Source organism: Ixodes scapularis, unplaced genomic scaffold, assembly GCF_016920785.2.
Source record: "Ixodes scapularis isolate PalLabHiFi unplaced genomic scaffold, ASM1692078v2 PGA_scaffold0__279_contigs__length_252992795, whole genome shotgun sequence".
Classification (NCBI taxonomy): Eukaryota; Metazoa; Arthropoda; class Arachnida; order Ixodida; family Ixodidae; genus Ixodes; species Ixodes scapularis.
The window spans coordinates 48,643,524-48,931,881 of record NW_024609835.1 but is presented as its reverse complement, the minus strand read 5'-3'; the positions used below and the strand labels follow the sequence as shown (position 1 = coordinate 48,931,881).

The window sequence follows — 288,358 nt, the reverse complement described above, 5'->3', positions numbered from 1 at the left end:
TGGGGGGGGGGGCAGCGTTTTGAAGACGTCATCAAAAGATCGAGGAGAAAAAAATTGCCCAAACAAAAAAAAAAGAACCTATTTTTTGGAGAATATCAACATCGGGTTCGCTGTCCACTTTATTTTACAGCGGACAGCGGTTTATTGTCCTGACGGCAATCGTCAGGTTTCCTTCATAGAGAGAATGCTGTGAGACGTCTAGGGTTCACTCCTTTTGTGAAACGATCGTCCTCCTTTGTCTTCTATGGGGTTCACTGGGGAACATAACGGTTTCTGATCCGTATTAGGAAAAGCAACTATGGAGGAAGAAGAGTTCGAGACGTAGGTACCGCCTCATCATTTTCAAAATGGAAACTGATGAGGCGATACTCGCCACCTGTTCGCACTCCTTCTTCAAACTGCGATGGACATTCGGCGAAGTAGCAGACTTTCGACTTTGAGAACTTGCTCGTACACGCCGCCGAGAGTCACGGACCAGACCCAAAGCACCCAAGCGACGAGGCGTCTTTATCAACGATGAGTCACGGGTTCTACGACTTCGAAGATGGCAACTCTTCGGTTTCGGCACAGTCTAAACAGACTGGCGTGAGAGGCGAGGTCTTCCGCTATCTTAATGATCCGAGAAAACATGTCTCTATGCTCCAGGAATTCCCAGCCATGAAGGCGATATTTATTTGATTTAATACGAACTTAGGCTTCTCTGCAGCGGTGGAGAAACTTTTCTCGTTCGAGAGTCTTGTACTAAAACCGAACCGTCGCTCTCTTGACGACGAACCGTTTGAGAAGCTTCTCCTACTCAAATGCAATTAATTTCATTTTTCGCTGTTTGCGACAACCTCTCATGAATAGAGAGATGTTTTTTTTTCGCTTGAAAATTCAGGTTTCTTCGTTTCTTCAGCCACATTTGGGAATCGCGTTTTATGGGTCATTGCGTAGCATATAGTACATTCTTAAATATTTTTAAGGAACATGACGTCATTCGAAGAATAAAACTATTTCAGTATCTGTATTTCATTATCTGTATTCTCGGATACATTTTTCCTCCTTTTGCAGTGTATCTCTGAAATATCCCCATACAGCAAAAAGAAATGTATCTCAGTAATTCTATTCCAGAATGCTTTGTTAATATATCTCAGTAATTCTATCCCGTAACACTTTTTTGAGTATCTCTGCCCAGGCCTGGAAAGCAAGGATTTTATTACGTAAAACATCTGATGATATAAGATTATCTATCTTGCAGTACCTAGTCGAACAAATTATCGGACAAGATATAAACGGCCTAATTTTGCATCGAACGAGATCGTTATCCGGTGGAGAATCCAGCTTCTCCCATATAAAAGAAAAAAACCCGGCGCATTCTCCGAACGCAACGGCAGACTTTTCGACGATGTGAGCCTCGTGGCGCCATCTCTCCTCAAAACTTGAAACCACAAGGTTTCGTGTCGCGCCGTTCGTATTTCCCGCGTCAATTTCCTCCAGTGTTGCTCGTTTGGGGTGAATTCGTGCTTCTGCTCTGTATTTTCTCTTTGAGTTCGAACATCGCTCGTTCTTTCAGAGTGGTAGGGTTTTACTCACTGCATGCAGTGAAACACGTGTTGGTTGGAAGCAAATTAACATGATTTCTGTGGAGTGAGAAGGCACTGAGGTGCAAAATTGGAAATCGATATGAACGTTGCCGCTCCGATATTTTGAGCTCAAGTAGCGAGGCAACGTCTTGAGCATTGTACAATTGGAAACTTACAAACTGTTTCGACTTCACCGGAAGTGTACTATTTTTCTAACTAACAAACAGAAGGTGCTAGCATTTATAATCCATAGAATCTGCCGATTTCCTTTATGCGTAGTTTTCTCGCACTTCTTTCTTCTTGTAGAAAACGTTTGAAGCACAAGTTAATCGAGGATAAAAAAAAAAGAACTATCGGCTAAGATTAAATAAAAGATGGTCATGATTATTTTCGATATTTTCACGCAATAAACTGCTTGCGTGAAGCCTGATCTATTTTACAAATATGCTTGACGTCTCAGTCTCCTCTTGCGCGAAGCAGTCAGCAAATCTTCCGACTCACAAAGAAATGAACTGAAAACCCGCTCCGCACCGAGCACAGATTCTTTAGTGTAGTCGGCGTCTCCGAGATGGCGCTGCCGGTCAGAAAAGAGTCGCGCCGAGGATATTTGAGAGGACGGTTTTGCAAAGAAACATTGCAAAGCTGTTATAAATTCTGTCTTGTACGTAGGTAAGATCTTGAGCAGTCACATAAAAACAGCATCCTATTTCATGAATATATTTATTCGTGTACTATCGATGTAAAAATGGTGCCGCTAGAGTAGATTTTAGAACCCAAAAATAAACATGCGTACGTGCACCAATAAAGAAAAAAAAAAAAACGAACAAACAGCATAGTGTTTGACACATTTTCTTGGTGTGCCCTTGTATTTTTTTTTTTTTCAATTTTGAAGGAAGATGAATTATTTCTCTGCACTAAAATTCTAGTCTTCACTATCTATTGATGGTGTTTTCTTATTTTTAATTTCGCGAGTTGGATGTGACCTCAGGAGTTTCATGTGATGTAACTTAAAATTGTAGTTCATTCCAAACTAAGTAAACAAACAAAAACAAAAAATCCTTGATTTGTTACAGGAGCTGTAGTGGTGACAAACTCCTTATTGTCAGACTTGTTGCTGCATGGCTGTGTTAGTTTTGCTTATTCACATTCGCGCATGACTTTACGAATATAGAAAATGTACGTCATTGGAAGCGTATATTTCTTGCGCTAATGGCCACCGACTATCTTTCAAGTGATGTTTAGCCCACAGGTTATACTTTACCTAATACATAAACAAAGACCGCACATCGCTCGTGACCCAGACAAAAAAGGGAAAACAAGACATTTTGTTTTGAAATAATCCAATAAATCGGATTCATTCGACTTAAATTAGATCTTTGCGATTTAAATTCCTTCAGCTAGAACGTAGTTGCATTTTGTCACTGGATGTGTTTTAAAGATGGTTGCCTATTATAACTATTTTTGTTTAATCTTTATTTTTTAAACTCAAAATAATGCCCATAGGAAACATAAGATGTTAGAAAATCGTATAATATGTAATGCTTTTTGGTATTGTTTGGGGGTAAGTGTTTGATTTTAATAATCATAATCAAATCGGTGCGATTTATATCATGATTTAAATCATAATATAAATTACGATTTAAATCAAATTGACTTTTATTCTCCCCCCCGCTCGTGACTTTACACTTACAGCATCTGAGTTGCGTGTTAGGATGATAAAAGGTCGTTAAAGGGCTACTCCACCGATTTTTTCATTGTCTCCGATTTGCTTGAAATTTTGCTAAACTAACCAACAAACATCGGGAAAATAGTATCCCAAATATTAGGTCAAAATATTGTTTTTTTGCGAAGTTATTGAATTTACAGTTTTGGTCCTCACCGTGTTTTTCAAGCTCGAAGTCTCTACTGGCAACAATGAAAAAGTGACGTCAGTGGAAGGCAGGGGTTCACTCTTTGGGCTGTAGATTTTGTTTTAAACTGATTCGAAGCAGTTTCATGGTGTCAAATGAATGCTTGAGAAGCTCGCTGCAGTACGCGCGCTCCAGCACGGAACAAATGATTGGCATTTTCTATTTTTTGGCTGCTTGCTCGACTGGCAAGCCTGCCTGCCACTGACGTCACGGCCCTGAAAAGCGCGCGTATATTTGAATGTTGGTTTTTGCATCATTTTCATTTTCCGATTTCACAATACCTATTATGAATTTCGCGATTCTAAATAGCATACCGGAGAGAGTAAAGGCCGGGGAGTCAGAAAATATAGTTAGTTGAGGTAGCTCAAAAAATCGGTGGAGTATCCCTTTAAGTGCATACTCATGTTTCGTACTTTTTGTAGTTGGCTGCTTCTGAAAGTCGATAACTTTTTTTATCGCATCCACTAGGGATGGGTAAGATATTTTAAAATACTTCCAAAATATGCCAAAATACAAATAAAAAATGCCTCAACAAAAATGTATTTAATGACAAATTCAATTACACTTTTTTTTAGAAAAGCATTTAAATCTAAGATGCAAATACAACAAGAATATGTGATCGTCTTCAAATGCTTTCATAACTACAATTTGATCCCACGGTCTGACATTTTTTACTTAAATTTAACCTCGGGTAAAAAAAAAGAAAAGAAAAAAGACCGCTCTTAAATAAGGAGTAGAAATTATTTGTACCTAGAATGAAGTGCTGAAATGAAAGTTGCAGCTCTAAAAACAAAAAATTGTTTGTCATAAGATAGCGAGTACAACGTCGGGGAACACAATGTATTAAGTAAAAGTTAACAAACGTTTAAAACAAAATAAGTCATCCAACCAAAATGTCATTACTTGTACCCTCCCCGTTCATTCCTTGTTGTAAATCCTAGCCTTCCTTTTTTTATTATAGACTTGAGGGTGTTGGTAATCTACATTGAATTAAAACGAAAGAAACACACAAGAGGACGAAACAGGCGACACAGCTTCCATGTTTGTTATGAGGAAATCACAGCAAATTTCATTTTCTTTACACGTGACTCGCATCGCGAAGAGTGCATAATATCGCATTTGATTGCAAAGGAGACTTCCCTACAATGTATTTAGAGACTACTTAAAATACAAGTATTTGAAATACTCAATTATCAGTACATAAATACAGGATATAAATACAATTGATAAATACGTTGGTAAAGATGTAATTCAGTACATAATACTAAAAGTATTCTAAATATGAATTTTAAATACTAGAGTTTGAAATACTACCCATCCCTGGGCATCAGAATGTAATATTGAAACAAAGATTTTTTGTGTGTGTGTGTGTGTGTTTTGGCAAGGCAGGAATGTTAACGTCGGACTTCACCGCTTGCTAGCAGCTGTCGTTCGCAGCTCATGAAAGCGGGCAGCTGCGTTGTACTTTCCTGTTTGCGGGGAAGCCCGCTTCAAGCGGACTTACGACAGGGACTGAAACGACATTCTCCATAAGGAGAAATTGTCATGGAAGGTATCGCACTACTGGTGAATCCTTGGTATAATTTATTCATGCCAACTTGGTTCCTTCCTATGTGGTAACGTGGATTCTTCCATAGGAAGCACTTTGCATTTTTAATTACAGTTAGTTAGCTGATGTAATCATATTGTATGTCATGGAGTTTCTAACATGACGAGGGTGAAACGCATTAAGTAAAACGCCAAAAGAGCCAATCTCAATAACGAGGAGTGTGTATTTCTAGTCAGACGTTCTTAATAAATATATAAATCTAATTCCAATTTATTCAAGTTGTGGTGAACCATTTAGGGCGCAGAGCTTCAAGTGGAAAGCTGATGTCGATTTTGCAATAAGAAAACTTCATTTATTGTGAACGGAAATCTTAGACAAGAGCTGTAACATGTAGTAGTGTGCGGAGAACCTTGCCGGATGTTGCAATTTGGCCGCTGGCGCAATCTATTGGCGATAAGATAAAAAGCGTCGAAAGGAAGTTGTTTCGTTCTAGTCGTCCGCTCTTGCTACTTGGTTTTCATAGGCAACACGGCTTCGTTTATTAAGATCAATTAGATAATCGTGGTTCAGCCGTGCCGCAACAAGACATTAAAGGGGCAAGGACAAATAAAAAACTCTTTATGGTGTCCGCCATTTTTCATCCGCGACATGAAAAACAGTGCCATCTTGCTACAGATGTTCCCGCGTAAAACTCGTACTGAACAGACTGACGAACAGATTTCTAAAATAGAAACCGCCATAAAAGTTGTTTCAGGAGATTAGAAACGTAAATGATCAGTTAGAAACTGGATGTTTTTTTTAATTAGTTAATCATAAGAATTATTAGAACACTAGGCACTTAAAAACCTAGCCATTTCGAATGTCACGAAACATATCATCAAAAGTGGTCACAATGTAGTTTAGCAAGACTTGTTGTTGGTCGAGGTGGTTCATGGTACTGAGTAATCTTGTAAGCGCAAGCACAGAGGACGAACACGAAGGAGTGGATAAGGGCGATGTCTAAATGGGTGTTGATAATTTATAGCGAGTGGTCACAATGGCGTGTTGATGGGCGTGGAGGACTATTGTCATGGTTCACGGAGACTAATTTACATGAAGCCTCATTTTCGCGAACCACACACACCTTGCCGAGAATTGGTCGAATTAGCGAGTCAAGCAAAGCGTCAACATTGTACAAACGCTATTCAGACTCTCCGCATTTTTTTTTCAGCACAAGTTTAGATTCAAACAAACAGGCATTCAACGAATCACACGCAATTTTGTGTAAGTTCATTATCAATAGTATATTTAGAATATAATAAGTAATAAGTCGGAACGCACGCCTGCCTGGACAACTCGTCTTCATTTAGATTTTTGACGATGTGTAGTCTCGTCGTATTCCACCTTCACGCTCTCGAGGCTTTTCTACATAACTTCCACAATCACGCTTTAACTTGCCAAAGAAAAAAATAAAAGACTTGTCATCCCGCGAATCTAGCACAATCGGGAGTGCGGCGGCATGCCGCAATGTCATCATCTCAAAGAGAGTGTTGAGGTTGTGTTTTTTTACCTCTTTGTTGTGCTTGTGAAGGTGGTCTCGGCCGCGGTCACGGATGTCACACGTAGTTTGTACACTAAAATCACTTGAAATCGGCTACAAACGTTTACCAACCTATTGCCGCAGGCCATTCATTGTTTTCTTAAAACGTGAACAACCCTAAGTCGACGTTCAAAGGGCATTGGACAAAGCCAACGCGAGCCCTTTTCTGCAATTTGACGACCTGACAGGGCCCGATACTTAGTCGTTTTATGAAAGCTTGCCACCATAACAAGGATGATATTCGATATCTTGAACTTCGCGAAATCTAATACACGACAAATCGGCCAAACGGGCGAATTGAGCTAGAGAAAGAAAAACCCGCTTACAGTAAGTAATGTTAGGCGGCCACTGTGTCACCCTTCTAGAAGAATGCTTTGCCGTCCAGAAAGAACATTCGTTCAAAAGCACATTCTTTTTATACTGAACGTTGATTCTACGCTACAACCCCTACTGAAAGAATCTGTATAAATATGTATACAGGTTGACCAGTTTAATTCAAATGGTGTTATGTGTACAATTCCGGGTTTTCTGAGTTTATTTTCCGTCAATTTCGGAGGGTGTTTCTTCGGTGTTTCTTTTCTGAGAAAAATTCGGAGATTATTGGATGTTATTTTTTGTTATATTATTCCAAATTTCCCGGAATTCGGAGCTTTATTTTTCAGTGTTTCCTGTATTTCGAAAATAAAAATAAATAATACTCTGTTTGAAACGTGTGCTAGATTCAAGAAAACGCGCTTCTATCCATTGGCATGTCTTCAGTGGGATATCGCATTGACGCCATGGTCATTCGCAATACTAATTTGTTCAACGACAAAAGTTGCAAACAAGTGTTGCTTCGATAGATGTCAATACCTTAAAATCAACAAACTCTTTGAGGTAGTCGCTGGGAAGCTGGTATTTATCCCCATCCTATGCATAAACCTACCCCACGGCTGCACAGGGGTGGAAAGATAAAGGGTGTAATAAAGAAGCTTCAACTGCTTGTCACCTCTTCTCCCTTTTATAAAACCTTCATGGTTCATAGTTTTCAATGTTACAAAAACACAACCCCTCCTTCCTCTATGAAGCCCAACATTGTATGGCTCAAACTGGAAACCGGGGCAGTGACCTCTGTCATGACCCGAGAGTTCAATGTCTTGTCGTTCTGAATGAACCTTGACGAGATAAGCGTTAAGATCCCTTTTGTCAATATTCTGAGATTTGAAACAAAACTGCGGTGACATTTTCTCAGGACAATTGACCATGGGTACTGACCATACATGAAATACCTTCTTTTTCTTCTTCTGGGATTGGTGCATTAAAATTCGGAGTTTATCGGATAAACCCGATTTGACGAAAATTTAATCGTCGGGCGTTTTCTGGAGCTTTCCGAATTTCTCCGAAAACATGGAACCCTATAGGGTTTCATATTCTCGGATAAAAGATACAAGTCCTGTATCCCAACACTATAGTTATAGGATACAGGACGTGTATCCAAACTGGTCTCCCCGCATACATACCGGAACTGTATTCACACAGGACCTGTATCTGTGCAGGAACTGTATGCATACAGGACCCGTGTACCTACAGGTTTCTCCATGCACACAGGTTCACCTGTTCAAAGGATGGCATAGAGCTACATAGGCGAAACCGCTTAAAACAGAACTCTGCAGCCGACAGAGTCAAAAAACGAACCTAACAACAATGAGATGTGCAACGAAAATTAATACAAAAACGTGGGGGCAAGCGATTTTTATTTTTTTGATGAATATATCTTACCGGTACTCCACACCAAATTTTACCCAAGACTTTTCCTCTCAGTGTCTGTTAAGGCGCAAACTCTGCAAATAGAGCCGCACCTTTCTTGCCACAGACTTTGTTATACTGCAAGACAACAAAGCTATTCATCAATACCCCGAGTTTTCAACCTGTCGTGCAGATTCTGTCTTTCCAAAGCGTCTAAACGTAAGTTTCATGTGCGTTTGTGTGTGTGTGTCCCTCCGCGTGTGTGTGTGCGTGTGTATTTGTGTGTGTCGATTTGACTCTAAACTTGTAAAGTGTTGTTTCACTTTTACACTTCAATCAGATCGCCTCGCTTGATCTTCAAAAAACCCTCAAGTAGTCACGGCGACGGCAGAGGGGTACGGAGACATTGGCGTAAATTTCGGCGCACGTGTCTTTCGTTGTTGGAAAACCACAAGCATCCGGTAAGAAGAGCGAAACAGCCGATAACTCAGATGCTGTCTTAAATTCAATGACAAAAGTTTTGTGAGCTAATTAAAAGTACTTATGAATGACATGTTAAAATGTTACACGTGTATCTACTTTAAAAATTTATAAAGCGAACTATAATAACACGAGCTTCCTGTCACGACGTTGACATCCGGCTTCTTGTAGTATCCCTCTGGTGGAGGAACTTGTTCGATCGTGCCAGCAACTTAAAAATATAGCAGCTTGAGAATTTAACTTGATTAATAATAATATATACATACATAATATATACATACATAATATATACATAATAATATATACATAATAATATACATCCGCGTGAGTATTTTCCCAAGACTTAATGTTCTAGATTTACAGAAATACGAATATCTGTGCGGATAAATGAAATTATAATTTTTGACGTCGTCTGGAAACCCTGGAAAACCGAAACTTCCACTGTCATTGCATCGTTTTTTGGGACGTCTTGATATTTCCGTTAGATGTCACAACTGTAGATATGTTAATTAGTTCCGTCTACCCATTGCTTAAAGTCAGGGGGTCTCAGGGATCTCAGACGCCCCTCCCCCCCCCCCCCCCCTTTCCACGTGTTTCGACGGGTGTCCGAGTCCTCTTTGGTGAGTACTGTACTGTATTGTATGTATGTACTGTATTTATGTGGCGATTCCCTTTGAATCGGGCGTCTACTAAATAGACACGCCAAAAAAATTAATAAAAAAGTAAAAAAAAAGGTTAAAAAGCGGAGTGTATCCACTAGTTTCAACAATGTACTGCCCACCAGGCCTCGAGTCTCCTTCGAGCACTGCACACACGTGTTCTCCTCGGTAAACCCGAGGGCTTGCTCGATGCGAGCGCTGACGTCTGCTGCCGGTGCGAGTGCCGGACACTCAAGTACCAGGTGGTGTATAGTTTCTTCCACTTCCCCACAAGCACTGCATAGGGTGTCGGTCACGTTGCTGTCGTATTTTCGTCGACAGAGGCGGGTACGCAAGGTGCCCCCTCGGGCCTCAGCGAGGAGCCTGCTGCCCAGCGTATTACCACACCAGAGGATTGGAGCAATGGTGGTCTTGAAAGACGCGTAAAGGTGCATGCTTGAGTGTTCTTGCATGTCTACTCTCCACCGGTTCGCCTCGACGGTCTTAATTTTCTCCCTCACCTTGGCAACCCACTCTTTCTTTGTCTGAGGCTCGTCGGACATTGAGAAAGCCCCGTATTTCGTGCTCAGTCGGATGGTACGACGTCTCCATGTTGTGTGCGCGCCTCTTGGGTGAATGTACACGAAAATCCGCCGCGCCCAGCGATCTCCATTCATGTGTGGCAATCGGGCGTAGTATTCCAACTTGCTGCTGGCCTCCCGTGCCTCAATGGAGGACCAGCCAAGGTCTCCTTGGACCGGTTCGTTTGCGACTCTTCCATGGCATCCTAGTGCCTGACGTCCGATTTCCCTTTGGCGCCGCTCAAGGTATTCTTCGATCTCACCGGGGGCACATGTAACGGCATTGGCGAAAGTCAAGCCTGGTACAGCGACAGCTTTCCAAAGTTCGCGGGTTATTACATAGCGATCGCAGCACCAAAGGCTCTTTCGACGTAGCACATTTCGCTTCCTCAGCGCTGACGCCTTGAGAATTTCATGGTGCTCTGCTAGGTAGTCTTCTGCACTGGTCAGGGTCACTCCAAGGTAGGGCTGGGCGTCGATTAAAAGTTTTAACCCGATTAATCGCCACCCTTTAATCGATTAATTAATCGATTAATCGGTCTCGTTAATTTCCATGCATACTATTTTTAAAAAGTCAGAAATTAATATTTGTTTTCTGTTTTTGCCTTTGCTGAACATGAGGTAAAGGGCCTAATACACAAGTTTTATTATGAATCAACCTTGATATGTAGTTAAGAACAGTTTGAAGGCACTGACACATTATTACTTCAGCTGCATGAGGTAAAAGGTTCGGTGATATTATCCGGCAAGAGCGACCTCCTTTGATTGTTCACACTATAGTCTCTCTCTGTTGCGCTAAACGGACACTCGAACGCTATTGAAGTGGCCGGGAGACGTGTAACCTTCAGCACCTTGTCAGGAGTTAGAAATCTTCCCCCTACAGTTTGCTTTAGGCTAAATTCTGACCTAAAGTTTGTTTGCCCTTCATAGAGGTGTTCTCGTCCACGTCTGCGTGGTGAAAGCGTTTACTTTTTACTTTATTTTGGTTCGTTAAAATATTACCGATTAACCAGTTAAAAAATTAATCGCGATTAAAGCATTAATCGATTAATCGGTAGGTTAATCGATCAAATGCCCAGCCCTACTCCAAGGTATCTGTAGCGGCTACTAACAGGAAGCGCAGTATTCTGGATGGTGAGAGATTCAAGGCCCTCGACCTGCCCGGAGAAAAGCACCACGGCCGACTTGTTGGCATTGAATTGCAGTCGAAGCCGAGCCGCTTCCACTTCGCAGGCGATCAGCAGTTTCTTCATACCTGAGACGTTGTCGGCCATCAGTACTAGATCATCCGCGAAAGCGAGCCCGGGGAGACGCCATTCAACCATGTCTCCGTGTTGCATGTGTCGCAGATTGAAGCCAATACCTGTGTGTTCTAACCCCTTCTCCATGCCGGATGTATAGAGCATGTACAGAACGGGGAATAACGGACGACCCTGACGTAGTCCCCTACGCACCGGAACGTCACCAGAAAAGGCTCCGTTGAACGTTTCCATAACTTGATTTCCATCATAAAGCCGCTTTATTAGCTCCACCCAAGGTTCCGGCATGTTGAGCTGCTGGAGCCGCTTGTTCAGCAAGAAATGGGGAACACTGTCGTAAGCTTTAGCAACGTCCAAAAAGCAACATATAAGGTTCCGCTTTTCCAACCGAGCGATCTCAATGCATTGGGTCCGGGTGAACAAGTTGTCATCCAGTCGACGATCTCTTCGGAATCCATTTTGTAGCTCGGTGAGAGCACCAGCACCATCGGCCCAATATGAGATGCGCCAATTAAGGATGATTGCAAACACCTTGTAGGCTACAGCTGTTACAGTGAGTGGGCGGTAGTCACGCAGATGTTGTTTGTTGCCGCCTTTCTTAGGAATGAATCTGACTCGGCCACGCTTCCAGTCCTTGGGATGGGTTCATCGCCGCAAACTATGCGGCTAAACAGGTGCGCCATTTGGGCGCGGGAATCGGGTCTCAAATTCTTCAGCACCTTAGCCGAGATTCCGTCCAAGCCCTGAGAAGTGTTGCACTCAACCGCACGAGTGCACGGTCTACATGCACTCGCCCCACTAGTAATACAAATTCATCATTAGATGCTGACCATGGAACGTCCTCTATGATTCGGCTTTGAGTTTTCCAGTTTTCTGAGGATATTTCCACATCCGCAACTCCGCACAGAGTGTAGAGCTGTGTCTCAAGAAGTTGTCCGATACGCTGAACTGGATACCCACTGTCGTAATCTAGCAGTTCTGGAGTACTGTCTTTTTCAGCAAAATATCCCAAATATCTCCAGAACTTTTCGACGGCCTTTTTTCCTGCATCTTTGATATCCGCCATCACCTTGCAGTCATGGGCTTGTATTTTTGCTTCCACAGTGTCCTGCGTTTGTATCTTGCACTTGCGGTATTCCTCCCATAGTTGCAAGGTCACGGGATGTTTTCCAAGAGTCCTCAGTGCTTGCCTATGTCGCCGATTAGCTTCTTGTCGTACTTGTATGGACCTCTTAATTTCGACATCCCACCATGGGACAAGTTTTCGTTTTCCTCGTGCGCTCTTGACGGTGGTGTGATTAGCATCATGGTCCCGTTATTATCTTCCCGTCCATCCAATTCGACCAGGTGGCCATTAAAATCTCCCATTATCAGCACAGAGAGACCCGTGGGCAGGTTGTGTATATCTCGACGAACACACTCGAGGATTTTGTTATTCTCTTCTTGGCGGTTGTTTCGGACGGAAAGATAAATGATGCAGACGGCTGTCAGCACGTTACCTATCTTTACGTGTACCCATAGGTGCTCCCTGCAGTTCTCACATGTCCGAATCCACGCTGGTCCGTGGCTTGACCAAAGCAGTCCTACGCCTCCCTCTCGCCTCTCTCCTTCAACTCGATTGCACCCAGTCCAGCACCAGGCTGGATCTATAGGTGGTTCTTCCATGTCCCTCAAGTGAGTATCCGCTACACGGAATATAGAAACGGACTTCGTAAGGAGAGCCGTAAAAATTCAAGCCACTTTCGTTGACCGGCGCGCACCATTTATATTAAAAAAACGTACCACAACACTTCCTTGTTTTCGCATCTTGGTTGTTGATCTCCTCTTCGGAACGTAACCAGGATCAACTGCGTCTTGTGCTCCCGCTCGCGGCCTTTCTATCACTTCTAATTTGCATAGCTTCGACCTGCTGCTGGACTACTTGTTGCACAAAGTGTAGCAACTCCAGTGATGGGGGAGCAGGAGGGGGTTGAAAAAAATTCTCGTTGATCGAGAAGCTTGGCCGGAGACCCAGCACTGTCGAAGGTCTGTTGATCTGAGCAGTTGCACTCGGAGCTGGGAAAGACAGAGGAGCTGGGAGGCGGTGGAAGTCTCCGCGGAACAAATTGTTCGGCTAGCTTTCCGACACAGGGGGTAGTCTGTCCCAATAATGTGTGTCCCTGATTGGCGTCATTGTAGAGGCTTGTCTTTGCGGGTGTTCTCAACTTCGCCCCTAGGGGCGAAGTTGAGAACTAAACCAATGGGTACAACATCATTTATTTGTGCGCGTTTCTGACGCAGCGTTCGGCTGTGTCAGTCAAATACTAGAACGGACAAACGCGCTGTGTCAGGATTTGAATGCATGTACAGGTAATCAGTTTAAAGCCACGCTGATTCTCAAATAATGCCCCACAAACACCACCACCCTCCGAGGTGCCCACAATACAAACCCCCTGCCACCGGTGAGAGACTTCCTCCACTGTTCTAACATTATGCACTTCGAGATTTTTAAGAGCCCATGCAAGTCGACAATGAATGTGAGATACCCGCAAAGGGAGTGCCAAGTGAGAGTTCAAAATGCTATATCAGTATACCTGTATAGCATTCCAGCCTTCCGGCACAGCTCACCGGTACGTGGTTATGGACCGCAGGTACGCGATACCGGTCAACCGTACAAAGATACCGGTAGCGGTACGAGGGTACTGGTCGCTTAGCTATATGATGTTTAGCCACCATATCCCTTTAACGGCGTACCTGTATCCCCCTTTACAAGTTACCAGCATACTTGTGTCAGAGGCCGTTGTTCGATACCGGTCGGATGCTGGGTGACCCGTGCCCGTGTACCGGAACCTGGTCTATGGATGGGGGTGACCGGTACGGTTACACCGGTGACCAGTATGAACCTGTATAGACCAGTATAAAGTAGTACAGGTTTTTTCGGTAGGGGTGCGCAAAAAATCTTAAATGTTTAGTGTTTGAACCATGGAACCGACCTCCCTTCGGCCGCCATTTTACCTGAGTAGGGCCCCTTTAGCTTGCTGAAGTCACCAATATACGTTTTAGCCCCCATCCCCACCTTCTTATTAATAAAACCGTCTATTTCTTAATCTTTTGTTTACATGTCGTTCAATAAGACTTTAAGGTGTTTGATATGTCCAGCGAAGTTCTTGAAGGGGCCTGACCTGCTCTTCCGGAATTTCTAAAGGATGTAAGACACCTGTTATTGTTTTTTTGAGAGGTATGTGGGGTCTTTCTAGTTTTTTTCCGTGAAACACTGCACGCACCAAACTCGTTTTAACGGGTCTAGCTACGGGAGAGATCATGTTATCCTTCAGGTTATATGCGTCGGGGAAGCCGCTTGGCCATTTTGTATCGGGCGAGCGCAACAAGCGGACATTCAATGTCGGCTTCCCGTTCCATGTGTTCTTCTTCTAAAGCAGCTCCGTGTACGGATTAACGTGAAGGTCTCCCATTGCCCTGTTTCTTGGGTTCCTTTCTCCGTCCGGCTTCAAAAGCTCACCCAGCGACCGAAAAAGACTCCAGTGACGCCACCGGGACGGCACCAGGGGCAACAGCGTGAACGTGCTGCCGATTTCACAAACGCGGCGGACACTGGTTTTGCATTCGTAGTTTTTGCTAAACGTGCTACTGACAGTGGGCGGCCTGCACTGCACCTACTCGGTTTCGTTAGTCGAAATACGGTACATCTCAGGAATTTACCCAGCGGCATTTTGAGACCCTCAAAAGCTTTTTTCTCCGACAAAGAACTCGGTTGTTCCTATTTGGCCTGATCGCTTTCATCTACAGCTGCTTGCGCCCGGGTTTGAGTAAACTTGGTTCCTATCGTCTTTTTAGTTACAACGTGCATGTAAAGCTCGACGTCTGAAATAAACTTTTAATAACGTTTTAAGTTGAAGTTTTGGTCTGTTCATTTGGGTGTCTAAAGGGTTGAAGGACTGAGGGGGTCTGAAAGTCTGAAGTGTCTCAAGTTCTGAAAAGGTTTGAAGGACTGAGAGGGTCCCATTACACATCAGGGCTGAAGTGTTATTACCCCTCTCCTTACACAGACAAACGTATTTTTGCTGTCGGTTAAAGGAGTCAATTTCAAAGCTATGCATGTTGGCAAACGGAAACGTCGACGGGCACTCTCTTTAAGTGCTAGCGTTTGGTCTGATTCACTTTCAATTAACAGAACGACACAGTGTGGTTTGGTGGTTATCCATTTAAAAGAACAAACAAATTCGGAAGTAACATTTATATTTTTTAAGAAGGAGATGTACAACAACATTTATGAAACAAAAAGCGAGGAAAAAGGCGGAAATACTGAACCTTGGTCTCCTGCAGGGACGATAGTCCTGGTGGGACAAGTTGAAAGGTGGAAAGAATACGGGAAAGGATGAAGTCACAAAAAGTGGAAATCGCGAAATGTACAGCATCCTTTGAATAGTGATGAGTAACAGCGACAGCAAATTTCTAATCTACTTGAATAAGAAATCAAAATGTGTATAAAATGATAAATAAAGATAGACGCATATGAATTTGAATGGATGGCATCGATGGAGCGACTAAACGCGTTCATTCGTCATGCAATTATTCAGCGTGGCGGCGTCCATTAGCGGCATCGGGTGTCCACGCCGCAGCTGTCCCGCCACCCCAATCGGGCCGCGGGCCCAGAAAGATAAATGGGCTCGGTGCAGGCCACGGTCACCTCCCCCGGTGTTCAGCGCGTCTCACCTCGGCTGACCAGGGCCGCTAAATCGGCCCTGTAGACCACTTAATCACCCGAGGCGCGGGCCAGAAACAAGGCCCCCGTGCTCGCAGGGCGAGGGAGGCGAGAGCTCGCGGATAGGATCTCCGTGTGCCAGCGCCCTCTCGTGGTCACAACCCCAACTAGAGTTTGCGGCACTTTGAACCTTTGCCATGAAGTGGGCTCGTCGATTGCTTTAAGTGGGTTTTCTGCATTTCTGTCTGTCTCAGGATAAAAACATCCCTTATTGCAATGGGTGGGCCATGGCGTGACGCGCTGGCACACTCAGTGCGTGACTTACGCAGTGAAATGGAGCCTAAGCATTAGCCAAGGCTACGAGCTAGAGCTGAGTCACACCGGATAGCGCGCACTTCGAAAGACATAAAAAAAAAAAACGATTGGGTGGGAAAATGGCTGAGATGTCACCACTCAAGCAGAAGCGCGTGGGTACGAAGGCACTCCAGATTTAAGGTATAGTTCGTCTCTTTAGTCTGAATAAAAACCAAAGCTATACAAACCGTTGGCACCAATCTTGTATCTGTTACGCGTCCTGCGACTGCACATGACTTGTACGTAATGTCATTGTATCAGTCTGATGGACATTTCTATTTGTTCTTGTCGAGATGAACCAATTGGATGGTGCGAAATGTACTCTCCATAAGGTACGCGCACAGCAGCAAGGGCAGAATGGTCGCTGTCGTGACGTAAGTGTAAGTCATGTATTCCGAAATTGAGGCTCACATCTTGCTGTGAGCCTCAGTCCTGTTATACAAGCAAGGCTGAAATAATTTGTTTGTTCATTTACTATTCAAATAAGGAAACCATCAACAAATTGATCTATCACTGATTCGCTTATCCTAGGCTAGAGTCGGGACACACCGGCCTAATCAAAATAAAAAGGCTATAACAAATATAAAGAATCCAGCGAAACTTCGTGCATTCTTTTTGTATGTAGGCGTAGTGACTGATTTCGTTCGACTTGATTTTTCAATTCGTCTCTTTTTTGGTGTTAGGCGTGGTTTTCTTGCGACAGGGTCTCAATTGCCTAAGATTGTTAAGGTACTGAGTATCTTTTGTTTGCATCGTAGTGCAACAGAGTGTTTAGAAATATTTAGATTTGTGTGATGTCACATTTTATTTCGCGTATTGTTACCTGTACCAACCTGCTACAACTTGGACTAGGCGAGCAGTATTGACTGTTAGTAAAAAGAAAATAAATCAATAACACAGGGAAGACTGGATGCATATTCGGTGAAATCAGTCAGCGCTAACGGCGACGTGGACACTTCCCCGCAGATGGCCGCGGCTGCTATCAAGATATCGGACCTCAGGGCACGCTGCGATGACGCAGAGAGCAGAGCGCGCAAATCAAATCTTTTTTTTTTTGGCTTCCCCGATTAAGTATGAGGACACATGGGCGCACTCGGAACAGACTGTTGTAGACGTGTGTCTGGACAAGGCTAGGAGTTGCACTTGCACCGTCGTGTATCTGAAGGGCGCATCATCTCGGTATGTATACTCAGCAAAAATGTCGCACAATAATTGTAAAAATGTTTTCATACAAAGATAACGAGACCGTACTTTTTAAGGCCTACAAATCCGAAGGAACATTATTTTCCGTGAATGAGGATTTCATACCGTCAGTGCGCCTTGCGCGGCGAAAACTATTAGAATTCGCAAAACCACAAGATCTACCTTTCAAGCTGCGCTTTGACAAACTGCTCATTGGAAATAAGTGTTAAATCTGTGCGCCTCAAACGTACTGTGTCAGTGACTTGAACTTCCGCGGGCCAGAACAGAATTTACCTAGACGTAACGCCGGAATTATTAACCGTGCAATTCCGCTCGTCAGCCAGATCTTGCCTCATCTGAATGTGACGTCGTAAATTCTAATCAAGCTTCAGCTTCGTCATAACGTTCTAGGAGGGCTGAGGCTGCTACTACCAATACTTTGCCTAATAATAATATTCTGTTCTTTTAGAGCGCAGCTCTTAGGGGCCCGTTTCTGGCTTGAGCGGCGTCGGCGTCGTCGTCGGCGTAACCGCGCGGTGCATCATGGGAAATGTCCCATAATGCACCGCGCGAGCCCCCCACCGGGGTCACGTGACCTCGTGGGGGGCACGTGACCCCCCCGAGGTCACGTGACCCCGGTGCATCATGGGAAATGTCCCATAATGCTCCGCGCGAGCCCCCCACCGGGGTCACGTGACCTCGTGGGGGGCACGTGACCCCCCCCCGAGGTCACGTGACCACCGCCGATGTCGCGTGACCCCCAATGACGTCATCGTCACTGATGACGTCACCGGCATCCACATCGTCATCGTCATCATCACTGATGACGTCATCATCATTGATGACGTCACCGGCATCCACATCGTCATCGTCATCATCACTGATGACGTCACCGGTATCCACATCGTCATCTTCATCATCACTGATGACGTCACCGGCATCCGCATCGTCATCGTCATCATCACTGATGACGTTACCGACATCCGCATCGTCATCGTCATCATCACTGATGACGTCATCAGTGACGTCACTGATGTCGTCACCGGCATCCACATCGTCATCGTCATCGTCACTGATGACGTCACCGGCATCCGCATTGTCATCGTCATCATCACTGATGACGTCACCGGCATCCGCATCGTCATCGTCATCATCACTGATGACGTTACCGACATCCGCATCGTCATCGTCATCATCACTGATGACGTCACCGACATTCGCATCGTCATCGTCATCATCACTGGTGAAGTCATCAGTGACGTCACTAATGACGTCATCGGTACCCGCATCGTCATCGTCAATGATGACGTCATCAGTGACCTCAGTGATGACATCATCGGCATTGGGGGTCACGTGACCCCCAAGGTCACGTGACCCCCCCTCTGGTTAGTTTAACCCCCCCCCCCGGTGCCCTTCCCTCCTCCTCCTCAAGAGCTGCGCTCTAATTCGGCGTTACAGGGAGTTGTAAGCAGCTTTCACTTTTTTACCAACATTATAGAAGCATTCTGAATAACCGGGATGGATCTGTCTTAGGTTGTGGATTTTTCTAACGCAGATATTGTCGTGTTAAGCGAAACATGGTTGTCCAGTAAGACACGCAACTGTGAAATTTCGCACTGTCAGAGACGTTTCAACGTCCATCGTCACGACAGGGAAGAAAGAAAGGGTGGCGGGATGTTTGTCGCGGTAGCAGAAAATGTACCATCGATTCACATCACAATTGTCTCAGAACTCGAGCTACTATGGGTTGGTCTCTAGTTTAAAAAAAAAAAAAAGAAATATATTTTAGCGTGTGTTATCGCCCTACTTCATCCATTACTGTGTTTATAACGAATATTCACGATGCGATCAACGCAGTCATTGTTCGTTTCCCGAATGCACCGATACTACTGTTGGGCGATTTCAACTACCCATCTATAATATGGTCAGACGAGGGTGCAAACCTTAGTCACTTCTCTTTCGAATGTGGTGAGTTTTTGAATATTTGCTTCGATTTAAATTTTTCTCACACTTTTACGAAACCGATGCGTACGACTTCAACAACTGCTGCTGTGCTTGACCTCATATTAACAACATCGCCTGAGCTGATCTCCTCGTTAACTTACATGCCTGGCCTTAGTGATCATTCTCTACTACATTTGTTGTTAAACATTCCTGGACGCAATGAGTCCAATCACACGAAAATATTTTTTGACTATGCAACTTGACAACTTGACATTTTTTGACTAACACTTGACCGGGGTTCCAGGACTGACTGCATATTTCTTGATTTCTCAAAAGCTTTAGACAAGGTTCCTCACGCGCTGCTTCTTCATAAACTCCGTAAACTTAACATAGACCTTAATATAATCGCTTGGATAGAATCGTTTCTATCAGGTCGTTACCAATCTGTTCACGCTAACGGAACTAATTCTTCAACCTCACGTGTCAAGTCCGGTGTCCCACAAGGTTCCGTATTAGGTCCACTGTTATCTCTTATATATACCAACGATCTTCCCACGCATGTATCCTTTTCTATTAGCCTATTCGCAGATGATTGTGTAATTTATAAGGAAATCATTAACGACTCTGAGGTATCTGCTCGTCAAACCGATATAACCAAGGTCACCCGCTGGTGCGATAGTTGGCTTATGGAACTTAACACCTTTAAATGTAGATCCATGAGAATGTCCCGTCAAAATAACACTTGTCCCTCCTACTGTATTAATAACTCCACCTTGCTTTCTGTGTCAACCTATAGATACCTCGGTGTTTATATCACTAATGATCTCTCCTTGAACCTCCATGTCGAATATATCACTATCAACGCTAATCGCTTATTACGCTTTCTCATAAGAAATGTTTCCCTTGCCGCTGTTTCACTTAAACTTCTCCTATATAAAACGTTTCTGCGCACAAAACGTGAATACGCAGGCTCTATCTGGAACCCTGGCGTATCCCTAGCATCATCCATTGAATCCATTCAGAATCGCTCCGGACGTTTTATACTTTCTAACTATCACCGTACAGCCAGCGTCACCTCCATGAAAGCGTCTCTATATTTGCCCCACCTCTCCTTTCGTAAAAAAAAATAGCTCGCCTCTGCTTATTTCACAAGATTTATCATTCTAACCCAGCATTTCGAACCTCATTATTTTCAGAACCATTATACATATTGCCGCGCACCGATCACCCACTAAAAGTAGCAATCCCCTACTGTATCACCTTCACCTTTCCTTCCTACCCCCAACCTCCGTCGACTGGAATCGCCTTCGCGCATCCTTTGTCTCAGTTACTGACACTGCTGATTTTAAAACCGCCACAACTGATGTTCTTAATAGTGTTCCATGGCGATTATGTACCTTGTGTTTTTTTTTTGCGTTTTGTTGTCATTGTTCAGTTTATATTGATGTATAATTCCACTCCTCTCTGTAATGCCTTCGGGCCATAAGAGTATAATAAATGAAATGAAATGAAATGAAATGAAGTAGTTACTGGGAATAAAAAACAAAATTATGGATGAGCAGCGAAACCGAAAGGGGGGGTATGTCACGATATTTATAAATTATACCAACAACCCTTAATAGTTTTTTGTTTTACATATATGGCTGCACCGTTTAATCCCACATCATATACCGATTAAAGGCTGTTCAAATGACTTTTACACTTTCTACTACATCTGTTTTATTCCCCCAAAATGTATTGAGCGTATAAATATATTTTTGCTACGTGCTTGAAATGAAACTGGCTTTTGTTTTGCTCGCATTTATTTGCAATGAATTCGCTATCGTCCAAGCATTCAGCTTATCAAGAAATTTATTTGCACTATCTATAACTTGATCGGTGTGATTCTCTGACAAAAATACACTCGTACCGTTTGCGTTGATAATAAACCTTACATCGTGATTAATGTTTGCAATGTCATTTATGTACATATTGAAAAGAAGAGGTCCCAGTATATTTTCTTGAGGTACACCAAACGTTTGTAGCCTCAAATCAGATAGTTTCTTATACCGTTCTACGTTTTGGTTGCGGTCACGAAGATAGATTTCAAACAACTGCAAGAAAACACAACAAATACCGTAAATGTTCAACTTTGGGAGCAACGTTTTGTGATTCAGGCAGTCAAAAGCCCTCGAAAAGTCATTTAATAGACCGAGTGTCACCAGCTTCTTTTCGATATTATTTGAAATTAACTCCTTTTGTTTCACCAATGAAATTTCCGTCGAACGACCCTTGCGATACCCATTCTGACAGGGAACAAGTATTGAAAATTTTCTAAAGTTATTTTGATGTATAATTTTTGAAGTCCCCTAGAAAATTCAGGTAAAATGGAAAAAGGTCTATATACAATTTCCCAAATTATTTTTGTCCCTAGCTATGTAAAAAAACGAATACCTTTGCTATCTTCATTTTTTAAAGAAAGTTACAGTTTTTAGTGCTAGATTAAAAATATAAATTGAGCATGAAACAATCTAGCGTAGTACATCTAATTTGAAGGTAATAAATGTCAAAACATTTACTATTTTTTCTAAATTTTCAAACAGTACGTATTTCATTTTCCACACCAGGAAAAAAGAAATTTCGTTAGAATTCACGACATGTCTAGAAGCATCTTTTAAATGTTCTTTGTACAAGCTCAAAAAATACTCATTGAATGTTTTTGCTAAAGTCACGCCACTTACTTCTATACCATCGTTTTTAATTTCTCTTACCCCCTCTTTCTGCGTCCTACGTTTGAATAAGGAATTCCTTCTTTCCAAACAACATTTGTTCTTCTCTCACCTTCAGAAAATAATTGTAGTATGCAAGCTTTGCTTGTCTTAGATTTCGTGTTAGTAAATGTGCTTGTTCTTGTTTTTATAATAAAGAGAAAAGTTGAGTGTCTTTACTTCGCAGAATTCGGTGATAAATCTCATATATTAAATTATTATTTTTTATTTATTTTTAATTTAAGTTGAATAACCCAAGGTGTGTGAGATTTGTGAGGAAATTTCTGAGCTCCGTAAGAGAAACAATGAATGTACAAAATAATAAATCTATCAAGAAAGTAACCAAATGACTCGTCAGCCGATGCGCTAAATAGCACCGCACTCCAGTCTTCACGATTTAGGTATTGTTAAAAATCTTCAACGTTATTTATGCCTATACTTATAGATTATACTTCATTTGCATAAGACACTTTTCCTTTCGAGCCTACATCAGCAAGCATAGAAATTGGAAACTGATCACTGATTGTTTCTCCGATTCCTCGGGAGATAACATTAAATTCACAAATATTCGTTAAAACAAGTCGAACAATGCCACGCGTTGAAGTGTGATAGAGTGCTTTTAAAAATAACATCAAGCAGCCTGTGCGACTGAAATAATGACCGAACTTTTAGTTTGATATGGCGAGGACTGAGGCATGTCTATGGTGGAGTAACGGCTCATAAAGAAAGTAAATTCACTTTCCCCAATATACATAAAAACGAGTCTAGGAGTTTGAGAAAAAAAAATATTCCCACTGGGCGGGCGATAAATCGCAGAAAGAAAAAAAACCACTATTTTATCGTGCAGTAGAACCAGTATCTCGTTGTCGTTCGTGGTCTTTTTTTAAAATCACTAATCAAAGTACAGTGGAATTCCTTCTTTACATGCATGTAAAACGTTTCTCCTTTTTTATATCCTCTGTTATGATCGAAAATTACATAATTCCCTAGTTGATCGACGTCATCATCAGACGTATAGTAAGTTTCAGTATGTTCGAATCATACATAAAGTTGAAACTGTTAATAAACAATACTTAATTCATCATATTTACTTCGCACAGATTGAACATTTAAGTGAAGCAGAGATAATGGAACGCGTGGTTGCCAATTGAAAATTCCTCTAACATCATTTGTTAATAAATTAGCCTTGTCATTAATGGTACAAAACAAAAGCCTTGCAAGCGCTAAACAAAAAAGGCACAAAAATCACTCGAGTTTGTGCAAGCCATTAACAGTCACAGTCACATTTGCTCTAGCGTTTTCCTTCTCTCTTACCAAAAGTTTTCTGTTCTTGAGCCAGTCATAATGATATAGTTGTGTCTTGGCCCATTCTCTCGCTTCCCAAAGAAGCGTCTTGTCTCTCTGTGTCATGTTTTCTAAGCTATATATTTTGCTTCAAGTACGTTTCAGATTTCAACTTTTGTGTGTGTGTGTGTGTTTGGCGTCATTTGATTAGAGTAGAGTCCCTGTATAGGCTCCTTACGGGAGCCAGAATTGCGCGTTCATACCCCGTAGCGCCGTCTTTCCTGCACGGCATGTTGGTCCTGCTCCTCACGTAACTGAATATGGCGAAAAGCGACGCCGTGCGTTCGAGGCTCGCGGCGCACTCGAAAGCAAGGGAACGTGCGCCGGGGCGCGTGCAACGTGTTTTTTTTCTGCACGGCGTTTGCTCCTGCACCTCACATGATCGGATCTCCGCGAATAGCGGCGCGGCGGCACGTGGAAAACAGACGCGCAACTCTGGCTGCCTAGAAAGCCTATAGAGGAACTCTAGGTTAGAGAATCGAACAATTATCCCGGAAGTTTTATCAGGACGCGAAGCCAGATTGTGAGTCACAACAACTTGATATGTGGTTCGAGAACCTCTAGTTAATTCGCAACTTCATTCAATCTGGGTATAAGGCTTTTATTTTAATTTTATTTCTATTACGGGGATCCCGTGTATTTTTAGATTTTGCTTGCGGCTCCTCCATCCGAGATTGTGAACCCTCTGTTTCTATAGCCTTTAAATTTTTACGTCGGCTTCCGTCGGCCTTCTCCAAGATAATAACGCTTTTCCTTAAGTTTTTTTTTATATCTTGTCCACCGATAGTTTTCAGTATTTTATCGCAGTTTGCAGATTTACTGTAGCAAACTTGGATGATACTGCATCGGGAATGCAACTCTGCATATTCCTGCTCCAGGTACTATACTGCGGACCATCTTCAGCGAAGGCGGGATGCTGGAATGCCACGCACAACCATCACCGGTCTAAGACCTGCGTCGAGTGGGCAAGCGTCGGCGAAAACAATTCGTATGCCGCCGGATCTGGAGGATTTCTATCACTTCAGCTGGCAACACTGATCACCAACCACGGACGCCACCGCCATGACAGCTGGACTACGAAAGCACGCCTACTTCGAGCTATCTTTGGGGCATGACACTGCATCGAGAATGGAACGCTCATGCATATTCCTGCTCCAGGTTGGTTATTTAGAGTTTGCTGCTTGCTATCGTTCAAATGACTACTGTCTACCATTTCGTCGTTTACCCTGAGACTGGGTTTTTTTTTGAAGAGCAGAAGAACAGAAAAAACAGACAGGTCTCAAACTCAGCTACAGGTTTATTTCAACAACTTCCTCTTATATAGTTCGTTTTCGTCGTCAACAACCAATCACATACGACTTGTCCTTTGCACCGTGACTTTACAGGTTCCACTCTATCACAAAAGAAGCGGACACTCCCAACGTTTCCAAGTGAAAAGGTTCTAGCAGAAGATATGCCTCACAAAGCCTCAAGCAACTCTTTTGTGTCCTCAAAATAAACAGGACAACAGCCCACAACAACATCCCACTCAAAACTGGTCACCTCCAAAATTGTAGAAAACAGACAATACACACCAGTATACACCACAGACAATACACACCAAAGAAGCCTTTCAGAATGACTAACTAAAAAAAAAAAAAAAAAAACTTAAAACTAAAAATTGTTTGCAGCGATTCCCTATTTGCATGGAAGGTTGACTAATGCAATTTCCCAACGATCTAATCCTAATTGTTTCTCTTACCACCCTTTTAACATCGTTGCTTTCCTTAACAACTACATCCGTTCCAGACCAATCCGTTGTGCAGTTTCTACACTCCTCCAGATGCTTCGCCAACTCCGAATTTGCTGCATTATTTTTAACATTCCTTTTGTGTTCTGTTAAACGATCGTTTAAGCACCGAGAGGTTTGGCCTACATACTTAAAACCACACGCCAAAGGAACCTCATACACCACGCCTACGCTACACGGCACCGACTTTTCCCTATGCGCCTTCTGACAGCCCTTCTGAGCCGTTTCAAAAGGTGTCAATCTATCTAACCTAAAATCCGTGCTGAATACGACATCCACGCCATATTTTTTTGCACATGCTCTAAGATTGTGGGACACCTCGTGAAAATACGGAACCACAGCGTACCTCTTCCTGATTTCTTGCGTCTTCCCCTTTTTCTCCCTGCACTGTAGGGCAATCTGCCTTTTGATGTACCCTTCCCCATATCCTGCCATTACCAGTCTTTCCCACTGGTTTTTTAGTGCCTCCGGTCCGAAATGCATGCATGATCTCACCAAAGCATTACTAATCAAAAATCTGACTACCCCGGCTTTTACATTTTTCGAGTGACAGCTACTCTTTGACAGAACCGGTTTTGGGTTTTCCTTCCCATACTCCCAACAAAGACCTCGTTCCAAATGTAAACGCAGGTCGAGAAATTGCAGGACCTCGCCCCTTGGCCTCTCTAACGTGCATCTCAACTCTGGCGCCGCTGACCTTACTACTTGTTCTAAAACTTGGTCCAATCCTTCCTGAACAGAGCAAACTAAGATATCATCCACAAATCTTTTCACAAAACACTTTGGAGACAACTCTTTTACCTTGTCATACACTTGCTGGTCCACCGAGTTTAAGTAAATTTCCGCTAACAAAGGCGCTACAGACGAACCTATACAGACTCCCTCTTTTTGCACAAAATTGCGACCTTCGTATTCCAATACCGTTGACTTTAAATAAAGGTCTAGCACCGAAAGAAAACTATCCACCGCTATTCCTGTTAATGATTGAAACTTAATAAGGTTCCCTTCCAAGGCGATCCTCACTCTATTCATTAGTCTGCTTTTCTCTAAAGAGTAATATTGGTCCTTGATGTCCATGGAGAATACCGCGCACTTCCTTCCGTGAAACTTTTCCATTACTTCAATCAACTCACTAGAGTTCTTTAAGGCAATTGACTTCTCCAAATTAGCTAACTTCAAACCCCGCTGTAAGAAGCATGAGACCACCTTCTGCCACGTCCCATTCTCGTTAACAACGGTACGTAGGGGCATTTCAATTTTATGATCCTTCAAAAAGAATTTAAGGGTGAGCGTTGAACGCAACGGTTTCAAAACGCTTTTCGCTACCTCTTCCATGCTTTCCTCCTGAAAAACCTTGCAAATGCTCTTCCTCAGCTTCCCGATATTGCCCTTCCATTCATTAAACAATGATCCCAACGCTTCCTCCGACTTCTTCTGAAAGGCCTGTACGGGCAAAACTGCAAACCTTCCTGTTTTATCTGTCTGCAACAGTTTTAACGAACTCCTTTCTACCTCTTGTTTCACCGCTCTCACATCCTTGAAATTCCTCCTATCGATGGGATACGCGTTTCGCATTAATTTTTCTATGCGCCCTACCGCATCTTCGACAAACGCAAGTTTCTCCTCACTATCCACAACCCTGGCGATTGACTGTATGTCAGAAAACACGTCGATTCTAGACGGCTTAACGTTTACACAGTACTTCGGACCTCTACCCAAGAACTCCTCCAATTTCTTTGACACCACTACATTTTCCGGGTTAATTATACAATGCTGTTGTTTACAATTTCCTGTCCCCTGTACACACTTATTTACCTCTGCCCCCCGAGAATTCCACAACTTGAAACTGTCCAAAACATGCCTTCTTTTGACATACCACGCACGGTCGAAATGTGTCCTCATGACGGCGCTCCAAAGATGGTTGTCTCCATGCCTCCTGAAGTTCTTTCCGAGAAGAAGATTCCAGAGTCTGTCACAGGCGCTGCGGATGTCTTGAACCCGTTGACCTGTTCCAGACCTGTAGGCTTTGATGACCTTCTTCTTGTCCTTCCACGGTATCCCGGAGGCGGCCAGTTGTTTGAAGAATAGCGGGTCCACATACTTTTTCCGCAGACACATCCCGAAGAACGCAACGTCGGCTTCCAACTCCGCCATCCGACGTCCCATCTTGTCCAGTGCCACGTGCGCTTGGCTGATTAGAAAGGCCGGCGACGACGAAAACGTTGGTTCGAAAGAACCGGTAAAAGAAAATGGCGACACTGCTAACAGACTACACTCTAAAAAAAAAGGGAGGAGAAAGGGAGGAAAACAACGATGTTCCTCCCTGTCGCCAACGGAAGGAAGGAAATTGCCCTTGTTCCTCCCTTTCACCGATCCACATGCAGCGCTACCTAGTGGCGCTTGAAAAAGGGACGAAAATTCCTCCTCTATATTCGTGGCGGCAGCGGCGGTCGAACCGCCGCTGCCACCGCAGACATGTTTAATGGCGGTGACGGCAACTTGAGCGCTTGGTAGCTTGGTTGCCGTCACCTCCGCGAGAAACGTATACTCTTGAAATAAAGCGTACGTACCATACAGCGAAAGGTAATCCGTGAGGCGTTTATTTCAGTTCTGTTTAAAACAGAACAGCATACGAGCACTGCGTTGCGGCGAGCGACTCCGTCCGACACACGCTGTAGTCCGTCCACATCGGAAAAACGACCGGCTTGCGGGAACACGCGTTTTTCAAAGACCATATCCCCGCACAAGAAACGATACTGCAATGACGATTTGCGGAAGGGACGAGGCAACGGATCCGGAAAGCAAGGTCAACTATGCATTCGGGAAGAGTCCACTTGGAAGAAAGGGTAGTACAGACATTCCATTCTCGTTGCGGGGCAAAGTGGGGGCGGAGGGCAGATCCGCGGGCTTGAATAAACGCATGATTCGACAGAGCCCACGGTTCACCGCTGCTTCTTTTTAGTTTGCGCTGCGCCCCCATCTCCTGCTACATGTCAAAACTCGCACTAAAAAAAAGAAAAGAAAAACTCAGTTTTTTACGTTTTTTTTTATTTTTATTCGGCTGACTTAGTCTATTATCACGCGATCCCTTTTGTGTCGCAAAACGAGCGCAGCTAACCCGGCGTCAACAACCTGGATCTCAAACTCGTCGCAAACGTACTGGACGTACTTATAAAGGAAGCAAACATGAACATAAGCACTCGATAATAAATTTAAATACTATTTAGATAGAGACATGAATAGAAGATTACTAACAATTGCTTTACAAACCTCTATTTTAGCTTTAGTGTCCGAAAGAGTTCCGTTGCGTTATACCGAAATGAGTTGCTAGGCGAGTTGGATAGACATCTTGACTTAAACAGTGCAAATAAGTTACGTAAGGAAGAGACAACAGGAAGGAAAGAGCGTTGCGTTAGCTTTCGGAACGCTATATTCTGCACCGGGCTGCAAACGCTCTACTAGAACACGAAAACACGGCTCCGCTACGGTATATATAGCGGAAGCCATAACGGATTGCGCATGGAGTTGCGGGAGTGACTAAACGATCTATTAAAATTCTCAACACGGGCTTTTTAACTTTCTGACTCGGGCAGTGTGATGTTTTCAAGCGGTTGCATTATATCAGCAAAGACAGTCTTATTTTAGTTGTCTGCTGAGGATACCAAAGTCATGGTTCGTGGGCCTTTATCACGCCCGGCACTTACTTTTTATAGGAAAAACGCTCCAGATTAGTAAATTAAAACAATTCTAAATTTCTGTAACACCGGTGACAAAGCATGAACCAAGATATCTTCTCGGCTGTTTCAAGAAGTCTTGTTAAAATCAGTAATCTTGATTGTTGGAAAATCCGTTGAACTTGCGCAACATTTAAAATGATTAATTACCCCACCAAAACTGAAAATGATTACACTGGCACTGAACACCGCAATCAAGCAATAGCTTGATTGCGATGTTTAGCACAGTGTACTGCATTTAAGCACTGCATTGTCAAGATAATTCATCAAACTTATTGAGAAGAAAATTATTAAATTTTAGTTAATTAGCCTAATGATCTACATTTGCTTTGCTCGGGGTGTTGAATTAAGAGATGGGGGCTATTCCACAAGACAATTCATAAAATGTATTAAGTAAGAGTAATATTTACTCCACCTTTCCGCGTTTATGTGCCAAATGATAGCAGTCACCGAAAAAGTCGGATTCAAAAATAAGACTGCCATATATAGAGCTAGTGCGAACTTGGCGTACGTAGAGAGACGAGGGGGCCTGGTGTTGCTGCGTTGTTGCTGTTGTGTGCGTGGTTGAACTATGTGTGTCCGTGTATTCTGTATGTTCACTGTTGTTCAGTAATGTATGTGCATCTCTCTACCATGTAGCGTTCGAAAGTCGGGAAAGCCTAAAAAAAAAAAAAAAACGCCTCTCCGATTTTTTTTTTTTGCCGTTTTGAGCGCCATCTGTTGAAAGCTATATCACTTACACGAGGGGAGGAAGTTTCCTCCATTGAGAGAAAAAAAGGTGGCAATTTTCCTCCCTTCTTAGGGGAGCAAATTTCCTCCCCGTTTTGTAGGAGGAAATTTCCTCCCTTTATAGAGCAATATAAGGGACACGCGAGTTCCTCCTTTAAGGGAGGAAGCACTACTCCCTTTTTTTTTTAGAGTGTACTGTCTGTTAGCAGTGTCGCGCCCCGACCACTGGCTTAACCTTCCCGGCGTGCTCGTTTTTTGTGTGAGGGCTTGTCACCCGCGGGACTGAGGGGTATTATGTTGCACATATGCGGTGACGTGGAAGCGAATCCGGGGCCGGATTACTAACCCGCTGTCTCCATTTCAAACACTGGCGTCATCTTCACAACGGTACTTGCCACAGTTCAAAGGATGAACAAGGTCAAATTAGTTTGCTCTAAGAAATAAAATAATTCAGAGAGAAGCAAAAGACGACGGACGAAAGGAAGTAGGAGCTGTACTGAAGGGTGGTAGCGCTGGAAACGAAAACTAGTAACGGATCTAACGTTTAAAATGATTGTGTTTCAAGTCAGTCCCTTACCATCGTTTATAAAATGCTCAGTGATGTTATAACCCAATGTGACGACGCGGCAAACAAAATAAGGCGAAAAGTTTATTGTATTTTGGTTTTCCTGATGTCTCTAACGAAACGTGAAACGCCTCTGAACAAAGAAATCGTGCAATTTTGTTCCGAAAACCTTGAGATCACCATTGCAGCTGACAATATTGAACAAACTAACCAACCACCTGGGAAAGTTTTTCACTGGATAAGATCGAGCCATAATCGTCAGGTTTCTTCGTTTTAAAGATAAAGAGCAATCACTGTCTTCTGGGTCATCGTCATCAAAAGGGGGTTTCGAGATGCTAACCCTCTGTTATTTGGGGACTTTAATTTTCCAAACATTGACTGGACGACGCTTTCATCATCATGTCAGGAGGAACTGGCATTCGTTGATTTATCTCTTGACTTTAACCTCGAACAACTAATTGATCAGCCAACGCGCTTCAACTACATTCTTGATCTTTTCCTTGTGTCTCATCCTTGGCATGATTAGCTCAATCAAATACATACACGGCCCAAGTGACCATAAACGAATATAAATAACCCTAGATACGTTCTCACCTTAACACTCAACAACTTCAAAGATTGTACTTGGTTACAATAAAGCTGACTATTTGCAAATCAATGAAGACCTCGATGTATGTTTAAACTGTTTTTCTGCGTATATTTGGAGACGCACAGTAATTGATAATTGGTTACTTTATAAAAATAAAAGGGTGGAATGTGTTAACCGTTATGCGCTACGCTTTAAAATATTCTCTGATAGCAACAAGCCTTGGTTTAACAAGACATTGATAGCCCTGCGCAATAAAAAGAAACTGTAATTTCGAGCTGCTAGGCATGTCGACACTGAACATGCTTGGTCCAATTAAGTACATATCGTGTGCAATGATTTATATTAATCGCCTACGAGAATTTAAAGGAAAATGTTATCAGTGCCACCTACCATCCGTCCTAAAACACAACCCTAAAACATTCTGGAAGCTTATCGCACTAAATAGAATAAAAACAATTTCCTTGATTAATCGGGAAGGTGATACAATTTTTGATGTTGAATGTCCTGTTGTTATGAATAACCATTTTGCATCTATGTTTACACAGGAGTATATTTCCACAGTGCCCTTTATCAGTGACGTTAGCCATCAATTCACGAGTCCTATTTTCATATCACCTTCGGAAATTGACGATATTATAAATAACTTAATAATTACTATATCGGCTGGCACTTTTAAGATTAACTCTAAGCTCTTAAAAATGCAAAGCGCATATACACCAACTCATCTCTGTGACGTCACGGCGCGGTGGCGGCGCGTCGGTCGCACTTCCGGTCTGGGGCTGTGGGCAAAAGTTCCCATGCCAGACGTGTATTCCTACTTTGTTTTGAAGGAAACCAGACAAAACGTGCCTTCTTGTCAAAACGCCGGGACTGGGGCCGTGCCAAAAGAGTCGAAAAAGGTTTGAAGGTCAGTTTTCACGTGCTCGGTTCGTCCGAGAATCTGGATATGTGCCGTGAAAAGGGGAAAGCAGACGTCATCGGACAACGATTGCTTGGGTGGGAAGCACTTTGGATTTAATTCACGGATACTTGTGATCATTAGATTTATTTGTTTTGTTCCAACATAAACGCCAGAAAACCGTCAAGTTGTGCGGACTACGTTCAGTGCGTCTTCAAGTTCTAACGGCCGTCTGATCGTTCGAACTGTCATCTGCTCTTTCAAACGTTTCTGCTTGTCGTCTGCTCTCCTAGACGACGCCGGCGCGTAGACCAAATATTGGCCCGGTACTGGCTCTAAGAAGTAAGTGCAGGTCTCAAAAGACTCAAGTTTGAAGGTTGGTAAGCAGGTTCGATGTAAACAGTAAATACAAGGAGATGTTGATCATTGTTACCAGTGACCATCACTGGTAACACTGACTTGCTATGCCTAATTGACTAGGTCCGATTCTGCTTGCGATTTTCAGTATCGACGTCGACCATCTCAGCTACGGTTCACGCTTTTGCAGCCCGAGCGGCGTCGCTAGAGAAGATTGCGAGCGAAATCTCATCATGCGAATCAGGTTTTAGCGTTCATACTGCGGCGTCCACGCGGAATGAATCGCCACATGTCACATTATTCACGCGAAGTTTCGCGGTGTAGCGAGCCTCGGTAATTTCGCTGACGCCGCTCAAGTAGTCAGACATCGCCAGGAAGACGTAGAATCAACAGTTTGAACGCGAAAAAAAGCAGGGGGACTCACACCGACCCTGACAATATCGCATTTCAATGGTTTGTTTATGTGCGACGGCGAGCTTCTTGCCCACATTTCCATCGTGCATGCGCGGCGCCGGTGGCGTCCGCTAGGGGCGCTCCGGTTTGTTTGTAAACATGAGTTGGTGTATAGAGTGAAATTCGCAATCTACTCTTTTAACAATCATTGTCCGCCGGTATGATTCCAGAAGACTAGAAAACAGGGAAAGTCGTTTCGGTTTTCAGAAATGGAGATCGCCACCTCACAGAGAACCATCGTCCCATCTCTTTAACCAGTGTTGTGTGCAAAGTACTTGAACATGTTTTTTTTTTTGTTTTTTTTTTCACATGTTGCATCCTATCTTGAGTCTAACAATTTATTTTATAAACATCAGTATGCTTTTCGTAAAGGCTTTTCTTGTGAAACTAAACTGCTTGAATTCATGCATGACCTACATCTCAACATGAACTCTAAACTCTCAAACGGATGCAATACTTCTAGACTTTCTTGAAGCATTTGACTGCGTTCTCCACTCTCACCTTTTGTCTAAGCTCTCTTCAATTAATCTTTATTCCTTAACACTTTTACGGAATCGCAATTTTCTATCGTTTCGCTCTCAGTATACTGCCAGTGGTGATTTTCAATTCGAACTTACGGATGTTACCTCTGGCGTTCCGTTCTAATGTGCATTTGTTTGCGGATGACTTTGTTTAGTACAGAAGAATTAACACTCCAGATGACCACATACTACTGCAGAATGATCTTGATAGCATTATTGTCTAGTGTGAAGAATGGCTGATGCTACCTAATAAATCCAAATGCCACGTAATAAACTTCACTCCGAAACGATTTCTTTCGCAGTTCCCATACACATTAGGCGCTTCATATCTTAGAATGGGTCCATCCTAAAAGTATCTTGTCGTCCATCTTACATCTAACCTTTCATGGGTCACCAGTAGTAACTCTGTGAACACCGACGGATCCAGAACTCTTGGTTATATCAAACGGAACCTTAAAACAGCCCCTAATCATCTCCGCAAACTTGCTTACGAAACATATGTCCGCCCAAAACTCGAATATGCTGCAGCGATTTGGAGCCCCAATCAGAAATACCTAACCACGCACATTGAAAAAGACCAACATCGAGCAACCATCCTTTTATTCATATGACATGAGTGTCTCTCTCCTAAAACATCAATGTTCTCTACCATTGCTTGAAGTACGTCGAACCATATCTACTCTGTGCCTAATTCACAAGTTCTACTATAGCAATGGTTTTTCAAGCGTTACTTTCCTTAAGCCCCCTAATGGATCATTTCATCTTACCACTAACAGTAAAAGTTTTCAACACCTCACTGGGTCAACCAACGCGTTAATTAACTCAGTCTTACCACGTGACATCCGCGTATGAAATGACCTGCCCGAATTCATAGTCACCATTAGCGAGACTGCACTATTCCGTCAACAACTTGAATAATATATTAAAACCTCTGTGTTTCCGGTTATTTCTATTCGTGTGCAATATGCCCACGTTCTATATCAGTCCCATGTGTTTATTGTTTGTAGTTATCTTGTGCCTATGCGATGATTTTGTGCAAAACTGTATGCGCGTTTGTTTCTATGTTTTTTTCTTTTGAATTTATGTATTTGAAACCCCCCTAACGCAATGCTCTAAAAAGGAGCCTTTAAGGTATTATAAATAAATAAAAAATATGCTGAAGGTGACTGCTCCATACCGCCGACTGCTTTAAAGGGGTTAAAATCGGGAATAGTTTAGAATTAATTAGAGCCAACAAAGCAGCGACACTAAGTTCTTATTTCATCTTTACGCTTTGGCTGCCTCGAGAGTTAGTTGTCTTGCAAGTCTGGCAACGCCAAGACTTTCAAACAGCGCCTTTAGGTCTAAGCAACACTTCCGTCGTGCCAGAAAAAGTGCCAAGATGGTAAGCACACTGACATTCGGTAAAGGTAATCCGCAATTCTTTATCTGATAGCGTTTTGTTGCATATTACAGAGATGTCATCAGGTACCTACATCATTTCAGTTCCCAATACACTAGAGTATATATATTGACAGTTTTAGCAGTTTCAACAGCAGCAGCAGCAGGTAACAAAAACGGGTTCTACTTAAATAAAGTCAAAATTTCGAACCTGCAGCAACGCAGAAAAACCGTCAAAATCCGTCAAACAGAATACGCATAGCATACACAATGCCCTAAGAACTTGCAGATATTAAAACGGTAGGATTCAAAGTGTTTTTCACCTAACGTTTGCAATGGAATGGTATTAAACACACGTCTTAGGTGACGGTGCCAGTTTATTCTTAATATGAAGAGGACGTCAAAAGGAGTGTGAATATAAAATTGTTTGTGGTGCCACGTCTGTAGAGGCGGCGTAAATCTGCCTTTAAAATTTGTATCACGCAGCTCAATCACACTGACACACTGTAAAGTGAAGCCTAACACGCGACTCCCCATTTTTACCGCGTCTTTAGGCAACAAAACGGCTGCATGTAAATTAACGGTGTATTAGTATGTGCCTGTGTACAATATCGACCTTGGAAAATAATGGCTGGTGGTCGACGGTAAACTGCAAGGCAGAAGTTCGACGAAAGGACGACCTTAAATTCGGGCAATCTATCCTTAAGGTTTGCATAACAAGAACGTCACGTTAATGCGCTGATTGCAAAAGATACGTTTGAAGTAATGAAGTGACGTTTTTAGCGCACGGAGTAGATGTATCTATTGCCAATCAAAATAAAATATACTACACAAAGAGACGAGTTTCATGGCTCGGGACACAGTCTTTAGCGTTCACGCCACCTATTATGATTTTTTTTTGACTATCGGAAGGCCAGAATAATTTTGTTTAAATTGTTATATCATATTACTTAATCTCGATATGCCAGAGATTAAATGGAACCCCTGCATTGTCATCTAGCTGTCTTTGGACTCACACATAACCTAATACGATATTTGAGCAGAAAAGAAACAAACAAAAAAAAAATGAAATTTACAAAAAAAGTAATACCAAAAGTCTGTGAAATTAGCCCCCTAGCACTTTCCCCCTTTGTTTGTGACGCAATTTGAATAAACAAATAAAGGATCGAAATGACGAGGTCATGCAACCGTAAGCGCTTTTTTTTTATTTTTTTCAGGGAGCAGCCGACATTTTTAATTAGTGATGAAAATGCATCCTGCTTCAGCAACGCCCCGATGAGGTGAGGGCCGCAGAGCTCCGCAGCAAAACATCAGAAGTGCTGACGTGCGCGCATTCAGCCTGTCCCGCTGGACACGTCACTAGAATAACTATATATCTTTCAAAGCTTCTAGCTGCCATCCCTAAACGCTCGTGTTTGTCACTGATTCGCGTTCATTCAACCTTCATTTTATTTTATATATCTTTATTTTTGTTGCTCAGCCTTCTTTATGTCTATTTTGAAGGTCTTCAATATTATGTAAAAAGCTTTTTTTTTCTTTTTTTCTTCCAGATGCTACATTCAGCTTTGTGGGGCTTGATCAGAAGCGAGGGTAGAAGCTCTAGACCGGTCAATCCCAAAGTTGGAGTCGATAGTTTGCGCTAAACGCTAAAATAACATCGGCAAAAAAAAAAAAACAAAAAAAAAACGCGCGGCGTTATTTTTTTGTTAGTTCAATTTGAAGCGACTGAGCTCCTTATATCCTTTGGTTGCACCTTTGTGTTTGACGCGTCTAGAAACCTAGGAATGCTAAAAGTGCGAGGTGGTTTTTGTATTGCCACCAATAGTGCCGCGTTGAACGTGCAAAGATTGCGTCACTAGTTGTATACCTGAATTTTATAACATATTAACAGTGGTTGGAGAGCCTACAACACATAATAATGAAATTTTACTAATTAAAGCTTCTAAGCGAACACCGTGTATTTGGATTAGAACCTTATCGAGCGTCGCCATTTCTCTAGTAGGTCCTGGCACTGACTGGGTGGTGTTACACTCAGCCTTTTTCTTCGGGTAATTAGCGGTGCGTGTCGCGCGGGAAAGTTTAAAGTGGGTGCGGGATACGGTAACCGCCTTTCGTTGCTTCTAACTGGTGCTAAGACGGCAAAAAAAATTCAGTACCTCGATACACAGAAAACGAACAGTTCGGCGCTAGTCCGCGTCCACGCCACACACACGCACACACGCACACACTCACACGCACACCCCCACGCACACACGCACGCACGCACACACACACATAATCACACGGACACACACGGGCACAAAAAGTGAGAAGCATGCATGGCTTTATCATTCTGATGCGAAATCGAACTCGGACTCTGTCAAGCAAAGTTCTGCTTCGGAGGATTAATGACCGCCGATAAGTGGGACCCGATGTGCTTTCGCGATTTCCTCTCTCCGCTCCCAGTGGCGCTTCTCCACGTTCAAAGCAGAAGCGACTCGTTGAAAGACTGTTGCAACCAACGCGGCGACCGATATAGACACCGCATTTTCACTGCATACGAGTGGCTGAGAACAGGAATCTTTTTCCTCTTAAAAACGCGCATCGCGGCCCGGTATAAATCAAGCCGGCTCTTCCGGTTAGCAGCAAGAGAAGTGCCTTATCTTTCGACAGCGTTAATTTGCTATAGGACTCTGATGAAATCGGCTTTATGCTGCCCAAACAGCGCTCTTAAATACGCACGCCCCTCGCAGCGACGCCTGCCGGTTATAGCTCTTGCTTTCCACCGCTTGCTCTTGCCTTTGGAGACTTGCTGTATTACGCAAGCGTGAAGGTTTAACGCGGCTAGATAACAAACCGCATTCGAGCATCGAGAAAATAAGCGCAGCGGATGCGGAGTTTCATTTTTTTTTTCTTGTTAGAGCAACTCAGGAAAGGAGAAACGGAACACACAAAACGCGCGTACGCGAGAAGTTTGTACAGACTGACTTCAACCCTTTCCCCACTTTAACTTTTCTGTTGTTGTTTTCCGTTTAACTCTTTGGCCGGAAACGCATTCGGAAACGGGCGGCCGGCTCACTTCTTTGCGTGCTCCTGCCCCCACGTCGCTTTATACACGAAGGGGCGACGCAAAGTGCGCTGTGGCGCTTTTCCCCGTCCTCCCAAACACTCGTTTTGTTTCTTATATAATTTTTTTGTGTTTTTATTTAGTTTATTGTTTTTCTCGCAACGCTTTTTCGCCTTGCTCATTATTCAATTACGAAATTAACGCGGACAAGGAAACTCGGCGCTTTTCCGCCCCCCACAGTTCGCTCGAATCCATAAAACAAGCGAGCGTATTCCTCCTTGCCATCCTTCCCCAACATTTCAAAAGGCTACAGTGCTGAGGGCAAAGGGAACCGCGGCAGCAGCAGAAAGAAATGTTGTTGAGTGAGTGAGTGAGTGGGGAAGAAGTGAGGAAGGCAGAACGCCGTAACTGGCACACCGAGTCGAACTATGTCTGTTTTGTACGTTTGACAGTGAACACACTCACGCGCGAGCTCTCGAGTCCCGCAAGCGTCTCTGCTGCCGTTGTTTTTTTTTTTTTTTTTTTGCTCAGTGAGGGATGGCGCGGAGAGAGGCATGGGAGGAGTGTCTGTTGGATGTTGCGCCTGCGAATTTGAATAGCGCCGGTGCCGTTCGTCTGTTTAACTCGGCGAAATGGGACATGAGCCCGACGGTGCGTGTACATGCAAAGAGGGGAGCTCAGTCGCTCCAAACGAGCGGCCTGTACGAGCCCAACAAAACAACAACAATCAGACACTTGTGGAGCAACTCCACGGGTCTGCTGTGGAGGACGACGAAAAGGCGGGCGAGGTTGAGACAAAAGCAGCGGACGGCCCGTATGTACGGCCATCGCGTCCGCCGGAACTCGCGAAACTTTGTTTCTCTCGTACGCTAATTTTTCGACGGCGCGAGCCTAGATTGCCATTCCTTCGTTGCGTTCTGAGGGAGAACATTGTCTCTATTTGATTAACGCCGGCTCGAGAGGGAACAGTGCGCACGAGAGCGGAGTGTATGTATGCCCGCGCGACGAAGACCTCCCGAAACTGCGCAGTGTCGCTGTTAGTCAACTTGCGCGCTTCGCGTTGGCCACGAAGTTCGATCTAGACGCATTTTCTGTTAACGTGGTGGTTACATTACACGTGTGCTACTGATGTATCTTTTTCCTAGTGTCGGGGTATTGGGGAGGAGATCGAACTGTCACGCTTATAGCGGTACGCTTCAGCTCCAGGGACAACAAACCGAATTTTATTCTTTGTTTTTGATTAGAAAAATTTAAAAGGACGTTTCGAAGGCAGTTCCTCGTGCGACCAAAGCGCTGGTCAAAGCGAAGTCCTCGTGCGCGGCTCGTACAAGGCGAGGTTCAATTTCACTGTTATGCTGTGCTAGTAAATACCGCTCTGTGGGGACAACAGGGTCGATAAAGCGCGAGTGATGCAAAACTATCGATAAATTGACTATTGATACTATCGACAGTGTCACTATCGATTGTCGATTATCGATAGTACTATCGATAGTTTTTCGATAGTTTTTGGATAGTTGACTATCGATAGTACTACCGATAGTTTTCCGATAATCGACTATCAATAGTACTATCAATAGTTTTCCGATAATTGACTATCGACAGTACTATTGATAGTTTTTTTACTATCGATAGTCAGATTTCTAGCTACTATTGATACTATCGGTAGTACTATAGGTAGTTTTGCAGCACTAAAGCAAACACAGTTGCCGCACCGCCGCCTCGCCTCCCTTTCTCCTCTCTTCGCCCAAATTCCCGTCTTCGTCATCACTGAACCCTGAACCAAAGTTGGGATGGTAAGTGCTTGGGCTAGTTGGTGTCCCATTTGAAAAAAAATAAAGCGAGAAAAAGAAGAGGAAGCGACGCTAACTACTATTGTCGGAAAACTATTGATAGTAAACTGTCAACAGCACTATCGATAGGTTTATGATTGTGAACTATCGATAGTTTTCCATAGTCGATTAACGATAATTTTTCCGATAGTCGACTATCCGTAGTACTATCCATAGCTTTTCGATAGTCGACTATCAATAGTGCTATCCATAGCTTTTCGATAGTCGACTATCGATAGTGCGATCCATAGCTTTTCGATAGTCCACTATCGATAGTACTATCAATAGTTTTTTTACTATCGATAGTAAAATTTCTGGCGACTATCGATACTATTAATAGTTCTATTGATAGTTTTGCACCACTATAAAGCGCCCCCTATAGTTCGATCTCCCGCGCAATAGGGATGGACGGTAAAATCTTCTCTGTCCTTCGGTACTCGTTTTTATGAATTTGACTTTATTTCTGCCGAAGCTGTTGGAAGAGCCGGAAAAGACGTTCACGTTTTACTTTATTGCACTTTTTATTCACATGCCTAGATCTATTATGCTTTGTCAAAGCCCGATTTTCAACAATTTATTTGTAACTACCTATACATCCAATTTCATGTCGCATCACCCGAAATGAGATTAAAAAACAGTAGACGTTACATTTTTGTCTTATATTCTCGTGTGTGATTGCATTGTCAGAAAAGCATGCGTGTGTTTTTTACCTTCAAGCAGTTTTTATGTCAAGTCATGACAAAGAAACAAAGATAACAATGGACGACTGTGACACCTCCGGTTTCTATTTTCAATTTATGGATAGCTCGATGCGCCCATCGAATCGCGCACATTTTTCTTCGATATTTTGCCAAGTGATTGTAAGACAGAGCACAATATTTATCAATATTGTCGATTCTTCACGAATGATGGGTAGACCCATTGAAAGAGCTGCACCTAAATTAAGCTTCAATAAAGTGAACTCGTACTTCAGAAACAAGGAGCATGCGTCAGCGACAACACACCAATGGTGAACTGACCTCAGGCTGGGTCATTCTTATATAAATATTGATACTACTTTTTATCTCGTTTCCTATTTTAAGACAGGGTACGAGAACAAAAAGTCGCAGCAGTTTGACTGTGGCTCAGGCCGCCCTACCGCAGCGAAAGTCCCCCTGCAGCAGCTTTTGTATAGCCCACAGGTGGTTGAGAGCTTTCCCCTTCGACGCAATCCTGAAGTTTTGCTGTTAGAACAAAAACGTTTCTAGAACTCGCAAGGCTTGTGTTACTAATCTTACCTCTGACTGCAATAAACAAGGGCCGCAGAAGTGGTAATTCAGTGCACAATAAACTGGGCAGAGCAAACGAAACACGCGTGACATCAGAATTTTTATCAGAAGTACCTAGCAATACTTAACCTATATGCAGTAGCACGAGAGTACCAGAATGAAACCTATAATAAAGCAATTAGAAAAAAAATAAACATCAAAAAGTGTAAAAAGCATGGTGGCCATTTTATTGCGTGTACGACATCCTCGTGTGCTTGAAGGAATGCTAAACCAAACATTTCAGTGACATGATGACGTCAATTTCGGCGCATGTGCGCGCGTTTAAAGGCGGCTGCTGATTCATGGAAAGTTAGTGCGCCACTTATTATAGACACTGAAATATTTTGTTCAGCCTCCCTCTTACATGCGCGACTTGGGTAGTTGTCTTTTTAATCAAACAAAAAGCCGTTCGTCAAACAGAAGTTCGCAGCTGATATCCCCAAGTCGGTAGAGATTATTCTGGGCTCAAAGTAAAATTCTAAAAATCTTTATTAGTTTTTTATTCTTCTTCTTCGCATTCGGGTTGATAGAACGCATAGGTCTCCAGACGGGCACCGTTACCCAGTTGAAAGAGGTCGTCAGCACAGTGAAGTGTTTACCTGACTACATCAACGCGTAGCTGATCTTAGATCAAAATTCTGTCGATGTGACGGGCTCCCCCTGGCCGCTGAGTTACTACCACCTGGATCTATTCATTGCCTTTAAAAAAGGTCTGCGGGAGGCATCAATGAGTCCAGAATTATTATCACTTTGCGATCATGCATCCCTTATGCATGGTTTGGGTTTCGTGGCTTTGAACGTCCGTGTTGTACGCCAGCGTAAAGTAGAGAAAAACCGGGATCCATGTCTCGTACTCTTAGTCTACTAGACGTATGTGTGTGTGGCTTGTTTAGTTATTTCATTGGTAAATTAATTTGCTCACGGATGGCATCTAGTGCTTTGGAGATGCCTGGCTGAGATGCAGAATATTTCGAGTAAGTTGTGAGCGCCGAGACTCCGTGTTTGATTATAACTTGTGGAACGCAGTGCTGAGTACTGATGAATTTAAAAAAAAAAAAAACTGTGCAATTGATGTATATGCTACAAACGGCACAATTCTTGCGTGGACATAACCGTGCAAGGTTGTTTCCATGGAACAATAGACCCCTTCCGAAATTCAGTGTCGCCTGGTTGCTGAAATGGCAGTTTAATATTGGTCGTATTAATGGCGTCAATGAACCTGTAGCCTGCAGTTTTTTGTTGGGCACCGTCACTTTCGCAAGTCAACGGCAAACGAGAATGTGCTCTGCGCTACAGTTTTTTTTTTTTCGACCATCTCTTTCAGTGTCGATGGCCACAAGCATGCAACCGGTCAGAACGAAGCGCCAACCTGGATAGACGCCTTGTTAAAGTTCTATACATCAAGAGGCTTTGAAGTCGATTCTGTGCTACTAACAGATTGACTTGGACCAAGTTATAGAAATGAACGCTCACGCAGCTCTAGCATTCAATTCCTGCTTCGCAACGAGCTAACGTTTTAAATGTATAGGCATAAAATCCTCAGACTGTGAGTATCGTCAACTTGTTCCTGCATCAGTTAAGAGAAGGCCGCCATTACTACGGCACATATGCCATTTTTGAGATGATGATGATAGTGATCAAAGTGGCCAGACAGAATTTCAGAAAGGGCCTATTCAGCAGTTTTCCAGTGTGGACGGAAGAAAATAACTTCCCGTAAAGGGGGAATGAAAGGTACTCGACAGGAGTCCTGTCGCCGAATAGGCTACAGAACTTCTGACAGCTTTATACGCATATTTCGGAAATAAAAAGAAAAATTGGGTCAAAGTAGGCGGTCCTTGGAAGCCTTGACCTTCAGTGCGCTTCAAGAAGTCGTGCGGTTGTGAGGCTGTAGTTCAAGTACCCGGCTGTCCGGTCATCATTGCAGGCTTTAATATAGTGTTTAATTAGATCGTCATGGTACCTCCGGTACTTCCTATACCCCCGACAACGATATCCGATAACGATACGATGCATGCGCATAGGCGGGGGTGGAGTATCGGGTATCATTATCGGAGTCATCGGGACGACCCACAAAACTCTCTGTCAACTCTTGTCGAAGACCTCTTTAAATTTATTTCAGACCCAGCTGCTGAGTGGAATCTTTTTCTAACGGCAGATGGGTGCCGGTTACTTATTTCATTACTTCACGCCTCGATCCTCTTTCTGTCACAACCTTCATTCGTCCTCTTGCAGTGATGAATTATCCCAGGGTCAATAACAAAATCCCCAAGAGTCAAACCACGACAAAGCGACAAAAGGCCCAAGGTGGCTCGAGGGCCGATAAAACACACACACACACACAAAAATCCACCAATACAAATTTTTTTATAGTTTTATCTGTTTTTATAATTCTGCTGTTCGTTTCTGGTATCGGAGATTTGTCTGTCCTTGTTGCAGAACCAGCCATCAGTGTTCGCGACCGGTACTCCCGCATACAACACGTATAGTTCACCCTGCCCAGGTCATCTTCAATGATACTCGGCCCCTGCGCCCGAGCGCTCACCATGTCGGCTAAAAAGAAGCGTCCACATGTAACTGGAGTTTCATCCAGCGACTTGTCACTCGCTAGAATGAACCTCTCCCGCGTACACCCGTATTAACATGCTAGGAAGTGAACGGGGCGGATGGTGCTCCTCCACCCCTTACATACAGCGATCGTGGGTCACTGCGAGGGTGGCCCGAGATCGCTGGGAGCTTTCCGATCCAGTTCTTCACAGGGGCTCAAGGAAACGCCCGACCGCGGTGAACCTTTTCCGCTCTCCTCCGTTCTGTAAATGTGGGGTTCGAACTCTCCCCTCCCGGGGGCCCGCTCCGACGAGGCTCCCTTCGTCTCCGTCTTAATCCTCCTCGCCCTGTCAGCTGGTCTCGGATGACAGGCCATGTCAGACTCCAGGGACGGAGCCGTGATGGATGGCAGCGCACGTCTCGGGACCGACACTGATAACGCATTTGCATGCGATGTGGAGCGCAAGCGCCTGCCTGCATAAGCTGCGGCGTCGTGCTGCCGCCGCTTCTGCTGGTCGTTGCTGTCGATGCTGCTGCTTTGGGGAGATAGAGTCTCTCTTTGTGAGTGAGTTTAGGGTTGTGCCAATCCTGCGGTGCTCTCTTCGAAACTGACGTGAAGTCGCTGGTTATAAATTTTCCTAGTATATATACTAGGGTTCCTCCAAACAAAACACACTATAGCTTAAAAAAAAAAAAGGAGCAAGCGCGAAAGCTGGTTCGCACTAAGTATTGGACACCCTAGAAATTTGTCGCGGCTATCTGGAGCGGCGTTAGTCGTTTCGCGTTTCTTTCCTAATCGGGTGTTCATGATTGTTGTTTATTACCTACTGATTAATATAGTTATCTACCATGATGCACACTCAAAAACAAAATGCAACATGTACAACATTTTTTTTTTCAGGGCTGGAAAATCGATTTATTAACTTACCGACTAATAGATTAATGCTTTAATCGCGATTAATTTTTCTGACCGGGTAATCGATAACATTTCGGCCAAACAAAAAGAAGTAAAAAAGAACGATTTTACCACGCGTACGTGAAATTGTCCTCGCATACGTGGACAGTTACACCTGCATGAGGGACAAACTTGAGAAACTTTTGGCCTGATGTTAACTCTAGGGGCGATGTTTTAACTCTAGACAAATGCAGAAGGTTTCACGCGTCCCTGCTGCTTCAGTGCCGTGCGAGTGTCGGTTTAGCGCACCACAGACTGATCAATGGAGATCGCTCTATTGCCGGAGAATGTCAACGAACATCTTTTCCTCATTCAGTTGAAGTAAGCATCTGCGAGTGTGAGTGTCCTTGAACTGTTCTCAACTACACATCAAGGTTTATTCATAATCGAAACTCTATATTGCGCCTTTACCACATATTCAACAACAAAAAAAGTAAAAAAAAAAAATACTTTTTAGAACATTGTACATGAAAATGAATGAGACCGATTAATCAATTGATTAATCAATTAAAAGGCGGCGATTAATCGGGGTAAACATTTTATTCGACGCCCAGCCCTACCTTTTATTTCAATGGGAAGAAAAGTATACGTGTTATAAAGCCGAAAAGTTCAGATGGTGCACCATCTGCTTTGATGTTTGCGAACGAGAGTGACACTTGCCATATGGTTTATTCTGGTTTCCCACGTACGCGGTTGAAGAAAACGTATTTCGAATATCGCAGTTTACCTATTTAAGCCCTCCGTAAAGTACTAATTCTCGTTCAGTCGCTTAACTCCTCCTAGTTGAGTGACTCCTCTGACCCTAAAGAAAAAAATATTATGCCATCGCGTTTTACAATAAAGGGAAACGACATTTACGAATTGCTTTAAAAACTTCGAAGGTTTGCGACATTTCAAATCGCGTCACCCGAGCTTTACCTGCATGACGACATTTTTCTATCTCGTGGTAAATACGTTGTGTCCTTACGCGATGCAAATTGATATTAATGCTCGACAGGAGACAACGCAGGTACATGGCTTAGGTTAGCATGGCGATAACGGTTTCCCTATCTATGGATGAGAAAGGCAGGAGGCTGAGTGCCTTTATACATACGCACTTCTGTATAGTAGAGACATCTCTGCGATATTAGAACTTGATATTTCCTGATAAAATTCCGAAGTCCGTCCACTGTACCGTCTTTCGGCAGAAAAAAAAATACACACGTGAGCTGGTTTACGTAAAAACTGTGGTATTAATTCCATATTGAGGTTGATATAATTAGGAAGAGTGTTTACGCTATATAGGTAGAACAAGGCTGAACAGTGCGTAATGCGTTAGACCCCTACGAGCAACAAATCTCGATTGCTCTGCGTACGTGCGTCCTTTACTGTTTTTGTATACCAACTCTGTATGGCGATACATGAAAATCGATCTGACGAAGAAAAAAAAAAACATTCCAATGCACTTTGGACCAGCATTACGGTGGGCTAAAAGGAGCTCAACATATCATTAAGCATAAATGTGGAAACAACTTGCTGGGCTTTTTCTTTCCTTCTTAAGTTGGACGTTTCTGATATTGACGAATATATTTACTGCCCTCTGTTTTGTCACCAAGGAGAAACGCACTGCCGACGAGAGGGTAATACACCGATAAGACGCAGGTGTGATTAAGTCTTGCTTCAGAGCCGCTCGTTGTATGGGTATAATTAAATCGGCGAAACGTGTCTGGATTCGCGTCACTTCTTTATTTTTGCCGCGTGCGCTTTCTGTTTCCTTCATTTCGCGATTAACTAAAAAAAAAAAAAAATATCAAAGAGGCACAAAAATGCGAGGAGAAACGAACGGTACCAAGTTGCAGATAAGCTGAGGAAAGTACGGCCATGGGTATTGGATGAAGGGCCGAGCTGGCAGTGGAAGAAAAAGAAAGAAGGAGAAGACAGAAATGATATCGACTCGTCTGGAAGATATATATATATATAAATCTATATATATAAATATACATACATATATAAAAATAACGCGGCATGCAAACGAAGGTTAAATTTGAATAGTCTAAGATAGCACAACTAGACGGGAACAAGAAAGTAATAGTGGGAGAGGAAAAAAAAAGTTCTGAGATATAGGGAAAAAAAAAATTAGCGGAGAACAGAACGAGGTACAGACCTCCGTTTGCATCGAAAGTCGAACGAACGAGGATACGAAAACGGAAAAAGGGGAAGAAGTTTGAGGAGGTTGTTTTAATGAGGTTTTAGGAAGAAAAAAATTAAAGAGGTTTTTATTGATCTTCGAGCTTGATATGCCGACGAAATGCAAGGAGGGGTGAAAAAGTTGGGATGATAGATAATACAAATACCGTAGAAACAAATTTGCGCAGGGGGTGGAAAAGATTTCTTTCCCTTGCCAACCCCTCTTCCTTTTTCTTTTTCATCCCGCGGGGTTGCTGCAAGGACTACCTTTCATTTCATTCTATTTTATTTTTTTCCCATCACGTTTATTTATTGCGTTCTATTTTTATTCTGCTTTTGGCTTTGCATGTTCGGTCTGAGGACTCCTCTTTGCTAGCATGGAACAGCTAGCAAAAATAAACATAAAGGCGTACTTAAAATAAGAAATACAGGCATTAAAAACGGCTAGATTATAAAACAAATAACAGTAATACAACGAGCAAACCAAATAAGCTCACATGCTGTTGAAAAGAAATAAAATCAAATAATGCATATAAGAGTCCTGCGCGGATGCATACATCTATCCGGTGGGAGTCAGACCTGCAGCAAGCGTTCCACCGAGAAGGCGACGCGCCAAACGCAAATAACAAAAAATAAAATAATAAAAAAAGAATTGCAGTAAAAATATTGTAGAATGAATAAAATGAGAAACGTGGACCCGCCTGCGACCCTCTTATCACGTGGAAAGACAAGAAAAAAAAATTGTGTGGGGGTGAACGAAAAGTGTCGGAGTGTAAACTTCCTGCTGGAAGCTCAGGGAAGGAACGGAGGTTTAGAAGGACAAGGTTGAGGAGAAGCTTTAAAAAAAAAAAAAGAAGAGAAAAACTTGCGACGATGATGATAAAAATATAAGCAGTAACAATGACGGGGGCGAAAAAAAAGTCTAGTTTGGGAGGTTGATGATGTCTCGGGAGTAACGGATTTTAATTTTTCCACGGAATTCCGCTGGAAGCGTAGATATCACTGCGGAGAATAAATTTAAGAAGAAAAAGGCAAGCAACCCTTCGAGCGCCTATTTGTATCTTTCATTTTTCTTCCCAAAGGGCAATAAAACAGACTGGTTGGTGTGCTCCCCTTTCTTCTAAATTAAAAAAAAACGCGAAAAAAATGAATCTGTTTAATGAAAGGGACCTCTGCGTAAAGAAAAAGAAAACAACAAAAAAACATAAAAGCGAGTAAAGAACAAGCGGCTTGTAAGATGACGGGTTTTCCTCTTCTTTTTTTTTTTCTGTACGGCGTTTCTTTACAGGAATTGGGAGGGCCATCGTCTACACATATTCTTAAAAGTTATTATTTGTAGTTCAACCGTTAATTGTGGTAGTTCAAATCGAGGAAGGTACTTCTTTATAATCAAGATAAGCTTCATACTACGTGCCTCAGTATTCCAGTCTGAATTTGAGCACAGGCTTTTAAATTCTTGTTGTGTCTACGTGGAAAAGATATCTAAGCCCGATACAAATGTTCTCAAATAATCCTGTTTCAATATCTTAAAACAGGCTTAATCAAATGAATGACATTTGAACTGAGGAAGAAAATTTAGGGTAAGGTGGGGTAAAATGAGACACGGTGCAAAATGCGAAAGTCTGTGCTCAACGCCATCCATCTCCTAGACAAGCAATTGGAGTACGCTCAAACTTCACCGAGAGGTGCCATGACCTGTGCACTTTGAACGGCTCGGTGAATGTAAAGAGCAGCGGCTCTATATAAAACGCCTGGGCTACAGAAGGCGCGTTCTTTCCGACGTTCAGAGTTTCAAAAACATTTCTTCAGTACCTAACGTAGGACAGAAAACGAGAACAAGCAGGTCGGAGAGCAGCATTGTTCTGATGTCATCCACCCACAAGGCAAAGCTGAGGTTGGAGAAAGCAACCAATAACCGGCCTTGCACTGCCCCCCCCCCCCCTCTCAATCTCAGAGAAAAAAAAATCGTGAAACCGAAGAGGAAGATTATTAGTGATCCTCGAATACTCGCGCAGTGTCCGAGCGTTCTGCAGACCGTGCGGTGCACACCACAAGGGACTGGCAGTGCCTGATATGCAAGGAACTTTGGAGCCAAGCAGCCCACATTCAGTATGAATCGTGAATGCAAGACTCATGAAGTGTGTGTTGGAGCTCACACAGTGCGTTTCAAATGTTTGTATTGCAAAAAAGTAAAGGCGTTTACAAATCTCTGTGACGCAAAATTAGAGCGCAGCTTTTCAGGAGGGGGAGGGGAGGGTATGCCCCTCCTTCCTTCCTCCTCCCATTGTTCCATCCTTTTACTTTTCCTCCTCCTCTCCCCTCCTCCTACCTTTCTCCTCCTCCTCTTCTCCTCTCCTCATCCTCCTTCCATCCTCCTCCTCTCTTCCTACTCCCCTCCTCACCTTCCCTCCTTATCTTCCCTTCCTGCTCTTCCTCCACCTCTCCTCCTCCTTCTTCCTTCCTTTACTTCCTCTTCCCTCCTTTTCCTCACGTGACGCCAATTATGCCACTATATCTAGCGGAGAAACTGAATTTGTTCATATGTGACGTGACACCAAGTCATGTGACCTCATTTTCTTCGCTGAATTTAGCGAGGAGACTGAAATGTTGTTGAGGTCACGTGACGTTAACTATCTCGCTCAATCTAACGAAGAGGCTGAATTTATTCATATGTGAGGCCATCACCCGATGCTTTGTTTCATGTTCTCATGGACCTTTTCCATATACCGACGGCACCAGGCGGTGGCTGCGCGAACTAAAAAATCGAGGAAGTGACCTGCGCTACCAATCAATAATGGGAGCTACGTTACCAGTTGCTTCGCTCTCTGAGCAGCGTCGCGTGCCCAATGCAACGAGGTAGGCCTAGCGCGACTTTAAAGAAGGAAATCCGTAGCGTCCACCCAAACGTCGTGTTTTTCTTTCCGTCCTCTTTCTTTTTTTGTGTAACACAATTATATATATGCTGCAATTACGTGTTCTACTCGTCGATTTACAGCCTCATTCCGAATTTCCTCGATTTTTTCGTGCCGACTTCCACCGCTTGGCATCGGGCGCTCGCGCGTGCGCAGAACGCTTCTCGGAAAAGGTCCATTGCCCGAGGGCGAACGCAGGACAGCGCACTGGCACTCATTCGGTAAGGTCACTACTTACGGCCACATCATCCCATGTAAGATTTTCGTTTATTGTTTAAACAGCGGGATGTTAGTACGGCCTTAAATAACGTATGGTGGTTCCACTGCAGAAAACTAACTTGGCCAGTGCCGAGCGACTGCACAGGGTAGCTCATTAAGCCTAATCACACGGTAGTGATCATGTTCCTGGTACGTTCATTAAACAGTCGGCACCCAAAGAGTTTAGAATGGGTCAACGACGACTGGAATGGGAAATCGCCGACGCGACGCTGCGTTGTCACTAATCCACCGACAGCGAGAGTGGTTTTATCCTTCGCACATTTCAATCTTGGGAGTGCTTCTACAGAGAACTTTCGTTTCCAAAGAAATTGTTGTTGTTTTTTATCGGGGCTCTTCCCAGCGACACTTGCCAGTTTATCGTGTTAATAAGCTTTAATGACGCTAAAGCAGTGACTAAAGAAAAAAAAAAAAACCTTCTACCCTTCCCCAGCAAGCCAAAATAGTTCGGGAGGAGTGCAGTCATTCCTAGCCGGCGAAAGCCTGTGGCAGAGAAACGACACATCGAATCTGCGCTTTGGGTACGGTTCTTACACGCCTGCCTACCTCCCCTTGTTACAAAAATGGCGCCGGCCAGGGAATCTCGTTCCCACTATGTCGGCATGAATGCAGCACCACGTGTCGCCCTTTCATCGGCCCTGTAAGTGCTCGTTTGTGCTAATCTCATCTAGTGCCGGCTGTACATACCTGTTCGGCGACCTAAGCAAGCGATACCACGAGCAGCCAAGTACTGCACACGTTTATCATTCCACCAGATTCAGTAATGTTTGCGACTATGCAACTGCAAAACGCGTCCTATGGCTAGGACGTTTTTGCGGTTGAAGAAAATGTTGCGAGAGTAACATTTTCTTCAACCGTCTGTAGCCATATTCGCGCATTGCTCCTCGCTCTTGGCAATGGCAAATTACGCCTTAGGTATCTTAAAAATAGATAGACAGTCATAATTTTGCGAACAAGACGTGACCTTCCTAACATTTAGGTTTTCTTCTTCCGACACAGTTCGCACATTAATTTTTTTTTTTTTTTTTACGGAACTCGCCCCCCCCCCCTTTCCCCTCCCCCTCCCCCTCTTTTCAGACGTTTTCTGGGCTTTCGTTTCGAAGATCCCGAGACAACAGCTTTAACGATAAGGGATGTACGGCACAGATATAAGTGCATATATAAACGCATTTTGTAACACTTTCATTGAAAGATTGACGGATGCATTCGGTGTTCGGTCCTGACTGCGGTAGAAACCTACAATAACATATGCTATTTACTATGTATACATCAATTTCGCAGCAGCTTCGCAGGCACAAAGCCTCTGCTGTCTTGAAAAGCACGTGGAGCAGAACATTCAAATCACGTCTTTACGCCAAAAACGGCGCTATTGGAAGCAGAAAAAACATGTTTTTGGAGCCAGTAATAGTCGGGACCCAAAGTGTCGTTTCAGAAACGTTACATTCATGGAACCATGGTGCCTTGTGAGAGTCTTGCCGATGCCAACATTTTATTTTTGCGCGCATGCAGCCCTGGTCTACGTCTCTGTCGAATAAAGAGGAAAGTTTAGATTATACCTACACGAACGCGAGCGCATTCTCCCCTATTCTTTGCCAATGGTCCTTGAAAGATGCAGCCACGCTAATGGTTTTATGCTCGGTGCGCACTGACAGTGGTCGATTTATGGCTATAATGATTGATTTACGACGAGAAAAAAACACGGTGAAACGATCGTTTTTGTGGAGAGCAGTTTACGGGGAAACGCTTTATGGAGATGATGGCATGATTTAGGCTTATGTCTGTGAGTTTATGCGCTTTCAATGATATATTTTTTATATTTTTTTACTGAGGAAGGCCCACCTTCGACGTATCTCCAGGTTGTCAGACATTTATAGTTGGTGTCCCAGTGCCAAATCTAAAAGTTTATCTCTCTAGGGCTTGGTTGAAAGGTTGGGCCTGAGGACAGAAGGGAGAATACTTAAGGAACGCCTGTATGTGTTCTTTTATTTACACGTAACCAAACATAACCCCAAAGATTCTAATTTATGTGTTCATAGACCTGCTTCGACATAAGGAAGCTATGTACTGTAATCTCTCATTACAAATAGGTGCATGCGCTGTTGCATTCCAAACCCCGACGATGCAGTGCTCCATTCATGGCACAGTTCAGTTACAGGGACGGTCCGCAACACTATCGCTCGACAGAAACCCTCTCGATGACCCGGAACCAATGCTTTCGAACAACTGCCAAAGTAACCAACATTAATGAGCCTTCGTCTTCCTCCTTCTCTTCCACCGAAAAAAGCTGCTACTGCGAAGCCATAATCCTCCGGGCCAATGACAGGCGCTGTCACACAAGGATCCCGCCGGTGACGCAAGGTCATCATGTCACCGCGGGTATAAAAGGGGGACCCGCGGACTCGCGCGGCGGAGTCCGAATGGGACTTAGCATCAGACGCTACCATCAAATCATGTCCCACTAAAACATCGTCATCTTGTAGCCGAAACCCGGTTTCCAATCTGTCCGTCCCCTAGCCCTTTAACAGATGGTGACCAGAGGTGGGATCCTTTCTGGCCCAGACTAGCGCAGCGGCCACACTCCAGCTGAGGAAGAAAAGGCGTCTGCCGGCGTCAAACGTCTCTGAGCGCCCTGATCCAGTGCCTGAGCACTGGCCCAAGGTTCAGCCGCCAGTGGTGCCTGGTCCCTCTGCGGACATCCAAACGACGTCGCTCACATCTGGCTGGTCGGACGGGCGGAAGGATAGAGATCGTGCGGCCGGGTTTCTCGGGTATTTGGCTCGGATTCCAGGGAGCTGCTGAACTTTCATGACTGTTCCTAGGTTGGCGAAGATGTGCTTACCTCTAGGATTTTGAGAAAGTAACGCCTGCAAGGCGAAGTTCAATTCAGAAGCTAAAGGGTTTGGTAAGGTTGAACGCTTCTCAACGACCAACCGTACTTGGTTCTGGAGCAGAGCCAGGTCTTCAAAATATTGTTTTGACGCAAGCTGCAAATTTTGTGCAGCCTAGTAGCTACCGTCACTACTCTTAAGAAAAGAAGTTCTCAGGCATGCGTTGAAGAAAAATGTCAAGAAAATTTAAACATTTATTTTGAAGCGGGCATTATTTTTCTTTCTGAATTTCCCGTAGGATCGTTTTGAGCCAACGGTGAGCTCAACATTGGAAAGGGCTTTGAGGGAAAGATTATGATGAGGTTTTCAGAAGTATACTCACAGTGTGTCATAAGACGCGTAGAGCGCAGGTTCTACGGAAAGCTTGTAGAGGATATTCTTATTCTTATTTGCAGGAATAAGTAACGCAAAATTTGGAAAGATTTGAAAATTGTCGTCGTATTTATGCCATTATCAAGATGGATCTGTCGAAGCTACGAAAAGAGGAGCTCCTGGAGCTTTCTAGAGGTCCTAAGATTTTTATCCCAAGAGCTGTTGAAAGCCTTACCTAGTTTCACAAATAAAAAAAGACAAACAAAAAAAAAACAAAAAAAAATATGGAAACGTAGAATACAAAATTTGTGGGATATATCGAGGAGAGAAAGACTCACAAGGCACAGGAGCAATATAGGCAAATACTCAAGAAGCAGAGGAGCGAAGAGATAGACAAAGACGTGCGTCTCGCGAGACCGCAGAACGAGAAAGGCTAGTGGACCTTAAGCAAAAACTGTCAGGAGATGCGAACTAGAGAGCGAGGTATCAGACGCCAATGTTATTCGTTATGGCGGCGGCATGGAGTTCATTCATATGGGTGGGTTAACGCAGTCATTCAAGATTGAAGACGACAACAGATTGTTTTTAGTTAACTTTTTACGAGTCTTTTCCAAAAAAAGTCCTGGTCATTTAGTCTTCTGGCACTGTTGCCTTGTAAAGTTGCAGAAGTTATGGCTAGGCTCAGAAATTAGCAATTTTCTGACTATGGCTGTGTGAAGGCAGCCTGCTTAAAAGATACAGATTGCCTGCGGAGGCCTTTCATCAGAAGTTCAGAAATAGAAAAAAGGAGCCCAGCCAGGACTATGCTGACATCACTTACACGCGGCCAGCCAGCATGGTGGAATTGCTGAAAAGCACTGACGTTTTCTAGGATCAGGATAAAGTGATAGACATGTTCTGCTTAGAACGATTTTTCCTGGGTATTCCGCTATTCGTGGTTGATTTGGGGAAACACAAGTCTGATGTAACTACTGCCGAGGAGCCCCCGGAGCTGGCCGACGGATGCACGTTCCGACACCAGATAAGCTACTAGATAAGCTAGATAGCTTTCTGTAGTAAAAACCAGAAAAGTGAATGTTTTAAGTCCGAAACTACGAAAAGAACGTAAAAGCGTAAATTAGTAGTGCTCAAAAACACGTAAAGTGAGGACGTCATTCAGACGGCTACCAGAGGTTGTGAACCACGGGAACCCCTTACCAGTGGCGGATCCAAGGAGGGGGCGGTGGGGGCGATCGCCCCCCCCCCCCCCCCGAACGCCTCGCTAAGCAACCCCCCCCCCCCCCCCCCCCCCCGGGGGTTCTTCGTCAGCTCAAAAGATTAAAACAGCGGTGGGTGGACGCGCCTGCTGGGCGCTTCCAAAGAGGGGTTTATCTCCGTCAAGGTCACGGTACATCTTCCCGACAGGGACGGCGCCAGGAGTTTCGAAGTGGAGAGACAGTGGGGAGGCGCACCAAATATCAGGGTCCTTGACTGCAGGCACACCTCCAAACAAGGGCAGCACGTCGAGCACGGGGGGAAAATACCTTCAACATATCTAGTCCCCTTTTTTTCTCTCTCTCTCTCTCTTTGTGTCTCCCTCTCTCTTTTTGGAGGTTGTCTGCGAAAAATTTGTGCCCTGAAAGCTCTTAAACGCAGACGCCAAGCAGCCTTCCTCGAGGGTACGATCCTATACACAGCGGATTATCCTTCCTCTCTAGAGGCCGCCTTTTCATCACTTTTCGTTTGATGGTTTCTTCGTGGTTCTGGGCTTGTCTTTTGGCATGCCTTTTTTGGCCAGCTTTGAGATGCTGTCGCCCACGGGCTCACTAAAGGTATCTTATTGGCACGGTGTGCTCATTGCCAAGGGAAGTGCGGAAAGGACGTACCAGGAGGAGAAGTTCCGGGGGGAAGGGGGGGGGGGGATGCAGCTTGTACAACCAGGTGACCAATTGCTTTTCTTCTCAACTGAGAGAGGAAGCAAATGCTCTGGGTACAGTGAAGTCCGGGTCTGAGCTTCTCTTGAAGACGCCCCGGACTTTTCCACGACCTTGGCTTAAACATAAGCCGGCTTTCGTCCTCGCCTCCATCGCTCCCTGAGGGTCAGCGCCGCAGCGCGGAATACAAAAAGAAGCCGACGAGCGCTAGAAGGGGGGGGGGGGGGGGAGATGTTTCCTCTAATGAACTTCATACTGCCTGCGGTACGACTTCTCGTGGCGGGAAGCTAATAAAAGAAAGATAAACGGTACGAGCACTTTAAAGGCTGGAGGCTGCTTACACGGGGTCCTCAAGCCGACGCCGTAGGCATTTATTTGTATACAACGTCATTTCAACTTAGGGTGGCGGGGCATATTTTAGGAAAGGCGCCCGCTACCCCTTGTTGTCGTCTTTACTTTTCGAGTTAAAGGCCGCCGTACAGTTCGCGCTTTCCACTTGTTCTGCGTTTCCTCCTCTCCTGCCCTCCTTTCCTTCCTTCACCGCCCTCGCCCACCTGTTTACCGCCCTCCCCCGAGGGGACAACATGGAGAATGGATTAGGAGACGCCTCCGTTAATCCGGCTTAACCCGCCGAAGAGGGGGCTTGCTGCTTGACTACAAATTATTTCGCTGCACGAAAAAAAAAAAAAAAAAAACTTTGCGGGCAGCGATTGTATGCGTTTTGCCGGATGCGCAACGCTCCGTCCGCCTTGAACAAGCTTGTATGCATTGGACTAACATTTTTTGAAGTGCGGCAGGTTTAGTGTAGGTCCTATCATATGGTCCTGCAAGACTTCCCTGTCCGCCACAAGCTAGCCAATAATTCAAGAACATAACGACGGCAGCGTAGTCAAACAGTGTAAAATAAAATGTATATAATATTTCTAAGAACACCGTTGTCTTCACTGCTTGGCTTTCAAATTCTTAGCGCTGCCAATAATCGTAATCAAACTATTTTTATGATTGAAGACAACTCGTCGTGCATCGACCCCAAGATTACGCTTACGTGAAACATGATTCGGCGCGGGAGCGGCTCGAGTCACCGTAAACATTTTTTTTTTTCAACGTGGATTTTGCTTTTTTAATTTAGCTGAGGCACCACTGGCAGAACACGAATCGCATACTTGGAAGGTATATACCGTCTGAAAACGCATATAGCTGGTTCAGTGAATGCAATACTATCGCTTTCGTTGAAGCTTGATTTCTTGATTCGAACTTCAACAAATCACACGCACCCATTCTCCCTATTCTTGTTTACCCAGTCATAGTCGTTCCCTCACGATGCAATACGAGTACAAGTAACTGCAGTTTATGCATTGTTGACGTTAATTGCACAGCCGTGATCACACGGTTTTTAGAAGCGCTATAGAACGAGCACAAGCGTCGAATTCCGGTACACTGATTCATTTCTGTCTCACCGCCGTGACGCCACACGAGAAAAGCGATTTCGTTCTGTCTGTGAAATTAGGAACACAGAAATCAAGCTATAATCCCGGTAATAAAACAAAGCGAAATGGATCTCTGCAGCCAATACCCAACCGATTGCGAGGTGACTAGGCGAAAGCATATATTACCTCCGTGCCTTTACTCTCTGCACACTGCCAGAGAGAGCCATACGAACTCCTTGGAGCTATTGTCAACACGATTACGTTTGCAAGCCTCTAGTTTGACTCGGCTGGGATTCGTCCCTTTCATAGCTCTCTATGAAACCAGAAAGGTAGACACTTTTCTACATAGGGTGGGTTTGCCCGGGGCCTCCGGTTATTTACGGCCAAAATCACACTGGAGGCGCTTCAGCAATGTTCACTCTGGTCGACACACGTGCACACTAAAAATGCCAGTCGTCTGCCTTCCCAAAAGATACTTGAAGAGCCAATCATAGAGACCGACGGATAACGAGGCCGAAATTATGCTTATACCTCAAAAAAATTATAACACAAATTTGGCCTCGTCATTCCCAAACTGGTTGCCGGACGAAATTCTCTATGCGTATTGTAAGCCAGGGTTGGTAATAGTAACATAAGATACGTACGGCAGAATTCCCTGCCATAAATAAAATGATTTGGCTAACGCTAATGTAACGCGAAACAGGTGCAAAGAGTTTTGCAAAAGGGAGCGTACACCGAAAAAAAGGAAAAAAAAAAGACAGAAGAAAATGAGAAGTAATAATAATAAAAAAAAAATCTCTGGCGACGTGGCCAAAAAAAAAATTCTGTTCGTGTGATTTTTATTGTCACGTGACCGAAAAAAATAAACGAAATAAAAAAAAGAACACGAGAAAAAATCATCCCCTGCCCGGTTTCGAAGCTAGGCCCTCTTGATCGTGAAACTAGCGCGCTACTCGTTGCGCCTAGTTGCGCCGACATAACTTTTTTTTTCTTTCTTTATTGCAAGTTGCGCCAACATAACTCTGCCTGTAATGCTCGCGCATTTTCACATCATAGGAGAAAGCTTAGGTGCCTTCGTAGTTTTTCATGTATGTGTTATTTTTATTTGTGGCAAGAGTTCACGTTCCAGAATGCTTTTAGAGTTTTGGAGCAAAACGAGTTTTCTTCATCCGAGTCACCTTCTAGAGCCAGTAGACCGCACTGGGTCGTCCAGCTAATCAAGCAGCTATTTTCAAATTCTCTGACGTGCCGGTCCTCGCATCCGAGGTCGCCGTTTGACAAGCTTATCTTCCACCTGGTAGCCGGAACCCCAACGCCAGCTATGTTCCGTCCCCACTCCCTCTCGAGAGGATGGCCTCGCCCCGAGGCTAATCCCCTTCTCTAGACACCCTTTTCACCCAACGCTGGCCCTTTCCCTCCCCGTCTACAGCTTCGGGAGAGAAGGTTCTTCCCTGCAGAACGTCCCGTTTGTACAGCGGCCTTTAAACGCGGCTTCGGTGGATTGACGGCAGAGCTTTCGCGCGGCTTTGCAGGAGCGAATATGTTTGTGTCGAACGGAAGAGAAGCGGGGCTTCCTGGTTTGCAACTGCGGCTTCGAATTCCCTACCTAAAAACTTGGGGAAAACGAGCCCTTTCAAAGATGGGACTGTACATAAATTAAATAGACAGTGCCTGTGCCCGTTCGAGTGAACACCGACTCCCAAACATCCATGCTGCAATCGTGATCGGCCTTTAGCCCAGTTGAGATTCGCCGACCGGACAACCGCTCTACCCCATCACCTGTCCTCTTGACCCTGACGAATGAGCTAACTACCCAGAAACAAGTAAGTGTTCCTTTCATACAAAAAATATCCGGACGAAGTGCAATTGAATATAATTTGGAAGGATCCGTTGCTGGTTTAAGGTCTTGTCTAAGTTTAAAAGTTATAGTTGCCGAACTGCAACATGCTTTCAAATATTCAACAATTATTCGCTTTCGTTCTCTCGAGTTGCATCCAGAACACGTGAAAACACGAGTTTGGGTTGGCAGTGCCGCATGTGCTGCGCTCTGGACATTCCAAATATACGGCGAACAACCGACGAACTTGTCTGGCAGCGTTCGTTTCGCTCGCTGCGTCAACAGTGTTTTGACGCCTCGAGCAGCGTCGAAGCCGCCGGGCCATTTTTGTCGCTTGTTTGCAACGTACTCGCTCCATTGAAGAAACCAGCGACAATGAAAAGTATGTTTTAAAACTACGTTCTGCATTTGGCACTAAATATAAAGTTCTAACTACTATGCCAAGCTTAATCTCAAAGAACAGCCGAGTTTTAGATTAAAACGTTTTTCGCAATGTCATTAGCTGCATGAGCTTCCTCCGTATAGTTGGCAAAGGTTGGCTCTCCGTACATGCTCTGCGGGTGTAACAAGAATATATAAATATTCAAGCAAAAGGAGCCCAAAAGTTGTAGCCCCGCTGGGGATATCTAAACCATCAAGTTACACTGTTTGCAATTGTCACAGCCGCTATAGCACCAAACATTCATCCCCAGTAGTTAAACTTCTTTTTCTATTTCTAGCGCGCTGCCACGCGAATGGAGTAATCCCGTTCCCTATGAACTACAAAATTCCTTGCGTTATGGTGTTCATAAAGGATAGTGCCACCACAATTTTCTAGATCTTACCTCTAGCGTGGTCACCAGAAAGGTTTTTAATTCAAAGAGTTCATCCCCGACAGGTGAACCGATACAAAAGCTCTCAAGATCTATATTACGTTATCAGAGTTTAGTAAAAACGATAACCCCACAAAAAATATAAATATTCCCTCACCCCCCCGCCGTTTTACACCGAGGAACCGCCCCCCCTAAAATGGAGGTCTGGATCCGCCCCTGCCCCTTACATGTTACATCTGTCACTGGCCAGGCCCCATTTTACTGATGTGCTGGAAAAGAAAAGAGCGCAGTATCAAACTCATGTCACTCAGGACACAATATAAAACCTAAGGAGTACTCGGATTCGCCTTGTAGGCATGAAATCCTTGAGTGAATAAAAGAAACCTTGGTTAATATAGGCGCAGTAAGGCAGTCTGAGCATATATGTAGTTCGTTCACAAACGTGACTGAAGTCGCCACGAAAGACCCCCGGCAACGACTCACGTTGCCGGTGATCATTCGAAAGTTGAATCCTTCCACATTAAACCAAAGATAGCAGATTCCCGCGGGTTGCCTAGGAGAGACTATCGTAGTTGTAAATGAAGTTTTGCTCCCGATGCCTCAAAAAGCCACTGAAAATAAATAATTTTTTTTAATGTCTGGTCGAAACACGCGTGTAAAGAAAAACCAATTTTACGCGAAAATATATTTTAGAGCAATATTGACGGCTCCAGAATTATTTTAAATTCTGCGCGCAAAGTCCATGACGTCACGAAATGGTCATAGACTCTTTCCACCTCAACGAGATAGTCATACATGCACACTCTCCACATCACCGTGATGGCTAAGCCGATGCACCTCTCCTCCAGGCACCCGAAATGCCGAGAGAGAAAATAGGTGGATGTGGGGACTGCCCATTAAATCGCGCCTCGCGGCGTCAATATTGCCCTAGAAACATTTCGCGTAAAATAATGTGTCCCACCCAGGCTGTTTGAAAGCGCATTTTTTCCCCTTTTCAGTGGCCCTTTTAGAATGTAAAGTATCTACAGGGTGATTCAAGGAGAAGCCAGGCTCTTGAAATCGACCGCAAAATTCGGTTTCTTAACCTATCGCGCTACGACTTTCTGCAGCGTTGCCCACAGATGGTGCATTGTTTTTTTGTAAAATTTGCAAAGAGCGAACTTACCTCAGGAAAGAGTAAAGAAAGAAAAAGGCTTAGCTCCTATGGAAACGCAGCGACGCCACCGGTCTGCAAACAACACGGCGCCGTTTCGCGCGGGAGACAAGAGATGGCGCAAGTGGTCGCGACGCCAACTGCCGCCAACGAACGAGCATACGACGCCGAGAGCCGGCGTCTTTAGCAGACAAGCAACTGCAGTTCCTTGTTGTTACCGTGCCTGTTTTTGTTTCTGCGACTGTCGCCGCCTGCGGAACGCGCGCCGCTTTTGAGTCGAAAAGATAGTCCGCTAAAGGCGCCGGCTCTCGGCGTCGTATGCACGTTCTTTGGCGGCGTTCGTTGCGCCATCTCTTGTCTCCCATGCCAAACGGCGCCGTGTTGTTTTAACATCGGTGGCGTCGCTGCGTTTCCATAGGAGCTGAGCCTTTTTCTTTCTTAACTTTTTTCTCAGGAAAGTTCGCTCTTTGCAAATTTGACAAAAAAAAAAATGCACCATCTGTGGGCAACGCTGCTCAAAGTCGTAACGCAATAGGTTAAGAAACCGAATTTTCCGGTCGATTTAAAGAGCCTGGCCTCTCCTTGAATCACCCTGTATATATATATGTAGAGTTTCGAGGTTTAACGTCAGTATTAGTGTTTTCGAATGTGAACATGATTTGTTTGGGAACGGTTCAATGCGTAAAATAATTTCGCCTGAAGTACAGTAAAGCTAAATCCAGCGTATTCGCAGCAGAGTGTACATACAAGCCTAATAATATTTTCAAGGTAGATTCGACGTTGAAACGACAAGCGCATTCTACTTTTAAAAAGCGGTAACATATGGAAGCTACGGGAAGTTAGGTCGTTTTCCCTTTTGATTTTATGCAATGTATTAACGCACCACGGGACGTTCTTAAGTTTTGGCTCTGTCCGACGATGATAGCGGGTTGTGGATGAGATAGCACCGTCCTTTCAAAACGTTGTAGTCATGATAATTGTCAGCGTCATTTCGGATAGATATGTTCGGGAGCAAATGCGTCAGGGGAACAACAGGGACAAACGCGGCTCTGCTTTGCGGCTCTTTGGGGTTCGGGTCTGGGGCATGCGTTCCCTGCAGTCTTGGCGTCTGTTCTTTCGTCTCTTCAGGATGCCCGTCAGCCGTGGCGTTCTTGAGGTGTCTTCATCAGCCAGATGGAAGCTGGCACTGCTAAAAGAGACCACCCTGTCACCGCAGAAGTTGTAAAGTAAGAAACCCCGGCGAGACCGTGCTGCATCTATAGGACAGTTACAAGGAGCGACGGTCCACAGCACCATCGCTCGACAGATACCCTCTCGAAGACCCGGACCTAAGGCTTTCGAACGTTTGCCGAAATGACCAACATCAAAGGGTCTTCGTATTCCTCTTTCTCTAACATCGAGAAAAGCTTCTTCCACGAAGCCATAAAAATCCGGGCCAATGACAAGGGCTGGTGGACCTAATTTTCATGGACGCCGAGAGCCACCGTACTGTACCAAATTTCTTCCTATTTCATCAGTCCCCCCAGAAAATACCTGGGCCGCTCATTAACGGAACATCTAACCTACAATGTTCATACTAACATTACAATTAGCGAAGCGTAGATCACCTTAGGCTTTCTACGAAGGCATTGGTGCCAGGCTCAACAGGATTTTAAACAAGCGGTAAGTAAAACTCTCATCCAATTTCGTAATAAAATATGCCAATGCGGTGTGAGCCTCGCGTCAATCCTGCTTACTTAATATATTGGATTCAATTCAACATAAAGCCGTAATTCTTATGCATATAAACTATTTTTTAAGAACAATGTATCCTAACTCAAGACCCTTTCAAACTTCCCTCTGTGCCCTTTGCAAACTGCCTCGTGGTTCGCTCTTTCGCTGCTTGTATTACAATGTGCGGTCGTTTACGCTCACATTTCGCAAGCGTCCCTCACACGTATTTCTGCTCTATGATCGCTCCTTAGATGTTAGCAGATAGACGTTAATTTGCTAGTAGATTCAAATCCTCCTATCTAGCTCTTCCACTGACGAATCCGTAATTCACTCTCTTCTGATGTTCTTCAATGAAACGTGATTCATCCTTATTTCGTAAAAAAAAAAAATGCTTGACATGTTTGAACTTGTTTTTCCGTGTTTACTTCCATTGTACCGCCAGCGCAGGTAATCTTTGTCATTTTGTTTGTATATATATGTGGAACAGGTTAATAACCATCTGTTGAATACGCTTGCATCGCGTAAAGTAGATAGGGTTAGGCCTCTATACCCCCTCCCCCCTTTTCCGTTTATGTAATAAATGTTTTTGTGCATTGACTAGAGGAAACTACACTTGAACTTGAGTGAAAGCAAGCCGGCCAGTTTGGAGTTGTATATTTTTTTTTTAATATTCTCGATAAATAGAAATTCTACAGGCGAGCTATAAAATATACAATATGACAGATATAATTTCTAGCATTATGAGAAATGGCTTTCGCAGCTTGTAAGCTTCTGTATGTTAGGTCGATTTGTTACGTCACCACTATCGAAAAACAAGCCAAACCTTGTTGAAGAGAGTTCGGCTGATGGTAATTGACGGTTTGCGATAGCAGGAAGTTTATATTTTATACCAGGGTCAAAATGCTTTAAGGTTGAGAAGTAAATGAAAAGTTGCAGATGTGAAGATAACGTGGTGAAATCTGACAGTAGTTCTATAATTGGCCGGTGCGCACTAGTGCATTAGCAATACAAAAAAGAAAACATCAAAAGCCAGCAAAAAGGAGAAGAAAAAACAATACAGCAAATAAGAGCGAACAGGCAGGCGAGCTGGTGAACTTTCATCATTATAAGAAAACGCTCCAGAAAAACAGATTTTGTTCAGAAATTTATAGAAGAGATTATAGGTACTTTATTATTATTACCCCGTATAGAGGTTTTCAGGCGGACTGCTCATTATCAAGCCAAAAAGCCTAAAAAAACTGCACCTTAACTTTAATTACATTTTCTTGTCCTAATGCTAGGACATACCCCTTCGTTGCTGTCACCGATACTTGTTCCTGTTACAGGTAATATATTCCGTGAAAATATGTTTATTTTTTATCTTTTTTTATTTTATTTATTTATTTTTATTTTGCACCGCGCGGCTTTAGGATGCTGTGGCTTTCGTACTTTGTGAATTTCACCTTGTCTCACTATTTTTTGCGCTTTCTAATGCACAATGCAGAAATGCCGAGGGAAATAAAACTCACCTTGTACAAAACCTCTAGGTAACCTTAGCTGGAGTTTCTGTAACGCTGGTTGTAGGACTGCTGGCTTCGTCGCTGATGTTGATTGGAAATTTAATTGTTTATTCAGATTGTGAGTCGAGCCTTCTGGAACCTCCAGGAGCACCATTTGTCTAGGCTTAGTGAAACTATTGTACCACATCTTCCTCTATACTGACAAAGCCTGGCAGACTGTCACGAGACGCCGCCGCCAAAAATGAAAAGGTAGAGCAGCAGACAGGAGTCATGTAACGGGCGCCCCGCTGCGGCGAGACGCCGAAACAGACTTGTCCCGAGCGATGGAATGTCCTTTCGTTAAAGTCTGAAAATATATCTCCAACCAAAAAATGAAAAGCAACCCGACGTTTCAAAACCAACACGGTTTCTTCTTCAGGGGTGACTGAAGGCGCGCGGACACAGCAGCAGCTCCCAACCTCTTCGTCTTCAAAAAAGGAAAGAAAAGAAAAAGAGAAAAGAAAAAGAAAAAATTAAAAACGAGAAGTTAGGAAATCGGAAAAATTGTAAAATAACTTGTTAGTTATGAAGATGGTCATCTCTTCAGCTTTTCCGTCAGGTCACGGAGGCCATGTGCGTACACAGAGGGCAGAGCGCCCAGCGACCTGTTTAGGTTTCCTGGGGTGTGCTGGATGTGCCACGATTCCAAGAAAAGTCTTCTTCGAAAATTGGGCTCTGTGTCCACCACGTGCGCGTTCGCGAAGTCAATGCGATGGTCTAGGGTATCGCAATGTTCGGCGATGGCGCTGCGCTCACTGTCAAACTTCCGCACGTCGTTCTTGTGTTGGCGGATACGCTCGGGAAAGTTCTTCGTCTCGCCGATGTAGGTTGCAGGGCACTCTGCGCAAGGAATGGTGTAAACCACGCCCTGTGCTTTTTCCTTTGGTTGACGGTCTTTCGGTCTTGGCATAAACCTTCCCAGTGTGGACGTGGGCTTGTGGGCCACCAGAATACCTTGCTTTCCCAGTACTCGTGCGAGCGCTTCGCTGGTTCCCTTTACGTAGGGAACGCTTAGGCGCGCGACTCGATGGGGCTGTCGTTCGTCCACTGGCATCTGGTTTTGTCTGGCGAGACCTTGCCGTCGGGCGATGCGCTCAATAAAGCTGCTAGACTTTAACTCTCACCCAACCAGGCAGATATCTGCCGAATATGTTTACTTTTCAATGTCCTTTCGTGCTTCTCGCGTTCCTCGGGCTACCGCTTGGTTTCTCGTCTGGTTTGAAAACCATGCTTCGGGTCTTCGCAACTGCAAAAGCTGTGCGCTGACTAGAGGCTCCCCGAGAAGTAGTCTGTGCTACCAGATCCTCGCGCTCCAAATCTGCGACCGGGCACTCTATAGCACCGTCACCGAACTGCCAGGATTTCTGAGTATAGGGGAGGCTATGATCGTACCCAGTGGGTTCATGTATGGTGGGCTTCCACATGCTGCTTAGTTCATTCTGTAGCCCTTGAGTCATATCTTATAATAAACCCTCAAATGAAAATTGAGGGATTATTATTTATTTATTATTTGACGGATTACTATATTGAGAGATTACACGATAAAGATACAGTAGTACGCAGTATTTACAGAACACAAGAGAGGAGCACAAGAATGCCTTACTTTTTGTTTCATAACGATGAACAGCCAGCCTGCCGCACACTGCAGCGCTGAAGCCACCACGTAAATGTTGGGGCGTCCCATCACCAGGCCGTTCCTACCATGATGCACTCTACTGGATCATTTGTTTTTTTTATGTAGCCAGAGTATGGATACTTCATCAAACCCTCCTGTTTATCACTTCAAACAAACTTGACAAACTTCAAACAACCATAAAACAGACCTTGGCTAATTTATCTCGAGTATACCATTGGATCAGGGCAAATTTGAACCGCACGAGATCTAAAAAGCTAATATAGAAATACATTTTATTCTTCTCGTGCTTTTCGAATTTTCGAGAATAAAAAAAAAGCGTTGATTAAGTTAGTTTTAACATTTAGTGCACCTGTTAGCATTTTGTAGACAGAGTCTTGCCATTACACCATAGGTCGAGGTCATGAAAAAGCGTTATTATACACGGTTCATGAATACAGTCTGCTGATGGTTGGTTACAAGCAGGAGTCGTGTAACCAACAAAGCTATTATATTTACATATTTACAAGAAGATATAATTAAATATTGTACATCGGGCGGTTTGGTGGTTGGAACGATGTGATGGCTAGCTCCGTGCGTGTGCCTAGGCTGTGCCTCAGGTTACAGTGTACTCACGTAAATCGCGTCATCAACGCTGGTTCTTGACACGTGTCTTGGAGCGCTTTTCTTCCTCGTCATTTTGTGCTTCTACAATTGCTTAGACGGTATAGTTCCATGAACTTCAGTATTCATTGAATATGACACGATTTTACTCAGCTCCGTCTCCAAAAACCATAGACATTCAGCCCAAATTCTATTCAAAAGAAGGAGAAAAAAAATCTTTAATGAAGATCAAAGGTGTAGTCGCTTGTTCCACAACCTTATCTCGAACTTGTTTTGTCGAGCAGAGCTCTGTTGACACGTCAAATTGTTAGCGTTAAATGTTTTGTATTTTTAATTAAAAAATATATTCTTTTAGAGGAGGTTCTGGACTCTGCCCAAGCTTTAAGCGTGTTTCGCATGCAGCGGTTTTGGACCTAGAACGGCGCGATTTCTGCCGTCGCGGCGCTCTGGCCAGCACCAGCGGTTGAGCGGCACGAGCGCCGGGACGGCAGAAATTGCGCCGCTCTAGGGCCAAAATCGCTGCATGTGAAACACGCTTTACGCTCGATGTGTTAGGAACTTACACGTTCTCAAAACTACTGTCTTCTTCCTCGTGTGCCCGAGTCTCGGGAGCAGACGAATCAGCTGCATTCTTTGAATGGTTGATGACCATTAATGAAACCGAAGAGAGAGAGTGGGAAATAAGGCCGGGGGAAGGCGGGCACCTTGAAATAAATGCCTCTTTTTGTGGCGTTCTGTTTCTTTAGAACTAGCATCAGTATTATTGGTCAGTGGGGCAGCAGTACCCCACCCATCTGGGTTAATATTTTTCTCATCTCATAACTTCGCTATCTTCAACGATTGAAAATGGATAAGGGATGCTATAGGTGGAGCAGGAGAGAGGGCAACACCCCAGTCACTCCATGTAACGTAGAGTACTTACCAGCGCCAAGGCTTGTCTGCGACAAATATCGGTCGTCTCTGGAGGAACAATAGAGGTCAATAGAATTACGATTTTTTTTCTTCTTCAAACAGTTTGCTTTACCAAGCGCACGCACTTCTTTTATTACACCTTCGTTTTCTTCTCTCTCTGTACGGACGCACCATAAACAGAACTCAAAATTGAGGCTCGATGTTCGGAAATGAGTGATATAGAACGTTTACTGTGAAACTCACAATTTTAAAGAGCGGGGACAGACGCAGGGTGAAGCGCTGAGGGCCCATTTGGTTTCCAGGCATGACACCAAGACCGATTTGTCTATAGGGAAACTGGCAACCCGTCTAAGGGCTGCCGCATTCCTGGTACCGAGAGATGGGCGAAGGAGGCCGGGAAAGTGCAACTAGACTTTCGCTGGAGGATGGACGAAAACAGGGAGTATGTTTCTACGGCATCTCGTAACAATAATCTGTACACTCTAACTCTCGGAAACACACGGAGTTTGAACACCATATACAATAAGAGTCTGTACAGATGGGCTATACAATGAAACGATGCTGACGCCATCGCTAAACGCAGGAAGAAAATGAAAGACATGAATGGGTCTTAATGCGGAAAGGAGTCAAACGTATGATGTGCATCTGCGATGCCTCGTCCGGTGGTCTGTGCGATACAGGAACAGCTTGCCTATGGGAAGGTGTTGGTACTCGGGGAAATAGGACACAACGCGTTTGAAGACTGTTGTGAAGAACAGCTTGTGTACGTGCGCAGCATTACTTTCATCTCGCATGAAGATTGCACTGTGCCAGTTAAGTTATATGTACATCTCTATAAACAAGGGATTTTACAAATCACAGTGAAACTTAGGGGCACTGGAAACGTTGTTGCGAAGACAGCAGTCTCGTTATTGCACTTATATTCTGTGTGTTTCTTTGAAGAAATAAAGAGAACTGTAAAAGAGAAAAAAATAGATTTGCTCTTGTGACCAGTACGTGCTTGAGCTGTTCGGAGTACGCACTATTACTTATCGACATGCCAATAAACTTTCTGCTAGCTCATATGTGTACAAATATACAAGCAACGGTCTGCATGAGGCAATCTCGTTCCTGTGAGCTATGAATCGATCGAAAACGACAATCTGACATGCTCGATGCACTCGTGGGCAGGTGGTTCTACGCTAGGAAAAGTTGGACTGCGTGATGGAAAGTAATCGGGGATGTCTTAAACGACGACCCGCATCGCGTTCGGTTGTCTTGCTCGGACATCATCAAAGACAGGAGTTCGCCATGTCCGAGCCACGCACCCTTCGCATGCACTGGTCGTCTCGCAAGTTCAACCTCGCGACATTCCCCCGACAGGGAAAGGCGGCTCAAGCACGTTTTCGAAGGTCCTTTCACTCGCTGTCTTGCAGTCAGCTCAACTGATAGTACTCTGGTGCCGTATATTCATTGGCAATGTTTGTGAGGAAGCTGAACTCATTGGAACCACACGAGCCGGGCCCCGAATAGCCGTTGGAGTCGTAATAGAAACTGTTAAAGTTAAGGTCAGTGTCCGACGAGCTCTGGCCGTTGTAGTGTTCCGGAGAAGGGTTGTAGTTGTTAGAGGGAGCGTTGGCCGTGCCGTTCTGCATCTCGAAGTAGCCTCCGGAACCCTGGTACTGTTGCTGCTTGGCAGCGGTGGCGCTGTACTCGGGTGTTCGGACGCTACTGGCGTTTGAGGCGGGGGTGCCGTTGCACGCGATGTCGTAGTACATGCCCGAGTCCCCACTGGGCGAGGAGACCATACTGGTGGTGTCTTCAGCCGAATAGCACTCCGTCGCCCGGTAGTTGTAGTTGTATCCGTTCGTTCCGCTCACTCCGTTGTACTGGCCCTCGTCCATGTTCTCCGTGTCAGAGGTGGCGTAGCTAGCGCCGTAGTTGCGACCGTAATCTTGACTCGAGTTTCTGTACTCTCCAACGTACCCATGCGCGGATACGCTGGTCTGGTTCATTCCCTCCATGCTGTACATGTACGACCGCTGCTCGGGTGACTGCTGGTGAGGCGTCTGTTGCGTAGCGGTTGCCACTTGGGACGCCTGATGGTGTTGTTGGTGCTGTTGTTGCTGTTGTTGGTGCTGCTGCTGCTGATGCTGCTGCTGATGCTGCAGCGGTTGTTGCTGAAGTTGGGAGTGCTGCGGCTGATGCTGGCTCTGCGTGTGCTGCACCTGCTGGTGTGAGCCCATGGCGGGTCCTATCATGCCCGCGTGGCCAGCTGACGTTGCCGCGTAGCCGCAGGTCTGCGAAGACCCGCTCATTGACGCGCTGCCCTGGTGGTGATAGTACATATGGGCGGCCTTGGTGTAGGCGTGGGGCACGGCACCGGCATAGCTGTTGCTGCCTACCTGCGGAGGCCCCTGGGCACCTGTGGCGGCCGCGACCTGTGGCCCGACCGCTGCGCTGGCCGCCGGCGGAGAACGGTACGTGGCCGCGCAGTAGACTCCAGGCGACTGCTGTCCCCGGTGCACGGCGGTGGCGGCAGTGGCGCACTGCCCGTTGTAGCCCTGCATGGGACCTCCGCCTGGGCGGTCCTGGGCGTAGTGGTTGGCGTACAGGTGCGGCTGGACCTGGCAGTTCGGAGAAGAAGCCACACGCGCGCTGGGACAAGGATAAGATGCGGCCGAGGGGCTGGCGACCCTCTGCGGGCACAGACCACCGTCGAGGGAGCAGAGAGCGGGGGCCTTGCCGGACAGCAGCCTGGGCGCGGCGGGGCTGGCGGCACGACCGTCGGCGCCCTTGCCGCCCGGCGTGGGTGTCTTGTCGGAGCGCGCAGGCGAGGCGCCCGCCAATCCCGGCAGAAGGTGGGCCTTGGACTCCGGGTCCGGGTCCGAGCTGCAGGGCGACGGGGCAGCCGCCCTGGCCGGACAGCAGGGCCCCGGGTCCGGCTTTCCCACCTCATCTCCGGGCGCGAGACCCGCGGGGCTGGCGCCGGCCCTGTCGGTGGCCTCGACCGAGGACGCCTCGCCCTCGGAGGCCGCGTCTCCGTTGCCCTTCTCGTCCTGCTTGCTCATCATCGTCTGTCGCTTGTGCTTCATCCTCCGGTTTTGGAACCACACCTTGACTTGGCGCTCGGTGAGGTCGAGCGACGCGGCGATCTCGATCCGCCGAGGCCGACACAGGTACTTGTTGAAGTGGAACTCCTTTTCCAGCTCCAGAAGCTGCGTGTTGGTGTAGGCGGTCCGGAGACGTCGCGGCATGCCGTTCTCTCCGTTCTCTGCAACACACAAGACCAATAGGGAGCTGGGTTAGTGAGGATACTACTTAAAGCTTTTAAAATATAGTTGAAGCTTTATCAGCTATTTGTGTTAATCAAGAAAACGGCAGAAATTGCGTGCTCTTTTGTGACAATAAACTTCCACAACCATACTCATTCGGGCCTTCTTTCGAGCAGAGAGGTTCGTCATCTATTGAGAGAGAACCTCAATCCAATTTATGCAACTAACAACAATGCCTATGCTCCCTTTGGTGTAATGTGTCTTCATTTCGCAGGCATCACCACTGCATTAATCAAGCGTACAGGCATCTCATGAAATGCATGCTTAGACAGTTTCTCCGATTCTCACCAGGAAAACGAGAACAATGTCGTCAGTACTGACAGGGCTCTTACAGGAAAGTAGTAGCACCATGACAGAGCTCAGTGCTCAACTTGTGCTTCGTATAGCGCTTCTCCTTGTTTTCGACATGGGCGTCTTTAAGTGCTTTAAGGTGAGATCGTTTCACAGAATTTTGTACTAGAATGAGTCAACAAGTAACAGCAATAAATTTTTATCCGCATAGTAATAAAAATAAAAATAAAAGCAACTTGCCGCTTTTCGGCATAGTCTTCTCCGCTTTCAACACATGTGCGAACGCTTCACCAACGTGTCGTTGCCGCGGAAAAAAACATCTTACTGGTGTCTCCGAAACCAGGGATTAACCGTGGCTTTCAGCTTGTTCCCTGTACGGAACTTCTTTCCTCCAAAAACTGCTTTGAGCCCTCCGACAAATTTTAAAAAAATCGCTCGGTGCCACGTTTTTCGAGTATGGCGGATGCGGAATTCACTGAAAACGTAGAAACTTTAATTTATTTACGCTGTCCCACTTGCCGTGTGGGGGCGCGTATTTTCATGCTGCCTCAACGTTGCTGGGCTGGCGGCCCTCCCAAAGTGAGGATAACCCTGTCGGCTGCAAGCCAAACCGTCATCTAGCCTCCCACTCATGTCTAGCCGTTTGTGAGCTGTTTACGCAGTTATTGAGCATTTCCACTTCTGAAATGACGAGGGATAACTTTGGGAACATGTAAATCACGTGTTCCGTCAACTATGCGTTTGTTTTGGGCTATTCATCTATTGATAATGCGAAAACATTATAAAAATGACCGCATTCGCGGTGCTTGGTTGCATTACCGAGTCGTCAAAGCCTCTACTTGAAATAATTAATCCTCACGTCAACAAGTACTTTATAATTCGGGATTTTCATGAACACAAGCCTACCTATCGATGTAACATATACGAGGCCACAACATCGCGGGAGGCAAAATGGCGGCCGCGGCCGAAATGACGATACTTGCCCAAAAGATGTCGACACTCTAGCAAGGCACAGCCAGCAAGTAACATTCAGGCACTTTATATTCAGCAGCAACACACCTAAGATTAATAAACCACGGCCCTTTGACCTGATTTTTGACTTTTCGGGCAGGACACATTATAATTTACTGATGATAGTGAGCCCCCCGGGCATACAATGTTCAATTATTGGCCCTTTACGGTCCTAGGAAACCGTGACCACAACCTTGCCTTGTGTCGGAACTGCCCGGATTGTATTTGGACTTGGTGACGAAGTGTGCCCCCAGTCTTTGCTTGCCCGCTTGGTCTCTTGCCGATTATAAAGGATTTGACATTCGTCCCCAGTGACGTTGCGTCCAAGAAAACCATCTCATTGTTACAGCGTCGGAGTATCGTCTGGCGCACAACCACACGGCGCTCCTTAATGTCTGGTATACGTTTTCTTTGAACCCACCTGGCGGACACTTTACAATACTGCAGAATATCGTGAGTCACCTGGTGCGCCAAGCCTTGACTAATGGTCAATTATTTAGCCATTCCATCGATAGGGACACAGGACACTTTCTTCTACAAGCCGTTCAACTTCTGACATTGAGTATGTCGTCGTCAAAGTTTAAGGCCGACCGGAGTGAGGTGCGTCAGTCAGACTTGACTCTACGCATTGAAAATATTGTTCACCGCTCGTATACCTGTCTAAGCGACATACAGACGTTTCCAGACTGCTTCAAGATCATGCAAGGAATATCCGCGGGCTTTTTGCCCTCTGCAGCCAAAAATTGGATTACTAAGCGCTGCCCCTCCCTGGTACAGGCTTTCAAGGGAGGGGCCATTTTGAGAGTGCTGTGATCACGTGACATTTTTCAGCAGGTCGATGGACCGGCGTGCATAACTTACTTTAGCCAAGGGTCAAACAATACTTGTCACACAGTAGTAATCTATCGCGGGATTTGGAGTTTTTATAACTATAAAATGCAGGTAATTTTTTACTCTGTTTTCACATCACAGTTTCACTATCTGGACCAAGCAGTTGTCAATGCTTTTCTCTTTGCAGTTTATTTCCTCCCCATTCAAAAAAAGAATATTTATTCCAATTTGTTACTGCGAAGTAGAAAATCCTCCTTAAAAACAGGAAAAAAAAAAAAACAGGTGAGTTTGTGATTGACATTCATGGTAAACCCGAGACCGAGGGATAATAATAAGAGGAAACCATACAAAATAAGCAAAATAATTTAGCAAAAAAAAAAAATCAGACGTCCTTTTATTTTATTTTTGTCTCGGATTTACTGTGGATTTGCTACTCAAGCACTTAGGCACTCATTCAAAATGGCGACCTCGTGACGCCCAACTTCACTGTTTCTTTTTTTTTCTAGTAAAGATGAAAACGCTGCCGCGTTTTATTTTATCCGATATCATTGAGCATTCTAAGAAGTCTGCAGACAAACTGTCCTGGTCAGGTCCATATCACATGAGCGAATGGCGTTTTAGCGAACAGCGACATTTGAGCGAATCGACGTTTTAGCGAATAACGGGGGCACGCGTTGACCCATCCTCCGCGCTGCGCTTACGCCGCTTCGCGGCTGCAGTCTGCGGCGGCTCATTACAGAAATGTGAACTCACTTAACCCACCCGAAAACGCCGCTTCGCGGCGTCCGACTATTCGCTAAAGTGTCATCCGGTGAAACGTGGGCGTTCGCTAAAACGTTATTCGATCAAGTGAGTGCCTCCCGTCCTGGTCATACAGATTGTGCGGAGGTAGACAGAAATAAACATGACTAACTTCCGAGGGGAGTGTGCTGCTTCCCGTTGGCTATTGTTTTTGCTTGTTTTTGAGGACCCGCAGTAATTAGCGCGTATTTTAAAAGTTTTACCACTGAGGACTAACTGTGTTACCTCCTTACATTTGCTTTACGGGATCAACATGCCATCCCGATCTTTTTGCTGAAAGGAATTGGCCTTGTTGACCAAGGAAATGACAAACCTACCGAAAATGTCGTGGGTGCATCCTCACGACTACGTATTCGAACCGCATGGTCCACTTCCTGAGAACGACTAGTTCAAACCCAAACGTCCTCCAACGCGTTCAACTCCTTCGTGAACGGCAAGGCATCGGCGATGTGCACCTACTTTCGCCAGGCGTCGAAGATACGCGCCCAGCTTCCCCGCCGGGGTCGCCGAGCTGTGTCTTGCGTTTTAGCACATACTCTTCCGAAAGCTTTTATCGCGCTTCCTTCAGCGTGACGCGACTCTCTGTAATGCCCAATATTCTCATGTTTTGACTTGCTTGCAATGGTATTCAATGATTCTTTCTGATAGCACCGTGCCAGCTTGCATTTATACGTGCCGTAATAATCCAGTCGGCACGCATCGTTGTAACGGAGATGGTCGCGGTCGAGGCGACGCCGAGGAGTCGCTGGCGCTGCATCCTCGCGTTTGTCGCTCTGCGCCATCTGTCTGCAGCCCATCGAAGTAGGCGAGCACCGTCTGCTTAGCTGCGATCACCGAGGCTCGCCGGCGTCGGTGGCGTCGCTCGTCTCGAGAAAATTGAAAGAACTTGTGACATTTTGTTCATGCCGTTGCGGATGGGTAACTTAAACGCGCGAGACTGTGGCATTTCTAGGGCGTAGATCTTCCCGCAAATGGTCGCCAGTGAATCAAGAGTCGTCGCGCACCTACCTAAACACAAAGTAAATGTAGGAGAACCGGAACGATCTCTCTCCCCTTGTCATGGTGGCCGTAATTGGCTAAACATCCCGTATAATATAATATGAAATGAGCGAAGGCCTAGCTTCATAATCAACACTAATCGAAGTAACCTAAAGTGAGCTGAATTATCCCCAATATGTTTGATATGAGTGCAAATATTTGTACAAAAGGTAATTTTTTATGTTTATTTTATGTAGATAAAAATCTATATAAAAATCAGTGCATTTCTATATGCATTCTTAGGGCCTAAAATTGATAAAAAGCATAAAACAAAATGTAAAAATACATATAAGCAATTGACTTCTTCCAACGATGCGCCCCATCGCGGCGAAATTCCGCGCAGTGCACTCTGGGAACTAGTTGGCCACTCAGTTTCGGTTTCGACAGAGCAGTGCCATCACGCTGCGCCCGAACGTGCTAGTTGCGTTTTCGATTATCTGACTTTTTACGAATGTACAATACACTCATTCTCGAGTGATACAAAACAAAGACGGCGGCACTTTCCTTGGTTCCCGAAACACCGGATATTGCGCGTGCGTATGCAAACGTAGTAAGATGTGGCTTTGTCACCTTACCCCACGAGTGTATCTTTGAGCTCAATGTCAGTAATCCTGTCTAGTACCAGTGAACTACAAGTGAAATTTGGTCAGCTTGAGCCCTACACGTATTTTGTTTGCCAAATGTCCGCTTCTTGCTACTTCATTGGGCGAAAAGCAAGCCACATCCCCACAAGAGTATCAAAGTTGAGCCCAGCGTTGACGCATGAACTTTTAAAGAAACGCCATAAATACGACCTCACTAGCGCACAAAAGTTACTATAATGTCTTCCTCGTGTCATCACATACCTCACACTCAAATTTTATGCTGATGGAAGAATAAGGTTCAGCAAACGCTGAGATCGGCTAGCTACGACGGAGGCCCTAACAAGCGTCCCCTACTCCTCGCTAAGCCTTTTTCGACGAGCTTTTATTGACGCCCAAGATCTGTGCCTGAACGGTGTGTATGAAATTACCTCGGCATATTCAGTGAGGAAGAAAGCAAACACATAACAAATATTATGGCCATTAGCAACCGTCAAATGCGCTTTGAATAATTTCGTTCGTTTGGCGCACCGCATAGAGGTTCATGCCCGTCCGGCGCACTTCCGGCGAACGGTGCGACATTCTTTACAGAAGAGCTCGACTTTTGCTTTCTTAAAACGGTTTGTATGTGAGAATGTGCCTATATAATTGCAGGATAACTTTATGAGCATACGCGATGCTGAATATTAGTGGAATGCAAGCGGGTGGGGACTTCACTTCGTGCAGCGCTGCGGGGCAGTACAGATAAGAGATGAGAAGTGTGTTCAAATGGAGCTTTTCAATGGCGACTCCGAGTTCTACTTCGCGTACTCAGGCGTATTAAGAAAAACAGTAATTGCAAAAAGTTATATTTCGCCTTTGGACGCACGAAACAAACAAACTTCCTGATCAACAACACTAATGTAAAGGCGCGAGCTCGATGTATGCATACTTATTGCTTGCTACAGCTTGTTGATTCGTACACAAGCAAGATACCCCAGATTCGCAGCGTCGAGATTCCCAGCACTGGCTGGTCCACATACCTCAAAACGCTAACAGAAAGGCTCAAGTACACCAATACAACAAGCATCCGTTAAGACAAGCTATACGTCTCAGGCTTATGCAGCTTCGAGGTCTGGCCATTTAGGTCAGCTTAGAGTCCACAAATGACGCTCTCGGGGCCAGAAAACATGAGATCACGGCCATTTATAGTCCACGCTCTGTGCATAATCTCGTGTCGACGTTTCCATCGAAACCAAAACCATGCCACTCTCCTTTCTGGCCAACTAGTTCCCAAAGTGCAATGCGTGCCGTGTTGCATACAGGGACTTATGAAAGTAGTCTATTGAAAAGGTTCACACGAGTTTAAGATTTTATCTGACATTTTCGTGGTAGAGCTGTTATCACCAGTAGAAACACTTCCTGGGTTCAATCCCAACCCTGATTGTTTTGATATCGATGAGCCGTACCGGCGTGCTCTCATGCTATCACTGCTTCGTGATTTATTAGCCGTGTAGCGCTGCCGAAATATCTATCTATAGCGCGGACCAGCGTCTCCACATCTAAACTGAAGTTCGACCTGTCGGCCTCTTGCCACTTACCTGTATTACGAACACTTGTATCACAAACACGAACATATCAATGGGCTTTATATAAACCTAAAGACCTTCGATGTGTTTGTGTTTGTCTCGCAAGTAGCGTCAAATGCGCCAACGTACGAGGCCCTCACCTTATGCGGCTCTTAGAAGCGCATGCCGGCGCAGCACTCGCTCGGGGACGTCTTTTGCGACTGCGCACAATGATGGCGGTCCGTACTTAGAACAAACACGAGCCGTGAATTTTATCAGTGGGGCTTCAGATAAACCCTCTCTCCTCGCGACTATTTTAGTTAACGTACATTCCAAGAGCGCTAATAACACAGGGCACCAACGCGTTCTCAAAAGAAGCCGAGCGCATGGCATGTTCTCACTAAAGAAAGTGACTCACACAATCTACGCCTGAATAAATTTCCCCTAAAGAAGCATAAAAAATTATAACGCACGCGTGATGAACGCAAGAGACATTCTGTGGTTTATGGGTTTATCAGAATGATCAAGACAAGATAAATAATTTTGTCTTCTTCTAAAAACCAAGAGTCCGGGAGAGAGGTGAAAAGAAATTCAAACATATGTTGACGTATCCGTCCCTCTTTCTTTTTTCTCTCGCTCTCTTTCGCTCTCTCGCACTCTCTATGTCAGGGAAAGTTCTTTTTTACCCGCTCTAAACTTTCGCAAACTCGCTTCTAATCATTTTATTTTTCGTCCCTGCGTGGGTTGGACTCAAACTAGTAGCGACAGCTCATGCGGTTGGTTCTGTCCTGCGGTTTGGACTCCAGGCACGTCATTTTTGCCTTCCTCCTTTGGTTTTATGTCGGACCGAGAACTCCAGCTTTTTCCAGCTCATGCAACAGCTGCAAGGAAGGGAACGCGCTCGCAGGTAGCTCCCTCATTCCCATCTTTTTTTTTTTTTTTTTTTCCGCCTTTGCTATACCTTTTTTAGCTCCCTCCCGCTTGTTTTGAAATCTAGAAAGAGGAAATTAATATGCGGCGCCCTCTCGGGTTCAGGCGAGTAAAATCAGGAGCAACGACGTGAAGCGGCGCCAAGGTGGAAATAAAGTTAAAAACGAGAGGCCGCAAAGGGCAAGAGACTATCGCACGAAGCGATTTTTACCCCATCTGGTGTCGCTAACAGCGCTGGCAGTAACGAAGCTGCCACGGTCACCCTCTAACACACGCACAAAAAAAGAAAAAATAGAAGAAATCAAAAGACGAAGAGTAGAATGAGTAGCTCTTTGCCGAAAAAGAAAGAAGGAAAAAACAGGGGAGCAGGGAGGGAAGCGTCGAGTGAAAACTGGACTATTTAAAAAGTAAGTGAACGAATTTAAAACATCGTCCCCTCCTCTCTCTTTCTCTCCTCTTTTTCGATGAAAGCAGAAAAACAAAAATAAACAGCTCGCGGAAATTATGCAGAGTCCCTTTTGCGCAAATTCCCGATGCTCGCCGAAATGCCGCGTTGGGGCGCTCGCTCTCGAACGCGAGCGAAAAACACGTCAAGAAAGAAACGTAAGCTCGGAGCTGTGTGCTGCGAAAAGCGACAAAAACTAGAGCGTGCACTAAACGGGACGAAAAACGAAACAGAGCCGAGAATCAAAAACCGGCGGCCCGCCTACACTGCGCTACGTTTTATCCAGCCGCGTGAGTGTGTGCCTCGGACGTTTTTATTATTTTCCCCGTTTCACCAGCCTCATTTGCATTCGCGCGACGTTGAGTTCTTTAACGACGTAACGATCCTCTTGAGACGACACGCTTAAAAGAAAAGAAGGGAGAAAAAAAAGATTATTACACGCGCTTTTGCGAGCGGGTGTATCTGTGTGTATGTGTGCGCGTGTGCAGATCAGCGTATCTGGCTTATTTCAAAAGCATATACAATAAAAAAAAAAAAGAACTGGACTGGTATCCACTCTTTACGAAGTTCGCAAAAAAAAAAAAAAAACGCTTTTAAAAGACAAAGGTCCCCACTCAGGCACTTGGGAGAAGACCGCGGGCCACCGGCTCTGAAATTGCAGCATCCACTGCATCAGGACGGCACTGGGCTCCTTTTTTGCTCTCTCTTCTTTTCTTTCACTTATGTGTGTGTGTGTGTGTGTGTGGGCGTCTGTCCATCGAGGATTATTCGTCGGCTCCTAAGCTGATCGCGGAAAAGCGAGCGAGCGGAACTTTCATTTTCGAGATCATTGAATCGAGCTAATTGTCGTTTTCATTAGAAGTTCCAAATGCTTCGCGTTCACGGCGGCCCTTTATTCTTCTTTTTGTTTGCCGGTACCTTATTCGAGCTCTTTTATTTGTTTTTGTGTTTTAATTAATTCTCTGACAACTCCTTCGTCTTCGAGATCGCACTTCTCGAGAATCGCTTTTTAAGCTTTTCTTTTTTTCTTCTTTTCTTGCCCGCGTTTGAGTAATCTGTCTCAAAGGCTTGCGCTCTCTTCACGCCTCCCTGGTCCCTGACCTCTCCCATTATTTCTGCAGCTGAAGCGTTCGCACTTTCCCGCTTTCAGCGGTCTTCCTAAACCCTTTGATTCCCCTCTCCCTCCCACTTCTTGTTCCTTTCCCGATCACACGCCTTCTGACTTCATCGATGACTCAGATACCAAGCACAAATACGTCACAACCAAAGTCCATCTCCCCGTCTTCTTTTTTTCTCAGTCGAATTTGGACTCTTCTTGGCACTCTCTGCATTTAACTTGAACCGTCCTCTCTTCCTTACGGCTCCCACAAGCCGTCTCTAGATCTCACGGCTTCGCGGAAACATCTCTCAACAAACTATCTCTTTCGCAGCATTGCATTTCATTGCTATTTAACTTCTTAAAAAAAGTTCGGACTGTCAGTTCTAGGAAAAAAGACAAAAACAAAAGGAGCCTGTAACTCTGTGATAGAAAAGCAAAACTGTTCTCTCGCTTCGTTTGCGTCTTTAGAAATGAATATACAACGACGTGTTCGAGAAAACGTATTTGAGGAAAGGCTAAGGAGGGAGGCGGGGACGCGAAGTCACATTATTTGTTTTTGAAGCCCGCGACTGGAAGCACGCAGACTTTGAAGATGCGCGCGAACGCAAGAAACGTTCGGGACAGCAAAACCAATGAGAAGTGGGCGTGTCGCAGCTTTTTGATTTTGCTTCTCGACTCCTCGCTGTTGGAGATAAAAGAAAGAGGACGAAACAGAGAGGACGGGGAAAGACGAGACAAGACTGAAAGAGAATCTAAAAAAAGAGAGAAAGGGGACTGAAGAGAAAGCGCGAGAACGGGAAAAGTTTCGCGAAGCGTGAACCTGCTAACGCGTCTCTCTAGTTCGAAGCCGCCGCCACCGCCTCCGTCGTCGCCGTCGCTGCTTCTACTACCAGCTAGCATCGGCCAGCTCGAGCTCCAGCCCCCCCTCATCTCCTCCTTTTTCTTGGATCGAAAGCAAATTAAATGCCCTCTCCCCTCCGGCCTTCTTTCTTTACTCTTTTCGTTTCTGGTCCTCCTTTTGTTCTGCGTGTGTATCGTTTTCTTCCTTCTGTTCCCTCCCTTCCTTCCCGAACCCCTACTTCCCCTCGGGCCGATTTCTTCTGGGCTGCCAGTCAGAGCTTCTCGGTGTGGCGGAATAAAAAGAGGCAGCGCGGGGCACGGACTCGCCAGCGCGTCGGCACTGCTGCCCCCGCGAGAGCTAGCAGCAAGTCAGCCAGCTATAGCGCTGAGCGAGAGCGAGCAGCCAGAACCCTTGGTCCTCTAACTCCGACCGCGCTCTCGGCTGACTGACTTCGGTCCATAATGAAAGTAACGATTTCTAGTACGCAGTCAGACGGAGCACGACGCTCCTCCTGCTGCTGCTGCTGCTGATGTTGCTATTGCTGTTACTAGTAGCCCCGTTGCCACTTTGCCGCCGATATTGAGGGGAGGGTAAAGGCGAATCAGAGCAAGTGTGAAGAAGGATCGAATAAATGTATGATTAGCTCGGGACAGCGCGAAGGAGGAAGGTCTTGGGTGGCTCCGCATATTGGGATATGTTTAATTCTTGAAGGCCGTTTCTGATGAGTCAGCGTAATGACACCGTCCTTTTCATTCGAAAGTACCTCGTTCAGATTTTTGTCGATATTTATTTTTTAAGTTTTTCGTAAGAAGGAACGTTAATTGCTGATCACTCGGTATTTGGAAAGCGGCTCTGAATGCCGGGCCTCATTTTCGCTTCGACTTTGACTTTGAAGTTTGTGCATCGGTCTATATTTCGTCTTCCTCCATGACGGACTGAAGGACTAAGGTATGGGGCGCCAGGTCAAGTCACGGTACAATTAGAAACCACGTGGTAAATTGCTCCGATACGCGGATTACTGCCCCGAGGACTATACCACGTGATTTCTAATTGGTTAGTCATTGGACCTTGAAGTCCGCCGTTTAAGCTGTAGCTTTTTGTAGTAGACTGACAAGCTATAGATTGGCGATAATTCAGGGGTCTCCGAACCCCGGCTCGCGGGCCAAATCTGGCTCGCGGACGCCTTCCTACCGGCCCGCGGCTGGCCGCCGTCCTTGCAACGACGTTCAGTCCACGGCCAGTTTCCTGCGGGCCCGCCGGTGCAAATAAGCGCGTTTAAAGAAACGGCGTCGCGACGCTCAACAAATGCTTCCACATTCATTCTGGTTCTTACCAGTTTGACAGTTGCGTGTCATATTTATCGCACATTGTCATCCCCGGCACACATCTACTATTGATTTCCCGCTTCGTGCCTCTGTAACTATACGTTAAAATTGTTTTGCTTTCTCACGTATAATGAGCTTAGTGTCCTGTATCATAAATATTGTGTACTGTCATCATTAGTGTTCTACCCTCTGCGAATGTGCCGACGTTCTTACGCGCTTTGATTTATGCCCGGTGAGTTTTCTGGGCAACAATTATTGCTCATAGCTATAATTGTTGCCAAGATATTGCTTTTTTTAATGCACATTAGATTCTTTTTTTTCTTAAATTTGATTCCACTTGAATTTTGTGCTTAAATGCGTGTCTAGGTCTATTTTTATTGCGTGCTTTTTGTTTCTCATATATATTTACTTGTTCATTTTCCGGCTTTCGAGGCTGCGAAAGACACCTAATTCAGGCCCTTAGCCATTACGTTTGGAGACCCCTGGCCGCTTGACCATAGATCGCTGGGAAAAGCGTGAACACACGATAGGAAGCTTGACCAAGTGTGTAATGTCTGTATATCGAAAGCAATAACTATCTTAATTTTCGCAAAATCATTTTGAGCAGCATTGCGCGCCAAAAAAAAAAAAAAAACTCTCGTGCTTTGATATTTCTAAGGGTCTTGTGGATGGCCATGCATAGTTAATTTAAGACGACGTTTCGTATATACGAATATAACGGGCAACTTTTAATATTTAATGGGCACCACCTCTGTCAATGAACAAAAAAAATGTAGTCCCTTTTCTCATCGCGCCTACGCAGAACACGACTCCATCGAAGGTTTATCGGGCACAATTTCGGACTCCATATGAACGTATACAAATCTCCCTTCTGGGCCCACTTTGCCGTGAAGCCTGTTTGTGTACGCACCCATTGAGCGCACAGTCCTGTCCGACAGCAACCGGAGGAAGACGTGTTTTATGGGAACAGCCCAGCAAAGATTCGCTGGACTTTGTTAATGGCAGCTTGAAAGTTGGCGCAGGAAGAGCTGGTTCCTTCCGTGGTATCTACACTGTGGTGGGATACCGGGACACATTTAATAAATTACAGGTGTTGATGTTTTTGAGGTTTCATTGATGGAATTTAGATACGCAAACTACGCACATCTATATTTGTATACAAAAGTTTTGTATTAGGCTTTATTGACGCGCGTTGAAACACTCCAGTCCACACAAAACAAAAAGTTTCTCGCGTATCTGCGGCTTATGTCAAGAGGCCAGTCAGTTTGAACCTGGCCGGTGCCACGTGGGTGGACTCCCACCCAATGAACGACAAGCAAATAACACAAAGATCCTACGAGCCCTCGACAAACACTACGAAATTCCTTGTAAAATTGGTGTCTGCACTGCTTGCAGCCACTGCGGCGCAAGGCCGTGACTTTACACGGATTGAATAGCTCGGGCCTCGAGCAAACAAGACCACTACGCTGAAAACAAAAAAAGAAAAAAAAGAAAAAGTCGTTTAGCTTTTCTCTTTGGTGAAGGAGGAAGAGCAGCGGAGCTGTACTATGTGCCGCCGTCGCTTATAGATGGCGGTAGTTGTCCAGAGGGTTGTATCGAGATTTATTTGTCCACGGACACGAAACTGGGGAAACTAGCCCTTAACAGCTACGCTGTAAAAAAAAAAATACGACTGACTCGAGCAGACGGTATACGTGCGGGCCATGTACGCGGCTGTAAGCGGCGTTACACCCTTCACCCCACACCACAACAGCGTTACGTCACACCTGTATAAAAAACACGGTCCTCGTAATTGATTAAGTCGAGCAATATCATATTCTATTTTTCATTTGTGAGAGCTAATGCCAACTGTCATTCTAGACGCGCTACATCTCATTTACGACTAAAATATTCCTTTTAAAAATTGATTTAATGCTACGTATTGTTTACATTTGAGCCGTGCAGTTCCCATCTGAAGTAGTAGAAAACAACAAAGTATTAGCACTAATGCATTCAATACGAGCTATTCCTTGACATCTTCTAACAATTGTTTTTTTTTTGTTTTGTTTTTTGTTCTTTGCCACTAAGGTTGTTCAGACAGTCAAGTTTAACCATATTTAATTTGCTTCACGAACGTTTTTGTTCTGTGGGTTTAATCATATCCGACGCAAAAGTTAGACTGAAAAAAAAGTGTAAAGTTTTGCTTGTTTTTAATTCAAGGATTAGCAACGAACAAAAGACTGTTCTGGAAAAAGAAAAGAACATTGACTAAGTCCTATCGAGCATAGGCAGTATTGGCGGTTACATGTTACAAATAACGGCGTTACCGGTAACGCGGTACTTTTTTTCGGTAACGTAATAACGCACTCGTTACTTTTTCAAAACAGTGACGGGTAACGTACTTACGTTATTTATTTAAAGTAACGGGTAACGTAGTTACGTTTCTCGTTATTTTTCCTTTCCAAGGCTTCAAAAAAATTAAGTTTCACTTAATTTTTTTTGTGTGTGTGTTTAGGCACCAAACCATGTGAATTTTTGAGTTTTGGAGTTTCTTTATTTGCGTTTTTTTTTGTAAGTTTCTAGGTAAAACCGTAAAATAGGTAAAATCATTATGTTAATTTTCTTTATAGATATAATGTTTCTTGCAATAGGACGCTTATGCGTACCTGTAACGTGGAAACAGTAAAATGTGTTAATTTATAATTAAAAAGTAACGCACAAGTGACCTGCGTTACTTTTTATCGGTAATGGTAACGGTAACGCGATCCTTTTATTCTGAAGTAGCGTAGGACGGTAACGCGTTACTTTTATTTGCAAGTAACGAGTAACGGATTTCGTTACTTTTTTTTTGGTAACGCCTACAACACTGAGCGTAGGTCATCTTAGAGCTTTTAATTCCGTCGAAGAGCTTTAGACAATCCGAGAATAGGCCTAAAATATAATGCTTAAGAACTTATTTTCTTGAGAAACAGAGCCCAACTTAAAGTCAGCTTGCTCCTGTAAGTTTGGTTTACCACAGTTCGAATGACATTGAGGTAAAATCCGCCTTATGTTATCGCATCTCCGACTGCACAACTTTCCATATCTTAGATGTACTGAGTATAAGACAGATCCCCATACCTACAGCAAACATTTAGAACAACAAAACAATAAATCTCAGGACAATATTCTAAATCCAGATGATGTAGCGCGAACAGAAAGGTAGAGGTATGGCTTTGAATTTGTATGATGAATTTCTCGCAAGTTTCAGTCTTTATCAGCCGCTATTTCTCAGAATGCGTGGCCCACTAAAGGCATAATCACACAGCGGAAAAACGCGCGTCAAGGAATGCGTTTGTTTTGCTTGTCTTTGTATTGAAAAAAAGTCGCGCGTCGAGGAGGACGACGGCGGGGAACGTCGTCTCTGGGCCCAATGTTTCCCTCAACGCGTGAGGCGAAGGAAAAAAAAGGCAGAGGGGTAGAGGGATGCAGACAGCCACAAAGCAGCATTTCAGTGCGAAGGAAAGCAAGTCAACAGAAACATCTGAATGTGAACAGTGTTTGCTGTGCGTGTACGACGCTGTGAAACTACTCCTTATCGTTTACGCGAAGGCCACCACTGAACGACGAGCTTGGCAGCGTGTTCTGACTGCAGGAGAGCGATAACCCCCAATATGTTTTGTGCATTTCCCTTCAAAAACGCTATCGCACAAGCTGCGTGCAGTGCTATCAAAAGTATGGACGCGCGGGTTTACCACCGTGCTAAACTTTATTTGCACAAAAACACGCGCCGAGAAAGCAGCTTCTAAACCTTCGAAGCTGCGCGCTAAAGTCTGTGCCTCTCACCTAATCTGCATACAACTGGGGTGTAAACGTATATATGATCATCGCCGTTGTCCATTCAAGAAGGGAGAGAGGAGGCCCCAGCAAAATGGAAGATTTTGCTGGGCAGGGGGGGGGGGGGGGGGGGGGGGGCTCGGGCCTATGGGACATTTTCCCCCCTCCCCTTCCCCTGGCTACGTGCCTGCTCCAAGTGCATATGAAATCACGGAAGCACGGAGGCAAGGCAACAACGATCGTACGAAGCAGACAATTTATCGTGCAAATTATCGTGTCCTCTCGTCAAATGCGAGATACCCCGAGAAGACTCCGACGTCGGGAAGCCGCCTAGTTTTTTTCGACGACTGCGTCGACGTCGATTAAAACACGCGTTTTTCCTCGATGTGAAAGCACCTTAAGGTTTCCAAGGTCTTAAAAACCAAGGTCATAGGGAAAGAGGTGAGAGTAAAATATTTCTCTAGCGGCCGTATCAATATTTAACTGGTGCATTACGCGCCTGGTGTGCGGTGCGTTGTTTGTCCTAGGTTAGTGGTTCTCAAATGGGTGTCTGCGAAGGCATTCTAGGGGTCCGCGAAGCGCAGCCTCATCAGTTAAGCCCGGAAATAAAATCTGTATTATCTCAGTTTGAGAAGAAACATTCCATTTTTCGGTTCCGTTTTCCCGTGTATATGTCAATAAAAGAAGTTTACTTCACACTAGCCCTTAGTTATATCTATTTATTAAATCACTATCATAATTCACCTGTACTTTCCCTTCCTCCTACCACGAACGGGGTCCTCCATCATCTCCGCCGATTCACAAGGGATTCGGGAGACACCATTGTAACACTGCCTTTATTACACTTTATGGTACGGCATCGTGCTTAAGTCGAGCTACAGTACCAGGGAGGAAAGGGAAGGGTCGATGTAGGGTTACGCGCTGTGTATTAAATTTGATGAAGCAAAACGATATCGAACCATCTAAAGTGCGCTTTTCTGACGAGTGTCAAAACAATATAATTGGGTTTTAACGAGCCGTTTTTGCCCATCGGATACGGTACGATGGGCCCTCCAGTACGCACTGCTCATATTGGAGTCTTCTGCTGTAGCATATGCGGAGTTTGTACCGGACGGGCCATAGTACCGTATCGCATGTGCAAAAACGGTTCGCTAAAACTCTCTAATGTTCTGGAATACGGTTACAGTAATACAATTACCACCATGCCGCAACCGCGCCGGAAGTGAATCGGGAAGAAAGCGCTTTAGCCAACCGTCACCTTCTATACAGCACAGCAGGAAAGAAATATCGCGGTGTAAAGGCCCGACCACACTAGCGTCGTGGAGGCTTGCCGCCCGCCGCTGGCCGCCACGGGCTGACGGCCAAAACCAGTTTTCGTCCTCAGTGGCTCGCCGCTCGGCGCCGTCAAGGCAACCTACCCGTGCGCAGGGGGAGGGGGGGTTTGCTGTTCCTCGCCGCAGAAGAAAGGAGCCAACAGGAGTTGGCGTAGATAGTGACGTTGCGATGCCATGGCAAGGAGCAATCCGCTTCTTTGCGTGTCTTTCACGTTGCAAAGGAGCGTAGCGTTGTTTCGTTTCGTCTGCTATCCCTATTTCCCCCAATGTTTTTCCCAACGGAGCGGTTCCTCAAAGGTGTGCGAGTATTTCCCTTTTTATATGACAAAGCGCAGCCAGACTACCTAGGTGAGGACGCTAAGAAAAACCGCTGTGAAATTATTGGAGATGAATTCGCAATAGCAGGTGTGTTTCTACGTGGCACTTGTAGCATGTCGCCTGCATTGCGACGGATGTCGTGTTGATTTGGTGACACGCTCGAAAGTAGCCGTCATCTCTGGCGAGCGGCCGGGGCAGCAAAGCACTGACCTGTCCCTCGATGTTTCTAGCACCAACTCCGCCGGACCTGAAACCTGCGCCTCCTTCCTTCCCTTCAGAGCGCGGCGACGTGGCAAAATCAACGAGCAGGCTAGAATGATTGCTTGAACGCTGATCACAAGGTCATCATGGACACCTAGCATGTAGGCAGCGAGTGCGGTTTCGATGCTTATATATGCGAAAGATGAGAGCCGAAACGTAAGAATCTAACGAAGAGCAGACGACGAAAGAGCGGGAAATCCGGTGGAGGCGCGCGCGCGTTCACGAGAACGCGAGAGCCAGTGTTGTCCCGTGACGCCCGCAAACCGAAGGCCGATGTGGCCTCCTCGCATTGGGACGCCGGACGGCGGCGCCGTTGCCGCTAGTGTGGTCAGGCCTTCAGATGACGCTTGACTGGAGTCACTGACAGCTCAAGAAATGCAGAGCGTGGCGAGTTGCGAGCATCTCATTATCGCTACTCAGCGAATGAGAGTGCGGCATTAACCAATGAGAACGTCGAAGAGCCAATCACGAAGCGGGACGCGTGACTTTAAATGAACCGCGCCCTCCTTTTCTTTAGCTGTCAGTGGTTATATTAAACGGTGCTTTCGTGGTGCGTTTTAAGCACAGTGACGGCATGCCGGGTTAAACGGTGACGGTATGCTACAACTCCTTGCTAACAATTAAAAAAAAAATAGATGTGTCGGTCTTGAGTTTATTTATAACTAAACATTAATACATAATTTACCATAAATATGTTGTCTATAAATAGATATATTCAAACAGACAATGAAGAAAAAAAAGAGAGAGACAGCAGTTCTGCAATATCTGTTGCGTTTTCTTTGTGTGTGTGTGTGTGTGTTTTTTTTTTTTATTCCTTAAGTACTCGTTTCCAGCACGCTGCTTCTCAAAACACACACACAAAAATAAAAAAAGCGTTTTTTTTTTGTTTTAGAGTAACAACTTGACTCGCCCTCGTCATGGGGATGACAGTTTCCGCTTGTTTTCGCTTTAGTTCCTTGGAAAATCACTCGCTGGAAGAATATCCACGTGCGACGAAACCTCTCTCAGGACTTCGGAGACGCTGACTTCGGCTTGCTGTGACCGAGTGAGTCAAGCTTCGCACACTTTTTTTTTTTCCTGCAAGGCTCGTTTTAGTCGCTGTTTTTATTTTTTAGTCCCAATAATGTTTCTTTTTGTATTTTTTACTCTTTTCAGAGCGGTGAAGGGCGGGTTGCGTTTATTTTTACGTGGCTAAAGTCATGTTGGCAAGCCTAAATACTGCTTCATAGCAACTAACAGCGGTATATGAGTTGGTCCGAAACAAATCAACGTTCTCCACCCGAGCAGATGTTTGTTTATGTAGAAAATTTTTTATGAATATACCAAAATTAGTTAATACTGCATATGACTGATGCGGGCAATGCATGGAATGCAATACCCTGTATCGCCACAGTGCTTCTTTATGTGTCCAGTTTTAGTTCACTGATCGGAGCAACAGCGCTATGCTAGATGTTATCTGTCTTATGCCCTTTCTTACCAGATGTAGGAGTGTGCGCGCAACGATTAGTTAGTTCAGTCTCTGCTCACGTGAATATGTTCCGTCTTAATGTATCGTTGATTGAAAAAAAGAAATAGAGAAAGCAAGAAGGACTGGGACAGAAACAGAATTCCATGCAGAGAGAGAGAGAGAGTAAAAAAAAATTGAAATCAGGAAAAATTAGCGGCCGATCATGCTTAAATTCGTACGTCACAAAAAAATACTTTTTTTTTATAATTTATTACAATCTTGAAGGCCCTATCATACCTACCGGGCAATGAAGTTTGGTTTGACAGGCGGCGCCATGATATGGGGAATTTTCGCCACTCTGACACGGCCCGCGGCCGTAATCATTGGACCCAATCTCGAGGTCGAATGTCCGAGCGCCTTTCCAAACTGTGGCGCAGTGCTCGTGTCCGATCGCCCGGTAACTAGGCCATCCCAAAGTTGCTCCTTTTCATCGCCAGCCGCGCGGACTAGCAGTCGACCGAAGCTCCTCCTATTCACAGCCATGGGGCAGGCAAGTAGCCAGGCCAGGATTTTGTTTCCCATGACAAGATGCTCTTTGAGGGGGAGGGGCGAGAGGAGGTCCCAGCAAAATGGCATATTTTGAGGGGGAGGGGGGGGGGGGGGTGCCGTGCCCCATGGGCCCCCTGGCTACGTGCCTGACATGGGATAAGCAGCTAAAAATTGCCATAGTAAATAAATAATATATATATATATATATATATATATATATATATATATATATATCTTCCACAGCCTGTAAACAAACAGCACAGGACAGAAATTTGAAATTCTGCACGAGATTGACGCTAACGGGAACTGAATGTTACGATCAAGAAAGTTGGCAGAGACAAAAAATAAGCGATTTTTTTAACTGCCCACGGAGGGCTTGGCATTTCAGATACAGGGAAATCTGATCAGTGAGCATTCCAATTACCGTGGTGCTTGGTGACCTAAGTGAAAGTTTTAATTATCGGATGATAGCTATAGGAGCTTAAAATCCAGTATAACTATATCACCAATGGCTGCACGCTCATATGCCATCAATGCTGATAAGCAGAGGCATTTCGCTTGTCAGTGACAAATGTTTCTTGAATACTTGTGTAGCGATATGCGACGCTCATCCAAATAATTTCCTCCCGAAAATTCTTCCTCTTCCTCCGAGAATACTCATAGTGCTTAAAGTTTTCTCGACCACAAGAATTCGAGACAGCTCGAGACACGTGTGTCGTCCCAGCACGCCAACTTCTAGATGTATCAAAAGACCTCCGTTGGAGTCACGCAGTTGGAAGATTATTCTAAAGTCCCATACAACGCGGCACAAAAAATATATTAGAGCCTCAAAACATCTCCAACTACAGATTGGGCAGTACAATTAGTAATACACATGGTTGCTCCTTCTGGTGAAGCTTGCGTGCGAAACTCGCCCGCGAAACTCTTCCCTCTTCAGGCGAGGGACATGTGGGCGCAGTCAACCGGTGGTTCGGAATCGCCGCAGTAGACAACATGCTTCGCGCTCCACTTGCGGCTACCGTCTGCTCGCGCGTACCGATCTGAGGCTCGCGATACCGAGACAGAATAAAAAAAGAAAACCACCGCAAGATGGCTTCCCTTCTACCTGTTTCCGGCCAGAGCTACAGCGACGGCGAACACTAGCGCTTCAGATTTCCGTGTCAGACTCACGTGACGCGGGCGGTGCTGGCACTGTCAGCGCCCGCGGTGCGCGGGCCGCGGCCCTGACAGCCGCGCCCGCGTCCATCCATCTCCATCAAAGTCAGCCGCGGCTCGGGCTCTCCGATGCACCCTGCCCGGACAAAAACTCGGCGCGCTCCACTGGCGGCCAGGGGCCGACGAATTGGCCTCCGCCGCCCTTGGGCGAAGCTTCTGCCATCCACGTCCGAGTCGCAGAGCGGCGCCCTGTCCCTTCGGCGAGCTTCGGCTCCGTCGCGCCATCACTGCACTCTCTTCCCGCCACTGTACTCCGTTTCAATCCAAGGCTGTCCGTAGTCGACGCTACGACGAGACGGAGCCAGCCAAGCGGCGCCAAAATGGCATCGTCATGCTGCTCATTTTCTTTGTACGTTTGCTACCACCATGACGCACAGTGAAGGCGCAACGGCGCCCTCACCCTGCGTTATGTTTAGTTTTTTTTTTGTTTACGTTATGGTTTAGGGACTGATATCAGATTAACAAAGAAAAGGAGCGCCGTGACGATGCGCTTTTTGCGGAGCTTTATCGGCTCTATCGGGTCGTACTGTTGGTTACAGAAACGGAGTTTATGCGACGCGACGAGAAACGGAGGGATAAAAGGAGACGAGAGCGCGTGTGAACGTCAGAACGCCGAGCTTTGGTCTGGTTTGCGTCTACCCACTGATCGTTCTGATTAGGGGCTAGACGCAAAGCTGAGCTACCTTTGTCTCCACTCACACTCCAAAGGCGTTCGATTGGTAAACGCCGGCGTCCAGCGTTGCGTTCGCGTTCGAGCGCGTTCGAAGAGGGAGGGAGGAGGGACGAAGGCGGCTAGGGTTACGTCTACCCACTAATCATTATAGTCGGAGCTCGGCGTTCTGACGTTAACGCAAAGCCCTCAGTTCCTCGGCGCATATATAGGCGGCAGAGAGAGTGAGTGAAACCGACGCCGTCAGCAAAAACCACCGTCAGCGACGATACAGCGATGGTGCCATACTTCGCCTCGCCTTAACACGGACTATTGGGCGGAGGTCGAACTATAGGGGGCGCTTTATCGAGTTTGTTGTCCCCACGGCCCGATGTTTACCTACACAGAATAACAAAGAAATTGAACCTCGCCTAGCACGATTGGGGCACGAGCTCTGAGCGATGACTAGTGCTTTAGTCGCACGAGGAGCGGCCTTCGAATCGTCATCTTCGATTTCTCGGATCAAAAGCAAACAAGAAAATGGGGTTTGTTGTCCCATCAGCTGAATCGTACCGCTAGAGGCGTGACTGTTCGATCTCCTCCCCAATAGCCGGAAAGGCTAGAAAACTTAACCGGGCAGCTTTTATAGATGATTCTGCCGCACCAGAGCTCGTGCAACCGACGCGCGGTCAAGAACAGGATGCTCGCGCTTCTAGCCTTTTCGGTTATTGGCCGCAGACAGCTTAACAAACGCAAGGTGTGACTTTTTATGTTCGCGCTTTTCGCTCGGTGATTTGTTCTGCGGCGTTCTCATTGGCGGATGCCACACTCTCATTGGTTGCGGAGTGATAATGAGATGCGCGGGACTGGCCACACCCTGCGTTTCTTAAGCTGTCTATGACTGGAGTGTATGTTAAGGTGAGATGAAGTAGCCATGACGCTATACGGTGATTGGAAGAGTTTCTCGTCCGTTGTGTGCTTATCCTTTCCCGCTGTTACTGCCATTACCAACGCGCCCGTCAAGCATTCAGTGGAGAAACGTACCCCGTTTCTTGTATGTCATGGGGGACGCAAGTACCCAAGTACCTAGAAGTACCGTCATTCCTTGAAGCGCCGACTGCGTGACGGTGCAGGTATTAGGAAGCGAATGGGCGTCGTACAGCAGAGGTCTGAACTGAATGACGCCATTTTGTCCCAGCGGACTATGCTTCGTCATTTGTATTGGCTGTCGTCGTTACTTGTAGAAGGTAAATGCTACTCGAGCACCGCCTTCACAAATCTCAGCTGTCTATGCCGAGAGTAAATCGTCTGCTTCTTGCGCAGGGTTTGCGGTGACGTCAGAACGACACGCAGCTTTGATAGGCTTTGGTTGAAAGTGGGCACACCTCAATGCTAGATGCCTCGAGGTCTACCCACTATTTTTTTTTTATCAGTCAATGAGAGCTCGGCGTTCTGACTTCATCGCAACCCCTCTGCAAGAAGCAGGCGGACGAACTTGCGCTTCTCGCTCCTCATACTTTGTTTTGTATATGCGACCGCGGTCGAAAGAGCACACATACTAAAAGTGCAAGCCATTCGACTTGCCCCTGTAGCTGATTGGTTCATCGATAATAGAGCACGAAAGAGACAGGACAAGCGCCATAATGTTGAGATTCTGGCGTGGTTCGATGGGCCCCATCGACCAGAGCCGTGTATATAGAGAGTTTGGTCAATGGGAGGCGCGGGCAGAGCCAGGGCGTGCACCAGACGCAGAAAGAGGGCTTGGCATGCTCTCTTGACCAACCAGAAGCCGAAAGAATCCCCTAGTCGTGGTAGCGAGAAACGATTATGATCAAAGGTATATGTTCGTCTATAGTTTTAATAAGCGCGTAAAAGTAAGGTGTAGTAACTCTTTGTGGTTGAAAATAGGGTTCACGCGATGTTTTGATCATGATCATGCAGAAACACGTAAGAAACGAATGCGCCGCTAACCTCTGTTTTGCTCGGACAGAGTGTGACCGCTCGTACGGCAGACTCGCGGCCCTCGGCGCTTGGCGTAAGGATTATGTCGATCGTTCAGCTAGTCGCACTCTTACACGGTTACACCATAATTTTGAATGAGCGTGATTGAAACATCACGTGTACCATATTTTCAGTCACCGAGTGTTACTCGGATGCACTTATCAGGTTTGTTTCTCGCGAGCACCGGCAGAATATTATTTCCGGCCGCTGGTTTGTCACATTCGAATTTCTGAAGACGCCCTGGAACACGCCCAGCCCACTCTCAACCAATGGCGCCTCCTCATTTGTCTCCTATACTTCCCACCAAATGGGCAAACTCTTTACATATACGGCTCTGCCATCGGCTTTTTATATGTGCCCCTTTCGAAATACTGCCCGCAGTTGGGAGCTGTGGCATCCCTGAACAATGGCGGACCAAAAGCGCAACGTCACGGCACACCTTTTGTTCGCCGTTTGGTTGGAGTAGAAGAGAAAACACACCAATAGAAAGAAGTGATGAGCGGAATGACGTTGCACTTTAGAAACTGTTTGATTGGCTCGTCAGCTCCATGCGTTGGCCGCGCTTCAACGTTCGCTATCTTATAGAATGACTTGCACGTTCCCCGATGTCAGTTGTTCTGCCATTGTGCAGCGGTTCCGACCTTTCTAGTAATCGGCACGCGAATTTCGAAAGGAGTTTATGCGGTTGGCTGCGCCCGGATTTAAGGTGAAACGAGGTGTACAAAGCGAAGGGCAGGATCCCCTCGACAAACAAAAGTCAGGCGTTATGGCTTACTGAGATATGTACGGAGAAGGGGGGATTGGATACGTAAAGAGTGGGTTTGTTTCTAGGGTCACACCATCGAGTGCGTGTGCGCTCTGCATAAAAGGGGACATTAAATGATTTTCAACTCCTTCAGATCAAATCACGTCATTCCTCTTTAGCTTTCTTCCTGTACTCAAAAGCTAAATGAAAAATCCCGCGGTCATGAAGCAGTATTTCACCACATGCGACGGCTCCGAGCTTACACTGTGTTGTTTTATGAACACCATGAAACTTTTCATTAGCAACTAATAATGGCCATCAGGGCAGTCATCGGGCACGAACGCGAATCCCAATATTCGTCGACGGACAGATCGTTGACAAGTGCATTTGTTCGATCGAGTTACGCAGTGCTCGTGCACAACGCGTGAGCTGGTGGCGGCTAGGTTACCGCGGAGGTATAGCAGTGAAAAGGCTGAAAGCTTTCGAAGAAAAGGAGGCACGAAATAGTCCGCTGTATTTTCAATTTGTCATATCGAAAAGCATACTTTTTTTTTTACTTTTCACCCTTTTTCTCTTTTCGCCCATTAAACGATATGTGAATAGTAAAGTCCCAATCTAAAATTATTTATCCCAGCCCAAAATTAATTGCATGAAATCTTAACTTCACTGCCCTGTTATACAAGCGCGAAACGAGGGTTTTGTTTGACTGGTGCGAGTCAGTTTCTCTCGGCGTCTTTTAGCAGTTGATTTAGAACGTGACTAACCGGGAGGAAAATAAGACGCCAAAGTACGCATATTTAAGCATTACTTGGCCCCGTGTGCGAGGATCTGAGCGATGCTACCCAAAGTCAACCGCGATTCACTTGCAAAGATAGAGGGATAGAAATTTTTAAGAGGAGATTGATGACACTCCATGACGTTCCACTGAATCATTAACAACCCTCTGGATATGCGCGGATGCGCGTGTTTATCAGTAGGATACCTCTGAATCAACATACAGTCACATGCACATATTTGCCGGTTTTGTGAGCGGCACAACAATTTCGCGAGGGTGCTTGTAGCTCTAAGCGTATACCACAGCCACGAAACGCGACAGAGTTGGAGCGGGTTCATCCGAACTTCTTTTGCGCACGCTGTCAGCGCCAAAAACCATAGTTCGGGAACGGCCGTGTTTATTTTTTTACTAGGTATACTCGGAGGACGGCTCCGTCAGGCAGGACGTCACTCGACGCGTGAGGGCGAAAAAAAACGACGGTTTCTTTTTTGAGCCGCGATATTGTTCTTTCAAAGCTCGGGGTGCCGCGGCTCCTTGAGCTCTCTTTCTCGCAGTCGACACGTCAGCTTCGTGAGTCGAACGTCTGGCACTCTTGTTGCTGTTCGAGACACTCGGCGTCCTCAGCGCGTGGGCTGCAACTTCGTATAGAAGCGGAGCAGGGCGAAACGAGAGGGAGGTTAGCCGAAGGGAAGCGGCATCTCATTGGGGTGTCTATTCGAGGCGCTTTCACAGCTGTCGTTTTGGGTCCGGCGTGGCAGAGAGCGTTTTTCTTTTCGTCTTTGAAGCTTGGCTTAACTGGGAGTCGTGTTCGCTGTCAAAGATGCCTTTGGGGCGATGCGCCGCTGCTTTTAACGGCCCTGTTCGTTATAGTGCCGTCGGATGGGTGTAGTGACAGGCGCGTCTTTCGGAATTTGCATACCATGTCCGCGACAAGCTCGCTCTAATCTGGTTCCTTGTAACATTGCATAGCATTCGAGGAATGAAACTGGAAGATCCTCGGAGTCCCTCAAGGGGAATAGCGGTGCTGCATTTAGGGAAATGTTCTTTTATAGAACTTATGGCGACGTGTGATGCATATTCAATACGCTTTATTTATCTGCCGTCGTTTAAGATTGGTTCACATAAATATGAATTACATTACACGCATGGTATTCGCTCTCGTGAACGATTCCACGATGAATACTTTCTTGAGTACGGCAATAATTTACTTATTTCCGTATGAATATGGGCGAGCTCTCGTTCTTTCAACTTCTGCAGCATTTAGTTTTCATCGTACTAATCGTGCTTACAACATTTCATCATAATGGTTGGGGAAAGCTAGAGGTACGGCCCTATGAAGCTACCGTGATGTTGTTTTCTTTGCGACACAATCTTAATTATGTAGTAATTTTTAGCGAACATTTGTTTTTGTATTCCACATGCTTCGTAGATTCAGCTAAATGTGTCGCACGTCAATGAAATGCATGTCGTGCACATGACATGCAGGGAAAGAAATGTGCGTCATGTGGCTGATTTTCAGTTTCAGAACTGCCTCGCGGAAACATCAGGATTTTTTGTTTTCTTACGCAAGACCACGTTATTTATTTATTTTTTTTTTCATGACGTGTTTGGAAATTGGGGTTGTCAAAATAGCGAACACTTTTAAAGGAGAAGCGAGGTTTGCCCGAAAAGAAACGCTGGCAGGGATGTTCGAACGTACACGGCGACGCTGCGAAAACACATATCGGGAAAGACGCTCCTCGAAGAAAACGCCGCCAGAGACGACAGTTCATTACCGACTTTTTGACACCCTTCCGAGGGGAGATAAGGTGCATATTTGCATTTGCGTGACAGAAATCTCCCTGTCTGAAAACTCGCTCTCTGGGCTTTCAGCGCGCGCACGGCGAAGGCAAACAGCGCCCGAACGAAGCCCACCGGCGCATTAAAAGATCCTCCAGGCGCGAGGCAAGGAACGGCGGCGGTGGCAGCGGCGGCGAAGGGGACGAAAAGCCGAGAGCGAAGAGCCCCGGGCCCTCAAAGCAGAAACACAAATCCCGGAGTGCAGGAGGAAATATGGCCAAGATAACGAGCCGTCTCATAGATATATACACGAGCGCTGGCGCTCGCTAAGAGGATTAAAAATGGGACTTTTTAGCGAACATGACGTGAAGCCGACGTGAAATGTAGGGGGATGAATGGAAATAGCCGGGAAGGGTCGGTACCGTTGTGTGCAAGGGAAAGAGGGAGAGACTGAAAGTCAACGAAGTGAGGCTGTCCGCCCGCCCGCGTGGAGTGCCCAGAACAAATGGCACTGCGGCAAATGATTCCCTGTGCCGAATCGAACGGGGTTTCGTGTTCGATGACGCTCTGTCGACATGTCGTCGCTTCGCTGTTTCGACACGTGGAGCGGTGAACGAATGGGGATCTGATAGTCAGTGACAGGCTGGAACAAGGAGGACACGGGTCGGTTTGGGTATTGACTTTCGAGTTATGCATTGCCGGTCTCCTCCGTTGCCTCAACATGAACGATATAAGATGCTGTTGCCACGGAACTGGGGCTACGAAAGCTGTGGAAGTTATAAGTCTAGCGTTTTAATTTATAGTACGATATTAAAGATAAAAAGTGACATAATAAGACACATTTAATAAACAACAACAGCGAATGGACCTAATCCGCTGAATTCAGTGAGCGTAAAAACGCCTGCTCAATGTAGCGTACTTCTGTCTTGCTGAATTTATCGGAATCGAAGTCACCTAAGTTTAGCGGATGACTTCACTCGCGTGACGATCGCTTTCGTAGTCATGTGGTGACGTGGTAACCACGTGACAACGCCACGTGACGAACCTATGACGTACTGTACTTGTAATACATCTGTTAGGAATGGCTGCTTGATTGGAATTTTTTTTTTGTATCATTACAGAGATACATTCGAAATAAATCTAGCTGCTTTCATGCCCCCCCAACCTTTGGTATCAACGGACGGCAAAACGGTTCTGCTACCTCCACACTTACAATACCCGAAAGTGATATCAGTTCTTGTATACTCGTGCAAATGTTTGCGTAAGATTGCTGGTGGACGAAAAATTCGTATTTCCTCCGCGACAAATATTTGAAGAAAAATAGGCGGTCGCATTCCAATCACGTGCCAAGAACCGCACACCGAGGAACATTTTCGAGAATTTACGAATGAGCCCAACAAGTTGTAAAAAGTACCCGCAAGTCCATTTTGTGTGTCTTTTCCACGTAAAATTACCAGCACCATAAAGAGCGAGAAATAATCGCTTTCAAACTTGTTTTCGGAGAAGACCGGTCCCCACATATGTAGTGCGCACGCTCTGTCGCTTCGATAACGACGCGCAGTCATTTGTATTGTTCCCCAACCAGAGCGAAAACGAGTTGAGTACATCACGCAGGGATGCCGGACTAGGAGACCAAAAGAAAAAAAAAAGAAGAGAGAAACCTAATCCGACAGGAGGAGCTTCCTGCCAAAAGAGATAAAACGCCCAGTCTAACGTACAGATTGGGTCGCTCCATGCGCCATGCAGCAGCACGTAGACACGGATTCCTATCCCCCATCGGATCCGCCGGTAAAGTGATGACAACGCCCAGCCAGGAATCGGTCCGACGTGGCAAAAGCAACAACAACAACATTACCCCGACATAGGCGCGCGCGTAGATGGGGTAAAACTCGACGTTCGGTGGACATTTGTTAATGAATGACTTCCTGCCTCTGCCGCCTGCCCGCTTCTTGCTTGTTTCCTCTCGCAAGAGCGAGTGGGACGCGGGAAAGAAAAATGGCGGAAAAAGGTAAAAAACGCAGCAGCGATCGGACAACAAGGACAAACGTTAGGCAAGCATGGAAACCACCGACCGCCACGCAACGCCCACCTCGTATCCACCTCCCCTTCCCTCTCCCTCAGCACACTCCAACAGATCAGGCAGCCAGCAAGGAGAGTCTTATCAGCCACAACTTTGCCGCTGCCGCCAGTGACTTTAACCCATCGTTACAGTTTAATAGATCAGCACGCCTATATTGTGCGTGGGTAGGTTCCTGTCAGCGTAAACAGCCCTCCCTGCGTTGGGAAAGAAAAAAAAAAATAAAAAAAATAAAATGACACGTCCGACCAAATAAGAAGAAAAATAACGATACTAAATCTTCAGTAGAAGGGAAAGGGCAACTGATGAAAGAGAGAGAAAAAAGAGGGCGAGAGAACGCTTGTCGCCGACTAGCAGATAGCGCGCGAGCAACTTTTTCCTATATTTCCAGTGAAAAGTGTCGGGGTGTTGTACCACCGCGTTCTATAGGGTTGGCTTTCGCTTTCCCTTCAACCCTGCGCGTTCGGAATTGCCTATACCCTTCGTCTTCTTTCCCTCCCTCTTCTTTCTCTTCGATAGCTGCTTCCTCGGGCTCGCTGTCATTTCGGGGAGTCTACTCGAGCTCCTCCCTTCTTTTCCACCCATCCGCCCGTGCCTGCAGAAGCGCGCCGCTTTTCTTGCCTTCCCCCCCGGTGTCCCGGCTTCCCCGCAATGTTTTCCCTATCTTCCCGCTCACCCATCTGCGCTCTCCTTCGCCTACTTCTCGGCCGCGCTGCTGTTTGGTGCCGCCGCGTCGCCTTTTTGCTTTGGCTCGCAAAGTGTGTAGACCGCGCGTGATGCATGTTCGTGACAAACTGCTCGACTGTCACGCACCCATCCGGTGTTCCATCAAAAGTTAGACTAAGCCTTCCCCACTTTTCCCCTTTTCTGACACCGGATTCCCGATTTCCTCCCCGAAAGGAGTGCCAGTTTATACCGACTCGCGTTCGGCATGGCCGCTCTCCTATCTACCGCTCGCCCTTAGCATTGTCGCGGGCGCTGCGTATACAGCGCATTTTCTTTCGCGAGTCTTTTGTTTTATTCGTATTTTTACGACTCTCTCCCCTCGTAAACACTTTTGTATTATCTCTTTTCGAGTTTTTAGGAGTTTAACGCTTCGTCGACTATAGACGCTTTCAGGCAGCTATGCATGGGCGCCGCCATAACCGACCTTCAGTTTTTGTTTCCTCTTATCGCGTTCGCTCCACTTCCTCATTACCACAGCAGGACAGGTAATTGCCATATTAGGTTCTACCGTGTCCTTCTCCCCAGCATAAGCCCTTGTGGAGACTCGTGAACGCCCGCTTCAGTTGCTCGGCATCTCGGTAAGACAAGAGAAGGTCGGCTATGGCGGCTCAATTTGGCGCGCGCTGAAAGCGTCTATATCACTCACAGTCCACGCTAGGCGTGTCTAAGAAGAAGTTCAAAGTATAACACCGTGCGCAGTGTAATTCAGCACCCATGTCTTGTGATTTGCCTTTTTTGCATTGTTCGAACGAAGGTTTTCTATCAATAATAAGAAAGAAACATGCTAACATATTTGAGCCAATCTGGCGCATCAACCCATGTCTGTAACTTAGCAGTTCCACTTGAAAGAGCGAGAATGATATTGAATAAACATGACATCATTCGCATTTTTCGACACTATACATCAGGTAAGCTATTTGCGCTCGGATGTCTAGTTTCCATCTAATAATGCTCCGTGATCCGAGTAAAACTATCAACGTTACCTTTGCAGCCGTGTGATGGACCATCAAAACAGACAACGAGCGATCAAGTTTCAAGCGAGTGCCGAGTGTAACATGGCAATTCGTGCATGGGGAAGGAAGCTGTAGCTCAGTCAATGCGCCCCTTTTGTTTTCCATCTTTGTTATCGAAAAAAAGCCGGCGAAGAATGCCCGATCGCCGTATTTTTGCAAGCCTGGTATTTACGGCGAACGCAGGTCACGACAATGCCATTCTAACATCGCACATAAAGACAAAAGTCCCACGCTGGCCGAACGCATTGCTGCTAGGAACGAAGCACCTCAGTGATGCCTTCGCTTTGGTCTCTCCTTTTGCCCGGCGTACCATCTTTGACTTTATGAAATGAGTAAGAGCTTATTTTGTTGACTGCGGTTAGTGTAGAATATCCAGACTCACAGAGGTTTGATCAACGTTTGCATTTTTTTTTTTAATAAACATATCTGTCGGCGGAGGAGCGCACACAAGTCCTTTACGCTAAAACACTTGTGCGACGAGCCTTCATAGAAGTTTCTTCGAAATCCAAATTGTGGCAACCATATAGCTGGAAACACCAAATAACGTAGAAATAGTACGGCGCCTCGAACGCGCCTCCGACTGTTGTGTCTACCGCGTAAAAAGAAAATGGTCCCTCAATTTCCGCCTTGTAACGTCATAGAAGTGTCACGCTGTCGCCGGTCGCGATCCTGGCGGCGTAAAGCAGCGGTTCTGGATGTGGAAGACACCTGTTGCGTTGCAGGTCGCTCTCGAGCGTGACCGTCAAGAGAATCGTCGACAGTCATAAGTTTGGACGCCGTGACGACAGCGAAATCCTCGTTTGCTCCTACTTCTTACCGGGTACTTCTAGCACCAACCGCCAGGATCGCGACATCCGACAACATGACGTAACAGCTTCAGTGACGTCTCATATTACCACCTCAAGATCCTCTCTGATCTATGGGCAGGATTAGGACGCTCAACACACCATTCGAAAACACGCGTTTCAGGCACCGTAGGCATGGCTCATCGATTCAGAAGGATCACCACACAAGCCGAAAAATCACAGAACAAAACGCTGAGTCACGCACTTCTCGTGTCGTATTTATGAGCCTGTAAGCAATTTTATGGGCCTGCGCCCCTCGTTGCGTAGAATAAAAAAAGCCGTTTACAACTCCCTGTAACGCCAATTAGAGCGCAGCTCTTGAGGAGGAGGAGGGAAGGGTACTGGGGGGTCAGTTGACCTCGGAAGGGGGGAGTCACGTGACCTGGGAGATCACGTGACCTCGGGGGGTCACGGGACGATGACGTCATCTGTGATGATGACGATGACGATGCGGTTGCCGATGACGTCATTAGCATCCGCATCGTCATCGTCAGCATCGCTGATGACGTCATCAGTGACGTCACTGATGACGTCATCGGAATCCGCATCGTCGTCATCATCATCACTGATGACGTCATCGTCACGTGACCCTCAGCTCACGTGACCCCCGCCCCCCCCCCCTAGATCCTCCCGAAGGAACCCGAGGTCCTTCCGAGGTCCTCCCGAAGAAACCCGAGGTCCTCCCGAGGTCCACCCGAAGGAACCCGAGGTCCTCCCGAGGTCCTCCCGAAGGAACCCGAGGTCCTTCGGAAGGACCTCGGGTTCCTTCGGGAAAATTTACCCATAATGTTCCGCGCGGTTACGCCGACGGAGCCGGCGACGCCGACGCCGACGCCGCTCAAGCCGGAAACGAGCGTCTAAGAGCTGCGATCTAAAAAAAAAAAAAGCATGTCACCACGTTCAAGTTATATTGATAAGAGGATATAAGACTGCAGATTTGGTTTACTAGCATCGTTTACTAGCATCGTCCAATGTCAACTGTGGAACAGCACAACTATACTATCAAAGGGTGCTTCACGTTATACACCGGTGCAGACGGGCGGAGCCAAAGCGAAGGCGCCTGGGGCTACTGGAAGTCTGACCGTCGCCCAAGGGCCCTGAACTCGTCAAACACAAAGTTGTAGCCGCAAGTTCGCGGGGCGCCGATTGGACGCAGGCGACAAAAGCGCGAAGTCATCTTCGTGATATTCCAATTGGTGCGCTTTGTGAACTTCGGCCCCAACTTTTTGTTTGACGAGTTTAGAGCCCTAGAACAGTTTGGCCCTCCGCCGACCATAGTCGGTGCTTGTTAGCGTTCCAAATTGTCAACATCGACCTCTCACGAAGTCATCACGGTGCATCCGAGTAATAAAACAAAAAAAGCTTATACTATTTACCCTTTAATACGGTTCCCTAAAACTCGATAGTAGGGAGTTTTAGGGAACTGTTTTTGCACATCCGATAGGGTACGAAAAGACCTCCGGTACGCAATGCGCATACGGGAGTCTCCTCCGGTAGCGCATGCGCAGTTCGTACCGGAGTGTTCATTGTACCGTATCGAATGAGCAAAAACGATTCCCTAAAACTCTCTAGGCGGAGCGCAAGTTCGTCTGCTTCTTGCCCAGGAGTTGCGATGATATCAGAACGCCAAATCCTTATTCGGTGACTAAAAACAAAAAAAAAACAAAAAAAATAGTGGGTACACTTCAAGGCATCTGTCCTTGAGGTCTACCCACTATCTCTTCAATCAAAGCCAATCAGAGCTCCGCGTCGTTCTCACGTCACAGCAACTCCTGGGCCGGTTTGCTCATCTTGCGGCTGCGGACACGGCCGCGGCCAGGAGGGATTTTTACGTCACGTGACCAGCTCCATGGGGACAAGGAAGTACCTAGCGTCCCTGCCTAATGGCGGAGAGATCCGCATCGCTTCAAGCACAAAAGCCTAATTTCGCTCGCAGAAACCGATTGGAGGGACTTTCAACTGGAATCTAATTGACCGCCCCTTTATACTGTAGGAGCGGCAGGTAAAGTTACGGCCAGGGAGGGCAAATAGGAGCCAAAACAAAGAAAAAACCACAGGAGATAAAAGCGGTAGCAGTATTTTTATATACCTCCGCCGGCGCCGCGCCTCGTGCCTTTGTTGTGGTCGAGAGGTTAAAGGGGTACGGAAACCAAATTCTGGAGCTCATTTCTTTGTTTCAACACGACGCAGGTAGCAGCACAACCACATAAACATAAATATTGCGCTAGAAAACGCAAGAAAACATATTTTAAAGTGAATTAAACGGTAATCAAAAACCACCTGGTAGTTGGTTATGAAGCTTCAATGGAATGTCGTGACGACAACATGCCTCTGAAAGCAGCGCCGCAGCGGTATGTCCGCTCACTGGTATAGATTGCCTAGGCCTGAACGCAATTAGCGCCGAGACATTTCGGTGGCGCCCTCTAATGGTTTCCATCCGTGACGTCACGACTGGGATTTGCCTCGCCGTGACGTCCACCAGTTGTTACCCTGGCTACTTACTGCCAGGTGCGACGACGAGTTCGATGGTGTGTTTAAAAAGCACAGTGGAAGCTAGGAACCATCACAACCGGAACTAACACCGTCAAAGTTGACAATCTGACAATGCTCATATGCGCATGGTCTGGCCAATCGTGGAAAGCTGACCGCAGCGACGCTTTTGGTCGCGCACATCGCTAATACCGAGGCGTCTTGGTGGAAAGAGCCAAAACGAAGTGAGCCACCTTGGTTTCAGCTCTCGCGCGACGTGCAAACGCGTGCTTCGGTTGTTCTCAGGTTTGGTGCGCGTGCTGGCCCCGCGATATCTACAGCCCTTGGGTACTTCGACAAAGCGAGATTGTAACGCGTTGACGCCTCCAAGTGGCAAAACTCGTCACTACGGCACGCTTGGTCGTCCGAGGCATGATGACGTCAAGACGTCTGCCGGATCTCCCGAGATGCATCGCGCTCCTCCATGGCTGATTTTGAAGCGCTCGCCAAAATCGCGGCATTTAGAGCATAAAATATAGCCATCTGCTCAAAATACGACCGTGCGATTATTCATTACAGGCTTAGCTGATCATATTGAACTCATTTCTTGATGTTTTCTCTATATTTCAAGTTTCGATTCCGTATCCCTTTAAAGCGCCGGTACTTGTCGTCGCGGCGTGAAAGTTCCGGGTTCAAATCGCGCTAGGGATCTCTTTTTTTTTTTGTATTTTGCGCGTGTTTTACTTTTGAACTGTGATCCGTTTTTGGAAATCATTCACTTGCACTACTGCGCCTTACACGCTTCTACTGTTAGTCCCACCTGTTCAATCGAAACACCGGGAAGAAGAAAAAAAAGAACAACGCAAGTAAACGCGCTAATGCAATCATTTCGTAATGTTCATTAAAAGGAAACCAAGCTAACAGCATCAGTATGGCTTTCACACAAGCGGAGCCGAAACAAGCATCCTTTCCCCAGCGTTTACAATTTTATCTGTTTTCAAATAACGCTCTTGCTACGATTCCTTTCAATAACAAGAGACGCCTATTTAGGACTAATAAAAACTGCAGTTGTAGCAATTAAAAAAATAAAATAAAACAAGCAAAAAAAAACTAGCAGCTGTGGATACATTGATTGAGCGAAATCCTACAGGCAAGGCAGCAGGTCAAACGTCTGAGAAAGTAGTAAAACTGAACTAAAAGAGATCATACTTTTACTTGCATGGAATGAGATAAAAAGTATATTTATACTCTTTACATTTTGTTGTGGCAATCGTTTTGTAATATTAACACATTACTTGTTGAATTTTAGTTAGACTAGCAGACGATCACGACCAAATGCAAAAATGAATCAGGCATCGACCATCGCAAACCCTCTCTCTAATGCAAACACCTAAAATGACTTTGGATCAACAAATGGAATTCATTTCTTGATCCAAAGTCATTTTAGGTGTTTGCATTAGAGAGAGGGTTTGCGATGGTCGATGCCTGATTCATTTTTGCATTTGGTCGTGATCGTCTGCTAGTCTAACTAAAATTCAACAAGTAATGCGTTAATATTACAAAACGATTGCCACAACAAAATGTAAAGAGTATAAATATACTTTTTATCTCATTCCATGCCAGTAAAAGTATGATCTCTTTTAGTTCAGTTTTACTACTTTCTCAGACGTTTGACCTGCTGCCTTGCCTGTAGGATTTCGCTCAATCAATGTATCCACAGCTGCTAGTTTCTTTTTTTGCTTGTTTTATTTTTTTTTTAATTGCTACAACTGCAGTTTTTATTAGTCCTAAATAGGCGTCTCTTGTTATTGAAAGGAATCGTAGCAAGAGCGTTATTTGAAAACAGATAAAATTGTAAACGCTGGGGAAAGGATGCTTGTTTCGGCTCCGCTTGTGTGAAAGCCATACTGATGCTGTTAGCCTGGTTTCCCTTTAATGAACATTACGAAATGATTGCATTAGCGCGTTAACTTGCGTTGATCTTTTCTTTCTTCTTCCCGGTGTTTCGATTGAACAGGTGGGACTAACAGTAAAAGCGTGTAAGGCGCAGTAGTGCAAGTGGATGATTTCCAAAAAAGGATCACAGTTCAAAAGTAAGACACGCGCAAAATACAAAAAAAAAAAAAAAAAGTCCCTAGCGCGATTCGAACCCGGAAGTTTCACGCCGCGACGACAAGTACCGGCGCTTTAACCTCTCGACCACAACAGAGATATATAAAAATACTGCTACCGCTTTTATTTCCTGTGATTTTTTCTTTATTTTGGCTCCTATTTGCCCTCCCTGGCCGTAACTTTATCTGCCGCTCCTACAGTATAAAGGGGCGGTCAATTAGATTCCAGTTGAAAGTCCCTCCAATCAGTTTCTGCGAGCGAAATTAGGCTTTTGTGCTTGAAGCGATGCGGATCTCTCCGCCATTAGGCAGGGACGCTAGGTACTTCCTTGTCCCCATGGAGCTGGTCACGTGACGTAAAAATCCCTCCTGGCCGCGGCCGCGTCCGCAGCCGCAAGATGAGCAAACCGGCCCTGGGCGAGAAGCAGGCGTACTCGCTCTCCGCATTAACTCTGACCGCAGTCAACACTCAACACAGCAATCTGATGGAGTCATTCAGACAGCGTGAAAAGCGCGTCACCATGGCGCTTGTTGTCTTTTTGCGTATGCTATCTACGGCTAAGCCCATCGCACAGACGAAATAAAGCGTAGGAGCTAGGTGCATTCACTGTGTGTGATTGGTGATACAAACAGCCTCACTTATGGCGGAACCAAGACGTGAGACTCCAGGGTACAACATGCACGTTTCCTAGACCTAGGTTTGCTTCCCGCCTTGCAAACCTCGTGAGAAAAAAAACTCCGAGCGTCAACCCAGATCACTGGCATTTTAGAATATACCCCTATTTAATCTAGTCTCCGGTTTTCCCCCATCTACGTGTGATGAAGGGAACTTTCCGCCGCCGCACGCCGCTCGCGGCCATGTGGACCTCCGCGCAAACTTTTCGCTTTGTTTTTGGTGAACTGTCGTTCGGGAGTGATTGATCTTCGCGCCGTGGGAGGGCAGGGGGGCGCCGAAAGCGGCTGGGGAGGGAAACTGGTCGACGACGATGACGACACCACTCTGAGGGAAAGAAAAGGGGAGCCTGGGAGCCCTTTTTCCCCAAGCGCAGTTCCAAGAGAAGGGGGTCGCGAAAGCTTTCTTGGGGAGCTTCCTGTTCCACAAGCATCCTTCCTTCCGTTGCGAGACGCAAGACGAATTCTCGGAGAACGGAGATCCCCTCCTTTGTTCGTTCGCCTTCTCTCCACTCGTAGTTTGTTTTTCTGCCACTTCAAATTCCTTGCTTCTTCTTTCTTCCTTTCTCTTTCTGCCTCTCGCGGGAATGCCAAGCGAAAGTCGATTGTTTTGTTTTCAACCACAACCCTCCTCTATCTTTCTATATCAAAATAAAATCAAGTATGGAGGCGATTTACAATTTTAGATTGTTATGCAGTTTTTTTTGTTTTTTCTTTTTCACTTGTGGGTCGCAGCGTGGAGGCATTGCGGATGAATGAATACTGTGATCGCCAATGAAAGCAACTAGTCGGGAATAAATTTTATGGCGTTTTTTTACGCCTTTAAGATATGTCCGTATTTGCATTTTTTTTTTGCAGGTTATTTTTTCGAAAATGTTTTTTAGGTTATATTCTGACGTAGTTTCGTTGAGTCGAAAAATAAAGTCCAATTTTTACTGAACCGCAATAGGAAAAATACACGTATAACTAGTACGAAGATCCGGAATCCTAGGGCCATTAAATCAAAAAGTAAAACAATTCGATACTTTTACAAACACAAATACGTCAAAATTCCAGCACGGCGACTATTATAAAAAAAAACAAAAATAGAAGATTTATACCTGATTATTGCTTTCTAGATTAAAAATACTTAAGAATTAAAAAAAAAAAAAACGTTTTCGAGATAAAGAACATTATTGTTCTGGGTTACGTTATCGTTTGAGGCCGACGTCAGGACACAGTAAAAGCGTACCATGATATATATATATATATATATATAACACGGGCACATCACACCATCGTACGTGGTCTCCGAGGGGGATATAAATGAACATACGCAGATGAATGAACCGTACTTAATCCAATGAATCAAAGAATCAAGGTTTTGAGAAACCCGACGAAATCCAAAATAACGGTGGAGCCAGGATTCGAACTCTGGGCCTCCCAATGTCCGGTCGGGTGCGCAACAAAGGGTTAAATATATAAATATATATACATACAAGAAGATGGCGAACAAAGTCCCAGGGCTAGTGGATAGATGGCGCAAGTGTTTTCAGTCATCGTTAGGGAGGCTGTAGTGAGGGTGGGCGCAACTCAAAACCTGGAGAGCGTTTGCGATTTAATGGCGGCGCCTGAGGGAGAGGATTCGAGAAAGGATATGCGCCAGTGTCGCCTGCACGAGAGCAGGCGCCCGCTCTGTTGCAACTCTTTTGCTCCATGCGTCTTTCCTCCTCTCGCCTCCCATTGCAAGCAACGAGCGCCTTAGCGCAGCCTCTCTCGCTTCCTTCTCGCTCCGAGAATTGCAAACGTCGAGCGGAGAAAGCAAAGTTGCCAGACAAGCAGCAACATTCAAGATGGCGGAATTTACCATTTTTCGCGTTAAAAAAATACTTAACCTATCGCAACAAAACTGGTGGCTATGGAAAAGTAATCATTTATACCTTGTGTAAATTATTCAAGCACCTTAATGGGCTTTTATGACCGGAGTTAGGAAAGAAAACAACCCTTTGCCCCATAGACTCCCAGCAAAATTTAGCAATTAAATGGCGTCCATGTCCCGTGATCGCCGATCTAGCAGTTGCACCCACCCTCACTTGAGCCTCCCTAGTCATCGTAAGCGGTCAGCAGCGGTTACAACTCAGTCGATCACGCTCAAACACAAATCTATGCTTCAAAACTTGTTTGCAGACAGTGTTTGTATGACTAATCTGACAGTCGTACAAGACAAGAAACACTCCACGGGCAGCGTCTGCAAGCTGTCTTTTGTATAATGCATTATCAGTGGGCCCGCGACTTTAGTCACTAAATCCCGATCAGGACTCGTCGAAACTTGAATGTGTATTTTTATTTTCTTCTTCTCGCACTTTCTAGGCACCACTGTAAAGCGAACAACACTGCGCCGCACACTCGGTTGGGTGTTAGGGAAGTCGAATATACCGGGGCGGCGACTCGACGCGCGAGCGTGTTCCCTGCAGCGCGCTTGTCCCCGCGGGAGTTCGGGCCCCTTCGGGTTCCGAGCGGGAGCTGGAGCTCCGGGTTCCTGGCCAGAATTGCGGCCATTCATCCGAAGCTCCCCCGAGAGCGACCGCTAAATGGGGTGTCATTCCCAAGCCGCCTCTTGGCGCTCACCCTCCTAATTGACGCCCGGAGGTTACTCCCATTAAAACTAAAGGCTGCACCGTGACTGTGAAAAAAGAAAAAAAAAAAAATATTAAGGTTAGAAAATTATGGCGCTAAAATGGAAAACAGCCAAATAGAAGTGAAAGTAGGACATGTAAAAGCAATGCCAAATATAAATAAAAATGCCCCAATAATTTCTTGTAAACAAAAAGAGGATTGTTTGACGGATTGTTGCCCTTCAAGTATTGTTAGTTTGAATTTATGAGCTAATGGCCGTGGTTAATAACAAATAAAAGACAAAAACTCTTCCGTTGTTTTTTTTTTTTTTTTGTCCTTGTTTGAGCTGGTTGCTTAGGTCTATAGTCAAGGATTGTTATCTAAGGTACGTTAAAAGCGCGTCACACTGTGAAATCTAAATGTGTAACAGTGATTTGTCCGATATCGCAAAATTGCACCACGGTATTTCTTATAGCTTCAGGTATTTTAGACGCAAGTTGTCAAGTACTTGTTATGACGAAAGCAAAGCACTATTTTTCAATCAATATACGGAATGTCCAGCTAGTATTATAAAAACAACTGCCTTTTCTTGCGTGTTTATTTTTTTTTAATTTTCGTGCTTTAGAAATTTAACTTGATTATTATGATATACGTTAATGCCAAAACAAACATCTGATTACGAAGCGAAAGGCAGCTACGGAAACCGAAGGAGCAAGTGTTCACTTTTGCGAAAGCAGGGAATACACGCCGCCCCTCGACGTGCGGCACGCACAAAGTTGGCCGTGCTCGCTCGTTCCAACCACACTCAAGACAGGGCACTGCAAATGGGGCGTGTTGACCCCTGGGAGACCGCGGAGTCCGAATAAACAATGAGCCCACTTTCCCCGCTGCAGAGCAGAGAGGCGCGGATCCTCTGGCCGGGTTCTGTCGCTGGCACCGCTGCTTTGTTTTTTTTGCAGGTGTATCTTGGCCGCACGCGGTTAGGTGTTTACACTGGCGAAGCCGACCGTGCAGAAGAGAACACGTTGTTGCGGTTAGAAAGGCATCAACAACCTCCTTATGCGCAGTGACTCTATTTTGGTGGGTCCTGCTGTGAGAGGCTAAGGAAAGCGCGACCTAAAGAATTGCGTTTGCACCTGTGCTCTTGGATTAGATTTGTTGATATAAGTATTGTCTGAGAGACGTGTTTATTTATATAAATGCATTTTATCACCATCGCAACATATATGTTCATTTTAGTGAATTATCATCTTGGGTTGTTACTTCGACATCCCTATGACCTTTGTTTCTTATCTTTAGAGGTTCAAGTGGCCAATCCCTATGTACAGTATTTGTCTGGATTCCTTTTTCCACAGTCTAGGTGCAATGACAGTGATGTGACTGCATAAAAGTTTCCCAAGAAAAACTTTAGTAGTCCATTTAATAATTTCGTAGCTGCCACAAAGAAAACTAGTATTTAATTGAAACCGAAATGTTCTTCTGGAAAACTAACAACTTCAAAGGTGATCCGTGAAATTTGCAGCAGAGCCGCTGCTCTCCCCTTTTTCCATTTATGTGCTTGTCGATAATAAATGGCTGAAGACCTTTCGTTCCCGTAGGTGGATATTCTTTGGCTTGGCTTATGCCCCGCTGGCTATTTTAAAAGAAAGCGCCCCCCCCCCCCTCTCCCCACACGCACACGCAACCGCCTGCTTTTTATTTTTAACAACATGTCGACTGTATTAACTAATGTAAATGAACATGGCACTGCCTCTAAATAAAGAGAGCAGTATCTTCCGACGAAATTAGTTTAATCTTTCATATATATATATATATATATATATATATATATATATATATATATATATATATATATATATATATATATATATATATATGTGTATATATATATATGAGGCTACGATGCAGTCATACAGTTTTTTTTTTCGGATGTTATGTGGCCCTTAATCATATTATATGTAGTGAGCTAGGAGGCATAATCACCAGAAACTTTCAAAATAGGGGGAACTAGAAGGACGCGAATTTAAAAGGAGGGTATCCTCTTGGCCATGAGGGGAAACTTACAGGCTTCGGTGTATACCTTTCATAACGTTTCATTAGATAGTACTATTTTAATGTACATTTCGAAAGCTTAAGCCCGGTGCAGATGTCGGCGAATCGCAAACACCATGTTGCTCACATTTCGACTAGGTTTGTTGCACAGTTCCTATATTCTCTATTGCTCAAGTTGAAAGTGTAGCGCTGATTTCATCTCTACCATCCCATCGCGTGATTTATCCAACAAGAGGGTGACAGACCACTTACAGAAAAAGAAAAAATGGCGCAGGGTAACCGAACTTGAATCAGAATGTTCATCTCAACAACCAATGCAATCTCGTGCGTACATCTACCTATTTTCTTTTCTTTTTCTTACAGAACAATCTTATTGCACGTGTTCAGAACAAACAAAAAACAAAGCAGACTAATAAAGAAAGACGTGTGCCCAGGAGAGCAGAAGACGGGAACAACGCACACAGCACGCGAAGCAGAAGCTACTTAACTTGCAAATTGCGTCTGTAAGCCCAAAGCCCACCTAAATCCTCTCACGCTTAATAGGTGGCGTGAAGCAGAGGCGCGGGATTGGGGGAGGGGAAAAGCAAGCAGATGATCTCTTCCCCGCAGCTCCCGGCCCCGCTTCTGCAGGGAAGGGAACGCGGGGGATCTTTGTTGGTCGAGGGAAGAGGCAATGGCGTGCGCAACCAAGGCGCAAATACGGTTAGCCCCGCTCAAGAATGGATGGTGCCGAGTGCCGACGCTGATTTCAATTTAGCCTCCTCCGATTACCTTTGTTTCGCGAGCGAAGTTCGGTCGGTTGCTACCTTTGGAGAAGACGACTAATTAAATTTTTGCATACTCAGTGTGTCGCGTTTATCAATTACGACAACTCAAGTTACCATTTCGTGCAAGCGCCTGAATTTGATTCGTCATATATCTCAAGCTGACATGTGCGACTGCCTCGTAGGTCTACCCACCTTATTACTTGAAAGGCAGTCGTGCTTATTAAAGTTGTGCGAAGTCTGATAGATGATGTAGAGCATATGTTATTTGCATGAAGTCATGGGAAACAATGTTGTCTTGTATAAAACGCTGTGTTTGCGCTTTTTTATTATCATATTGCCAGACGTAATGATCATGCTGGTTCTCCAAGAAATAATATTGTCGGGGTTGTTTTCATGCGTTAAAAAGATGAACATCTATAATTAAACCCTCCGTTAGCGTTGCTTCTTTTGGGGTAATAAGCATTGTATGGCCCCAGTCTAAAATATTGTTTGCCTCAGTTTTCCAAAACTATAGTAATTTGAGTATTGTGAAAAAGGAAAACCGTAAATCAAGAATAAAAATGTTTACTTCATGAAATAAAATGTTTACGGGTATGTACGAAGACAGAAGAATGATCAAAGCAAATTGCAAATTGAAAGCTAAATTTCCTCCAATAAATTAAGGTTAAAGATATTGTGTCCATTGTCATACAATTAATATCGCTGCATGTTAAATTTGTTTGGTCGGTCACACGTCTGGTATGTACAGGGCTTACGTACCACAAGCCAAATCGGACAGCTTGTTATGTTTTTCCAAGCATAGGTGTAGGTGAAGCGAGAAATATTGATCTAGAAGTAATAACAGTTTTAGAGAGAAGCATAAAGTCCGTGGAGCTTGCCAGCCCGGCATTCAAATCAGATGTTGCGGAAAATTGTTTTGGATGACTTCATAAAAGAAGATATAATAACTCGCTACATAATTTCTCGAGATGTAGGCTTGCAGACTTTCAAAGGCATTTGTTGCACAAGGCCCGGAATACAAAAGTTCAAGGGGATTGCCTTGTAGAGGAAAAAGGAAGTGGAGCACAGTCCTCGGTGCATAGAACGTTATACCATCTTTCATTCAATTGGCTTCAACATTAAATCGCAGATAAATATGGCGTGGCTGTATACTTAGTGTAAACGAGGTGAAAGGGCCTTTAATTTGTGAGCAAAATCCACAAAAAAACTATTTCATGTAATTTTTAAACTATCCTCAATTATCAAGTCAAGCGTGAGTTCAGCTCGACCCTCCCCACTGTTTGTAGTGCACAAGGAAGTACCCACGTGCCAACTACAGTGAAGCAAGTTTGACACTTACATATCTCTGGTAACTCAATTAACAGTTTCACCGAGTACGGAGTTTCTACTAAAATTAGCCTCTTCTATCTCACATAGTTGAACGGTCCAGCGATGCACTGTGAGTCTCCCAATTATACAGGTTCCACTATGGGAAAAGCCCGTTCAAACTAACATTTGGAGCTCATAGTAAGGTACTGTGCAGGCAGTCTACAAAATCAAGTAGTAATTCACATAACTTTATCGATTGCCAGATAAAAAATAAAAAAAAACCTGCTCGATATAAACGAACAAAACAAATAATTCAGAAAAATAACGATTTCGAGATTTCAATGCGCAGCTCTAACAATCCCAATCGGCCACACAACCTCAATAATTTGTGTTACTGTGTTTACCAATTTATGCAGCCTGTTCTAAAGACTCAAACAAACGGGTACCGGGGCAAGGCGAAAACAAAGAGGGTTCCACTCAAACGGAACCACTTGTTTGCTCTGCTCCTTCTACACTCTCCGTCGCCATTCATCATGCACGACCGGTTAAATGGCCCGTTCAAAATCGGGCAAAGATTCTCCCGTAAAGCGGGAAGTCCGCAAGCCATGCGCACAACGAGGGAACCGTGCGGTTTCCTCCCTCGTGCGCGAGCGAGAGGCCCGGGCGTCGAGCAAGCCAGTCCACCCGCACGCGGCTGGAACACATGTAGGTCGATAGCGGCAGGCGTGGGCTCCGGTGGCGACGGCAATGTGGAACAGTGGGTGACAACGCTCCTCAATGACCCTCGCCATTAACTTAATGGGGTTTCGGGTAGAGGCCGGGAGCCGGGGGTGTGCCCGAGAAGGTCCTTCTGTGGACTCAAGCTGTCGTCTTGTAAATACGCGGAGACACACACACACACACGCGCGTGCGCACACGCGTACACGAGCGTGCACGAGTACAAACGCACGCATACAAAAAATGAGCATAGAAGCGGTTGGGCAGGACGCGGCGGTCGAGTGCGCACACGCGGTCGGATATTTTGGTCCGCGCCCGTGGTCCGTGTGGTAGTAATAAGTTGGCCGCTGTGTGGTACGAGAAGTTGTGAAAAGGGAAGCGGGGAGAGGGGGGGGGGGCATACGCTGGTCTGCCGGCACGTGCCATTTTTGGGGAAGATGTCGCTTTCCGAAAGGGAAGTCATTTCCTGCAGAAATGAACCGCATGCTGCGTCGATGATGAATGTCGTTGTTGTTCGGTTCGAAGCCTGGTTTTGAGCAGCCTGAGAAGAAGGGGGGCAGGCACATGTCCCGTTTTTTCCTTTGTTGTAGACTAACATCTGGTGGCGCGAGCCGGTGCGCTGTTTCTGATCTAGTGCAAAGACGTTTTGCTAGTTCTGGCTTGGTTACTATTGTGAGACACGTAAACAATGAGTCCACCCCTACAGACAAAAGAGTTCGAGTGCTCAGTGCCTGAAAGGATGTCGAATTGATTAGTACTTTCTTAACGCTAAAGTTACGGCCAGGAGATCTTACTGGATTGACTCTCCGTCAACGGCAGCCTGCAATATGTACACCTATGTGAGCACTAGCGAGCTGTAGGCTGTATATAAAGGTAGCGAAAATTTATCAACTAAGATCTATCCCGTGGCACAGATGGCACCACAAATCGCGGTAAATGCGGTGAAGGAAAGGAAATCCTGGGGACCGGATTGGTCCGGATATTAGTATTCAAAGCCTTATCTAATCGAACTGTTCGACGTTTGCGAGCTTTAACGTTGCATCACGTTTATTTTTGTAAAAAAAAAAGCGATATTACAGATGCTTTGAATCGATTGATTTTCAATTAGTTGTGTTGAATTTGTTTTTCCCCAATCGGATGTACCATCTGGGTAAAAAATTCGTCATGTCCGCAAAACGAGATTCAAAATCAAATATGGTCACGTCTGTCTACCTAACTAGAAGCATTATGAGACAGGACGTGCAGTTTTATGGATGCCTCGTAATGATGCTCTCTTCCGAGTATCCGCAAGGAATCCTCGATTGCTTTGACACACGTATTTGGGTGTCAATATGACTTCATAAAATACCTCGAAAGGCTCGTATTGAACATGCCGTGAATGACGGAAACCGCGTGCTGTGCGCGCTACCCAAGCAAAAGCGTTTTTATTGCCTCGTTCCGCGATCTGCTCTTGCGCTAAACCATATAACGTGGAAGTTGGAGCATACATGGCGCTGGAGCACCCAGAAAACGTCGCCGCTGAAGTAAGGCTGCTCCCTCCCCCGTACCGAAATAATGTCCCCTGCTCTGAGCAGGCACTTTAACGCAGGCGTTGTTATCGCGAAGGACGATATCTCGAAGCCACCCAGGGATCGTTTCGCGCCTCGCTTCGACGTCGCGATCAGGCGCGTGTCTGTCTCCCTCGTCCGCAGGCGCGTCGTCGCGGTCGCACCGCGGGCCTATTACGTGGTTAGCGTAGCGGAATGGGTCGACCGTAAACAGAACGCCGTCCCGTCGCCAATTGATGAGCTGCCGTCGCGCAGCAGCCCGTCGACGCCGCCGCTTGCGCTTGACACCTTTAATAACGGCCGACGCGTTTTTTTGCTGCCAGTTTTGCATCGTCGATCGTTCATCCCCGAGCGACCGGGCTTTGACGGAGCCCGCCCGCCGACGGCAGAGGTGGCACCGCGGTCGCGCGTTGTTTGTAGCGGCGAGCTCGGGTACGCGGACTTGCTTGATTTTGCGGTTACGACAGCGGGATCCTCCGCGGTTTGAGGCTGAGCGTCAGCGGGGCGGCTGTGGCGGAGAGGGCAAGCTTTCAGGCAGGCAGGCAGGGCAGGCGGGCGGTGGCTAAAATTAGGAAGACGCGCAGGATCCCATCGACTTCGCCTGTCGCATATTTCGGGGGGGGGGGGGGGGGGGGGGGGGAGCTTTCCGAGGGAGACCCGAGCTCCGAGGAAGGGCGCCGCGTCGGCGTGACACGCGCATGCGCGGTGGTGATGTGCGTCGCCGCATCTGTTTGTCATTCCCCGCTTTTGGAAGCTTTATTTCTTATCTTTACGCCTTGTGCTGCTGTCGAGCCTAATATCTTTTCTTGTCTTCGTTTCGCTTCGGTCTTCGTTTTTGAGTTATGCGGTTTTCTGAAGTGTCCGATTTGTTCCTGGCAGCTGCTCGGGTCGTGTTTACAGAATAGCTTTCTTGTCGCTCTTGTTTCGAGCCTTAATCTTAGGACATCAGCGTCAAGCGTGTTTCTTTAGCTCCTTTGAAGACAGCAACATCGCGGTACCTGCAAGTGATTCCCGGTGCGGTAGCATAGTGTATCGCGTCTTTGTGACTACTGCTTTGTTTCTGTTTGTCACATTAGACAACACTGCAGAGCTTAGCCAACAAATGATTGTTGCATGTAGCTGTTAAGCTTTTAACGAATAAGATTATAGCTTGCTTCGAGCCTCCATTGTGACTGAATGGCGACAAGCAGAAACATAGAAACACATAGACACTCGATAACGCAAACATTTTCGTAGAACAGCTTTGAACGTTACATGAAATTACCAAGTGGCGTGCACTATTATAGCGGCCCGTTACGAACAATACGCGGTCTTTGGCGCGAATCGGAGTGTAAAATTTAGAGGTTTAACAAAGAGCGTACTGACCATTTCTAGGGACCCCTGTCTTCTGCATGAGTTCGTTATTCCTCGACTTCGCAGAAGCAAACCCTGAAAAAAGGAGCGACAATCGCCTGTTTCTTATTGGTCCTCACAAATCAAAACGCGCACTCTTTCGTACAATACAATGTGAGCTTTTTCTTTTCTTTTTTGTCTTCTTATTTAGCGCGAGCAGAAATGTACTTTGCTTTCGTATAAATCCGTGAAACTACATTTTTGTTTTATCGTGCTTCGTTCTGAGACCTCGCGTGTCACTATTAAAGAAAACTAAACATCGATAATTAGGAGATTCATGCAGTATAAGTGCATTACATTGCTGTTGCCATTAGAGCGAGTTGTAACATATGTTTCTGTGGCGAGGATGAACTACATGCCGTTCGAAGCGCTTTGAGCCTCTTGTTTGTGTTGAACTATAATAGGTCAGGAAACACAACGTAGCTCAAAACGACGGGTTGAACATAAAAAAAATTTTCATATCACACACGGTTCGTACCGCAACGTTCACGAACTGCCTTCAGGAGGCAATCACGTGACCAGCTCATTTTGGACAAACGTGTTTCAAGCACACATGTACAAGTTACTGAAAAAAAGTAACCGATTAGAATTACAATTACTCAACTGTAAAAAGTAACCGACTAGAATTACAATTACATCCTGAAAAAAGTAGTCGAAAAAGTACTCTAAAGTAATCGATTTTTCCCACGCTACTTTTCATACACCTCTTTTTATTACGGTGGCATAATCCTTGGAATCTCGCGCACCGTCGATACATAAAAAAAAGACAAAGTCTTTACCGTTTGTGCTTAGAGCTGTGTGAGAAACGCCAAGACACCCAATCGTTCTCGTGAAAACAATATAATGAATAAAAAAGAGCGCTGTTTAAATACATTACTCACAAGAAGCTGGATAAGGTAATTTTTTCATACCCTGACGTAGTTACCAGTGTACAAAAAAAAAATGTACCCAGGAAACAAAGCAAAGTGCAGTGGCCTACTAATCCTCAAAATCCCGTGCTTAGTAATTAAAAAAAAAATACAAATTGACCGTCGCCTAGAGCTGAGTGACTCCAGCACATCTAACACCTCCCCTACCCCCCCCCCCCCCTAAAAAATAAAAAAAAAGAAGACAAATTGGAAAAATTGTAGTGGGTAATTTTGAGATCGATTACAGCAAAAAAGTAATTCACTTACAACGATCGTTACCCCTTAAAGGAAGTAATTGGAGCGTTACAAAATTCCAGTAAAATGTAATTGATTACAAGTAATCCATTACTTGTAACGCGTGACGTTCAAATCTGGTTTCAAGCACCTATAGACGGACTGTTGTCCGTGCAACTATAGACACTTTTTCTGAGAAGAGCTGTGCGCGAGCCCAGTTTTGACGCCTCGACGTGTTCACCCTCCTTTCTTTTCTTTTTTTCTTCTACTGCACTGGTCACGTGATCTGAAAATCCTTCTTGTTTCTTAATGCTCAAATTCATCATAAAACGCAAAAAAAAACGCAGGTGGTTGTTGTTTGGCACTTGGTTACCTCTAGCAACGTGCAACGCCGCTCACGGGATACGAAGTCTCTCGTAATGCTATGGTAATAGGCTAATTAAGAGCACTGAAAATCCAAATGATTCCCGTTCAAATAGCCGAGACGTCTTCTAGAGTTGCCTCCGGTGAATTTGCGCGTCCGTAAAACTGTTCTCGTTAAGGACCATAAAGTGGAATAACTCTGAACCACGTGAAGAGATAAAAGAGATAGGTATTAACGGACAATATTAAAAGTAAAAAAAAAGTTCGATCATTTGCAACTTGCCACTCCAGCATTTTCCTTAAAGGGATACTTCAACGAAATTTGAAATATTCCCGTCGTGTTCAAAAATAGGTTGAATATGATCCACAATATCCGTAAATGACAATCGCACGTTTGTATTTTCATCCTGGTGGCTGTATTTTTCGTTATAAACGGCCCACTCTGGCAAGCGCTCGGAGAAGGCCCAGCTTAGAGCACGTGACATCCAACGCAATCGTGACGTAGGTCGTCTCAAGACGAGCAAAGCTACGGCGAGGCTGACGTCGAGAGGATGGCCTAGTCGTTCCAGCCACCGAAGTGGCTGCTTTTGTACGAATTTTGAGTGACGGGTTAATCTTCTATAATCTTCTAGGGGGACAATAGCGACTTCTGCGACACACAGAAGGGATTCTCGGGAAGAGGAGAGTTCCTCCTTCCCCCCTTCTCTCGTCGTGGCCGGAAACGAGACAACCTCCGTCACAAGCTGTCAAGGTTCCTAGACGAGCATTACAAACGAGGCGTTAGCGACATCCACCAGGTGCTCTCTGCTAATCGTTTAATTCGTTTTAAAATTCCTTTTCGATACTTTTTTAACAAGATATTGGTATGTTCCATGTGATACTGATCTTTTGAACACATATAGACCAAAAAATGAGCGCCGAAATTTCGTTGTAGTATCCCTTTAAAAAGTCATGTTCATAAATATACCCTCATTATCTTCATAAAGATCTTGAAAGCCATCTCATTCAATGACGTTGTGTGTTTTAGAGCAAAACAAAACATATTCGACCAGCAGTAACAGTTACCTTATATTATTCTTAGGTGCCGTAAGATTCCGATCACGCCCATGTTTATTATACTAACAAGGTTTTTGGAAGTTTCATAATTTCAAAACTTCGAACCCAAAGAAAGCGTAAATTTCTTCCAGATCATGAAGCTATCACTTGGACAAATATTTGTTCGCGATATTTACCATGCGTCCTTATTATTACAACATTTATTTTCAGATCGGAAATAATGCGGTAGCGTTTAGGGCCAACCAACCTCAGGAGCGGCGTAAGCACAAAATGTGTAGGTCGGTCAGTCTGGTAACCGCTAAACGATCCAACTACAAGTGATTCCAGGGATCGAATTTCGGCCACCAGTGTGGAAGCCAAGTGCGTTGCTAATTGAGCTACTGACCAAGCACGCAGGAACGGGAGGGGCAGCAAATGTGAGAAAGCTCGCGGAGCGGAGCGGAAAGGCCAAGAAAGAGAGGAGCAGAAATAGGTGGGTGTAGAAAGACAGTGCGAAACAAGAACTTTAAAAAGACAGGAAAGCGAGCTTACTGCTCCCTTGGTGATCCAGAAATTTCAGCGCAAAGGTTTTGTATCCGGGTGGTGCTAAAGGGAAGCGCGCGCAGCTTAAAAAAAAAAAAAAGGGGGCAGTTGTGTGACCTAATCAGTTTTCATTTCAGTACCGTGCCCTAGGCAACACCTGAACTAACAGCACAACACACTCCAGACACTAAATGACTAAGGTTCTTCCTGCACTAGCCAGGAAGAATCTTATAAATCTACCACATTTAAACACGTTTAATAAAATGACCAAACATGCCGTTTTTTAAAAAATAACTGCTTGCAGATATTAGACATGCATCTTTCTCTCGTTTATAATTTACTGTCCGCACTTCAGCAAAAATCGTGTTTTCTACCTTCCTTAGAGACTACAAATATTCGGACTTCAGATAACATAGCATGGTCATAGATTATTGTTGGATACCATTGATGGAAAGGCAATGCTTGTTAGGTGGACTGCCTGTGTTTGCCGTTAGCGTTTATTGTTAAGCTAAAATTTTCGGAGATCCTGATTGTCGTGCTTGATCTGCAGCCATGGTGTATCGGGGCACGAAACATTAGACAGAGGTAACGAATCAAACATAGACCGATAATGCAAATACAGCCTGTCTGGATTTCTACCATACCTACGGCCATGACCAATGAACACCCTCTGAATGGTATTGGTATCCAACTTTAGGCAGATTAAAATCCCGAGCTTGTTCAAGTTGATTTCTTAGATAATGGCCACATTTTCTATTAAACAATCGTACCAAGGACCTTTCATTTATCCTCGAATTGTTGCTAATTCAGACACGAGAAGAAATGATATGCAGTTGCCCACCAAAAATCTCCAAGATGACCTCGCTTCGTTTCGCTTCACTGAAACGAAGCGAAAATGCGTAATTCGCATAAACAGTCACTAAAAACTCAGTGGGGTTTATTTTGTGGCGTTGTAGACAGTCTAAATAAAGGAACACGACACCGCAAACGTGTTCGCTTCGTTTCGAATACCTCATTCACTCCCGTCCGATTTCACAGCTAATGAAAAGGGGGCCAAGTGCTAGCAAGAGATTTATAGGGCGTGTAGGCTTCACCCACTTTAAGTTCCATTACATTCCACTTCTAGGTCGGAGGTAAAGGTTGCGGCTCGCTGCCTGCAACCCTGCGAATAAAACAAAAAAAAACAACAAAAAACCTTAGACTAAAATGAATAAATAAAGAGAGTAAGGGTGTCTGGCAAGATGAACTGCGCTAAAATAAACCTTTGCTGGCGCGTGCCAAGTTTGTTCGGTGTGTTTGGACGATGCCGTCCTGTTCCGCACCGCTCTCTTCCTGTCAGGCCCGTGACGGCAGGTAGGCGGGGACAGGCCACAGTGACGGGCATTGTGTCAGCCGTTTTCTTTTGGGAACCTCAAATATGTTTCTTTCCGCCCCGCGGTTTGAGCTACCGGGCTCTTTGGCAACTAACTCTCTAATTTGGGATTTATTTAACGTTGCTCTGAAAATAGATGCGGAAAAGTTGTAGAAATGGAATTTCGTTTATTACCCCGGGGTTCAACGTTCATAGGCATGTTATGCACATATGGCTCTGACAGGCGTTAGACTTTTCTGCGACCGAAGACATTCGTGTTAAAACTTAGAAAATTGATCTACATTTGTTTATTTATTTATACACGAGACTTCTGTGCCTACACACGAAGTATTACACGAGGGAGGTAAAAAATATGACTAAACTTCAAATGTGAGCACACCCATGTAATTATGATGTTGCATTTAGCTCGAAGTTTCCGTTGAAACGCACGGAAGGTAATTGATTAGGTGATTTAGTTTCTAACACGCTACACATACTAAAAAAACTGTACTTTTGGGCAATTGCTTGTCTATCAGATACAGCGTGGGCGAAATAAATTGAAGGCACTTTAAACTGACCGCATAAATCGGTTTCTTAGCTTACCGTACTGGGATTGACTACAGAGGTGTTCGAAGCTGGTGCATTCAATTATTGCGAGTATGAACACATGACACCTCCGGAGTCAAAAGAAAGTAAATAAAAACTGGTTTTGGGTCTATTGAAAGAGTATCGCTAAGCTTTTTATTTCAAAATCATCAGAAAATCGTTGTGAAGTAGTCTGGCGTTTACTACGATTGAAACATTTGTGGTATGGAAACAAATTAGAATTGACTTATCTATTCTTTACTTCATTTGGCACGAATAAGCGCCACAGTAACACATATTTGTGTTAGTGTACATGCAAAATATATAGAAAACGTAGATTTTCTTTTTCTTGATTTCAAAAGCTTCCACCAAATTCAGGCACGTCTGTAGTAAATCCCAGGGAGATAAGTTCAGAAAGCGATTTATGCGGACAGTATAAATTGCGTTCATACCGTTTCGCCCACCCTGTGTAATGTAAAAACGCGTGTTAGACTTTGCGCAGAGGTGTGCGTCTGAGGATTCCAGTAAATACAATTTATGAAGTAATCAAATGAAGCTAAAGAACGAAATGATTCTTTTTTTTTAGTTTATTTATTTATTTGTTTATTGATATTACCAGCGTCGCCTTGCACTCTAAAAAAAGCCCGTGAGTCCGCTTTCCCGCACGACACTCGGAGAGCCAATCAGCGCAACTTACGGAGGCAGCTCAGCGAATGACAATGCCGAAACATATGTTTAGACCAAAAAACGCAGTCTGAGTTTTGACATTAAGCATTGCAAGCGTGACGTTTTGCATTGCTTAATGTCCCAACTAAGACTGCGTTTCTTGGTCTAAACATATGTTTCGGCATTGTCATTCGCCGAGCTGCCTCCGTAAGTTGCGCTAATTGGCTCTCCGAGTGTTGTGCGTGAAAGTAGACGCACACACATTTTTTAGTGTGTGGAGGTATTATTGCAGGGGGAGGTTATCAAAAGAACATTTCAGATGAAAATACAGAGGGAACACACATTTTTAATTAAGCATGCTCCGTTCTAATGCAGTTCAAATAAAAAATGCAAATCGCAAATTTTTATATGTAAGTTCAAGATTTTGTTGAAGTCTTTTGTTAGATACAATATCTACGCAAGTCACATGCTAGAGACCCACGGAACTAAAATATAACTTAAGAACTTTTACGCTCTGTTTTGTGAGAAGTTCGAGCTCCCGTATTGTGACCAAAAGAAAAAGAATAATTGAGGTTAATAGAACTGGAATCGCTGACAGGTTAAGAAACGTTGGACGTGCCTTGTTATGTTCCCGCCCCTTGCTTGGTGATTCGTGCTCTGCTGTTCTTACCGGCTAATACTGTAATCGTATTGGCTGAGGAAAAATAATGCTGCAATCTTATTGGCAGAGAAAAGATAATGCTGCCACCTTATTGACTGAGAAAAGATAATACTGCAATCTTATTGGCCGAGCGAGGATAATAAGATATGCTCAGGTCTCCCCACGCCCTTAGTTTCCTGTATGTTGTCAGTGAATACATTAAACGGCGCAGCTTATAAATCAGTAACTGTTTAAAATAGATTTCCAAACATTTTCTTTAGATATATAACGCTGTTAGTAACAAGGTGTTGAGCCCACCATGTGAAACGCTGTTAGTGCGGAAACTTTCGTAAGAATTAGCATAGTGTTACGATCACTCCCGAGAAACACTGGGGCTAAAAGAACAGTCAGCATCTTGTTCCAAGCGTGCACAGGCTGAGACGCCAGAGAATTTCCTTAGACTCCCACCACAGGAGCACAGTTTAAATGGCGTCATCATAGCCCTCGCCCACCTCAACGGTGACCTACGGGCCTGCATGGTTGCGCAACCCATCGTTGTTTTCTACAAATAAGTAAAGTAAAGCTAAACAACATCAACCTCGCCCACCTAGAAAGCAATCCGCCGAGAAACTGAGGGAGATAATGAGACAATAGCGCACGGGAACGTCATTACACTGAGCTCTTGTTGGAATGATTAGTGGGTAGACCTAAAGCTAGCTGCCTTTGCCATCACTGCGCTCGTCGAACGCGTTAGAACGCGGAACACCGCCGTCCGGCATTTGGCTTTCGCATTTGAACTCCTTCGACGAGTGACGTGGAGACGAAGGTAGCCGTAGCCTTCGGTATATGGTGCTTGGAACGCGTCTGCGACTGGTGTGTTTACCGCGTCCAGAAAAGTGGTCCTCGATTTCCACCTGATGACGCCGTAAAAGTGTCATGCTGTCGCCGGTCACGATCCTGGCGGTGTGACAGCAGCGGTGGTAGATGTGGCAGACGCCTGTCCTCCTGCAGGTAGCTCTCCCGTGTGACAACAGTCCACGGAAGCTTCGGCAGCCACAAGTTAGGACGCCGTGAGGGCAGCGACACTGGCGTTTGCTCGTGCTTTTAGCAAGCATTTCTACGACCAACCAATAGGATCGCGACATCCGACAGAACGGCACTCCGGCTTCTGTGGCGTCATCTGTTGCCACTTCGAAACCACTTTTGATGTATGGGCAGCGTAGGACGCTAAACGCACCACTCGAAGACGCATTCCAGGAGCCATACTTTAATCATTCGAACAAGAGCTCGGCCTTACGATGTCGACGCCCGCTCTTGTCTCCTCCTGTCCCTCGATTTCTCGGTGCATAGAGTCTTTTTCCTTTTTTTTCTCATTTTAACCGAAATTTTAAATGCATCGCCGTCAATGCAGACATTCGATCAAACCTAAATATCGTGCAGGCCTTCCCAGAAACCTCTACCCGCACGTTTCCGAAGCACAACGAACAATTGGATACAATATGAGTCCATAATCGAAGCATGTAGGACAAACTATGGTATATTACGAGCTAATTTTATGCGGAAGAGCCCGCTGAGGCTATTCCAGGTAGAAATCCAATACTATAAAAGACAGTGCGAGGTACTTTCGGCGATTAAAGCTGTATGGGTCAAAATATTAAGCGCAGTTTTCAGCTCTTTCGACGTTCTTAGATATCTGCGCAAATTCATCGATATTCGTGTTTTGAAATTTGAGACGCGACCGCACTGACAGCGTCGAATAGGCCGCGAAGTTCTCGCGATGGCATCGCTAAGTTTTCTATACAGCTTCATTCCTCGGACACTTGGCTTTGTTCGTGTCATTAAGGCGCCGTGGCACGGCCCTTCTAAGGAGTGCCACTCCTAAGTCGTTGTTACACTCCCTGTATACATCATACAAAATGCACTGTGTATGCAGCACATATGATGACAAAATTGCCTGCGGACAGGACTCAATCCTGTTCAAAGTACGTTTGCTAGATACATTCTTCGAACGTATTTGGAGACAGTTCTTGCATCAGCAATGTGACAGGACAGCCAAACAAGGAATGCCTCAAGCAGTGTCTGCAGTACGTCTTTTGTACGGTGTATTAGCAGCGGGACCCTGGCTTTAGACAACACTGAGATGCAAAGCATGCAGATCAACCCCGGTCCCTCATCCCAAAAACCACCTACCTACGACGCTTTCAGGCAGTCCTCGCGCGATTATCCGGCTCGCAGCACCCTGGCTGAGCTCTTGTGAACATGCGCATTCCAGCCGCGTATCCACGAAGTACGCGTAGCGTAGTTGGAATGAAGAGCGAGGGTGTTGCACCAGCACCTCCATTTCGTGAGAATCCGAATCCAAGAATCTCCGTTCCAACCACCGCGGACGAAGGCGATGCGTTTCCTCGCGCTATCTCAAACTCGAGTCGGAGTTGGCATCCGACGACGTCTGCTCGAGAAGTCGGAAACACCTCCGCAGTTCCCGCCGGTGCCCTAAGTGTAGTGTGTATACGGGCTCTGAACGGGAGGGCCGCGCCGCATTCCTGCTTTGCGCGATACCGCGTTTATAAATAGGGCGGTCGCGGTTTCTTCGTAGTTCCCTCGAGGTTTGCTGGCTGCGTTCGTCGCCGCGACTCGAGTCGGACAGTCGGGCCCGGGGCGCAGCCTTGGCCGGTGTCTTACTTGACAGTTGGCAAGATTAACGGCGATTTGAATGCGTACGAGGCAGTCACGCACGTGAAATTTGTCGGCAAACTGACAAGACTGCGCAACAAATTTCTTACTTTTTTTTTAATCCTTCGTTTATCTGCTGGTTCTGCTTTGATGTAATGAAGATGGCCTTGTTTTTTCGGGAGATAATGATGTAGAGGGCTACTAAGAGATCAAATTGAGTGGTAGTCGGACAGATGTTACCCTAACGGAAACCGCTTAAAGAGCAGCTGACATATGTGATGGAGGGTCATTCAAATAATTGTTTGATTTGGGCGGCTACATGAGAAAAACAAATTTGTTTTGTCATAATTTTATATTCAAAATTAAGATTCCAGTGCAGGTTTGTTAATGCGTTTTGTATCATAAAACAAAATACGGGAAGGGGGACAATAAGATTCTGTATTAGTTGAATATAGTTCATAGTACAGGTGTACGACTCTCTCGCCTAGCCTAGTTGATCATTATTAACAAAGGGGGCTAGAAACCACATAATCAAGGAACGGATGAATGAAGATGCTTTAGTCCCTATGGCGGTCCTTGTAGCGCGACTGATCGTTCTATTGATGCCTCTATTGATGTGTGTCTTGTTAGCAATGGTTAGATCTTTTCCGTAACATTTTCGAATAGCGCAATGTTAACAGCAGTGCAGCAATTGCTCTGCATGAGCATATTCCATTGAAGTTTTACTCCGATAGAAGCATAAATCAAGAAGGCACTCACAGGACTTAACAAAACTCCTCCAGTCTGTCTATGCTAGATCGCAAACTCAACGATGAAGTTAACTCAATCGGTCGCTGATTGGCTGCCCTTTTGGTCACGTGATGTGACGTTGCGATTGAGTTTTTCCCTACGGATTCCGATGGAGTTCGAGCTATGCTGGTGAAATAATGAAGTTCGCGGTGACGTCAAAGTGTCGTCACGATTGAGTTTGGCGATGGAGATAACTTTGTAGTAGTCGGGCAGCAAAAGTTGCCAAAGTCAATGAAGATGGCGACGTTCAAGCTCGCGGACGGCGCGGACCAAAGCGGACTATCGCTACGTTTTTATGTGTTCGCCGTTCAAGGTTCGTCAGGGACGTAATCGGGGAATACTGCCTAACACTGGCTGGTGCTGACATTTGCCGTGGAAGCTTTGGCGGCGTCGCGAGGGGCCCCATATGGTGACCGCCGAGCAGCAAGTGCTCTCTTTGAGCGTTGCTGGCGGCACATTTTGCTGCGACGAAGACGTCACCGTGCGTCGGTGTGCTGCGAGTCGTATTCTTTGGATACTACAGAGGCGATAATCGATAACCCGGGGCTGAAGGTGGGAGGGCTTCGCGCGCCAAGTGAAGACGGAAAGACGACGACCAAGAAGTTCAGCGATGCGAATTCAGCGGTGTTGTCGGCAAGTGCTCAATACACATTTTCTCAATGCGCTTGCACGAGAGCTCTCGGTAGAAAACGGGTGCCTCGTTCACCGTGATGAGTGTCGTGTGAGATAGTCGCACGGATTCAAGCTTACTCGTGATTGCATGTGTATCGTCCAAATGTCTCGGGCCTCAACATCTGGAAATTGTTCTGCTGCAGCACGTTGTGTACGTTTTCTTTTTACGATTGCAGGTTCAAGCTGGTACAGTATCTTGTTCTTTGCTTGCGTTGTCTGAAACGTTTCTGCTGCTTTTCTGCCACACCGGGTAGGGCGCCTCGTCAAGCTGCAAGTCATGCAGCTTGAGGTTTGACATTATATGCCCCATCTCCCACCTTTGTATATAAAGGAAAATAAAGAGATTATAAACTCAATTGACACCTCTTTGCTCTGAAGGCATAATTTTGGGTATTGTGCAGGAAGTGGAATATCTCCACTTTTTTTTTTCAACTTTTTTGTTATAACATTTTCAGCCTTTTTAGGATGCTATGCAACTACTATCTCCAAGTAGAGGCTGCATTAGCATATAGAATTTCTATCTAGTCTTGATGTGCTTTTGGACAACTGAAAAGGTTATGAAACATTCATGTCAGATACCGCCTCACTGTTGTGTGCAGGTGACAGCGACAAAACCCTGAAGCCATGCTTGCACACCAATTCCTCGCAACCCCAATGGATGCTCTGCTGTTCTGAGGCCAAGCTTAACAAAAAGCAATGCTTAGGATTCTGTCGTAGAGCAGTGAATAGGATGCTGAAAAGCAGGTTCCGGTGGTTGCAAAGGTGCTAGGCACAGCAACATCATTTGACTTTCTGCGCAATGCGGGCTTGTATAGCTCTATTTTGGGGCCTCTCCCTTGAGCCCCAAGAGTCCGACCCCGAGGACGGTGTAAGCTTTGACAGCAGAGGACACGCTGTGCAGTGCTGAAAATCTGAGAGATGACCACCTTTGCAAGTATGTGCTGCCTACCAGGGTCTCCCTGCTCAAACTTGAAGCCTGGCAGCTCTTGAGGCTATACGAGCTTTGTCTCTCGTCACATCTGCGAAATATACTTGTGTGTATCCGCTTGCAATGTTTTGTCATACTTTGTAACTTGCCAAATCAAGTAGACACGGTAAGTCCCTTTGGCTGCAGAGTGGTCTATCTAAAAGATAGTTCAAGCGGAGTTTTGGTATGGCACCTAAAAATGGAAGTTTGTAATAAGTTGATGTTTCTGAAAAAGCTTTTTAACACAATGTTTTTGGCAGGGTAACCTTGCATAAATGCAAACCGCATAAGCGAAACGTCGAGGCATTAGAATAGAGAATAAAAGAGAGCCTCCTCGTGGGTGGCATCCTGTTTCCCATTGACTGCATAAGCATTCTGGCTCTAACAGTATATTGTTCCAAGCATAGAGGAATAAAAAATGATGAATTAACTGTGGTTGCTGGTATCTGGACGATTGAACTTGCACCGCCGTGTCACTGTTAATTGTGAAATTTCTGGTTCCTTGTATATGAAATATACATCGACATCTGAAGTCGAGATACGAGTCCCGGCACATAAACAATTGCACCAAGATTTCCTGACCCAAAATTTGTATTCGATGTATGACAATTTTGTCGGGTATGACCAAGGTAGTGCTGCAAACCTTTTTTCCATGCTATACTGAAATCATGACACACGCAAAATGGTGCCTAGGGAGCATGTTTTATTGTGCATGGAAATTCTGCACCCCCATGAGGGGCAGCACGAGTGTGGTCAGTGAAGATGACTGCTGGCTATCTGCAGCTGCTTGTCCCTCCACAGCCTGCAAACAAAGTACACGAAAAGGGTGAATGTTTATAAAAACAAGCATTTTTAAAGACTATGTTACAGAAATTGCATAGAACAAGAGAATCCCAGGGGTGTGGTGAGCAGTAGTGTATGGCATACCACTGCTTTTATCTTCTTTTAGAACTCTTATGCAGTGCTGGAATTATCAAGAATGCGAGACTCCTGAAAGACATTTTGTTTATGTGGGCACCTTCCTAACCAAGGAACTGCTCAGACCAGCAAGTTCATGCTGTGGGTCTTCCAGTACAACACGCAACCTATGAAGCAAGCAACCTTGAGCAATGTGCACCTAGCATGATCCAATTACTTTGCAGCAGACAGGCCTGCTCTGTCCATCACATGAAAAATGGAAAGCGAAAAGTTGGAAATCACTCACTTCGAAACACAACACAAGGTCCGAAAATGAAAAGGAGCGAAAACAGAAGAGTCCTGCATTCACTTTCCTTTATGCTATAACTGTCTGTCATAACTGATTCCCAATGACAAGTTAACTGTTGTTCCCGTCAATGTTTTTGGTGCTGTGGAAGTCCAGCTCTTCCGCATTGCATTGAGCAAACAACAAAGACTGTGAGCCCAAGCTGCTCTGGGTGTAACTCAATAAAGCAAGGACGAAGAAACTTGGCCTGGAATAATTCATTAGTGCCATATGACACAGGTTTTCTTTCGACGGTTCTCCAAACAATGCTTGCCAGCCGATTTTAGACCTTGAGCAATAAGCGCGCCCGTGGCCATTCGGCCATGGGCGGGCTTGCTCGGAGACGTGCGGGGAAATATGTGCTAGTGCAGGCACTTGGGCTAAGCCTAGGCAGCAGTTTAAACCGTCAAGTGATGATGACAAAGTTTGTCCGTGTTTGTCCAGTTCAGTACGCAGAAAATATTGCTCTGTGTGGTGGCGAGAATCATCTGCTACTTACTCTCAACTGTGATAGATTGTGATATCTAGCTAAAGGTGGAGGACGTGAATACCTGAGTGCAAAAAATGAAGAGAAGTATACAAAACTGCACGCCAATGATTTTGCCGAGTTCGACAGGCAATGCCCAGCCAGGTGCGTCCTGCTTCCACAGCCCTTTGCAGCAAATATTTTTAGAACTGGACCTTTTATATAAATAGCAGACACCGGTTTTGGAATTGGTGAGCCAGTTTTGTCTTAGTGTCATTCCCTTGTCAATTTCAGGGCAGTGGGTAGATGCGGTGCTGCCGGGAATGTTCGGTGGAAGCAGGTTGCTGTTGGGAAACAGGACCGGAGGCACCGTCTTTTTCCTGACACAGTCTCATTAATTGGATCTGTGTCTTGTCCAACACAAAACTCAAGTAACCATGTGTGGATTGTCTCTGCACCATGTGTACACTTAAGTTTTTGTAAGTTTTGCTGAGGTGTCACCTTGCTAGAAACATCAACACGGTTGGACCTACAGTCACCTTGGGAGCTACCGACCAGGCACAATAGGTTAATGACAGCATCTTCTACATAGTTATGCACAGTGCAGGTCATGTTCACATTTTTGTGCAATTGCTGAGATGGGTACAAAAGCTGTCACTTTGGGCCACTGGAGCCAGCGCAGTTCACCATGATCACAGTGTAGCAAAGCTGCAACCCCACAACATCAATGGCCACCAGCATGAGGCTACCGACGGCACTCATGCATAATATATGTCCTGACACAGGCGCAAACCACGTATTATGGCGATGAATCCAGACTGCTTTTTATACCTACCATTTGGTGGTGGTGGAGCTGCCATCTGTGCTGGGTCCTCACTAGCACCTTTGGCCACAGCAGATGAGTCCTGCATCATCCAATCAAACACAAGTTAACGCACAACAAATCGGCAGCCTTTCTGGTTCCGCGTTGATGTAATGCCCATTGCCTACACTTTAGAATTCAGGTATCGGGGTGCCTCATGCACAGCTCTAGAGAAATTAACTCGTCAGCTTGAGCGCTACGATCCGAGCTTTCAAAGAAACATCACGAGGCAGCACACTCGTGCAAAGTCAATAAGACCAAAAACAACAGTGTCTATTTACTACAAGTAGCAAGTTTTAGGAGACCGTTACCGTGGTCTGCGGTGGCCACGGTACGGCTGGTAAGGCTTTAAGCGCGCTGAAAAGCATGCTTCAAAGTTACAGCGCGAGCTCCCAGTAGCAATTTCGCTGCGCACGGCAACAATACGCTAAAACCGCCCATTGAGATGCCATGCACTTACTTACCGACACTGCAGCCGAGATGCCGTGTGGCGACGGACGAGGCGCGTCCGCCCTCGAAATCATGCGCCTTCTTCCGTGCCTTAGCGAGGAACCTTTCTCATATTGGCCAAGATTCTGTCCTACTCCTCGAGTTCAGCGAGGACACTTGGTTCACGTCCCCCACCAGACTGCCGAGTGGTAATCGCGACGTGAAAAAGCCCGACTTCACAGCAAAAATTCCAAAAGTGAGGCAAATCTTCGTACAGACACACGAGCAGTTTACGTGCGTCATCCACCGTCGGCCATGACGATTCATCACGATCGCGATGCAGCTCACGCATTGCGATCATTGTTGTGACCGTGGGCGTCCGAGTGCGACCACATGGTCGCCAGGCAGAAGGAAAACAACTACCCCGTGTGACAGCTCGTCAAAAAGTGCCTTTAATCGTAAATCAACAACCGGAAGAAGCTTCGCTTCCGGTAAGCCCGCAGCACGACACATGTGGTGCCATCTATTGCCAGATGTCCTCACTACATCTCCCCTTCCAGCTCGAGGGAGCTTTACCTCGTGCTTTCACAAGTTCAGTCTTTGAGGAGGCTTGACTTGCCGCCCCGAACGTGTGACACGTATACCCGGTGGGGAAGACTGCCGTGTAGAACTGGGCACCACCGCTGAATCGCCTGTTGGTCTTCCGGCAACAGGAACTGGCCCGTCTGAAGTTGCAGGCTGGGTACAAACTAAGTCGCTTGGCTGGCTGGGAGTACTGGGCGTAAACGGCACCAAGTGGCGACGGTTGCGCTGGACAACACCCCTTGGCGTCTCGACCACGTAGGAGCGTGGCCGCTTGGCCGGGCTCAACACCCTAGCAGCACATGGTATATCTTGTACCCACACCTCTTCCCCTGCTTCCAGAGGGCGCAGTGACTGGGCGGCGTGACGCCTGTTGAAGTCCTTGCGTTGATGGCTCTTCACGCTCTGGTCCCTGCTCTTGACGAGCTTTGGCGACGGCCACTTCGGCATCAGCGATGCAGGTAACCCTGGCAGCTTGGTCCGGAGACGACGACCCATGAGCAGCTCCGAAGGGCTGTAGCCGGTCACTCCGGGTGTGTCCCGGTACACCAGTAACGCCATGTGCGGATCCTCTGCCTTCACGAAGAGCTCCTTCAGTGTTCGAACCATGCGCTCTGCCTCGCCATTCGCTTGCGGGTACCTCGGACTGCTCGTACGGTGGGCGAACCCATACAAGGCTGCGAAAGAGGCGAATTCCGTTGACGAAAACTGCGGACCGTTATCAGAGACCACAGTCTCCGGAATCCCAAAGCGGGCAAAGGAACTCTTCATAGCCGCGATGACTGAGCTTGACGTTGTGGTCGCAAGACTGACCACCTCGGGGAAACGGGAATAGTAGTCAACCATGACCACATAGTTGCGTCCTTATAGCTCAAAGAGGTCAACCCCGATACGTTGCCAGGGGCGATCGGGTGTAGGAGTCCCGAGAAGCGGCTCGCAGCGCTGAATTCTTGTTTGGGCACAACGTTCACACGTCCCCACCAGTTGCTCCAGCTCGCTGTTCAAGGTTGGCCACCACACCGAGTCGCGAGCCCTTGCCTTGCATCTTCCCACGCCTTGGTGGCCCTCGTGGAGCAATGTTAGCATCTCCTTCTGAAGAGTCTGAGGAACCACGATGCGACAGTCCTTCAGCAACAGGCCCTCAAAGGCTGTGATGTTGCCTCGCTCCTTCCAGAAAGCCCTAAGATGAACTGGAACGTTGGACACCTTCTTGGGCCACCCATCCTTGCAGAATCGGAGTAGGCCGGCACAGACTCCATCCTCTGCTTGGTGCTGGCGAAGGCGATCGAGGCGAGTGGATGCAAGACTTTCGATGTCCTTGAGCAGTGACCCAACGAAGAGCTCGACGGTGTCTACTTTGGTGTCGGCAGCCTGTACAGGAGCTCGGGAAAGGGTGTCTGCTGTCGCCAGGAGCTTCCCCGGTACATAGAGAACATTGTACTGGTAGGCCATAAGCCGCATCCTCAGGCGCTGAATGCGAGGAGGCATAGTGTCCAGTTCCGCAGATCCCAACAGAGTGACGAGGGGTCGATGATCTGTTTCGACATCAAACCTGATGCCACGGACGAACTGGTCGAACCTTTCGACGGCCCATGTGACGGCCAGAGCCTCTTTCTCCGTCTGGCTATACCGGGTTTCCGTCGGTGTAAGAGATCGCGAAGCGTAGGCAACGGCACGACGCTCTCCCGATGGTTGGTCCTGTAGCAGAACGGCTCCCAGTCCATACGAACTTGCATCAGCCGACACTGTGGTATGGTACGAAGGGTCCTACTTGGCCATGCAGACCTTGGAGCTCAACATGCCCTTAAGACGATCAAAGGCAGACTGCTGACTGGGCCCCCAACACCATGCACTGTTCTTTTGGAGAAGAGCACGAATCGGCGTAGTCACGTCGGACAGGTGAGGAAGAAAACGGCCTATGTGATTAGCCATGCCGAGAAGTCTCCTGACACTACTGACGTCCGCTGGGGCCTCCAAGTTGACCAGAGCCTGGACCTTGTCGGGATCGGGGCTGATACCGTCTGCACTGACTGTGACTCCCAAGAACCTAACAGTGGACGCTGAAAAGACGCACTTGGCTCTGTTCAGTTTCACTCCGGCACTGCTCAGGCGACCCAACACTGTTGCAAGACGCCGGTCATGTTCCTCTTGGGTGCGTCCGAAAACCAAAATGTCGTCGATCATGTGGACGACTCCGTCGAGACCCTCCAGGATCCTCCCCATTTGACGTTGGAAATACTCCGGAGCGGAGCAAATTCCAAAAGGAAGGCGACAGAAGCAGTATCTGCCGAACGGGGTAATGAAGGTCGTGAGGAGCTGGCTTTCGGCAGATAGCTTGATCTGGTGAAAACTGGCTGTAGCGTCGAGCTTGGAAAAGATCCGTGCAGGACCCAGACGTCCCAGGATGTGCTCCACCGATGGGAGGACGTGACGCTCCCGCTGGACCACCTGGTTAAGACGTGTGAGATCGACACAGATCCGGTAACCTCCAGAAGACTTGGGGACGACAACGATACCAGAACACCAGTCCGTCGGATCGTCGACTTTACGGATCACACCGTCAGCTTCTAGCTTATCCAGTTCTTCGCGGACAGTGTTATGAAGGGGAATCGGAATGCGGCGAGGAACGCTGAGGGAGAACGGCTGTGCTCCTGGCTGGAGTCGAATCACATACTCGTCCTTCAGCTCACCCAACCCTTCGAAGATGTCGCTGTGAAGAGGGCTCTGCTGGTTGAGACTGGAGAGGGCGTCAACGAACTTCACCACACCCAGCTTCTGGATGGCAGGAAACCCCAAAAGAGGCGGGTCTTGCGACGGCAGGACGTAAACCCGCTCCACTACCGACTTGCCTTTCCAAGTCAATGTGGCTTGGAAGGTACCGAGAACTGTCAATGGGTGATTGCCCGGTCCAGTGAGCTGCCCTTCAGGCTCTTGGAGACTGCGAGGTGCTCCGGGAAACGTGCTTGGCACCACCGTGACTTCGGCTCCGGAGTCCACTTTGAAGTCGACGTCGTACCCGTTGACGGCGACCTTGACAAACTTCGCTCGGCCCGCGGTCGAAACGGCATGTAGATGAACAGTGCTCAAACTTCGTTTCCGCTTCTCGCAGACATCTTCGAAGTGACCCAGGCGTCGACAGTAGTGACACTTGGCTTGTCTAGCCGGGCACTCGTTACGGGGGTGCGCTTGACGGCCGCAGAATCTGCAGTTCTTGCTGCCTTCTCTCGGCGACGACGCCGAGTCTCGTTTGGGAGACGTCTTGGGGGCCGGTTTCCTTCCTTTCTTCACACGTGCTTCATCCAGCTTGAGCTGCTCCGGTGCGACGGCAGCTGTCTCGTCCCGAAAAACGGTCGCCCGCGCCTTGACGGCGTCTTCGTGGATGCGTGCTTGTAGCCGGGCCTCGGCCATGGTGAGGGTCGGACAGCGGCAGAGCTTGTCGGAGAGTCTCGAGTCGAGAAGTCCTACGACGAAGCGGTCTCTAACGAGCCTGTCCTCGACCTCTGAGGACGGATAGTTGCACTTGCGGACGAGTGCTCGAAGGGCAGTGTAAAAACTGTCGACGGTTTCCCCTCGTTCCTGGACCCGCCTGTGAAAAAGCACGCTCTCGTACACTTCGTTCGGTGGATGTACGAAGTGCGCCTTGAACTTGTCTGTTACCGCAGCGAAGGACCGCCATTCCTCTGCGGTGAGGCCTAACGTCTCAAGAACACGCCGCGCCTCTTCGGATCCCATAGTGTACAGTAACGTCCGCACCTGAACTTCGTCCGACGCTTGGTAGAGGCCTGACGCAAAGCTGAAGTCTTCGAATTGTAGAAACCATTGCGGCCACTTGTCGGGGTTTGCGAAGTCGAATTTGGGCGGTGGAACCAAGCTCGGGAGTGAGATGACGGGGGCGGTGGTGGCGGCAGCTTCCGTTGTTCTGTCCTGCGACATGACGAGGAACGCAGCGACGGTGACGAGAAGACGGAAAGCGTAGCAGTGTGCGACGCGGAGACGACGAGAGGCAGGGCTAGCTGTGAGCATAGCAGCAGCGAGGACTTCAGACCGGGAGGCCGGCCACTTCTGACACCATGTTGTGACCGTGGGCGTCCGAGTGCGACCACATGGTCGCCAGGCAGAAGGAAAACAACTACCCCGTGTGACAGCTCGTCAAAAAGTGCCTTTAATCGTAAATCAACAACCGGAAGAAGCTTCGCTTCCGGTAAGCCCGCAGCACGACACATGTGGTGCCATCTATTGCCAGATGTCCTCACTACAATCATTTAAATTGTTTCACTTATGGAAAAAGACATGATTCATGCGACCTAGACTTGACACCGGTAATTATATTTAGATTGTACCGTATTATACATTTTCAGAAGTTAAAAATGTTGCTGTTACAAGACCCTTCGATGCGGCGTTGCGCATTTCCCTCTAGGGACATATTTTGGGGACAAATCCCGATGAAGTTTCAACTCAATCGCCACTCTCCGTCGACGTCATCAACGCGCCGCGATGAAGTTCCCTGCCAGTTGAGTTCGCCGCCGATTGAGATTAGGCTCCTCCCACCGGCGACGTCACGATGAAGTTTCTTCATCGCTTTTTCCAGCATAGACAGACAGAATAGAGAAAAAACAAAACAGAAAAAACGGCAAGATTTGTGTTTTGAAATAAAACCCTGTCATAAAAAAAAAGCAGGAGTACGTATTTAATTCCAATGACCTCAGTGAAGTAAAAGGCTTCTTTCCAACGTTCTAATAAAACGCTAATATTTTTTTAAGACGGTGTTTTATATTTGGCTTTACTGTAAAACAAAACAATCAATTGTACCATTTGTGTTCATGTTTTCTAAAAGACACGCGACAAACCCTATACGGGTCTGTAAAAGACACTCTGATAAACCCTATGGCGTCATCTTACACAATCGACATTCGTATCCGCGCCACTTGGCTGCGCGCCTTATATGTCCGTAAAGTGCGCTGATTTTGTGGTTTTCGATGATTCCCAGTAAGATTCTAACTGGAAGTATATCTTTATGTTTAATCATTAAAAAATACATAACTACTCAGACGTAATTAATTTTAAAAAATACAAAACGCTATAATTTTTTTTTCATATTGGCCCTTTTGAGTTGGCAGAGACCAATACGACATCAATTACCTTGTATCTCATCGAGACTTGCTTTTCGCAAGATTAACTTGGCTCGTGTTCCGTTAAACACCCTGTATATTCATGGGAAATTGGGACAACATAATAGTATGCTGTGCTGTAACACAGTAACTAATTACTGAAGGAGTGAAATGCACGCAGCGAGTGTAAGCTTTTGTCGGCAATTCATATGAACGCTAGAAACCAACTAACTTTAGAGATCTAGCAAACTGTCAGAGAAGCAAGTGTGACTTCTGGCCCTTAGTCACGCCCCCCCCCCCCCCCCCCCCTAACGACCGGTACACCGATATCAGCGCTAGAAATAGATACTACCCAAAACCGTCATTGTTGAACAAGGGTCCTAGACACTGTGTCAGCGGCTCTGAAATAAACGGTCTCTGACAGGTGTTCGGCTGGCTGTCACTGCTGGTGACTTTGTTGACTATTTCTTTTTTCCCCCTTTTTTTCAGATTACTGACAACCTGGCATTGAAGTCAGACCTCAAAGGGGGACCTGCTCAAGAAGACATTGACCGAATTCCAGCAAGAACTGTCAGAATTTGTGCGAACATGAAATTCGGTAATTGCGAAAATCGTTCCCTATTGTTTAAAAAGCAAAACAAGGATGTCTAATGCTCGCAAATATAAAATATAGCTTCATTAAAACGGCACTCCCAATTTATCATTGATGAAAGACCACGCGAGCGTCGTATTTCAGGGGGAATTAAAGTGTATAACAGTTTTCTCATGTCTCGAATTTCGTGCGCTTTTCGGGGGATGTTTCCTACAAGTATTCCAGTATTTATGCTGTGGCACTTCAGCATCTTTGCTTTATTTGGAAGACGTAATCAACCCTCTGAGGAGAAAAATGGATACCAATAAATTGTTTCGATTTAAGCTGCGTTATACACGGCGTGTGTGTGTGCGTGTGTGGCTGTCTGTGTGCGTGCGTGCGTGTGTCTCTCATATAAGGTGTCTCCGCTTTTCTGCACTCTCTCAATGAAGGCAAGCACATCGCCATACTATTCTTTGTCATCTTGTGAACCAACCTCGTGCATTTTATTCCTTTTGTTTTGAATGTCTGTTAACGTCAAGTACGCGTCTCTTACGGGCCTTCGACTCAATCAGTCAGCGATCCGTATGTGTCAGAATCATTCAACAACACACAAGCACATTTAAGGAGTGAACAGAAACGAATGAAAAGACACGTTTATTTATGTTGCCTCCCGTATGTATCGTATACCTAAACCGCTCACCTTCACTCTGATCATTCGAGAACATCATTCATTCGCTCTTTCGCCTGCCACTCCACATTGCGTCGTCTTCGTCGTACAGCAAACGACGAGACCGGGCATTTTCGTCCCGTCGCGAAGCGTGTTTTTTCAGTGGGCGTCTGAGCAGGCAAGCCCGTATACAGCCGCGTTGTGGCGACCTATCGGGGCGGCCCATCTATCCATATCTGCGCGTTCTTGTTTTGCTCCCTCGGCCGGGGAACAGCGAGGCGACAGACGATCTGTGTTGGACCCCGGGGCGGCCAGGGAGACGACTTTCCACGAAGCGGCGAAACCCGACACGACTCGAGGAAGTCGGCTTCTCTATGGTCCCATCTCTGGGTCGCGGGGATTCTTCGGTTGCACTTAGCCTCCCTCCGCGTATCAAGTGGTGCGGCGGCGCTCCGAGCGTTCCCAGAACCCCCTCGTGACCGTGTAGAGTGGCGCTAGGGACAGAAACGGCATCATGGTGGATGAGTGATTCGAACAGCACGCTTGGGAACGTTCGTGGTATGTTTAAAGCTGTGTTGCTAACTGTAGGGGCATGTCCCTAGGCGTAAGCGCTTTTGGATATAGTTTTGCCTCGTAGGGACGTAGTGACGCCCTGACGTTTTCACTAAAAAAGACTTTGCAAATGTATGCATTTTTTTAATTTTCAGAAATTATTTTAAGGGCGAAAATTAAAGGGATACTTCAACAAAATCTGAAATATTCCCGTGGTGTTCAAAAATAGGTTGAATATGATCCACAATATCCGTATATGACAATCGCACGTTTGTATTTTGAGGCTGTATTTTTCGTTATAAACGGCCCACTCTGGCAAGCGCTCGGAGAAGGCCCAGCGGAGACCACGTGACATCCAACACAATCGTCGTCTCAAGACGAGCAAAGCTATGGCGAGGCTGACGTCAAGAGGATGGCTTAGTCGTTCCAGCCACCGAAGCGGCTGCTTTTGTACGAATGTTGGGTGACGGGTTAATCTTCTGTAATCTTGTAGGGGGACAATAGCGACTTCTGCGACACACAAAAGGCATTCTCGGGAAGAGGGGAGTTCCTCCTTCCTCTCTTCTTTCGTCGTGGCCGAAGGCGAGACAACCTCCGTCACTAGCTGTCAAGGTTCCTAGACGAGCATTACAAACGAGGCGATAGCGACATCCACCAGGTGCTCTTTGCTAATCGTTTAATTCGTTTTAAAATTTCTTTTGGAGACTTTTTTTAACAAGATATTGGTGTGTTCGATGTGATACTGCTCCTTTGAGCACATATAGACCAAAAAATGAGCGCCGAAATTTCGTTGTAGTATCACTTTAATACTTTTTTTTTTAATTTAACGTTGTAAGCGGTTGTTTTCCATCAAGTGCGTTATTAAAAAGATTAATTGGACCCATACCGCCGCCGGCGTCAGTTGACCACATTGCAACTGGCTGCCGCGGCTACCGTGGTGCACTGTTCGACGAAGAAAATATACGTTTCTTACCCCTTGCTTCAGAATGATACCTGCATTCGTATTATGATATTTTATTCAATTTTGCACGGACGCTGTTTTGAAGGCTATTAGGTGTGAGAACTTAAAAACACCGGTATTATTTATGAATCGTCTATTTACGAAGGCTGGGACTCATTAGGAAGGTTTAGCGTAGTGCTATCGCAGGCTATACCAGCGCGGTACGGTTCCAGGTGCTCGCTGCGGATCATGCTTCGAAGTCGCAGCGCAAGCTCACCGTAGCAATACCGCTCCGTGCGGCAACCTGCGGTAACGCTACGCTAAAGCTGCCTGTTGAGGCAGATACAACCTAGAAGGCAAGGCCTGCGCATGACGACACTGTTAGCGGTTCTCAGACCCTGCCCACACGACAAACACGAGGATGCAGTTATGTACACACGAAGTAATGAACACAGGACGGAGCACAGAATACATATTTTGTGAAAGATGTCTCCTTCTGTGCTCCTTCCTATGTGTTTACACTTTCCTGTGTAAACGAACCTTAGGAACACGCTCGATGATGAGTCATTCTTATCGGTTGATGCCAATGTGGGGGTGGAACGCAAAATGTGGAAGCAAAATCAAAAGCAGTACAACAAGGTGTATAAGAATCATTGGCGCAACATGGCGTACATATCATACGAAAAGAATTCCAAATCCAACTGTACGTGGAAATAAATATTAAAAAAAGATGAATAGAGATTTAATGCGTTCAACACCATAATTTCCGCTAGACATTTTATATACGAGTCTTTTTTCATATAAAAAGACGACAGACTAAAGAAACTATTATATCATAACGCGTCAACAGACTTTTTTTTTCTTATTTATTTATAAGCCGTCGCTGGAACTGCGATTTGGTTTCTTTATTTCCAGCCAGTTCCATGACAGAGAAGTAATTAAAATATCCAATTAAAGACAAATTTAACGCACACTATACGCCTCGCAAGTGGGCTCGTTTTCGTTTTCTGCGCATGAGAAAGGAAGTAGCGGTGGCGTCAGAACGCCGAGCCCTCATTGGCTGATCGCGACCCCCTATCTCAGCGTCGTCTGCTCCTTTGCAACGTCGTCTGCTCGCAACATCGTCTGCGTCTGCCTTACCTTTCCTGCGAACTGCAGGTCTTTACGAGCGAGCTCGACTTGGCCTTTCAGGAGGGCAGACGAAATAACTCGAGCGCTACGTTGTTTTTGTCTAACAACTAGCAGACGCGCATCAAGGAGGGAAATCAAAGCACTCACTGGCGAGGTGTCCCGAGGCGCCGAGGTTTGTTTGCTAAGAACCGAGAGTGAGGGTGGTTAGTCCACAAGTTCCCTCCCAAACACTTTTTCCCTCCTTTCGTGTGCGGCGAGACCCCTCATTCTTTAACGGCGTCGGCGTGTTGGCGCAGTTAACGTCGTCTGCTTTACGTCTGCTAGCCAAAGCGATGGCTGCTTTACCTTTCCTGCGTCTGTCGGAGATTCACCGCTTTTTCACCGGCGAGAGTCACCGTTGCCTCGGGAAACAAGGAGATAACAAGAGGAAGAAATTGACCTCTTAATCTAAAACTGAGATCAGCGATTAAAGTATAATACGGGAAGGGTTCACAAGGGTCGCGCGGGCATATTCCATTCAGCACACCAGCCGGTCGTGGGCAGACGGTCGCCGAGTCGAGGAGTGCTAGGCCTAACTGCCGTGCTCACTTGGTCGCGTTCGGTAGAATCGTGGCCGTTGGAGTTTTTCCCGGGTGTTTGTGGATCCAGCGTTCTTGTTCGTCGTGGCCTGTTTCAAGTACTTTTTATATTTTTCTTGCTGCTTGAAGTCGGGACGCGTGAGAAGCGCACGTAGAAAAATAAACGTCCGTGGGTCGTCGCGACCGCGACGCTGTCGGCCATGCTGATTTGATCATAAGAAGTGCATAAGACAGCTTTGGAGCTGTCGTAGGATTTCGTCGTAACCTGCGCAAAATTTACGAAAATTTCGTTTCGTGAATACGAATTTGTTCTTAAATTATGTCTTACGCACATTTTTGGCGTAAGATCGTTTCGTGAATCTGGCCTTTGCACTTCCGAAAGTCGCAGGAAAGGTAAGACAGACGCAGACGACGTTGCGAGCAGACGACGTTGCAAAGGAGCAGACGACGCTCAGATAGGGGGTCGCCATCAGCCAATCAGGACTCGGCGTTCCGACGTCACCGCTACCCCCTGCGCAAGAAGCAGACGAACTTGCCCTCCGCATTACAAAACATAACTTTAGTGATTCCAGAACCAAGTTGCAGCGCGTCTGGACCTTGCTCATTGGTGTTAATATGATTCAGACATGTTTTCCACGTGTAAAAACAAGCGTAAAAATGCTTTTTTCTTTTTCAATTTAGGTGCAAGTTTATCTTTTTAAAGGGTGGCTGTCGGGCGTTTCGCGCAAGAACAGTTAGTAACACTGGTTTAGAGTACCATTAACTTTTCTCTTCCTTCGTTTGCTCTACTTAATAGATCTAAACAACGCGCACTAGACGCAGAGAAAGTAACACAGATAGGCGCTAGATTTCTGCCGATTGAAGGGAGATTCAACCATTGAGGGCGGCTCATTTGAGTGTTAGCGTCTGCTCGTGTTGTACTATCTTGGAGACGGCTGGCTATAACGTGCGGCCGGGGGTTGTGTCCTATCCCCAGCCCCGTGAATGCGCGGAGCTGCAAACCTTGCATGCGCGGGCGGTGGGCTTGCTTCCAGTTTACGAACGCATTACCACTCGATCGTCTGCTTGGTACGAAACAGCTCACGCCAGAGTGACTGTCTAGTTATAGCCAACTGTGTCCACTGTGGACACAACTGGTTATAACTAGACAGTCACTCTGGAGTGATCTGTGGACACAGCCGGGCTATAACTAGACAGTCACTCTGGAGTTATCTGTTTCGTACCAAGCAGACGTTCGAGTGGTAATGTTCACATTCCTTCGTCCGTTTCCGTAGTCATAGACGCACAGCGGGTGGAACCCCTAGCACTTGGTTACCGCTACGCAGCTAATGAGACGGCAAGATTAGGCGATAAGAAGACTGAGACAACAACAAATCAAAAAGAAAGAAGCTTGCGACTTTTAAGTTTTTAGGAATATTATAAACCAATTAGCAAAATTAAGTTTTAACGAATGCTCTGTGTTAACTCTCGGCCCGAAAATGTTGAAGTGTGGTGGCGCACCTAGGGATGTCACTTCGGTGTTCTGGTGTGTTTTGGAGCACACGTCCTAACTTAAAGAATTGCGTGGTGCTTATTGCCAGATTTCAAAATCTAAGTGGTCAGATTTCTCGAGATAGAAATTCCTGAGCGTAAAATATAGGTAAAAATAAATAGCAAACAAATTGGGTATTGACCGCGTTCAGGCTATGTTTCCTCATTTCAGTGAGGTTAAATTGAAGCTCAGTTTATTGTAAACATGTGTCTCTTAATACTACTTCGTGCACCTTTGATGACGTTGTGTTTTTCGTGGTGCTTCGGCCACAAGAGTAAATATAGTTTATTTGTTTTCGGACTTCTCTAATTCGTAGTTCAAAGGCGCGAGCCCTGTGAAGCGATAACAAACAGAGGTATAATAAAAAATATGTCACTCAATTTCTAGCGTTCCGAAGCTCCTTTCTATGCAAAGTGAAAGGTGATTGGTAATAAGCACATTTTCTTTTAAAGATAAGAGGACGTCGCTTTGGAGTGTTCGAGATCATAATTCGTTTTTTTTTTTTTAGGTAGCTCTTGCAGATTAAAACAAAACTGCATATGAAACATAAACATGCACACACTTTCTCACGCACATACATGCCGACCCTCGTAAACACACTCCCTTGGGCACAAAAGGTCTGTCGGATTGAAACAGAGTATTTTTAACTAAGGCTTTTAAACTAATTGATTTAAGAACTTGAAAAATTTAATCGACGACTAATTTTATTAACAATTAATTGGTTAAAAGTGGAGGCTTCCATGGGGTTATCAGAGCATCACCTCAACATCGATATTCGAATCACTCTGAGGCACGTCTATGTATAACAAACGCTTGGAATATAAATTGACCTTTCTCGCAGCTATACGCCGAGCAAGTGTTCTCAAATACGGCTTTGGCGCATCGGAAAGCGAGTAAAAGGCTCACGCCAATAAAAATAAAAATGCGGCATAGCAAACGCGCAGGAAGCGAGCGATGGGGCAGCCAAGCGCTGACCGTCATTGGTGTATAGATCGGGGGGAAGCAGAAGTGCTTGTGCTCATCTGGGGGTAAAGAAAGCCACGATGTACATACGAAGCAGAGAAACTTGCACGGCACATACTGTATTCGCTGCTGTGCTTCCTTATTAATATTTCCTCCTACATGCGTTATGTTTCGTTTGCCGTGCTGTTACTATCTACAGGGTCTACAAAAAGGCGGTGAGAGATGTGTAGAGCACTGGGAGATTTTGTTTGCAAATATACTGTCTTATATTCGAATCGAATAAGTGTTTCGACGTAAAAACTCGTCCATTAAGCTCCTAAATTGCCTAAATTTTACTTAGCAGCTGGCCACTTTATGCCTAAAGTAAAAACATTTCCATATGCCCTCTCTTCTGCTTCTGCCATCAGCACTTTGCGAATGTATGCCGAACCAATCGAGGAATAAAACAAGCTGGATTCATCAATATACGCATTGTCTCAGGGTTGCAAGAACTAAACGAACGTATTCTGCACGTATTTATAATATGGTATTTATGATTTCAAAGAACTTATCAATTCCACCGGTTAAGCGGTTAAAAATTCTAAACCGGTGCAGAGCCCTAGTTTTAACATCAATTGACCAAATTACAAGGGCTGGGCGTCAATTAAAAATTATAGTCAAATTAATTGCCCCTTTAATCGACTAATTAATCAATTAATCGGTCTCGTTACTTTCCATGCATAAATTCTAAAAAGTCAAAATTTCTTTTTGTGCCTTTGCTGATAATCTGATAAACGACGCAATATACAATTTAGATTATGAATCAAGTTCAGTCTGTAGCTGAGGCAGGTTCAAGGACACTCACGGATTATTACTTCACCTGTATGAGGCAAAGAGGTTCGTTGATATTCTCCGGCAAGAGCGACCTCCTTTGATCGTTCACAATAGTCTATTCTGCGCTACACGGACACTCGCACGGCGCTGACATGGCCGGGATACGTGTAACCTATTCTGTACTTCTCTGGAGTTCCATATCCTGCCCCCATAGTTTACTTTAGGTTAAAATTGCGCATAAAATTCGCCATTCATACAGATGTACTCGTTCGCGGCTGCGTAGTGAAAGCGTTTAATTTTTACTTTCTTTTGGTTGATCAAAAGTATACCCATTAACGAGTTAAGGACGAGTTAAAGCATTAATCGATTCGTGGGTAGGTTAATCGACCAATAGCCAGCCCTAAAAATCACGCCTACAAACGCAGATACGCAAACGTACCAACAGACGTAAATGTACCCCAGCATAAGAGCCCGCACGCTGAGCAAAGAAACGCACGCACGCCCACACCGTCAACCCCGCGTTCCACGATGTTCTTCTCTATTCCAGCAGCTGCCTTGGTTCTGTAACAATTTCTCGTCTCGGTTAGCTCAGGGTCGTTCCCGGACAACTCTCTCTCTCTCTCTCTCTCCTTCTTTCTCTTTCGTCTGGTCACTTCTCTTTTATTCTCTTCTCTCAATTCATTTACTTGGGGTTGTTACGTTATTTCCTTCTCTTCGTTTTTTTTCTCGCTCATCGTTTTCTTGAAATGTTTTCCTTCTAGCGGAGTCCTCGCCAGCGCCGCCGTCTCGACCCTTCCTCGTGTCTTCCATCCAACAAGTCTGGTCCAATGAAAGAAGGGCTTAGTCCTCTCCACCCCGACAGTGAAGCGTCCGTCCCCCGCCCGCCGGGCCTCCGCGTGGGTCCAAGACGACGCAGCACCAGCAGAAGCGCCGGCGAACGTGCAATACTACGGAGAGGGTGCGCAGGAGAGCGATGAGCGGAGAGTGACGCGGCTGGGATTCTCGAAGACGTAAAGGACCACGAGAAATGACGACACATACATAAAAGAACGTCAGTCGAGATACAAGAGCAACGAGAAGTCGGAGGAAAAACAATATGGCGGACATGACGAGACGTACAAAGGCGCCGCGAGAGCGCTGACGCGACGTGGAATTGCGGCAGTAGCGTTCTGCTTGCAATCGCTGTTGGAGTGTGCTCTCGGTTTGTTGGCAATTGCTGAGCAGCTTTCCACAATAACGGAGCCATCCCAGCTTGACAATAACCGCGTCGCAGCGAACAAGCTTTGTTCATATTTTCTCCGATAATACCAATTTGGTAAAAACAGAAACGCTTGGTTTTAATTTGATCACAGGCTGATTTAAGAACGGGGAGGAAATGGGGAAAAGGGGGGGGGGGGGGGGGGGGAGTCCCAGTTCTTCCTAAGCTTCCCAGTGATAACTTGTTTTTATATATAGAAAAATGACATACAACAGGTTCCACTTTAAAAAGAAATTACGAGTGGTTCGTGACATGGAACTGGGCGACATATCATCCATTGCGTCGACTCATCTGTAACAAAAGATATCTCTGCTGACCTCGATTTAGATGCACGACATGTCACAGAGTCGAGTCTTAATAGACCGCGTAAATGTGATTCTTATTTGATCTCATCGTACTATAAAGTAGGTCCCCAAAAGATTTCAGCGCAATTATTCTGTAAAAGTTGCACAGCAGCGGTTTACACTTCTGACGACTTCAAAACAAACAACTACGAAATTTAATAAAATGATATATATATTTTTTGTAAACCTTGAGTGCGTGTTCTCATATCAAAAAGTTCGCGCTACATCTTTGACGGGTCGCTAATATGTATGGAAGGCATACTTGTAATGACCCCCATCCCTTGTCCGTGCATCGACAATTATTAAAAAAAAAATCATCGAGGTTTGTGTTTCTTTTTTATTTTATTGTCGTCATATGTCATACGAGTGTCATCGAAAAAAATAGACTAGATGTGCGTTGTTTTTTAAGGAATCATGCTCTTGCGACAGCAGGATAAACATACGAATGGACTCTGCCAATCAGTTTTGCTGACATTTGGCTTTGAAGTTGAACATCATTAAGACAGAGAGAGAGAGAGAGATAGCAGTATCCTTGTGAAAATAAATAAATTTATAACTTTTTTTGCGGCAGTTCTCTTGTATGGCGCTGCGCGATTTCCAAGTAATATGTCTGTTCCGCTGTCCTGAGAGCATTATAGCCACTTCACCATAAAACAAAAAGCCCTTTTGTCATATTTAATCCAGAAGGGTAATTAGTCGTCTCATTGCAAAAGAACATGTCGGATTCTTTCATCACTTATATACTTTTTGTAAAATTTTATTAAGTTTTTATCATCATTTCATTATCCCATGAACTTATTGATTGTCTTTCCGCTGAATACGTATAAAAGTCAGCGTATTTTAATTTACTAATGGGAAAACAATTGATGCAGTGATCATTTCGAGAGAAAATGCTGTTTATATACTCTTTGTGGAAAATGTTATGCAAAATTGAGTGAAACAATATTCGTGCCTGGTTTGATCGATGATGGAATTCCTCTAAATCAACTCCCACTGCTTATGACGAATGACCGTTCTTTGGCAAAATACCGATAATACGTTTATGAGCACCAAAGAAAATAAATGAGCACAACCGGCGGAAAGAGGGGATGAGAAGCTTAGCTACAATTGAACACCGACAGCGTCTTACTGCGATTAAGTAATACAGAGTGTATGTGTTTAGATAGGAGCGTGCTTAATTGAATGGTCGGCGAGAGTTGACACCCATGCTTCTCCATAGAACGCGGGTGCCTACAGTCTAAAAAAAGCCGGTGCGTTTTCTTTCCCGCTGAACACGCGGGTAGCTAATCACTGCTGTTTGCGGAGTCAGCTCATCGTATGGCAATGCCGAAACATATGTTTAGACCAAAAAGTGGCCTGCGATGTAGCATCAAGCAATGCAAGCGTGACGTTTTGCATTGCTTAATCCTACATCGCAGACTTCGCTTTTTGGTTTAAACATATGTTTTGGCATTGTCATTCGCTGAGCTGATTCCGCAAACAACAGTGATTGACTGTCCACGTGTTTTGTGGAAAAGAAGACGCACGAGCTTTTTTTTAGAGTGTAGGAATAGTTCACCGACCGAAGTAGCAGCCTGGAAAATAAAACCGGCTGCCATCACACTTTATAATAAAAATACCTAAAGGCCATGCTAAAACGAGCAACGTTATGTCTCCTAAAAAAATGAAAGACGTTTACAAATTCCTGTAATGCGAAATTAAAGCGCAGCACTTGAGGTATTTTGATATTGAGATATACCGTGCTAAACAATCTGAGAAAGAAATTTAAATATTGTGGTATTCTTGCCGACCGCTTTCCCGGAAAAAGGAAATGTAGTCCTCACATCTGGAAGCTTCACTCTGGCTAAGTCCTGCCGCTTGAAGAGGCTGGGATCATGCATCCGAACTTAGCGGCTCACAGTTCACTAACTTCTTCTGACGAGCCAAAGAGATCGATAGGTGCAGCAGACTGGCCCGCACGCATGTAGACGGTCACTTGGCATACGAATACATTACGTTTTCATACTTACCTCCCTGTGATTTATGATTGTTGATAGCATTGGCCTGCACAACGGTTAGCTGGCATCTCCCTCGGGGATTCCTCTTCCTCCCCTCCTCCTCCTCTCCTCCTGCTGCTCCTCTCCCCTTCGTGTCACGTCACCCATGAACAAATTCAGTTTCTCCGCAAGATTTAGCGGGAAAATTGACGTCATGTGACCTCAACACCAATTTAGTTCCCGCTAAATTTAGCGGGGAAACTGAATTGGTGTTGAGGTCATATGACGTCAGTTTTACCGCTAAATTTAGCGGGTATACTGAATGCGCAGTGTTTCATTATGGGACGTCACAAACCTACACTCTAATTCAGCTTCTTCGCTAATTTAAAGCGGGGAATGGCATTTGTGTATAGGACTGTGGCGTAAAGCAACGCGCGCGGTTACGCCGGCGGCGACAACGACGGCGACCCCGCTATGTATGGAAACGGGCGCCTAAGAGCTGTGCTCTAAGATGCAAACCATATTTTTTTAAGTTCATGCATGCATTTGACAATCATCCCAGGAAGCATTTCATCCGATACTGAGCGAAGATATTGCCTCCTGTCCTTCACTCCGGTATTCGCAGTCAAGAACTGACAACTCGCAGCGTGATGTTTCCCCGACAACACGTTCGATAACAAGGAGATTTAATTATGCAATTTATGGCTCGTCGTGTATATTTAAAAGGTTATGGCACACGTACACAGCGTACTGCGGTCGGTCTCAACACAACATCGATGCATTTTTGGCATTTTACTCAAACAAAGCATTAACGAGCATCAAATTTTTACCTATTAACTTGGTAACCCGAATGAGAACTTCCCACCAAATGGGCTGTTTTGATGGCACCTTCGCAATTAAATAAAAATACAGGAAAAACCTTCCGCATATTCACGCACTATGGAAACCGGTAAACAACCATGTGTAGCACAAAAAGAAAAGTGCTCGCATAGCTTTCATCGACGATTTATAAGCACGATGCGAATTTACCGGGTACGAATCCCACCTCAAATATTTAAGGTACATGTAATGAAACCGTCTGCTTCCTCAATAAACGTCATTTGAGCTGGACTGGTTCCAGAACCCTTCTCTCAAAGTTTATGGTTGCTTTTTTATTATCTGAAAGCACATTCTGAATCGGTAGCTCTGGCGAATTTGCGTTTTTGTTTTGCGTTTTTTCAAGCGTGCGCGTTTATTTTTTCTTTTTTTTTTTTTGGCTTTCATAGGACGTCAAAATAATGCTAACAGAAAGTAAGTTCAAATACAGCCATAATAATGTCAAAAAACTTGTCTAGTTGTTTCTTGTTAGGCATGATGTGGTTAAAACAGCACAATACACAAGGGCGGAAGGGAAGAAAATCCTGCGTTGCTTGTTTCTTACCCTCTGTTTGTGTTCTTTCGGGCTGGTTAAACCATATCGTGAAGAAAAAATAGCGTCATTCACTCACGGATGGAACGGAACAATTTTGAGAAAGGAACCTAACCAATGGGATTCGACCAACTGTTTCCGGGGGTGCCCCAAGGCATCTTTCCGGAGCTCGCAAGTTTTCCAGAAAGTATAGCTTCGAGACGCATTGCAGCCTGCTGCTCCGAGACACTGCAGCGCTGAGCGGTGTTAGACATCGCTCATTCCCAGTGGAGAGGTCAGGTGTCCTCGGCGCGCTGATTAATGCAGTGTGACGAGATAGAGGCGACAGGGGCAGACTACGGAGAAGTTACCCTCCGCTGTCCATTAATCTTCGCGGCGGCCTCTTCAACCTTCCCGGACCTTTGCTTGTCATATCGCCGCTCGGATGAGCAGCGTTTCGTTACATATGTTGAACGTGCCAGGTTCAGTTGACTGACTCTGTTTCCAGCGGCTGAGAAGCGAAGATTTTGCTGAGCTCGGGGATGTGGTAATTGTTTTTTTACGGAAGACGTTTATTGAAGTCTAACATAATTAATCACCACTAATCGGGTTAGAGCAATAAATTACGAGACTGATGTACATCTTGATCTTTGTCGTTTACGGGAGAGGCTGCAGTCCTAAGTGTAATTTGCTGAACACCGTGCTTCAAATGAATTGTTGTTTTTAAGAGAGTAATTTTACAGCCTTGCTATACTCAGAAAAGCAGTTTACGCTTTACTACCTGTTCAGTGCTTTCAATGAGTAATCTTCATAACGCCTGAACGTTAAACGTGCGTGCGCGCTGTGTCTCAGGAAAAGCATGGCTTTTTAAGTCACACGAGCAAATATATTACTATTGTACTTCACGGAGACAATACGGTACACTAAAAAACTCAAACCTAAGTACGTGTATAAGGACGGTTTACGCTAAAGTATTATAGAGTTTTAAGGAACCGTTTTTGTACATCCGGTAGGGTATGATGGGCCCTCCGGTATGAACTGCGCAAGTGAGAGTCTTGTGCGATCTTACAATAATGCGCCTTTCGAACCGTACGGCACGACCAATGGCCGACATCAACAGTCTCACTTTGTTACTAAAACAACTATTTCGATGTCGGAACGAGCGTGCCGAGGCTTCATACACTTATAAAATGGCTCGTGGCAGTGTCTGGCAAGAGCGCCAGACACTGCCACGGTGACAGCAAGTGTATAAAGTTGGGGTCACCGAATAAGAAAGAACGAAAACGCCATAGAACTTCCTGTTAGGAAATAATTTAATGTTCAGTAAACGGCAGCCTTGGCTCCGCAGTAGCTCGGTTGGTTAAAGTGCTAGTTTCGGGCTCGTAGCAGAACGAGGAAGGAGGGTTTGAATCTGAGTGATTAACTCAAAATGTTTACTTTTCTTTAAATTATGTTATTATTACATGTCTAGTTTTTATTATTGTTATTCGAACATTGGGGGGGATGTGCTTTTCGGGCACTTATTACCCGTTTCTACAGCTGCCATGATGGCTATGAGCCTGAGGGTTACCTGTAGCGGCAACAGAGTGAGCAACAGTCATTTGCGTCAGAACTCTCGATACTTACTTAAAAAATGTTGCATGAATTAAAAATTTGCGTACTAATGCAAATTTTTAATTTTTGCCGTAAAACGAACCTTCTGAATATTTGGTTGATAATTAAAACTAAGTTGACAGCAGTAAAGTAACAACACAATTTTCTTTCTTTTTTCTTCGTGGTCGTACTGTACACGTCACGACGATCGGTACACAGGTCGTGGTCGCCTGCTCTCTGTACCGTACGCGATCGCGAAAGAAACATGAGCGCCGATGCGGCAGGGATAGGCCAGCCTCCTCAGCCTAATCGCGAGGGCCTCGACCAGGACCTCGACCAGGACCCAGCGTTAGTTGTCAGCGCCTCCGGGATGCGCGGTGCCGATCAACCAAAGATAGCGTTCCAGCTAAGGCTACGAGATACCTCCTCTGTCTACCCTTCTACAATACTCTCAGTAACCAGCGCCGATCAGACATGTGGCAGATCCTCCTTCGTGAACCTGAATTACCGTATACGACGTCCTCCTCGTCCATCGACGCCAGATCCAACCCCCATGCATGCCTATAGCCGCCGACAAAAAGCGCCATCTTTTGGTGCGCAGACACTCGTATTACGTTTTTCTCAATTGTTTTTGCCGAATAGAGCCAACCCCAAATCGCCGTCCAAAAGGTGGAGCGCCAGTCTTGTCAGAAAGCTCGTCTGGTCCTTTAGCAGACAAACACTTTAGAACTTCGCAGTGCCAGTGGCGACACGCCGTGGAGAGCCAGGTTTTGTGTCATGAAAGTGTATTCATTTCAGTAGAATTGACTCCGTAAGTGCGACGTCATGGGTCCAAACAAACCGTTGCTAGGGTCGTTGTCATGGACAAATACATGTGGCTAGATTCCGCTACGAAAACCCGACCGCTCTAAAATCAGAAGTAAAATATAAACTTCTAAAAATCACAGATATATAAATCTTGAATGTCATATATGTTTCGACAGAAGTGTGCCAGGAATTGCTTGTTTATGAAATATCTACGACTGCAGATTCCGGTCCTCAAGATGCCTGCAGCAGACGACGAATGCAAGAAGCATTCCGTCTGCCACACACCGGCCGGCCAAGCAGGCGCCGTGGTTTGAATCGTGTGAATAAAGAAAATATTTTGATATTGTATTTGTTTGAAATATATTGAGTTTCAGACACTTATAAGAATTCATAGTGGGGTACGATGCAAACTATGGTTTCTCGAAAGTCCGGGCGTCGATCGAGATGATCGTCTGCTAAAAGATCGCATTGCACCCGCGAGAAAAACACTTCAGGCGATCGGTTGAGATCCCAAATTTTGTTTGCGGACTCGCGCTATACGAGGGTGCTTCGTATCTGGTTGTAACCATTGCTGCGATGATTACTGCGAAATCGCGATACACATGCAATTCTTTAATAACCTGACAACCTCAATAATAATAATAATAATAAACAACTTCCTCGAGGGCGTACGATTTGTTTCTCATGCTGGCCTGCACTACCCCAGTAATGCACTTCAGGTCGTCGTCGTAACTGATCTACATGACGTGTTTTGATTTTACGGCATTTTCACCCCTCTGAACTAAGCTGGGTTTTTCACAGAAAACAACGCACATTTCGGAAGCCTCTACCGGAATGGCGATGCACTTGTTTTTGTCGCTTGTTTACGGACGCAATTTAATGAAGACGCCCGCTGCAACAGAGGCCAGCAAATCTATCGCGTCGTCTGCTACCTAATCAAAGCGGAGTGTAATAATCTATAAATGGGTTTCATTGTTGCAATACGACACTGAGACGACAAGAATATCTTCATAATTAGATATCAAGAAGTTAGGTTGCTTACAAAAAAAAAAATTATTTACTTACTTGTAAGCAAAAATCTTGCCTCATGTGCATTCTCCATGCATTTGTCCACAGCAACGTCTTTATAGGAACTGTTTGTTTGGACCCAGACGCCACGTTGTGACGTAGTCACTTATAGGGTCAATAACAATATGAATTATGAATTTTATTTTAAATTTTAAATACTACAGTTAAAATATGAATTATGAATAGATATACAAAGTTAGGTTCTCTCAATTCTCCAGATGCGAATTTTAAATACTACAGTTTCTGTAATTCGTAAACCTCCCCATACACACAAATGAAGATCTGTCTTTTCTCAGTGAGGCCGATGCAGGCTTCCGTTGCTAGGGAGCGCGACCTGTACCGATAGTCTGCAACCGTCTGCAAATACGGTTTCCCCAAAGCCGTTTCAAGGCACACGATCGGTGCACACGCCCGATCCAAGGTATCGATCGTTTTTGCCTATCGATCGTATATTGTTCCGGTTCCCTAAAACTCTTGATTATTGCGACCGTAGTACACATTTATTACATATTTAAGGCACGAAAACTGACATCACACGTCAAATATTTGAACACTTTCATTGTTATAATTTCGGGGAGCACAGAATGTTTCGTGCATGCATTATGCATGCGTTATGATTTGTTTTTCTTGATTATGTAATTTTAGGTGGTTTCAAACCAAAATAAGCATGCATCTATTTTTTAATTGTATCACACCTTCCTTTCGTCCTGTGTATTTTTTGCGCGCTGTTTATTTCCGTTATCTTTTGTTTTATTTATATCAGATCAATTTAATTTAAATTACTGTAACTAGAAAAAATTAACCTTGCTACTCAAAGTGTGTTTGATATTATACACTTCAGTACAAACCGTCTCTAAAGAAAGCGGAGCAGAAAGGCAATGCGAACGCATGCTGTACCATGCATATCCGATACATACTTTCTGTCACCTATCTGAAAATACTTTTCTAGAAGGAGCCATTTAGCTGCTTGGCGCATAGATGCACGGCTTGCTGACTTCGGCAAGAATTTCGTTGAAAACCCAACTTCCTGGAAGTGCTGCTATAGCTTCCAGGCTACGGATATCCCTGTTTAAAAACTGCGTGCAAATCGCTGTTGCACGTACTGTGCTAAACAAACCCCCCCCCCCCTCCCCCCCCCCAAAAAAAAAGAAAAAAAAAAAAACAGGTTTTGCCGCATTTAGTACCCATGAGGCAAAACTGCGTCGATATCACATGATATATGAAGTATTTCATCACTTTTAGTTCAAGAATTGAATAAACTTTTTAGTAATTTTTAGAATCATGTTTTATAGTACCGAACACTCCAAAATGATTTCATGTAAAAATATGAAGTCATGCATTCTAGGGTTAATTATTTATCACTAGATGCATTTTGAAACATGGCATATTGATTTACGTATCTGTCAGATAATTGAAAGCTTTTGATTGATGTAAATCCTGCCATACAAGAACTAAAGCAGATTGATTTTTTTGGTTAGTTAAAAAGATTCAACCTTTTTGGTGTTTTTTTACTTTTTGATTTGCTTAAGGTATGGTATTAATTTGCCTTTTTTATTTTTTATTTCTGCGTTATGATTTGCTCGGAATAAAACAATTCCTAAGTGACAAATGAATTGCAAGGTAGAAAGAAACCTTAACATTCTCATTTGCCCAGAAGAGCACCGCTTTTTGCTCGTATTCAGCCTTTTATAATATTTCTTGCAAGATGCCTATTCGATTTAGATATAAATCAGATACATACGGAAAGCTTGAAATGAGGTGAAAAATATATTGAAAATTTTTAGGAGGGAAATGTTTGATCTAAATGAAATCATACGGAAGCCTTCGTAGAAAGAATGCTTCTGTATGATTTGTTTACTTATGTATTACTTCATACGGGCTACGTATGCTTTATGTTGCCTTGTCCGGCGTGCAACGGTTTTTTCGTTGCGCTCAAGCGTTGCGCGTTTTAGCATGCATGGAAACTAGCGCATAAAGACTTTCTTCGTTAAAACAGCGCGCCACGCGAGAGTTATATCTTGTATCCCGTTGAAGGGTCATAAGAACCAGGACGCCTTACCTTAGAAATCTAAATATCGCAGGCACATTCTGAGAGTAAACCGAAGCAGCAGGCCCGCCAAGAGGTGCTTGTCCGCTTTTGTTGCGCAAAGCAACACTGTCTAAAGAAGGGGAAGGGGAGCCGTGGAAGAGGGGGGGGGGGGGGGGGGGGGGCACTTTTATATTTATAAAAAAGCGGGTGGATGAATTCCCGTGCGCACCATTATCCGCTATGAAAAGCCCCAAGGCTCGTAAAGCACCGTAAAAGGAAGAAATAGCAGTATACAAAGTCGTTGTTGACCTCGTGTACTATTCCTCTGCTAATGCGGGCGGAAGGTGGGCTCCTTGGAACTTCTACGGAGTTGTTGCGTGCATATAACGGCGTTTATGGATGGGTGCTTATCCCGACAGCTCAGGATACAAAACGGGCGAAACGGGATTTTGAGCAGAGGCAAACGCAGCGATGCACGAAAGAAAGCGAACGCGCAGCACTATATTCGGAACGTACGAAACCCTTCCCATGGATTGATTGAGTGAGCCTTGCTAACGGTGGATGATTAGCCCAGTAACGCTACATTGACTGTTGTCCCTTTCGATTTCAGGAGTGTACATTTCGTGTTTTTGTATGTCAGAACACAGTCGATGGCTCGAATAGAAACAAAACACTAACATAGCTATACTAAAAGCCTATATATAGTCACGGGGCATTCACTGAACTTCATCTGTCTTATCCCTGATAGAACACGTGCAGAAAGGTGACGACCGTCGTTACTTTCAGATTTTGACGATGTTTTATTGATTCAACCGGCTCGTAGCGTTGGCTGCGCTCTGATGTAAAGGTTGGTTCACAGACTTATTTTTGATTTGGACCAGACTACGCCAAAAAACTGTTTTTAAGAGTCTTGTGACTGCTGCGGCCACAAAGGTCTCAAAGCGGTTTTAAGCTTCCCTAGTTGTAAGCATTTGCAAGTGTGCGAACCAGCCGGCAGGCGAAAAGATATACAGTGCACTTTTGTCGAACATTCGCAACTCCAACGCCCTGTCGATGGCGGGCGGTATGGTCGCAAGGTGGCGGAAGAGACAGTGATAGATTCTGCAGGAGTTCTCGCGCGCCTGCTCGCAGACGCTGGTACGTGCGCTAAAATTAATTTATTTGGCTACAAATACGAAACGGTCACGGCAGGAGCATATCGCGAGTGACGGAGATAGATGTTGACGTGCGTTCAACAAATTAAGGTGTTGATTTCTTAAAATCCGCAAAGCGGAACAAAACAATCCTATTTTAACGCACTCGCTTTTTTCGCTAAAACTGCGCCATGTACGACGACCACGACGGCCTGAAGCGTTCGGCAACAGCGGCACCGAGGCTGACAATCCCTGCCACCCATTCCTCTGGTTCTTCATTCGCCCGCGAGAGGGTGAGCGACCGGCTGCAGTTGCGAATAACGATAAACGCCAAGCAGTCGAGTTGGCTTTCGAAGTGTATTCGCTTCTTAGAATACACATTTCCGTACTCGAAACCTTGTTTCGTCGAAGGTGATTTTTCCTAGTCGTTTATGGGCAAGATGTATCGCCCAGTAATAAAGGATATGTATAGAGATACCATTTATCCCTTTGCTCGTTGCAGTTTTAAGAAAATTCATCGAGTGCGCTTAATTTCACGCCCAATGAGAAGGATAAGAGCACCGCTAGCAAAACGGTCTATAAGGTATAAAGCGATGACTTGTTCCACGAATGCTTCCTACAGAAATGACCCTATACTTGTACTACGATTCATGATTTGTAGGGGTTGACCTTCACGTGAGTTGTATTTTTCTCTAACCTTGCAGTCATGTGCAGGCCTACCCTGGGCCTTTTCTTCGTGGTCAATACTTTTCTTTCTTCTAACTAAGCTTCTGGAGGAAAGTTGGATTAAAAAAATAAAGGCTCCGTATTCGTAAATACATGCAAACCCGCGAACTCTACGTACTTTATTCCAGCAATGTCTTAGTGGCGTAGTTTATTCAAATTAATTATTTATTTAATGAATATGAAAATTTCCTCCATAATTTAAAACCGGCATCTTCAGAGCTTAAATTGAGTACCTTTAGGCAGTATTGTAAAGCTGCGAGCCGGCGGCTGCCAAAGAGCACGTTCGGGGAAAGACGTTGTCTTGAAATCACATAGAACTCTATCTAAAAGCAGAGATCGTTTACTTGCCCAGTCTGCATCTCTAAGTTGGTTCGGGAACCTAGAGTTCCGATATATATTATCAATAATAATTATGAACGAATAACATCAATTGGTGAGCACATCACTTGTGCTCGGTGGAAAAAAAAAAAAAAAAGCAGTTTGATTCCAATTGTTTTGGAGCGTTAAGGCACGGAAATTGCACGGTTCGGCGAAGTCAATGTAGACTTTTAAGTGTCACTTTTATATTTAGAGGCCCTGAAGTCACTGACAAGGTTGGAAGGGCAAAAAGAAGATTATGTTGTCCCTCCTCTAGCTTCCTAGCTTCCATAACACTTCCCCGCCTCTAGCACATCGATCATGCTCGTGCGCCCCAAGCGAAGACACCGGGGAAAGCATAAAGCCTGCGTTTGAATTCGGGAGTTCGAAACACACGCCCTTGCGAGATGTTTTGGTGGCGCCCTCCTACGGTTTCCTCTCGTGACGTCATTACCTTACGAACAACAAGTTCGACGGTGTTTATGAACAGCATGGTGGAAGCTTGAGATCCTTGCGATCTGAAACCAACACTGCCAACACCGTCAAAATTGAAGTTCTTAGATTACTCTTATTTCTGTCGATGAGAAAACCTTTGCTGACTTTATAGCACGGTGCTTTATAGTTAGCATTGGGCCAATCGTGGAAGGCCGACCACAGCGACGCTTTTGATCGCGCACGTCGGCAATAGACCTTTCCACAAGAAAAAAGAAAGGGCTTCTGGCCGGTTTTCATTTTCTGGGCTCGTGCGTGTGGCGCGTGATTTGCTCGCTTTCCGAAGCGACGAACATGCGCCTGCTGGGCTGAGTTGTAAATATTGGTGTGGTGTATGTATACAGATATAAACCGAGGGAGAGAAGGATACTAGAGCGCGTGGGGGCGCCGGATGCCGGCGTACGAATTTCGAATGCAATCGAAGAGTGCATAAAGAAGAAGGCGGCTAGCTTTGAGTCTATCCACTTATCTTCCTAACCAGAGCTCGGCTCGGTGTTCTGAAGTCTTATTGCGCTCTCGTCTCATATCCTTTCCCCTTGGTTTCTACCCGTATAGAATCGTCGATTCTTGACTTCATTGTATTTTCATTTATTTGAAACAGATGAATTGTAGAGTGTGATTAAAGTTCCTTTATTATTCTTATTAGTTGAGAATAATATAAGAAGGTCGACACAAAGTCCCCATAAAGAAATTAGTGTCCGTTTTGCAAGCAAGGGTGCATTTTATGGCAGATTCGAGCAACAGGTCCTACCTTTTCAACCTTCCAAGGAGTTCGCCATTTCATTCTGAGTCGTTTAAACGCATTCACTCCAACAATACCCACGAAACAGACAAAAACATTTCCTGGGAAAAGGAAAGGCTTTTGTCGTCGGTCCATGCCAGATATTTTTTAGACCCTTTTGTCCTTCAAAACAACAACAGGTCGCGCAAGCATACCGATACACGTAACCTTCAACGCGCACCGAGGGAGGTTTTGAGAAACCTTCCCAATGTTTGTCTCGCCGTGGTCGCCTTCGCTTTTTCGAGGTTCTCTCAGAAGAAGAAAACAAGGAGAAAGCAAAAACGAACACCAAAAAAGAAGTGTAGTCGTCAAAATGGCGCCTCCGTCTACCACTTCACCGTCGGCGGTCGTTCCGAGAAGAACGTCTGCGCGCAGGCGTGTGTGCGCATTGCCGGCGACGCCCCGTTGCTGCGCTCAAGTGCCAGCCTTGCATGTGCGACGCCTGTGCGGGGCACTCGCGTGCGCGCATACATGCATGTGTCGCTCGGCACGGTGTCTGTTTGTCTGTCCTCTTGCCCAAGTTTGGTCTCGGCAACTGGTTTCTCCGATTGCGACAACGCCACAAGGCAAACAAAAGCCCGTGTTGATGCAACCACGGCGCGGCTGTAATGACTCGAAACTACGCCCTCAGAAGGACAGACGCCGGCACCATACGGCCCGGGAAGAGGAGTCGCGTGGTCGCGGCGTGTTTCGAGTTTTGTTGGCGTTTCTACCGAGTTTGCCCGAAGAAATCGATCGTCGTGCATGTTCGGTTCGCAAACATGTTTCGGTCGTGTTTGTATTCCTAGTGGATGCGACAGTCCGCTTGCCCCGCGTGCTCTTTGTGGAGTCGCATCGCGAGTCGAGGCTCTGATCAAACAAGCCCTGACCCCTGACATCATGAAGTGGAGTTTAGTTTTATCGCTAATTGGATGCTGTTTGCAGCTTTAGTTTATTCTGTCGTCTGTACACGCGACTACGGAAACAGCTCGATCGTTAGCAACGCATCCTTTCATTCGTTAGTTCTGGTCACATTAAGGTAATATATGGGAAGAGGATAAAAGAGTGATGGCGCAGGCGAGCTGGTGTAGATTTACCATTTCCTTGAACCACTTGAGACTGGTGGTGGTTTCTCTTCCATTTTTAATTATTTTAATTTATTCAGGTGCGAGCGGCTTAAGGAAGTGGGAAGTGAAATGGTGCCGTTTAAAATTTCTCGGGTGTTTCCGCGTCAAAGGATGCTACAGTGTAAATGTGTGCAAACTTTGTTTTGTTCTTTTTTACCTTCGAAGTAAGAATTTTCGTTGACGCTGTAATGACTCCACTGGACCCCCCAGAGAAATGCAGCCCTATAGGAGGAAAGGGTTAGTTGAAGGTGCCCATTTTTTAATGTTGCTAAGAGGCCGGCAATAAATAATCCGAAGAAGTATTTATTGCCGGCCTCTTAACGTTTTTGTCATAGTTTGCCAGAATTAGTTAGTTTCAAATAGCGCGAAAACGTATCGTCTAGGTATGCGCGAATATTCGAGTATGGAATTCGGCTCGTATATTGATTACCCAAATAATTCGACTCGACTTCCGAATTTATGGAATTCGACTTTTTTAATATTTTTGATACGTCAAATATCAGTAGTTCAAAGAAAAAGAAATGCGACCGCCAGCGTTCCTATTGACATTCAGATCATTGAAAATCGTCATGCGTTGCTTATATATGTGATACATCCCACCAATTTTTTATCCATTATCTTTGCTTGTTTTTTTTATATATATATAACGGCGGGTTAATCATCTAAGCCCGGTCCTCCTTTGAGTCCATTATGCTCGATACCTATTAAAAAACCCTACATGGATAATATATTCCATAAAAAGAAAACGCGCGCACGTCACTGGTCGCGCATTATTGGGCAGGAGATCAACCAGTCACGCCCCTAACAGTACGCTTCAGCTGTGTTGACAAAAATTACAAGAGTACACTTAAGATTCCTTACGTGCAGGAAGGCGAAAGCATTATAGTCCCGCGGGAGAAACGTTTTTGAGTAATGTTTCTACACGTATTAAAGTTTAGGACGACGTATAGGAAGACGTCGAGACCGACATCCTAGAGATAGACGGCCAGTACGGCGTCTAAGACGACCTCTAGGATGACTTCGAAGACGACGTCAAGAACGGCGTCTGGGACAACCTGTCGGGCCATGTCAAAGACGATGTCTCAGACGACGTCTAAGACGACTTTTTGGACGATCTCTAGGACAATCTCTAGGACGACCCTGAGGGTGACGACCAGGATCAGATCGAGAACGACGCCTACAAGAAGATGTATATGACGACGTCAAAAACGACGTCTCAGACGACTTCTGAATGACTTCCAGGATGATGTCAAGAACAACATCTAGGATGACTTCTACAACCACCAGTAGGACGACCTTAAAAGGATGGTGAACCGAAATTTGGATTTAAAAAAAAACAATGCTGGAGATGTAGGCGGGACGCTACCATCCCTACAACACTACTAGTAAGGCGATATCTCAAATGGACGACAGTATTTTCGGAAAAAGAAGTCGAGATTGAACCAGGCCGACGAGGCGCGTGACCGTCAAGATACCTAGCTTCCTCCTCTCTTTGCTTCGGTCCCTCAAGGCCGCGAGGCGGAGAAGACGCGAGGCCGTTCCCTCTCCTTCTCGGAGAAACATGACGTCAACATTCCTGCCAAGTGCGCCTCTTTTTTGGAAAAATACGGTCATCCGTTCGAGAATCCCGTTGCACACTTTTGCCGCGTGTTTTGGGGAATCCAGATATCGGTTCAGCATCCCTTTAAAGACAACGTCTACCGCGATGTCGAGAACGATGCCTTGAGAATGACGTCTAGGACGACGTCGAGAACAACGCTTAGAGGAGGACACTTGGGGAGGCTTTGGCGTATTTGCGTTGGCGGCCACGTTTGCCTGCGGAAACCGCCGTAGATAAAGACGCTGCTGCCGATGTCGAGGCCATAGACGTAGACGTGGTCGCCTTACAGTCCATCGCATGAAGCACGCAACGAGCATAGATGAAGTCCGAGGCGCACCTGTTGTACACGGCGCTCCCGCTGTGACATCACGCTGATGACGTATGATGACGCTTGATGACTACACGCTGATGACGCTTGGTAACGTGTTTTTATGGCCATAGTTTGGTCACAACGCCGACGGACGCCGCTTGCTTTTCACGTATTGTGACAAGTGAGGGCGTCCTAGAGGTCTAGGACGACTTCTAGGACGTTTGCGAAGACAAGGGTCGTCCTTAAAGGGGCGGTGCAACGATTTTACGATTAAAAGAATTTGTATCTCGTTATTTTTACGTTATTTATCGTGTTTCAGATCATAGAGAAAACACTTCCTTCATTAAAAATGTCGCGATTCCGCTGCACAATAGGAAAGCAAAAGTCGATCTTTTTCCCCCACCTGCAGCCCCAAGTGGCAGCCGAAGGAACTACGGCGGAAAGATTACGTGACCTCGCTCGGCTCTAAGCTGCAGCATAGCGCCCGCTAATGTACGCAGAGAGAGGGAGGGGAAGCGTCCTCCGAGATAGTACACGGGAAGCTACACGGCACTCCGAATGACGTCACTGGGAGTGCGACCAGGTGTGACCCTGAAAGGGGCGGTACAACGATTTTCGGACTTCGGTCAAAGATTTCTGGAAGTTGCCCCCTGACACTTCTGAAGTAAAGAACAGAAAACCGATTTCGCCTGCGTGTCCTAGTTTTTGCGTAAAAGAAAGATAAAGATTGGTATTTCGGGCACCCCTCAACTCACTCCCAGTCTTCAGGGTCACACCTGGTCGCACTCCCAGTGACGTCATTCGGAGTGCCGTGTAGCTTCCCGTGTGCTATCTCGGAGGACGCTTCCCCTCCCTCTCTCTGCGTACATTAGCGGGCGCTATGCTGCAGCTTAGAGCCGAGCGAGGTCACGTAATCTTTCCGCCGTAGTTCCTTCGGCTGCCACTTGGGGCTGCAGGTGGGGGAAAAAGCTCGACTTTTGCTTTGCGATTATGCAGCGGAATCGCGACATTTTTAATGAAGGAAATGTTTTCTCTATCCTCCGGGACACGATAAACAACGTAAAAATGACGAGATGCAAATTCTTTTAATCATAAAATCGTTGCACCGCCCCTTGAAGACTGGGAGTGAGTTGAGGGGTGCCCGAAATGCCAATAGCTATCTTTTTTTACGCAACAACTAGGACACGCAGGCGAAATCGGTTTTCTGTTCTTTACTTCAGAAGTGTCAAGGGGCAACTTCCAGAAATCTTTGACCGAAGTCCGAAAATCGTTGCACCCCCGCTTTAACCATGCGACTGAGCGGCGCGTGCCGCTCAATCGCATTTTTATAGCCATTTACTCTGATTTGCCGCTCAATGGGACAAGTAAGGCTTTCGCCTCAGAAACGGGTTTATAGACGCACAGTTCATATAGTGAAATAGTTCTCACAGGCATGTGTTGGATCAAGCCTGCCTGTGAGAAGCCTTCACTAAGGAACCATTTCGCATGAAAGTATTTCCTGTCTTGCGTTCCTCGAATGATGATAAATTATCAAATGATGATAAAATCTAAATAGCACAGATAATTGAACCGACTTCTCTCGTTGCCAACCCGTCGCTCCACGCGGCATCGAGCGCGATGCGAGGGGATAGGTGGCGCGACACATCACTACTTTAGCCATATCCTTCCTTTCATATAGCACTCTGCGTGTTCAAACGTGGATGGGTGGACCAATCTGTCGGTTGTGGTTTAAGATTTTTTTTTGTTTCAGAGCTGTCATTACACGGTTTCTATTCGTGCTACTCTCTTTTCGTTCCGCCTTCTATGCAGGAAAATGAACACGTCGGGCTTTTTTTTGGTCTTGCCTATGCGTTTTTTTTTTTTTTTTGAGTCTTGTGAACATTGCGAATAAAATGTCTCGTTTTTGTATTCGATTCAACCTTTCTCGAATAGTGACTACTCGGCACCATTCGATTTGAATAGGTCGATGTCACCAGCCAGTTTGACTACGCCACCGCTGCCGCAATGCATCGAGGGAACTTTATTATTTCTGTACGTGCGACAACCCCGCTGGAGCTCTGCGCGTGTGGAGCAGAAGAGGGCACGAGCCCTCGCATGCACGGCCGTCTGCCTTCTGTGTGAACTAAAGTGATGGCGGCGTCACGCATGCACCGAACGCGTAGTGAGATCGGTCTATACAAATCTAACTGAAAATTGACTTTCCACACAACCTTAATATATTCATTTCTACTTCAAGAGACAAACAAAGCGGCCCAGTCTCCCTTAAACATCAGCTCTGCTGCTCTCTTTCTACAATGGATCAATATTGCTCGCTGAAATAAGGCGCCCAAACGTTCTAAAGTTTCTATGCAGTAAAACTTGCAGCTTGGGAGGGTAAGTTTAACATTTTGACCGACTTCACAGCGCACAATTACCACTCACACAAAAAACAGACATGACAATTATGATATTACTGTAATGAAATTGCAGTAATAAATTACTTTTTCTGGTAATGAGTAATGTAATTAATTCCTTCTCTAAAGTGGTAATTTAGTGATGTAATAAGTTATTTTCTGGCATTGGTATTGGGAAAATTACTCCTTACTTTTAAAATTACTTTTTTCTAATAAAAAGTTCGTTTGCGAGCTTTAAAAAAAATAGGTTAATTAAATTTCACTGTGAAATGTCGTGAAAGAGACATCAGAGCAAATAAGCGATGGCCACCTGAGCGTAAAGCCTCGTACGAAGAACTTCACAGACCCACAAAGGCGTGTTGGAAAGGCGAAGGAGACAAGCTTGAGTGTAAAGGCATCACTGGAAGGCCACGGCTCACGAGCTCCAGGCAAGACAGATTCACGGCGTCACGTCATCACGATATCCTGCTTCATTCATCCCTAAGCTGACAGTGCGGTGGGAGCTACGAACTCGCCAGAAACAATCAACCACCTTTCTTTGATCACCTGACCCGTATCTTTATATGCGCGTGGGCATGGACAAGAGCGTGGTTACGTGGCGAAAGATAGACGTGTGACTGTTCCAATTAGGGTGCCTTCATGTGCGCTTCGCATAGGGTGATGCCAACTTCCTGTTTTCTTTTCCCACACCCTCGTCCACCGCCATTTTGTTCCTCTCATTGTTTTCCCGTGCGCCGGAAAATGGCCTTTGTGTTCATCGGTAATCCCATCTGAGGGGGAAAATGCTAATCCTCCCTCCGTGGGTTCCACAACGCTGCTCCGAACTTCGGAGATAAGGTGCTTGTTTCGGGGAGGGTTATAAGCCCCACGGATTATCGCCGAGGAACAAAATGGCTGCTGGTTTGTCGGCGAGTGGTATTACAAAGGATGGCATCACCCTAGCAAAGCGCACATGAAGGCTCCCTAGTTCCAATGAGCACGTAACTTCCACCGCTCTGTCAGCTTAGGGATGAACGGCTTCTAGGCTACAATCCGAAGGGCACAGTGAGGTCAATGCATTTTAAAACCTGAGAGGAAAGGAGAAAAAGATCCCCAGCCTTCTTGCTCTTCCGTGAAGCAAAGTCAAACCGTACACTTCGACCATTGTGAACAACAAACGACCGGAATAAGTAGTTAATCCCAAATACCTTCCCAAGGCCCTTTTCGTGATTATCCTCGGCCTTGCTAAGTAAAGGTGCTTTTTGTAGTCGAAAAAGACGAGAATCGAGCAAAGCGGATGAAAGCTGCAGCGAGCCATACCGCTCGCTGTACGCCTCGCTGTCTTTCCTTGGGAAGTTTATTCGGGAATAAGCTTACGAGCATATTTCGCCACTTGTTTGTAGAAAAAAATTTAGGAAGGTCGCTCCTTCCCTTTCCTCAACTGGCATACCATACCAGCCTCAAGTCCATCAACGGAGAGAGACCTCTCATTAGCCGGTAATATTTTACGAGAGGCGAACCAGTCTGAATTTGTCAATGTTGACGATATTTCGTTTCTTTTAAAAGCAACCCTGACAAGTGAAACGCTGCTTGTGTGTGCTTTTTCTTTTTCTGGACATTTAGTACTGAGTTGTTTAAGTATATGGTTCCGAATATGGGGGGGGGGGGGGGGGGGGGGGGGCTGTTGAGGGTCCCTGTTTAAAACTCAAACTACAACCTTTCCTCTTTTACTTTTTTTTTTATTGTTTGGCGTAAAAACCAATAATACAACGTTCTTAGTCTATAATTCAGATAAGTTTTACGAAGAAAAAAAATTAAAATTTTCTTTCTTTCGAGCGCATTTTCTGGACAGAGTGTCAGTGTCCTGGACTTCCAAGAGGATCTCATGACTGCGATCATCTTTCCAGCCATGCGACATGTATCTGGAAGGATGATCCCTTACTTTATAAATTCGATAAAACAAAATACGATAAAATTACTTTCTCTGTATTGTAACACCAGGAGTGTGTTGTACAAAGGCAACATTTCTGGTTTATTTAACACCATCCAAGTGCTTTTTTTTTTCCTGCTTGATTTTATGTTGTAAAATGAACGCGCGGGTTGAGGGCGAGATGCGGTTCGGATGCGGATACGAATTCTGCGGATGCGGATAGGATGCGAATAATCAAACTGTTATCCACGTAAGGCTTTAGTGATAACCATGCCAAGCTATTTTTGTATGAAGTTCTATATCTAATTTTACCTGGCGAACAAATTTTTTTAAGATATGTCCTACAGTCGCATAATATAGCGAGCTCGAATATCCTAGCCGGAAATATTTACAAAACCAATCAAGTTTAAAGCACGCTCTGTCTGATCTGACCTGAATTCACTCAAACAATATTCCTGTGAATTACCCATCATGCAGGTAACCTGTATAATTGTATAAGCCTCATGTACGGACAAAGCATGTGTCACACGCACTATCCTGTAAATAAAACAAAAAAAAATACCGCTCTTTTTTTTTCTGGGGGGGGGGGGGGGGGGAGGTGAGATACGAGATTATAATTTTGTTATTTATTCTTGTTTCTCAATTACTATAAGACAAACACCGACACGATTAAAGAACCTCTCTATTAAACCTTTACTAGGCTTGCCAGACGTACCAAAAGCGTTGTTTGGCGGGGGTAATATGAAGTTGATTCTTGATATTAGAGTCCCAGAATACACAAAAAAATGCTTTAATCTTTAGGCACCATCAAAGGCTGTACCCTCCTGGTGTCTGCTCTTTTATCTCTTTTGATACAAGGACGGTCCGGCTCTTGCGCCAAAAATGAAACGTTTCCGTGAAGTTCGGGTTGGCACGGCTTTAAGCAATGGCTGGAACACATATCCGAACAAATAAAACGAACATTCAACGTTTCACTACGAAGCAGTGCGGCCATCGGTTGCTAAATGAAGCTGTTTAAACATCTCGACGTACGCAGTCGCAGGCGGTGCACACTGTTGGTCGCTGGCAGAGTGCGAATGTTTGACCCGACCTTTCGATTTCTTTTTATGAAAATGTGTAACAAAAGGTGCTTGCTGTAGTGGATAGGGTCGACAACAAGGTTGTAAATATGCAAGTGGGTGACGTACACCGAGTACACAAGCCGTTTTGTCTTTCGGCTTTCATAGTTCTTCATAAGTTAATTTACCCCAGTATTTTTTTTTTTTTTGTAATTTTACGACATCATTCATTTTCTTCTGCTTGGCCACGCATTTATTGCATGTTTGTTGAGTCACACAAGCACATTTACCGCACACAAGTTTTCGAAAGTTTGGTAAATATCCGTATGGAGACAGCTTTTCGAACGTATGTGTGAAGGGATTTTAAGATAGCCCCACTGTGACTTGATTTTCGAACCGTTTCATCGGAGACGGCTTTTAACGCTCATCGCGCAATATGGTAAACAGAGATTTTAAACACTGCGTTAGTAAATCCTGTATTTCTACACATTTCGGTGCGCAAGTTTACGTTGTAGTATGCATTCTAGTGCCCGATGTGTATTCACAAACATCCCTCATGCTCAGGCATTTACTTAATTTCTGCCACATTCGTGCGGAACACTTTTTTATATCAGTTTTTGAGTTATAAATTAGGTTAAGGCTGCGAAATGTGGTAGACTGCGCTATAAATTTGAAAGCTAACTGTAAAGTAAATCCGCTTTAACAAAACCTGAGAAATGCATAATGGATTTAACCTCCACCGTTTTAATTGTGTGTGGTGTGAGTTGATATCACGAGGGCATTACAACATTTCATGTCCCAGTAGACTTCCGTTAATGTGTTTATTTGTTCTTCCTCAACGCACAAAAATCCAAAACGACAAACGTTTATTCGTGAAGCTATATTTGTAACACATTTGTGCAAACCTGCACTCACATCGAGAAAGCAACTTGACGTAAGAACTCGAAATAATAAAAAAATATAAAAGAAACCAGGAAGTGCGCAAACACACACCAGTGAACACAAATGCCTTGCAAGTTGTATTTTAATGCCTTGTTCCCACCTTTGCTCTTACAACTTTTCTGTCGTCGTTTGATGTCAGCACTCTATCACGGCGGAGATATTAAATATTTCATTACATGAAGCGCAAATTATAAACGCACATCGCTGTCCTTGTACGCTGTTTGGACTGCACGAATTTTGCGATACATCTTTGTATACCGCCGAACACTCGCACGCCTCGCATTAACAAGATAAATTGATTGAACAGGTCGGAGTTCAGTATCAAATCAATGCATCTAGATCAACGCCATCGCACCGGCGTCTATGTTCTGTGTGCTGTACTGTAAATAAAGATGGAAACCATTAGGGGTAAGAAAATCGCGATGTAAGCATAAGGGCGTCAGACAACATCGACGGTGGCGCGGCTTGACACGCGAAGTTTAAACTGAATAAATGCTATCTCTGTGTACTTCGTAAATATCGGTACACTTCTTTTATTGGTGGCATGAATAGATATAGCGTTCCACAGGATTTTTAATCATCGCCAACATCATATCAAAAAGGGCGTTCTTATTTTAGATTTTATTCTAACAGAAGGTAATTGATTGTTTATCTACATATATTAAGCGTTCATGCCCCCCACCCCTGCCCCTAGAAACCTCCGGGGTTAGGAACGGGTATCGTCATTTCCGTTGTAAAGACAGATGCTTAAGACTTGACTACTTTTAACGGGTTTTCCGTGCATCTGCTTTGAGATTATTCTATTCATGGCATTATTAATAAATTGTGAATATATGAGCAGATTTTTCTACTTAGTTTACGGACGAACTAAATAAATACCACGACTTCTTCCGGAGACCCGCGTTTCGTTTACGTGTGTGTCATTGGTACTTACATACCTACCCATGTGCAAGTCCTAATGTTATTTAAGTTACAATAAAGCCATACACCGTGTTCGTATTCTATGTACTCTTACAATAAGGTTTATATATTGCTGAATCTTTTTCGTCAAATTCCAAAATACAAATGGCATTCAATGTCAAACTTCTCCCGTCAGCTGCCTTGTCTACCCCGAAAGAAACACTCAAGATCGTCAGAGGGAAGACACGATGGACATTTTTGTTACGGCAACTGTATCAAGGCATGCATCCCTCCCAACCGCGTTTTATACTCCCTCCTGATCTCTCAGATTCCCAAGATCATCGCTGGCCAGGATGGCCTCTTCTTAACCTTTTTCGCTGCGATTTGTATCTCCTAAACAAATGAATCTTCTGATTCGAGCTGCTTAAGTACCATGTATCCAAAAGGTACGGTTTCCCATCTCATTGGACTGACAAGAAATACAAAGCCAAGTACTGCTCAAGGCCAAAAGAAATTTGACAGGTAGCCACCCTTTCACAGGTGAGAAGAAAACCTCAGAACTCGAGACAAAGTTTCACACTCGGGTAGGCTGCTCGTGAGATTTTATGCATGACGTTGTACGCTAAATATAGAGTTACATATTGTGTTCTTATCGCGAGTAATCAATCAAGTAAAAGGGATGAAGGAGCGACAACTATTTCATTTGTTTTATATAAAATGCTGGCAGTTCGGGTTAGGGTGCTTGGTTTGGAAGGTGACCTTAATGGCACAGTGAACAAAAAGAAAGTGCATAACATTTACGTAGGTTGACGCACGTAAACGTCAGGTGCAGGTAAAGGAGTACGTTTAAAAATGAGCTGATGAAAACGTCACAAATCAGGCACACACCGAAATTAGTGATGGCTAAAAGTCTTCAGTAGAGCCAATATGCCTAGCAAGTTACTATTCAGCTACGCTTTCTTTACAGAGCTCGGAAACGCTAATAAAAGGCTGTGTGTACACGTTTCAAACGTTTGTATTTCCATAGAAGAGAAATTGTTTAAAACTGGCACGGCTAACTGAATAATTCAGATACGCATGCGCTCCCTCTTCATTTTAGTTGGGGACTGGGAATTAGAGTGTAAAATTTATTTTCTCCTTCCCACAGAAAACAGGCGGAGAACTGTGAATGGTATGAACGTGTAGTTCGCTCTGCAGGTAATGCACGAATGCTTCTTTGTTACGTTCTTTCCACCGCTCTCAGCGGTGTCACAAGAAAAAATGTAGATTGTCTGTTTGTAATACATCCGTGCCAACGATGATGCAGGACCTTCGGACCCAGTACTCTGTATGGTGTCCTGTTGCGCGTCGTCGTGAGAAACGGCAGTAGTTGAAAAACATGCATATGTCAACCCAAGCAAGCAAGCCCTCCCTACCAAAGAAAAAAGAAAGACTGGAGTGATTGTTCTTCCGCATCTGGCGTTTCATTCGTCTCGCCCGCTGAAAGTCTACACCGCCACTGTTCAGCGTTACATCCACGGTATCTCCAGATGAGCTCGTCGTACATCATAGACTTTCTTTTTCGTTCCTATGAACAAACCACCAGAGCTTGCGTCTTGGGAGCACAATGTTTGATAAGGGCTGCTGTCAAAGGGTCGTAGAGTGCTCCGCTTGTGCGCCTAGGATCCCATTCCGGCGCAACAAAGGCCAACAAAAGAGGCCATCCTTGGAAAAGTAACTGGATCTCATCATCAAGACCACCCTGACCACGATGACAGATGACATAAAACGGTCGAGCCGACGAGGCAGGCAGAAACAGAAGCCTGATAAAGACCCGGCGATTTCCTTGTGGAGCTCGTTTGAGTCTCAAACGATTTCGTGAATGAGGCACAAAGACCATACTCGCTGCACGCAATGATACCTTACTCAGGGACACAGTGACTGTGGAAGAATCTACGCGAGCATACAATGCACTCCGCGGTTCTTAATTGTTTGCGTTGGGAGAGGGATATTTACAAAGGGCGAAAAGGGACATAACAGTTCTCAACCTGTATATTTCAGTGTTTTCTATTTCCGCGATAGGGTAATTTGTTCGCGGTTAATTACACTTGCGCGCTCCGTCTTGCGTGCCGCAAAGCAGGGGATGATACCGCGGTTGATTTGTGGATGGCGTGCTTTCGCATGTAACATCCGCAAATCTTTATTTAACAGTTTCTTTTTTTTTTTTTGTTGACGTAAATATTTGTTAACGTAAATGTGTTCAATCATATTGAAGAAAAAAAAACACAACTGACGTGGAGTCAATTAGAGCTTATTATTAGTAATAAATCCGGTATTTCCCAATTAGAGGAACTGTTTGTAAACTGTGAAAGCTTCGTTCTGTACAGTACCCACATTCTTAATTTGACAGCTATTCGCCTGAGACTATGATCATCTAGAGAAAAAGATATTGGTATTTTGTTATCATAGCATCTCGTGGTTACATAGTATAGATTTCTATTCTTTTCGTTTTTGTGAATTTACTTGACCGAATGCGACCAGTCGTAAAACATTCAAGGCTCTAATTTAATAAAGCTGGAGCCTGACATTTTACGGCAACTAGGGCGCATTTCTCGATTAAGTTATTTTACTGCAGCCATCCCTGCACTGTAGCCACCCGTCCTAAACCCTGGTTTTCACTAATGGACGGCGATAATCAACATTCAGCGCTCAGAAGTCATGCATGCATTCCCGTCAGAGGGACACGAAACAAAGAGATTGCGAACAGAAAACAAACATGACCTGTTCTTCATGTGGGTCTGGTATTATCATGGCGCGTTCTCTTGTAGTCACACGCGCGCCGACCGCAAGCCATCACTTAGTGCAGACATTCTCATGAAGCGTGAGCTGTAATTTTTGTCCCGCAGCGAATACCCCGATGCAAAAGAACGTGCCAGCGGCGTTTGGATAACAGGGCGCACCGCCCCACTAATCCCAGCTTAGTCATTGTGTTTATGCCAGTAGTAGAAATAGCGGACATTGAAACCTCCGCATAGTTTCGTGTTGACTTCGAACGTCCGGGAGACTCCCTCGGGTATTTCTTCGGTTGCGAGCACGATCGGCAACGGTGCCCCGCACACGGCTTCATCCGAGTCATATGTGCACTTGCCGCATGCGCGTCAAAACGTTATCAATGGAGCGATATCAAAGGTTCAATGTTTTATGAGTGAAGCCCATTTACCGCATGTTCGCATCTCGGAAGGAATCTCTGAACAACGTTTAAGGCCCGACATCTCCTGGAAACCTCGGAGTATACGATTTAGACAGAATCCTTCCAATACAAAAACAAAACAAAAAAAATCAAATATAGTCGATTGATTGAGATTAACGCAGCAAATTAGAACCTAGACACATGACCACCTGTACCACCTCTAAGCAGAACATGAGCAGGTAGATTAAAGGCTGAACAGCATGTAAACGATTTAGCGAGCGACGGCGACAGCGACGAGAGTCGGCAACGAACGACGGAGATTTCTCACTGTCGCGCGACGCGTCGCTCGGTTTCTGGATTTCTAGAAAACGTGGCTCATCTCCTTGGTTGCTTGCTTCCGTCGCTTTCATGCGGTTTGCCTCGTCGCGAGACTGGCCAAGTGGCAGCGAAGCAGGTCACCGTCGCTTGTCTCGTCGCTCGCCAAATTGCTTACATGCTGGTTTATACTTAAGGCTTCGGCGCCTTTTTTTGTTTTTTCTAGAGAAATAAATAAAAATGCTAATATTTCGCAACATCAAGTTCTTAATACCACCCGAAGTTCACTTGCCGACTTATACGACGTTAAAAATTAACCTTTTTTGTCTTATTTGTCTTTAACAGCTTTCTTTTTTTTTTTTTTTCTTAATGGGAAGGAATGAGGATGTACATAAACGGGAATGACGTCAGTGCTCAGTTTCTGAATAGTTTGCGGACGTTTAATTGGAAGACTCATGGCTGTTGACACCGTTACTGCGCAAACAGAATACCTCATTTTGGAAGTTCAACCCCTTTTGTTTTTAGTCTTTCTGTTAGTGCACTTTTCGTTGCAAGAATTGCAATCTTACGGCATAAATAAATGTAATATGTGTGTGTTTGGTTTCGTTTACCTCTACATATATATATATTATTTTTATTATCTAGTGCGATTACCGAAATGAACTGGCGTGAATATAAGATAAGGTAACCACAAGGTGGATTTTTCGAACCATAACATTATAGCCTTTTCTCTGAAGTATGCTGCGCGTGTTTAACGGTGTTTGCTTGCACGGCTATAAACATAGGAAAGGCATGTTCATCAGCGAAGCGTAGTAGGCACTGAAAGTCGTTTAAATAAAGTGTATGGATCAAGACGAGTTCCATAACCACGTGTACCACTGCCATTCAACGGTCTGGAGTGGAGTAAGTATAACGTTCTGGCGGAACGAAGAAGAATCTTCAAAAGGAAAAGAAAGTTGCATGCTGAGCAGGCAGTAAAACCTAAAAATCAGCAGGCAGTCATTTTTCAAGGCAACGATACACCACCCTCCCATTTTTCATTTGATATCTCTCTCTCTCCACCTATCTATATATGCATGTATGTATTTATATTACTTCATGTACGAACAATACTCTTTAATGCAGTCAGTCGTGGGCATCAATAACTAGAAAATATTTATTTTCGCATACTTCTGGCACAATTATCAAGAAAATGGATGTTCCGAGCGTAACAGCTACTATAGCGGTATTTATATAAACCTGTATTTTTCAGAACCTTAGAAAAATTTAACTTCATTTTTATTTCGAGAATATTAGATACTATTGGCGGCATGCAGAAACTAGAGCGAGTGATTCTCTAGTAGCTATCATCATCATCGTTTGTGACGTCGCGGGTAGGAAACCCGCGGGCCAGACCGCGCAGATCTAGGATCCCTCGGCTCGTCAGCTAGTTTCATGCACTGTTTGGGTAACGCGCGGCACAGCCTGTTTCACTCGTTCTGCTTATTTAGTGGAGTGATATTTGTAGTAGGATATTTTACCAAAGCTTGAAACCGTGGCACGCGTAATCGTGCTAACAAACAGTTTTAACGCTGAGGTGTTGAAACGCTGGGACGGTGGTGTGTTGTTCTCTACACAAATAGAAAAAGTAGGATGATGAAAATAGAATGTCCAGCGCTTTACTTCATTACATCTACCACCGAACAAGGTATATTTCCTATTATGATTTGGACAAAACGAAACTGAGACGAGAATGTATCATGTAATTGAAAATAGGAAAGCGAAATCCGAGAATCTCTCGCGTGTGTAGCAAACAATTCAGTGAAAGCGACTCCGCGTGTCTTGTTTGTTCCAATGGGTTCTGTGAGTGCTGCTCAGATTAGTTCCAACATGGTTCATTCCTTTTTGAATTTTGTAAACCAGTAAACAAACATTTCCTCAAAATTACCGGCAGGAAGAAGTGGTGGCTAGATTCCGGAGTCGTTTCAATTAAATCACTGCTTATTCACCCGGTTGACAAGAAACTTGCAAGACCCCCTCGCGATAGAAGTCTTAAATCTAGTTAGTCGTTGACAATTCAGCGTTCCAAAAAATGAAGTACACACCGGCTATGAATTACTACCGTTTGTATGTTTAATTTTGCAGACCAAAATACGCATAATGCGTGATGCACTTCTCAGCGAGCGATTTTAAATTTGTAAACAATTCTTAGTAAAAATTTGACAACAAAAAATAATCAGTGGCTTGAATTTCCCTGGCCATGAGCGACAATTTAATGAACATTTCTGCTTTTCTTGGGACCAGAAGTCGCGATGTGACAAGCTTCTATGCCACGTATTCGAAGCGGGACAAGCTAAGCGTCAGTTGCTCACGAGCATTTGCTCGTCAGCAACTGTCGAGTTGCAGTTGGCCAGAAGCGGTGGTATCGGCAAGCTCAATGTATACCGAAAACAAGTGTGCGGCGCTTTGCAACACAACTGTGCGCGCGTGCACAGCTAAGACGACCGCAAGTCATTTACTCTGGTGAATGCAAAACCTTCTTCTACAGCAGCCTCCACGAATCCAAAGCAAAATATCAGAAAGGTTGCAAATGGCTTTGACGCACGCCGCACAAGCTATTATGTGAAGCTCCAGGCTTGTTTTCGAACATTTTGAAGTTTTTTTTTAAATATGACAAGCAACCAACTTCGAGGCGTTGTTATTCATTAGAAAGATCACTCACAAAAACGTCATACACGCTCCTTCAATAAATGAACCTTTTAGTTGGCTTAGATGCGAATTCGCATATCTACTCCGTGCTTTGACATGGCGCGTCGTCTGCTCGCATCTATACCAGCTCCGTCACAAGAAGGCGCCCGCGAGGTGGCACCTTTAAAACATCTCGTCGCCAATAAGTTCGCAATACATATAAAAGTAGGTGCCATAAAAGAGGAAATTTTGTATATTCCGTTCAACATTCCATACGCCATTGTATCATTTGGTGTATAATTGAACGAATTTACAATTTATCGAAAATGTTCGTGCTGTTTTGAAAGGCAAATAATTTCACTGCGCGACTGCTAATCCAAACGCAGTTCTTTGGAAAGTTATTCTCTCAAGCCTGTGCACCTGGTAGCACAGCATACAATTGAGTTCTATGCGTTGAGAGTTTTTTTTTTTTTTATACTTGATATAGTATACTTTAATTGCCCTTTCCATATGGTAGTAGGATTGTTGTGGTCAGTCCTGAAATCGAGAACCAAGATTCCCACTTTACGAAGTAGGTACTCAATTGAGCTGTGTTAATTCAGAACACCAAAAATGTGAGGCATTTCGTTGATATCGTATTACTGAGATGAACTATAAGGGATATTTTGTCACCAAAGAAGAGCCCATTGCCTGAACCCAACAAGCTACATTCAATGTTCCGTTCTAAAGGTAACTGTGTTACTCTGGTCAAACAAAGTTTAAGCAGGGGTTCAAAATTCGACTACGATAATAGTTATTACTTTGAATAGTTCTACCAAAATGCGTTCAAATTCGTATACATAAAAGACCTCGCAAGTCGCGAACATTTGTAAAATAGGACAATACTCGAAATATAAACAGGTCTACTGAAAACAATTTCCGTAGTTCGTGCAGTTCAGGGGTGAATGAAGCACAGCGAGTCTCAGGATTCGGGAGAATTAACTTTACTTGGCTAAATATCTTAACTTCTCTGGCCGGAATGTTTAAAAAAAAAAATAAACTATTAATGTTCTTGGAGATTCAAGCATACCCTGCCTAAATATTTATGAAGTTACCAAAACCGAACAAATTTATCCAAAAATCTATTTCTTAAATGAATATAAAAAAATCTCCCATCGTTTTAGGTTTTGAGGTAATGCTCGTTAGGGTTTGCACGTTTCCAAAATTAAAGCCATATTACGCTGATCTTGTGAAAGTGTTACTTCTGCGACTGAAAAGGGGAGTGAGTTGCGTCATAGCCGTTGAGTTTTCTAAGTTTGCAACTGCGAAGCAGCTTCGTAGCAAACAGGAAACACCATTAACGTTCCCGGATCTTATATACTATAAGAAGGGCTGGGATTAAGCAATATTTTATTATGCAACCGACAGGTAAGTTATGGCAGGCAGCTGCGGGAGAGCAAGCAGCTAAAACCAGAAATGATGCTTGAACCAAGAGAGCATAATTTCGTGCAAGCAATGTACGTTTCGCTCACGGAGTAATAGGGAACGAGTGATGTCTATTAGCAACTTCGTACTCCACCTACAATTTGTTGTGCAAATACTCAGCCCTTGGAACATAGTAGTTAGCAGAGGTATTCAGTTGATAACCATTTGTATTGAAAACGTTTTACATGGAACATAGCGCTCTTCTTTGGTTTTTTCGTCATGTGGATTTTCGCGGACGTCGTTGCTACTCCAGAGTTCAGTTTTCAACATTTATCGTCAAAGAAGCTCGTTACATTTGCTAGAAATATTTGCTACAAGATAAAAACACTTACGTAGTCTAGAACGCCAACAACTATACATGCACAAGTTAAAATTTAATATTGAAATCTGCCGGATGAAGTTGCAACCTAGAATGTTTGTGTACGAAATCTGTAAACAGAACATCGTTGCTTGTAATAAAAGTTTGCTGGTAAACTTCAATTTTCATAAGTATGTAGGGATAGATGTATGTAACAACACATAGTGTCGTCCCTTCGTCGTCCAGAGGGGAGTGCGTAGACAACATAATTGGCCACTAGCCAAAAACAGAAACTAATTAAACGAAAACAAATTATAGGATGAATATGTCTTCAAATGTCAAATGCAATATATATATATACTTGTGCATTGAAATATTCCACGTTGGGTCCTTTTTAATATTTATGAGTATTAAGGAGTTTCGGAGCAAGCAGAAATATGCATCTGCGAGTCCCTCATACAAATCCCAGTAACAAATGTGAACTTTTAAAATGTATTCCAAATTATGAATAATAACAATGCGTTATTAAAGGTTTCTCGCGTTATTCCCGATCATTTTACTGAAAACTAGAACCATCCGCACGTGCCAAAGCATTTTCTGTCTTAAAAACAAAAAAAAAAGAAGCATGAAAAAAAAAAAAGACATCTAAAATATACTTAATGGATGGGCGAAAAATATAACGAAATTCCTCTTTGATTTTCGTCCATAGACCGAAGCCAGGGTTTGCTAATATAGCTCAGGGAATCCCCCGGACTGTCTGGAAACCAGCAAAAACCCAACCCAGCATCATCTTCCGGAGCGATGAACTTATAGCGGTTCGCGCGGACACCGGTTAGCGCGGCCGGCCGATCGCGGGCTGATGATTGATGGCGGCGAGCGCCAGCTTCGCCGCTCGGCCCTGATGGATTGACGGCGGCAGCACACTCCCCGCGTCACCTCCGCCGCGAAAAGGATAACAGCCGCACGTTTGTTTACACACGCCACGTGACTGCTCGTGCGGGCGCCGCGTTCGAGAGGACACCGACGGGCACCACGGGCTCACCTTGGTGTTGTTTGCGGGTGGTCTTCTTCTCCTTCATCCAGGGGTACTCCGGCACTCCCAGCGCGGCGGCGGCCCCCGGCGCGTGCTTGGCGCCGGGCGAGCCGTGCGGTCCGAGCGGGCTCTGGCACATCCCGGCGGGCGGTGGCGGGCCCGCGGGCGGCCTGCCGTTGTGGAAGCTCTCGGTGACGTGCGGCAGCGCTGTCATGAACTCCGCCATGGATGGCTGGCTGTTGATGAAGCCCGTCTCATCCTCCATGGCCGGGAAGCGACGGGGTGAGGCCCCGCGGCGGCGCGCTCACGGCATGCCCGGCGGTCGCTCCACAATACCGCAGGTTCTCTCCTGGCTCCGGGCGGGCAAGTCGCTCTCACAGCGACGCTCCTCTCGACGCCGCTCCGCGCGCGCGTTTCCGAGCGCCACGCCGGCCGGGCATTTCGCGCGATTGATAACGGAATGGGGTTCTCGGTCCGGTTGCGTCACGTGGGGGCCGGCGGCCAATGGCGCCCCGCCTCCGCGCCTCGCCCCGCCCACGCCCCGCGCCCGTCGTCGTCTTCGCGCGCGCGCGGGTACGACGACGACGTTGTCGCTCGGGGCTCGGCCTTTCTCTCGCGCCTCCTCGCGCTCCTCGTGCGCCGTCCGCGCGCGCGCGTGCCCGAATTCCCGCGTCTTTCGTACGACGTTAGCCGCAACGGCCCGGTGGCGCTGCGAGGACGAGTTTGTTCTTCTCTGTATACGGTCGCTTAATGACGGCTGACAAATCGCTGCCCAGCCTGAGTGCGGGATCCATCACGCGGTCCGCTTCCTTCGCACCTCTTCCGAGCGCGGACTTGTTCTTTTTCGCGAAACGTGTCCGCAGGTGAGGCCACGTCGGAGGGGATCATGGGGACTTGGTTTTGAGCGACGGGGGTCACTCGATGACGGCGGGCGCTGCTTGACGCCTGCCTTTCAATCATCGGGGCCGCTTTGATTCGCGGCACTCGCCTGGGAGCCGGGAATGGCGCGTTGACAGTGCTGACAGCGTTCATCTCCCTCTAAGCTTTCTATCATTCGTATATTCTATTAAAAAAGGAAAGGGCGGTTTAGGCTTGCCCAGAGGCTGGACCCAGGCACAGCTCCATGATACCCACGATAACGGCACCTGCCTTTTGTTGCATTCTTTTTTTTGTGTGTGTGTGTATGGGTGTGTTGTTGCGTTTCTTCATGTATAGTATCGTAATTTTACTTTTGTAGCCACGAAATTGAAGGACATTGATCAGGAGGCAAAAGGCTACTATTTTTTTTTTTTAATTTTACCCTTTTCTGGTTCCTGTACGTGTCAAATAATGAATAAATGATTACATCCTAACAATTCCGGAAGTTTTCCCAAGCTGTGGAATCATTAAGCAGGCCGAGTATATACATTGCGTATTAATATTTTCCCACATTGTACGAGTTATAATGAAAGGGGGAATCGGGCTGGAAAAAGCTCAGATGTAAATTGCTTTTCAATTCTACCTTTTACATAGATGACCTATTGTGATGCGCCGCTAACGTTTTTGACACATTTATTTCCCAGTTTGAGAATATGACGAAATGGAGCTTTTTCTCCTGAAATCAGTTTTAGCTGTTGCGAATTCCAATTCAAGTATTTTCTTCACCTCTTATACAACCAATCAATAACATCCTGTGCGTGGTTATCCTTCTCTGTTTAATATGCGGACGATCGCTTCAACGGCGTGCGTTGGTGTACTAATAAAAGCCTTTCTTGATGCACAGATTCCTGCACGGGCTCTACGGGGAAACGGTAAGTTACCGTATACCTTTATTTCGAAACAGTCTGACCCCACAGTATCTAGGCATCTATCGACGCCAATTTAGATTCGGAAATAATGCATGGCTCCTGAAACAGCTTACTTCAAAGTATAGTTGCCAGCACGTGTACCTACAACGCACGGACACCCTTTGCATCTTTGACTCACAGTACCTGCTTCATCAGGTTACAATTATTTTGCGCCAAGGGAAGGTGCGGAACACACCAAAACTTTGCGTTCGGTCGCTCATCAGGAAAAAGTAATTATAAAGACATGTTTTCCTCACTCCCCCCTCGGCCGCACGACTTTCGTCACCCAGCCGCCTGTTTTGACGGATTTACGACGACCATGCAACGCACGCCTTCAAACTTGCCTTATTTTCATTCTAGCTTATACCTGGCCCTGTTTTATTCTGTGATTATTTTATTTATGGCAGGAAATCCCGCGGAGGCGTGCAAATTCAAAGGCAGAGGTACGATTTGCGATGTATAGTTCCTAGTCTAAGACAAACTAAGTCTGATATATGTTGCGACTCAGTATGAAAGCATCGGGTCGTTGAAGTACGTGATATGGCAAAAATTTGCACAAAATAAGCTTAATAAAGCAGAACTATGTTCTTTGGCATTCCTTCGACAGTGACCCAAATATATTTCCCTTTGAGAAACTGGACGTGTTCCGTGTTATTATAGAACAACGTAACGGACTGGCAAATGTCTAGTAATGTTTTAGAAAATTATTAAATTTTGGGTACCCGAGAAAGAAACGAGGACTATAACGAAGTGTTCGTGATATGTCTAATGTCATGAGTTGACCTGTAAGTTCGCATGTAATACAAACTCCAAACATTCTTAAAAATAAAATAAAAATTGTTTATGCAATGTGCTTCAGAGTAGTGGTGGAAAGGCAGCAGATGCGTAGCTCCGGCACCGAATAACACGAACCATAACCACTAATACAAATAATGGAAAGCATCGACCAGTAAGAAAAGAAGTCGCAACGCTCTACCACAATATATCCACAAGCGTTGGTGCCCCTTCGCTGTCTTGGAAAAAAATCTACATACATCGCCAATTCGTAAGAACGCAAACATTTTATCACACGAGTCTAAAACAAGTTCTGATGTATTTAAACGGCGCCGCCGTGCGTGTAGAGAAAAGTATGAAGTCGCGATTTGATATTTATGCCACAATTCCAAAGTTGGATTTCGTATATTTTCTTACATAGTATTTGTTTTTTCATGGATGTCGAAGGGTTATTGGATTCTGACCGCCCCATATTCAATTGCCGGTATTCAACAGAAACCAAGATATCTCTTTCCAGAAAAGAAAGGCAAACGTCATTTTTTCGGGAAAATATCCGGTGTTTATAACTACAAATAAAACGCAACGCCATTATTTAAATTTTCGTGACAAGAAATCACAATACCCAGAATCAAACGTCGATAAATTATCAAAGTGGTTTTCTTATTTACGGTATCTATTACTTGTGACATTCATCTTCTCAGATCGACTAAGTTTCAAAGGAAAGGTCATTAACTTGGCTGAAGTATCACGAACTAGGGACTCAAACACCCGAATGCACGGCTCGTGCGTGAGAGAAGAACAACTCTAATGCGAGCGACAGGCTAATTGTGTACCGAAGCCCAGTCCGACGTACAGTCACGCAACCTTGCCGTCTTCAACGGGGCTTCCTCCTTAAACCCCTAGAAACTAACATTTCCCCCTACGACCATATATCAAACACGCCAAGCGTATGCACAGACGAAGCTTTACAGAGAGCGAGAGAGAGAGAGAGGAGGCAAAGAAAACTCCACGTGAAGCCCTATGGGGAAACGAGTGCAAGGTTTTTAATTGCCTGTCGTCATCTGTCAGATTAATTGAGGATTACCCTCTGACTCCATAAGCCGAGATCAGGGCAGCAGTGGAAACATTCTAACGCACATCATTTATTTCTTCCCCCTGTCTGGCACCGGGATATGTTTGTCTTTTGTTGCTGGTATTACGCCGGATCCCCGTTGTTTCCTTTCCTGCACCCGGCCAGACAAGACTCACTTAAAAAGGAAAAAATAAGAAAACAAATTCGTTCTTTTAAGGGGCTACTTATGCCGTTAACCTCTTTCATTGCTTTTCTTGTAACATTTTTTTCGTGAGGAGTGGAGATGCAATTTCTCAACGCTAGTTTCTAGAAGGCTGGATATGAACGTGATTTAATAATTGACGCGGCTCTCCGTCGCCTGTCCTTGTGTTCACTTTTATGTCTTTCGGGAGACAGAGAGTGACTAATTTAGGGAGACTTGGGGGATTAGAAATTGCCCGAAGAGAAAAAACATGGCGTTTGTGTGGCTGCAATCGTGAGTTGTTGAACTAAACCAGCCTTAAAATCATCACCTTCATTCCGACAGTTTTTCGTCGTTAAACTTGATCACTTGCTTAAAAAACTTTCGCAATTGTAAAAAGAAAAAAAAAAAAGGTTGAATTGTGTTTTAAAAAATGACGGCTTTATTGTTATTATCAACAGCAAGGTTGAAGTAAGGTGGCATTGCTCGACGTCGGATCGATAATAACGATGACTGCTGTAGGTGCTGCGCCACTGACTGGCGCGCTGTAAAAGAGCACACTAACGAAATCACGGAATTCGTATGAATTCTGTGTTGGTTCTGTCGTCCAATGAAATACAGGCGTAATCTAAACGTTATCCTTTCAACTGTACTACAGTTTGAAGGACAGAGGGAATCGTTATTCAGCACGCAAGACCGTACTGAGTTTCATTCGGAAGAACATTCTATCATTCGACGAAGTAAAACTTTATGTTTGCCAGATTCATAAGGAACCACATTATGTTATGCCTCGCCACAGGAGACTAACAAATTTGTGAAGTGCTAAATAAAAAAAAAATAATTGACAGTGTCAATAATGGCATATGGCTTAAATTTGATTCCTGGTTCTTTTTTAACACTAGCACATCAGCAGAAATCGAGATACCGCTGTAGGGGCGAGAAAAAACTGAAGATTACGGTTCCTGAACAACCTGATCGTGTAACCCTCACAAATCCTTCTGAACAGAAAGAAGTCTCGGCGTTGTTTTCTCTATTGTCCCGAAGGGAAGGCAAGTGTAGAAAGGATGGTGGCACGCATGTTTTTATCGAGTGAACCTTTGTATATTCACATTGTTGGCAATCATCATACTCAGTCCTGCAAAAATGTGACATTTCCTGTCTATATTAATCTTTGTAGCCTCTGAGTAGTGCTTTCCGCACTCCAAGCTTGCTACACACACACTGTTCTCTTTGCTCCTTTCAAGCTGAAACGGTTCTTATTTTAATATTGGTTAGCCTTAACAGCACACAAAACACCGGGGAAGCACCTCAGATTTTTCCTCTCAGAAAAGTTTCATATTGCCTTTGGTCGACTTTATTTTATCGTCCATAAGGTTGACGAAAGAAAGGGTGTCTTGCATCACCCATCCTGTCATTCGCTTTGGAATTTGGCTCTGTGTTTTCACAGTAAGTAGAATGCACAAACACGGAACACGTGCAACCGACCTGCATATATACAGGTCAGTTGCTGATGATTCCAAACATGTCTTTTGCAATCTACAGATTGCAAACAGCAGGTTTGGATTTTTTTTCACCCGAGTTCTTGGAAAGGCAAATCAAGGTATCATTTCGTGTAAGTTGTAACTTTAAGCGAATAAAGATATGTTTTTTTGTTTTTTTTAACGTTGCAAAGTCGCGGGAAAATATTATAAGCTTCGTAAAACTAAGTTTCTCACTATGGAATAACCAAATCATCATCAATGTGGATCACCAGTCGGAGAATATTAGGACATTTTGGATGCCTTAAAATGCTTAAAAAGACGTTACACTTGTTTTACGGAAAGACTTGCATGAGCGAATGTGAACGTGATATATTTGCTGTGGTAACCGAAATCGTATCCTCTTAAAGGGACACTGACACTCCCAAAAAATATATATAGAGAGAGATTTTTTTCGCCTGACGGTTTAATATGGTGTTAGAAGACTACCCAATCAATATATTGCTACAGCGTCACATGTAATTTAATAACGTAAGAAAAACGCAACTGCTCTAAACCGAAACCGAAACTGGACTGGAGAGCGAGAAGATATATAGAGCAGGAGCGAGTTGCCAAAATTCACGTGGCTCTGCAACTTTTTTTTTTTTCCAATCAACGTATTTGAAGTTTTTTAGAAGTCCCAAAAATTGGGTATCATATATCATTTCTATTTTTAATATTACGTGTGCGCCTTCGATGGCTCACGATTTAGATTATATTTGGTGGTTGCGTCTCAACCATAGAAAATGGCACGTGACCAGGGAGAAGAGAGTGAGCGCGACTCAACCCGGCCAGATCTCGATCAGCGGTTTTCGGGTGGAAAGGAAACAAAATTTGATCCGCGACTCGTTTTCTGGCTAATTAGGCTCTGATATGTCATGTACAAACCTTTTTCGAGCATAAATACCCTGTCAGTGTTCCTTTAAGAACAAAAATGTACACAAGCGCTAGACAAAAATACAACGCGTCATCGCGAAGCCCAGGTGAAATGCGAAACACACTCAATTCCACGCACTTACCGCCTAAAAAAAACAGGCATTGGTAAATCCTTCTATATCCGTGCGTTTAGGTCAGGGTCGCAGCGTCTTGTGTCATAGGCGTGAGACCGTTCCGTCTCGCGCCGCCGTGGCCGTCAGTCGGAAGGGGCGTCCGAGGCCGAGCGGAACACAAAAGACGTCCGAAGTGACCCAAGGTTCATTGCGCATTGGAGCACGAGCAATGTCACGCTCGCGGCAGCAGCCACATGCAGCAACGGCCGAGCCCCACGTAATGTTTCCCGTGTTGTTCGCGGTCCGCCGGGACTTGTGTGTCAAGGCGAACCGTTTTCTACGCTTTTGACGTTTGCCGGCCGTTTCTCTGTGTCCCCTCCACGTGTACGTCTCCGACTATTCCGAGAGGGAGTCGTCGGTGGCCGGCGGGACCGCGCTATTCGTCTATCAATTGTCCATTGTCTGCCGGAGAGAGAGCACCAACTTGGTGCGCGAGAAACCGTTTGAACCAAATCAGAGTTTGTGAGGTGTAGTTTTTTTTTGTTTCTGTTCTGTCTTTTTGCGGAAAAAAGAAGGGAAGCTGTATTCGTGGTACTCGCCTTTTCAACCACTATTTGTACGCGCGAATTCAGGGGTAACCGCGATATACGTTTTTACTAGAATTATTGTTATTATTATTTTTTACAATGCCATTGTTTGGGCACAAGTAATCACGCCTTTGTTCTTCGAGGACAATTTAACTTACATATATAATTTCGCCTCCAGCGGGCGTACCCGTGTTGTTTTCAAGAGAAAGAATGAATCCGTCTGGCAGTTCATTTCGATCACCTCGACTTTATTTCGATATCTCCAAGGTTAAAAGGGACGAAGACAGTTTTGATGCCGATTTTCGAATGTGCCTGCTCATGGTCATCTTGGTATTTCGTGAATATATAGTCACTTTGATAGTATAAATATAAGTTATAACGTTCACAACTTTACTTCAAGCGCAATAATAAATAGGGTCACTAAGCTCACAAGTCACTAGGCAGACATTCTGTGCTTGACTTCACGTGAGATGTTATACACTTCCGCACATTCTGGTATGGTGCAGAAGTGGTTTAGAAACTGAGACGGTAGTTTAAAATTTCCTAGCGCACCTATAGTTGAATTAACTCTCGCTGACGACACTGGGCTATTTTCTTTTTCAGGGAACGATATTGAAAGGTTAGTTTCTCTTGCAAACATTTGCTTAGAAACTTTTAGTACGTGGACTGCCTTAAATCATTTAAAAATATATGAAAGTAAAACAAAAGCGGTTCTTTTCAAGCCAAAAGGTACATCGTGCGATGCCACCGCAAATTTTATATCAAAGTCGTTTGAGGTTGAATCTATAACTACTGTTAAAACTTGAGGCGTGATTTTTCACGGACTTATGTCATGAGGCTCCTATATTCATAACCTTACTCTTAAACGAATATCATAGTTGTCCTATACAAGCATCGCCATATTACAGTCAACTAGTGTAAAACATCTAATTTATAACGCAGTATTAAAATTCTCATTTATCCTGGGGTCACCTAGTTTGAGGAACTATGACAAGTATCAATCCGAATAAATTGTTTGCGGTGCAGAAAAAAGCAATTCGGGTCGTGGCTAATGCGTTGTATCGCGCGCATACTGAACCGCTTTTTTTTTAAACATGTAGTAATAAAAAAAAAAAACTTACTTAAGTATAAGCCTGCCGCAATGTTCATGGCATCGCTCAAAATGCCCAATGATCCATTACCACGTAATTCTATACTAAGTGTGAAAAATATAATATATGGAGTGTGCAGCGCGGGATCCTTGAAAGTGTCGCGCCCTCGAACTAATTACGGACTTTAGATGATTCAGCACACACTTCCAACTTGACCATTTGTTTTCTCTTATAAGCGAAAATGTTTGTATTGCTGCGATAAATAACCAAGGAATGCGCAAAACATTCTCTTGCCGACAAATGTTTTATCTATATATCACTCATTGTTCTCTGCCTTATAAGTTGGTATTCTTCTTGTCGGTCGACCTCCCAGTAGCGGAGGGGGTAAGGGTTTTCGACAAGCTGCACTTCTGCAGCATTTTTACAGCGTAGCTATTATGACTCGTTGGTAGGGTTTTTTCGTGTCAGTCGACAGAACAGTAGTCGACAGAGTAGTCGACAGAAAACCATCCCGCAGGCCTTATCAGCGTCTGCGCGCCTTACCATATATCATATGGTTTTGACACTTGTTTCAATAAGAAAACCATAAAAGAATGGTCAAAACGACATGATAAGGCGCGCGCGAACAATGCGAAGCACGTCACGCTACCGTCATTCGTTTCTCGGTAAAGATTTCGGTTGCATAAGCTGCCACGGTAACGGCAGCGTACGAAGTCCTTCATATATAAAATAGCTTTGGTAAAGTGCATCTACTTTTATTTCGTCAATCATTTGGTGTAGATTATTTTGCTGTTTACAGGCATGAACTGCCGCTTGCGCCCCAAGCGACTTCCGGTCGCACCGTCTTGGCAAGCCTGTCGAAGTTGCTTTGTCACCAGTGCTAGAAAGCACACGTGCTACACGGACAACGCAGGTGGAGATTTAACGAGGGCCTTCGGCTGTACAATATTACATCTTGGAGGAGGCAAGTTGGTTTACAAAGATACTCGAAACATTTTAAAGGCCGACGTACAAACTCGGGTTTCTGCAGGGAAGATAATCCTCTTAGCGATCCCCCTCTCCTAAGCTTTGAGGGGAGCCAAGTTGGAGCAAGCTAAAAAGTGGAGAGGATATAGGAAAGGAGGAGGCGGTCATAAGGGAAAAGCGTGAAGTGTACGTCGGCCTTTAACGGATCTCGCACTCCTTCGTTCCTTTGGCGTTCACCTGAAGAATCGGTCGTTAAATGTTTGATCTACGATTCAAGCAGCGGTGATAAGGTGGTCTTTGTTCATTCTTTTTATAAACCGGAAGTTTTCTTGGACGTCAAAGACTGGAGCACCACCTGGTGTTGTTTGCCATAAAAAAGGTCTATCGTCAATGGGCAATCGTTGCAGGTGATACCACAGCTTCGCTGTCCAACCGCCTTCTCATCGTGGACTGGAGCTCCAACTTTTTTTCCTACCTCCATCCCTCAAAACGAATTTAATTTTACTAATTGAATCTACAACTTACTCATTGTTAACATAATTATGGTGCTTGTGTGGTAAGTATTACATTTTGTTTAAATGCTGAGAACCGCCTCGTGACGTTAGAACAACTATTTTGATTTGCGTGCTTTATGAAAAAATGTCTACTATTTTAAATCAATTCTGGAAGATTCCTCGGTTACTGAGCGTCTTAAGATGACTTAAGTGACATTACGGTGCATATCCTTTAAGTGCAAGGATGTTAATGCACCCCAACCAGATCTCGCGTAAGGTGGTTTATTGATCCAATATTACTGATATTAGGAAGGTGATAACAACTGATAAAGTACAATTACATCGACGCATAACTGCACCAAAAGGTGAAAGATAAGAATTGATGCGATCGAGGCAGCTTTTTAATCCAGCTGTGATCATTCTAATCTCAAGGTCTGATCTTAAATTTTCTCCCAACAGCTTCTATTCATCCATCTGCGCTAACTACTTCAATATTTTAAAAAATGCGCCTCAATGTGGGCTCCGGAAACATCATTTATGCAGGAGGTAACTGAAGAACAACGCATGGTGTGTACAGTGCGCCGATGTTCAACTACGTGTGTAAACATATGACACGACAAACGCCGACTTTTCCAGCTGGGTATCTGCAACCATATATACGGCAGAAACATATCAAGACACTTTGCTCAGAGCGAAAACTATGCGTTCTTCCTATGTGTATGTGTGCGTCTGTGTGTGTGTGTGTCTGCGTGTGTGTGTGTGTGTGTATGTGTTCGCGCGCGCGCGTGTGTGCGTATGTATTTTTTTTTTTTTTTTTGTTCAAGCTGTTGTTTCACTTTCTGAAAACAAGCGTTCGTGTTGTCACTATAGTCGGGGACAGGTTAAGAATTCAGGGGAAGCTCGCATCCTCTTTCCACTTCAGCAGATGCTAAAGTGGAAAGAGTCCCCTGAGCTGCTAACCTTTCACCGACTATAGAATATTGCAACGCCTTAATGTGAAACCGTATTAGTGTCTTACTCTTTCAGTTCGCTGCTCATTGAAATGAAGCTCCACGCACTTTATCACACCTCTGCAATATGCTTGATTGAGTCTGAGTTTATATTGACGCAGCGGAATACATTTGTCTTATTTACACGAGAGTGATGATTTCTATTTCCGTAAACTTTCTGATTTCTCAAATACGTTCCCTTGATTTCATTTACAGCCGATAAGCTTTTCTAGGAATTGCCTGCATTTTCTCACTCGTAGCAAAATGAGTAGTACATTACTCAGGAAAAGAGACGGCGACGTGAGGTTCCACTTTTATTTCGTTGAAGTGTCTAGTCTGTTCATGAATGTTCAGCTCTCGATCTTCATCACAGTAATAAATTGAGGCAAGAAATGTTTCCCTAGTCACTTACTAGGCAGCTTTTGCTTTCTCTCTCTTACGTTTCTCTCGCTTAGCAATTAAATCTCTTGCCGTTTCGGCAATAAGAAGACAAAAGCGTAAGCTTGCCCAATGAGCTGCCCCCCAGATTTGTTCCTTCCTCGGAGATGCGCGACATTTCTGCGCGCGTCCTGGGATGACGTCATCCTTCCGCGCTCAGATCGGAAACTGGGCCGGGAACTGGTCCGAGCGGCAGGTCCCCTGGCGACCAAAGCGTGCGTAATGTGGGCGTCCCGACCAGCGTTGATGGTCGCTGCAGGATCTGCCTCTTCTTTCCTGTCAAGGTCGATTATCTCAGCTCGGCTCAGGCGTGCCGTCGGTTTTAGCGACGGCTCACGTTGAAGGTTGCTGCCAGAAATGCTCGGCCCGGCTTCGAGTGACGGAGAAAGCGTGGCACACTTTCTAACGTCTCTCTGGCGCGTGCTCGCGGGATGGAACCGACGGCGGCGGGAAGGGGGGTTGGATCGCTGGCTGCCCCACGACGCTTGCTTCAATGTTTGCCATTATATCCGCGAGGCTGTTTGCTATTCGTTTTTGGTTGAGTCTGCACCGTGGCGCGTATAATAGGCCAAGGTTCGGAATAAAGGTATATAGGATTCGCTCACTTTTATTTTTAAATTAGATGGATTTTTCTTTTTTATTCGCTCGCTCGCAAGAGTGGCAGTGTGGAGACCTAAAATTATAAATCTCGTTTATAAAATGCTGACTTTCATAACCAACCTTGTGGGAAACTTCGTAGAATAAAAAGTTTTCGAGGAAATATTAAAATCCTAATTTATTGTCGTTTTATAATAAACAGGCAATTAGAGTCCTGGAAAACATTACGATCCGTTCTCAAGAAAAGTAGTGATTTATAAGTTTGTAAATTTAGCCCATAAAAATCAATAAAAAAAAGTCTGTGACACCGTGGAATAAACACTATACGCGTACAGACGTTTTATGACTGCTTAGTGGTGTTATATAACTGTCATCTAAAATACTCCCGGGGAACGTTGCGATGTTTTCTGTTTTATTTGAAATTCTCATTCTAGTGCGTCCGCCCAGGCGTTAATGTCCAAGAAAGTTGGGAATACCCGTTATCTCATCTATTACATGTAGAATCTTCTATATATAAAACTTGAATACGCCTTAGTGCGCCATTGAATGGCTAACTCGTGCCAGTGTATAACTCACTGACACGAGCGTGTCATCCGTGCTTCACAGTACTACCAAGAACAAAAAATATGCACGTGAACCAGGAAAAGAAATAAATTCATGACACTAGAAAAAAAAAAGCAATACAATACAACGTAATGTTTTAGCTTAAGACTTCATGTAGTGCTGTCGTTTTTTTGTTTTTTTTTTGTTTATTTTTCTCCCTTAGAAATTTCTTGACCAATATGAGCTGCACCGCTGCTCAGCGTGGTGCACGGTACTTTCGCTGCACTGGCCGAATGCTGCGTAAAACTGGGTGCGGGCTGAAGACTAGATGAGGAGGCAGGGAGTATCCTCCCCTCCGTACCCTCCCCTCCTCCTCATCAAGAGCTGCGCTCCAATTCGGCATTACAGAAAATTGTAAACGTCTTTCTTTTTTTTTGGCCGCTGAATTGAACGGTACCTAGCACCACCGAGCCTAGACATTTGAAATTGCTCTGCTGTGCCTGCCATCTAGGGACTAGCGATAAAACATTTTTTTTCACACATTGCCATATTTTTTGGACCGTTCAACGGTCCAAAAACTTGGCTTCGGAGCATTGGATGCAGAATTGCTAGCAGATCAGCGGACATACTCATCTCTCTAAGATGTGGGGCATTCTGCGTTCGCTTCTCTAAACCCTTTCACCGCAGCATTTCTTAATGCAAAAAAGTGAAATAAACGTTCCTACCTACCTTTAAATGCGATCTTTCGGGAACGACTTTTGGTTTAGCAAATGGTTTACCAATTCTCTCCGAGTCTGACGCGCAGTTCCAACGAAGGATCTGTGTCGCGGCGAATTGCAAAGGTAACACGTAATGAATGCGTAGTGGCCGGGTTTGGGTTGTCTCCGTTAAACATCGCAGTGTTGAAAACGTAAAGACTGAGTGGCAGCGTTCGAAACGCATTCCCTTACCGGCGCGGGAAGGCGGCTTCGGCAATAAATATAGTTCCTGAAAAACGCGTGTTACGTTTTCATTTTCCACAGCTCTTGCTCCGAAAGCAGAGACTCGTCTGGATGTGTGCGAAGCGGTTGACTGCGTTTCTTGGGATAGCTGCTTAGCAGGCCTGGGGGGTCACCGGTGCTGCGAGGTAATTGCCTGTCCAAAAACTATGGTAGCTCTTGTCGGTTGCATCGCGGCAACGTTAGACCCACGCTATGCGTAGTGTCCTGCCGTCCTCGTTAAGCCTTATTGAGCTCCAGTCACTCGATTCGACACCGCCATATTGTTACGCAGACGAGGGAGGAACTTTCCTCCCCGTTTGCAGGGATGAGCGTTGATTCGTTTCTAAAGGAACGCAGGGGACAAGATTGTTCCTCCCTTAATGAAGAAATATGTATACCATTTTTTTAAAGAGTGTACAGTGCGCAAACGACGACCAGGCAGTACAGACCATGCGCTCTCAGGCATCGAGTGGAGGGTCAGAATGGCAGTGGAGGTGTTTAAATGTGTCGACACACTCGCCGCGCGCGATACCTTTCCACCCCCGGCGCACGCACGGTAGTCGTGCGACAGCGTGGTTTGTACTGCCTTGTTGCCATTTTCGCACTATAGCTCATATCGCTAGCAACTGTATATCTGACGTAACCTTAATTGCCTTCGAACGTTAACCCGGCCTATATTCTCTCTTCTTTCTAACTATCTGTGGCTGCAAATTGCGCTGCTCCGTTTGTATTCCTCACTGCGAGAGGACGTCGCCTTATATAGTGCTTCGCGTACAGGAGCTCAGGGACCGCACACAGGAAGATTCGATTACGAACTTTCTGTAAATAACTTAGGTAGGCCGTTGGATCTTATATATATGATCATGCTGCAGTCAGCTCCAAATCTGCAGTCAGTCAGGCGTCATACGCAGCCCCTATTGACAGGGTACCCGAATGGACGTTCGCTATAGCATTCAAAACAGAAAAGGGGTGTAAAGAAAACCAAAACGATTTAGTTGTCTGCGCGCATTCCCTTTAACAGAGCATTCGGAAGGTGGCATTGCCAGTATTCACCTCTTTTATGTTTGGGCAACAAACTCAGTGGTGCCATCTATTGGTAGCCCCGGCATACTTCCGGTTTACTTAGAGACCGTTGCAAAAATCGCCTTCTGCGCGCTGCCATCTTTGTCTGCTGGGCTGTGGAACGCCTTCTGAGCATACGCTGTTGATATGTTGTACGGCATAGCGGACGCTGCGCATGCGTCCACAGCTCTGTGACTCAGCACTTTTGACCCGGGTGATAAGCGATGCGAAGGTCTACATTCCCCTATTTTTAAGTCGCAGATTTTTTGATTTTTTTTATCATAAAAAACAATTAAGTTTGAGTGTGCTTTAAGTGGCCAGTCCAGACTATATCGTGTATATTTGGTTTCGCAAATACTGCGAAATCCACCGCCTAGTTCAGAACCGGAAGTGGTTGGGGGCTATTTGCACACTGGCGCCACCACGCTTCAACCCATGCTGGAAAAGAGCGGATATGGCACGCTACGCTGTGCGAGTTGCCACTCACAACGACTAGATTTTTACACGATATATCCTCACTTGAACTGCACTGTTTCCATGGTCAACTTCATATGTGGCTTGGGTTCTGACGCTTATTTAATTACATGAGGTAGTTTGACATAACGTTTTTTTTTTATCTTTACTTTTGTTTACTCACGTGTCTTCAGATAAACGTTTGTTCGAAAGGATTCTGAGACGACCGGGTTGAAACTGCATGAAAACACCAATCTTCATCCTGCTATACACACAAACAAGTTGTCAGCTTATTTGCGACTCTGAAAAACCCCCTTCAGCGACCAGCTTCGACGTATCCTCTTTTGTGGCCAGTTTTCAATACATGCGTGTGTAAAAAAGCTAAAAAATAACAAGGAACAAGCTAATTATTTTTAACTTATTTATTTACAGCCGAGCAAAGTCTGTTGTTGGCTCAGATTGTGGATCAAAGGCATGAAATAACTGCCTCAAGAAATAAAAATATTCCCCAATAGTTTGCAACTTGCTAAACATGCAATGAAGAGACGGCTGCACGTATTCACGCGCACCATCGATGTCCTGGGAAAAATATGGGAATCTTGACTCGTGAGTATTGAATTCGCAGGGGGCCCGGTAGTGCAATCAGTCCCAGCAGTTGAAGACATTATTTTTTTTCTCTTTCAAAGACAACGAATGCTTCCGGATGGCAGGGCAGAGTATTTAAAGCTATCTTGATAAATATTTTTTTTTATGGATGAAAAGTTGGGTGTACTTTTGTTTTTGTTTCAAAAACATGCTTAATTATTTTCATTCGCTAATTTTCTTTTTAGGAAAAAAAAGAAAACAAAGAGAAAAGGTGGTGGTTTAGAAGATTAAGCGGTGAAAAGTGTGTACGCGAAAATATTTTTTCTATATTTAGCTGCCCTTTAAGCAGTGTTTATCTGGCTTAAATAAATAAAAAAAGAGACAAACCTCTGCAGCGTTGTTTCAGACAGGCGATGTTATTTACGTGCTGTTATTCGTCTTGCCCTGAAGCCGTAGAAAAATAATGGACACGGGTAATTTACCTGGGCTTCGAGCTCTTCGCTGTCCTTTTATCTCCCTCGGGTTGTTTTTACGGCAGCGTAGAGTTCGGGCGCTGCTCCTGACGCACTTTTTAAACGAGATAATTGATGCTTCTCTGACCTCCTCGTTCCTTGCGCACCGTGCCAAATACCTGCGGCAACTTTTTAGCGAGCATCGTATACTGTGAATGTTTCTTCGTGGTGGTATTGTTTACATGAATGCATTTGTTTTTATTATATTGTTCGTTTCCACTTTTAATTTATGGTTCCTTACTCTGGAGGCTAGAACGCAGCTAACGACTTTCCAATATCACGACAAGAACAGAGGGCTCCGACACCAGCACCAAAGAAAACGGTGCAAGGGAAAGACATTTCTAAGAAATCACTTTTGTGGTCCCAAATTTAGAACGCTAGGTGTCCTCTACATTTGAGTAAAACTGAATTTGTGAATTATTATTTTTTTGTTTTGTTTAAAGATTTGAGCTAGTGATTATTTTGGCGAATATTTTTTATCGTCTCCACCAGATTGTATCAGTTGCTGGAGTTAATACTAGCTGTTTCTTATCTTTCAGGTTTTAATTACAAAAAGAGACTCCCCGCAAGATGAGCGACATCATTGAAGCACTTGGCGAACTGCACTTAGTCTGTAGTATTTGTGCACTCTTCAACATATGACAACCAACCAGCCCAGAGCATTTTCAGAAAAAGTGGTCGTTGGCTTCTGAAAGAAGATTGAGGGCGCAGGTGAGCTGGTTAATATTAGGCAAGATATTAAATCCAGAGACTCGGAAACAGAGAGTACGTCCACAATGCTTCCTCATGTTCGTATTTTATACATATATATATATATATATATATATATATATATATATATATAGCCATAATGGTTTCTAATACACCTACTGAGCGTGCAACAGAGCTGTTGTTACTCCTTTTGGCAGCTTCAGAGTGGTGTTCAGGAAATATTACAGATAATTGGGGTTGTGTGGATATATATATAGCGTGTAGTTGGTCAGCCATTTCAAAGTTGCGACGAGACACTCGCTGTAGGTGAGGAATTTAGCCAGTGCAGTAGAACCGCTAACCTGGGGTCTTTAACGTGAACCACACAGTAGTGACACACGACTGCACGCCAGTACGATGCTCATCCAGATCGAAACGGGCAGGGGTGGGGATTTAACCCAGGATCCATGGGTTCTGCAGCACGAGCTTTCGCTCCACATGCTCCGAGCTGGTGTGCGCTCGTCCAATCGGCCACCGCTTCCCCCTAAATAGTACACCTTTTGCAAAGGAAATGTGTTTCCGCCTGATGACACCTTTCTTTTTCGCCGGGACAGACTCCACTGAAATAACCAGCGTCGTATGTCAGTCAACGTTAAAATTCATGAGTTTTTCTTCAAGTTTTTGGGCCAAGTTATAGGTGCAATACGAGAACTTCCGAAGGATGCATGTCAGTTTTGTACAAAATCTTGAGTATAAAAATATTTATTTTCGAGATGGTCGAAAATCAGAACTGTCAGTAGTATTCTAGGTATTAAAAAAAAAAGTACTGCGCTTTGTAAATTGGATGTTCATTCGCAATATTTCAGTCAGTGATCCCCTTTTACGTTAGTATAGAACACGTCCCCGTTTCAGTAACGAAGCTATGCTGGTGTTTTATGTTTACGGTTGAAACATAAAATATTCGAGTGAGAGAAAACAGTGACATTTCGCTACGTTACGACGAGACACGAGTGCAAGTTACTGAGAGGTTCGTGCCTTATATACCGCGCCTCGAGCAAGTCGTTGAATTGGCAGCCTCGCAAAGTATATACGAACCACGAGTGTCTTGGGTTTTGCGGCCGTATCTCGGCGTAAACCGCCGCGACTCCTTTTGGCGCAAGTCAAACCGCCTCCTCAAACGCAACATTTGTAAATTTATGAAAATGTATAAGCATCCCCTCCTCGCTGTAATGCCTTATAGCCGGTGCGAGGCCACCTGAATGAATGAATGAATAAATAAATTATAAAATAAAAAATAAATAAAAGATTGGCAGCTAACTATACCTTCAAAATACTATAATGCTTGAAATGAATTGAATGGGTGAGGGAATCGGTGAATCACGTGACGTATGTTTTCCCACTAAATTTAGCGGGTAACTGAATTGGTGTGTAGTGCACGTGACGTCGATTTCCCGCTAAATTTAGGGGAGAAATTGCGTTGATGTTTTGACCACAAGTCGTGAATGATTTTGTTAAATTTAGTGGGGAAACCAAGTTGACGTAGAGACACTTTCAGCGTGTCAATTACCCGAGCCCCCCCCGTCGACGCGCTCGCCAGGCCGCCATTGCCGGCCTGTATTTTGGCCTGCGCCTGCACTCCGGTTATCTCGTTTGCTGGTGCTTTTGAGACAATGAGCGGCCTCAGTGCGACGCGTAAACGGCGTACAACGGGCAAGACGTGCACTCTGTAGTGGGTTGCAAAAGTGCAATGGTGACATTGAAGTTTTGGAACCACGCTGTGTGCACTGTAACATGCCCCGCTGAAACACATGGATAGTCCGTGCACGGTGCCGTTTTAGATGCACCGATTCACACTGAATAACCAAGCAGAGTATCATTGAGACGCGACTGGCAGCTTTTTTTTCCGGGCCGCACTTACAAAATTAGCGACTACTCGTTAACGCATAGGTTGTCTGCTGTAGCTCATTCCGATGCACCTAACATCGAGCACGATACTTTTTTTGATGAGCAACGAGGCGCAGCACCAAAAGACCGCATGCGAACGACTCCCGGGCAACGAGTGAGGTTTACTAGGAACCTACTATTAGTAGATTCTAGTAAACAACACAACTTATACAACCGAGCGGTGCGACCAGCGACTGCAAGTAATCCGCCACAGCGACGGCCCAGCCCGTCGCTGATTGCCAAGCTTTTCGCTTACCAAAGGGCCTACGTAATTAAAGCGGCCAAATGTAGCGACAAAGAAGACTGTGACGAGTAAAGTCCGCACGTGCAGCGATGGATAAGACATGCGATAGCCTTGCTGTGTCAACTCGACATTTCCAGGAGTCGCAAAAACGTAACAAATGTGATAAACTTACATGGCCTCTGATGTACAGGCCATAATGTTGTGTCGTCGACCGATTTAGAGTCCGATTACATCGTACAGAACGCACCGGCGGTGGCTGGTGAACCGGAGTACGCAGTGCAGCAGCGGCAAAGTAGAGGTCGGCGATCGCGGACGGGTCACGTGATGCCAAGATTGCGGCGCCCATGCAAATTTTCTTGAAAGCGTCCGAAGATGTATCAGTGACATGACGTCAGGTGAGGTTACGTGACGTTATTTTTCCCACTTTCCATGGACGGACAAAATTGTGGGATTGGGGGTAGCATTGAAAATCATTTCATGCTCTAATAAATAATGTGCATCACGAAGACACTCTGACAGAGCGAAGCTTTCAATAAAGGACCGATTCAGTCTCAGCACACGAATGCATAGAGGTTGTGGGAGCCGAGGGTGAAAGACGAGTCAGACGGCACGTGACAGGCGGTAGGCGGAGAAGACTCGAGCTGGCGCGAGACAGTGCGTGTTGAGTGAGGCTGGAGCTGGACAGGAACGACGGGGCCGGGCTGCCTGGCCTGGCCCATGGTGAACCCTGGAGCGGTCCACCAGCGAGCTTCTAAGTCCGGACCGGTGGAAACAGCGAGCCCTGGCCATGTGACCTGGGCTACGACGATCCCGGGGTGGTTCCGCAGCGAGACTCGGGCAGAGATAGCCCGAGACAGTCAGCCTTCACAGCGCTGGCGTGGGAAGGGCGATCCGCAGGCCTGGACACGGACTCCGACTGTGAGCTCTGATCGACGGGCGACAACAAAGGTCGGCGTGCCCGGACTGCCGGCTCTCGACGACGGGCAACCGGGAGATACAGTAAACCCATTCGCTGTCTTCTCGTTGTGTTATGCCACCTACTGGGTGACGGGCGGAGCGCATACCGATCGGGCGGCGATTATTAGTAGAGGGATCTTCGTAAAGAACCCCACAAGGTGAATGGTGTTGGCTACAGGAAGCGCAACCCATTTTCTGGTTGTAAATTTTAGGGAAATCACGTATAAATTTTGGATTACGTCAAACATTGAAGCTTTTTCATTTGGTCCAAACCGCGAGCGTTAAATTTCTATAGAGACGAAGCGTTTTTTGATGCAAGGTTTGATTTTTGCGGCGAAAAAGCATAATTTTTCCTTAAGGACACCATATACATATCTGTTTGCAGTTCATTTCTACCAAAGTTCTAGTCCTAAATGATGCTACACGCGTAAAAATCTGGGGCTTCCACATATAAATATGAACCTTTCTTTTTTTTTTCCTTTTTTTCAAATGACTTAGTGAAATAATATTGTATCCGAAACCAGACAAGTTTTCCATAGTGGGACAACTTCTCGCAGTTGAAAGTCAAAACCACTCATGCATGTTTAAATGAAATTTACCAAGGCATTATTAGCTTATAAATTATGTTTCATAACTAATTTCCTGAATTACATATTTTGAGGAACTTGTAATTGTAGCTACTGAAATGTAATAACTGCATTGCATTGATGATGTTCTAGTACCTCTTCCTGTTATTTATGACTGCTGCCTTGTCGTACTACAGATAAAAGGCATATTCCATGCCTCCTGCTTTGTGTTGTGTATTATGGAGTCAGCCTAGAACTTTACAAACACCTGTTTGTCCGTGCAGAGTCAGCGAAACTTTTCATAGCGTTTAACAGCACCGAAGGCCTAGCAGCTCTGATGGCAGCGTTCTAGATGTTCAATATCAAGTATGGTAAAGGGTGCCGCAATACAGTATCTTTCATTCAAAGGTTGTTTCTCTGGCTGAAACGAATCTGAAAGCTCCTGCCATCATGTTCATGAACTAGTACAGTCCGAGGCTGCACGAAATTCAGCCAAGCATTGGCCAATGGCTGGCAATGGTCTTTTGGCCAATGGTCAAAGAGTGGCCATTCATCGGCCAATGCTTAATCGATGGCTGATGGCCAGGGGCCATTGGCCAATGGCCAGAGAAATGCCAGTCATCAGCCAATGGCTGGCCACTGCCTGGCCTCTGGCCAAAGGACCATTCCCAGCTATTGGCAAATGATTGGCCAAACCTGTGCTGCTCGGGGTGATTGTGTATTACAAACGTTGTTGCCAGTTCAACAGTTTTCCCTCTAAATTTGGCTGTGTTGAGAGTTGTTTGATGGGTATATATATATATATATTTTTTTTTTTTTTTGCAGGCGGCGGGTTTTTTTGAGACTTTTTTTTGTCATTTTGCTTATTCAGGGGGTCTATATAGTTTCATTTTATTTTTTATTTCTCCATCATGAATAGCTTAATTTCTATGCAAGGTATAGCCATAGGATAGAGTCATCTTTGCTTACTCGTAGCAAAATTAATGAAGGACCCTTGTTACCACTGATTCCAGGGGTGGTTCCATACTTGCCAGTATGATCCACATGTTTTGCAGAGCGTTCTGTTTTGGAATAGCGGCATCTGGGTCGTATAATGGTACATATGACTTTCAGCCACCAAGTCACAAGGTTATGAGTTCCATAGTCCTTTTTTTTCTGAAGAGGCTATTGGCGACGAGATGTTTTTGTGGTGCCACCTCGCGGGCGCCCTCCTGTGACGAAGCTGGTACAGTCTAAACCTGGTCTTTCTCACTACGACAGATTTTTTTTTTTTAGAGCGCAGCTCTTAGGTTTTCGTTTTTGGCTTCAGGGGCGTCGGCGTAACCGCGGGGAAAATATTCCGCTAAATTTAACGGGGAAAATATTCCGTTAAATTTAGCGGGGAAACTTTTCCGCTAAATTTAGTGGGGAAATATTTCACCTAAATTTAGCGGGGAATTTTTCCGCTAAATTTAGCGGAAAATTTCCCCTAAATGGGAGGCGAGCCGGAGAGGAGGATGGGCGGAGCTTCCTCTCCGTACCTTCCCCTCCTCCTCCTCATGAGCTGCGCTCTAATTCAGCATTACAGGGGATTGTAAACGTCTCTCTTTTTTTTTTAATTTCCCTCTTAAACTTAAGTGAGACTGCATCCCTCTTACATAAAAAAGGCAGAAGCTTTCCAAGGTCATCCTCGCTTTTCCAGGGGGACGCCGTCCCCCAAAATGTAAGAGGGCCGCTATCCCCCTTATATGTCAGAGGGACACTGTCTCCTTAAAAGTAAAAGATAATGCTGCCCCTTTAAATTTAAAAGGATGCTGTGTCTTAGGAAAAGTGCCTTCTGAATTTCCATCTTTTTATATCTTGAACTTTTTTTCTTCAAATATACCCCTAAGTCGACAAGAAATTAGGTTCCCTTGAAAAAAAGAAAAGCTGTGCCGTTCTTTAATTACCAGTAACGTAACAAATTGCAGAAAAAATATTTATTATACGAGACACTAAGTCAAGTGGAGCCTACGTCGAAATAATTATTTCACTGTCTTCGTTTTGTGTTGCCAAAAATTTTTTTAACGACATTTTCTTTAGTTTTTTAGACGCAATGGCAACCGGGATATTGCCGTCTTTTACTAGAAGTGTCGACCAGTCCGAGTGTTGGCCCGTATGTTGCGGAGTAAGAAAAACCTCTAAAGTAGTAGCCACAAAGGCCCAAGATGAGAGCTTCTTCGTGCGTGGTTTCAGAGGTCAACATAATTAATAGTCTGGTCTCCACAGTAAAAACTCTTCTTGACTCCAAAAAATCTTTTAGGGCCTGGCATGACGGCATCTGAACCCCATGTTCCCTAAAGAGAGAAAAAAAAAAGATATAAAAACAAAGGTTCAGCATTTTTGACATGCTGCTTATTTTTGTTAATTATTAGATAAATTATATAAACTCCTACATACCATGGACATGAGGCAGCTTTTCTCCAAGGAGGCACGGAGGTTGTTGTCTTTGCCGTAAAACGTCGCGCAGTCTGTGCCATTGAGGCGTTTTTTGGCTGAATCCAGCTTTGCCACCATTTCTGGTATTGTCGACTTGAAACGAAGCTCTGCTGCAACCTTGATCTGTAGAGTTACTTAAAATTTATTAAATCATATGGATCACATATTATTCGACAGATTTTTATTAGCTTTTGAATGCAGATAGAGTTCGGAAGTCTTTCAGCTGGAGTGGTCACTCTGACCTTGACGGTCTCCACTAAAAGTACTGCCACTCTTTCAATATCGACTATCCCCAAGTCGCCTCCCGAGGCTTCAATGGCCTGAAAGAAAATTTAACACAAGAAAAAAAATAAAAAAAAACTGCATTATGAAAGCTATGAAACTTACCCGGAGCTCTGCCAGTGCTTCATCGGCTGTGACCATCGGCATCGTGGTCACCAGTTGTACCTGCGATCGTGCTTTCTTTGTCCTCCTTTGCCGCCTTCTTTACGAATCATGCTGAGCTGGTGTAAAAATACGGTCTGTAAAAAGTTGTTTCCGTTAGTAAATCTGATATCCCTAAGAGCATGTCATAAAAAAAGGAAATTAAGAATATTTAGAACGCTCCTTTGATTCACCGCCCAAGTGTCCAAGTGAAGAATGCACTCTATGATCAAGACGCGACTTAAACTATTAAACTAGGGCTCAGCGATACATTTCATTTGATACCAAAGACAATAAGTTACGCCCTAAAGTAGTGCCGAAATATCGGACCACGCTTGGCCAGGGCACACGCCTTCGGCACTTATGTATTTGACTGGGGGCTCAAAGAGATGAATCATCCAGGTGGGTAACGTTTGATACCAAACGTGACCCACCTGGGCCCAGTCTTATTTCCGACACAAATATAGGCGCACGCTAAAATGACTTGCATGACGAAGCGGGCATGTAAGTGTTATTCAAATTCTGCATCTGTTAAAATCCATTTTGTAAGAAAAAAAAATACAACGGTAGACCCATTCGCCCATGCACACACTGAGTGGCGCGCTCCTTCAAAAGACCCGTGAGCCGGCGCTGTCCACACAGCAAAGAGCGAGCGAGCGAGCACTTCGCCAATGGTCGGTAACACATCTCGAAACCCCGGCCCCCTTCACCTTGCTCTTTTTGTCTCCTCTTCTCACTAAATCAAACGCCGTCTTCCTTCTCAGAGACGCAGCTATTCTCCCTTCCTAAAACGTGGCTTCAACTTTATGCTCTAAGCTCGGCGAGTGACCACGACGGTGCCTTCGCAAGGCTTTCCATCAACTGCTTACGACTACGTAATTTTTTACAGGAATAATCAAATGGTTACATCGTAAAGTCGTGCGCCCCCTGATGACTCCTCTAATATCTTAGTGATTTGCCTTGAACCTCCTACGCACCGTAAAAGATTATACCAATTGTCCGGAGTTTATCGAGTTATCTTTTATACTTAGTGCCCGAAGAGAAGCGGGTAACCAGATCGCTTAATGACATCCTCATTTTCACCACCTAATCACGTTAATCTGCGAGAGAACTTTCACCCACACAACTTATTGCCCTTGAAATATCTCACAAGCAGCGACTCAACATCGCGAATCCCACCGCGGAATTATAAATAATCAGATGACTCGCATCAGTCTTGGTAGCTCCTTTGTGTGGATCGAGCGAAGGCCAAGAACAATAGATGTGATCTTTGAGGCTACCGGGTTAGACTGTCGACACTGTCGGGTCAACGTCGTCTGCGACGAGCCGGTAGCCGCTTTACCTCCTACTTCCGCTCCGCGAATTATGAAACGGGATAAGCACAATACCTCATTTAGCCTGCTCGCCAAAAAGTACGCGTTACTTTTTCTTTGTGAGATCTAGTACGCTATAAAAGTTGTTCAAATAGCGCACATAATAATGCAGAAACTTCGAACTTGTTCCCAAACAAGCGTAAGGCTGCAACAACACCTATCAAAATGTGTGAGTTATACGCATATGATAAATGACCGGTCACACCTGTGACCTATATAGGTGTTTTGAAGTTTACTGTGTAGATTATCAGCGTCATGCCTACCTTTCGCACAATTTAAGAACAGGACATTATTTATACTTTTTTAACTATTAATTGACTTTTCGTTAAAATCATGTCTGGGAGGGTGTAGCAAACGTCGGCCTAAGCCGTGGGACAGTCCTTCCCCTTTCCAGCGCTATAACAGTCGCAGCATAAATGGTCGATGGTCCCGTTCCACGAACACTCGTGCAAGCGCCTATAGGCTCACCAGCAGGGATCTTGGCGTTTACGACTTAAAGGCCGACGTACACTTCGCACTTTCCGCTTTTGCCCTCCCCCTCCTTACCTATATCCTCTCCACTTTTAACCTTGTCCCAACTTGGCTCCCCTCGCAGATTAGGAGAGCGGAGCGCTAACTGGATTATCTTCCCTGCAGAAAACCGAGGTTGTACGTCGGCCTTTAAGCGAGTGTCACAAAATGCGTTTTTATTTTCTTTTTTTTTCTTTTTTTTTTCTCAGAGGTTTTTAGGGAGGGGCACGCGAACCAGAGGACAACATAGCGAACGCGCCGGGCATACCATATGAAAAACGCGTACATCTCGATGACTGCGTCCTAAGATGTGATAAAGTGGGCGACTGGCTGGTTACTGTTTTTACTCGGGCATTCAGCCTTACCTCTACTTTCGATTTTTTTTTTTTTTTAATTATTAATATTATTATTATTTTTTTTTTTTTGTTGTAATTCGTTTCGGGGTTGTAAAGGTTGCTGAAAGGTATATGTCTAATGCCCGGGGAACGAGCACACAACACATGCATACATTTTAAGACATTGGCTATCGTATTTTTCCGCGCTTTCAGGGCCTCAATTATAAAGTTTGGTATTTTTTATGGAGTAGTTGTATTGAATCCCAGTAAAGATCACTTAAGTGAAACTTTGGTTTTGTGTTCTGTGAACCTCTTGAAATGCATAAAAAGTACTGCTTGGAAAAAAAAAAATTACGCTGCAATAGAGGAAAAGTATAAATGACGGCATGGCTCGTTTACAGTGTATACAATTGTGGTTTCCTTTTCACTCGGATTTATATTTTTGTCTAGTAATCTAGATTTTTTTTAAATCAAAAGAAAATTTGAAGTTCATTTGTAATGTAAGATTTCGAGTCTTAAATTGCAGCAATTCATGTCGCTGCTTTATTGAAGTTCGATTTAAATTAAGTACGCTTTTTTCCGGATTCATTTTTGAAGATCAGAGTGCAACATTGGCTAAGGTGTTGATAACTCAACTCCCTTGAAACTAGTTGATATCACACAGTTGATGTTTCTGATTGGACAGACGCCGAAGTGATCTGCAATGGAAGCAAAGGCCAGAAAGGCCGAGAATCCACCTTTGACAGCTCGCCGGACACAGCAGCGGTAAATCACCCGAACTGCATTTCCCCTTCTGCCCGAGAGTGCGTTTTGGCACTACTGTACGTTCGTGTGTTGTGCTACAAGGCGAAGGGAATCTTCCTCTTAAAAGCCCGGCAAGGAAAAGGAAACGACGTCGCGACAAACAAGCAAAGAGGGTGAGTACGCGGGAGAAAATGTAGTGGCCCGAAAGTGCTCCTTCTGTTTCGTCTTCGCATTGCGTAAAAAGATCAAAGTGGATAAAAGAAGAAAATTAAAACAAAAATATAGAAATTGGTTAGCAAGTAACCGTGCCAACAACTCAAGTATAGAGAGAGAAGCGAACGAGAGAGTCTTCTTGTAACTCGCGTAAACAAAGAAGAAAAAGCGTAGGTCCCATAATGCATGGGCATCGGCTGGACAGCATCTGGAAGTACGAAGGAGGCAAAAAAACAAATAAATAAATTGAGAAAAATCAGTGGAGCTGTGCAGTCAGCGACGAATTGCCACGGTCTTTCGGGGCTATTTTTTTTTCTTCCTTTTATTCGTTAATTCTTCTACTACAGGGTTTTACTTTGCTTTTGTTGTTTTGCTAAACCCTACGTGTATTGTGCGGCGCGAGTGACAATTAGCAAGACGTACTGGGTGGGAAAAAAATAAAACCAAAATATTTTATATAATTTTAAAAGCCGCGCAGAAGATGCGGGTTACGTTTAAGAAAGTTTGCTCTTAAGTTTTAGGCGTGTCATTAAAGAGGCGTTTTACCGGGAAGAAGGGTAGTGCAAAGTGGATGCATACTGTCTAGGAAATCACGCGGCGTTGGCTGCTTGCAGTGGCCTAAAGCGGATGGCGACACTGAAGCTTTTATCTGCAGCCAACCAGGAGCGCGAGCGAAGTTCTACTTTTTAAAGCATGCTCTTGTCAAGACTAACATTTTTGTGTTGTTTCTTCTAAGATTCGGTAATTACGCTTTAGACGGAATGATGGAGGTTTTATCGGGACCTCTGTTCGAGACGTAGCGAATGAAGTATATATAAATGTCCTTACAAGCCATGGTGTTACTATGCGCCGAGAATTAAACTGAGGGAGAAAAGGAGACGAATTTTGGTGGGGGGGGGGGGGGGGATGTTATAACGCCGGGCCCTGGACGATCATCGGGGTAGGGCGATTAACCGTCCCCGGATGCTGTAAAAATGAACAGTGGAATTCGCAGATAAACATTTTGACATTCCTATAGGAAAGACTAGTTGAAACTGCTACCAGTTTCAACCTTGGTTATTGCTCCAGTTGGACCAGTTTCAGGATGGTTGAACTGGTCAAGGCGGTTCAAACTGGTCACACTGGTTGACTGGTCATGGTGGTTGAACTGGTCATGGTGGTTGAACTGGTCATACTGGTTGACTTGTCACGCTCGTTCGACAAAAAAAATTTCATTTGTTCACGCCACCACTGCGCTTCGAAAATAATTACTACACAAATGTAGACCAATACGCCTACTACGAGCATCAGCTGAACATACATTGAGCGCATACACATACACGGCACATACAAACATCAATACAACAGCACACTAACCCGATCACTACTTCCGAGCTTTTTTTTTTTTTTTTTTTTTTTTTTGCCAGCTTGGCTTTTATTTGTTTAAAAACATTTTGCTATTTACAACCTAAAAGGTCAGCACTTCTGACACACCTCACAATTGTGCGCACATTTTCAGCGTGACGCTGTTTGTCGCGTTGGTCTGCGTAGCCACACCTTTCCAAAGAGTGCAATACCTTTGGGACCTTATAGCTTTAAAAGGGTCCTGAACCTCTCCCAGTGTTCCGTCTCCTTGAACGAAGTTTCTTTTATGATGGATGACGTGTAGTGAAATCCCTCTAAGAAGTGGCGCCACGCACACTTCCCTCGATCTCGCACCAAGGTGTGATCAGTACGCGAGTTCCATATCGCATGCAAACCGATCAGGGTCAGGAGCTCGTAACATCTGCTTTGTTGCTTTTCCGGTGTGTCTAGAAACTTCATGCTGTACCAGGTTGGGTATAGATCGATCCGAAGCTCCGCGCGGAGCTGAGCCCAAAATAGTTCTGCATTAGTACAATACATGAATGTATGTTGCAGTGTTTCGGGAACAGGGCAAATGACACAATTGACTCCCCAAGGCAGAAAAAAACCTTTTTGTTCCTCCCAGGTCTTGACCGGTAAAACTTCGGTATGAAAGCGCACAAAAAAATCCTTTATCCCTGGCCGAACTGGGTATAGACTCAGACGCTTGAACACGTCCGACTTTTCGCAGCCAGGAAACATTTGGCGATACATTGGAGGCGGCATTACCAGGTCTAGAGTGTCACAATAAAGACGTCTGCGTTTGACGCTGTTTAGGTATTCCCACGAAAAACGTTCTTCAAAAAAACGAATCGCATCTCTAATTTCTCTATAGTATCGTAGGATCGAGGTCCTTTCTGGAGTGCCAACGGTCTCTTTAGTCCATGGAGCCAGATATGGTCCACCGAGCTCCTTTAACGCCGCCATCAACACCGGGCTGGTTGCTCGGTTTCGGAAGACAAGGAAACGTTGCACTTTCAATTTTATGTCTAGGTTTGCAAGTCCCAGCCCTCCCTTCTGCTTGCTAATAAAGAGATTGTTTCTGCGCATTCTTTCAAACCCAGAGCCCCACAGAAACGTTGCACAAAACCGATGCACTTTTTGCACGTCGAGTTGCCTATATGGAACAGCTTGCGCCGAATACCAGACAGCGGAAAAAAATACTGTATTACTAATAACCACTTTGTTCAGTAGCGGCACGTATCTGCCCTGCCATTCTGGAAGTTTGGCCCTCAGTGTGCTCAGGTGAATGCCATCCAGTCCGGTCCTTAGCTGCTCTGTGCCCAGCCCAACCCCAAGATAGTTGGAAATGGATGTGGACCACATGATGCCCAAGAATTGTTTCGGCTTGGATGCCCACGGCCCCAGCCAGGCTCCAACAGACTTTTTGGGGTTAATTTCAGCTCCAGAAACGTCGCTAAACTGCCTTACAAGTTCTACGGCCCGCACTATATCTTTCTGATTTTGACCAATTAGGGTGACGTCATCCGCGTAAGCCAGCAACCGTGCTGACGTTGCACCCAGGCTTGCGCCTTCTATGATGAGGTCATTCAAGATTGCTTTACACATCGGTTCTAGATAGATAGCAAAAAGTATGGGCGACATTGGGCATCCTTGGCGTACCGACGACTTCACTGGAATGGAGCGTGACTTGCGTCCATTGATAAGGATCCGTGTGCTTATGTCTCTGTAACATATTTTGATGAAATTGACCAGAAATTGTCCGGTTCCACAGTGCTCTAATGATGAAAATAAGAAGGAGTGACACACTTCGTCAAACGCTTTTTTAAAATCTATTTGTAGGACAGCCGTAGGACGTCCCATCGCTTCTGCCGTTTCTGCTATAATCCTCATTGTATGCAGATTAGTGAATATCGATCTATTTTTGAAACCATACGTTTGATGATTTCCAACAATGGTATGGAATGCAACTTCGAGGCGTTTTGATATGATTTTTGCTAGGATCTTATAATCCGTTGTCAGAAGGCTTATTGGTCGAAAGTCTTCGCTACTCCTGATTGACCCATCGCTTTTCCGCTTTGGAATTAGTACCGTTGTTGCCTGTCGCATTGAAGGTGGAAGGAGGTTTCGATTATATATATCCGCATGCACTTTCGTTAAAACTGGCACTAGTTCCGATGAAAACATTTTCTAGAAAGCTGCGCCGAGCCCATCAACCCCGGGTGACTTCCTTGGTGCCAGATCCTTAATTGCACATTGTACCTCCGCCTCGCTGATGGGCCCGTTAAGGCACTCCACCGGTTTCTCCGGTACCTTGGGCATAACTGCTAGCACTTCCTTCATTGCTTGTCTGTTCGGAGATTTTTGGTCACCTAACATTTTACTAAAAAAGGCGACTAACTCTAATTCTATTTCTTCGGGTTTCGAGAGTATGTTTTCTCCGCTCTGAAGTTCATGGATGTTGTTGCGGCACGCGCGCTCACGTTCGCGCGTTTTAAATATATTTGTGGGGTCTTCTGACCGTTCGAGCGTGCGTAACCTTGACCTCACCATAGCCCCTCGATATTCTTCCTCTAGTTGTTCCAGCAGTTGGGCCTTGCATTCTTGAATGTCAGCCGTAAACAAGCCAGGTGTTAAATTCTCTTCCCTTATTAAAGTTTGCAATGTCTTCATCAGGTTTCTTTTAGCGGATTTCCTTTCCATAGATTTTTTTCTGGCAGAAGGCGATTGCGCTCATCTTTATTTCTTCTTTCAGCAGCTCCCAGTGCTTAGCGTTCACTTCATGACTTTTCGCTTTCTCTGTGATAAGCCTTTTTAACTCTTGTTGAAGCTCCTCCTCCTCAAGCGCGCTTTCGTTTAGTTTCCACGTTTTCCAGGATGAATCGCAGTTTTGCTTTTTCTTTTCCTTCCCTATCTGCGCCGTAACAAGAGCGTGATCTGAAAAAGCAACTAGTATAACGTTATAGGCTATCGTATTTGCCGCCAAGCCACTCGAAGCATATACGCGATCTAGTCGCGAGTGACATTCCCCTTGCCAATGAGTGTATCCAGGAGATGGCGCTTGTACAAATTCAGTTACGTCTTGCAAATCAAAATCTCTAAGTAGCTTCTTAAGTTCTGCTATGCTGGAGTCCTGTCGAAGTCCCTTCGACGAATCTTTGGCCCGAGTCACGCAGTTGAAATCACCCCCCAGTAGTGTGTGTGCCGGAGTGCTGATATACTGTCGGAGCTGATTAAAAAAACCTTTTCTTTCTGTCGGTTGGTTTGGCGCATGCGCTGCGACTATCCGAATAGCTTCATTATTGTATAGCACGTCTAAAGCGCAAATTCTTCCACTCCGGTCCGTCTCCCATTCAGGGAATACTGTAATGCCGCTTTTCTTTTTAATTAGTACGGCTGTCCCCGCACTATGTGAAATGGCGTTGACATACCGGAGTTCAAAGTGGTTTTCGAAAAATTGGACGGCCTGATTAGCATGCTGAGCGGTTAATTTAGTTTCTTGCAGTAGTGCGACGTGAACTCTTTCTGCTAAGAGGGTGTTCAGTAACCACTGTTGTCTCTTTCGTGCAATTAAGCTAACGCAATTGAAAGTAACTATTTTTAAATAGAACACTGCGAGTTAATGCAAGTACTTTCCTCACCGCACTCATATCAAGGGGGTTATGCATCAAAAAAGAAGAAATGCGCCAGAAAGCATCACAGTGCATGCAAGAACCTACTGAGAGTCCTTTTGCCGACGAGCTTCAGTCGGGATCCGGGTAGTGGTGCAAAACTATCGATAGTACTATCGATAGTACTATCGATAGTCGACTATCGAAAAACTATCGATAGTCGACTATCGGAAAACTATCGAAAAACTATCGATAGTCGACTATCGGAAAACTATCGATAGTACTATCGATAGTCGACTATCGAAAAACTATCGATAGTACTATCGATAGTCGACTATCGAAAAACTATCGTTAATCAAATATCAGAAAACTATCGATAGTCGACTATCGTAAACCTATTGATGGTACTGTCGACGATTTACTATCGATAGTTTTGCGACACTAGTAGTTTGCGTCGCTCCCTCTTCTCTTTTTATCGCTTTATTTATCTTTTTTTTTTCAAATGGGACACCGATTAGGCCAGCCACTTACCATCCCAACTTTCGTTCAGCTTTCAGTGATGACGAAGACGGGAGTTTGGGCGAGGAGAGGAGAAGGGGGAGGCGAGCGGTAGGGCGAGGGTAAGGCGGGCCGGGGAGGACGAAGCAGACGGAACGCTGGAGAAGAGATGGGGAAACCTCCTTCTCTCTTCAGCGTTCCGTCTGCTTCCTCCTCCCCGGCCCGTCTTACCTTCGCCCTACCTTCTTGAGTTGTAACGGACTATAGTGGTGCAAGACTATCGATAGCACTATCGATAGTATCGTTAGCCGCCAGTATAGTAAAAACTATCGATAATCGACTATCGAAAAACTATCGATAGTACTATCGATAGTCGACTATCGAAAAACTATCGATAGTACTATCGATAGTCGACTATCGAAAAACTATCGATAGTACTATCGATAGTCGACTATCGAAAAACTATCGATAGTACTATCGATAGTCGACTATCGAAAAACTATCGATAGTACTATCGATAGTCGACTATCGATAGTTCTGAGACACTATCGATAGTTTTGGAAAAACTATCGATAGTATCGATAGTCAATTTATCGATAGTTTTGCATCACTAGATCCGGGTCTTTGGGTCGAATCGAAAATTCCGCTGGCTGACTGGTTTCCATTTAAGGCGCTGGTCCGGTAGCGCTTGTCCGTCTTCATCCGTGCTGGCCCAGTCTTCACAGCTCCTGAACTTCGGAACAGCCGTGCCAGTGTCTGTCGGTGCAGCTTGCATCGGCTTGACGTCTGTGCTCTGGTCCTGGCCGGTTTGGCGGTCCTCCTGGCGGTTTGAAGCAGTCTTCGAAGATGCGTTGACTTCTGCACTGCTGTTCGTGGTGTCTTCCTTCGCAGGAGCGGTAGACACCGGGGAGGCCGAGGGAGTGGCAGGCGGAGAGGGGGTGTTGTCCTTTGCAGCTTCCGCCTCCAAGGGGCACAGCACGTCCATGTTGCTACTGGCCGGCAAGCTGCCACCTGCCGCGACTTCAGCTTCTTCCTCATCCATAATATCTTCGAATTCATCCTTTCCGGTCGCACCTTCTGTGACTGTAGCGTAGCTCCTGACGCAGTCGTCCTTTTCGTGCCCGAAGCGCCGACACAGTTCGCAGCGGGGCACTTTGCACTCACGCCGAACGTGTCCTGTCCTTCGGCAACGCAAGCACATTGGTGCGCGCCCCGGGGCGATGACTAGAACTGAGCCGTGCGGCATGCGCAGTTGGTGCGGCAGCCTTTCTAAGGTCACGCTGTCCTTGAGCTTCAGACGCACCACTCTAGTAGTAGATTCCACGCCTTGGAAGCCGTCTTCATGCCAGCTTTCACGAACAACACCTTGAACGGTTCCGTAAGGCTCAAGAGCCCTCCGGATTCCGTCATCAGGGACGTCACACGGCACCCAGTGCAGTTTTAAGCGTACCTCAGCCTTGTTGGGGTCCAGCACGAGGCACCTTTTTCCCTTGACGAGCAGTTCTTTTGCGTCCTGGATCTTCTGCTTTGATGCCAGTGAGCGGAAGGTAGCAATCCAAACATGGTTCATCTGGTAGGAACCAAATGCCTTGAGGTCTTGCAAGACGCCGACGCTCTGAAGCCCTGGTTTGAAGTCGCCAATCTTGTACGGCCTTCCCGAGACATCGCAGTGCAGAAAAATGCTGTTGTGCATGATGATACCTGTTGGCAGGGGCGGCAGTACAATCCGATAATCCTGAGGAACAGCAGATGTCTCAAAACCGCGGCCCGATAAGGCCGTTATCTCAGCTCCCGCGGAGCCAGCCATCCGTGCGTCCGTACTCGACGAGTGCCGGAAACAGGAATGATCACTACTTCCGAGCTCTGCGTCTCCGTGTTTTATGCTGGTCGTTTTGAACGTACGGAATTTCTCGGTGACAGCCTAAGCAATAAAGAATATTCCCAGCGTGTTGATTTTTTCCCATCAATGTCATACCTCTGAGATTATTTTGAACGGCTCAGGGGATGAATCTCTTAATAAAAAGTAAACGCTTGATCATTCTGTAAATATTTGAAAGCCAATAAATAAAAAAGCCAATTCGCACACCCCTACAAATAAAATGAGAAAGAGGGGTTGAACTGGTAACCAGTTGGACCAGGTAGACCAATCTGGTGACCAGTCTGATCAAGCTGGTTACCATTTGGAGCAGTTCGGCCATTCTGGTGACCAGTTCGGTGTCTCGAGATCAGTTTGGCCAATCTGCTGACCAGTTCGGCCAATCTGGTTACTAATTCGGCCAATCTGGTGACCAGTTAGGCCAATTTGGTGACCAGTCAGGCCAATCTGGTGACGAGTTAGAGGGTAATCTGGGGACCAGTTGGATCAATATGGTTACCAGTTAGACCAGCTTGGCTACCAGTTGCACCACTTTGATTTCCTGTTAGACCAGTGTGACCAGTCCAAATACCAGTTTGACCAGTCCAAATACCTGTCTGACCAGTTAGATTTTAAACTGGTCTTTGCAATAGGGATATTTCTGTTTTGTTTATTTTTATGAGGGGCCCTAGGGACTTTGATGACTTGACTGTAGTTGTGTGAATAGAATATGTGACGAGTGTTTTCTTGTTGCTCTTTTGTGACGGAGTGAATTTCTCAACGTATTTGGCGGTTGTGCACGTGATACGTGTCGCTATGTTCTCTTGTCAGTCACGTTGTTAATTAATCATTACGTTACTGTCGTTTTCTTTACATATTAAATTATTTTTTTCTGAAACGTTCACAATTTACGCAGCTTGCTTGACTTTCTGATATTAGGCTAATTCGTTGCCACGGAGATAAATGAACGCACGAGCGTCGTTTAGGGTACTGTGTACAAGGATAGCTAACAGGTGAATTACAATTAAATTGCCATTCGCGCCAGAAGTTCCGTCGTGCGTTTCCTTTTTCTTTGAGTCATCGCATAAAAAAATCTCAGCTAAAAAATCAATTGGACGTTTACTTTTTTTTAGTCTGCATAAGATTGCTGTTTTATTTTTAAAACCTTAGATAAACTGAGTAATGAAACAAAAAAACAACAACAACAACAAGGGTGATGAAACATTTTTTTATTTCGTACAATGTGTCAATACATACTCTATCCCACTAAATAATCTCCCCGCATATATTTAGACAGTTATTACGACGTGGAACAAGCGTTTGGACGTTCTCCCTAAAGAGGCTGCCACCTGGGTTTTCCGTGATTTTCAGCATGCGTCAACAGGACGGCCATTCGCCACAGACATACATTTGATGTGCATTGAGAAAACTGCATGAAGCTTGAGGAAGGGCGAATAAACATCCTTGATGATGGAGGAAGAACGTTCATGGCGACTGAAGGTCTTGTTCAACTTATGGGGGAATGACTGAGAATTCAGGTGGCAACCTTCTGTGGGGAGGGTACCCAAAAGCTTGTTCCACATCATAATGACTATCTATATCAGCGCTATGACTAAGTGGAAAAGTAGCTGGAGTATGTACCTGCATTAGAGCCCTCCCGGACACATTGTTCTTGGGCTCAAGAACAATGTGAGGACATGCCCCAGAGTCGAGTTGCCTCCAACCGGTGCCGGGCCGAGCCTGGCCTGACGGGCAGGCATCCCATCAAGCCCGACCAGGGACTGGTCGGGTAAGACTGAGAGTCAGCAGGTCAGCGTCGGGCTGGGCCTCAAGAAGTAGGCCCGTCCAGAGCTCTGATCTACACTCTACGCATTAAAAATATAATACCATTTTTTTTTTTATTTAGGTTATCGCAGGAACTGAGAACCGCGATGTGCATTCAAAAGCCCGTGCCTTCTGTCTTAATCTGTGTTCTGAATATGGGGAGTTGCGTATCTATCTGTATCTATCTGAGTGTTTATCTACATCTTCTCTATAATGCTTTTTTTTCCATCGCCGCTGCATTTTTTTAGTTCATTGGAGATTATAAAAATCTGTTCGCGTATAAAGAAAAACAAATGAAAACATTTTCAAAGTGAAACGACCCGTTTGACGACTGCCATCGGCGAGAGAACATACTCAAAGATTGCCATTTCACCATCTCGAGAATGTCTCGCCCCTCGAGCAGCGCACCGAAGCATCGAGACCCCTTTCCCTAACCACATGGGAGTTGCGAATCGCCACAATTCAGGCGAGACTCCGACAACAAACGACACCTACTGGCAAAAAAAAAAAAAAAAGTCAACCGGAAGAAATAATTTAAACGAATGAGAATGCCCAAAAGAAAACAGAACCCGTATAGGGACAGCGAAGAAAACCGGTGTCATTACCAACGTGACGCCGGCGCCCCGGACTAGTCTGGACACAGCAGTGAAGCATGGGGTATATATATTACAACACGGACGACTTCGGAAGGGCCGTGCTTGCGCTCCCGAAGGAAAGGGGCGGCGGCGGGCGGACGGCCATCTTATGTTTTCGTCATGAGCAGCGGATGATGACTGCGAGGAGGTTGGCACGCATCGATCTCTCAGTCTGCAGTCAGCCAGGTGATTTAGTTACGGCGTCAGCCGTTGCCCGCGGACGCGTCGTTGGCGATGCGGACTCGCCTCGGCCGAATGTAGAATGACACCGTCTGCCTGGCGATGACCAGGCGCATTAAGCGAACGTCGTCGCCTTTTGTATTTTTTTTTTTATTTTGTTTCAGTGGAACACGGAGCTGTCCTTCTGGCAGCCTTTTTGCATATACAGCCGCCGAAGAGGAAGGCGTGGATCACATACTGGCTGTCGCCGAAGATCGATAGTGGCACGGTCTCCACTTCGCGTTCGTGTGTTTCGAGGAAGACCGGTCACTCGTATGTGATTTTGCTGGGTGAACAGCGAGAGCTGTCGGAAGTTTGAGGTGAGGTAATGTTTGTTGTACTTTTGTTTTCGGTGCCGTTTTATTCGTGGTTTCCTCTTGGGACGTGTATTGTCCCTTCTTTGTTGGTCGGAGGATGGCGGATCGGAACGAGATGGCGACTCTTTTTCTTTCATTACACTTGTGTTGGTGTTTAAGGATTCTACTGGTATCCTTAAAAGGTCATTTGGACGGAAGGATATTGAATTTTATGTGACTTGAAGAGTGATACTACGAGAAAGTGTGCTCCAGAGATGGCAAAATTACTTTCAAAAGTAATTAAATTACCTTAATTACTTTCCTGAAAACTGCAAAAAATGGAATTAAATTACATTACAAATTACCGTAGACTAAACGTAATTACATTACATTGCAATTACTTTCCGAAAGTAATGAAATTACTTTGACATTACTTTTGAATACCACGAGGCAGTAATTCGCGCTTATTTTATTTTCCGCACACACCAATACAGTGTTTACAAAACAAGCCCTCGTTTGCCCCCACAGCGCGTGTGCAGGAACCATATCCGAGAGAAGCGAGGCGCTGCGCATGCGCACTGTCGACAGCAGCGCCACAGTAGTGATATGATGTCAAAAGTGGGTCTATATGTACCAAAACTCAGATCTTCCTGTTTACACCGCAACAACCATATGTGCCTTAATATGTACCATACTGAACAGTGGTTTTGCTAGCGCGCATGACATATGTGTTAGACATGATGAATAGCTTCTTTAGATGTGACTCAGAAAGACAGTCGGCTCACCGGTTTGGCTGTTGATTCAACGGTGAAGGTCCCTACTAAAAGGGTGATATGTTTCCGTCTTCTTGATTTTCAAGTTGTAGTCCGTGTCAGTTTGTTAAGTCGGACAATGACAGCTCGTTCTTAGGAGTCGTCACGTGAAACGTTTTCCTTCCGCCTCGGACGCAATCTGATTCTATTCTCCCAAGAGCACTGTACTCGGCGACAACTTTTCTTGGCAATGAAGTGAAGAGGAGGAGAGCCCGCGCACAGCTTTATTCAGCGCTCAAAATGAGAGAGGCAACGCGTGCCTGTACCCTCCACTGCATTGCCATGAAACTTTGTCGCCGAGCATAATTGACCTATTCTCGGTCATTTCTTTCAAGGAGCATTTCTCCCGAACATCCGAAGAGCCCAAATGTTTGCACATTGTCACACAAAGGGCCTGGATAGTTGCTAAGCAGAAGCGTCGCCAGCTGAGAAATGGCGCGGGCTTCCTAAATTGTGTACTTTCCCAACAAGCAGGTGGCGTTACCCGCTTCTAGGCTTTCCCCCGAATAAGTTTCCCAAGGAAAGGCAGGGAGGAATACCACGAGCGGAACCTGCTCTGCTCGAGGACGCACGAAACGTTTTGGGGTTTTGACAGGACATTTGGAATTAACTACTTATCCCGGTCGTTTCTTGTTCACAATGGTCGAAACTTACGGTTTGACCTTGCTTGACGAAAGTACAAGGCTGGGGATCTGTTTGTCGTGGCCTCTCAGGTTTTAAGTTATGGTTTAACTCACTGGTGATGTGCCCGTCGCCTTGTAGCCTATGAGCTGTTCATCCCTAAGCTGACGCACTGCCAGCCTAGGGATGAACGGTGGAAGCTACGTGTTTGTTGGAGCAGTCACACGTCTATCGTTCGCCACGTAGCCACGCCCTCGTTCATACCCACGCGCAGAGGGCGGGACAGGTGATTAAAGGAAGGTGTTTGATTGGTTCTGGTTAGCTTGCAGCTCCCGCCGAACTGTCAGCTGAGGGATGAGCGAAATATAGTATCGTCGTGATGACGCAATGCCGTGAATCTGTCGTGCCTGGAGTTCGTAAGCTGTTGCTTTCTAGCGATGTCTATACACGTAAGCTTTTCTCCTTCGACTTTCCAGCCCTCCTTTGTGCGTCTGTCGAGCTCTTAGTACAATACTTTGCACTCAGGTGACCGTCGTTTATTTCCTGTGATGCTCTTTTACTACCATGCAAAATAATTTTTCTCTTCTCTTTTAAAGCTTGCAAACGAACTTTCTAATTTCAGACAAAGGTAATCCTGCACACAAAGGGGAACGTGAATCGTTCTTCGGGCTCCCTGTCCAGCAGTTACGTCTCGGGACTGCGTGACGTGAGCAATGCCCCTGTTATGAGTCGACGCCCAGCCTGGTCTCTCGGGTAGCATGGCCATCTCGCTGGCGTCCAACCTCTCTCGCGAACAACGTCCCAGCCAGACAGTCGGGAAGCAGATTGGGAAAACTTAACCGAACAGAAAACTAGTTTATTTACATGGGTATATCGTTTAGCATGTTGGCAAAAGGAGCGCGCCGAATGGGCAGCCGAACCGGTCTTTATATAATAAAATCGGGGTTCTGGAGCTGCCGTGCCATTGGTTGGTTAACACCGCATTCCAATGTTGGCCTCGACGTCAGCCTCCTCCTCTCGGCTCCGATGTTCGGTCGTTGTTCTTCTCCGAATTGAGGGCGACTAGTAGGCGATTGTCTTGCATGCGGTAGACGCAGACACAACAGACTGCCCATCTGTTCAGGGTGGGATTCTGTCTGGCGCTCCCGTGGAATGCAGACGCCTCCGTGGAATGCAGACGCCGTAGACAGAACGCACCGACGGCCACTTCGGTTCTGAGGCCCTTGAGCCGAGGCCCGAGGGAAACGCTTCTCCGGTTTCGGTCGAACGTGCAAAAAGGGTTCGGATCGCACGCCAACCGTCTCGACGTTCGCTTGGTCGTCGTCCGCACCAGAATGCAAGGTCAATCCTCACAAGTACAGGGAGATGTAGACGGGTCATAACAGCACCTCCGCCGCCCGAAGTCGATCCTGAGGTGGAGTCGGTCAGCAGCCACTCGGCCGAAGATCGCAGTCGATGACGCTGGGGTGGTGACGCTGTAATCCCAGCCGCTTTAGGTCTTGCATATGCTGTGTTTTGGGTGGGTTCATCAACAATGATAACCAGGACTCCCGCTGTCGACAACCTCAAACCACTCAGTAAGCAAGCGCCCAGCCCATCCCTTGAGACACACCAGGCATAACACCAAAAGGTTCTTAACAAAAGCAAAACAAAATTCAACATTGAAGCAATAAACTCGGACTCCCGTGAAAAGAAACCCCAAAATAACTAGCGTAAATGCACAGTTAAGAGTCAAACAAACTAGGAATACTCCTTAAAACCCAGTATCAATACTTCACTAACAGTTTTGTGGACGCACACATAGACTTTCCGCATAAGGGTAAAATGCGTTACATGGATTTCATCAGCCTAGGAGCAGCGGCTCAAGCTGTCGGCGTTCGTATGCAGTTTACCCCGCTTGTACTTAACGTCAAACGAATATTGCTGCAGCGCGAGGCTCCAGCGGAGCAGACGACCATTTTTGGGCGACATGTTCCTTAGCCAGGTGAGAGGACAACGGTCTGTTTCAATGGTAAACCTCGTCCCGGCAACGTAGCAGACCAGTAATATTCCTGCAACAAGCGTGCCTTCGCCTTTTTGATCCCCAAATGGCCAGACCACGAGCCGCCGTGGGACAGGTGGAGAAGGTCTCGTCGGTACCTGCTTGGCACGACAAGTTGACCAAATTGTACCCCTTTGCGGTCTCGATACTTTCGGTACAAGACACCCGATCGCTTGCGGAACATAACGTTCTTCCGAGCTAGGCCTTCCTGGCAACACTCATTCAAGTTTTGGAGCGAATGATCCCCCTCCTGCTCTGCGATCAAAGTTGATCGCTCGACGCTCAAGAGCCTCTGAAAACTAGCTGACGCCAGTGTCAAGGCGATTCCCTCTGGCTCCAGCTCCCCTGCGAGATGCTGAGCGTCTTCTGCCGCGCTTGGCTCAGCCTCCGTGATCTCGGGATCAGTCTCCCTTACAGGTGCCTGAGCACTGTCCGCCTGATCCTTAGTTTTTTCGTCGGTAACTTCTTTACACGCCGTCTCAGCCGAATCCGAGCACTTTAATTCGTACTGAAATTTTGTAGCAAGGTCCCGTGCCTTAGAGCGAGTTAGAGCTTGAACAGAACCCACTGAAAAGCTAAGACCCTTCTGTCGGAGCATCTGATCAGACTTGTTTGAGAAGATGTAGGGGTAATGAAGCGGCAGGCTGCTGGACACCGCAGCCTCGGTGTGGAGCGTACCGAACGGACCCTCTATGCAAACTCGGGCGACCGGGAGGCACACACTGTGCTCCTCGACTACCTGCCTGATCCACGCATAACCCCCTGTGTACCCGTTGGGGTCTACGTAGGTTGGGTGGATCACGTCCATTGTGGCAGCCGAGTCTCGGAGAACTTTGCACGCTTTCCCGTTCACAGTCAGGTCGCTCAAGTACGGCTCCAGCAGCCGCCGGTTTTCCTCGTTCTCACTTATGTAGGAAAACACGACGTTGGGAGACCTACATCCGGCCGCGATATGCCCCGGTTTTTGACACTTGAAGCACACCATCGGCTTCTTGGCTTCGAACGCCGTCTTTTGTTCAGGCTTTGTGCCCGAACTCTCCTTGATCGCTTGATGTTCCTCATTAGGACGACTCCCCCTTTCGTTACCTTGGGTTTCGGGCGCAGCCTCCTTTGTGAGATTTTCTCGTTCTCCGAATTTTCCTTTTCGTGAATAGCCTTGTGGCTCTGTGTCCCGGCGACCCGAACCATAGCGGTCCTCCTCGCGAAGGTTTCTGCGTACCGCGTACTCCTCCGCCAGCTCTGCTGCCCTCTGGGCTGTTTTTACTTCCCTCTGGTCGAGGATCCAGAGTCGCGTCTGCTCAGGGATGGAGCGATAAAACTGCTCCAAGCAGAAGCACTCCACCACACTCTCGAGATTGTCGAATACTTCAGCACTCTTTAGCCATTCAATGAGATTGGCCTTTAGGTCATACGCAAACTCGAGGTATGATTCGTCCTTCCCCTTTTTGGCCTGTCGAAAGCGCAGCCGGAACGCCTCCGTGGAAAGACGGTATCTCTTAAGGAGATTCGACTTCACCACGTCGTAGCACTCAGCGTCCTCCTTTGAGAGCCGCGCTACGACGTCGGCTGCTTGACACGGCAACAGGGTTAGCAGTCTCTGCGGCCAGGTATTACGAGCGAACGCTAGCTTCTCGCAAGTCCGCTCGAAATTGACCAGAAACAGGCCAATATCCTCTCCTACCTTATGGGGCTGCATAAGGTTTTTCATCTTGAAGGATATCCTGTCTCCGCCGCCAGAGCCCGCTCCTCTTCCGTCGTCCGATGGAGATTTCTTTAACTCGAGATCTAGTTTCTTGAGCTCTATTTCCTGCTGTTGCCTCTTTAGCTCAAGCTCGAGCTCCTCGCGACGAATGCGGTCGCTTCGCTCCCTCTTTTCGAGCTCCTCTCTTTGTCTGTCCTTAGCTAAGTCCAAACTCTCCGCAAGCTCATCCGCATCTGCTCCCGTGGCTTTGATGGCCTCAATGATGAGCGCCTTCGTTTTGTTTCTCACCCCCTCCACACCCAGTTCCTCGCAAATCAAAATCAGATCTGCCTTGCCTAACGAACTGAGGTTCATGATTGCTCTGAATGTTGGCTCTGTTACTATCCTGACGGCTTCTTTAAAACCCACGCCTCAGAATAGTCTCAACCACCCGCTTCGTCTAACAAACAATTAATTGTAGCGAAAGCCTGGTATGTCTCTAGGGACAAAAGCCGAACACTCACCCACATGTGTGGTCATCGGTCCGTGGAGTCTGCGGGGGGTCTTGATCCGCGTTGTTCAGCATCCTACCGCTGCCATCCAGCTGTTATGAGTCGACGCCCAGCCTGGTCTCTCGGGTAGCATGGCCATCTCGCTGGCGTCCAACCTCTCTCGCGAACAACGTCCCAGCCAGACAGTCGGGAAGCAGATTGGGAAAACTTAACAGAACAGAAAACTAGTTTATTTACATGGGTATATCGTTTAGCATGTTGGCAAAAGGAGCGCGCCGAATGGGCAGCCGAACAGGTCTTTATATAATAAAATCGGGGTTCTGGAGCTGCCGTGCCATTGGTTGGTTAACGCCGCATTCCAATGTTGGCCTCGACGTCAGCCTCCTCCTCTCGGCTCCGATGTTCGGTCGTTGTTCTTCTCCGAATTGAGGGCGACTAGTAGGCGATTGTCTTGCATGCGGTAGACGCAGACACAACAGACTGCCCATCTGTTCAGGGTGGGATTCTGTCTGGCGCTCCCGTGGAATGCAGACGCCTCCGTGGAATGCAGACGCCGTAGACAGAACGCACCGACGGCCACTTCGGTTCTGAGGCCCTTGAGCCGAGGCCCGAGAGAAACGCTTCTCCGGTTTCGGTCGAACGTGCAAAAAGGGTTCGGATCGCACGCCAACCGTCTCGACGTTCGCTTGGTCGTCGTCCGCACCAGAATGCAAGGTCAATCCTCACAAGTACAGGGAGATGTAGACGGGTCATAACACCCCCCACATCCGTATGTGCATTTAGGCGACGCGTGTTCTTTTCTTTTCGTCTCTCACCCGTGAACAAGGGACCGAAGTGGTCCCGAAGCGTTGGGTAAATGTTTATTAAATTTTTGGTTAGAGTTCCAATTTTTCGCTTTAAAAGTAATTTCAAAAGTAATAAGAAATTTTCTCGAAATTACTGCTTGAAAGTAATTCATTAGATTAATAAATTACTAGCATACAGAAGTAAATCATTTCATTACTCATTACTCCAAGATGTAATTTAATTACTGTAATTTATTACAGTAATGTCATTACTGCCATATCTGGTGTCCTCGTGATTAACTAAGTAATCAAATGTCTCACGTGCGCTCTAAAACAGTATGAAAAAAAGAAATGGGTGAACACTTATGCTACCCGTGAGGTGAAACACGGAGACAGCTGAAGTGCGACGCTGGAGCCGCTGAGGTGTCATTTCGGAGCAGATGGACTGAATTAACGGTAAAGGTGCGAGCGCGCACCATAGAGTCAGCATAGGCTTTTCGTATTCAACCGAGGAACACACGATGGACAAAAACTCCATAGCGTTTTGGAACTAATGAGGGGGTATTAAGCAGGGAGCATTTCGTGAACCTGTGAAACAATTTTATTAGACACGAACTAGGACTTCCTTCTGGTAATTGAAATATACTTCAAAATCGCGCGCCCAAGTTCGAAATCCAGATAGGGAACGAGGAAACTGCATGTGTATGCACGAACCGTTCGCTATCGTCGGTGTGGCTGCCAAAACATCTTATGCAATGTTATTGCACACAAACTAGAACCGTCTTGTGGGTACTGAAAAACAATCCAAAATCGCGCGCTCAAGTTTCAAGCGTGTAACTCCACCTGATCTCACACCCGTGGTTTCGCCGGCTTAACACCCACCTAGCTTCATTCGTTTTGTCGCACAAGAACCTTTCTGGCATGAATAGCGAAAACGCTTTGTTCTTATTATTTTCTATTGTCAGCAGTCTCATGTATATATTTCTACGTGCCGTCATGGCGTCACGTGACGACGTATTGTCACGTGACGTTATAGTGTCACGTGACGCCATGACATCACGTGACTCACGGTGTTACCTGACGTCATTGAGATCGTGGCGTCACTGTGCAGCTTCAATGTCACGTTATGCTTGGTGTCAGCTGACGCAAGGTAACAGCTAGGTGACGTGATGCGCGGCAGGACGTCAAAGTCGTGTCGAGCGGTGTGTCGCCGATGTGTAATCTTTGAGCGGAATGCCGAAAATGGCCCGCGTCGATGTGGAGCGGGGTCGGCTGTGCCAAACCCGCAAGCTGTCCCACTAACTTATATTTAAGCAAAAAAAAAAAAAAAATTGTGCGAAAGCAAGGAAAAAGTGGATGCCTGCTCATGAAACATGTGGAAGCTGCATGCACCCTCCCTCGTAATTTTTTGGTCAAGTAAATAGGCCGTACTTCATTTCACATCAAGATAATAGGGACTTTAAAGGGACACTCAAGCGGTTTTTGGAGAAGCTACTTTTTGGTGCGATGGTGTTAAGGAAGTGTCAGGGAATGAGTATCTTCAGTTTTAGAAGGCAGAAACGCCTATTAATCACGCAGGAATAAAATACGTGCGGACTCTTTTCTGTGCTTGCGAGGACCAATGAAATGATCGTATGTTTGAAAATTTTGGCGGTCTTTTTAAAGTTTCGCTAAAAAACAATTTTCAGTTCATTTAAATATGTTGTGCGTGATAATTGCACAAGACGTAAAATATTTCTAGCTTAGAATACGCGATAGCGCAATTATCGTTTCACAAACAAGGGACTACGTTTTCTATTTGCCTTCCTCCGCGGGGGGTGAATTTCCCGTTCCCCATGGATGCGCGGAAGCGCACGTATCTCCGCGCGTTGCGGGCCGGTCGTGCCGGTCGCGGGCCGGCCGGCTCCTTCTATCCGCAAACGTGGCGTCGGTGGTGATCGTCGGAATGGACGGCCTGGTGAAAGCTCATCGTTCCGCGTAAAAGCGCTATCCTTGACTGTGAATTTTCGTCGTGTTTCGCTATGATAACCCAGCACGTACTAGAAGGGAACATCCACCTACTCGTGCGGCTATGTCGTGGCGGCACTCTCAAGATAGCAGAAACGCCCGTGCCGTCGTGTTTGTTTACTTCAACTACAGTGGTGCTTTCTAAGCATTTGTGTCCTCGAACATCGCCCGGATTTCTGATTTGGCGCATTTCATGCGTGTGCTCAAGCTCAAGTATTACTGGCGCGTACCGTATAAAGGATACGAATTTTCACGCGTTTTCATCACCGGAGAAAAGTGATTAGTGTTAGCAATCCTGAACGCTCGCAACGTCTATCTGATCACTAAATCATATTTCTACGTTGCTATATCGCTGCTAAGATTACATTGTCTTTTATAATCGTAGAAAAGGCGTGTGGCGATATTTGTACTATTGCAATGTCGTGTATTAGAGTCGTGATCGTCCAAGACGGCGCTGCATCTTTTTATTTTATTTTTTTCATTCGCTGTACCCTGCAGGCCTATCAAGAAAAAATAATAAAGCTTTGGACTAGAAAACTGTCTGTCTATATTCTGTTACGGCATTGAGTAGCAGTGCGTCCCCTTTTTTAGAGGGGCCGCTGACACAGCTGACGGCGGCGTACAGAAGCGGTCGCCGTGCTGACGACCCGCTGCGCTTGTTGTAGTGGTTACAGGTGTGTGTGCCCCGTTTTCACGCTTGCAACCGAATAAGACCGAGGGAGACAAGACCGGCTAAGCCTTTTGCGACGGCGGAGGACCGGATGCGCTGCTGTGGAGCAGGTCCTACGCCTTCGAATGAGGCGTAAAAACCAGGCTTTTCTCTCTCCTAGGGTGCCTACATGTTTCCGCTCCGCTTTAGGGTGGCGCCAACTTCTTGTTACCCTTTCCCAGATCCTCGCCCACCGCTATTTTTTCCCACTTCTTATTTGGCTAAACGTACACAACGTTGAGTTTCTGTAGTCTCGGCAACACTGTGAGGCCACTTCCGTTTCCGTTCATAAGAGGAGTCGGAGGCTCAGCGGGATGGCGGTCGTCGTGGCTGTCGCTCTCTTTATTCGGGTGTTTCATATTTTGAACTTGCGAGCAGGAAGTGTGCGTTGCTTTTTATCGAAACGCGAGTTCCCGCGGCAAAATGGAACGCCACAGACCGGCGTTGAACGCCAAAACCTCGCCGTCGGAACGAGAGCGGTGAGCGCTCCCTATCCCTAACGAGGATTAGCGACGTAGTCCGAGCGCACAACCGGCGAGTGAGACAAAATGGTCGACGAAAACATCGGAGGTTGCCATGGTAACGAGGTAGGCAACACTGGTTTGTCGGCAACAGGTACCACAAACGTTGTCGCCACCCTAAACAGCGGAGCGGCGGAAACATGTAGGCACCCTACTCTCTCCTATTGGGTTGCAAGTGTGAACGGCGCTTGACTGTCTGTCATCGCACGTTCCATGCGTTCTTTTGCTCTCTCCTGCTGATTGCCGTGCCTCTCCTTGCGTTCCGATGCACGGAAGACGCCTTTTGTAACACTTGCACTCCGTATAGGGGAGGCTATGCACCAAACATTTAGACTATTAAGAAAGCCACTGACCTGAAAAATCAACATGGAGGTGACGTCCTCCGCTCACCGTGACGTGGGAACGTGACATGGCGTACTAAATGACGGGCTGTGAACCTCTATACCCTCGTCACACGGGCACATTTGACTGCAGTTATACTCTAAGCCACAGTTGGCACACGCAGTCAAAGCTATGATCGCCCCTGCGCTTGAGCATTTTGAGCACCCATCAAAACAGTGCACGCAAGCTCTTCACTTCTTCTGAAATAGCTATATCCGAGAGGATAGTGCGGTAACTGTGGTGCCAAAAAACAGCCGTTAAAGGTGAGTTTACGGCAGTTAACGGTGCCCGTGTAACAGGGTTATAACTCTACTCTACTCAGGGAACGAGACATCGCTTGCCACATTAACTGATTTCGTTTACTTGGAAATTGGATTTTGGTGGACATTACAAAAGTGTCACGGCCGCACCAGGGTTTCTTCGCGGGTGGCACTTCGGGACGGTCATATGACGTTGTCACGTGACCACGTAATCATCATCAGCCTCGCTGAAGAGGACGAATAATAATTTTCAAAATTCAAACAACCACGCAGAGTGTGCTGCGATTATCAGCTGTAGCTTTTACATTATTGAAAGATATGCTTTAGGAGATCTGCTTTGGTAGACATTTTTGACACTTTCCCCATTCGCGAGGCACATACTTGCATGCCGAACAGACTTTGAAACTACACACGTTTTGGTCGAGACCTTTTGCACCAGATCGGAGACGTGCTTGAACTGCGCGGGTGTCAAATCTGCCAGAAACCACAATCGGTCGCACTCGCCGCACCAGGTATACCTGAAGGGGATCTCCAGGAATGCCCTCTAAACTTGAACGGTTGCCACAGCGAAGGGGACGACGCCGTGCAGATACCGGGGGGGGGGGGGGGGGGGGGGGTCGCTTTAACAGAGGTAATGTAATTTTGCGCGGAGCGACGATTGGAGGGAGAGAGCGATAGCCCGGCGGGGACAGCGTGGTGACTCTCTGCTTGTCATCGTCGACCCTCCCCGCGATCATGCGGGTTTCTCCGTTCGAACAACGCCCGATTTGACCGGAAAGGGGCGTTGGCAACTCTCTTATATTACCACGACGCCAGAAAATTACGTGAATCCTTGCTTAACACCATACTTTTTAAGGGAGCTGGCTAACACTCATTATCGGGGTCGCACGTGAAAGGTTTCGAATACTGCATGCGTTCAAATGTGGTCACACTCCTTTAGTAGAGCATATATTTAATTTACGGGGCAATAATTTACCACGCGGCACCACCAAGACTGAAGAGTTGAGGTCTGAACCGCTCTTTCCTGTAGAGAAATCCCAGCTTTCGGGCAGCTCTTTGAAGCAAAGTTTCGTGAACCGGACGTAGGTTATTGCAGTATTATTTTGATGTTACCAAATTAATCATTTGTGTGTCACTTCTTTTTTAAGTATTCGAAGGCAGCTACGAGGTTTCTATACATGCATGTGAGCTCTACTTTTGAACGCCACCAAGCCCAAAGCCATCATGCGAGATTTCTTGTTCCGTACAATTCAATTGTACTCAACAGACGCCATTTTGCCTTCTTTTCCCAACAGCATAGTTAATGTGTTTGTTTTTTTGGTTTTTTTTTTTTTTTTGCTTTTTATGAGCGATATTTTGTTTATATTCATCACACGCTAGAATAAATTCACCGATACCAAAGGAGGTGCATCATTCTCGAAATAGAGGACAAGTCCATCGTCGGGTCGAAATCCATCATTTACACCTCAACGCAACGAGCACGAGAAATTCACAAATAAACAGATTTAAAAGCATTAACTACAGCAAACATACAATCACAAAAAAAAAAAAAAACTCGCACTGGCAGATTTCCAAAAAACGTCGAGAAAAACCATAGCAAGGGCACTCATGCTCGAGCGGAAAATTCAGCTGCGGGCGTCCCCCGCCGTGCCATTTCTGCGGCCCCCTCATGGATCCGCACACTGCATGCGCCTTCTCGCTTGGGGCCCACAACAGGCTGCCCTTTCAGGAAGAACAAGCAGAGCGCGCAGCAGCAGCAAGCGCCGGGCGAGCGAGCGAGCGCGCGCGATCTCGAACGCTCGGTTCGGATCCCGTTGCTCGCTTCACAGCGAGGGCTTTTGCCTGCACCCCCTCCCTCCACCACATCGATCACGGGCCAACTCGGCGGCTTTCTTTCGATTGTCATACGCAAACGCGTCGGCAGTGCAACGGGCGTGCGTTTCATGCGGAGCGCTCGCCGATTCCGACCCGCATGACCAGTTCGCTCTCCAGCAACGAAGCGGGAAACCCTTGTTCCTCGAACGCTCTTAAAATACAGACGTGCACGCGGCCGTAGCTGGGGCGCCGCTGTTGCGGCGGGCCCGTTGTTGCTGCGTGCACCGGAGCAGGCGGCTTCCCCTGGCTCTTGCGTATCGGCGAGTGCGCGTCGCAGAAACAGCGGCGGGTAATTGCCTGATCAAGATGGAGCAGCGGCGTTGGTGTCGCCAACAGTGTTCGAGCTCCTCCGGGTACCTTTTCTCCTTGCTGTCATTAGACGTTAGGGCTAATTGCTTGTATACGGCTTCTGCTTTCTGGGACGGCGCGAGCGGGCACTTCAGGTGTTCCGTGCACACTGCGGATACACGCCGCCACCGCATGCGGCCTGCATGCACGCAGTGTGTAGGTGAAGGAGCGCGCTCTTGGTTATGAATTACCGTTTCTCAACGGCTTGCCTGCGTTTTAGACGCAGCGAACGGTGGAAAGGTCTTTCCCGCTGGCGTTCGCGGGAAATATCTTATGAATTATCTGGCAAAGACTTTCAGAGGAGGGTAATTGTGTGGGCCTGAAATGAAGTCAATTTAAGATTATATGATAATGACATGTGTGCGTTGATTTTGCACCAGAGATTTCACTGCGATCATAAACATTGAATAAAAGCCTCCCCCCCCCCCCCCCCCCCCACACACACACACACAAAAGAGAGAGAGATAAAAATATCTATGTTACGACCGCACCATTATAGGCATCCGGAGTACCGGTCAATGTTTCATTTGCCTCCGCCATATAACTTTTCTTATAAAATATTAGTTCAGAAACTAAGTACCGTTCCACGCAGTGATGGTCTGATACTCATTTTCATACTGCCGTCAGGACTGGACCTGATCGCTGAACGCTTTGGAAGTCAGAACAGGCGGCAGAAATACCGCCCATCGTGGAGGGTGGCGATAGTACCGATACAGTCAGGACTAGCACAAAACATCCGCTACCTCCAAGCGAATCACGTCGTCCTTTGAAAAGAAAGCCTTTGCGGTGAAAACAAGAGGAACATTCGTGATGTCATTTTGAAGTCACAATCTTTGAGAGAAAAAGGGAATCGTAGTCACTGGTAGGGGCACTAATAAGTTAAAAAGGTGTCTGATTGGAAACTAGAACTAAACAAAAGTTACCTGGGTCCCAAGCTTCCCCCAGATAAGCAGAAAAGTATTCACCGAGCGGCTGGTCATCCAATCAAAGTCATCAAACTCGTCAGTTAACCGTGTACTATCTTTATATTGTTAGAGATAGACAAAGAAGAAGACGAGACGTACAAAGGTGTCCTGGGGAACGTTGAGTGGTACTCCGTCAGTCGGAACTGAAGTTGACTCCAGTGAGCCACCATCCCGAGAGGCTCCATTCGAGGTGTGGGGAGTCGACCACCTGGGGTCTTTTTCACGTACGCCGGACGGCAACCGCTTCATTCTCGTGGCGTTAGATCATCATACCGAATGGGTATAGTTATGCCACGTGGCCAGTACCTCAACCTAAGAGGTGGTGCGGTTCCTTAGAAGCTAGCTTCGCCTGCGACACGGAGTGCCACGGATGATCATCACTGATCGAGGTACTGCTTTACCTCTGACATGTTTTCACAAGAGCTGGCATCTCAAGGTATATAACTCTCGCTAAAGCAGCTCTCTACCGACAGCAGACGAACGGGTTGGTTGAGCGAGCTAACAGAACAATTGCTGGCATTCTTTATTTGTACGTAAATGTCAAACACACTGATTGGGACACTTTTGTTCCTTATGTCGCGTTCGTGATGAATGCCGTGAAGCAGTCAATCACCACTTATAAACCATTCCAACTTGTTCATGGTAGAACAGCGCTGCTTCCCTAGGAATGCTCATCATCTGAAACGTGGCAACATAGGGTGGAAGATTTTTCTGACAATAACTTTCAGCACTGCCTGGATGACGCACGAGGACGAGCAAGAAAAGCTTTATTATACATTCCCAACAGCGTACGGCATCTCGACACAGCGCTCATGGCTCGGCACCATGTCTATCTCCGGGTGACTTGGTCCAGATTTGGACGGAACAACGAAAGAAAGCTCGAGCACTGAAGGTTCTGCCTAGGTATAAGGGTCCCTGTGAAGTCACTAAAAAAATTGAACCCCTAACCTATGGAGTACGAGATTGGGAAGCTCCACGAAAGAACAGGACATTTTCGGTCCATGTGCATCACCTGAAAATGTACATCCCACTGACAAGTGTTCTTCCTTCTCCCGGTCAGTGAACTATGGGGACGAAAGTACTCATAACTGGCTTTTTGTACTGCGATAATTATTTTACGGGGAGGGGGAGCGCGTTAGGGCTAGATAGTGAAGAAGGCAGGAAGTACAATGGCATCCTGGTGAACGTTGAGTGGCATTCCGTCAGCCGGAACTGAAGTTGACTCCTGTGGGCCTGAAACGATATATATGCAAAGAATCCGATACTCCTCCTAGTACTCGGACTTCAACCTGCCACCGTGAATTCGGCTTGTATGCTCGGGCATTTAGGGGTCATGTGTTGAAAAGCAGAAAATAATCACACCCCCTTTTCTTTATTTTTTTTTATTTTTCTTTTTTTTTTGCGTTGAAAAATGTTAGGAACGATGTGCAGGTATGCTGTCTCATTATCTCTGACCCGCTAGGCACTGGTCAGGCAACAAGTGAACAGTATGGCTGCTGGTTGTCTGAACTGGTCAGGGGCGCTGATCTAAGGGGTTGCCTTTATTTTAATTTACATATGCAATCATACTGTCAATATCTCTCTGTCTCGTTCCTCGGTTTCACCATTTCTATATGAAATATTCACTTGGTCCCATTCCGCTATTTTTGTTAGACTACTCCGCGCGATTTTGGTTCATTGCTTCTAGGGAATGACCTGACATCCCAAAAAGAACACAGCAGAAAATTTTCAGTCTGCGCATCCGTCGAAGATCAAGAGATAGTGCCCAAAATGACCTTTGTAAATCTCTCCCATGATTACCCCGGGAGATATCATTCACATCTTTCAGACTTTTCTACCGTTGTCCGTCAGAGTCGACACTACTACATCCGTCAAGTGTCCTCATCGCCGATCACGACGCAACTCCCTGGACACAAAATGACAAACGAAGACTGGCGCAGACGCCCGAGAAGCACATCGTCGCTCTGGAAAAACGCAGATGGTCCGAATAATAAACACGTCCCCCGCGCCGTCTCGCGGTCGCGGCCCATTCCCACAGAGTGCATGATGTTGTCACCGTGCCGAGAAGACCAAGGGAAGCCAGACGAAGCCTCTAAGCGACAGCGTCCCGTCAGCCCAAGGGGCTCGACGGTCCGTCCGACTCGGCGGTCCCGGGCCCGGAAACAGGACACGAGAGGCCCGCGGGAAAAGCAGCCGCGCAGACCGAGAGAGGGAGAGGAGCCGATCTTCAGCGACGACGGAAATAAGATGGCGCCCTGTCAAAATCCGCGCTTCTCTTTTTCTCGTGCCTTGTCCGCCGCGGAGCTTCGCCGGCCTTCGAGGAGACGTCATGTCCTGACAGGCCGTCGCTGATGCTTTTGTTTCATCTTGAGCGCATCGCAAGGGCAGCTCATTTCGGGGACGTTGGTGGGGACGCCTCTTCTCCGCCGCAGTGTGTACTCGCCTGTCGGTCTGTACGTGTGTACGTGTGTGTGTGTTTGTTTGTGTCTCGGAAATAATCCGAGGTATGGATCTCCCGTCTGACGGAAAGCGTTTATTGCTTCTAGTTCAGAGAAAACAAGAATGAAAGAAAAGAGGTTGCTGCTTGATCAGTTCTTTTCTCTTCCGTCGAGAGATGGCGCTGATGTAAATAACAATTGCACTATGACAGATATCGGCATAGACGGTTGTTGAGATAACCCTCCACATTCGGGGTAATTAGATTTCAGACCTTGTGCGGACAAAAACGAATTTTAAGTTTTGACGTGTAACGAATGGCGAAATATGATGGCCTTACAGCTTGCACACCTCAATCTAAAAGACCTGTTGGGGCGTTCCAGGTACAATGCTGAGAACGTAAACACAAAATTAATGGTTTAGATGCACTAATCTTTTTTACGACATAACGATATGTTAGTACGCTAAAGATAAACGTTTCCCTTTTTTTTTAATATATAACTTAGGTGGATTGGGAGAATTTATTATCCTAATATTTACCAAAAAAAAAATTAGAACAATATTTAATACACGGTCGGGTTTTCGACAGTCTATACTAACACCGCTTAAATAAAGTTAAAACCCAATAAGTATAATTATTGCAATATAAGCTGAAAGTGAAACAAAATATTACCAAATCTTAACATAACAATTTGCGAGTTTCATAATTAATAATGATCAGAGAACATGCGCATTCATTTAACCTACTGCATCAAGGTAGTAACTTCTCCCCTCGGAATTTAAGTACAGCATGCTCGAGCATTTTAAGCTCGCAGCTTTTAAGCATGTCAAATACAACCGCCGTCAGAAACTCTCTTCGTAACTTCCTTTATTTGAATCTTCAAACCGGCAGGTTCTTTTTAAGAGCCGTTGCAGTTACGACAATACGTTAGGCTACAATTCCTTTTTTTTTTTTTTTTCAAAGTGGGTAAACTGGTCATAAAATGTGCGTTTCCATTTTTTTTTTGGCAAGCTTTGTATCTACAGTGGGACGAAACTGACTGCCTCCAAAGTGCGAGAGTGTAGATGCTTGGTGCGCGCAAGCAGTCTCCACGAGACCTCTATCGTTTTTTTATGCGCACGTATAATATTCCCAACTTGGAAGCGAGCAGGCGCTGGTGACAGTTTGCAAATGCATCTCTCATTACGGTTCCCATTCGCATTCGTAATTTCTCAGACGACGTCGTCTTGGCCAGTGGAAGAGCGCGAGTTTACGAAGCAAAAACAGATGCTCCGCCACGCATGCAGTGCTTCCTGATGTCTCGCCTAGTCAAGCTATAAAAAAAAAGTAGATATACATAGATAGTATATGCGACATTCGCAAGGCTACCGTTTGTGACAGGCCCGCGAAAATCGATTAACACTAAAATCCATTATGGAAAACTTTCCCCGTCTCGCTGGCGTCCCTTGGAGTTTCAACCCTTTTCTTCCGCAGTAAATTAATTTGCGAAGGAAGGTTTTATGAAGTTCCAAAAACGTAAGGGTGTTTTTTTTTTTTGTCTTTTTCTTTCGTATTTTTGAGGTTTACACACCTATAGTCGCTGATAGATTAAGAAGTGTAGGACGTGGCGAGCCCCGAACATTTATTATCACTCCGCATCCAATAAAATCAGCGGATAGGAAATAAGATAAACGAACTACACAGCAAGCAAGAGCCGGCATGATAATAGGCCACGCGGCCAACAACCTGCAATTGCTGTTTCGTGGTTTTATGTTGCAAATTTTTTGTTGGCACCCACAATGATGAAAAAGATGGGAGAAACCGGAGCAATCCCCGCCACAAAGTTATTTGCAAAATCAGGCAGAATAATTATACGTCGGCAGCGTCGCAAGGTTGAGAGAATGTCGTAAGAGAAAACGTTACCTTTACAGTCAAAGTTAACCGCGCGGTCCCTCGAGCTTTATCTTATGTGGCATAAGAAAGCATCAGTTGGTGATTGTGCTCTACACTTCTCTTCTTAATGTGAAGTCGCTGGACGCTCGAACGCGGGCTTATTCCGAATTGTACAAATACAGAAGCCCCCCCCCCCCCCTTTCCCCTTCCTCGCCTCCCCTTCAACCAGCAGCCTCGGCCTCCTTGAGAGGACACATTTGGCGACAAAAAAACCCCTACCCCCCAAAAAAAACCCACCAAAACCAAATCTAAAAAAGAAAAAAAAAAAAAGGAGACAAATGCTAACCAAAGAAGAGCGAGCCTTCCGAGAGCTCCTTGCCGGGCCTCCGCGGTGTCTGATACCCCAGCGCGGAGGAAGAGCGGAGGCCGGGGAGGATGGCTGCTACAACAGGGTGCCGCGCGGGGAAGGCGACATATGGCGAGGGATCCCGCGACCGCATACGTAAGCAGCCTGGCTGCGCCGCGCAGCGCCGAGAGAGAGCTGGAGCAGCCTGGCTGGCCGGGGCTCCCGCGTTCGCAGCAGCGGTCCCGCCGGCTCCTCCGGCAGCTCCTGCATCGGTAATCGGGGGCCGAGCGAGGAGTCCCCCCCGCCCCCGCCGCGGCAGCAGGAGGGGGGGCCCCTTTCTCTTCCGGGAGGAGCCGACGTCGCCCCCGCGACCGAACGCCGAGCGCGGCCGCGGCGGCGCTCGCTGACGCTGGGCCCGCTCGCCGGACGACGGCAGCTGGCCGCCGCCGCCGCTGTCCCGAGCGTCGCCGGCTCCTCTTTCCCCGAAAGAGTCCACGACAAATTGATTGCCGCGGCCAAGAAATACACAGGGGCGCGCAAGAAGTTGTCGGTGAGGGCCCCCCCCATCCCTCCACCCTCGACGGTCCGGCAGCTTTAACGCAGCGGGCCGGACAGACGCCCGCACCGCCGGCAGGGCTGTCCGTCCATCCTCCGGCGGAGAAAGATCTCTTCTTCTTCGCGTGTATGTCTTGATCCAGGGACGCTTCTTTGTTTCCCCGGCTTCCTTTGGCGTTCTGTTCCGTGCTGGTTCGTCTGTGCGTCGGAGCATCGTGCAGTGACGGAGCGGCCTGGGTTTGTGTGGCTGGCCCCGGCTGCTTTTTGGGGAGGAGCGAGTGCGCTCTCGGGCGTCTTCCTTCCTTCCTTCCTTCCTGGCCGTGTTGTTGAAGAGCGACGAGGGCTTCTCTCTTCATTTTTTCTGGGTTTTTGTACTGGCTTTTGCAAAGTCTTCTTTTCTTTTTGCTGGTTCTGGTGCTTTTTTTTATGTGTGTTTGGCTTTTGAAACGGCAGTGAGAGGCAACGTGGAGTGGATTCGGACTGTTCGATTCGTTTTCAGCCACGCACAGTTAATTTTGTCGGGCGGCCGAAACAAAGTCGAATTCGTTTTTCTGTGGGATTGCCAACGACACTGTAATCTCTGAGGACCATACATCAAGTTGTTCAAACTAAATTTAAAAAGAAATAGTTTGAGAAAGTCAGACAAACAGGCTTCTCCTCTAATAAATGAGTATTTTTTTCGGATGTTGGCACTGTCTCCGTATAGTTCCGGCTACTCCGTAGAGATAAAAAAAGCCTTTTTTGTTTTGCATATCTTGAGATTTTGTTTTCCTTAAGCTAATGCACTCCAAACATTACTAGGAAAAATTCACAGGGTATCTTATGCTTTCCCTGACACAACTTGAAGACGAAAGCCCAGGCGACGATAGATTAGAGACAGACAGATGATTTACGGACGAGGCGGTACTCGACGCCAGCCGGGGGCCAAGAGCGAAAACTCTTTTCGGAGGAATATTAAAATTCGCAGATGTCACGTAAACGTTTTGGTACCTTTCCTGTCGCCGACGAGATTGTGCACCATTGGAGTCGCCGACGTGTTTTCGCCCAAGGACTTCGAAGGTCGACTGAACGATGAGACATATAAGGTTTTCACCATAATAACTTTGATAAAGACTACAACAGCGCAAGCTCATCGCCATGAAGGGCAGCTAGTGCTGCCCAGGCTATCAGCGAAACTGTCGCACCTAAATTAGATTTGAATCTGGTTTCGAGAGGCAGCCCGGTCAAGGTTTATTAAATTCTGTTGGCAGAAATCCACGACTAAAGATTGAATCACAATCAAAAGCCGAATCTTTTTTTTTTTTTTTTTTTACATGGCCATGTAGCCGGGTCTAGAGCTCTAGACGACTCGGATGTATGGAGAGACATTTTGACGTTCGTAGTTAGAATATTCTGTATTGAATCTTCTAACTAGTGAGATCTCTGGAATCGCTAAACTTCCTGACAATGCTGACACACTTTTAGTTTGTAGTATATCATGTGACCACGTTGAAACTATGTAGACCACACTATGTAAACCTACACTGTTAGCAAAAATAACACGCCCAGACGTGTAAGCCGTTGTCCCATAGCGGACACGTCGAAACGTGTTCGTTTTACACGAGGCCATCTGTGTTTTTCGTCTACACATGAGTTGCTGTGTAAACTTAACACGCTACACCGTGTCTGCCTTCCGCAAAACCGTTTCGAGCGTGTTCCTTATGAAGCATGGCGGCCAGCGGCCGAGAACAGGCGAGAGACGAGCCCAGCGAGCCGCGCGCCTTTCAGCCGAATTGAAAGCACACAGGGCGCGTTAGTTCTCGTTCGATGTCTTTATACACAGTAAAGTCTCCAAGCGGCGGACGTAGCTACTTGCAAAGGTACGTACGTGCGTTGTCGGCGGTCGGCGGCGTCGGTAGCTCCAACGAGCCGCTAGACAAAGAAAAAAAAAAAAAAACGAGTGCCGGACTCACATGGATAAATAACTTGAGCAAACTATTTAGAATCGGGCGGTAACTTGCGCCACCTATCGAGATTTCTAGCAGCCTGTTTAAAAAAAAAAGACGAGTCTGTTAACACTGCGAACGACCACGAGTACACAGCAACCCTACATACAACGCAGGCAACACAGCACACAGCTACATAGCACCGACATGTACACAAGCACAACAACCGACACTACGCCCGACACTTCCTACTCGATATCCATTTCTCCCCGCGGCCCATATAAGCTTGACATGTGCGGGTGAGCTCTTTGGTCGCTGACCATTACAGATTTATAGAAGAATACACAAAACACGGCGCAATGGACAGCCGTGTGTTAGAACTGTTTGCATCTAAAAAGTATGGAGGCAAAATCTATAATGTTAGTCCGTTGCAATAAATAACGATATGTTAACAATAAATCTTAAACCGGTCATGAAAAAGTTCAAATTTTTGTTATTTTCTTGCTTGACCAGTGTTATGAGCAGTCCGACTAGCTTGAATCAGATAGGAAAACAAATTATTGGGATTTTCTCATTACGTATACAATAATAAATGAAAATGATCCTTGCGCAAAGCATTTTTTATATATATTTGTGAAGGACATCCGGACATCCGCCCAACACTTCACTTCCGCTAGTTGCAGCAGTTGCAGTACGGGAGCAGACGCCTTCACTTTTGGGGCGTTTGCTCCCATACTGTGGGGCGCTGATGCGTCTTTTTTTTTTTATACTACCACCACCCCGAACTTTCAAGATACACGGGCCCGTAGCAGTGCATTATGCTGAATCGCGAGCTCCTTCTCTGTTGACGTCGCTTTCCTGGTACCATCGTGGATACAGCAAGCGTTTAAACAGTGTGCACCGGCTCGCCTACATCCCCGGTGACGTACTCGACCTGTTGAAACTTATTGCTTCCGTCATTTTAGAGTACGCAAGGCAGTTATCTCGTTGGTCTGGTTTCGGTTATAAAAGCAAGGCAAAACGCTCGTAGCTCCCGCCCTCAGTACACGTTGGACATCTTCCACACTTTGACACCGGATAACTGAATGAACGAGGATTTACATTCACTTCCGAGGTTACTCTCGCCGCTTCCTCACCGTTGAGCAGCAGGATGAGCTGGCGACAAGCCGCGGATGAAAGGCTTGAGCATCAACAGCCCACGCGCACTCGGTGCCGATGCGGGCGACGCGGGTTTCTGTCAACCGGGAGGCCACCACAAACCGTGACCATTCCAGCTCTTCGTCATGACACGGTGTTGCAGAGAGCAGAGTAAAATACAGCTACACGGCTCACCGAAGCAAACGACTGCTATCTTAAATCTTGGCTTGTGATTGCGCCTTTGTAGTAGATCATCTTATTCGTTTTGCTGGAGAGACGCAAACGACGGGCATAACAAAATCGCTTGCATATTCCGCATATCTCACAAAAGCATTTACCCTGTCACCTTGCGAAAAGCGCGAAACACGAAGTCCGCACCGTCCTAAGCTTCCCGTGTTTTACCTGCTTTAGGGCAATTTGTACCTGCTAGTAGATATGCCTACTGAAACTGAAACAGGGCAGTGCCAGAGAGAAAGAGACAAAGTTGAGAAAGCTTGCTCGCTCTCCAATTTCTCAACTCTCAAGTGATTGTACCATAATAAATGCACCAACGCGTCTTCCAAAATAAAGAAAGAGCACTACGTTCACAACATAAAAAATGGTCTCAGTACATGCACCTGTGGGCAGGTAGGAAACCTTGCCCTAATTTATTCACGCCGCATGATTGGCGCAACAAACTCGTTGCAGGACCGAATCATCTACTCGAGCGGTGTGCGTCGCTATGCAAACGCAGTCCAACACGAAGCATAAAAAAACAGCAGATTTAAGACAACAATCCGGAGTCCATTATTCAATTAAAGCAACGTAATTTTGTTGAAAACGCCCGCTGCTTCTTACTCACGGTATGTGTCGGGATACTTCCACAGTTTGAAACGGAACGAAGGAAGATTTACTTTTAAAAACGCTCGCTGCGTCCTCCCGGACCAGCTGGACCGGATCAGCTGACGACGACGGGACTGTACCCGTTGAACCTCCACCACGCAACAAACAATTTGCGCTCCGTGTTAAAAGCGTGGTGCAAACAGACCCGGAATACAAAGCACCGCACCACACACGACGAATGTTTCAGCTCTTTTTCGCATCGCCGGGTTGCACCAAACAGAACGAGATCGCCGAAGTCAACGCCGCGCTGTCGTGAACCTTGGCTTGTGGTTGCGAACTCGTGGACCCTGTGACTCCCTTCGCTTTCAAAGCACACACGACGATTACGAATGCTACTTTCCGTCTTCCAGGAACATCACAGGGGCACTTCTCCGGTCACGTCTTCACTATGTGCTCGCAAACTCCGAAGCTCTATGCGAAGCTTCTCGCGTCCCGTCAAACCAAAACAGTAGCGGCGCCATGCGTACTTGCCAGATTTTCTCCGGTCAAACAAAAACAACGAAAGCCAACCGGCGCTTGCTTCCAGCGTACATCGGCGTTGCGCTTGCGCCGTGGCCAGATCGCTTGCAGTTGAAGGTTGAAGCAAAAACGAAACCAACTGCAATGTCACGTGTTCACATCGAGGACGCGCTTTTTATATCCATTTTAACTGTTTGGAACGAATAATTAGACCCATAACTTTATTTGTGGTGTCTAAGAAACTGTTATCAGGACCCCTAAACTATATACAAACATGGGCGACATGAGGGAAGCCGCATTGGCATTGACCAGAAGATGGCGGCGAGCACGTAAGCGCGGGTTTCGCCAACGTCCTGCGACATGGCGCAATTGCTTTTGGTGCATATCTGTCTCCGAGACATGTTTCTTTCCGCGGCATTTGTCTCGACGGTCCTTTCTAAGTGTGTCCCCAAGCATTCCGGTGCTTCGATAGCCGGCAATGCCGCGGTCGTCGCCGGGGGCGATGCGTGTTATCGAGGTCGGCTACACGGTTATGCGTGTATGACCGAACCAAAACACGTTTTTTACAACCTCGCATGATTTCTGAACGAATTATCCGTTACTCATCGTGTAAATTTATGGTAATTTGTTTAAATAGCGTGTTTTTCACCCCAAATATTCGCCAAATACACGGGACTTGCTAACAGTGTACTATGCATCAGCAGATTTCATGAAGTTCGGCGTTGGAAGTAATTTTTGTACGTCTGAACAAATTAGGAGGTTGTTCTGACTAAATTGTTGAAAAATATCACTCAACACAGCTCTTTGAAACATTCCTAAAACTGAACACGAATAATTTCGTGGGTAAAAAAAAAAATTACCAATGTGTTTATTTAAAGACTTGAGCGTGTTGGTGACCTACATTGACTTAAAACGTCTGTTTCGTCATCTTGTGTGTCTCTTTTGTTTTGAATCCCAATGTGTCCTTGCACCATCCTAGCCAATGACTTCATTAGCCTGTTTTCAATGTCATTTCAGATCCATCGGCGTCAAGCAAGACGGCCCATGATGTCGATCTGTAAACGATAAGGCAAATAAAAGAATGTGAGCTGCCACTCAGAATAAAGAGCAGGATTCCCATGGTTGTGCTCGTGTATTGATTTTGTTGGCTTGCGGTTTGTAGCCTGGTTATACCTAATAAATACTTTACTTCTACTCGTGCTGTGAAACGCCAACAGCTCGTCGCTCATTAGACCTGTCTTTCAGGAAAACAAAACCCGGAATGTAGTTATTTATATATAAAATAGCGTAACATGTCTAGAAATCTCTCTCCCCTTTTGTAACGACACGAGAGAGATCAGACATATTCTTTATTCTTATAAACGTTCGCGGGAAATGGTCTCGAGCGTTCCCCCATGGCAGTCCCACCAGATTTCTGCCACAGGAAAAAGACACTGTTCTATTAATTTTTATAAGGTCTAAGCCAGGGGTGGCCAAGCTGCGGCTCGCGAGCCGCATGCGGCTCTTCGAGTGTAAAAATGCGACTCGTGGCTCCCCCCTCTATGCCCCCCCCCCCCCTCCCCACGCACACACACACTTTCTCGCCTCCCTTCCAATCACACGAGCTCTTACCCAAAAAGAGAAATGCAACGCGTTCAAAAGCAAAAGACAGGTTGCGGTTTGGTATTCTTGTGCTACTGCAACCGTACGTACATTTGGACTCCTTTTGACTCGGACAGATTGAAAGTAGTTCGAGTTTCGTTCATTGCTCTAAACAAAAGTTTGCCCCCCGCCGCGGCTCTAGGAAGTTTCGTGGTTTTGTTTGCGGCTCTTAGGCCGGGTCAGCCTGGCCAACATTGATCTAAGCCAACACGTCGAAAGTCAACTCGTCGAAGGCCAACTCGTCGGCGGCCCATTCTTCGAATCGGCCAATTCGTCAGAGGGAAACTCCTAGAAGAAAGACTCGTTGAAGAGGCCAACTGGGCGCCGCTTTTTCAAAGCCAAAATATATAATTTTAAATATATAACCTAGCCAGCCCACCCGTTCATGGCGCTTCGAGGCGACATTGTGAGGCGGCTCATTACAAAAATATTAACCCATCTGCTGCACGCCGTCACGCTGCTTCGCGGCGACAGGTTTTTCAGTCGTGTAACCAAACGAGGGCTCTGTCCCTTGTCCGAACACAAATAAAAGTTTAGGTCAACTGATAACAAGAAACCACGGAACTTTTTTCTCAAACTGTCATTCAACCCATTCGACGAGTCGCCCTTCGACAGATTTCCCCTTTCGACAAGTTCCCCTTTTTGACGAATTGCCCTATTACGAATTAACCTATTCGACGAATTGGCCGGATTGGCCGTCGACAAGTTGGCCGTGGACGAGTTGGCCGGATCTCCTTTTTATGCCATCTTTTTCCGCACACGCTCCGCTAAGGTTTTCTTTTTCTCGAGCACCCGACGCACCATTAAATATTTATTAGCGCGGTAGTCTAATTAAATCAACAAAAATAGACCAGTACTAAAGGGCACAGCCAAGGCCAAACTCAGAAGTACACCCTCCAATCCAAGCATGTGAACACGTTCTTTCGGGTGGGGGAACCGGCCCACTTGTCACCATCCCATTCGTCACCGGAAAACTGGCCACAGGACAACTGGCCACACCAGCCTTCTTGATCTAGCTCATTTCGTCGTAGGAACACTCGGCACACGGGGCCGTTCGGCACGGGAACACAGGTCGCAAAGACTTTTGTATTTCGGTTAAAAGAGGGTAAATCTTTGTTTACACAAAATAATCGCAACGTACGGAATTATTTCTACAAGGTTTTACTAAAAAAAAAAAATAATTTAGACGAGACATAGAAAAAATCTTAAGAAGATCGCATTCGGTAAGACGAATTTTTTCGTGCCGTTGTACCTAGAAATTTTGTACACAGCCAGCACAAAATGCAGTTCTGGAATTTATTGGTTTTGTAGGGATGAGACCTAATGCAAGGCAATCAATGACAATTCACGAGTGCGTTAATATTGTGACCGTTAGTGGCACCCATACTCATTTTGGGGTCAAACAGACAACTCTACTGAGCTACGTCAAAGTATGAAAAAAAGGGTAAGATATTTGTTTTGGCTAGAGAGTGAAAGTGTGCACTTCGGAGTACTTCTTATTTCTCTACGTGGCTTTTTTTTTTTTTTTTTTCTTACTTCTTTATCGGAAAAGGCTAAAGCGATTTTCTGTATCGAATTCTACTTTTGCCAAATAATTCTCGGTATTCAAAATCGTTTACGCCATCACCACTTCCGAATACTGAGAGAAACGTACAGTTATCTATCTGAGACATTTGTGTTGTCTGCATAAGTTCAATAGATACAGATTCCGTTCCTTGATTTACTAACCTTTGAAAATCGCCTACCCTCCTCATGATTTGGCATTTTAGTTCTGGAGACTGCTAATAAAATAATATTAATTTAGTTGAAAAAAAATTATACCCTGTTTTACGCCCTATGAAGGTCAGAGACTAGAGCGAGCAGCTTGAAAGACGCTTGTCGCGATAGGGCTCATAACACAATTTTTTTTTTTACCAAAGCTCTATTCGCGTGGTTTTTGTTTTGACGTATATAAATTAATGTTTAATCACGAGCACATGTATTTATTCTCTGCTTTAGTTCAAGTCAATGAAATATTTCCGTGTGAGGTGCCTCTCGGCATGGCGAGAATTCCTCGTACGAGTTGCCCTTTGACGAGTTGGCCCACTGGACGTGTTCACCTATGAATAGTTAATTTGTGACATTACACCCTTTGTCCACATAATACACCCCAAAACTTCAGTTCGACGCCGTGTGGTATAACTTATTAAAATGGTTAATTTACCTGTTACTGACTACAAAAGAAAAATATTCGGGGTTTTCTCGGCCCTACTGCGAAACCTCAGTGTTTTCTTTCTGTGGTCTGTGATACGCACTTTAGCTATTTAATAAGTAATATCCCACCGTTATCAAGCACCTCGTAAAATTTGGGGCCGTCTTTTCGACCATGGTGCGCTGTACGTCGAACTGAAGTATTAGGGTGCATTATATGGGACAAAAAGGTTTAGGGTGATACCCTTTCTCTTAGAGTGTGGGCTTGCGACGAGTTCTCCTAGACCCCTCGGGTGGATTCTGTGGGCCAGTTGAGAATGATAATAATACCATAAGGGTAGGCATCCTGCTTGTATATAGCTATACAAAGCACGAACGATCGTCATAATGTATGCGAAGAGCTACTTTTCGTCCCCCGTTTGTATTCGCTCTACTGATCCGTGGGTGCGGAGTGCCTGTGCATATACTTGTCCTCACGATCTGCTGAAACAGCTGAACTGTCCCGTTATTTATCCTCATCTCCAGCTCGTTGCTCGCCTTCCCGCGGCGGAAACGGAAAGCGCTCTAGAGAGGGTCAGCCGGTTCTCCTATACTCAGCGGACACGGCGGAGCTGCTCGCGATCATGGCTCGCGAAATGCCAATGCTGAATGAAAACAATTAACACTCTTCCTGTCCCAACGTAGTACTGCAGCCGGTTAAAGATTGTGCCTTAGTAGAGAGTTTTAGTACTACGCAAGCGCTCTGCGTTTGCGTTAGAGTTTCGTCCACGCTGTACATTCCCATCGTCGCCATGCTCCATTCAATACGGCGATTTCAGGCACGCGCAGTGTGGAACACTCAACGCAAACATACAGTTTGCGTTGAGTTTGTGTTTGCGTTCATTCGTGTACGCAATACTAAAACTCACTACTGTTTCACCGGTTTCCAACGTGAACGAAACGGGCTTCAGTGAGCAGACGTGCAAGTGCTTAGGCGTTCCTTCAAACTGGAAAAGTTAAGATTGACAAAGCAACGGCGTGTAAAAATTAATTAAACAATAAGTTTAAAAAATAATTAGTATTAAAAAAAAAAAACGAAATCCTTTTCCTTTTTTTTTATTTTGGGGAATTTGGTATGGAAGTTTTGACGAAAATTTTGGAAGTTTTGCCGATTGTCAAAAGTCGCGACGTCGATAGCTTTACCCACAATTTGTGTAATTTTACATGAATTTTTCAGATTAGCTAGAATGTTTTCATTGATTTTAGACTATTTTTATATTATAACTTGTTAAATAAACATGTTACAATTTGCACCAGTGATGATAATATTCATACTTGTGTTTCCCATACTTGTTCGCGCGTTTGAAATTAGGTCATAAGCAACACATTTTATTAAAGTTTGAAAAACGATGCATCAAAATATCTTAATTGTATTATTATTTTAATGCAAATTGCGTCACTGTGTGCTTCCAATAAATGCCACGATCACAAAAATGCTAAATTTAATCATAATAGTCTTTCCAGAATCGTCTTATTTTGTTTTCTCTTTACCATATGAAAAAACAATCTGTCATTGTTATCAAGTTATTCAAACAGGCTAACACAGAATGTAATATAAAGTACAATGCCTCACGCGTTGTTTTAAAAATCAAACTCTTCTGCTGTCTGACTCACATTCCGCCTTTGGGGTTTTGAAGTGAGAACAACGTTTCTTAATTAACATATTTTGTGAGCATATTCTGAACTCATCACTTATGGCGATATTTTGTAAAATTTGGATTGATTCTTTCATTCTTGTGCTGGGATTGATGTTAAAGAAATTAATCATCTAAATAAACAAAAAAAAACAGTTTAAAGGCTTACAGTTTATTATTTCACATGGCAATTATCTAAGCGAGAAAAGGTAGCAAGAACACACAAATATCAGCACTGACTTTTTTAACGAATACAATATTTTATATTACCTCTAAAGTGTATGAAAGACCCTGCAGTGTATTTGATTGGGGGGGGGGGGGGGTGCAACGATTTTAGGATTGAAAGGATTTGCATCTCGTCATTTTTACGTTGTTTATCATGTCCCGGAGGATAAAGAAAACATCTCCTTCATTAAAAAAAATGTCGCGATTCCGCTGCCTAACCGCAAAGCAAAAGTCGAGCTTTTTTCCCCCACCTGCAGCCGCGAGTGGCAGCCGAAGGAACTACGGCGAGAAGCTAACGTGACCTCGCTCGGCTCTAAGCTGCGGCATGACGCCCGCTAATGTGAGCAGGGAGAGGGAGAGGAAGCGTCCTCCGAGAGAGCACACGGGAACCTACACGGCACCCCGAATTACGTCACTGGGAGTGCGACCAGGTGCAGACTTGGACGTAGTTCAACTACTCTACTCAAACTACTGTAGTTTAACTACTTTTTCGAGTAACTTGGTAACTTTCAATTACAACTTGATTTGGGTAATTAGTAGTTTAATTTAACTACTTTTTTCAGGTAACTTCTACTCAAATTACTAACTACTTTCGAAATTATATAGTGCTAATTTTGCCCATCACGAAAGTTTGAGCGCAGAAATGAATAAGACGCCGGCAGATAAAGTGGCATTCCCGAACAAGGGGCCCCCTTGTTCTAGCAGGCGTCCTTGGGCCAAGGTGGCGACGAGCAGCCAAAACATAACACCGGCACGCACGAACGCAGGAAGAGATGCTTAACAAGCCTTGGTCGGATATTGACCTAATCCGGTAATGCACGCAGGCGCCGCGTTTCCAGCTGCAACCATGAAAGACGGGGACACTCCGAGAGTTGTTATTGTTTTCGTGTTGTCTGTCTTTAGTGAGTTCTGACTCAAGCGGTAGGTTCCACGGGAGGCGCCACTGGAATGACCTCGCAGCTGGGCGCCTGTTCCCAAGGTCGCCTTGTCTTCAGCGCATACGCCTTTGCAAAGCCGGACTCCCCCGCGCACAAACCCTGGAACGTTCCCGCTTCCAGCTGCAACTGTATACGAGCGACGATGCTTGTTCACGTAATCCTTCGAGTCCTTCCGACCATCCATATCTGGGAGACCTCCTCTTTGTTAAAAACGATTTCCTTGTCAGGCGTGTCAGGCGCATCAGAATATTGTAGTCGCCGGGGAGGATTGCGAGTTACCCTAGGGAGATCATTTTGTTGGACCTAGAGTTCCTGTATAGCTACCTACGGTAGCAGAGTTGCGCATTCAGCTTCTGCGAGTGGCCGTAGCGCCGGCTTCCCCGCAAGCCCTGGATTCTTTGCTCCTGCTGCGCCACCGCGCGAGGGAAACAGGAGAGGAGGAAAAGGAGGCGGAAAGCAGGGGAACATACGCCGGGGCGCGAGAAACGTCGGCAGAGCGACCGTAAAGGTGGCTTTCTTGCACGCCACCGGATGCTTTGCTCCTCACGTGATGGATCTCGGCGAAAAGCGGCGTGGCGGCGCGGGGAAAACAAATGCGCAACTCTGGCTCTCGTAGGGAGCCTATACAGGAACTCTAGTTGGACCCGGCGTCAGCGGCGTAGTATACTTCGGCTCATCATCTGTTAAACCAAAAAAAAAAAAAAAAAGGTTTCAGTAGCGTAACACTAGCACTACAATGGGACGCGCAGTCGTCCGGATGATCTCATCGTCGTGGCGCGAGACTTGAACCCTTGACGGTCGGGTGCACTCGCTCAGCGTACTCTCACAACGACGTCGGAATAAAGAGGGGTCAGTCATAACAATCTCAACTTGACGAAGAAAAAAAAAAAAAGGAGGAAAGTTTGTTATAGAAGATCCTCTACCCGAGGCAAACCTCACATGTTTAGTCATAGACACCTAAGGTGCCGACAATCGCTTACCCGACCCTGCACAGCCTGTTTCTCAAATTCAACGCTGCCGTTCCATCTAGCCCGTCCGTGGAACGTCTGTTTAGCTTGGCTGGGGACGTTCTTAGAAGGAAAAGGGGAAAACTCTCCTATCAAGAACTTTGAAAGCCAATTGCTTCTGCGAGCGAATAAACTATTTTGGCGAAAACGCAAGCCATAAATAGGCTGCATCTATTTTAGGCTCGCAGTGTTTTTCTTCGATCAAAACTGCTGTTCAGTTTGCTACCACAAAAATATAAAAAAGTAACTTCGAAAGTAACTTCAAAGTAACTCGCTACTTTTTACAGTAGTTAGTAGTTTACTCAATTACTATTACAAATGCGTAATTTCTACTCTACTTCAATTACTTTTGGCGTCGATACTCAGTAACTTAACTTAACTACCTTTTTGAGTAATATGTACATGTCTGACCAGGTGTGACCCTGAAGACTGGGAGTAAGTTGAGGGGTGCCAGAAATGCCAATATTTATTTTTGCTTTTGTTTTACGCAACAACTAGGACACGCTGGCGAAATCTGTTTTCTGTTCTCGACTTCAAAAGTGTCAGAGGGCAACTTCCACAAATTTTTGACCGAAGTCCGGAAATCGTTGCAACCCCCCGCTCCCTTCCTTTTAAAGAGACACTGTGCTCTCCGAGATATCTTGAAGTGCCTGGATTGAACACGTTCGTCACAAAACAAAATATTCCGCGAACAACTTCCTTAGTTTAATAACTACGCTGTAAAACACATCTTGAGCTATGAAAGAATCCGAAATTAACACCCATACCGAGAAATTAAGTCCAAGATAGAGGTTAGTTCCGGTTTCGCTCCAGAATTAAAGCCTTCCTCCTGGCGTAAATATTACGCTAAACGCCGTTGTTGTTTTGAGGACAAGGAGGTGACCTGCGCTTATAACACCGTAGCTTCCTCGCATAATCAGGAATAATTTGTGTCACTCAGTGAAGCCAACACAATAGACAGGCTCAGGTATATCGGCCCGCCATTTCGGAAAACGAGTGGCGCCACCTATAGTGAATTGGAGTCGCAAATACCTGGTTTATTTGCCCCTTCACGTATACGAAACTAAGTACACATATCACGACCGAGACAGTAAAGCGGCGTTACAGCCTCGCATCAGCCGGCTTGAACATAAAGAAACAATGATAACTCCTGTGTTGTTCCTTCACCAATCCTCGTTCAATAGGCGGTTTTTAAAGCCCCATCGAGCAACATTGGCGGTCGCCATTTCTGGGCCACGAAGCGTTTGATTAGTCCCGAGCCCCTGCCGAACGCCGACGCAGCCTCGTGTCCAATCCATGCTCAGAGCACGTGCCTCAAAAATGGCGGACTCGGATAGTTGTCCGATTATTCGTGGTAAAGAAGCTGGCATCGCCCGAACTCAAAACTTCTACGAAAAGGATAACGTCGCCGACCTTTCCAAATAAGAGACGGACGGAGCGGGCCACGTGACCTTGGTGTGTTATCCGGAAGCTTCCACGCCGGAACCTATGTTTCGAGCAATTAAGCCCGGGGCGTATGCAAATTGAAATTAATTGCCTGCGTCCGTCGACCGGCGCGTAATGGGTCCGCGCCCCGGCCCTCATTAGCCCTGACGGAGGAGCGGCGGCGAGGCCTCGCATCAGCGGCCCGTACGCGTGTCGCAGGGTTAGGACACCGGGTCGGCCGTTCGACACGCCGCCGCCGTCGAGCACCTGTGGTGGGCTCCCCGCTGCCCTCTCGGGGCCCCCCGCGCGAGCGCCCTCGCGAGTGGCCGGAAGAGATGCCTCCAAATGGGGCTTCCGTGTATACGTATCGTAGAAGAGCGATTCGGTGCGCACGGTCTGGAGCCAGCGTTCCCACCGCTCGCGTGTACCTAATGCGCTGTAGGTTCTAAAATTTCTGAAGCGAGATATTCATCACGGTCTCACGCAGGTCCCAGGGAAACGTGGGTAACTCGAAACGAATGCCTCGGAGTTCCCGCCCCTCGAACGTATGGAAGTTGAGGCTGGGGTCAGCAGGTTTATGGGTATGATCGAGTATCGGGTTTTTGTTGTTGATTCTGGTCTAGGCTTCCATCGGATGCATTGATTCCGAATGCTGTAGACGGTAGTGATTCTATCTTAGAGCCTTTCGAAGGGAATAGCGGGAAACTGGTCGCACGAAGGTAAATATCGCCATTTTTTACATTAAATTGTGCCACTTTTTTATCACGATGACTAGTGGGGTCCAAAGTGCTCATTCTCATCACGTACTTAAGAAGACATTTTTTACGCTCGTCTATATGTAATCTAAAAAAAAAAAAAAAAAAGCGAGAACGCGCCGATGTTGTTGACCTTGTCGATACCGTATTTGTGTTAACTGCGTCGTGCAGTGTTGTACCACGTGGAAACAGAATTCCTTTCTCCGTTCGTGTCCGCATGCATCTTTCGGTGCAAGCGGCCAGCCGACACAAAATGGCCGATCGGCTTCCCGACGAGTTCATCTTTACTCTGACCTCAAGGACGCATGCGACTACATGAGAAATCTTGACATATATTATAGACCTCTCAGAACATTTGGATACATGGTTTTGCGCAAAAAAGATGGACACAAGAGAGAGAAACAAACACGAGCGCAACTTCCAACTGTATTGAGGAAACCTTTTTTAAAGGTTTCCTCAAAACAGTTGTAACTTGCGCTCGTGTTTGTTTCTCTCTCTTGTGTCCGTCTTTTTTGCGCAAAACCATGTACCCAAACGTTCACCAACTCGCCCAACAACAAACTATTTTACTCTCAGAACATTCTTGAAGGGTCACGAGGTCTCCCCAAAGAGAGAGAGAGAGAGAGGAGAAGAATGAGAAAGAGAGACAAAGAGAGAGACAGAAAGAGAGAAACATCGACCTGGTTCACAGACCTCTCAAATCATAACATGTCTTTCAGCCAAAATTTTAAAGGCCCTGTTTGGACCTCGCAGGAAATCCTGGCGGGCCCCACAGAGAAATTTACAATAAGGCAGATACTTTGCAAATTAATAGTAGCTACATGGTCACTAAAGCAAACACCGCAGTCTTCAGAACTCATAGTGTCTATGATACCTTCACCATTACAGAAAGGTCGCAACCAATAATCATTTATTTTTCTTGTAGACATTTGTTTATGTGGGCTATGTTTCTTTGATGTGATGTTCTTTTCATTTAATTAAAACTCAACCTCGCTGAAGTCCCCGCTACTTCTGGATTAGCTTTGTAGCGAACAGTTGTTGACTGCGTGTCTTATGAACAGAGAATGAATATTTACTACTCAGAACCAGTACCCTTTAAACACTCCACTTCTGATGCTCGCGATAAGACCGACCCCTCTCCCTATTCACCATTGCCTTTTTCATGAGTAAACCTATTTTCAAACATGATGTACCGTGTTTCTGTGAGCAATGAGGTTGTGCAGCCCTTAAGATATTCTTAGAACGAAAGATCGGCTATCACTGATAATTTAGGAGGTTTCTTTTCACATTCTTCCAAGCAACTTTGACAAACGTTGTATTTTGCTACGTTAAAATATTGGTCTTGGCATAGTGTTATGTTACCCTGTTCTTCCGTCCCTGCAATTTTATCAATAATATCTTTTAATATGATATTACGGCGCTTGGCGTCATGAAAAACGGGAAATTAATTGACGATTTACTCGTATGAATTCGGAGAAGCAATGGAACCTAATAACTGCGCGATAGAAAACTAGAAAATCAAAATGCTTTTCACTTGTTAAGCCGAGCCCATCTGCGAAACGTTGTTTCCCTAGTATGCCAATGTGCGACGAACACCAACACGATCAAACAAGGTGCGTGCAGTGTCTTCATGTTAAACTACAGCTTTAAAATACTGTTTTTTTAAAGCTATGTTTATATCCTTAGAAGTAGTCATGGCACGTAGTCCGAGTAACGGATATTTATTTATTTATTTCAAAATACTGCGACCTCGATGAGGTCATCGCAGGAGTGGAGAGAAAATATACATATACACTCAAAAAGGCCATCGATTAAAGATGTACACACCGTACGAAACAAAACTTAGAAAACCGTGAAAAATGCAATATAAGAAAGAGTAGAAAAACAAACACATACACTTCAATTACAGATTCCAGGCACTATACCAGAACACCTACTGTATTTCTAATACAAACCTATCAAAAATCGAGACAACGAGCTGATCCATTTATGTTATTCCAATTTTCTATCGTTCGAGGAAAAAAAGAATATTTAAAACAGTTAAGGTGGGCTCTGTATGGTACAAGATTTAATGGATGGAAGCTTCGAGTGCGTGATTCAGTAACAAAACCAACATATTTTTCCCGATTAAGTGCACAGTTATTATTCACTATTTTGTGTAGAAGCTTGAGCCGTTCTACAGCGCGTCTAGATTCAAGAGGCGTAAGTCCTATGTCAGTCATAGTAGATGTAGGAGAAAAATTGCGGCCATATCTATTATAAATAAATCTAACTGCCTTTGATTGTATTGCGTAAATCTGCTTAATATCACCCTTTAGATACGGATCCCACACCACACAACCATACTCTAAGATAGGTCTAATCAAGGTTTTATACGCGGTTATTTTAACTTCTCTAGTTGAAGATTTTAAAGTTCGATTGACATATCCTAGCCTTTGTAGAGCACGAGAACAAATATAACTGATGTGCTTATCCCATTTGACACTAGGCGTGAAAAAAAAATACCCAAATGCGTCATGAACTTGACGCAGAATTATATTACTAGTACCATACCTAAAAACAGACGGTTCCTTCTTATTAGTAAATGACATAACTACAGATTTCTCAAAATTAATTTCCATCTGCCACTTTTTACTCCAATTAAAAAACTGTTCAAAAGAGTCATTTAGCATGGCATGGTCATCTACCGAGTTGATTTCGTCGTACAAAACGCAATCATCTGCATAGAGGCGAATTTTTACTGGAAGACCATTTGCGACGTCGTTAATATAAAGTAAAAACAAAAGAGGTCCTAAAACTGATCCCTGTGGGACACCAGAACTTCCTGAGGCATTGCTAGAATGAACATCCCTGTACGAAACAAACTGTGATCTATTTTTTAGATAATCTTGGATCCAATTAACTAATGACGTATTATTTAAAATCGCTCGTAGTTTCTGAAGAAGCTTATGATGTGGCACCTTATCAAAAGCCTTAGAATAATCTACAGAGATGGCATCAAGTTGTCCTCTTGTATCTAAAGCTAAAGCTATGTCGTGAGTGAATTCAAGAAGTTGGGCTGAGGTGGAGTAGCCAAGACGAAAACTATGCTGTTGCGGGCAAAGAATAAAATTAGTCTCGCAATCAAGCAAGTTGCTTCAGAACGCAGGGAGTGGGCAATATTTTCGCTAGGTCCCCGGTTTGGCGACGTAGGACTTATAGCCATTTTCCACAGGGGCGCCGCCATCTTGAATTGTCGTCACTTCCAGTATGGGCGACGACAAAATAATAAAACGTTTCAAAATGTAACTAGCAAAAAAATAGAGGGGAGCCAAAACGAGAATGTGTGACGGTTAGGTTTATGTCCTAAATGCCTTCTATTGGCGTGGCGACGGCAAAACAATGTTTTCGCCCATACTGGAAGTGACGACATTTCAAGATGGCGGCGCCCTTGTGGAAAAGGTCTATAGAGCCGTCCGTCCGGTTCGACGTGACGGGAGGAACCGCCTTCAGGCCGGTTGAGGCAGGCACATCTGAACGAAGAAGATTGCGCGCTCCACGTCTCTCTCTCCCTCTCTTCGCCAGCCATCGGCAGCAACAGCAGCACAAGCAGCGCCACGTCACGACGGCTGGCGAGACTCGTTCCTTCCTCGATCACACCTCCTCGTCCTCATTCCCAAATATTCTTCCTCCTTTCCCTCCCAATTTAGTTTTATTCCCGGATTCATTTTCGTCACTCTGCTTTTCATCCTCACGGTTCATACCTCCATGCTTCGGTGCGCCTATACTTTTTTCTTTTACTATTATTATTAATACAATTCTTATCATTTTTATTTCAACACGTACTCTTCGGGTTTTTTCTTCTTTTTTTACTGTTCCCTCATTTTTTCGTGTTTTACTTCATTAATACATATATTTTTTTAATGTCGTAAAGAGTTGGAGCTTCGTTTTTTTTTTCTTCTCGTCACCGCACTATCTCTGCGCCGTCCCTCAGCGGAGACGTATTAACAGGACGAATGGAGGGAAAGTCTAGAAGCGATGAAAAAAAAACAAAAAACATCTAAATAAGCGAAACGAAGCGGGACCTGCTATCAGGGTTTCTCCTCCTGCGTCCTTTTTATTTGGGTCCCTTTTCCTCCTTTTCCCTCGCTGCATCTCCTATCCCCTAGCAATCTCTCTCGCCGGCACACACACACACACACACTCTTTCTTTCTTTCTTTCTCCCTCTGCCTCAGTACGGTTTTCTTAGTCTTTGCTTTTCTGCTTCACGGTTTCAGACGCTCTGGATGTTACAATGCGCATTGTTTTTTTGTTTTGTTTTTTTTCTTTTTGTATATAAGCGGCGCGAACGTTAGGTCGATTTGTATATCCAACTATAGCGTCCCCATTATTTCGTTCATTTGTTTTGTTTCAATCTTACACGAAGCTTACTTCGATTCTGATTCTGATTGATGTTTGCTTTAATTCTGCCTTTTTTATTTGTTGTGCTCTTTTTTTCTCCTTCGCAGTAAAAAAAAAAGAAAGTGGAACATTTATTGCAAACTTTTTAATGTTGCTTCGTCTTAGATTCAACGAGTTGTGAAGTGGAAACGTAACGGTAAAAAAAAAAAAAGCATCCGACTTTTTTTACTATTCATTGCTTAGCCATATGCCTTCAGCTTCCTCAATCTTCCAAGTAGCTGGAACTCTTTAAACACCGACGACCAGGTCGCGCTTTCTACTTCCCCCCCTCTTCCTCCTCGCCCCCCCCCCCCTACCCTGTCCACCGTTGCCTGTTTCCTCCTCCCCCATGGCGAGGAGGATGTTCTGCCTTGCAGGATCTCGGGTCTGGTCGTCGGCCTTTCACACTGTAAAAAATTTCCACCCCATTTTACGGGCAAAAGTTGCCGGTTCAATATTGCCGGTATGGTTTGCGTAATCTAGAAACGGGACTGTCTGTAAAACCAAGGCATATAATTCCGTAAAATGACGAAACGTCCGTAGTTCACTTTACAGACAGTTATCCGTTTTTCATTTTACGGGTAAAAGTTGCCGGTTCAATATTGCCGGTATGGTTTGCCGTAATCTAGAAACAGGACTCTCCGTAAAAACAAGGCATATAATTTCGTAGAATGACGGAACGTCTGTAGCCCACATTACGGACACCTATCCGTAGGAAATGTGAAAGCTGTCCGCACTAAATACCGAAGGACTATACCTTTCCGAATTATATAAGGCCAAAGCCTCGAGCCATCCGTACCACCTGCACCTCCGATACATCAGGCGACTCACCTGGCAGAGCTCTAGATCTGCCAGGGGTGTCACCTGGCTTATCAGAGGTGCAGGACTGGTGCGGATGACTCGTAGCTTTGGCCTTATATAATTCGGAAAGGTATAGTCCTTCGGTATTTAGTGCGGGCAGCTTTCACATTTCCTACGGATAGCTGTCCGTAATGTGGGGTACAGAAATTTCGCCATTCTACAAAATTATATGCCTTGTTTTTACGGAGAGTCCAGTTCAAAAAGACGTAAATGTCAAGTGTTTTATCATTTAGTGCAAAAAGCTTCCATATTCAAGCAAGTCTAAGTCACATGAAGCTTTTGGGGTAGATTGGTATGGAGAGTTCATAGCTCCGTCATTTAGTATGTGAACTTGAATAATCTTTCATCCTCAGCCAAAAAGTTCAAGTTTTGCAAAAGAGAAAGAGCACACAACCGGTACTTCTCACTGCCAGGATTTTGTTTGTGTGAGCTCAGCTGTTCCTATAGATGACAGCTCAACAAACGAACCAATTAAGAAGTTTCGCCACAATACCTTTATTGGAAGAAGGCATGCCTTGCTTTAACTTTGGAGAAAATTTACATTATAGTTGTCCTTGTGCTGGCCATTTAGATGCCCCTCCATGCTTGTGCTTGAAGTTGTCATTCAATTGAAGACCTCCTCGGTATCTTCATGGTGCATGTAAGGGCAGCTTGAAATAAAGAGCAGAAGAGGATTTGCATTCAAACACAATCGCAACAAATTGTATATGACATGCATAGTTAAAGTAAGTGAGCAACGTGCTTACAAACTAGCCTAGCTCCTACTAAACATGACATATAAAATAAACCCCCCATAAATTGAACCAAAGTAAAAATTTGCATTGATTTGAATACCGAACATATTAAGTGCTTGAGAAATAAAACTAGCCAATTAAAATTGCACAACTATTCAGTGATGTTAAGCATATTGGATTGAGCCACATCTCCCTTAGTATATACAGTAGGCTCGCGATAATTCAAACTCGGATATTTAATACTTCTGGTTAAGTCAAACAAATTTCAAAACTTTGGTTGACCCGCTACGTTTTCAATGTATTTATAAGCCGCTTAACTCGAACAATGTTTTCGTGTAATTCATACTTTTTGTTCTCGCAGCACCATTGAGCGCACTTCTTTCGGAGCACCGGTGCACTGCGGAGAAGCAACACCCGTGGAGCTTGCTTCCGCTGGTGTTGCTTTTCCACAGTGCACCGGTGCTTGGTAAGAAGTTTGTTTAACGGGGTTAAAGCAGAGCAGAACCGTATATAAACTGCTTTACTAAAAGAGTGCGAGAGATAAAAGGGAAAGGGCTACCGGCGCTTTCCCCCTTGCTGGAGCGTTAAAGACAGTGAAAGCCCCAGATGAGAGGCTTTGCCGGTGTTTGGTGTAAGCATTGCCCGAACTTCGTTGGTGTTTTGTTCTCTGTTTTAAACTCCCAAACTTAATTAGAGCCACGGGCTTGGATGGCAACAGTCCCCCGGTCATCAAGACACCATTGCTCAGTTATACGGTGCACGAATAACGACAGAAACCGTTGAATACTGTCCGAGAGCCTGCGTTGCTTGCACGAAATCCGGCAAGGCGAGTGCGACTGCAGTGTCTTTAAAGGGGCCCTGCAATCATATTTAGGCGTCTCCCTTTCTTGTGGTTTCCAGGTCTCTTGGGGTTCGGGCAAGCCAGCGGGCACGGAAAGAGTAACTAAATATCAGTGCGTCATATTTTAACCGGACGATGCGGAAACCTCCTCCACCTACGAGGGCGACCCGCGTTGGCGAAAGCGCGCAATATCTGACGTCTTTGGTCCTGGGCTTACTACTGGTCAGAACTGCCAATATCTTTTTTTTTTTTAGTCGAGATACAAAATATAAGTGTCGCGAACCGTTTCAAATATGTACAAAAGTAGTTTTTGTTCGTTATATGAGATCAGAAAAGAAACAAATGCAGTTTATAAAGTACGGAAACAAGAAATGACCCGTCGACATACCCACCACCAAGCGGCGGAAAAAACTGCGCATACTAGAAAGGGCTAGTGCGATGAGGCGCCGACGAACGGCGTGCGTAGAAGGGTCCCGGATGTACGCGGCGGCGCTGCGGTCGAGGATCCGACCGGTTCCGAGCGTCCCCAAGGCTTTCGGCGCCGGCTTTGCTGGCGATTTTGCCATTTGGCGGTATGGCAGCGCGAAGTGGCTCCCGTTCTGAACTGATATTTACCCCGTGTTTGCTGTCGTTTGTGGCCAATGAAGTGTTATGCCGAATTAGTCTTTAATCGTGCTGCAAATGCAATGCGAGCCGCCCTGACCGCCCGCTTCATACAGCCTATCGAACACGTGCTTTAGTGGCGCCCTCTCGAGCCGTCTACACGGAGTGCGGCAGCTGTGAGCGCTCGATGAGCTCACTATCCCTCCTCTAGTTCACGGCCGCTCAAGCCAGGACCTACTACGTCATGAAGGAGGTTATTTTTTGCTTGTTTTTGTAATTCTAATTTGCCTATAACTTTTAAACTAAAGCGAAATTTGAGAAAAGAAAAGTTTCATTATGGTTCTACGTTCAGTGCGTTCAGGATCGGTGCAAATTAAAAATCAGTCAACAAGTTGTTGCAGGGCCCCTTTAAGCTCCATTGCTTTCCACATGACCCCGATTTCCGGCAGTAGTAGCTTGCGTCCCTAAATCGAAAAGACTTTTACCCCAACGCCATCCTCTCGACTGTGCTCGGAACATTTTGTGAATGCATCACATTTAACGCTGTACCGTCGATGAACACGGGGTGCGCTCGCAAGGTGTGTGCAAGTTTTCTCCTGATATTTGCTTTCAGCTTGTAACATTTTGGAACTGAATTTACTTTAATGTAGATATTTCAAAGTGGTGACATTGACTCAATTTTATTATCTACAGCACTTAGTTGAAGGCTGATTTTCGTCGCCAGGTGTGGCTGGCGATTGTCAAAAAGTTAGTTCTATTGCTTTGCCTGAATCCCAATCTCCTGCGCAATACCAGACAGCCATGAGCCCATGCTGACCGTCACAATGCGACTAGATTCTTCTTATTTTCAAAATTAGTACATAATGTAGCTGGAAAGAAACCTTCAATTTCTGTTGCTTAAAGTTGAAACATGCTCATGCATCACTGTTTTTAAACATAGAAACATGCTCATGCATCGGTGTTTATAAACGTTTTATTTGAGGATCCCGTGCCAACGAGTTTGCCTTTTGTCGAGAACTGAAAACAGAGAACTGAAAACAGCAAAGTCGAGATGGGCCTTTTGCCGGAGCGAGTCGGTCAATGATTCAACGATTCGAAATTGATGCATGAGCATATTTCAACTTTCAGCAACAGAAATTGAAGGCTTCTTCCCGGCTACATTATGTACTAATTTTTAAAATAAGTATCTAGTTGCATTGTGACGGTCAACATAGGTTCATGGCTCTCTGGTATTGCTCAGGTGATCGTGATTCAGGAAGACCAATAGAACAAGCTTTTCGACAATTTTCAGCCACACCCGGCGGCAGAAAACAGCCTTCAACTCAGCGTTGTTGATAAAATTGAGTCATTGTCAACACTTTGAAATATCAATATTAAGATAAATTCAGTTAGAAAATGTTACAAGCTGAAACAGCCACTATCTCGAGAAAACTTGCATGCACCTTGCGAGCGTACCCCATGTTCATCGACGGTACAGCGTTAAGTTCGGTGTGCGCTCCATTCACAAAATGTTACGAGCACGCTCGAGAGGATAGCGTTGGAGAAAAGTATTTTCAGTTTACAGAAGCAAACCACTGCCACCGGAGATTGGGGTCATGTAGAAACAGCCGCACTCACCTTGCCGGATTCCGTGCAAGATTCATAGGTCCTCAGACTGTATTCAACGCTTTCTGTCGTTATTCGTGTACCCTAAATCCGAGCAATGGTGTCCCGATGACCGAGGGACTGTCGCCATCGATGCTTGTTGCTCGAATTAAGTTTGGGAGTTTAGAACAGAGAAGAAAGCGCAAACGAAGTTAGGGCAATGCAGATGCCTAACACCGGGACGCAAATAGAGGGCTTGACAAGAACTCTTGGCCAACCAGAAGCCGAAAAGAATCTCCTAGCCGTGGTTTGGGATTGGAGGGCAATGTTAAAGAGCATTTCATGTTTAAGAGAAAAAAAAAAAGCCGCTCACCTGATGTGCATTTCTGGAAACAGGCTTTGACTAGCATTAAATTATTGCCTCAGGAATGAAGTGCTGCTTCAGTAATGGTTCCTGCACAAACAATTCAAGTGTAAAAACACAAGCCCCAAAATTTTCTTGCCATCCTCCTCAGTCTACTTTTTTGTGCACCTAATTAATTTCATCCCTTGGCAAATCCTAAAGATTTCGAAGTGCTTATCCTACGTCTTTCTCTTAGAGCCTAGTTCATGTTGCAGAAACTTGGCTGAGTGGATAAGCTGGAGCATTCATTGTTCATTGAGACACTTTTTCTTTCACCCCATCCTGTTCTTGAAAGCAGAAAATCCTCTCCCTTGACCACGGTCATTAACGACTTTTTACAGATCATACACAGGAGGTTGGCATTGCCAAGACAAACTCGTCTTTACTTTGAGCATGGAATAAATGTATGTCTGATCTACGGAAAGTTCCTGTTATACCAAGGCTCGTACTATTCCGTTGTCAAAGGAGCAGGCATTGTTCATAAAAACTTCGCTGCATTACATTGTTTCAGAGAACAATTGTTCTTTTTTTAATAGGGATCAATTAATCATATTAGGACAATTGTCAAATAATGGCAGATTCACGCGATGGATTGAATCGCAATTTTCATCCGTGGACCGTTTGTCACGTTACCATCATGTCGGCTATTCCTCCGATTTGCACCTCGTCAGCAGACGCCCAGACTTAAGGGCAAAGTGCCCTTCCATGCCCAGATTTTTAGCGGGTGAGTAAAGGCCCGTTCACACTCTTGCGACCGAGTTAGACCGAGAGAGACCAGACCGGTTTTTAAGCCTCTTGCGACTTCTTAGGTCCAACTCCGCTGCATCGCATCCGGTCCTAAGAAGTCGCAAAAGGCTTAAAAACCGGTCTGGTCTCTCTCGGTCGAAGTCAGTCGCAAGAGTGTGAACGGGCCTTAACAGTAAAAGCGTTTACGGTAGAGCACCAACAGCAGAGCAATATTTTTGGTTTTCGAATGAGCCAAACAAAGATAGTGCACTGTACTTTGTCCATTCGCTGTTTCATTTTGTCGAACCATTCTTATTTTCCACTCGTGAAAGAAGCTGCAAGAACTTTGCCCAGCCGACAAGCCGCAAGTTCTGGTACTCCTCAGGGTTGGTGTCAAGAAGCTTCAGTGAAAACTTGCCTAGCAAGCTGCAAGCTTCCCTGCAAGTCCACCCAGTTTTCAACCCAGCCAAGACCTTTCTTACGGCTGTAGTGCGCTGAAGAGTGGTGCACAAGCAAGCAGTGCGTGAAGGTATTTCCAAATGCCCCTCCGCAACACCAGGACTTCATCACTTAGACGCTGAAGCCTCCTGGAGCGGGACGATACTTGAGTCATATGGTTAGTAAAGCTAGTAGCGCTTCACGCTAAGCCTATCATGATGCTTTGTCTTGCTCGGTATATAACAGCAGCACACAATACTTTTTCATAATAGCACAGTGATCGTAGTCGCAAACATCACTTCTGACCTTGGAAAACTGCGCAACAGTACGATGTTGGCATTTTGCTGAAATGCAGGGCCGGGAATAGGTTCAGTTTGTCCTCGCTGTCATCTGCTCGTCTCCTCCGTATGGATGTGCTTGGAGGACTGATGTTCCGTGGACGACTTGTCACTTGATCAATTTATCTGCGGATAAGTTCATGTGAATCGGCAATAAGTGGACAGCGGAGTCTGCGGTGACTTAAAGGGGTTATAACACGAAAATTAAACGGATCTATTATTCTTGAAATGGATTGCTCATAGACTACGTAGTATATACACCAAGTTACGCAATTTTAGAGCTCTGGTAATTGCACTATTCAATTTACGAATTGGTATCATTTTCATCTGGCGACCAGGCAACACTGCCCAAGTTAGTCACATCATGGTGCCCATAAAGCATGTGACCATGAACACTCTTTCATTCTAGGGGCCCCCATGATCGCCCAAGCTCTCCTTGCCGCGGTACGATCAAAACCGCTCGCGCAACTCGGTAACCCAAATGCTTTTCTCGCTCTCGCCGCCGGCCCGTTGACCTTCAACCTCGCATGCGCCTGCGAGATATTCCCGGGCGACAGTGACCACAACGAGTTCGTCCGTAACTCGCCGTCACTGGAGTTTGTTGCCTGCGGGTCGCAGTCAAAATGAACAGCTTTCAACATCTCTTGATAGCAATCATACTCATCGCTGCTGCAATCAATGTCGAACCCTCTGACAAGGCAAGCGATGTCGTAGACGTAATCATCACAAACCGCATGCTCGAAACGTGGAAGGTAAACGAGAAAACTGAAGCTCGAGACGCCAAAATAGCCAAATCTGTCAGTGCATGCAAGGAGACATCGCGCTGGAGGCTGGCTACAAAGCAAGCCCCCAGTTCTGCTTGCATCAGCCCTCCGAGGGATTCACATTTAAGTGGATTTATCCACGAAACTATTGCTTCATTCTCAAAACAAATCTAGCAGGGTTACAGGAACATACAATAGGTCCTAGCAGTATAGCTATCTTATATTGTATTTTTGGCGTGTCATTTCACGCCAAACATTTTTGTTGACGTTGCCTGCACGTCATAAAAGTGTGTCTCGTATCCAATGAGACATTGTCGAAGGAACGAGGAAACTGCATAATAATGTCGCACACTGTTTACCTTAACCGTTTCTTTTTTCTTCAGTTTTTGATCCTAAGTTGTTTTTTCTACATTTATTGCACGTGCAGCCCAAGCTGCACATGTCTCCACAATCAGTCGCCATCCTTAAAATTGTGTACAATAAAAAAATACATGCTGCCATCTCTGAGCAGCACCGCAAACTATGCTCGGAACAAGCCTGGGATGTCCAAAAAGAGCCCAGGGGCGAGGTATAGTGCGCGGATGAGTTACACCGATTCTAAACGGTTTAGGAACAACCCTAGGTGGACGAGCGAGGCTCGTCCAAAATGGGTTAAGGTGCGCCAACACCTTCCACGTTGTTGAATCTTATGTAGTAGTATATGATCCGAAATTACCAGACTAGGTTACAGAAAGTAAAGAGTAAGAGGAGGACGGGACGTCATACCTTTTCATGTTCTCATTTTTTCGCCAGTCCTGTATTAAGGGGAGGCACGGCCTAGGAATCGCGATTTTTTCAAAAAAGTCACATTTTGGGAAAATAGGCTGACCAGCTTTTACAACTCATAAAGAATGCTGTCCAAAAATTTTATTCCTGTAAGTAAAGTATTTACTCCGAAATAAATTATTTTCGAAGTGCTGGCGGCCGCACGTGCGCGCCAACGATGCGGCTGATTACGAAAATGTGCCATTTTCAAGGCGCACTCCCTCCGCGTTTCTTAGGACTAGCATGGACAGGCCCCCCTCGTTGGAATGAGCGTCTCGCCCTCTTTCGTTCAGTTCGCAGCATTGTTCGCGATATTGTGCTCACAGACCGTAAAACCCTGTAGAAAACAAAGCTGTGCGCGCTCTTATTGGTCAAGCTGGCGAAACAAGAGCTCCGATTCGCTAGGACGAGCCACGTGATGTGGCTCGTCCTAGCGAATCAGGAAGCTCTGTTGGAAATGGGCATACAGCCAGGGAGCTACCAAGCGTCATACGGAGAGAGGGCCACCAAGATGAAGGTTGCGAAGGCCCAAGTGAAAGCGCTCGAGTTCTCCAAGATGTCCCACAAAAAAAGGAAGATGGAAGCTGTGGCCAAGGCACAGAGGGACCGTGCAGAGGAAGGAGTGACATATGCCCCTAGAGCATTTTAGATGAAATGGCAAGCCCCATCTAAACTAAAACACTGTTCAAACTTTCAAACCCGTTTTTCTCAGCTTCATATTTTCACCATTTTTTCACAGCTCTAAAACTATCGTTTGATGAGTTCAGCGCCCCCAAGTCTAATGTGTGGCTTTTTTGGCATGAAATTTACTGGAGAACTCGGCTATGCGCTTACTTTTTGCAAATTGTTATTTCTTCACACATAAATATTGACGTTTGTGAAACAAGAAAAATATTAAAAATTCATACCATTATTGAAAGTTAATTTTTACGTGAAATATGGCCTTAAAAATTATTTCAAGCCTACTACCGATTAAATTAGTCATTCAGCGAAATATCCCAACAAAGAAATTGTGCCTTTTTATTAATATTTTGAAACAATAGTTTTTTTCCTTTAGCACTGCTACATGTACATTTTTTTCAACGAATAACGCTGTAACTTGTCAAAAAATAAACCTTTTAGGTTGAAAGTTGGTGTAGCCTCCTAAGTTTTGACGTTTAACATACCCTAAAATTTCATTGACCTGGCACAAATACTTAAAAACTAGACCCTCCAAGGGAGTGCCTCCCCTTAAAAGGTTTTCATAGTAAAAGTGACGGTTGTATTTTATCTACCCTTTTGTTTCTCGCAATCTCCTGCCTACCAACTCAACCAGCAAAGTAATGCCCCCCCCCAACACACATCCAACCCACAATAGATATTTTTGGATACAAGATGCCATGAATGTGCTGTGCATGTGAACCAAGCTGAAGGCAAATTTGCGGTCTGAGGGAATAAAGAGTTACAAAACTGACAAACATGGCAGTAGCATACTTTTCACTTTTGCACATGTACAAGAACCGCTAATTTCTATTAGAAAAGCGGAAAAGCCCAAGGCTATCAGGTTACTCACCGACAGCAACTACCAGGAAGAGAAAGGGGGGGTCATGATTGTGAGGGCAACCGGTCTGTAATGCTTGTGCTTTCCTGAAAGTTGCAAGTAAGACTTTTAAAGAAAAATGACCCAAACTATTGCAACAAAATATTCTTTCATTTCATTTCTCATACCAAAAAGGTTGGCATGAGGAACTTTGCCCAACTGACACGACGCAGAATCTAGTACTCATCTGCGTCGAAAAGCTTCTGTAAAGATGCGTCTACCACGCCGCAATCACTTTGAATCTCCAATCAATCTTTCACCCAGCAAGACCTTTCTTGTGGCTGTGGTGTACTGAAGGCACAAGTGCAAAGTGAGTGGAGGCATCTCCAAATGCCACTTAGCGGGCCCAGGACTTCACCGCCTCCACGCCAAAGTCTCCTCGAGCAGGACCATGCTTGTGTCTCTGCCATGGTTTGGTTTAGTAAGGCTAGTGGCAATTCGCACTAAGCCTATCATGGTGTTATGTCTCACTCCGCACGTAACAGTGGCGCACAGTTCTTGTTCAAAGCAGCAAATGTCGATTTCGATCTTGGACAACAGTGCCACAGTGTGGTCACAAACACGTTCGGCTCGTCCTGGCTGTCATTTGCGTGTCTGCTCCTTCGTGTGGACGGACGAACCGCGGACATGATCAATCCGTCTGTGGATCAGTTCGTCGTGTGAATCAGCCATCAATGAAGAGTGCTGTTCATTTTGAACTTGATATAAATAGCCCTTTTGCAAAATCCCCCAAGCACGAAGATTTGTGCGAGACTGTCCCTCGCCTAGCCGCTCTTCTTTGAGATTGCATTGCCTTGTCGCTTGCCTCCTCTTAATCCTCTGTTTTTCGATTCCATTACCTGTCCTTATCTATTCCAATGTATATTTTATTGCTTCTAAGCATAGGCGTAGACTTCGGGGGGGGGCATCGAGGCTCGTGCCCCCCCTGGTGAGATCCGCGGGGGAGAGAGGGGGGCAGGGCAGGGCCCGAAGCGGCAGTCGAAGGCATACGCTACAGTGCGAGTAAATGAAGCGAGCGTGGGTGGCCAAATCACAGCGCGCTCGGCTCTCGCATCACGATAGTTGATTCAGAGCTGTGCCTATCCCTATGACATGTGCGCGGATGTTCATAAACGGCTCCTCTCGACTGTACGCGGGTCTAATTGAACCAACACAAACAGCTAACAGTGCGATAGGAATCTGTAGCAATGGTAGTACTCATACCGGGAAACGACGCGCGAAGCGGCGTGTTGTCCGTCGGCACTCCCATCGGAAAAGCAAAATAAAGACACAAATACTATATATATACAAGACATATTGTGCACAGAAGAGAATAGAAACCCTTAGAAGCGATAAAAAATACACTGGAATAGATAAAAATATGTAATGGAATCGAAAAACAGGATTAAGAGAAGGCAAGCGACAAGGCAATGCGATCTCAAGGCAGAGCGGCCAGGCGAGGACAATCTCTCCCACAATTCCTCGCGGGCGGGCCGGGGCGCTCGGGAAAATAGCGAATCGTCTATTAACTGAGCAGCACCTTTCTGTAGGATGGCTAACCCAACCTAAAACCCCTGGATATGTTTGTGTTGGTTTCTTAAGTGGTGTCAAAGTGCCAGTGCACGAGGCCCGCGCAGCACTTGGACGCAAATGGCAGTGTAGCCCTGAAATGAAAGGCATTTGGAAGTGAGTTGCATGTGTCTCTCGCGTTCATACAATTCAAGCTGAACCGTATGTACGCGATTTAGCAAGCGACGGCAATGAGCGACGGAGAGCTCTCATTGCTCGGTTTTTGGATCTCTAGAAAGCTTTGCTCATCGCCTCGGTCGCTTGCTCCCGTCGCTTTCATGTGGCTTGCCTCGTCGTGCAGCTGATCGAGCGATAGCAAAAAGGGTCGCCATCACTTTTCTTGTTGCTCGCTAAATTGCTTACATGCGTTTTATACTTTATAGCTGTTGGCACTTGCCAAAATGTGAAACATGCATTTTATTCAGGGCTTTGCCCTTGCTGAGTCTCAGACTGCTGGGATAACTTTGGGTTCCAGTGAAATACGACCACGTGATTTCTCCCTTTGCTTATGAGCTGAGGAGGAAGTAGTTTTAAACACTTTTTTGTTTCTGTTTCTTTTGACACTAGTCAATGCGCGTTTTTTTTTTCTCTCCTAACTTTTACAGTGAAGTACTGCCAGAGGTTTAGTAAATAAGTGCACCATACACAGAATTTTTTTTATAAGAAGTCAGTGCCCCAGTCGAGAGAGAACTCGTTTATACTCTTCGCAAGCAACATCATCAATACAGACCTTACTTCTAAAGGCGCACGTCACGCAATGTTTCGAGTAGTTTCCGAGGACGAAAATCGAACTTAAATCTAACCTCCCACAGTGGAAGCGAATACAAGCGCCATCACACTAACGGGTACCTTTAGCAGTCATGGGTTCCGCAAAACACACCGCCTAGCTGTCTGGTACCAAGCCGCCACCCGATTTGCAGAAATCAAGCTCCCTGATACACTCACCAAGTGTCTCGCTTGGCCCCCCTTGCCTCCGGTGGGACCTTTGCCTTTGGTTGCGTTCCCGCAATCTGAGTGCCCGTGCAGTGACAGGTCGGTCCCGTGGCTTCCTTGGCAAAAGATCGAGGGTCATCCAATGCGGAAAGCACCTGTGCGACAAGGAACCGCACAGGTTCGCTTTCACGCCGACTGCACACAAAAGGATCACGTCATAAACGCTCCGAACAGAAAGTACTCAAAAAGTAAAACGAGTGAGCGAGCACTCACCAATTAGACTCATATCCACAGCTGGTTTTATGGGCACGCCGGCACCTAGGACACTTCCTTTTTCCAAGAACGTTCTTCGATGTTTGTTCCTAAAGTCTGAAAGCGCCCGAAAGTTGCGAAAGTTTTGAAACTCGCCTCGTTCTTGAAAGTTTTGCGTTTTGTTACGATGGCGATGGCGATGCGGCGATGCTCGTTGGTTCCGAGTTCTGACCAAGTTTATTTGACGCAACGTAAATTTGCTTGTTTTATTCAACTTAAATTAAAACTTTAAGATATAAAAAAATTGTTTTAAGATTCATAAAATTCTTTGTAATAGAGCATGTCGAAGCGCAATGTGTACTAAACTGGAGCTTGGCTTCGTCAGCTTCGTTTCAATTTGACATGGCGGTGACCACTATTGTGCCGTGTACCGTGCTCGACCTATTTGCTGTGCATTGGTTGTCCTGTTATCCACCTCTTGCGATCCTCATCAGCCCCAAGCATGCTGTCTAAGTATTGTGTCCTCGCCGGAAAGAATATCCAGTCTTCTTGGAAGCGTTGCTCGAATGTCGTCGGCACCCACGAACCGACTCGGCAAGCCTCACGTCGTTGCTTGGTTCCTCCGCGTTTCCGGCGATGGATCCCCCAGCCCTGGCCTCAGCCCTACAGGACGTAGCCGGTGAAAAACAATCTAGGACAACGCGGTGTCTTTGGAATGCGATTGCTACGATCAGTGGCTCTTAAAACCTCAGTAGCCCTCCTTCAATAGTGAACTCTGCGATGTGAACGCCCTTACCTTCAGTGACCGGAGAGTGCTGCAAACCTCCGACGAGAGCGGACGTCTTCTCCGGGCTCCGCAAAGCCCAGAGAACTGTACGCGACTGTACGTGATCCTGGTACAAACATCGCCGCGCTCCGTCGGCCCGCCGCAGCACGTCCGCCGAGAGATCGGTTCGCTCGAGTCTCGTTCTGCGAGCGGCACGCCCGTTTCTGCTTCGAATATGGCTACAGCCGACATCGCCGCTTCGCAGCTCACCAATATCTCTGCGTCCATCCTGAGACAGGACATGAAAATCTCTCTAGAGCGAGACGACCAAGGTGGGAAATGGATCACCCCTGGAAAGCCCCGCAAATCTCGTCTTCCGGCCGACTTTGACCCCGAACTTCACGTAGTTATAGTGCGTCCTGCTGGCGCAGCTGCGCTGCCTCTTGACAGTTTGCCGGCGTTCTTGCAAGCCGCACAGCTCCTTGCTCATACATGTACCGACGTGTCGCTCCACCTCCGGCAAAATAACCGTCCTCCGCACCCATCACGAAGCGATCGTCAATTGGCTACTTCGCATCACCAATATCACCTTACAAAACATTTCCCCTCCCGTCCACTCCTACCTACCCCCGACGAGATCATCAATGATCTGGAGTCTTATCAAGGTGACATCCTTCAAGCAAGGCGAGCAGGCACAACAGGTTCAGCCATCATCACCTTCATCGGAACCCATGTCCCTTACACAGTGTACTACCGCCGCCTTGAATTTCGCTGCCGTCCCCACAAACCTCGAGCCCATCATTGCAACAGCTGTGTCGAGTACGGACACCGCACTCTGGCCTGCCCGGGCAACCAGCGACGCTGCCCCCCGTGTTCCACCACCCTGGCCCGCCCAGACAAACCCCATCCCTGTACTCCCTGGTTTGCGTTGCCTCAACTCGCAGTGTGGTTCTCAAGCAGGGCACTTTGTCCCGAATAAGCTGCTGCACCTTCACTCACTCCATGAGACGCATCCCTGAACAGTTCTAGCGGCATGTAAAGCGTGGATGCAGGATTCGGTTTATGGCAGTCACCTTGACAATTGCTACAGTGGAGCACACTGCTTACAGAAAGGATTGTGCTAAAACTGTAGGGGTGTGGTGGTCGTGGTACCTTTTCTACTACCCTTTTGGCGACGCCACGACCTGGAGCTGGAACCTCTCACAAGCATGGCAAGGGGCTGCTATACTGTGCATGCTACCTGGCTTCCGTGAAAGCTGAGTCCTATGACCTGCCCAGCGAGCCACTGGTGCTCATTAACACGATTTAATTAAATGTGTGCATACTAGACGTCTTCAAGTTGAGTCGCTCGGAGTGCAGTGTATACCATGGAATCATTTCCATTGGCCCCAAATACTCGACAGTTCGACGGTACAGTGTGCTCAGTCCACTTGTTCTCAACATGTTTATTAATCGTGATCCCTGCAATCAACTCCACTGCTGTTACGGACGACCTGATACTGGTGCCCCTTATCAGGTGGCCCAAGAAACCACCAGGGTTTGCAGAACAACATCGACAAGGTCTACTATAAACAGCCAGCTATGCTTCTTCGCACAGCCTGACGACAGTTTTGTTCAAAACGTGCGGAACACTGGGTTTTGTACTTAGCCTGTCCAGTAGACCAGGCCATAACAGACTTACGTGCCTTTCACCAGTGGCGTACCAACTTGGTTTTGAGTGTGGGGGGGGGGGGGGGGGCAAACTAAACCCCCTCCTTCCCCTCCCCTCCTGCCCCCCCGGGACCGAGGAGCGGTGCCCTTGGTATCCCTTGGGCACTGCCAGCCAGTGTTTGCCCTGCCCAGTGGTGGCTGTTTTAGGGGGGGGGGGGGGGGAGGGGGCAAAACACATGACTTCCCCCCCCCCCCCCCACTCTAAGAACTGGGGGACAAGCGCCCCCCTTGACCCCCCGGTTGGTACGCCCATGCCTTTCACAGCCCTGGTCCTGCCACACCTAAAGTATTGCAGCTCCATATGAGACTCCTGTGAGGTTGATCTTGTAAGATCAGTTGAAAGTGTTCATCGAAGGGCAACTATACAATATTCTTCGGCAGCCAAGCTCACTCCGGATCACTCACTGCTTTGGCATTGGCTAGAATTCTGGCCCTTCAATGGACGACCAGAGTTGATCTCAAGTGTGGCCCTCCAGCGGGTTCTCTTATTATGCCTCCTAAACAGCGTTGTGGGACTGCAAGTTCATGAGACAGCACTGAAGGGAGTGGTTTGCAAGAATTGGGCTGGTGCCTTTCAACCGTTTCGTACTGTTGAGCAACAGCCTTCCTTCTTGGTGTGGTCTTCACTGTTCTGGCAATCCCTTTATTTGCACTCACGCAGAACCCCCCTAACAATCATCACAAGCTTGAAAACATCTGTAGACAGGAAACTCGCTACCTTCACTCCCACTGAGGTAGAGCAGTGCCTATGTGCTTTAACGTGAATTGCAGACTTTTACTTGATTTCTATTTTGTGTTTCCCCCCACTTTTATTTGTTCCTTTTGCAGGGTACTCGGGTTTCTTGGTATAGTCTTTGGCCTCTTTACTATAACAAATTGCTCTTAGCAGGATTAGACGATAAAAGCACTTCTAACGCTTTTATCCTCTACTATGGTACTCTTTGGCACACAACTGTACTATTTTATTCAACCTAACGAAAAACGGGTTTTATGTCCGTTAAGTAAGAAACGGACACACTGTCCGTCAGAATTACGACAAATTGTTTGTAAAATTACGGAAATTTTTTACAGTGCAGCCAAAATCGCTCATACGTCAAAAATAAAAAAAATAAAAAATAAATAAGTAAATAAATAGGAAGATGTGACGTTTGTCACAGACACTATGACGGAGTTGTCTGCGGACAATATATCTGCGGACATATATCTGCGGACACTCCTCAGGGATGTCCAAAGCATGTTTGCATCATACGTATGCGTTGTCCTTCCAACATGTCTGCAGACAGGGTTTTTTTTTTTTGTATGATCAATGTGACCGTCATGAGAGGAAGAAACACGCGGAACAATCTCTGCAGACTGTTCTTGATTTGTATGATGTGTAAAGCAGTGTGACCGTGGCTTTAGTCATTCATAGAGTTACGGAACTAACTTTTGGCTTTTAAAGATTTAGGCACCATCTTACCCGCTCTTTTTTAAGTATGCTTTATTTGTTCGTGAATGATACCGAGACGTCGTCCGCGTGTGAGTGATATCTGGTCTTTATAAATGAATCGCCACCTTTTTTTTTCATGAAACCATGACCTAAGGGTTGCATCAGTTTGTGAACCTACGTAAAATCATTGCGTTACACTCTATATTACATTAGTTCATTTCGGAGTTCCTGGTTACGCGTTGTTATATATTTTTCTTTTTCTTTTCTCCAGTTTGTAAACTTACATATAATAATTACGTTAGTCTACGTATTATATTAGGTATTTTAGCGTAAACGCTCGTGTATACTAATATTTAATGCGTGCCATTTCCGCCGCAACCATGTTCCAGGGGTGCCTACTTGCGTGTTCTTTTTTTTTTTTCAGCCTATTTTGTCGGATTCCTATTTTGTCTGGCGAATATAAGATGTTTTTTTTTTAATATGATATTTGACTTGAGTGGGTGATGGCGTCCTTTCCCAATAAATATATGCCTTTCCAGTGCCTATCACTCAGCCGAGAAATGCCGAGTCAGTGGGCTGTGCACTTACGCGCCGCGTCTGATATTCGACAGAAGACAGCTCGTGTGCGCATGCTCAGAACGCTTTCCGTAGCCCATAGACAAAGATGGCGGCGCCCAGAAACCGACTGTTAGAATGACATATTTCGCGTTTGAGACCTCACACAAAACGCTGTACACCAATCACTGTTATTTACCGAGCTGCACAAGAAGAAAGGCTCGTTAAAACAAACGCGATCAAACAGCGTCGCGCAGAAAGAGAACCCGCGTTTATACTAAGTGTGGTGATTAAGCGTGCTAAGTCACTTGGGCGTTATTTCTTATTTTTGTATTGCTGCGTACTTCGTACGTTTGCTTTGTAGAGCGCAATCGTTTGTCTTCCGCTCGCTCTACTTGTATGCACACGAAAGGCGTCCTTCTATGGAGCTTGATTGGCACGCTCGTTGATTCGAGTCATTCTTTGCGCACGTAATAGATCCTCAAAGGACACTTCAAAGAAACTTAAGAGCTAATAATTGGGTAATAAAACCCCATAACTGAGTGGGTCGGTAAAGTAAATAGAGTGAAGGGGGTCGAAACATTGAGAAAGGCTGGGTCCACGCTTGCTCCTTGTTGCGTGGTCTTTCGGTTTAGATTTAATATAGTAACTGATTATATTTATTGAGCAACTAGCGTTTTCGACTTTTCTTCCGTCTACTCAATGCGGGCATCTGGTTATTCTAGAATAACTATCCCAGTATCACTGGTCTATTTCTTTCGGATCACACGAACCCCTCACTAGTTCCTATTATAGACCAACACGCTACTTTGACGCCACGCGGCTGCGGTGGCGCTGCTGAAGGCACCGCGCATGCGCGAATGCTTCACATCAGACGAATCTGGTTTCTAGGAGCGCGCACTGCCCACACCTGGTGTAAAGTTCCGCGCGACCGCTTTTCGTAGCGCCGAACCTTAGAGCAGGCACGTAGCCAGGGAAAGGGCCCATGGGGCTGAGCCCCCCCCCCCCCCCCCCCCCGAAATCTTCCATTTTGCTGGGGGCCTCCTCTCCCCACTCTCCCTCATACAGCAATTGTCATGGGCAGCCCCCCCCCCCCCCCCCCCCCCTTCCTCACCCTGAAACAAAATCCTGGCTACGTGCCTGCCTTAGAGTGCACGGTACTATTGCACATTTGTGTGGCGAGGACGCCGAACTTGAGACCTGACGTCAGAATCAACGAATTAGAAGAGTAAAAACCAGGTGATATCAGATTTAACGAATAGTTTTAAAAATAAACTAGGTCAGATTCAAGCGTTGTTTTCTAGGCGTTTCATCTTATAAAGAGAAAACCTGCGGGAATGCCGGGCTATTTAAGAATTGCGTCGCCCCAGCGGCAGCGTTCTTCTCTGAAGCTAGGTGGGCACAAAGCCGTGTATAGAGAGAGTTTTGTCAATGAGAGGCGCGGGTAGCGCCGGGGCGTGCACCAGACGCAGAAAGAGGGTTTGACGTGCTCTCTCGGCCAACCAGAGGCCGAAAAGAATCCCCTAGCGGTGGTAGCGAGACACCGTTTCAATCGTAGGTATATGGTTTTAATAAGCGCGGAAGTTTTAATTGTCGTATTTTCAACCTTTATGGTTGAAAATAGGGTGCACGTTATCTTTCGATTGTGATCATGCAGAAAGCTATAAAATACGAATATGCCGCCTGAACTCTGTTTCCCTCGGACTGATTGTGACCGCTCGGACGGTAGATTTCCCTGCCTCGGCACCTGGCGTACAAGTTATGTCGATCGTTCCACTAGTCGCACTGTACCACCATGATTTTGGATGACCGTGATTAAAACATCACCTGCACCTTATTTTGAATCACCGAGAGTGACTCCGATGCACTTATTAAGTTCGTTTCTCGCGACCACCTTCAAGGTATTACCTCCGGCTTCTGGTTGGCCAGATTCGAATTTGTGAAGACCCCTTGAAACACACCCAACACGCTCTTTGCCAATTGCGTCTCCTCACTTGCCTCGGTTCTGGGTGGGCAGGCCTCACCTCGAGTAGCCGCGGAGAGGGTCCGCGGTGCGTCCAGGAAGCTTCCTTCTGGACTGGTAAAACCTGCTATAGATTTCCGTTCCTTGAACATAAAGTTGTTTACTCCCCATTATCAAACGATACGGCGTCACCATCATCAGCGAAGTCACCGGGACCACCATCAACATTTGCTGGCGCTGTCGACAGGATGAGGCACCACAGAGGGATCGGTAACAACAGCACGGAAGTTCAAGAAGGCAATGAAAACCCTTGCAGGACACCAAAAGCGGTCCTCCAGTCAAGTCAGTTTACCTTGACCGCTTTACCGGTCAAGGTAAAGCGGACATCGCATAGCTTCTTTATGACGGCCTTCCACGGAAACGGCGGAGCACAGTCGACAGCGGGGCAACAAGCGTCCAAAACCGACCGGCCGCCTTCGCCGCGAGACATTAAACAAGCTGAGCATCAACGCAGCACCAAAGAAAACATCGACGGGGCCAACCACCATCATCGTTGGGTCGGCAACAAAACTGGACAGACGGTGCATCACTGGACGTCACAGCGCGAGCGTGGGCTTCAAGCAACGAGCTACCCGGTTGACTCACCGCAGCGTGCAAGTGAGTCCCCTTGTCCACATCCTTTGATGCGCGCTGTGTTGCTCGAGCTGGCCCACTTACGTGAAAACTAGATTCCCTCGCCTAAATCCCGATAAAAACTCTAAAACCATGGAAGACGAGAGCGGGGAAGACGGTGGGAACGGTAGTAATGGCTCGGGATCGCTTCTCTCGAAGGGAGAAGGATATAATCAAAAACTAGCGAAAGAAAGGTGACGGACTCAAGAGCTTGAGCTTGAGCTCGCTCGAATTCGCAGGGAGGGACAGCCAAGGCAGGACGAGGCGAGTGAGGTGGAGTCTCGCGGCGGCCGGATGGCGCTGAGACATTTCTCTTATTTTCTAGCAGGTGCCTTTCCGAAATTGCCCACCGATTCCGAGGTACCGATTTTGTTCGAATCAGTGTGGAGCTTGCTGGAGTCATGCGACGTGGTCAAGGATTTTTGGGGTCATATAGTTTTACCGCTGATCGCCGAGCGCGTTGCGTACTTGTCGGTTCATCTCACGGTCGCGGAACACAGGGAGTATATACGATACGCTCAAGAGAGTTGCTCTTGAAGAGCTGAAGCTGTCAGCGGGTGAGTATCACTGGCGGTTCCCGTCGGCATCCAAGCGCAAGGGGGAGACCTGGAGGACTTTTGCAACGTGGCTAGAGAGTTATGTAAACTTACGTGGAGGCGCGCGGAGTTTCATCCTTTAAACATCTTCACGAGCTGTTCGTTTCCGACCAGCTGAAGGTGGGGTAAACCTAAGAAGCCGAGAAGTACGTGAAACTGCATGAGGGGGAAGAATGGCTTAAGGCGGTCGAACTGGCTCGACGGCTGCAGAACTTTGAGGAGGCAGCGGGAGATGGCAGTGGGCATGCAGAAGAGTAAACGGTACCAAAACGTGAGAGTCGTGTAGCATACCGACCAGGTGCAAGCGCAGGGTTCACCGAAGGCATGAGAGGATGTTACAATGCAGACGAGAAGCTTGCGAGGAGAAGCTAGACAAAAGCGAGGAACCAGCACGGAAACGGAAATGGATTGTAAGTATCTCCACTGGTCACAGCTCAACACGTTCCAAGCTTAAAAACATAAAGGTTAGCTGCCGCGACCAGGTGATCGACTTGATCGTCGACACCGGGGCAGAGATCACAGTGGTCCGCGAGAGCAGCGTGCGGAATGATCTGGTAACGCCGCGTGGGAGCATATAGATCTCGTGTCAGCTATTGGAGAGAGGATAGAGGCTAAGCTCGCAGTTGTACCGCTCTCATTTCATCGCGGAAAATCTCTGATTCGGGTTGGGTATGACACGACGCCAGTGTTGTGTGCACTTACGGATAAGCTTACGGACACCGACTGCCTAATCGCTGCGGATACGTATAGAACAGTTCCGCGCTACGCATTAGGCGGACGGCGAGGTTCGCGTTCACGCAGTGGAACCTCGAATGCAGCGGATAGAAAAGGGGTGCAGAAACAAACATGGTGAGGCGGCCAGCACCACACGATGCTCACACGAATGACGTGCCCCCCTCCCCACCAGAGGCGGCACGAACGGGACCAGTGGAACTGAATCCAGGAGAAAGAACTGTTTGTTCAAAGCAGTGACATGCAAAAAAAGCCCTAAGGAACAGCGAGACGACAAGCCTCTTTGTCACGCTTGGCTAAACGGCAAAGCGGATAGAGCAGGCGTGTCGATTGCACACGGATTCCTGTACCATTAAGAACAAGTGCTTGGTCAGAGGGTGCGGTATAGTCCGTACTACCAAAGTCGCGTCAGAACGCCGCGCTTACTCTGGAGCACGAATTCAACCGCGGTGACCCATCTCAGGTTGCGTAAAACTAAAGCGAGGATTAAATCTGGCTTTTACTGGCCGTGCATGGACACAGACATCCGCAACCACTGCAACCTATGTCACAGCTGCCAGGTACGATCAGACAGGGCGGCAATCCTGCCCCAACCCGCTCTCGTACCTCACAGGAAGCGTTCCCCAAAGAGCCAAACTAACGCGCCGGGCTCTAGCCCTAGAGCGGAACAACGTGAGGGTTCAGCACCAAAATGCAGCATTCCCTCGCGTTCAGATGCGTTGTATCAGCTCCACAACAAATGTTGCAAGGGGCCTCCAGCTCAAGCCCCATAGATGTTGCTCAGGGTTGTGGCCCCGGGACAACACGACGAGAGTCAAGGCCCTCAAGCGCCGGGATGAACTCTTGATTGACGTTGGTTGTGCACATATTCCCGATGGCGTTGTGATCGACATATTCTGTATGTGCGTTTAATATTGTGTTTTCTGCGCATGCATTTATTTAGTTTGTGTAAAGTGGCGGTAGCGACAAACATTATATAAGTTTCTATAAGTCATGTAATTTCAGTTTTGATTAAAAGATATTTGAATGTAGGTGTAAGCTTCGGCGCGACCGCCTTTCCTTTGTTTTTGTTTAGAGGTAAGGAATGCCTCCGCCAAGCGGCGAGCATGAGCTGGATTCATATATCGGGTTTCTTTTCCGAGCGTATTCCCGCCACACAAGCGGGGTTGTCTTGTGACATTTGGCTTGATGTCAGAATCAACGAATGAGAAGAGCGAAGGCCAGGTGATGTCAAATCTAACGGACAGCGTTAGAGACAAATTATGTCGCCTTCAAGCGTTGTTCTCTAGACGTTTCATTTTCTAGAGAGAGAAAGCTGCGCGACTCCCGGGCTATTTAAGAATTGTGTTCCCCCAGTGGCAGCGTTCTTGTCTGGAGCTAGGTGGACAGGCCTCATCTCGAGTAGCCGCGGAGAGGGACCGCGGGGCATCCAGAATGTTCTCTTCTTTACTCGTAAAACCTGCTGTATATTTCCGTTCCTTGTACATAAAGTTGTTTACTCCACATCATCAACCAACTCGACCTCACCATCATCAGCGAAGTCACCGGGAGTCCGCGGCGCCTCACTAAGGAAAAGGGCTACCATCAACATTTACTCCTGGTGTGGGGCATGTGTGCATAAACGAGCTTGTTTGTAAACAACGCATTGGCTTATACGCGGGCTGCACGTTGGGCACACTTCTCCTCTTAACACAGAAACAAACAGGCGAAGCCCGCACTATACCGGACGAACACGATGAGATGTAGTTGGGGGGTATCTCCCAAAACAATTTAGACGCTTTTTGGATTTAATTCACCGCAAAAACAAACTACGCTTTGCCAAACGCTCACTCTCCGCCTAAATGGAGCGCTAGCGGTACGAACCAGATGTAAAAGCTTTATTATTAACCGTTATCTTCATCAAAATTAATGGAATTTTCCAAAATTTTCAGTGGGAATATGCCGGCCGACGGAGCTTCGAATACATTGAAATGGCCACAATTTTTCCATTTGAATTTTTAACAAAATCACATAACTTTGTTTTTTTAACGATAAAACGGTTAGTGCTGAAATTTTGGCACCTGGTTTGCACGTCTATAGCGCTACATTTGGGAGGAAAATGAGCGTTGGGCGATGCGTAATTTATTTTTGCAGTAATTCAAATAGTCTTTTTTGTTTTTTTTGTGTTTTTGTTTTTAGGGGGGAAACAGGGTGGGGGGGGGGGGGGGGGCATAACACGCTGTAGTTGTGCCCGAGCAACACACAAGCTTTCCTAGGAACCGATCTCAGACAGTCCGCGAAGAGGACCCCCATCCACGATAACGTAGTAAACGTAATTAATGAGCCACACACAAAAAAAAAAGAGTGAGAGGGAGAGAAAGAGAGAGAGAGAGAGACAGGAAGAGAGAGAAAACAAAGAATAAAAAGAGGGAAGAAGACAAACTGGGCCCTCCGCACAACTTTGCAAATTAGTAGTCCGGGATCCGGCGGTCTCCTTCGTTTGCATTAATTCCCAGGCAAGGACTCTCCCCTCCCGCGCAGAAGAGCGACGGGTGACGTTCGTCGACTACGGCGCAGCTTTCTTGTTCCTCGTCGTTCTCTCGCTGCACTGGCTTCGAAGCGATAAGGCGAATGAACGGACGAGAAGCAAATTTCCCCTCAGGCTTCCATGTTCCCCTTCCCTTCGGCGCCGACGTGCACTCCTTTGTTGTTTTTCTCCCACTTGTTTTTTTTTTCCTCATTTAATTTAATCTAGCCTTTTTATTCCTTCCGCTTCTTATTCCTGCGCCTAAGTTTTAGTGTACGAAAACGAAAATTTTAGAGAAAAAAATACACAGGGAACAAATTCTTTTAATTTTCTTTTTCGAACGCTTTCTTCTCGGTTTTGTGTAACTTAATTTTTTTTTCTCTTCTAATTATTTGCCATTCTTAAGTTTGTTCCCTTGTCTCCGCGTGCGGATGCCCTTTTTTTTTTCTCCCCGCTTTTGTTCCCTATTTTTGCCCAGTGGTCCGCACGAAATCTGTAGAGAAAGAATAAGACAAGAAAAGGAGAGTAAAGCGAGGAATAATAGCGCGAGATGTTAGGATGGCGAAAAACGCTCGGTTCATTTTGTGTCCGCTTCGGCAAGCGTGTATACTGCGAAAATTAAAATAGAGACGACGTTGCTCTCGAAGGAAGCATTGCTTCAAGCCAGGGACTTGTAAGGCAAACGTTTTATTCGAAAACAAAGCGCGGCGGATACCTCGAGCTTCTTTGAGGGCAGCGGCGCTTTTCCTTATAGGACGAACCACGATTATCAAGCCTCACTCATAAAAGCCTTTACAGTGCTAAAGGGTATGTATATATACCCAAATCCGAGCTATATAATGATAAAAAAAGAGGCACAATTGGGCAAAATGAACTTGGGAAGAAAGAAGGCGACGCGGGGCAAAGAAAACTTTTTTCCTTCCCTTTTTGTGCTTCGAGTCACGAGTCGTGTGTCTTACAGCGCGGCTCTTTTCGGCCATCTTTCTATGCGCGACGTATCCCCTCCATAGATTTGCACTGCTTCGTTCGTGCTTTGCCTGGCTGTGCCTCGACTCTCTCTTATCTCTCGCCCTCTCTCTCTCTCTCTCTCCTTCTCCTCCCTACACCGAGTTTTAAATTATATTTTCTGTTCGGAGCGCCTACCCGAAAATAAGTCGAGCTAGCGCTTCCCTAATCTCCTCTTTCTTTCAATCTCCGAGGTTCTTCCTTCCTGCCCGCTACAGTCTTTCCCCCCTTTTTTTCTTTCATTTTAGTTTCCATCTTTCTATTTGGGATGCTGCTTCGCTGCGCGCGCGCTATATCCTCGGTCCTTTCACTTTGCCTGCGTATATCTATCCATGCGCGCGCGTTTTTGTGTCTTTTCATCCGGGATGTACGTATAGAGTCCGGATCGTCGTCGTCGTCGTCGCCTTTCGTCGCTATAGTTGTCGCCATCTTTGAAAATAGCTTTTCATAATGAAAATCTTTTACCCCCGCGGCGAGCCAACCCCGTCTTCGCGTGTTTCTTTGCGAGCTCGTCGTCCCTCCTTGCGCCCTTCTCCGCTCAGGTATATAAACACATTCGACAAAAATAATCATAAAAAAGAGAGCTCTCGTGCATAGATCTCCGTTCGTTTGTTGTAACTTATTCGGCGCGCTACGAGCGCACGCGCGTAAAAACGCCCATAGAGAGAGAGAGAGAGAAAAAAAAGGGGGTAGGGGAGAAGCTGATTTGGCCCGTTTATTCTTGCAGCATCTCTGCATTTCATTAGGGCAAACATTCGCTCGTTCTGCCGTTGCGCGAATAGAAATAGGAAGGAGCACTCTCTTTCGCTCTCACTCTTTCTCTTTTTGGATGGCTGGAGCCATTTCGGAATTAGTGTACACGGCTGTGTGGACGGATCTTTGCGCTTGGCGCTTCTTGCGACGTATTTGGCGCTCCGTTTACGCGTTTTCTTTTTGTTTTTTTCTTCTTAGCGCGCGTGCGCGTTCTTTTGTGCGTTGCTGCGCGAGTTTAAGAACGTTGCAATCAGCGGGGAGTCAGAAGGTGTGTATGTGTGTGTGTGTGTGTGTGTTTCTAAATTTTGTTATTGTTAGATTTGTCTCGCTCGAAATCGGGGCGACGACGAAGGGGGTGGGGACGGTGTACGGAGAGCTTAAACTACGAAATTAAAAGTTATTTCACCAGCGTTTGGCGCATCCAGTACGTCTCGTGTTGAGTTCTGAAGGAAGGACACCTTCTTTTGATTTTTGATTTTGCTGCGTTTGTCTTTGAACAGCCATTGTTCCGTTCCAGTGTCTTCAAAGAAATCCCTCGCGACGGTTTTTCGCTGCTGCTGCTCTTTTCGACCACCGCTAATACGTTTTGGGTCGTGTGTAAAAAGTCTAGGCTTTAATTAATTTTGCCAGTACAAAAACAAAAAAGTATACTTTTTTAAATAATGCTTGCAAAACTTTAGGCCGCTTATTCCAGGCATTTTTTTTCATATGGGTTTGTATTAGAGGATTTGTCCTTAGATTTTATGTGACAGGTATTAGAGGTAAAATAGAGATATGCACTTCACTTCCCGATTTCCATAAATCGTGTCGTATGAACGGCAGCAGAAGGTCTTCATATAGAACGAATATGTGCGATCAGCCCACTCCGAAAGGTATTATCTGATCCTTAAAACTCTTAAAAAAAAACGCCTGCATAAAGATAAAAGTGCAATAGCATCGATTTCCCCCCGCTTAGGAAGCGTCCAATCTGGGCCAGCATCCTGGGCCAACATCCTGGACCAACGTATGAAACCGATTTATTGAATACGTCGACACTGAGCGGCATGTAGTTTAAATGCTATAGCAAGATATTTAGGGACCATATCAATTTGTTCTAACTTGCTGCGATTTTCGAACTTCTATGTACAGACATGGATTTACTATATCAAGCACTACTGCCTCGTCACTGCCTCAAGCACCACTCACGTCTAGAATGCATAGCTTGCATTGATTGACGTCACATCAGCCGCCATTGCTCCGCACCATGCTCCTGCGCAGCATACATTTGGAACCATCGAATTCGTTCTCGGCAAGGGTTGGTGAGAAAAACAAATTCGATGGTGCCAAGTGTATGCTGCAAAATGCACGGGCAAAGGAGCATGCTACGGAGCGATGGTGGCTGGTACCAATCTACACTCCGTTTCACCTTATGTTGTACCGCAGAGAAGGCTAGAAGCGCGAGCTCATAGCGTTGGGAGCTACTGTGAACGCACGAGAGCTTGTGCCACCTTGATGTGCTGTAGAGCAAGGAGCTTGCGCTTGTAGCCTTTTCTGCGGTACATCATAAGGTAAAACAGAGTGTAGTGCAGTGCCATATGACGGCACGTGGAAGACATGTATAGAAAAGAAGAGGCAGAACAAAGAATGATATTTCCCTATTTTATCTTATAATTCCCTATTCTAGGCATTTCTTCATCCTCTATCCGTTCTATGCAGTTCTACCGTTCGCTAAAGTGAAAAGAAAAGGTCAACGTTAATCACTTTCCTCTTGAAGTATGAGGAGCTCGTAACTATACGCCGCTTACCTTCAGAGTAAAAAAACAAAATAAATTATTTGTCAAAACCCCACCCCAAACTTAATAGAATACCGTCGAAAGCAGCACGCACCGCCATCTTCTCCCCCGCTAAACGCTCGCCGTCCCTAAACGCGCCTTGGGAGCAACGGCAGCGCCCCCGTGGAAGAGAACCGCGACACACCAAAATGACAAACGCACTACCTTAGAAAGTCGACCCCTAGCCGACGCGGGGCCACCGAGATAAGTGACAAATTGACTCATGAAATCTCACTTAACCGCAAGTCGACACTTTGCGGGACGCTTGTTTTACTCGAGGAGGGATTTCAAAGCCGCTCATAAATTTGTTCCTGCAGACAGACCGGGATAAAGCCCGAGAAACCATTATAAATCTTGTCCGCGGTGGCGGCGCCGCTTCTTTCTTTTATTATTATTATTATTTATAAGGGGGGGGGGGGGGGAAGGGGCACGCAGCACGGAACGAGAATGCTCAGGTCCTCGCGTGGCGTGCGCTTGCATGCCACCATGCCGGGAAGCGCCTTAATTTAATAACGCGTGGAACAAGCATTCCTCGCATGCTGCAGGCACCCGTTCTATACACGAACGTGTCTTTGTCAAGACGCGATAATTAAAAGGAAGCGCTCAACTCAATCTGGCTTCTGGATTGCTCACATTTCGTCGGAGCTAGGTCTCAACTTGCGTCCTATATAGCTGACGCGTCTTCCGAGGGTTTATAAATAAAGCAGGCTCGCTCGGAATGCTAAACGCGCGCGAATTTTGAGGCAGGTGTCGCTTTCGAATGCCCCCTGCACACGGTTGACGAGTCTGCAGTTAGTCGTTTGTGAAATTACGCGTTGGGTGTAAAGAAAAAAAGACGAACATTCGAGCCAAGCAGTAAGATGACATGGTGGGAGATAAGCAGCAGTCGCAGTTAGGGCCAGGCGTTCTTTCGAAACGAATGAGCGAGATGCTTGGAGGGAATGGAATACCATTGTGTTGCAACCGGCTGTCGCGGTGGAGTTGGCTTTGAATTTGAGAGTACAGATGATGAGCAGGAGGCTAACTGAGGCCCGGAAGTAGCCTCATATGTGCTAACGAGAAATGGCAAGAGTTGTCCGCTCGATGAAGTCTTACTGTGGAGATTGGGAATGCCTTTGTTGGACTGCAATGTAACGGAACGAAGTCTTATAAGACTTACCCTATTACAAAAATAAATTATTAAATGTGCGAGTCCTGTTCATATGAATATTGATACGACCTAGCGGTTTATATGACCGCTAGGTCATGTTTATATGAAAAAATAATTGATGCTTTGTGTTGGCCACCTGACTAATCCGGAATACCTCAGAACTATACTAAACTCACTCCATTCTGTTATTGTTTTCGAGAGGCACTGTTTGCGGTTGATCGAAGTAACGTAAAGCTTTACTCGCAATGCGAGATAGTTTTGTCCTTTGAAATATGTAAATTCTCTGCTGTCCGGATGTCTCCTGCCATGTGGGGATCCGCGGTCCTCAGTGATACTGCTACTGTTGCTTTTCGTCCTGGTTCCTTTTTGAGCAATTGGTCGTTTGCCCCATCGATCTAAGTGAAAGGTTTGTCGCCATTTGAGACGAAAGAAATGATATCGAGTGAAATAGCCTGGTTGGGGAGAAGCCGAGTTTGCCACGTACAACCTTAGCATCAACAACCACTTTATAAACTAACACAAAAAAAAGTTTTTGAGATATAGATTGATTAAGGAAAACAATACATCGAAATATATTTCGCCATGTGCAACGGGAATAATTATTTGGGGTAAAAAGCAATTCACAAGAAATATCGAAAACGGACAAACTTGGACGTAACCGTTTCTCAACATATTCGACCGCCGCCTAAAAAAAAGAGGTAAAATGTATATCCAATGGTCCTCCTTAATCCTGAACATCGAATTAAAAACGAAAAATTCCGAAAAAGGGACTAAATATTCCGTGAAGCTATAAAGCTCAAGTTCGAAGTTTCGGACCGTTTGGTCGAAACGTCGTTCCCCTCCTTTCCTTTGGCGCTTATCTTTAACTTCATATCCCTAACAATGCCCGGCAAGAGCCCCACATCTTAGGAATAAACAAGTTGGCATTGGAAGTTCCCAACGGGGTAGAGGTGCTTAGGGCGATAAACAGGCAGCTGAAAGCGACTCTCACCCGGGCGCAGCCATGTTGCACATTTTCGACCACTAGACACGTGACCTTGTAGTTTTACGTATAGATTTTAACGAACTACCGCGCACATTTAATTGCTTATGGATCTTTAATAACAGTACCAACGATATAAGTTATGTTTCGTTTGTTGCGAGTCCAAAATGTGTTCTTACGACAAAAACGTGCAGCTTCGCCTAGATGCAGACACCCGCCGGTGCTGTATTTTGGGTTTTTTCTCTGGGGCTAACAGTATTGAAAAATAGTTTATTACGTTTTATTTTTACAGCGTTCGTAATACAAATATTGGCTCAGTTTTCCTTAAAAGCCTCAAGATTTGATACGGTCACGTTTGTAGTGGTCAAAATTGTACAGAGCGCGACACTGTTAGCGCGAACAAGCGATCGCCAGTTTTCTGCGTTTCTCCCTTACAACCGAAAGGTTGTCATCAAAGATATCATTGTTATAGAAAGAGCTCATTTAGGGCTCTAATATGAGGGCTAAAGTTTTGTGCCCACTAATACTCTATCCAAATAAAGTTCAAAAAGACACCGATGTCGTGTTCGCGCTAACAGTGTCGCGATGTGTACAACATGGCGGCACCCAGACCGGGGGCAGGAGGGTGGGGGGGGGGGGGGGGGAACTTTTGCCTAGTGAGCGGGATACCAGTTAAACTCTGCAAGCCCCTGTACCTTGTTAAAAGTTCCGTAGAATAATCAATTAAAAGTTCGCCCTAAATTTACCCGTTCCATCCAATCAGAAAAAAAAAACACGTAAATAAAAATAAAAGCTATAAGGACTGCCAATACGCCGTCGTCAACGGCACAAAACCCACGATGTCGTATGCCGCTAACGGGAACACACGCGCCAAGTATTCTCGATAAGCGCTACAGCGTCAAGTCGACACCGCGTCGTATCCTTTCTCGGCGTATACAAGCGAACGTGTAGCCCCCAAAATCCCGTAATCGGGGGAAGGTGTGCTTCGGAGCCGAAAGAAACGACTATAAATCACATCGCACCATATAAAAAAAAAAAAAAAGTTTACGTTTTCTTTTTTTTTTTTTTTTTTTCTTTTTGTCTCCTTGGCGAGCCAACCACACAACTCGATCCAGTCATCCACCCGACCAAACACGCACACACGTACGCACGCACACACGCGCGCGGGCCGCCAATACCCGCACGCAGTTGCGTACTAGGCTCCCAGGTCCGAACATAGACATTCGACGCTCTTTTACGTGCACTATACTTCATTTCAAACCGTTCCTCCCTTTTTTTTTTTCTTCGGCTTTCACAATGCTATCTACGTTTGGGGGAAAAATATCCCAAAGTCCCGCAGGATATATCTATCTATCTATATAGTATATTTAATACACGTAAACGTATCTCTTTCTCCCCTCTCTACATATATATTTACGTTCTTCTCTTTCAGTGTGTACGCGGACGTGGGCGTGCGTGCGATATACCTTGATTTCTATTCTTCACGTCGGCTCAAACTCTGATACCTCATTGATTTCCGTTTGGTTTCTTTTTGTGTGTGTAAGGGGGGGGGGGGGGGGGGCGGATTCTGTTAGCGCACGCTGAGAGCTTTCACTATTGAAGACAAGGTGCAAAAAATCGGAAGAAGTAAAATCTCTGACGGAAAGTAGAGACGCGTGAAAATACAACTGGCTCCTGTCCGCGAAGAAAAGAAAAAAAAAAAAGTGAGAAGAATTTTTTTGCGAGACGCTTGTATAAACTCTTTCCTGTTGGAGCGATATCGCCAGGCGTGTACAATCATCACATTTGTTTCTTTCTTTACACACCCCGCGTGTTGCTTTTGTGTCGATGTTCAGTTTGCTTCGTCCTATAGGAATTGAATTTTTATATACGTATATTTTTTGTCACGGCTCCGAGAGATATAAGACGTCTTTGTGGAGACGCGAGTTCTGTTTCTTCCGCTGGAAGCAGCCGCTTCCCTTCCGCAGAATCAGTTCCCTGATTTTTCGGTTTGCTTCCTGTAGTCTCCGGCTCGTCTTCGACTTATCTCGCTCGTTGAGGCCCAGTGTTTGTCGTTTCCCCGTTAAGGCGATGCATAAAATTAAAAGCAAAATAACTCGGGCCCCCGTTTTTCGTCGGAATCGCGGTTAAGCGACCTCAATACTGAATACGAATCGACGTTGGGCAAGTAGATTTTCGAACGCGTTCTAGTATGTTAGTGCAATAAGTATCAGCAATGAGTAAAAAAAAAAGCAAGCGCGACCCTCATTGCTAATCTTGCCAAATGCTTGGGACAAATTGAGTATATTTACAATAAAATCTTTTTACGAAGAACGTCATTTTACAATGGACAAAACGTATCTTTGTAAGCCTTTGACCTTTCAGTAGCAGCCTACATTATAAACAATATTAAGTCAAGAAGAGTGAGGCAGTAGCTTAAGATGTATCCACACGACGGACCAAATTGTTGTTTTGGTCCGCGGGCCGCGCATCACGTGAATTTACGTCACCGGTCTTCGAGGTCCACCGGCGGTCCGCGGCCCGCGCTTCTGAGAAATGCCAAGCGACTTTTCTCGCCCGTTCCTTGGCGGCGGACCGCGGCGTTTTTAGCATAATTGAAGCACTAAGTCTGGCAACAAGCTGACTTTTGTTGTTTGGATTGGAATTCAAATCCAGTCGTCTTCTTTCGGCGCCAACTGTTGAAGACGAAGAAGACGAACCTTTTGTTGTGCGACGATGGCGGCATGGTGTGACGATGCAACTTTTTTACTTCATCGCGCTCGTTGAGCAATTCCCCGCTCTGTGGGACAATAGTCGCGACGACTACTCAAATAATCATTTAAAGATGTCCCTGTGGCAGAACATCTTAGCCCAACGCGCGCCAGGAGCTGTAGAAACTGCTCCTCGCTGACGCGTAGAAGCAAGCCGGCGGTATACACGTCGGGGTGCGAAACGAACAGCTCCGAAAAGTGTTGACTATGCAGACCAAGATCTTTCCTGAACATCTAGGGCTTAATCCAGCATGTCCTTTTCGGGGCCGAACGTCTCTTTCGTTCAACCTCCATCTTGGCTCCTCACAAATAGCCTCAAAGCAGCTCGCTGCAAGCGTTTGGCGGAGCTGTGAGGTCGAGGGTTAGACCGGCCCGTTCGCTCTGTCGTCTGCTCTTTTGGTACGCCGTGTGGATGCTCATCGCAGGGGGGCGGCCCGCGGGCCGCGCATCACGTGATCAATCGGTCCGCGGCTTGGTCCGTCGTGTGGATGCACCTTTAAGAATCATCCCTTGAGAAGAGCGAGAAAGAAAGACATCTGAGGGCGGGAGTGTCAGGGATACGATCTGCACGCATCTTGGCATGGTGAAAGCACTGATTATCGTGGACAAAGCCTGATTATAGAATTGAATTTAGTTAGAGATAAGCGTTGTCCTCTTTAAACTTGTTACATAATCTAGTGGGTTTTTGACGCCCAAGAAGCATTAAGCCACGGGGTCACAGTGCTTATACATCATACAAAAGACAGTCTTCATACAGATTCGAACGCGAGTCACCGCGAGATCCGGACTTCGAATGCCGCATGGCAATGAGTTCAAGGAGAAGACTTGGCACGCGGCATTCGAACCGCAGATATTGCGGTGACTCGTGTTTGCAGACTGTCTTTTGTATAACGTATGAGCAGTCTGACCCCTGCTTTAGATATTTGCTTTCAAAGAGAAGACACGGAGTGTTTACCTGTATGTTTATACAGCCTGAACTTAGTCTGCCTCAACGGGCGACTTGTCTCCCAGCTGTAGATGAGAAATTTAGCCAGTGCAATACAACCGCTAACCCTGGGTCTTTAATGTGCACGACGCAGGAGTGATACACGTCCTCACTCCGGGACGATGCTCATCGAAACGGGCAGGATTGGGGATTGAAATGAAATCATATTAGTGTCAAAAGAGTGTGCGTGTGTGCCTGTATGTGTGCGTGTGCACGTGAGGGGGGGGGGGGGGGGGGGGTCCTTGTCCAGACGCAGAAAAGATCACGCTTATTTTTCAGTATTTTTGTGTTTTAGTAGAAGAACGAGGCAGCCCTCGTTAGGGTGAAGCTGGAGTTGGGTTTTGAAACATCTCTCCCTGGTGCTCGTCGAGTTGCCCGAGGAAGTTATAAGAGGTATAGGTTAGAAAGAAAGAACAACTCTTGCCCTTTAGTTTTCGTGTCCTCCTTGATAACACCGTTTGTGACTGACTAGATGCCGACGGCAAGAGGGTATCAGAAAATAGCGTTCTAAAAATAAGCGAAGTAAAAAAATGCTGAATAGAAAAAAAAAAGTATAACGCCTTTCTCCCCCCCCCCCCCCTTTTTTTTTTTCCCCAAATCAACAAATAAAAACAGTTCGCTAGGATTTTGGTGAAATGCGACAGAGCGTGAGGAAACATACGTGGACCTCGCTCTTCTCGCAGCGCGAGACCCGCCCCCAAGATATTTTTGTTTTCTCTTTTTATTTGCGCTTTCTGCATCTCACCTCCGTATGATAATCTCAGAAAAAAGACAAGTTTCAACAATGCGCTTCAAACGCGGTATGCATTCAGTCAGCACGCCACAGGGCGACGCGTGCACAGACACATACAACAACAGCAGCACGCAGCAGATTTGATACGCCCGCTGCGGGTGGCTATGGCCTCCTATAGGGCCTCCACCCGACGCAGGCTCCGAGTGCCGCAGGCGAAGCGACCACGCGGCACTAGAGCGCGGCGTCGGCGGTGTGTGGTGCCCGCGCTCGCTGCGAAAGTTTGTGTGTGTCTCCCTCCGTGCCGTGTTGTAACTATAGAGCAGCAGCGCAGAGGCCCACAACGCTCGCCTCGGCCGGCGTCGTCTCGTCGCCGTGTTTGGGGACTTTGATTATAGGGATGCCGAGTTCCTAGCTGTTCCGCAGTTCGAGCCTCAAACCTGTCATTGTTGTCGGTGGGCGTGGACTTTCTCTCCGAGAGGCGAGGACAGCCGAGAGAGACCCGTTTCGGAAGGACGTTGCCAAAGAAAAGACAAAAGCAAAACAAGAGAAGCAAAAGTGAGGCGGCGGCGATGCTGCGGTGGTGGCTGTCGCCGGTGCACCTTCGAAAGGCGGAGGAGGACGGGGAGGCGTGGAAGATCGGCCGGTTCTATTGCGCGTCCTGGAAACAAATAAAATGGCCGCCGGGGAGAGACGGGAACTTTTGAATACGAGAGTTTCTTTGACCTCCGGCGTGTGCGTGTGTGTGTGTGTGCGTGGTCGAGACTCGCGGAGGGAGGAGGAGCTTCCCTGGGGCTCGCCGCGGAAGGATGCGAAAAAACACAGGCGTCGAAATCATAGTGCCTATCCCGGGGGTGGATGGCGGAGTGAGGCCTCTGGCAGACTCCTTCTCAGGCGCCACGGATGAGAGCATGTTGTCCTCGGGTTGCTTTATCTATTCTTCATTGTTTTCTTTTTGTTCTGGCGAGTTGCCTGCCTATGGTCGCCGATCTCGACCAGTCCCGCGTGACCAGGATGTTTTTTTTTGTGTTTTCTTTGTTTATTTGAGACGGGTTCGTGATTTTGGGGACCCGTAGCCCCTCTCTCTATGTGCAGCAGCGACGGGGAACCGAGTGAAGATGAAAGGGCATTCGCCGTCCTTGCTCGCTTTTTTCGTGAGCGCTATGCGGACTTCTCGACGGATGAAGACAGGTTTTTGCAAAGGGGCTTTCCTTTCTCGTTTCCTCCGATGATTGTGGCTATTGGCTGTCTTGCGCCGTGGGACGGCTGGAAACGACTGGATGTGCGTTTGAAGTTGAGGTGGCCACCGTGCCTGGACCCTGTCCGCGCTTAATACCTGTCATGTAGTGGCGTCTTTTGTGTAAAAATAAATAAATAAATATATTCGATACATCTTGGGTAGAGAGTTATAGTTTGCCAGGGAAAAACGAGACAAAGAATGGTACACACAAATATATTCTAGTATAAATAAAACGTTGAACATTATTTCCTTTTGTTGTATTATTATATTATTTCAGGTTATCAATATTTTTGCTGCATAGCCCGACGACGAAGTTCGAATAATTCAATTTGCGTGTTTCTGCTGTTTCCTGTTTTTTTTGTTTTTTTTTAAAGCATGAAATGCTTTTTAGCGGGAGCACCAACCCCAAAATATTGTTCATTCGTTCGTCCGTCTGTCCGTGCATTTCTAGCTAAATTTAGCGGAGAAACTGAGTTGGTGTTTGGGTGACGTGAAGTCAAATGATGTCACGTGACCTGACGTCACATGACCTATACACCAATTCCCTTTCCCCGCTAGATTTAGCGGAAAATTTGATTCTACGTGACCTGACACAACGTCACCTATACACCAATTCATTTTCCCCGCTAAATTTAGAGGGAAATTTGATGTCGCGGGACTTGACGTCACGAGACCTACACACTAATTTAGTTTTCCCCCTAAATTTCGCAAAACAATAGATGTCACGTGATTCTTTACGCCAATTCAGTTTCCCCGCTAAATTTGGCGGGGAAATCGACGTCACGGGATCTGATGCCTTGTGACCTATAAACCGACACGCTGTTTCCAAACAAGCCATGTTTGTCCACACCAGGTGCGGGCACTGCGCGTGCGCAAAAACCGAATTTGCGTGAAGCGTCTGCGCATGCGCAGTGCCATCGACAGCGCCACCACAACTGCGTGACGTCAGGGCCGCGCGTTGGTCTATATACTACACGGTTTACCAGCTAAGTTTGGCGCGAAAAACGTCTCACGTGAGCTAAACATGTTCAGTTTCCCCGAGAAATTTATCGGCGAAATTGACGTGTCATACCCTGACTTCACGTGAGACGTACATCAATACAATTTCCCCACTAAATCTAGCAGAAAAATTGACGTCACGTGACCTATACACCAGTTTAGTTGCCCCGCTAAATCTAGCAGAAAAATTGACGTCTCGTGACCTATACGCCAGTATAGTTACCCCGCTAAATTTAGCAGGGGAAGTTGACTCCACGTGACCAATGCACCCAGTTTCTCCGCTCAACGCTTCGGGAAAATTGAAAGAAATAAAAGCTCTTCTTCACTCCCCGATGCGACGGTTTGATGTCTTTTAAATAATTTTAAACGATCGCACATTAAATACCATATTGCATGCCTTCATTACAGGACTTTGGAGATGAAGGTCGCCGCCAATTTTATTGTTTGTTCAATTTGATATTGTCACTTGCAATTTTGCGTGCACGATTTTGACGACGACGCGTGAACCATCATGTATCTATTTTGCGCTCTTTCCCGCTAGAACTCCTACCCGGATTGGCAGTATTTTCCAATAAATAATAAATAAATAAATGCCGTTTACATAAAATGTTGAAAAGATTATTATGGAAATTGTATTATAGACTAGTGTGACGCGTTTACTTTTGCATGTAGCGTTTCCTGAGATGTCTTGTGTATCACTTTTCTTACGCCTTCCATTGAAATTACTGATAGGATCAATTAATAAGATACGAAGATACAATCGTATAGTTTGAACGCAGAGACGCAATCACCTGGGGAGAGTTTTGAAAGGATGCTAAGGACAATTACTGCAAGCAAGAATCGATGATTAAGTCCTTTCTTTGTGAGGCGCCGCGGACTCCCGATGTCTTCGTTTATGTTGCTGAGGTCAAGTAGGTTGAAGATTGGGAGTAAACAACTTTATATACAAGGAACGGAAACATACGAGGGGTGATCAGAAAGTTTCGCAACTCGGCTATAAGCAAAAGGTCCACAATGAGGTCTCTATAACCGTTGGTTGGCTCATTTTTCTAGCCAAACATGTTCGTAATATCAACACTTCCGTTTCCGCTTTTGGTCTGCACCGGTCAGTCAAACATGGTGCCCTCCCCGATTTCAAGCTTGAGTACCGGAGCGTGATAAAGTTTCCGTTCAAAGAAGGGGGTTCCGCCAAGGAAATTTACAGTAGAATAGTGAATGTGTATGGCGATGAATACCCTTCATATGGTACAGTAGCTCGTTGCAATAGTTCAACGAGTTTAAACGCGGTCGTGTGGACGTGAAGGACGACCCACGGTCGGTGCGGTCCAGCACTTTGTCCGATTTGGATCATTCAGCCCGAGCTGAGAGCCTCATCATGAAGAATCGCCGAATTAAGGTGTCCGAAGTCGCTACAAAATTGAACATTTCGTATTGCTGTGTTTTCACAATCATCCTTGACGTTTTGGGTAGGTCGAAGGTCTCGGCACGATGGATGCCACGGAACCTCTCTACGCAGGATCGACAGCAGCTCTTGCATTCGTCAAGGGAGCTTTCGAGCATTTATGAAAGCGAACCAGGAGATTTTCTCGCCGGCCTTGTGACTGGGAAGGAGACGCGGTTTTACCAATGGGGCCCCGAAACAAAATAATGTAGTGGAAGCATTCGGGATCCCCCCTTCCCGAAAATTTCAAGACACAACGCTCGGGGACGAAAGTGATGGCGACGGATTTTTGGGGCGCAAAAGGGATCCTATTGATTGATTTTCTAGAAAACAGCACGCCAATAACAGGCGATTATTTTGCCAACGTTCTCCGCAACCTGCGTGAGGCGATCGTGGAAAAATGACGAGGATTGGTGACAAGAGGCGTCTTCCTCATGCATCACAACGCCCCCGTTCACAAGTCTCGCATTGCCCAGGATCTCATTCGAGAGTGCGCTTTCGAAAAGATTGACCACCCACCCTACATTCCTGATTTCGCCCCTGGTGACCTTTTCTTAATCCCAAATCTGAAAAAAAAACAAAAAACCTAAAAGGAAAAAAGGTTTGATGACTTCAGTGCACTGCGAACTGCCACAGAGCAGGCTTGACATGCAGAAGAAAGTTTTTTTTTTTTTTAAATGGGAGAAGGGCATTAGTGCGAAGGGGGATTATGTTGAAAAATATATTTTTTTTTTCAAAGCCCTAGTAGTTTTTGTTATATGCGAGTTGCAAAACTTTCTGATCACTCCTCGTACTGCAAGTTTTGTGAATCAAGAAGGGAACTTTTTGGACGG

The 288,358-nt window shown here is 45.7% G+C and overlaps 3 protein-coding genes, 1 long non-coding RNA gene and 2 pseudogenes across 5 annotated transcripts; 2 read left to right on the top strand and 4 right to left on the bottom strand.

The window, feature by feature from the left end:
• Nucleotides 1–25,839: 25,839 nt before the first annotated feature.
• Nucleotides 25,840–27,514, bottom strand: LOC120848442 (annotated as a pseudogene).
• A 38,125-nt stretch (nucleotides 27,515–65,639) lies between these two features.
• Nucleotides 65,640–176,994, bottom strand: LOC8038072 (homeotic protein proboscipedia). 2 transcript variants are annotated; one of them, XM_029976216.3, is made up of 3 exons: nucleotides 176,553–176,994; nucleotides 115,537–115,599; nucleotides 65,640–69,603 (listed from the first exon to the last, which is right to left on the bottom strand). In XM_029976216.3, exons 1-3 carry the CDS (start codon nucleotides 176,806–176,808, stop codon nucleotides 67,766–67,768), a joined length of 2,157 nt encoding a protein of 718 aa, XP_029832076.2. In that variant the 5' UTR covers nucleotides 176,809–176,994; the 3' UTR covers nucleotides 65,640–67,765. The 2 variants fall into 2 exon arrangements, with proteins under 2 accessions (XP_029832076.2, XP_040076348.1); XM_040220414.1 differs by lacking the exon at nucleotides 115,537–115,599 and having other exon boundaries at nucleotides 176,553–176,985.
• A 61-nt stretch (nucleotides 176,995–177,055) lies between these two features.
• Nucleotides 177,056–202,606, top strand: LOC121833834. The gene is made up of 3 exons (XR_006076894.1): nucleotides 177,056–177,406; nucleotides 178,306–178,333; nucleotides 202,384–202,606. It is a non-coding gene; the product is annotated as an uncharacterized LOC121833834 (long non-coding RNA).
• A 1,615-nt stretch (nucleotides 202,607–204,221) lies between these two features.
• On the bottom strand, nucleotides 204,222–205,151 carry LOC120848441. Its single transcript, XM_040220413.2, has one exon. It carries the CDS (start codon nucleotides 205,086–205,088, stop codon nucleotides 204,222–204,224), a length of 867 nt encoding a protein of 288 aa, XP_040076347.1. The 5' UTR covers nucleotides 205,089–205,151.
• An 11,195-nt stretch (nucleotides 205,152–216,346) lies between these two features.
• LOC121836720 lies at nucleotides 216,347–218,467 on the bottom strand. The gene has a single exon (XM_042291802.1). It carries the CDS (start codon nucleotides 218,465–218,467, stop codon nucleotides 216,347–216,349), a length of 2,121 nt encoding a protein of 706 aa, XP_042147736.1.
• A 51,471-nt stretch (nucleotides 218,468–269,938) lies between these two features.
• LOC120835971 lies at nucleotides 269,939–270,699 on the top strand (annotated as a pseudogene).
• Nucleotides 270,700–288,358: the final 17,659 nt, after the last annotated feature.

What these genes read in the sequence shown, in the direction of transcription:
- LOC8038072 (XM_029976216.3), bottom strand. Translation starts at nt 176,808, where the DNA reads ATGGAGGATGAGACGGGCTTCATCAACAGCCAGCCATCCATGGCGGAG. An exon ending in CACCCGCAAACAACACCAAG is followed by an intron (nt 115,600 to 176,552) that starts GTGAGCCCGTGG and finishes TCCTTTTTTCAG; the next exon opens with GGTTTGCTTCTGCGAAGTCG. An exon ending in GACAGGGGTCCCTAGAAATG is followed by an intron (nt 69,604 to 115,536) that starts GTCAGTACGCTC and finishes TGTGTGTTGCAG; the next exon opens with AGAACGGAGAGAACGGCATG.
- LOC120848441 (XM_040220413.2), bottom strand. Translation starts at nt 205,088, where the DNA reads ATGCGCAGAAACAATCTCTTTATTAGCAAGCAGAAGGGAGGGCTGGGA.
- LOC121836720 (XM_042291802.1), bottom strand. Translation starts at nt 218,467, where the DNA reads ATGAACCTCAGTTCGTTAGGCAAGGCAGATCTGATTTTGATTTGCGAG.